General features: G+C 47.2%; 7 protein-coding genes across 32 annotated transcripts; 3 read left to right on the forward strand and 4 right to left on the reverse strand.

The window, feature by feature from the left end:
- The first annotated feature begins 7,855 nt into the window (after positions 1-7,855).
- On the forward strand, positions 7,856-9,136 carry LOC149353741 (uncharacterized). The gene has a single exon (XM_089577396.1). The coding sequence runs from the start codon at positions 7,856-7,858 to the stop codon at positions 9,134-9,136; it is 1,281 nt and encodes a 426-aa protein (XP_089433522.1).
- A 44,147-nt stretch (positions 9,137-53,283) lies between these two features.
- Positions 53,284-97,567, forward strand: LOC149353742 (dorsal-ventral patterning tolloid-like protein 1). Of its 5 annotated transcripts, none has more exons than XM_089582759.1 (15): positions 53,284-53,692; positions 58,041-58,109; positions 59,551-59,581; positions 62,407-62,649; positions 66,362-66,571; positions 69,282-69,548; positions 71,559-71,690; positions 78,471-78,704; positions 80,905-81,030; positions 86,199-86,465; positions 87,337-87,462; positions 89,610-89,897; positions 91,666-91,803; positions 94,702-94,938; positions 97,404-97,567. In XM_089582759.1, the coding sequence occupies exons 1-15, from the start codon at positions 53,579-53,581 to the stop codon at positions 97,505-97,507; spliced, it is 2,586 nt and encodes an 861-aa protein (XP_089438885.1). In that variant the 5' UTR covers positions 53,284-53,578; the 3' UTR covers positions 97,508-97,567. The 5 variants fall into 5 exon arrangements, with proteins under 5 accessions (XP_089438885.1, XP_089438886.1, XP_089438887.1 ...); XM_089582760.1 differs by having other exon boundaries at positions 53,289-53,692; positions 69,318-69,548; XM_089582761.1 differs by lacking the exon at positions 58,041-58,109 and having other exon boundaries at positions 53,301-53,692.
- Positions 97,568-102,542: 4,975 nt separating this feature from the next.
- On the reverse strand, positions 102,543-103,587 carry LOC149353743 (uncharacterized). The gene has a single exon (XM_089575858.1). The coding sequence runs from the start codon at positions 103,269-103,271 to the stop codon at positions 102,543-102,545; it is 729 nt and encodes a 242-aa protein (XP_089431984.1). The 5' UTR covers positions 103,272-103,587.
- Positions 103,588-119,111: 15,524 nt separating this feature from the next.
- Positions 119,112-165,880, reverse strand: LOC149353744 (lysine-specific demethylase 8-like). Of its 9 annotated transcripts, XR_016291039.1 has the most exons (12): positions 164,601-165,880; positions 149,213-149,348; positions 148,670-148,842; positions 146,991-147,119; positions 141,934-142,097; positions 133,888-134,023; positions 131,995-132,045; positions 128,795-128,941; positions 127,261-127,348; positions 126,971-127,014; positions 124,479-124,571; positions 119,293-119,370 (listed from the first exon to the last, which is right to left on the reverse strand). XR_016291039.1 is itself a non-coding variant. In XM_089582785.1 (11 exons), exons 3-11 carry the CDS (start codon positions 149,346-149,348, stop codon positions 119,206-119,208), a joined length of 1,194 nt encoding a protein of 397 aa, XP_089438911.1. In that variant the 5' UTR covers positions 153,781-153,901; positions 164,601-165,880; the 3' UTR covers positions 119,112-119,205. The 9 variants fall into 9 exon arrangements, 8 of the variants coding, with proteins under 8 accessions (XP_089438911.1, XP_089438908.1, XP_089438910.1 ...); XM_089582785.1 differs by lacking the exons at positions 126,971-127,014; positions 127,261-127,348 and adding an exon at positions 153,781-153,901 and having other exon boundaries at positions 119,112-119,370; XM_089582782.1 differs by lacking the exons at positions 126,971-127,014; positions 127,261-127,348 and adding an exon at positions 149,442-153,901 and having other exon boundaries at positions 119,112-119,370.
- LOC149353745 (E3 ubiquitin-protein ligase RNF181-like) lies at positions 150,179-166,225 on the forward strand. The gene is made up of 6 exons (XM_089582789.1): positions 150,179-150,428; positions 150,521-150,571; positions 150,662-150,744; positions 153,801-153,910; positions 157,822-157,896; positions 165,973-166,225. Exons 1-6 carry the CDS (start codon positions 150,349-150,351, stop codon positions 166,030-166,032), a joined length of 459 nt encoding a protein of 152 aa, XP_089438915.1. The 5' UTR covers positions 150,179-150,348; the 3' UTR covers positions 166,033-166,225.
- Positions 166,024-169,495, reverse strand: sqd (RNA-binding protein squid). 3 transcript variants are annotated; one of them, XM_089582787.1, is made up of 7 exons: positions 169,247-169,495; positions 168,081-168,121; positions 167,880-168,007; positions 167,654-167,806; positions 167,083-167,338; positions 166,692-166,898; positions 166,024-166,358 (listed from the first exon to the last, which is right to left on the reverse strand). In XM_089582787.1, exons 1-7 carry the CDS (start codon positions 169,426-169,428, stop codon positions 166,270-166,272), a joined length of 1,056 nt encoding a protein of 351 aa, XP_089438913.1. In that variant the 5' UTR covers positions 169,429-169,495; the 3' UTR covers positions 166,024-166,269. The 3 variants fall into 3 exon arrangements, with proteins under 3 accessions (XP_089438913.1, XP_089438914.1, XP_089438912.1); XM_089582788.1 differs by having other exon boundaries at positions 166,785-166,898; positions 168,081-168,139; XM_089582786.1 differs by having other exon boundaries at positions 168,081-168,139.
- A 10,711-nt stretch (positions 169,496-180,206) lies between these two features.
- On the reverse strand, positions 180,207-242,317 carry LOC149353747 (uncharacterized). 12 transcript variants are annotated; one of them, XM_089582764.1, is made up of 16 exons: positions 242,138-242,317; positions 228,510-229,470; positions 224,496-224,781; positions 223,231-223,488; positions 219,723-219,930; positions 216,303-216,454; positions 211,649-211,834; positions 208,347-208,405; positions 204,692-204,712; positions 198,935-198,953; positions 196,619-196,824; positions 195,669-195,737; positions 191,831-191,976; positions 189,677-189,771; positions 186,683-186,876; positions 180,207-181,543 (listed from the first exon to the last, which is right to left on the reverse strand). In XM_089582764.1, the coding sequence occupies exons 1-16, from the start codon at positions 242,202-242,204 to the stop codon at positions 181,261-181,263; spliced, it is 3,210 nt and encodes a 1,069-aa protein (XP_089438890.1). In that variant the 5' UTR covers positions 242,205-242,317; the 3' UTR covers positions 180,207-181,260. The 12 variants fall into 12 exon arrangements, with proteins under 12 accessions (XP_089438890.1, XP_089438898.1, XP_089438900.1 ...); XM_089582772.1 differs by having other exon boundaries at positions 228,510-229,467; positions 242,138-242,272; XM_089582774.1 differs by lacking the exon at positions 242,138-242,317 and adding an exon at positions 242,007-242,029 and having other exon boundaries at positions 228,510-229,467.
- Positions 242,318-276,518: the final 34,201 nt, after the last annotated feature.

Consider the following 276,518-nt stretch of genomic DNA (forward strand, 5'->3'; position numbering starts at 1 on the left):
CTCATTCTTATTCTTCTAGTTATTTCCCTCTCATGATCCGGATCTGCGGCCACTGCCTGCCCAAAGTAGACGTACTCCTCTGCCACTTCCAGAGCCTCGCTGCCAATTGTGAAGTGCTGTTGCATTGCGAGACTGTTAATAATTACTTTGGTTTTCTGCATGTTAATTTTATGACCTATGTTTCTGCTCAGCCCGTCTAAGTCATTGCTCGTGCTTTGCAGTACATTTTCTGAGTGACTTATCAAAACAATGTCACCAGCGAATCCCAAATTACTTCGGATTCTCCATTAACTCTTATCCCCAACTGTCCCAAGGCCGCGGAACACCTCTTGGAAACAGGCAGTGGATAGCATTGGCGAGATCGTGTCTCCCTGCCTGAAACCCATCCTTATTGGAATTTTATTGCTGGCTTTGTGAAGGACTGTGGTAACTGCATGTGCAGTCGTTATGCGTAAATATGTTCCAGTATTTTCATATAAGACTCTTCTACACCCTGATTCCGCCATGTCTGCATGACTGCTGATGTTTCCAGTGAATCAAATGCTTTCTCGTAATCAGTGAATGCTATATATGGGTAGGGGTTGGTTATATTCTTTATATTCTGCGCATTTCTCTTTCACCTGATTGGCAGCGTGAATATGGTCTATTGTCGAGTATCCTTTTTGAAAGCCTGCCTGATCATTTGATTGACTGAAGTCTAAGGTTTTCTTGGTTCTATTTTCGATTACCTTAGTAAATACCTTGTAGGCAGCGGATAGTAAGCTGATCGGTTTGTAATTTTTCAAGTCCTTGACGTCTCTTTCATATCGATTAAGATAATATTAGCGTTCTTCCAATCTTCTGGTACGCTCGAGATCATAAGGGATTGCGTATACAGCGTGGCTAGTTTTCCTAGCACAATCTCCTCTGCATCATTGAAGAGATCTGCTGTTACCTGATCCTCACCAGCTGCTTTCCCCCTTTGCATTGCTCCTTAGGCTTTATTTACTTCCTCTTTCGTTACTGGCGGGATGTCCCATTGCTGTGCTCTACTCACTCTATAATTACCGTTCTGATTGCATTGGCTACTGTATAGATTAGCTTATCCATATTGCTAATGCCATTGCCCTCTTCGTCTGTTAGTCGCGGGCGCCTCAACCCAATTTATTTTCCATGCCTCACATGTCCCCAATTGACTGTCTGCCAGCCCCGGCTATATTTTGCTTCCCTTGGAATCCACTGGGGTGCACCCTAAGAGGACATCGGTTATCTCTTGAACCTCCGAATTACATGCTGTGTCCAAGTTCATTTCCTCTGCTTAATTTCCGTTGGTACACTATTAAGTTCAATTTGTTATCTAATCCCACGTTGCCCTCTTTCTGTCTCTTAACGTCATCCCCGTCGCTTTTCTTATATCTTGCTTCGCTGTCCTCCTCAGCTGGCGCGGTGGCTCAGTGGTTATGGTGCTCGGCTGCTGACCTGAAAGACGCGGGCTTAAGTAATGCCGCGGCGGTCGCATTGCGATGGAGTAGTGGCGATGAAAACTTTTATTGTACAAAGGGGTGTTTGGGACAAGCAGGTCCCTGGGCCCCCGCGCAGTCCAACTGCACTCAAACGTTCGTGTCCCGAAAGCTCGTGACTCTGGCAGCCCAGCTTTTGGCGATGGCCTCCTTTTTCGGGTTCTCGGAGCGTAGCAGGGTCTTCCAAGCCTCCCGAGTAGGTGCACCAGGCCCCGCGAGGGAAGGTCCGCCGGGCAGAGGAAAATATATGGTCGAGGGTAGCTCTGGGTAATAGCGCGAGAGTATGTAGGGGGAGGGTAGGGTGCGCGTTTGGAGGCGCCTCCAAAGTGTCTGATGATAATTGTCGACGGAGGGGTGAGGTGGGTGTAGAGCCGACGCTCGGCCTTGTTGGCCTGCGCCAGCTCACTGAACCAGTGCACGCGCTCCCGCGAGAACATCATATAAGGCAAAATGCTAAAACCCCATGTACTGTGCGATGTGAGCGCACGTTAAAGAATCCCAGGCGGTAGGAATTATCCGGAGCCCTCCATTACAGTCTCCCTCGTGGCCTCAGTCTATTCAGATCGTTAAGCCCCCTAAAAACAAAACCTTTTCTTTCTTCAGCGGCACAATGGTGACGGAATGACTTCACGACCATGCAGACCAATGAGGAATTGTGTATAGTTTCATCACAACTGTTGTATAGAGAGAGAGACGACTTTATTCACACCGACATGGGCCTCGGGGCAGGGGCTAAGCCAGAGGGATGGTCTCCCCCTTGCCGGCGCTCCCGCTCAGTGACCGCAGAGAAGGTCTTGGAGTAAGCCTCCTCCGCCAGGCGTAGGACAATCTTCTGTACATCCGCATTTGGGCTGCGGATGTAGGACTCCCAGGCAACTTGATCAAGGGGATCAGTCTGTTTAGCTCCCGGAGATTCGGGGCATTGCCAGAGTAAAGTTTCACAGGTTCTTTCGTCTTCCTATTGCACCAGCGGTGCCCCGCAGTAAAGTTCCACAGGTTCTTTCGTCTTCCTTATTGCACCAGCGGTGCCCCGTCAGCGACGGTCTTGTGATCAGTTGACACGCAGGGATAAAAAAAGGCAATAACTGAGGTTTATGTACAGATATTTACAGCGTACAGAAGTTTAGACACTCGAGACAAATTAAACGGCAAAAGGACAAAACAAGAAAAGGGTGGAACTGGCTAATACTAGGGGAGGCCCCTACTCGGCGTTGCCGAAGATGCGTTGCATCTCACCTTACTGCGCCAGGAAATTTCACAGGTCCAGCAGAGAACGGCAACGTCAGTGTTTGCCCGAGCAGGAACGGGGCAAATGGCTCTAAGCGAGGCGAAGTGCCAGGACGCAGGTGCGCAGCTTTCATGTTGAAAGTCGGTTCGTGGAACATTACGTTCCGTGCTGCAGGTCGCCAAATCAAGTGTAGCGAGACCGGCTGCATTGGTATGGTTAGACGCGGGAAGAGCTATGTTCCTTACGCAGCACGCGGTTCGTACCAGCGCGCCAGAGAGAGCGGGCCCTCAGGTGCGTCGTGTAGTCAGGGGTTTGGACCCATCAAGTGACCGCGAGGGACCTCATGGAGCCTCGGAGTTAGACAATGCCACGAAGCTGTAAGGTATCGGTAGCGTTCGCGGGGGTCATTGGAACGCGGCTGGGGGCACTCAAAACGGAGCGTCTCCTTTCTTGGAACGCGGCCGCTCGCGAACGCGCCGGGAAGTACGGGTGTCCACCCGCCCCGCGGAACCGATTAGAGCACGTTCTGGCACGAATGTATATTTGTGTTTTTGTTTTATTTTGTGGTGGAGAGAGCGCTCTACCTTACGGAAGCTGGAGGGCTGGCCATGCCCTGGATGAACCAACCATGTTAAGAGCGCAACATGATTGGAAGCTACCGAATGTGGGCCGGGCCTTTAGGGCTTTAAAACCGGGCCCCGGAGCTGGAAGCGGGGTTCTGGGCTAAGGTGAGATGCTACGCATCTTCGGCCACGCCGAGATAGGGGCCTCCCCTAGTATTAGCCAGTTCCGCCCTTTTTGTTGTTTGTCCTTGTGCCGTTAATTTGTCTCGAGTGTCTAAACTTCTGTACGCTGTAAATATCTGTACATAAACCTCAGTTATTGCCTTTTTTTATCCCTGCGTGTCAACTGATCACAAGAGCGTCTCTGACAGGGCACCGCTGGTGCGAGGAGCTTCAGTCTTCGAGTTACCAACCGTCTCTGGCGGGGCACCGCTGGTGCAATAGGAAGACGAAAGAACCTGTGAAACTTTACTGGCGCAGCCGACAGGATCCTGCGGCCATCGGAAGACGGCGCAGGAAGAAGACAAGGCAGGGAGAAAGGTGACGACAAGGCGACAGGTCAGCGTTCGTGAACGGACCTGCGGAGACACGGCGGCAAGGACGCAAGGACCACGGCAGTAGTCCAGCGACGCGGGACTGCGTCCGGTCAAGGAAGCAGCGCGTCGGGAACTCGACGATCACCGGCGGCGGAGCAGCGGCGTGCGACAGCTCATCGCAGCGTCCGGGGAAAGTGGCGGTGGACTCCGACGCCAAGGAGCTGGCAATGCGGATCGACGCATCGAAACCGTGAGTTTCCTTGGTCGCATTGTTCACGTCCCTGTGTTCGAGCCGGTAGGACAGCTGAGGGGTACGGAAGGCGGTATGGAAAGCTATCCAAGCCGGCCCTCGCTCGATGTGAGGTACCAAGTTGAGTTAGCGAAGGCGCGCTTGGCGGACCTTCAAGCTCAACTTGCGAAAGTAAATGGCGGAAAGGCGCTTCTTCGCGAGGAAGAACCTCAGGATGTTAAGTATGTCTTGGGGGTATTAGAAGCGAGACGCCAGCAGGTAGAGCTCGAGATTTCTAAGATCAAGGAGTCTAGGAGAGCTAGCCAACTAGCCAGGGAGAACTGCTCCGAGTCACGAGCAGAGAGGTCGCCAGTGCGGGAAGGCAACGGCATATGCCTGCCGGGCGCAGGTCAAGAGGACAGCCGGGCAGAGGTAAAGGGTGAGCCAGATTTCTGCGAAGCTGGAGTCGCAGTTCAAGAAAGCAGCCTGACGGAACGCAGCGTCGCGGTATCAGAGGCGGTGAACGCGCACGCCGACGACACGGCCGCCCAGGTTAGCTCAATCCCAAATGACACCAGGGACGCGGACGCGTGCTCAGGATTGTTTGAAGTGAGTCTCACAATTCCAAAAACGCAGTCTCAAGCAAGCTGCGGAAAAGAGCATTTAGCTCAGCAGGGAACGGCCAGCGACGACAGATGTCAGATCGCGGACCTAGTGACAGGAGAAAGTCTAGCGTTGCTGGAACCGCACACTGTGTCGGTCATAGGGCATGAAGGGCCCCGTAGCGTCATTGATGAAAAGAGCGTTCCATGCGAGCCAGGGAACGGAGGCGGGCTTGCTGGGCCGACCGGGCAGAGCGCCACACAGTTGTGGAACGCACCCGATGTGTGTCTGGCCAGGTCATTTGAGTACCCGGAAATGAGTGGCGACTTGCCGCAAGGCAAGCTCGGGTCAAGCGACGGCGAGTCAGCTCGTGCAGCAGACGATGCCACGAAGCCGGCCAGCGTCTATCAAGCAGGGAGCGGCGATTTAAATGTTTGCCCGTGCAGGAACGGTGCGAATAGCTCCAAACGCTCCAAAGTACCAGGGGACAGGCGCATAGCCTTCACAGTGAATGTCGGCGCGTGGAACAGTACGTTCCGTGCTGCGGTACGCCAAATTATGTTCAGCAAAGCCGGCCGCACTGTTACAGCTGAACTCGGCAAGAGAGATGTTCCTTACGCAGCACGCGGTTCGTACCGGCGCGCCAGAGAGAGCGGGCCCTCAGGTGCGTCGTGTAGTGAGGGGTTTGGACCCATCAAAACCCGGGACGTTTTTGATCCTGGAGGGCACCATCTTTTCAGTTCGCGCCCCGTTGTGGCGCCAGCCTAATGAGTGAGTTACCGTTTAGGCGTTAATTGTGTTACTGACACGACGTGGTGGCTCGAATGTACACAGGGACGCTCGGTGCGACTAAGGAGGCTCACGTGGGCATTGGGCGAGTGCTGTGAACGCTCCAGTCGCGAGTGTCTGTGTCTGTGTGCTCATTCGCGAGCAGGACGACGGCGTGCATGCATGCAGCGAACTGGGTGGAACGCACCAACTTGGACGCTGTGTTACGGCGCACGGCAGGCATGCCACTGTGTGTATTTAAGTGTGCATTTTGCGTGATGTTGTGTTGGTGCCCGTGTGCATTTTGTTGTTTTTGGTTTTGTTCGTGCAACTGGTCGCAGCGCGACAGCTTGGACTTCGGTGAATGCGCTGGTTTTACAGGTGTGAAACGCGCATTTGAATGTGTACGTTTTGTTTATGTTATGTCACCCGAAGGGTAGTTTCGTGTCAGACACCGATCCCTTTTGTTTGTAATTCTAAAAGTGGCATTTGAGCCCTTTGTATAATCTTGGGAAGGGCGTGTAAGGTATCGGTAGCGTTCGCGGGGGTCATTGGAACGCGGCTGGGGGCACTCAAAACGGAGCGTCTCCTTTCTTGGAACGCGGCCGCTCGCGAACGCGCCGGGAAGTACGGGTGTCCACCCGCCCCGCGGAACCGATTAGAGCACGTTCTGGCACGAATGTATATTTGTGTTTTTGTTTTATTTTGTGGTGGAGAGAGCGCTCTACCTTACGGAAGCTAGAGGGCTGGCCATGCCCTGGATGAACCAACCATGTTAAGAGCGCAACATGATTGGAAGTTACCGAATGTGGGCCGGGCCTTTAGGGCTTTAAAACCGGGCCCCGGAGCTGGAAGCGGGGTTCTGGGCTAAGGTGAGATGCTACGCATCTTCGGCCACGCCGAGATAGGGGCCTCCCCTAGTATTAGCCAGTTCCGCCCTTTTTGTTGTTTATCCTTGTGCCGTTAATTTGTCTCGGGTGTCTAAACTTCTGTACGCTGTAAATATCTGTACATAAACCTCAGTTATTGCCTTTTTTTATCCCTGCGTGTCAACACATCTTGAGACCGTCTCTGACGGGGCACCGCTGGTGCGAGGAGCTTCAGTCTTCGAGTTACCAACCGTCTCTGGCGGGGCACCGCTGGTGCAATAGGAAGACGAAAGAACCTGTGAAACTTTACTGCCAGATTAGATGATTTTGACTCAGAGGTACGTTGCAGAGATTGCAAGCCTCCGGGTCGCCTGTAAGATCATTACGCAGAATAACATAAGGGAAGAAGTGATTGGCCTGAATTTTTCGCCAGGCCCTACATTCTGAGGGTGTTAGGAATCTATCTGGTGATGGATAGATCCTTCGGCCTAGTCTGGTAGTCTCAGAGAGCTCCTTATAGGTGATGAGGGGGTCTTTGTCTCGGTAGCGGGGATTCTACGGCCGCTCGGGTATATATATATCGAGCGAGGCGATGGGCAGCCTCATTGCTTGGTAGACCCTCATGGGCTGGAACCCAGATGACTGAAACCTCCCGGTTTAGCGGGTGCTTCCTCAGTATACTGGCCGCCTGCGTGGAAATTGGGCCTTTGCCGAAGTTGCTAACAGCCACCTTTTTATCGGAGAATAGTTTTGGCACCGGTACCTGTACATGCTAGCGCTATTGCAGCCTCTTCAGCTATTAAAGCGTTACGCGACTGCTGTATTGCGCGATCGTTGTGGGGTGTTTTCATGTGTTGTGTCATGTCATGTGGTTGTGACGTCACAACCATCTCGACCAAACCCGAGTTTCTCACGCGCCGCAGCGGCGCCAGCTCTTCCGCTGAACGGGACCTTGAACAGTATCGCATTAAAAAAAAGAAGCTCAATATCTGAACCTTGAGTGATGTCAGAGTGAAGTGAAGTGAGAAGGAGCTTCACCCTAAGCTCGAAGGTTGTCCAACTAGATCCCGACTGTACGGCCAGGTGGTTGAAAAGAAACCCGATTGCAAAGCAACCGGGCACGGGAATACGCAGTAGGCGCCATTCGTATTCTCTTGCTACTTTCTTATTGGCCTAATAAAAAGCAGGCTTTTCGAGACCGAATGCTTAGGGGGGCAGCTTGGCAACTGCTGACAAAGGAAATGACAAAAAAGGGCTATCTTGATCTTTTAATCACACGTTCATCGGTTATGCTCGAGCTGTTTTAACAAAGCCGTCGGACGTATCCAGCGTGGTCTCCTGCATCGCGGAGAAGGTGCCAAGAAGACGAGGAGGATAGAAACTTGATTTCAGGAAAGAAATAAGGCTTTGGGAAAGACAACGAGGAAGCAGAAACTCTCTAAATGTGATAAGCCGTGGGTATGTCCCATTAAGCCTGAGGACATCATCATCATCATACGCGGCAGCACTGTCAGCATTTTGGCATGTGCGGACGATGAAGAAACGCAGCGGGTGACTGCAATGTCACAAGGAAAGGACGCAACAAGCTCAGCAAAGACCGACCCATCGGACAAGCGATGCACCTGTCCGGGGGACGTCCGTGCTACCACTACACGCAAGGGAAAGCAGCGTAAGCCCGCCAACACGGCCGACCAGGAGGGCTTCCTCATCCGCCTCGTGCCGTCCCCAGGCCATGACCTTAGCGCGCTCAGGCATCCTCCTGCCCCGCGGCGCGTCTTGCCGCAGCCCACCGCGCAGCCGCCGCCGGCCGTGCTGCTGGTGAACCAGCCGCCCATGGCCCTGGTGCCGCCGTTTGCAGGGGCCCCCTACCTGACCTCGCCATCCTACTTGCCGCTGGCGCCCGGATGCCAGCCGCTTTCGGTGACGGCAGTGGCCAACGCGCCGCATTCCGTCGTCGGCAACGACTGCGGCGGCTGCCACAACCGCTGCTCCCACCGCCACTGCTGCTCGGCGGGCTCACGCGGTGATTACTCGGCGCAGAACACGCTCACCATTCCGCCGTACGCGATGCCCTTCTTCGGCGAGGTCTACCGGAGCGCGGCGGCGGCGCAGGCGCCTCAGGCCGGAGGCGGCAACGTCAACGTGGTCACAAAAGTCATCTCGGACGACCAGAAGCGCAAGAGGCGCGGAAAGAAGCAGCGCCGCGACAGTTCGAGCGACTCGTCGGACAATTACTCCAGGAAAAGGCGCAAGAGCGGACCCACGACCAGGAGGGACGAGCCGCAGCAGCCGCAGATAGTTGTGGTGCCATCCGCGGCTTCCCCGGCGTCGCCACCGCCTGCGCGGGAGGAGCCCGCACCAGCTTCTCCCCCAACGGTGACGAGTCCGCCTCCCGAGACGCACATGCCCTTCGTGGCCTCACCGGGCCCCATGATGTACCCGCAGAGCCCCGAAGATCAGCATACGTACGACAACATGCCGTCGAGGCAAGGGGACGATGAGAACGCAGAGAACGCGGAGGAGGAAGAAGAGAAGGGCCCCAACCCAATGGCATGCTTCTTCGTGGTCGTAGTGGTCGGAGTGTGTGTCATCATCGCCGTCGTGCTTGCACTGTATCCGAGCATTCTCTTCGGCAAAAAGGACAATGGGGACGAGACCACAACGGGAGCGGCGCGTGGTTTGCTCGGGCGGGCAGCCACGGTTTCGGACAACCTCAAGGGTCGTGTCAGGAACCGTGGCGGCACGGTCAAGTATACGGCCCTGCATTCCTCGGAGAAGCCGGCCACTACATCGGACGCAGAGGTCGAAAATCTGGCCGGCACCTTGTGGAGGAGGACGTAGCTGCGATGCTCCCGAAGATGCCTGCATGCAGTGCTCCAGCGTCGTAAAAATGTGCACTTCTGACCGAGTTTGCTTGAAATAAAAAAAGGAAAACGTTGATTCGCACTGCGCAAAGGTTACGGCCCCTTCTGGGCTCCCTAGTGAGGTAAAGGCACCAAGTTCTTGACAGTTCATTGCCAGGGCCGTAAAGCTGCTTTCTTGTTTGTTGTTCAGCAGTTGTGATGTGATCCTTCTGTACCGCTCTTGCTTCACAAGCGGCTGCACTAGGCACTTAACGAACGCATTGTTCGTAAACGTCTGGTGGAATGTGCTGGTAGACCCAATGTGTTCTTGGTGTGGTCGCTTCTGGCCGCTTTGGTTACGGTTCGACAGGCGTTCATTGGACTCCGTCGTTCTTCTTCGTCTCGACAAGTTCGCTGCCCTTCGCGTTTTAAGCTATGCGGCGCTGCTGTTTCTCTTCGTACCCAACATTCTCAAGCTGGCTGAAGGACATAAAGAGCATGTTATAACGCGGTATAGCTTTAAAGGGGCTCTGAAACACCTTCCGAGGAGAGCACATCAACTCGCTCAGTCAAGCTGCATTGTGTTGTCACGAACACCTGAGCCAGATAATACATTTCTACACGCAGCAGAGAACCCACAACCGCGCGAAAGTTGGCGAGCCCTTTCCGGCGACGTTTTCTTGCTCATGCCCTCCTCCGTCGCACCGCTCCTGCGTACACCGGTTCAGAGATGGCTATTGGTTAGATTCTTTCAGTCGTCAGCAGCTACCATGGCCGCAACCAATATGCGGCGTATCTCCGGCGGGTCAGGAAGCTCCGCCTCCGGCAATGGGGCCGGCTGAGAAGCGCCGACCTTTGAGCGTGCAAAAAGTGACCAAAAGGAGAGGGAAAGGCGCGAAGGCGTTGAAATTCAAATTTTGTCTACAGATAACTCAGCTTCTACAAAGCGCATCACAAAAATTCTTGCTGCAGAATATTCGTGAAGCGACGTCCTTTAACACCACTGACATAGCGCAACTCTGTTAGAGCCCCTTTCAGAGCCCCTTTAAGGGTCTCGTTCAGCGGAAAACGCGGCTTCTTAGTTGGCGTTGGCTTGTCGAGAAAATCGGGATTGGTCGAGAGGGTCGTGACGTCACAACCTTATGACCTCGTGCAGGTAATTCAAACCGCCCGCAACGACTGAAAGAAAAATGGTCTATCAGAGACTCGAACCGCTGCCACTTGGATCGTGAGCCGGACGCGCTACCCAAGATTACTCGGGAATGTCCGTTCTCTTCAATTAAAGGGGCGCATTTTGCGTCTTGTAGTAAATATAAAAATAAAATGAAATGAAAAATCAAATCAAATGAAATAATGAACAGCGTCCGTGAATGGTAATAAGTGCTATGCAAAGAGGACCCCAGGCCGCTGAACGGTAAAGGCAGTGCCTAAATGTCTACCGAGTTAATTTCGTAGTTTCTTTTCAAGAAGCTCAAACTAAAATTTAACAGTAAAAGTAGTGTAGACGTTCAGAGTACGTGTGAAAGAATTTCCGCCCCAAGGAAGCACAACGAGGCACCATCACGTGGCAACCGTTGTTTGCGGGCTTTGTAATTGCTGACAGAGCGCGTTTAGGAGATTTTTGCTTGGTGCAGCGAAGTTTTCTCTCACTGAAAGTCCAATGCCGCTATACAAATCTTTTAATGCTAGACATTGCGGTCAACAAGGGAGCAGTGCTTTTGTGCTGAGGTTCTGATAGCATTTCTCGGCAAAGACCGGTAACTTTCCGTGGTCCTCTGAACCCGAGAGAGGATGTGGTTCTGGAAGGAAAGAAGGTTTGGCCTAGTGGTATCACCGCAACTGCGCCAGCCTGGGGTCTTGGATATGGGGACTAAAAGAAGAGAGAGGAGAAGCGAAGAGGATGGAGACGCGGAGCGTCGCAGTGCGTGGTCGACAGGGCGGAAAAGGTAGGGGGAGGGGAGGGAGAAGAGAGTGAGAGCACAGCTCTACTAAGGAAAATGGGAGAGAGAGAAGGAAGAAATAGAGAAAGTAAACTGATAAAGAAGCGGTACACTGGCCCTTAGAGGACTAGGTGGGAACCCATTGACGAGTACAGGTAGCTCCAACATGAAAGGGAACACAGCATCCGCGCTGAATCGATTATTACTCCTAAGTATTAGTAAAAAACAATTTTTCTTTAGTTCTAAGCAGTTTCTCTCTGGCCGGGTAATGCACAATTTTCAATTTGAGTGCCGATGTGACAACATAATTCATTCTTCTATACACCGGGCTCCGGGGACACCATGGACGAGCCGGCCGACTGTGCACGCAGTCAGGGCTGTTCACACATATACGAAGATAACAGAACGCTGTCTTACACAGTGTCACACAGCCTTCCAGTCCGTCGCCTATCCCTTCACCCCCCTCGTGGCCCATCTGGCTCTCCTCCCAGGGCCTGAACCTGCAACGCGCCTTGACAAAGGCTGTTTGAATAAACGTGTCACACCACTATGCAAACTGCCCGTTCCCTTTCACATTGAAGGTATCTGCACATCACCAAGATGAAACAGAAATGGCATGTCCACAAATGCCTGGCTCAGCATCAGGAGATTTTTACGCGGAGGTGCTTCGCCCCATGTATACCTGTGCTGTACCTTGCATAATGGAGATGAAAAGTCCAAATAAGGAGGCTAACCCAGAACAGAAAAAAAAAGCTCCTGGGCATCCGCGAAAGAAGACAATCTCGACAACCTATCCTTCCTTCACCAACTAATCCATGGAAAACTAGGCATCTCTCCAACCCCCTACGTGCAGTTTTCTGAAACGCGTAGAACTCGTCGTCATCACAATCACACTTTAGCACCATACTTCGCGCATACTAACGCTTTTAAATTTTCTTTTTTCCCGAGAACTATTGACGAATGGAACGCCCTGCCTCTACAAGTGATATCGGCTGTTGATTTTGACAATGCACTTTGTAAGCTATTTTAGATTGTATATGTGCTACAGTGTTGTGTGAATGTGTTTTTCTGCCCTCCCTGCCTGGATCCAAATGAGGGTCTGCAGTATTATGAAAATAAATAAAATAAATAAACCTCGCCTCGATTCCCGTGCATTGATGCACCGGCTCTATTCCGCCTGTTTTCAAAGTCCCTCTTCTAAAACCTCCTCGCCCCTTTCCCATTGCATTTAACGCCACTTGATTACGTTGCTTGCTTGAATGTTTAGGTCTCTGTTACACAAATTTTTTATGGCTCTTTTGGATGGCATGCCCCCGTCTCCTCTTATCCAGTTCTTCTCCTCCGATTTCTCCCTTTTCATTGTTTTTTTTTACTTTGCAATTGAGTCAGCAGGCGTTCGCGCTTCTGTACCTTTATTGCGGGCCTTTTCACCCTTTCTCAACTATGACACCCCCAATCCTCCATTCCTTCCACTCCTGGCGACCGTCTCCTTCACAAGATTCTTTCCCTGTCTTCCCGCCACCCATGGTGCCGCCCTCTTCTCGCCTCTATCACCTCTTTAAATCCTCATCTTCCCTCCCACAGCCTGGCGCAGTTGCGCTGATGCCACTTCGTTCACTAAACAGCTACATGTGTGAAGCAACTTTTCTTCCTTCCAGAACGACATTAGAGTTACAGCTTTTAGCACAGCGGAAACGCATAGTTATGGACAAATGTTTGCTGGATGCAAGTTCGGGGAAAAAAGTTTCTGTGCAGGTGGGCAAACCAGTTGGGTTTCCAGCTCTTCCCACGACTGGAACCAATCAGTGAAACCAAGGAGCATAGGAGATGTTTTTTGTTTTTTAACGTGTAGTTTTCATCAATGAGAGATCAATAAAAGCAGCATGCCGCCGGTGGAATCCAAAACCACGACTTCCGAATTTCGCGTTCAGTGCTCTAGCGACGAAGCCATGACGACGCTGTCCAATATTATGCTTCCTTTTTTTTGGGGAGGGAGGGAGGGAGGGAGGGAGGGAGGGAGGGAGGATTATTTATGTGTAGTGTAACCGAACCTTGAGAGTGTTCACCAGCGCCACCTTCGTCCACAGCGGCGGACGTGGTACGACCTGTATTACCGCGAGTGCCACGTAGGAACGTGGTCGAACGGTGAGAGCGGAAGCTGCTGAGCACTCCCAAGGTTCGGTTGCACTACACTTAAATACCCCCAAAAGAATAGCATCGGACTGCCGTCGCCGTAGCTCAGTTGGTACAGCACCGGACGCGCGATTCGGAGGTTGTGAGTTTGGATCCCACCAGTGGCATGTGGTTTTTCTTGTTTTTTTCTGCTTTTATTAATCTCCCGTAGATGTAAACTAAAAATTAAAAAAGCATCCCCTATGCTCCTTGGCTACGCTGACTGTTTGCTTCCGTCATGTACGAGGGTCATCCTAAAATTAACGTCTCCAGTTCTTTTATAAATCGAAAGAAACGTTTATTTTGAGGGATTTACAAATCACTTAAAAGGCATACCATTCTTCTACTTTTCCACATAAGAGTTCTCTTAGCTTTGGAAACAAGTGGTAGTCACTTGGTGCCAAGTCCGGATTGTAGGGTGGGTGGCTGATGACGTCCCATCCAAACTGTTGCAGGAGAGCGACGGTTTGGCAGGCAACGTGGGGGCGAGCGTTGTCGTGGAGAAGACTCACGCCCCTGCTCAGCATTCCTCTTCTGCGATAGTGAATCGCCCACCTGAGTTTCTTAAGGGTCTCACAATATCTGTCCGCGTTTACTGTGGTGCCCGAGCCATGAAGTCTACCACCAATACCCATTTTCGATCCCAAAACCCAGCTGCCATGACTTTGTCGGCAGACTTTGTTCGCTTGAATTTTCGCGGCTTGGTCGAAGAGGAATGCCGCCACTCACGTGATTCTTGTTTGGTCTCAGGTGTGAAGTGGAATGCCCAGGTTTCGTCACCCGTAACAATGGAATCTAAAAAGTTCTCCTTTTCATCTCCATAACGCCGAAGAAATTCGTGGGAGGAGCCAACGCGTTGCCGTTGACGGTCGTGTGTGAGCATTAGCGGGACCCACCTTGCCCACACCTACCGATATTTCAACACTTGCGGACGTTTTTAACATGCACGACTCCGTACACTTCTGTCACATGGCGATGAACTTCTTTCGAGCTTTCGATTGGTTGAATGCCTTTTGAGTTCAAAAATCGAATAACTGCGCGAACTTCGCGCCTGGCGGTAGCGACAAACAGTAGCTCCATTTGAGACTGACAGTCCCTTTCGCGTTGAGTCATGGCTTGTTCGGAATACGGGGAACAATGAACACAGCAGTATGGCGAGCAGCCGCGCAAATAGTTTCCCTGCGGCCGCAGCCCTTTGGAGACCTTACTTTTTGGACTACCCTCGTATGTCATAACGAGCACCTTTTTCCATTCCCTTGTATACTTAATAGTTTAACGAGGGCCTCAAATCTGGCAGCCTTGATGCCATAGGTAGCACAAGAGGGTTCTCGCACAGCTTCCGCCCTCACCGTTCGACCACGTTCCTACGTGGCACTCGCTGTAATAGAGTACCTGCTACGTCCGCCGCTGTGGACGAGGGTGGCGCTGGTGAAGGCTCTCAAGGTTCGCTTACACTGCACATGAATACCCCCGAAAGCAGAAGATTGGGCAGCCGTCGCCATAGCTCAGCTGGTAGAGCACCGGACGCGAAATTCGGAGGTTGTGGGTTTGGATCCCATCGGCGGCGTATGGTTGTTTTTTTTTATTAGGTATACTTTATTATAGGTATACTTCATTCAAATTACTCACACGCTCCTTTACATTGGAGCATTGTGTGAGTGGGGCAGTACATAGAAGTTAAAGAACAGCGGAAAAAAAAACAACAACGACTGAAGAGAAACGTTATACAATAGTTAGCAAGAGGCACTGAGTAGAATACAAATAAAGTAATACAATACACAAGAATTAGATAAGTTTCAAAATGTGGCAACATGGAAATGGAACACGATTTGACAGTGAGGCTAAAAAGTGCACAAGTTAGTTCACACTAAGCAGCAATAAAAAAGATTTTTCGCAAGAACATAGAGAACTGAGACACTAGACGAGGATTGCGGTTATCTTTTCACGAAACGTAGCAGGATTTCTGGTATTAGTAGCATCGTCAGGAAGGCTGTTCCAATGGTTTATGGCACGTGGGAGAGCAGACATGTTGAATGCTTTTGTATGACCAAAAGTACGCGTAAAGCTGTTATGATTATGGAGGCGATAAGATGTGCGACAGGGCCGTGACAAAGGTAATGTGTGACTGTGAAGACTGAAAACCATTTTATGAAATAAGCAAAGAAGTGCTACTGTACGAAGTGATTCTAAAGACTCAAGTGATAGCGATAACTTGATCTTCGTGACGCTGGAATGCCGGTTATAATCGCGAGCGATGAAGTGTGCAGTACGGGTCTGTATAGATTCGAGATTACGTGTTAGATACGCTTAGTGAGGTGACCAGATGGGTGATGCAAATTCTAGTTGTGGGCGGACAAACGTCTGGTAGGCTAGTTTTCGAGTGTCAGATGGTGCACCATGAAGATTACGCTTTAAGTATCCACAGGTTCGTGAAGCCTTAGCTGTAATTTTATTAATGTGTGTCGACCAGGAAGGGAAGGTTCTGCTTTTATTAATCTCCCGTTCATGAAAACTAAAAATTCAAAAAAAACAACATCCCCGATGCTCCTTGGTTTCGCTGACTGTTGGCTAAACTCATGTAATAATAATCGATTACTCATCTCGGCTACTGACCCGGAAGACGCGTGTGCGATCCGGCCGCGGCGGTCGCATTTAGATGGAGGCGAAATGCTAGAGGCCCGTGTACTGTGCGATGTCGATGCGCGTTGAAGAGCCACAGGAGGTTGAAATTATCCGGAGGCCTCCTCTACAGGTTCCCTCATAGCCTGATTCTCTTTGGGATGTTAACCCCATAAACCAAACCAAACTTGTCTGTAATTGTTGAGTTACTCCTCATTGGCATTACTGTAATAGACCACTTAAATTTCAGATGAGCGCAGTTCACGAGCGCACGGGCGCTCGTGAACGTCTTATGTGTCCTCTCTTCTGTCCCTCGTGCGTCAATGCACCTGCATTCTGTCTTGTGTTTCATCTTCATGGCCACTTTAAAGCGCTTATCTGTTTCACTTTACCTTTCGCTGTGATGTGTTTCGCGAGTTTTAGTTGGTTTACCCCTTGTTTATCTCTTTAGCGTTTAACCGCGTTACGTGTTGGAGAAAAGAAGTAGTATTAGCTTTTATCTGTTTTTAGAACGTGACACGGCTTTTGCTTCGCTGTTTTTAGTGCTTGTTGCACGCTCGCCTACCTCATGATCAAGGTCGTTCTTGTTTTTTTTTTTTTTTTACTGTTTAACCACGTTACTTGTTGGCTTCCCTAGTTTTGTAAATCTTTATCTGTTTTTATTATGTTACTCCGCTTTTGCTTTGATGTTTTAGTGCTTTCTTGATTGCCTGCTGTAACTTTTCTTTTGGACGTTGCCCTTTGGCAGTGTGGATGAAAGAACCGTTTCGATCATTGACTATCACGTTATTTATTGTGGCTTTATAATGTACGGGGTGCCTTCACAATAAACAGTTGGTAGTAGTCAGCGCCCGTCCTGTGCTTCCGTGTTTCTGCTGTGTTCTGTGCCGTGTTTTTGCGCTGCACTCTAATGTTTCTCGGACAAAAATTTTGAAAATTGGAAAATTTTGCGATACTGTAATGGAAAGATTGAAGGCAACGGTTCATTCTTCTGATTAGCAGCAAAAGCTTTCTTTTAAAGCGTTTCCATGCGAATCGCATCGAACAGTTAAGACTCCCATAGAAAACCAGTGGGGAATGCTTTTAACGATAGCGAAAACGTTAATAGAAAAAAATGCAAAACTGCCGTCGTGTGATCTGCGGATATATTCAATGTTATAGTGAAATCTGATATATACAAAAAAGGCCTTCATCAACGGTTTCCCGCTCAAAGACGCTTTTGTCCAGAATTTTTGGGTATGATTCGACAGGAGGAAGTGTCCGTGGCTCTGACCTCATCTGTTCGTCACCGGTGGCGAGAAAATATCTGCCAGCAACTGACAGGTTGCTCCCTCACTGTCGCGCTGCACCGGACATTTGTGATGTTGTGCACTTGTTGTAGACGCGCCCAGAAACAGCTCCTGTTAAAAAACGGTTCCTCAGGGGGTGGGCCTGCGGTGGAACCGCGAATGTGATTATGAGAAGTGGACAATGGACAATCACTCCATCGGCAACTTCTGCGACTACCTCAGCGAAACTGGACTTCACTCCTTCTTATAACATTCTGTCTTCAGCATTCCATTCCCCCTTTCTCAACTTATGCCCCCCGGCACACTTCAAGAATAAAAAAATTACTGGTTCGTTCCTCAATTGTACCCGACTATAGTTCATTATCTAGAGGTTTGGTTTGGTTTGGTTTGGTTTGGTTTATTGGGGTTTAACGTCCCGAAGCAACTCAGGCTATGAGGGACGCCGCAGTGAAGGGCTCCGGAAATTTCGACCACCTGGGGTTCTTTAACGTGGCATCTCCTTCGTCGTATCGGAGAAGAGACGGCTGACGTTGTCACGGAAGAGTCCACTTGAAATGCATCATGTAGAGCTTTTAGAATGCAATATTCCGTACTATCCTGAGGAAATGTCTGCGATGAAGTACTAATGGAACAAGCCATAGCCACGGTACACATGAAATATAAATGACTTCTTGGACGTCGGCGAAGAAAACCTATACCATCCTCAGAGCATTTTACCCATTTGCCGCCAAACACAGCAGTTCCAGAGCAGCTAAATAATACAAGCGTGTACGCAGAGCAATTTCCGTTTTCATTTTCAGTTAAATGATCACTTCGGAACTAAATTCTCCGTTATTGGCATTTTGATTTTACACTCGCCACCGATTTAGTTTTATATTCGTCAACGAGCCATTTTTCTATTAGCGTTAGTAATAAGAACCTGGCGATGTTTCCATGAATTCTCTCGCACTGCAACGAGATTACCTCAGCAGTTTAGCAACCAGTCTTTTTTTATTTTTCTTCATTTCGTGAGTGGGGTTGGGGGCGTCATCTGACAAGAAATAATTTAAACTCTGAGCTTTGTAATAATCTTATACAGAACTGCAGGCCTTGTAAGCGCGGCAGGAATTCTTGAAAAGATTCCAACCCAGGCGCTGGCAGAATAAGAAATGCCGCGGCATCGGAAGTGGCCCCGCGCACACGCGGGGTTACAGGGGGGCACAGCCGCATCGGCAGCGCCAGTGGGCCGCGTTCGTATGGTGAACAAGAGGCCGTCGGCCAGGCTTCGTGTTTGAGACTTCTGGCTGATTCCTTGCTGGGTATCGAGTACAATGCAGCCATCTGCTCGGGCGGAGGATATGCAGGCGCTGCTGGTGGACCTGCGGCCGGCACCCGACAACCTTGTGGCCGGTCAGCAGCAGCAGCAGCCGCAGCAGCAGCCAGCCGCCGCACCTGAGGCGAGTCCCGCGCCACCGCTGACGGCCAACGCACTGCTGGGTCGCTACATGGGCGCGCCGCTTCCGGGACCGATGCTGGCGCGCATCATGCCGCCGGGGGGCCCGTCTGCCCTTACGGGCATCCAGGCTGGCGGGCAGAGCTCTTCCATTCAGATACAACCGGGAGGTGCCAACGTGGTACGCCTGTCGCTCTCCAACAAGGTCTTCTTGAAGGACCACCGCAAAGAGAAGAAGAAAAAGAAGCGACCGCCGCCCCCGGAGCCCGTGGTGCTGCCGGCTCCGGTCGTCCAGGCTGCGCCAGAGACCCCGCAGCCTCCGACGCCGTTGCCTGTCGAGCCCGAAGAGCCTCCCCCACAAACGATGGTGTACGAGTCGGCGGTGGCAGCCGGCGAGCCGATGGTCCCCACGGAGCCGTCGCCCGAAGAGGAGGAGCCGGACGAAGAAGCCTCCAGGATTTGGCTCTGGATCGTCATCTTTCTGCTGGTCGCCACGGTGGTGGCTCTCGCCGTCATCCTCCTCTTGAAGCCCGAGTACCTGGACGCGCTGCTGCCCGAAAATCCGAACACCGTGCAAGGCTTCCGCGGCAGAGCCGGGGTGACTGATCCGCTCACCGTTCAGTCCTGACTCTTGCCCACGTTGAATAAATGGTATGTGTTGTGGCGTCTTAGAGTGTCCACTGTCGTCAAGGCCTGCGGGCTCGCTGTCGTCGTGAGCACTCGCGTGTGGCCGTCAAGTAGCACTGAGTTGCGTGGTGCGTGCGTGTCTACGCGTGCCTCCAAGAGCCGTTGTTGCCTGTACTTTCTGTAATACCGCCACATAAGTGCGAAGTGCGTGTGCAGCCAAGGAATATGTGCCTATGTGACAACCTTCTCAAACCAAGTAAAAATTCTTATGCAACCGCGGAGTTTATTCTGCTGTAACCAAGCCTGTTGTTATTTAACCTGTTTGTAAAACTTGTTGTGTGTCGTGTTCCATAAGGTGTTTACCGAGTTCGGGAGTAAAAGCGGTTTGGGGCGTGCCTTCCTGTCGTTTTGCCTCGTGTGTTGATGCTAAGCTCTACCTGTTTCATAATGTACATCACTGTCTTTTCTGTCGTTCGCGCTCTTTTTTCTATTCACTGCCCTTCAGCTTTTGCAACGTCTTACCAAACGGTCGTCAGAGGTAGGGCAGCGCCATCTCTCAGCTGTCGTCGAGTGGTCTGTGTAGTAGTACATTACTTCGCAAGCTTCACGCGTCACTGAGAATCCGCGTATAGTCGAATATAAGGAGGGTTTGGGCTACCGCCCAAGGCAATCATCTGATAAAACAAGAGGTAAAGAAGAGCATGTAAGCACATGCGCAAAGAGGAAAAGCAGGCGGCTGTTCGCGCAAATTTAATCGTCAGCATGGGCGTCCGGAAGGGGGTGCAAGGGGAGGCGGTTGCCCCCCCCCCTCCTGGAATTACGGGTATTATTTATGCACTAGTTCCTTTTTGGTGCTCACCTACCGCCGCCCCCATCCCCAAACATCGGGTGCCCCCCCCCCCCCCCCCTCTGGAAAAAGCTCTGCGGACGCCCTTAATCGTCAGTAGCGCCGACCACACTTTTTTAACGTCAAGAACGTGTAACACAAACAAAGAGGGACCGTATGACGATTGGGTCTGTCATACATACTCTGCGCACATGATGGAGAAGGAGGCAAACACATGTGACGTGTCAGTCCAACGCCTCATGAGCCAAATTACCTCAGCCAAAGAAAAGAAAATGAACTTCAGGACAAATATCACGGCAGTTGTTGCGATATAAAACGTTTTCGCAACCTTGCGGTGTGAGTGTCTACGCTCGCCACACGCTACGCTCGCCACAAGAAATAAAAACTATCGAATTTTGAAAGCGCAGATAAACACAAAAGACGACAGAACTGAACAGAATAATACGCTTCTCGCAACTTGTTTTACTCAAACTTTTTTTCAGTGAAGAGCCCACCTGATAAATCCAATCTGCTAATGTCCTTACCCTGCTAAACAACTAACTGGAAGAATTACGACCCTTCAGGAAATTCTACTTGACGTGGTATCGAGGATCTGAATAAAGTGCGCCACAGAAGTCGGATCCGGACAATAGCTCCTTCGCATTTTCACGAAGGCAGCCATGGTGGTCTCGAACGAGGTATTTATTTCAGTGATGTGAAAACCGCCTTCTGTAAGTTTCGTCTAAAGTATATGGCCGTGGCTAGCTGAGCTGGCCCCAGTGGGGTCGCCACATTTCTAAGCCCTGCCACTCTTTCGTCAAAGCGCCGCCGCGGTGGCTCAGTGGCTATGGTGCTCGGCTGCTGTCCCAAAAGACGCGGGTTCGATCCCGGCCGCGGTGGCTGGAATTTCTTTGGAGGAGAAATTCTAGAGGCCCGTGTACTGTGCGATGTCAGTGCACGTTAAAGAACCCCAGGTGGTCGAAATTTCCGGAGCCCTTCACTACGGCGTCTCTCATGGCCTCAGTCGCTTTGGGACGTTAAACCCCATAAACCAAACCATCTTTCGTCAAAGCCCGCTTTCGTGGATGGGAAACTGCAACAAATTTCCTCCAGTTTTTACCAGCCGTTTAAGCACGACGCATGCCGACATTCAACCTGTCGAGCAAACCAAAGTTAGTATCTCTAAGGATATCCTGCGAACGATTGTCAATGCCTCTGCTGATGAAATGCCACTGCAGTGCTGACATTGCAAACGCTGCGCTCTAATGTTGATGTGAGTTCAGTGTTCGAATATTGTATGGCCGTCCCTGTTGGCACTTTGTAGGGAAAGTAAAATGAAAAGTGCAATTTGCGTGGCAGTGTGTTCGGAAGTGAAGATGCTAGATTAACCAGTTGGTTCGGACTATTAATTTCGCTTATTTCTTCATTTCAGTTTTTACAGTAATGCAAATTACTGAGAACGGCAAGAAAGAAGCAGTGTTGCACTACTGCTTGGAGGGCCTCGGCGCCCCTATGTATTGACAGTAAGCAATGCGATACATAAAAGATTTGAACGATGACTCGGGTACAAGCAATCAGGAGTGAAAATTAAATCCTACAATCAGTACAAGAACCGGCATGACAGAACATCAAGACGAATGTCTCATGAAATACCTGTTTCTACAGCAGAGAGAAAGGAAAAAAAAACTGAGTGCACCCTCGTACCGCGATAATGAGCAATTCAGGCGTGGTGCTTCTCCACAAAAGGAGAATAATATTTGAGTAAACATCGCATTTATATAGAGAGGTTACGAATAGAACGCAGTGATAAAGTACTAAGTTCATCAGACAAACGTGTTTAGAAACCGAGGCGAGACATATCTGAGCATCATGAACTCATAGTTAGCCCTGATTTGTGGGGTTACGTAAGAGACAGATCTTCTAACCTCATAAAGGGATCAGCGATGTGTAAACGTTAGAACATTAGAAAAGTAGGTTTCATCTTTGGCTATTGTCCGTTTATAAAAAAACATGCAAACCTATATAGTCAGACAATTGCCTCACGGACACATTCCTGCTCTCATAGAATATTGGTGTATTTGGTAAATCATTGGAAAAACAGCGCAATCAAAGACGAGACACAAGAGAAGGACAAAACACCAGCGCTGACTAACAACCAACAACATTCTTTTTTGCCGACGAGAAAACTTGTTAATATTTGTCACAGTCGTACTTCCCCACACAAAAAAAAAACGCGAGTAGAAAAACGCATAACCTAAATTCATCCTCACTAGCAATGGTAGAACATTTTTATGACGGTACCAATAGATCGAGAAAGGAAAAAGGGAGACTGCTTCTACGTGGGCATGCATGTCGTTGTCGACACAACGCGAAACAGAGCACAAAAACGATGCGAACCACGATAAAATCACTGGGCGAGCGCCGAAAGAATTACTGGCCCGCTGCACAGATGCGAGTAAAAAAAAAAAAAAAAAAGATTAGCACAATGACGTCGCCAGAGTGGTGAAAATCGCACCGCGTTGCTGGCGCGGCGCCGTGCTTTGTGAACACACCTGGCACTTTCGTTATGGACGTGTTCGTGACCGCTGCGCCGAGCGTTGCTATCTGCCGCTCCTGTGGCACGTCACTAGGTCTAATCTTTTTTACTCGCGACTGTGCGCTTGTCATGAAATTCTTGCACCAGCACTGCTCGCGCACGGGTTTTTCGTTCGGTACGTAAGTCGCTGGCTTCACTGATGACTTATACTGATGAGTTTAAGCGGGCTTTCAGGTTGACGCAATATTCTTCCACGTTTGTAATACATTCGGCCGGGTTCCTCCCCACCGCAGGCTTCTACAGAAACACAGATTTATATTCGCCCTGATGTTCTCGCATGGATTTAAAACTTCTCGTCTCCAGTTCACCTCAACTCCTCTATATATCACGTCTGGTGTACTCCAAGGTGGCGCACGCTGTCCATTAGCTTTTCTAATCTATATTAATAATCTACCTAGTTGTATAACGTCTCAAGTTTTATTATATGTTGACGCTTGCGTAATATACCTTAAGATTACTTTACGCTCACCGACTATACGTTAAATCTGGCCCGGAAGCAGTAAGTTCAGCTGTAAGGTCAATAAGATGCAGTAAGGTCAATGATATTGGGCGCGGCGGCACGGCAGAGGCAATGCGTATAAACCTACTGCTGTTGTTTCTCGAGCAGGTGCAGCTGGTCTGTGTTCGGAGCCAATACACATGAAACAAGTGCCTCGTTGACCCGGCTTCAAACGTAATCAAAGCATCGTCACGAATCATCGACACTATCGCACATGGCCACCACGTGGGATCAAGCACAGCCTCGGCTGGGCTTATAAACAACGACCCACCGGCAGCCAGCTTCAGTGGGCGCGGCGGCACGGCAGAGGCAATGCGTATAAACCTGCGGAAAAATTTAAACTCCAGGAAGCGGCGATCATTTGCTTGCATAAAACTCAGCGAACCACAAAGAAACTATGCGGATGTTTCAAAACTGCTGACTCAGCACGCGAGCAAATATGCTTATCACGTTGCTTTTCTACCTAGGGGCACAATTTCACGGTGCTGCAGCTGTTGCTTCTCGAGCAGGTTGGTTGTTACTGCTATTATTGTTATGGCTACAAGAATGACAATCGTTTTGTAGTAGTGCTGCCGTGCCCCAAAGTGATTTTTGCTGCTTTTGCATCAATGTCTCTTTTGTTGTCTGGAGATGCGCAGCTGAATCCTGGCCCTTATACCAGGGCAATTTTGAAAGAGTTATGTGATGGCCAAAAGGCAATTTAGGCCGAACTAGCGGATTTGGGCAAACAACTTATAGAGGTTGAAAACAACTTAAAGGCTATCAAAGACCATGCTCGTAGTATTGAACAGCTGACAAAGACAGTGAATTACCTTGATGACACCCTCCAGAAACAAAATGCAAAAATAATTGCTTTAGAAGACAGAAGCAGAAGAAATATTCTAATGGTGTTTGGAATTAAAGAAAGCGAAGAAGGAACTATTGAAGAGCTCAAAACCAAAGTTATTACAGAAGTCTTTTTAGATAAATTAGGCGTCACAGTGGAAACCGTAGAAAGAATCCACAGAATCGGAGGGGAACAAACGAAGAAGCCCCGACCGGTTATTCTAAAGCTCTACGACTACCAGGAAAAGCAAGAGCTCTACAGGGACTGTAAGAAACTAAAAGGAACTGGTATTTCTATTGGCGACAATTTTTGCAAAGAAACGCAACATAAACGCAAACATCTGTGGGATTCTGCCAAGAAAGATCGACTATTGCCTCTTACCATCGCTGATATGCATGCAGAGCAGCGGTAAGACCTGAGGTTTGCGTGCCTCATCGATTTCGTGTGCACATCATCAAACGTTGCGCCTTCTCGAACTCTACGCCGTCAAGCAACGCATCTTGCCCTCCCGGACGGCCTCCTTTACCGTCATACCTACATGCCTGATGATCGGCGGTGGCTTCTCATGGTTCCCCGCCATTTACGACCTGAAATTTGCGCCTCTTTCCACGCCGACCCTCAGCGCGCCCACACTCGCGTAACCTTTAAAAGAATTTCTCCGCGTATACTGGCGCGGCATGACCGCCTATATTCGCAAATACGTTCGATCCTGCGTCGCCAATCATCAGGGCAATTCCGGCATTCCAACTGAGTCCAAATGGAGCTTCCAAGTGGTTCCAAAAACAAAACTGAAAATTTTCAAATGGGAACATTGAGCCTTTTTTTTTTTTTTGCCTGGGTAGAGCCATACGTTCCATCCCCATACGAAAGTTGAACGTTAGGGATATCGGCCTTGAGTCTTGTAATGTCCGACACGGCTTGCCAGATTTTAGAACAGGTATCACCGCTGATTTTTTTCCTGGTAGAGGGAAGGTAACCGGCGGTCCAGTATCCATTACTCTCTTTCTGCAATGCAAGTTTGTGTGACTTTGGGAAGCTGGGAAATGTCGACTAGCGTACACCATCTTGTCCCAGGGCACTACTGCAGTTCATGCAATTCTCTCTCTAGCTCACCCATTCCGAACAGACGTCGTATTTCTTTGATGCATATCCGAAGGGGGTCCGCAGGCAAGGCGTCCACATTTTCAGATTGAGGAATTAAAGTAGACCATTCCTACTACATAGCTTTCAGCCGGATAGACGTTCAATTACAGGGCCATGTTTGGGGACGGGGAATTTGGCCGCTGCGTTCAAGCAATGTACCACGCCCTCGAAGTATGACGTGTTCCTTTGAACGAGTGGCACAGAAGCTGCCAGTCCCGGAGAGTGTACTCAACCTCTTCGTAGAGCATAATGTACTGCTGAACGTATTTAGTAATGCGAGGGAGTGCGCACCTACGACGGGCCGTGCGACCAGATCGACGATACGCCTTGAGGGCACGAAGGCTGCGATTGCACAAACTCAGAAGGCGGGAGGCCGACTTTAGGGCATCAGATTTTACAGAAAGATTCGTTGTAGCGTTTTTCTCGACAGCGTTGACCTGACTCAAGAGCTCGTCTAATTGCGTGGGGACATCGAATTTACCTAGCGTCCGACGAATTTCGTCCCATGCTACACGATCCTCAGTTCGTTGGCGTTATTGCAGTTGCCGAGGTTGTCGCCCTCGAGTGGCCCATGACCCCATCACTGGGTAGTGATCACTGCGCATGACGCCCTCAGTACGTGTGAACTGAACTTCATTGGGATGAGAGACAATTGTCAGATCCGGATAAGTGTCGTGCTGGCCTCTGTGCAGGCTAATGCGATTCGCTAGCGTTAGTTGGTTGTCATTGATGAGTTTAGCTTTTCCGATGTGTTGCCACGAGTGTTGTCTGTGAGAATATCTCCCATAATACCCCCTCCCTCCCCATAGCGCGATCCTGGGGATACAGATTTGAGAATTGTGCTACAAAGGATGTATCCACTGCACATGTCGGAGGGCCCAGGGATCTGGCATATAAACCGAAATAAATCAAGGCTTGTTCTTTACCATCTAAAATAGGGCACACTCCACTACCTCCTGCCTCTGCGTGCATCACGCAGAGGTGCAAAGCTCGGCATAGGCCACTCGCAAGAGAACAAGGACGCTTACCTACCTACTGCCCACTTTATTAGGCAGTAGATTGCGATGCTGGGCCAGGATATCAGTGCTCTAAGGAAGGTGTGCCGTAAAGTATGCACCCCAACGTTACTAGAACAAACTTTGCTGTACCCTGTCAAGTTAGGCCTATTAGTGTCAGTATCCTAGAGCAAGATAAGTAGGGGCAGCGTGAGCGTGGTGGACAGTCTTGTCTGGAGTTCTGCTTGTTTGTGTCCGATTCCTCGGCAATTCCACCTCGAGAACTAGACAGGGGAATCCGGAGCAAAGATCCCATGAGGTGTCACGCTAGGATTTGCCATTTTTACGACTGTGAATTGCGCGAGGTTGGCGTTGATGTGCGTGCAAGTCCGAGCTCCCGTCTCGGATAAACTGTTGCGTGCCTAAGAGGGGAAGTATGCGCTTAGTCACCTGGGCAGTAACCTGTTCGACGATCTACTTGAGTTGATCTTCACCTAAGAACACCATGCGCGAATGATCTGTCGCAAAATGCGTGTATATGCCCGGTCGCGTAGCGCGGTGGGTACAATTGAGGAATGGCTATGGCGTAGCATAGGCTTGATGTACTTGAAGTCAAGAGTTTGACGGAAGCCCGTACGCTTGTACGCTTGCCTGCTTAGGTCCCGTCGTAGGAGGGGGAAGATGTGTTGGTGGCGCAGATGAAGTAAAAGCATTCCTTCCACTAGTCCTCACAGGTTTCGTGGAACGTGTAAGCGCACCTCGGCTTTAAATTTGCGTTCACAGTTCACTTTACTGAGTAATAACTGACGTTGCATTGCAGGGAAGTCCTCAGGAGCAAGGGCTATCAAAGACAATAGTATAACTCACCCCCCCCCCCCCTCCACAGTGCGCCGTTATCGACATCAGGAGTGCATCGTCAGGTAGCGCCCGCATGCAGTGCGACATTAGTGCGCCATGGTTCGGAACTTGGAGGTGTGTGTGGAGGGGGAAGGTCAGTTACTTATGCCCCCGATTGTAAAAGCAGCTTCAATAGTGACGGCGGTGTACTGGCAGGGCACAATTCCATCTCCTCGTGCAACGGTAACGCTGAACAACCTCATGTCGTGTCTTTTCTGTTTGCCTTGCGTAGGCTATATGAACCAACTAGCTCAGATGCAGGTCCTTTTTCTGCATCTCCTGGTCCCGGTTAAGAACTACGAGGACCAGAGCCGCTATGTTATAAGAAGGCTTTATTTCTTCTTTTGCATGTGCGCCTTTTTAGACCAGCGTTGCCTTGGCAGATACTTCGTTTACCGACTACCGTGCGGTTAACGGCAGCAAAAGAATAAAAAAAGCGCTTTCTTATAGTCAGGTTTTAGAGTTCACAAAGACATTAATTGCGCTGGTGTAATACGTTCTGGGCAAGAAAACCTCGCGTCTCGAATGGCCACGCTTTCATCGTCTGGGCAAACACGCGGTTGTGGCTTTGTGCTCACAGAGTATGGGGAACGTGACTAACTGCAAAGGCTCTCATTAGCGGCGAGTGTCTTCACACTGAACCACAGACTTGTCATCACTACGCCTATACCTTAACGGTCCCCAACAGCAGGCTCTGACATCGCCGCGATAAGATCACGTTACTGACGTCGTGGGCGCGCGGTCGGAGCGACTTCCCCGCCAGATTTCGTCACGTTGCTGTTTGAAGACTGAGCAGGTCGTGTCGATAACGAGCAGTGGCGCTGTATGACAGTTCCGCCAAAGCTGCTTCACCTTGAACCCGCGGGGGGGGCAATATCGCAACTGAGAGTGCGCATTGTCCGACGTCGCCGAACCCGGCCCACGCTGGCTGCCTGCGGCGGGCGCGTCGCTCGCAACTACAACCCGTCGTCGACGCGACCTTGAAATGAGGTCCCGCGCAAGCGCCATTGCAAGGCATGAGGCAGCTTTGGATTCAATCGGATTCTGCAATCGTGGCGAGTCGGAAAAGGGACGCCAATTACAGCGGGGCTCCCCTTGGCCGGACCTCGATGGCGTTGCGCTCGGCCGCACAAAGACTCGGACACGGCGTCACAAAGCGCAGCTCGGCCGGTTGACTTTGCGCGCCGAGACAGCGCATGATACGGGGCCTTGAAGGCGATCCTTGCCTTTGCAGGACGCCCCCCGTAGAGCCCAACGCTAGCGCAGGACCTAGTGGAGGCAGACGGAGTGGTTTACAGCAGCCACTGTCAGCCTGCACATATATCAGATGCTAAAAATGCGGTTGTAAACAACCGCCCTATTTACTCAGCCTCCCACAAGAGATGCAACGGATAGTAGCACTGTTCTTTTTATTTCTCGCAAACGGGAAAGATTATTTATAATGGCTGGTTCAGATGACCACACTGACACTGGGTTTTTAGCATTGTCTTCTGTGAACACTGTTGAGACAATGCCGCCATTCATAAATTTAATATTCCAAAGGTCAGCAAATATCAAGGATAATAAAACACATTACAGTCAATAGGACCGTGAATCACATGTATGTTTTACCCCCTGAGATTTATATCATTTCGCCACCTTTCACATTCTTCCTCGACCTTAATACTAAGGTCTCTCCAGTAATGCTTCACGAACCTAGCAGTTATCGGCTGCTAATAAAGTCATAGCGTGCCGATACCTCGAGTAAATTTTGGTCTTCATTATTTGTATTCTGCCTTACTTCTGTCATGCGTCCGTCCGCTGCTGTTCGTATGTAGCAATTTTTCGGGAGCAACTTCGGAAAGCAACGCTCCTATTGTATAGTTATTCCATCTCCAAGCAGTTAGGAACAGGTAGCAAATATTCACCACTTATTTACCGCCTCAAATTATTAACCAGTATACCTTGCAAACTCATGGAACACGTCATTTACTCTTTACCAAAAGCTGTTTCTGGACTCAAGTAATTTCTTTCATTCATCGCGAGACGGATTTCGTCAATTAACCATTTTCTTCATGATCTGCACGCCAACCTTGATGCTAAGCTCCAAACTGGTGCAAATTTCCTCGACGTTGATAAGGCATTTGACAAGGTAGCTGATAACCACTTATTTCTGAAACTACCGTAGCCGCGGTGGCTCAGTGGTTATGGTGCTCGGCTGCTGTCCCGAAAGACGCGGGTTCGATCCCGGCCGCGGCGGTTGAATTTCTTTGGAGGAGAAATTCTAGAGGCCCGTGTACTGTGCGATGTCAGTGCACGTTAAAGAACCCCAGGTGGTCGAAATTTCTGGAGTCCTCCACTACGGCGTCTCTCATAGTTTTAGTCGCTTTGGGACGTTAAACCCCATAAACCAACCAATCATTATTTCTGAAACTTTCCCGCTAAGACTTGCATCCTACCATACTGAAATGGATACAAGAATTCTTGAATGGCAATCAGTAATCATTAATAAAGAAATGTCCAACATTTTAACAATTTCCCTGAGCATCATTCCAGGAATTCGGGACAGCGCCCAGCGAGTGCTGCTAAGCCTAGCGGCCTATCACATGATGTTCTGCAGCTACCCGGTGATTCTGTTTTCTTTCTGGCGTCACGGACGATGTCAACCCACCATTTTTAAATGTTCAGAGTCATGCGTCACGTGGTGACAGCCAAGGAAACTAGAAGCGCTTGTCCCGAATTCCTGGTAATGACGCCTTTCGTTTTTTTTTACATTAATGTCCAACCTCAGAATTCAGACTGGCATATTCGGATGTTTGCTGATGACTGTGTTATTTACAAAACAGCGACTAACTCTTCTAACCAACGGTCCCTACATTATTACCTAATAATGTATAAAACTGGTTCAACGACTGCCTAATGACACTTATCGTGAACGGAGAAAATGCATTTCTAACGTTGCTGTAATCCTCTCCTATTCCACGGCGCCACCTCTATAGTTCCTATTGACCTCGCCCAATCATATAAATATATTCGTAGTCATCTCTGTAAAGATCTTAGGTGGAGTACGCATATTAAGAAGATAACATCTTCAGCCAATAAAACGCTAGGCTTTAGAGCACGCGAAGCTTTCGCGGAGAAATCACTAGTTAGGCCAACTTTACTGTACGGATCTCCAATCTGGTCCCTGAAGCAAGCATACCTCGCTAACACACTTGAAGAAGTCCAAAACACAACAGCTAGATTCATTCATTCTTCGCACTCTTGATATTAGCATATCGTCTTTAAAATCGCGGTCCAACCTACCAGTCCGTGCATATCGTCGCCGAATTTCTAGTTCATGTTTGTTTCTTTTATACTGAGCTACGAAGAAACTTTATTTAACGCACCCCTTCCACGTATCTCTCTCCACACTAGCTATCAGCAGCAAGTATCGACCACACGCCCGCACAAGTGCCTTTTCTACGTCATTCGTTCCCCTTCGGTCTGGTAGCAACTGGGATGGCCTTCCGCGAGAACTGACTGCTATCAGTTGCCCACCAACTTTTCTTGACCGCATAACACGCGTTCTTTCACAATCAAAACCTTCTGCGATATGTACTGCAACGCGCTTAAAATCGATTCTGTTTAACCCGTTTTGATGCGTTAGCATCAGAAGCCCCACCGTGAAGAAAAAGTGTCCCGTGTCCGGCGGCGTAGTGTTGTGTGCACCACCTGCCACCAGCCAATCACATGCCATCTGCCGCGATTAGCAGGTGGCAGAGTGGGGAGGGGAAAATCCCCCCTCCACTTGTAGGAGAGAGGCCAGAAGGTGGCGGCCATGGGAATAACTTGAAAACAAAAATGGATAAGAATTACCCAGAAAAAAATGACCTGCCACGGTTGGAAGGTGAAGCGGGAAGAGAGAAATTCCCCTCTTGTTTTGTAGGGGAGAGGATGGAGAGGCTGGATGGAGGAGATTCTGACGCGGGCGGAGGAATGCGCAACCTGAGGGTGGTTGCTTCGGCAACAGCCCGGCGGGTGGCTACTGTGGAATGGAAGGTGGAGGGCTAATCAGCCAATACCAATCAGCTTTCGCTGATTAATGCACTAAGCCGGCAACCTCAGCTCTTCAAGCAAGAAGTCCTAATTCATATTGTCATCGCATAATGATAATTAAGCGTCTGCGGAATTTTACCGCGTTAGCGCTAAGGAGCTCGTGTCGCAGAAAATCCGGCGTCCTCATCGGCGTCGACGTCATTGACCGTGAGCAAAAAAATCCCCGAAAAATTCCCCGATAAGAAACCTAGGAGGAAGGTTGTCCACCCATATAGGTCACGTGACTGCGGCGGCATCATAACCTGCCCACCGGATTGCGAGCAAACTGCCCACCGTAGAAGGTGGCAGCTAAATTAATGATTGGCCGCTCGGGAAGAGCAACTTGGGTCTCGCAAAAGGCCCACCGACGGCACCACTTGCCATCCCCGGGGCAGTGGCGCATCGCTTGACCGCTGCACCCCAGCGCAAGAGAGAGAGAGAAAAACTTTATCATGGCAAGTGTGTTTAGACCCCCCTTGCAAAGTGGTATGAGCACTCCCAGGGATCTCTGAATGTAATGTAGAGAATGACCAATTCTGCATACATGGGCATTAACCGACTACGCTATCGCGTCATATACCCTTAAGGTGGAGCTTAAGTGTCCCCTCCAGTTTTTTCATTCGTTTTTATGTATTCCACCCCTTACGTACCCTATGACGAAGGTCTCAAAGGTAACAACCTGATGTGAAGTGAAGTGAAATGAAGGTGCTTTCCTGGTCACTGTCTGATTTCTGCTCATAGATATTGTTGTTACGGGCTACTTCAACTTACATCATAATATAATGGCATCGTCGGCGCTTCTTAGCGGTGATAGCTTCGGAAAGACACAAAATCCAGGGCACAGAAGGCTGCAAGAGTCGTCCTGACTGATGCTTTTACTATCTACCCACCACCTGCTCGCGGTACGCAGCCCTTAATAGCTTAGTGAGTTGTTTTTAAGCAGTGACGACTGGCTGAAATATAAAATCCAAAGCGGCATTCATTTTCTTGCAAAACGGGGTCCCACTTCCCAAATTCACAGTATCGACTAGCTGATTGGCGAATGGCTGTGGCTTGGCTATGGCTATGGTCTTGAGCTATGGCTGAGAGAAACTGAATATGTAACTGGCAGGAACAACTATAGCAGTTATAATCACTCTGTTTCTTGACAACGTCAAACACTGTTGTCTACGACGAAAAACTGCTCCCTACATTCTGTCCTAGAACGCTGCTCTAGAAGAACGGCATGTTAATGCCGGCAATGCTGTCCGGGTTAAACTGTTTTCCTCGGAAGCTTTTCGGTGGTACTAGTGAGCATTAATTCTTCGTGCCAGCACCATGACATATACGCAAGCTTGGACTTGTGCCACGCTCGATCGCCCTTGTGTCCAGGAGAATATTGTTCAGCTGGTCGCGCGTGGCACGGCGGAAGCCCCCTATTTCGATAACGGTTTGAGCAGAAAATTCAAGGCTCGAAACCGAGTCGTTTCTATAAAGTATTTATCTCTCAACAGAGGTAGTCCTCCCTAAAGTAGAATAGACATTTGAGCTAGTTGCTATATAGCATCATGGAAAAAATATAGCGCACTCAGGACAAAGGACAAGTAAGACTGAACAACACAGGTGCTTACTCGCAACTGGGCGTTTATTCAAAAACGCAGAAAAAATAGAGAAAGAAGGAAAAAACCACGAACAGAAACAAAGGCCATCACGCAGGCGCATCAGGATGAGTCACGCAGGCGCGTCAAGATAAGAAAACTCCTTTTCTTGCAGGGCCACCATTGGATCAGCAACACATGGCCTTTGTTTCTGTTTGCGGTTTTTTCTTTTTTTTTCTCTTTTTTTCTGCGTTTTTTTAATAAACTCCCAGTTGTTGTTCTTGTTGCCTTAGTGGCATGAAATACCCACGACGGGAGATAGGTCAGGGTTCAGTGAGGAGAGACAAAGGAAGATAAATTGATGCCAAGATAATAATTTAAGTTTGATTGCCAAGATAATGGTTTAACTTTGGGTAAGAATTCTGAGGAATCAAAGTGGAAATTACAAATTAAAGTTGCGAATAAGCGCCTGTGTTGTTCAGTCTTCCTTTGAGAGTGCTATGTTTTTTCTATGATGTAGTCCTCCCTCTCGGAAACACCCATTCATCGAACTAGTCGTGTCTTTAAGCCCCTACGGCTTACATATAAAATAAAAAATTGAGGGGACACTTAAGCTCCGCCTTAAGGGTGTGACGCGATAGCGTTAATGGGGCCCTTTGGCGGCCTGAGGTCACCTCTGCGGATCGCTTCGAAGACACGGACATTGTTGTTTCTTTTACCATGACATAACGCTTAACCTACCCTTAATTTTTCTGATGCGAGGGATCTCTGATGCGATAATGTCAGAAATCCCTCGCCTAGGTTCTGCCTACATGCCTAAATGTGCGGAATTGGTCATTCTCTGCTTTACTTTCCTAGATCGAGAGGGAGTCCTCATACCACTCCTGGCGCCATGGAGCAGCGGTTAAGCGATGCGGCACTGGCCCCGCAAGTGTCTGTTTCAAACACAGCCACCAGCCAGGCTTGTGAGACCCAGATTGCTCTTCCCGAGCAACTTCGAGAATTTTATCACGGCGCTATCGTAAACGACCACATCATGCTCGTCCAGCGGTTACCAGGCCAAACCAGCATCATTATTAGGAAAGAGCCCACCCGGTATGTCCACAAAGATAGTTCGTGCGTAAGCATCCCGTTCTATAGAATAGGGGCAGCAAGAAGCAGCTTCCCTATCCGGACCTTACGTGAAAGTTCAGACTGACATCGTGAAACTCATGCAATATCACGAACGCACGTTTGCATTCCCCAGATCCAAACGTCAGCTCCCTCTTCAGTCTGGTCACCCGCGGCGTGAGGCAGTTCTGCGCGCAGAAGCGTTGTATTTTTAGCGAGTTGGTACTTCATGTTTTTTGGAAATATTTTGCACACACACAAGATAGGACCTATCCCCTTTCATGTCCTGTCTTGTGTGCGCGCAAATATTTCCAAAAAACATGAAGTGCCGTCTATGGCTCTGTACTGCATTTACGAACATGCATTCATTCACCAGGATAGGCGACAATGCTCCTTGTGAATTTTGCCGATGGAACGAGTCGATCAAGCGTATGTCTTCATTGGCTCTCAATTAGCAGAGACAAGCGTAATGTTCTGCATTCGACCGCTTTGACAAGTAGCCGCTCTTTGGGCAAGGGATAATTGCGCGATAGCCCCAGCGGTTGACAGCCCTGGCGACCTTTCATGCTTTGCTCTGGTTAAGGTCGTCCGGCTTCTTCATAGGTCGTGACAGCGCCTATGACAGGTTGTGACAGCGCCTATGTGTGCATTACATCCTATTTCCCCTCCGCACTGCTTTCTCTTCTTATTTCGCTTCCGAGCCGCCGCGGTGTCTCTGTGGTTGTGGTGCTCGGCTGCTGACCCGAAAGACGCGGGTTCGATCCCGACCACGGCGGTCGAATTTCTATGGAGGTGAAATTCTAAAGGCCAGTGTACTGTGCGATGTCAGTGCACGGTAAAGAACCCCAGGTGGTCGAAATTTCCGGAGCCCTTCACTACGGCGTCTTTCATAGCCTGAGTCGCTTTGGGACGTTAAACCCCATAAACTAAACTAAACCTTATTTCGCTTCCTCATTCCCCAAGAGCTGAATACCTAACCTGACCCTTTTCTATTTAACCCCTTACTTTTCATTTTCCTTCGGTGCGGTATTGCCATGAACCTGCTTTGTCCAGTTCCACAATGTACACAATCTGCTTACTCATAGGAGCCTGCGCGGCTTACTTTAAGCTATCAGCCGCAGTTTGGTGCTTTCCTTAATCGGGCCATTGCCGAGACCATGCATGTTGACAGTCCCGCGATAGTGCAGAAAAGATTCGCAGCACAGATAAAACCCACACAGAAGACCAAGAACAAACAAGATAGGACAGTGCGTTTTGCGTGCGTGTGTGTGTGTGTGTGTGTGTGTGTGTGTGTGTGTGTGTGTGTGTGTGTGTGTGTGTGTGTGTGTGTGTGTGTGTGTGTGTGTGTGTGTGTGTGTGTGTGTGTGTGTGTGTGTGTGTGTGTGTGTGTGTGCGTGCGTGTGCGTGTGTGTGTGTGTGTGTGTGTGTGTGTGCGCGCGCGCGCGCGTGCGTGCGTGCGTGCGTGCGTGCGTGCGTGCGTGCTTGCGTGCTACGAATATTTTCTGCATTATGGATAGCAACCAATTGGCCCTAATCACCGCGCTACTGCAATAGTGGGTCGCATATAGCCTATTAGCCACGGCACTACATCGGCCTTTTTCTTTACAACAGCCTCAGCTTACTCCTAAAAGCAAGCTTTCCATATTTCAGGATATCCAGCTTTATTGCCTCGCAAGACACCAATAAAGCTGTCGTCGAAGGAGTTTTCTCAGGTAGCAATGGAACGGTTATTCCTTTTTCCAGTCTCTATAGGGCTGCCCAAGACCGGACTGCGCTCGATGCAGTGACTATCCTGAGTGGAGAGACAAAGCTCTCCCCTTCCTTGGTTGATGCGATTTTAATATTTCCGCATGCCAACAAAGAAAGTGTACTTGATTTCTTTTGGAAATCTAGCCAGAATGGGGCGCCACAAGAATTGCGCAGGCGGTGACAACGTGCACAAATGTGAAGTTGGCTTCGACGCATAGCTACAATTTGTGCACACTGGCGGAGCAGTGCCACAACGGAGATTCGGCGCGCCAGTCGCGTTTACAGCCTTCTTCCAGTGAGTCTAATAGGGGCAGGAGTTAGACCTTGCGAGTACTGCGTCGAATCCCTGCTTCAAAATTTCGACGGTCCGCCATTCGATATGAATTCAGGCTACGCTGTGAAGCCCGCTTGACGCGTATGCAGGTAGTCAGCAAATTATAAGGGCCCTACTTTTGTGCTGTGCCCTCGAGAACACGCCCACAAAGATGCACTCACGTACACAGATGGAAATTCGTTTTCTTTCAGTAGCAGCGGAATGAGGTGAACATGGTTTGAGGTCTTGCGAAGTTGCATTACAGAAGGGGAGACAATACCATTCGTTGTGATAATCAACTGCCTATCAGCACATCACAATAGCTAGCAGTGACAAAGGAATTTTTCGAAAGAATTTCGGAGGTCATGCCCGGATGTACGAATAATGAGCCAGTTCCATAAACAGAGTCGTCCCTTCGGCCATACTCTCTAGAGGCGGGCTGCCTCACCGCTTGTTCCTGTCGTGACCAGCCGCGCATGCGCGGCCGAAACGTAATTCAAGCATGCGCTGCTTAAATAAAGCTGCAGCTGTCTGTGGTCAGCGACAATGCCACAAAATGTTGTCACTTTGTGTGCGGCTGCTGGTTGTTCTGGATTTTCACTGTTTTGCTTTCTGCACATCTTAAATCATGAATGACTAAAAAGGGCACAGCGCTTAACCCTTGAGGCCTAACTATGCTCACAGATCATTCTTCATCAAAAGACCAACATTACTCCCTCAGGGACTAATTGCAGTCACAGTTACTCCCTCAGTCACAGTTACGGACTAACCTTCGTCCCAAGGACTAAGTGAGTAGTAAGTTAGACCCCTTCCACCAACTTAGGCATGAGTGTGCCTTTATGATAGCCGGTTTAAGGACTCTCCAGCAGCCTCAGTTTTCGTCTCCTGTGCAGCGCATTGGCTCCCGGTGTTCAGACGTGGTACATGCCAGGCTCCTACGCCGCCAGGCGGTCCGAGAACAGGGTTGCCAGCGTCGCCATTTCAAAACTTCTCAAAGCATCGTTCGACACAGGTGAGAAAAGGAAAAAGAAAGCCATATTTACGGGCGCGGTCACTACAGTAAATGGAATCGCTTCAAGAGTACTTTCGACCAACTATAGCATAGGGCTTCCCGTTTATGGCAAGGACAAAGAACGCAACTAACGGCACTGGGGCACTGACAAGACCAAGCAAGTATTTCACAGTGCCCGAACTACACGACATTTACTTCAGTAGCGCATGCCCTGGGCTCATTTATACTTATCCTCCAGCTTTATGGCAGCTCTTTATTAAATATTTTGGAGAAGGAAACGCACGCCACTGCGACACTCTAAAAACGTCGCAAGGGGCCCAAAGCAATAGAAGTGACCTTGAAAATTTGTAGCTCTGTAACAGTTTCTTCACTAAGGCCTACGAGCATTTCATTGACACAAAGAAGCAATTTACTAAATCAGGAGATAGATTACATTCGTTAACACGGTCGCTTTTGTAACGAGCTTAACTTATATTCTTACTTATACTTACATGTAATACGCTGCAGCGTTGTGAAAGCCATAGCTCGCATCAGCACCGTATTTTGAAACCGATCGCCAGTCAGGACGGCTGTGCTTGGCCGGTACCGCGGCTGTGCTGCGCTGGGCTACCGTGAATACGCGCACAGGTGCAAAAAATCAAATTAAACGATGCCCTGGGGCAGCGGGTCAGAGAAGAAGTTCTTCCACAGATTCTGCACATATGTAGTTTCAGGAAATCTTATAGGCAGTCGCCCGTCGTTGGTAATGCTGTTATGCTGTGACTCCCTGCGTGCGCGCTACGCACCAGCGGTCGCGTCACTATTGAAACTAAAAAACGACGCTAGCTTGAACAACCAAACACCAAGTTACTGGGTCTCAAAACGGTGTTACACACGTATGCGTGAGATGTGCACGGCTTGCCGACGCAGCGCACCTTGATACTCGAGAGGTTCGGCTAAGCTGAGCGTGTAAAACAATGGTCTCGTCGTCGCGCGTGCTCTGCGGCATACCGGGCTCGCCCTTTGCTGCGCCGACCACATGTGGTGTGGAAAAGAAGCAAACAAAACCCGAGAGGAACCTGCGCGTTAATTTCGCGGGAGCGCCCTCCGACGCTGAGTGGCCGCGCCGCCCTCGGCGTTTTGAGTGACCGCTGACAATTAGCACGACAGTCACGCGCGGTCGGTCACGGCGGCTGTCTGGCCCTTGCCCGCACGGAGAAAGCTCGCGCCGCAGCCAAGGTTGCGCAATGACCAAGTGTATTGAACTCGTCGGTGGACAAACAACGGGTCGCTTAGTTAGTATTCCGGGCAAGTATGGAGCAGACGGGTCGCAAGGGTCACGGAGTCAGCGCGCGCTACAATGGAGTCCGATGCGTGCGCCGCGTACGCCTGGGCAAGGTCGGAGTGCTCGCATGTCCCCGGTGCGGCTTGCTCCTGCTCAACAATCCAAACTACGGTTAGGCGCGCTCGCGCGCCTACTTGTACGCGCTGACGCGATTTTAAGGTAATCCCTTCAGCTTGACTATGCTCGGCTTAAAAGTGCTCTAACGCACTTTGTTTTGGAGAAAAGGCTGAAAGGCATATATGAGTTTTGCTAGCTGAACAATCCTTTATCCTGCACCGTTATTTTTATTGCAGCGACCGTCACCCTGCAATAAGAAGCGACCGTCACCGGAACGAACGCAATAATCTTCAAATCGCGCTACGTTAGTATGGGTCAAGAAAGACTCATTTTCCCCGGAAGTCTAAGTTCTTTACCTTCCCTGTCCTGATTTTCGTGTCAGGAGCATTATATGCTAAATGCTTCGTCGCATCTGCTGCGACAGGGAGGTTCCGAAAACAATGGCAGGCTAATGGGTATCACACCGGTGTCAGGGGTATCAGTCTGGCACGCGCTTGTAGCTCCGTCGCGGCTGCTAGCTTGGAAAAGTCGGACTGGAATGACGTACGTGTCTCTTCCGCTCCTCACTTTTCAACTAGCTGTCTTCCTAATTCCTACGCGTGCTGCTGCGTTGCAACATGACATGACAAAGGGGGCGAGTGGTGGAAGGACATCTTTGATGAGCAATTGAGTACACATACTATACAAATTGGGAAGAGAACAAACGTTCACAACAGGCAGCGAGGCATCGGACGTAGTGAGACAGTAGAGCTAGCTATCTAAGCCAAGTAGTGACCGCAGATTAGAGAGAGAGAGAGAGAAAGAAATGGACGGAAAGGCAGGGAGGTTAACCAGGTGATGCCCAGTTGGCTACCCTACACTTGGGGAGGGGAACAAAGGGAAAAAAGGATAAAGAGCGGCAATGAAATAGCTAAAACGATAGGAATGGGCCGGGGCTCATTCGACAGGTGAACTGCAGCTGTCACTTTACCACTGCAGCAGCTTACCAATATCCCCCATCAGATTAGAGATCGAAACGAGTTAACGACATCCAAGCTGAAGTGGAGGGGAGGAAATGGCCATGGGAAGGGCATGCAATGCTGGGAACTGATAACCATCCGTCCGTGTGGTCAGCAGAATGCATATTACAAGGGCAGCGGAGCGTTGCAGGGAGTAATAGAAAGTCAGTGATGCAGTGGTGGAGATTAAATCTGCGAAGATAGTGTGTCCGCAGCTGGCGCAGGCAGGGCTTGTTGGAGATCAGTGGACATCTGAGGAGAGGCTTTTGTCGTTCAGTGGACATAACAGAGCTGGTTATGATGGTGACATATTCTGCTTTTTTTCTCAAGCTTTTTCACTCTTCTCTGTCATTTTTGAGATTGAGTGGTTATGGTGCTCGGCTGCTGACCCTAAAGACGCGGATTCGATCCCGGCCGCTGCGGTCGCATTTTGATGGAGGCGAAATGCTAGAGGCACGTGTACTGTTCGATAGCACTGCATGTTAAAGAACCCCAGGTGGTCGAAATTATCCGGAGCCCTCCATGGACTACGGCATCCCTCATAGCTCGAGTCACTTTGGAACGTTAAACTCCGTAAGACCAAAACCTGTTATATCATTGGGTTACTTACTTTGCTTCGAATGTTTATGCGCGGTTGTGCGAGTGTTTGTGACAGTAAAATAGCGTGGCAGCAACTGTTGTGTTGGGCTGAGCAGCGTACCGTATTTTACTGCATAAGCAGTAAGAGTGCCTTGAAGCGAAAACGGCTGCGTGTGTCTCTGCGTGGCCGCTGAATGAAGCCTCCGGTGCCTGCAGCTAGCCGAGCGCGATGACCCCCCCCCCTCCCCACCCCGCCCTCCGAGAGGAAAATCTGCGTCGGTGGAGGCCACTATTTTCACCGTGGGAGAGGCGGACAGGCGGACGTACCAAAGCCTCCAAGCATGAGGCGCGTGCGGAGAGGGGAGAAGCGGCGCCGAAACCGGGCGCGCGTGAGCGGCTGATCCAACAGCAAGTAAAGCGAGATGTGTATAATGCAACAGATCCTAAAGCATAAAGAAAATATTGCCGAGAAAAAGAGCCAGCCAAAGTAAAGCGAAATTAATTTGCGCAACTTTCAGGCAACGGGATGCGGCAATAGGAAAAAAACATCAAATGGAAAACCATCATCCTAAAAGCGAATTGTGTTCATGATCGCATCAGACACCTGAGCGTCTGTCAATTTTTTTCTCGCGAAATCTACCTCCGCCTCACGTAACCATGCTGGTGCGAAGCGCGGCCACAGGTTATCATCACCCAAAGCTAGCAGCGCTCTTATCACAGTCCACATTGACTCCTTCCACCGCGACCAACTTAATCCTAAATACAGGCCGCTCTATAGCTTTATACAGAACGATGCTTCACCATGTCGTTCTTTTTATACTGTGCCAAAGACTATTATTTCTCCTTGGACGATGTTAGAGTGCAGCCTCAAGTCTCGATGTCCGGCACTCAAACTAGACTTCCCTGGCTTGGTTTGAGACACACCTTCGAGCAGTGAACGGAGTAGGGCACGCCTGAGAACGAAGGGCTTTCCTCAGAACACTGCAGATATAGCTCGGAAAGCACTCCTCAGACCCCCGAAATCCTTCCCGCCAAAGCACTCTGCGCTCCTGGAGCAGACACAAACACTCGTTGTCTAATGAGCTTAAGTCACATAAAATACAAATGGGCCCCAGTACGCCCCATCACCAATTGTGCGGCTCCATACCCGCACTCATGTGCACGCAGAGAGCTCTCCCAGGCACAGCACACCACTTACTTCCCTGCAGCCACAAAACCAGATGGAAAGACTGGGTTGCCCTCCTGAGCAACCCGGTCCATGCACTCCTCCTCTCCACCCGAACCTTACACAAAGAACGCGGTGTCGGACATGGGTCTCACGTATAAATATTTATTATCTCACCTAACCATGGTTCTTGTGTATGTGTGTGTGTGTGTCTCGAGTGCTAAGAAGTAAGAAAAAGTTTGAAGGACAAGTTCTGGACGCTCGAGATTAACGGCGATTCCCTGAGAACGTTTTCCTGACGCGTGCGTGTTGAGCCCCTGCATTTTTCGAGAGCTAACCGTGTGACCTAAATCAAAGCGGTTCGTCACCGTATCCAGTTTCAACGCAAAGCCCTCAGCGTTTCTCGGCCAGTATCGCCGGGCAAAGCAGCGGCTGAAAGATATTCTCACGCGACAGCGGTAATGGCTGTGGCCTAGTTAATCGTCACGCCGACCCTGCTCGTAGCCAAGGCTGCCCGGCGAAGGACAAAACCGCGCCGCCGCGGCTTACTTGCGGTTCTGTGGGAAGGCCCGCCGCGCCTTTTGTCTCAGACGCGGAGAGCGGCGTCTGGACACTCGGCCCGCCCATTGTGCGCGCGCCGGGAGAAAGTGCTCGGCCTGTTCGCGAGCGGCGCGCGCTCGAGACACCAGGAAGCCCGAGAGGAATGAAAAACCCGCGGGTTCTGTCGAGGCGACGGCAGCCGTGACCGGTGCGGGCCGAGGTCGGGATTCGTGCAGGAGCAAGCGCTGGGCGTCAAAAGATTCCGACATTCTTTCCAGGGAGCCTCGTGGACGTGCCGTGCCGTCTCGCTTAACATAAGCTGCTTCGATCATCATCAACCACAGCAATATATTAACTTTATGCCACTATATACGGAACGAAAATGTCTCCCAGTGATATTCAATGCCGCTGCCTGCACCAGGCGATACAAACAACCCCACTGAACTTCTTAACCTCATCCCTCGGCTTGATTCTCTGCCATCCCTGGCGTCATTTTTTCTACCCCTGTGAGCCGCTCTGTCACCTCAGTCGATGACCGGTTATGTTTGTTATAGGCATTGAACGTCTTTACGATGTCCGTTTATTTCTCCTAATTTCAGCTAGGATATCATCAGCTGATATTTGTTCTTTAATATATGCCGTCCTCTCCGTCAATGTTTTACGCTTCTTTTTTTTTCCATTGTCGTCGTCTTCTTCTTGGACAACACTACGCAGCGGAAATACACCAAGTGTGTGGCACTGAGGCCTGCTCTTCCAGCGTTTCTCGACGAACTTCCGACAAGTGTCATCTCATTGTGTCTAGTTCGAGAAAGTACGCTTGCAGTGATTCGAAGCTCATGTATACGGAAGACTGAAAAGCCACACTGACACGATGGGCGTCTCCAGCAGGGAGATAGTTCGTATGGACTGCCATGATCCTGCCCTGAGAGTTCTGAAACGCGGTATGTGGAGTTTTGCTATGGCACTTAAATTAAAGTCATACTGTTAAGGAGAAAAGTGGCATGAATGAAATGTGTGCCCATAGGTGACTACTACTGAACACGCGCAGCCTACGCGACTTCGAACATGACCAGGCTATCTATTCGTCTATCGTATCAAATCCGGAAGCTGCTCTGGGTGGCTCGGGAATACTTAGTTTAGACAACAAGAAAGCAAACTCACAAACCGCCTAAAACGTACAAAGTTCTGAACTCCCTTTTCTTTGGGTGACGTCCTCCAACTATCAAAGGCTCACGTTAGCGCTGCGCTCGCACCGATAGCACTGAATAATCGCATGCCGACGCTGCCTCGACGTAGTATTCCATTCCAACAATTGGGAAACGATGTTGAGCAAAACGAATTGGCTTTCTCAGAGTTGCGCTCTCTTTAGGCGGCCTTCTCCATATGAAAGGTATTCGTAGGATGACACACGCGCTCTAATTAATGTAAGAGACCACTCTTTATAGAGATACGGGCGTCTCGTTTCTTTTGGGCCTGAAAACATTCGTGAGGAATGCTCAGCCTCAGAAATGCTCGGCGTGTGCATGGACCTCCTACTGTACGGACTCTTTGCTCTCGCTATAGTCGCGGGTCGTATACTGAGCTGCGGTAGACATGCGCTGCAGGGCGACTGAAGCGGAGTTGCTGCGAGGCATTTCTAAATGGGCGTTTTTGGTCTCTCTCGCTCGCGAACAATGCTATCGCTCACAGCTGAAACGCGAAGGTACACCAGCATCCCCTGCGCAGTGGGTAGTGGGTGCCCGTCCTTAGTTAAGCAGCAGCGTGCGGCCTGCTCGTATGCGCGGCGTCGACACCTCTTAAGTGGTGGCCGCTGCGGCGCCCCCTGAGGTCATGCCACACGTGCTTCGTGGGACGCGTTTTTACAACTTCGCGGGAGTGTGCGCACAGCGTTATCAAACGAAGGCCGCTGCCAGCAGCGACTCGCGCTGTGCAGCCGAGGCTATGTGGAAAATCCCGTCCACCGATTGTCTCCTCCTTTTCTCGGAAGCTGCCCACCACAACTTTGCACGGACTGTTGACGAAAATAGTTGATGGCGTCCTTGGAGCGCACTTTCGTCGCATCACAGCTGGACAACGACAGACTCGCGATGCGCGCTGCGGCCGCACCGAGTCAACGCTCGCCGGCGAGATGTTTTGTGCAGTGGCGATGCGACTCTGCTCAGCCTTCATTGTCGCTTTCAGATAACAGGCTCTTCTGCGAGTCGGATGCATTCGGCGTGGAGCCAACGTAGGTGGAACAATAGACGCAGATGTCTGTCTGTCCACAACCATAGGTTTCCAAGCCGAAAAACCGCATGCCGTAGACTAATATACTTCAGTTCGCGCACCGGCAGCGGCAAGGGCGGCATGCCAAACCACCCAAGGCGTTGTTTGTACATGTTTGAAGGTCGCGTGGTGCAGCCGCTTTCTCGCGAGCTCAACAGTCGGGGTTTGGCCGTTCGGAGTAAACAAGTGGCACCGATAACGGTACCACACTGTTACCGACATTGGCGTCTAAGTTCGAGATTATATTCGTCCACCTAAGAAGACGTTGAAATGCTACGATATATAATGTATGCTATGTGGGGTTTAACGTCCCAAAGCGACTCAGGCTATGAGGGACGCCGTAGTGAAGGGCTCCGGATCAATACCACCTGCGGTTCTTTAAAGTGGCGGGCGCCTCGCGTTTTGCCTCCATCGGAACGCGAACGCAGCGGCCAGGACAAAACTCGCGTCCTCGGGTTCAGCAGTCGAGCGTCCTAACCAGTGAGTCACCGCGGTGGTGCGCAACGATATATAAATATAGGATCACAAAATACTGCTGGCGGGCATAATTCGCATGTGACGTTCTATGTTGGCGGTACGAGTATAGCGTTCCACGACGATGGTCGAAGTACTGGAAAGTGAGGGGTGGCTGCCAGGTGTACCGTAGGCCGTCCGTTCGATGCTGCTCGGCAACGCGACTCGGTACGCTTTTCTCTTCTCCGTTTGCAGGTTTCCGTGAATTCCAAATAGCCAGGTGGCGTCTCCGATGAACGCGTTCTTTGCACCATAGACATTGTAGAACTGCTTATTATTCACGCACAGATTCATGCACGTTTGTTTGAATTAGTAACTTTCATCACACCGTCCATGCTTCATTAAAAATTGATGCTATATTTATTGATTTCGCGAGAGCATTTGACAAGGGTACCTCATGCTCGTTTAGTAATGAAACTGAAAAGTCTAAACAATAACAAGAACATTAAAAATTGTGTTACTAACTTTCTAGCCAAGCATTATCAATACATCCACGTAAATGGACGTGCTTCTCCCCCAATCCTGGCAAAATCTGGCGTGCTACGAGGCTGTTTGCTTGAACCGATTTTCCTCTTGATTTATAGTAATGCTACAAGTAACAACCTTACTTCTAGGAATGTATGAATATTCGAAAATTCAGAATACTGACTCAAATATCCTCCTATTCTATTTGATTCGTTGAACGAATCGATTCGTTGAGCGAATCGAATACTGCATATTCAAAATTATTCGAAACGATTGGAATATTTATTCAAGTTTTCGAATACTTTTCGAATAATTGGCACGAAGTTTGAATAAGGCCCGCAGTATTTTTCTTCGACTGTTCCCAAAGCAGGGCCAACACCGACGCCGAATACCATGCTGCTGCGATTTGCTTGCGCAGGAGGAGGGTTCAGCACCGCGACGCGGTCCATTCGTGTGGAGGCGTTCATAATGCTCATGCATGGCCTCAAAGATTAAACGACGCAGCAAGGCTTAGGCAGATTCAGTAAACCCTGCCTTCAGAGAAATCTCGGAGGCACTGGTTCATACATGGCCTCAAAGATTAAATGATGCAGCAAGGCTCAAGCAGGTTCAGCTAACCCTGCCTTCTTGACCGATCTCGGAGGTAATGGCTCATATATGGCTCTCACCCGCCTCACGTACTCAGGTGCTTTGCATGTTTATCCTCTTCCGTGATCAGTAGCAAAACGATAATTTTTCTGTATGTATAACTCGGCGATCATAGAGTTAATACACTGACTTCGTGCTGTGCCCCGCGAGTTGATAAAAATGTTCAGCCTTTTAACAGCTATAGCTATAGCTCCTTAAGTTATAGCACCCTGCCGCAGCGACGCCGCTAGCGCCCCGCTATTTCGCACAATGGCTCGTTTTGTAGAAATACTCGCACTAGTAGCGAATAATCGCGAAAAATATTCGATTCGTATTCGTTTCGGTAGCAAAGCTACACTATTTGTATTCGATTCTGCTACGAAACAGTATTGTTCTCACACCGCTACTTACTAACACAACTCGATTATTCGCTGACGACTGTGATATTTTAGACCGATTAGCAACTCTGGCGACACTGATGTTTTGCAGCTGTACCTTGACAGTATCGCCATTTCGTATGAACAATGGCAAATACAAATTGACGTTTCTAAGACAAACACTGTGACATTTACCACAGGTAATCAATCTTGAAATTGTTTTTATTCCATTAATAGCGTGCCAATTGAGGACGTTTCTTCAATTAAATACCGCGGCGTTTGTCACGCGCCGAAAGATGCTCCGCTTTGCGTGCGCGCGAATGAAGAGAATACGTCTTCGGAACCCCTACCTGGACACCCCCACCCTCCGTAATCCCCGAAAGGGGCCTTTAGGGGATGGGATTAAATATATCTGCTGACCCCACTTCGTAAGCAAAAAACAATTTGGCTGAAAAGCTGGCCCATGCAGATGTTTTGTGCCATTCGTGGACCTCAAGCCAGACCCTCCTGGACCGAATCAACAGTTCCGTTCAAAACCTGTTGTCTTATCTTTATTTTTTATTTACCATGGAGATTAGCCATAAGCATGTGCTTGGGACACCTGTACAGTACGGGTAGTAAAGGAGGATATTCATTCAACATGCCGTTTGCACTCCGTGCACTCATTACTAAATAGAGCTTGCACACAAAGTTTTATGTCGACATTTTCTCAGTAGCCAGCACTTAACGATTAAAAATTTTTGTCGTCACTGTTAGAAAGCTTTGGCAAGAAAAGGGGGGCGCGAATGTGGGGCTTTTAGCCAGCGTTCAACTACTCGTCGTTGTGACAACATGTGCGGAGAAAATGGAAAGAAATTTTTACGACAAAAAATTGGAGGGGATACTTAGCGCTATGGGTTAATTCCCATATATGCAGAAGGGCATTCTCTACATTCATAGATCCCTGGGAGTCCTCATTCGCCCCTCCTGGCGCAGCAGTGCAGCGGTTAAGCGATGCGCCACTGCCCTGCGATGGCAGGTGCTCCCAGGTGGTGGGCCTTGTGCGACGCAGGTTGCTCTTCCCGAGCGACCAATCATTAATTTAACTGCCACCTGCCAGGGTGCGCTGTTTGCTCATTATGCGGTGCGCAGGTTGGGATGTCGTCGCGAGGTTACGAGACCTATAGATTGCCCACCTGCCTTCTGGGTTGCTCTCTGGGGACAGCCTGTCAGAGCCATGCTCGGGATTTGTCGCTCACAACGCCGACACCGGAGTTTGTGGAAAATTGGAGCATTTAACGCTATCACTTAAAACTTCTCTTCTGTCTCTGGGCCTTCGAGTTGGTTCGAGGCCTTCAAGTTGGTCTCTCAAATGACTCGGACTAGCTGCAAAAATAGAACAAATGCCCATTGTTTCGAATTCGCGATATATATATCGACTCCTCGCACTTTAGCGGAGCGATCAAATTTTTCCTAGTGGCTTTTGAATATGGGTACATTAGCTAGCATAATATGTAGGAAATCGTTCTGTGTTTTTCTTTTGTAATTTCAGCATGCTAAAGAAAGTAAAGCACTGCTTTCACATCTCTCCTTTTACGAACCATCCACATCCAGTATCCACATCGCAGAAAAAATAAGCTCTCTATCTGAAAGCCTGAATCCCTCGTAACGACAGTAATGAAAGAAATGAATGGCTGACTTGAGCGCAACAAGGGCATTTGAAAAGCTGGACGCAAGTCGTGACACATCTTCAAATATACATTAGTGATGTTAATTTTGCTAACGGCATGTTAATTTTGAGACCTACCGTTCTGCTCTACCTGTCTAACTCATTGATCATGCTTTGCAGTTCGTGTCCTGGGTGACTTTGCAAGGCAATGTCATCAGCGATTCGCAGATTTCTTAGGTAATCTCCATTAATTTTTACCCCCAACTGTTCCCAATCCAGGCCTCGGAAAGCCACCTCTAAACAGGCGGTGAATAGCATTGGCGAGATCGTGTCTCCTTGCCTGACACCATTCCATATTGGAATTTTATTGCTGAATTTATGGAGAACTATGGTAGCTGTGCAGTCGTTATAGATATCTTCCAGTATTTTCACATAAGGCTCTTCTACACTCTGATTCCGCAATGCCTGCATGGCTGCTGAGGTATAATATTAGTCTCTATGTCATATTCACGCCGCTTGGTTCATGCAGAGTACACCAGTGGCTGTGCGCACGCCTATGGAAACTCTTTCACGCCTTCCATTTAAAGGTATGACGTCAGTGTGGCGCAGAGACCTGTTTGCACGCTCATTGGTGCGCAGAGCGCTAGCGCATGCGTTGTTCATATGTACCATTCCTTCCCCTCCACACCAGTCTTCGCGATGCAAATGCACTACCCTCCTCACCTGTGCTCACCTCCTCACTCTCTCTTTACTCCACCCGCCTTGCAATGTTTGCGTTAAGGACAGCGGTTCAATCCCGACCGCGACATCCGCATTTCGATGGAGGCGAAACGCAAAAGGTACCCGTGTGGTCTGTGATGTCAAACCCCAGGTGGCCGAAATTATTTCAAGGCCCTCCTCTACGGTGTCTCTATCTCTCTTCCTTCTTTCACACCTTCCTTCACGGCGCGGTCGAAGTGTCGAGCCCCTCATTCCCCTTTCCTCGTCTGCTTAATTGCTTAACGAGGGCCTCGGTTCTGGCAGCCTTGATGCCTTAGGAAGCATAAGAGGGTTTTCACACAGCTTCCACCCTCGCTGTTCGATGACGTTCTACGTTACATCAGCGGTAACTCAGGACGTGCTACGTCCGCCGCTTAAGAACGTGGGTGGCGCTGGTGAACACTCCCAAGGTTAGGTTATTTGTAAACATAAATACCCCCGAAAGCAGAAGGTTTGACAGCCGTCGCCGTAGCTCAGCGGTAGAGCACCGGACGCGTCATTCGGAGGTCGTGGGTTCGGATCCCACCGGCGGCATGTGGTTGTTTTTTCTTCGGCTTTTCTAATCAATTTCCTTTAAGCGATAACATATTCAGTAATAAAAATTGATCAACACCACAAAATAAATAAATAAAATTAAAATCCCCTGTGTCCCTTGGTTTCTGTGGCTGTTGGCTTCTGTCATGTCCACTGAGAAGTAAGACAGTTACTGCCTCTTTCCTTTTCTCAAAACCAAAACCATCGCTGTCACCGTTATGTACTCTCCCCCTCCACCAAACCCTTCTTTCTCCCTTCTCTAAAACTGGGGCATCGGCGTTCTTCCAATTCCCTCCCTTTCCTCGCCCTCCCCTGCCCCTATTTTCCGCCCGGTCGACCACGCGCTGCGATGCTCCGCGTTTCCATCCTGTTCACCTCGCCTCTCTCTCTTCTTTTTATCCCCACCTCCAGGACCTCAGCCTGGTGCAGTTGCGGTGGTACCACTTAGAACGGTGAACAGTTGCATGCTCCAGGCGAATTTCCTTTCCTTCCCGAACCACCTTCTCTCTCGTGCGCCCCTCCTCACTCTCGCGCTCACTCCAATTGCACTTCGCCGTCCCAGACACGAGCGGCCACAGCACCATCCCATGGTGGCGCCCTTAACAGCGTGAAAGGAGTCACGCGTGGCTTCTTAGCTGGAAGTCTCTCATAAACAGCTTTTGCTGTACATTGCGCTGAACTGGGCGGGAAGAACACATAATACCGCACCAGTGGATATCATGTCACACGTTTCTTAACGTGACCTAATGCTGCGGAGTTGAAAAGAGGCATGTAGATGAAAGTACTATCTGTAGAATGCGAACTGAACAAATATCGGCTTCTTTTTCAGATGCTTTTGTCTTTGACTTTTCGCCCCCGGTGGCACGCGTCGCGCAGTCTTGTCCGGCGCTTCGCAACTGACAGTAAAGACAACATGCTGATAGTTCCTCCCAGAGTAATCGTTGTTACTGTGGCCATAACTTCCGTGACTGCTTGAGAGCTTCCATGCACGCGAAATCAGACGCACAGGCCATGGTCTGGACAAAAGAAGTAGTACTTGCGAGAACATAGGTGATGCTTCCAGTGATGTATCCATATCTGTTTGATTCTCATTCTAGCATCTACTGTAATGAACCGCAAACTAATCTGCGTGAAAATACGGACACCAGAATGCAGTTTCAAGTACTTCGATCAGACTAAGCAACAAGAGACGCCTTACTATTCACAGCGCTCATATGACGAATTGACAGATGTAACTAAACAATGTGCTGCTGCCCATCTTTTTCTTAGCACTGTAAAAACTACGCAATTCAACCAACTAGCCCACATCGCAACCCTTGAAAAAGAAAGCTCTGTCCTCTTTGATAAAATCGACGCCATATGGCACGCAAAACGCCCTCATCGTATGTAACCGGTTACCGCGTCTTCACAACGGCCTCCACGATTGACAACGGGCTTAGTTATCTGCAAACTGACTTTCTCCCACATGGCCTCCAGCACCGTGGCCTCAGGAAACTGCCCATTGGTGTTTGCATTAGCATTTAGCTTTCCTGGTCCAAAATGCATTGAGAAAGAGTCATGCGAGTATGCATGCCAGCCGGGAAATATACAGCCCTCAAGCTGGCGTAACCGCACTCTCCATTACTCCGAACCGCTATCCACGGTCTTTCCTCTTTTCTAATTGTCACCACCGAGCAGCTGTGTGCATGTATGGCGCAGTGCTCCATGCTGTCTTTGGCGAAGCCCGCACTTGATGGACAGCTGCCAAGAAAGGCAAAAAAAGAGAGAGAAAAGCCTCACGACAGGCCGAAGACTGAATGAGATGCATTGCGCGGAACATCAAGGAAACCGCACAGAGGAATGAGTGAAGTGAATGATTGTGGACACAAAGCGAGCCACGAACACGACGTCAGAGGCCCGCTTTCCTCTCTGCCGCAATAGAAAGCCTGCGTTGCAGGTTGGTTTCGGTTAATGAAGTGTTGAGAACTTTTCTATGCCTCTGTTGAAAATTGTCCATATTGCTGACTAGCAATTCCCGCAAATGCTCCAAGTGCGCTTACAAATCAGTTACGATGATCAGCGCATCCGTGGCGTGTAGGGCGCCTCTACAGGCTTTGGGCACCTCTGTGTGCGCAGGGGAACCGATGGCAGCCGCGTGTCCGTGAAATGGCGCACAGGCACTGCTGGAAGCCATGCCGGGACACGATGCACACTTTTCTGCGGCGGTTTAATGCTCACCGTATGACGCATACCGTAGATGAATGCGATGTGTAATTGAGAGTCTAGCAGGCTGAGTCGGAGACATCACTCTTCCACTCTACAGATCCTGAACAAGACGACCCCGTAAACAACTGCTTCGCGCTGCTTCGAGTTTCTTCCTGCTTGTCGGAGATATTCGTTAGAGAGGTGGCAGACAGCAGCGCCGTGCTACTTCGACATAAGCCTTGTGAAGGAGCACTCCAAGTGAAAACACGTCCTTGAGTCGCATTGTCACTGTCTAGACCTTTCGTCACGAAGTGAGTCGCCTGGCTGTTCTCATTTCTTTAATGTCACTGTGGCCTATATGCGTTCGTCCTTGACCCTGATACAAATAGGTGGTCACTTAGAGTAACGGAGAGGACGTGTCAGGGGACGATAGTCAGGTGGGCGGATGGGATGGGATGGGATGTGTTCGTGGAGATATGATTGCCATGGCTGGCGCAGGATAGGGTTATTGGGAGACCAATGGGAGGTCAGTCGGAGGCCAGTCTGCGAGTCTTTTGGCATGCAGTAGAAGTAGTTAGGATGATGATCATGATGAGAACGACGACGATAATACAAAAAGCAACATGCCATCGGCTGCGATTCTTTAAATAACTGCTGGGGCTCAAATGAACCACAGAAAATTAAGCAGAAACCCACACCTCAGTTGACGGCTACTGTTCACATTAGGTCGCGTTGTATAGTATCGTCAATGGGCCTCTACATACGCCCTCTCGTTGCAAGTTCGTGATGTGCCCCGTAACGGACAAGGCCCCGAGTACCGCCTTTAGCAGCTAAAGTTTTCCACGACGAAAGAACTGCATGAAATCAAGAAGGCAGTTTTCCATGCAATCCAGCAGACAGCTAGAAGATGGGTCACATTCAGTGAATCTAAAGAAGCGTTGAGGAATCTCTAAGACAGACAGAACATCCAGATGCAGGACATAGAACCACCAATTCTACGCCCGTAATAACGAATCCTTGCTTGGTCAGCGAAGGTCACCCGGTATTCCAAAGCATCTCAAGACACTATGGCAGTTATGGCAATGAAAAGGCAGATGAAACGTCTCTGGAGGGTATTTACTAATGCAATTTCATGGAAACATTTTTCGCACCTGGCGTATCATTAGCAGAGAACTACACCCACGAAAAAAAAAAAAGGAGCACGTATGAAGCTTTAGAGTCTCATTAGCAGTTTCCTAGCTTTGACTGACCCGTTCTGGAGATCAAGGCTTCTGCATCTTCTGCCACGCCACTTGGAAATATTTTACCCCCTATTCCGCCCTCTTATTTAAGCGCTATGCTTAGGAACAACCATTTCTGACCTTTAGGACAGGTTACTAATCCATACTCTGACATCTGGTTCTTTAGAAACAGTAGAACATGTCTTATAATAGCAGCTTAAAAGCTACAAGATGGAAAGCATACTGGGTCCTATCCTTCACCATTTGCAGCAGCGCAAAGATATAAACATTTTTTTTTTCTTCAAGACTTTGGCCCCTTGCAAAACTACAGCATCCCTATTATAATCTGGGACGTTTTCTTCCGATCTGCATGACAACCGTATACTATTGTTTACTCTGCGACTGTTCCTCTCCACCCTTTTTGTAGGGGCCTTTCTGTCCTCTACATCTTCCCATGAGCACCGTAGCAAGTCGGCGGTTTAAACATGACGGCTGCAATCCATGCTCTTCAATGACAAGTCCTCTCCATCGCCCCTTTTTCGTGACACAGACCTCTGATCTTTGCTTTTCATTACACTAGACATAAACCCCAAGGTAGTATCAGGTCACCGTGCCACATTTCATTTGGCATGAATGCGAACGTGCTGATCTCATCTTCTGTTATCACAACTGCTTCCATGGGTTAATCTGGGTCGTAGACGCCTCCTATAGTCATGCCATTTTTCGCTTTCTCCTTTCTTTTGTGCGCGCGCGTGACGCGCCCGTATTTCTCGAGCAAATTTCAAACGCGAATAGAGCTGCTCACTATCGCCTTGCGAATGGCTCCATGCGCCGCCTGCAACAATGTCTTGAACATCGCTCATCACGAAACCGTTTCATCGGGAAGACGTTTAACGCGGAGTCGCTCAGTCCGGCAGGTTCGTATCTTCACTTCGGTATTTCCAGATGACTCAAGCTACTTGTGACGGTATAGCGTCGCGCAACAGCGCAATCACGACCGCTGATCGAGCATCATCACGCTTGCCCGCCACAGGGCACGTGCGCGCCCGTCAGGCGCCGGAGACAACCCGTTCACGGGCTTGTGGTCGCGCGTCTCGCCTTCCAGCCTCCAGTAGCCCATCCGCTCCTCGTTTCCCCGCCGGTAGCATCCGTGGTCGCCGGAGGCGCCTGTTTGCGCGCGGCGGCCATTAGCGATGGAGCGTGACGCAGCCGGCGCGAATGGCTCGCGTCAACAAGCGCGGCGTGGCCGGCCGTCACGGGAGGCGTTCATGGAGGCGCCCGGGAGCGGCGCGCGTCTTGGAAGCGCCCTTTTGCCGCCTCGGGCGCGCGAAACAAAGGAGAACCAGTTGGTGGTGACGACGCCGCGCGACCGTCGAGCGAGGGGCCCGCTTGCCCCCTCTCCGTCCCCCGCGCCGTGCGGCGATGAATAGCGCCGGAAAGCGGCCGCAGCTCTCGGCGCGCTCATGCCCGACACGGGGCCAGGACGGACCACAGACGCTCCCCGGACATGCTGGCGGCACGTGCGACGACGACCTGGCTGCTGCTCGCGGCGCTGCTCGGCACGCGCGGCGCGGCAGCGCTCAACGCCACCGGCATCGAGGTTCGCGGCGCCCTGCACGCGGTGAGTCTGGTTGGCCAGCGGGCGGTTCTCGCACGACCGGCGTTGGTGGAGCCCTTGCTGCTGGTGCACGGGCGCGGGTGCCATGCCTGCGGCCACCGGGCGCACGCAGTGGCACCCGCAACCTGCACCTCTTCGACGCGTACGCGGAGCCGATAAGCGACGGTGCTTGAGGTTCTCGAGTCCCAGTGGTAGACGTCCCCGTGAGTCGCACGTGCCCTTGCGGCTGCCCAGGAGCGTAGCTATAACATGCAGGACGGTTGGAACCGAACTTCTGCTGCTTATCGAACTCTTGGAGGAAGATCAGCGATAAAACGAAAATGGAACTTTACGTTGGGATTGCTACTCATGACAGGTTTTTGTTCCCAAACGTTCAGCAGCCTATAAAACATGTCGCAGTGTCACCTCTCCTGGTCCAGGACAGCTTGCCGCAATGCTGCAGGAGGAATCTGCATGGGTATTCGAAGCATTCTGTAACCCTGTTAAAAGCTACCCTTTAGGTAGCTCCTACACTCGATACTACGGAGCTTCAGTTCCAGTAATTGACAGGGCCAAACATTCGAAACGATTGACCCATGAGGCAATTCTCACCAAGTGTGATGTGGTGAAACTCACCTTACGAGTGCTGTCCTGTGAAACTCAATCCTGCATAAAAGAATGACTACGCGCTACAAATTTCACCAGCGAGCAACATTTGTAGCGCATAGTCTAAACATTCCGCTCAGCAAAATGTGAGCACCTGCTTTAAGAATGTGTTTTGTGTGTGTGTGTGTTTGGAACTAGCTAAGTAACACAAGATTATAACCATAGCCGCCCGGTACATTCATCTGAAGGTGAACAATGCAAGCAGCTTCCTCTTGTGCCGTAAAGCGCATCTGGGGAGTTCGTTTATGAAGAAGGCATTTAAGACTTGACGACTTTGCTAACGGAATAGTTTTACGATGGAAACCCCGAGACGTGGTCTGACATCGCGGCTTAAAAAAAAATACCCTCCACTTTGTACCTGCGCGCTTGCTATGGTCTTCTCTCATCAGTGCTTCCGTATCGGTGATGTGCCACGGACAGTGAAACAGAGAAGAGTTCCAATGACTGCAAAAGTAGTCCACCTCTCATAACCTGATAGGCAAAGCAAGACAGCAGTTATGCTATGGCCATTTAAAACACGGGTTTACTGCCTTGAGACGTCATCTGAGCGATTTCGTTGCGCAGCTTTTCAACTCTATGTGTCTTGCTTAGAAGCCAGACAGTGTGCGCAAGCGCATCACAAATAATTATCTTTGATTGCTGGCCAGAGGCTTCCAGAATACAACTCCTGTTTAATAGAAAGACAAAGGAAAATTCAGAAAGAATGCTAGAAGGGACAGTTACATGTAAACGAAGTTTTCAAACTGGCACGTCTTGTAATAGAGCAGTGTGTAGGCGTTACTACTATTCTAAATTTGATGTATTTGTCGCTATTATTTGTTTATCCGGAAAGGCTAATGAAAATAGAAAAATAAATGGGCACCCTTACATAAAGCAACATTTAGCCAGATCTAAGGAAGTGCGGTGCTTGCCGATAACCGTACCCCTGGGTGCTCGAAAAACTAATCCCGCTTTGGCGGGCCTGTTCGAATTTCCTCTGAACAGGCTTAGTTTGTCAGTATTGTTCTTGTGGTCTCGTGCGTACTTTTTCTTTTTTTTTAATTTTTGAGGCCAACCATTTACTTGACCACGAACCAACCGATTCCAACCGTCTCGTTGATCAGAACACTGGTCTGCTGGCTGCATTTGTCCTTACATGTACTTTTTGGGAGTGTCGAGTTTTCGAGTTCATAGCTCATGAGCTAGAAGACACGGCTGATGGAAGGGCAAAGGTACAAGCCCTCGCTGACTACTGAGGTCCGTGCACATTCGCTGCATACTGAACAGAACATTCAGTTGGCTGTACAAAAATTGTGCCAACCTTCTTTTGCGACTCTGTTGAATTGACTCAATGACAGCTATCGTGCTTTTGTTGATACACACAGAATGGCTGTTGAAGAAGAATTGAGGCTTTGTTGGGCTTTATGGAAAGTTGCTGTTGAGTTTTTCTCAACAGCCTATTGAATTCCCGTTGCATCTGATGATTATCTATTGAAAACACATAAGAAACAATACATATAATATTCACTCCACTTTCTGCTGCGCTATTGGATGGAAAAATCTTACTGCATGCAAAATACATATTGCAGCATACTTGTAGCTGATGCAAATTTCAATCCAAAAGTTATTCGTATTGTTACGCTTAAACGCCATAGTCAGACTTCTTAAATTTCCACGAAACCAATAGCGTATGCTCAACCTTCGCATGAGCGTTTAAATAACAACTCATTAACCAAATGAGAAAGAAAATACCCTTAATCACGCTAGAACAGCAAGTAACAAGTTCTCGAAGAGGGCACAAGGATACGATACAATGACACAGCTCGCTTAAACTTAGTGCGTTCATGCTTATATACCGGCTATGAAGAAGTAACCAGTCTTGGTGGTAAGTTGCCATTAGGCACAGGCTTTTAAAAGAATTTTGGCGCCATGAACGCAATTTATGGTCGGCGCAAGCCAAAAGGTTTAACTGGAAAATTCTGTTAGTTGAAGCGCATCTTTACTGTATGAACAATAAAAAAATTATAACATGCAGTCCTTGAAGACGATGTTTGAGCAGACTTCTGCTTGTCTGGAAAGTTTTTTTTCCTTGTTTAATGTTTTATGCTGACATAAACATTGCCTAAACATACTAGCTTCAAAAGTAATAATCAGCTTTGTCTTGAGTGCCCCGGTGGCAAAGCGTTTCGAATAACAGTGATGCGTTTGCCGTACGGCAATATGCATTCACAGCGCCATCTACTCAATTTGCAATGTTTTGATCATGAAGTATAATTTATTCTATTGCATTAGTACTGAATGCTTTTAATGTATTTGCGGTTCTATTGAATTCCTATCGATTCAGCAAGAAAGCAGTATGGTGTCAACAAACACGAAAATGATTTTTATAAGGGCTTTGTCATTGTCCATTCAATCTCCTTTCGCGCGCCTCTAGTTATGAATGCACATCAGAACTTATATTTCTGATCCACTGGGGCTCTGAAGCTCGAGGGTGAGCCATCAGCGCATCGACACTTGCATTGCGCCTTTCGTGTGCGTGAAATAGCTGGACGTAGCCTATAGCCTGGCACATGTTTGCTCCAGTTGTAATCTACGGCAGTGGCAACGACAGACTGTGTTTTGATTTTTTCGTTGATAATACAACGTTCAGCAGCTATGAGCGAAGCACTTGGTGAGGTAACACAGCTTTGCAATGTTGTTTAACAGAGGACACGATGAAAATCATGGCTAATGGAACGTCAGCTGTTTCAGAGCATTAAATAGTTACGTTTGAACGGAATCGAGCGATTGAACGAAAATTGCTTAGAAAGAGCTTTAGCTTTGCAAGAGAAACCAGTACTTGCAGTATCCATGTAAATTACCAGTGTTCTCAAGTATAACAGCAAAAGTACGCCGCGTCACAATGATGTTAGGACTTCGGCTACCGATAATTGCCCCAAGCGTATCCATCTATACAAATGGGGCTTGCCGGCTGGGCCTCCGTAACTAGACAAAAACGAGGCCACTCCTTTAATCGCCGAAGGCTCTACGCCGCACTGTTTCCGCGTAAATGTCGGCGCGAAATCTACGCACAAGTGAACGTTACGCAATGAACTTTATTATACGTGCAGAGCAAAGTGACACACGCTGACGAAAGAAAAAAAAACGGTGAGCTGCTGGAAACGAGGAGCATTTCCTTCCATGGAAAAATATTCGTGCTGTTAGACAAAGAATAAACTCAGGTGAAAAAATTACAAAAGTAATGCGTCACAAACGTCTGCCTGTACTTCTTGGCTTTATCACTGCACACGCTACACTTACTATAGCAATAAATTCCGTCTGTGAGCACAAGCGAAACGCAGTGCAACCCGCCACCTCTAACGGCCAAGAACGCTTTTCAGCAGCAATGAGCAAAGCACTAAACATGGCACCGGAGTAGGGCAGCTAAATGTACGAAATCTTTCGAACGCTTGTGTAAAAGCATTTCGAGCAGCTGCTAAACGATCGAGTACTAACTTCAAAAATGTCACAGAACAAACGCAGAACTAGCGAACCCGGGGTGATTATGTGGCCCTGGCAGTTGGATGGGGAAATATATCGGAGCTTTCGGCACTGCATAGCAGACCGTCCTCAAGTAATACTCAGGGCATGAAATTTGGCTATCATCTTTCTAGAGCTCGCTTCTCCCAGCTTTCTTTCAACGGCAACAAATAAGCGAAGTGCGCTATCGCTGTTATGTGTTTTCCAGGCCTCCGAAGCTGGGATTCTAACCGCAACAGCCGGGGCGGCAGCCTATCAAGCTCGAAGGATCAAAAGGGTAACTTAAGCGAAACCTGGAACAAGCCGGCCACCGTGATCGAGTTAATCACCGCTCGTTTGCCGCTGACTCGAAGTGCCCCGGATTAATGTCTATTCGAATTTCGACACTCTTATGTGAGTGCGTAGGTGCAAGTTGCGGCTGTTTAGCGAGGCATCCCCTCCTCTGTGCCTTTTTTTTTCTGTTTTATCTTCATCCAAACTTCACCTTCCAAACCAGACAGCAAAGAACGGCCATGTACACGACATAATGCTATGTAATTAGGAGGCGCAAAATAGTGGAGGCATCATGGTCGTATCTTTAATCTGCATAAACGATTCCATTCACTCACTTAATGCACGCCGGCCGTAAGACGGACCTGAGAGCTACGCTAAGGGCGCTTGACATGGAAGCTGAAATTTTGTAGCAGAAGACAAATGAGTCGAACGCAGTGTGTCTCTTCCAGTGGCGAAATCAAGTGCTTCATTATAACTTTTCTTTTTTTGTTTCCTGCTTCTTTGCTGGAAGTATTGAATCAAACCATCGAGAATAAGCCCATCCTATTTTGTTGAGCATACAAGAGGACGAGCGTCGAATGCACGTCGCAGTTCATAATTTCATATCATTGTCATCGGAGCGGTCTAGTTTTGTTGAGGTTGCAACGGAATCTGTGGTAACCAGTCGCTTCAGCGATTAAAGCATCGAGCTATGCTACGGGCAGGGGCCTTAACACCCGTCCAAAGTACAGAGCCAGATTATAGACGTGTTCAAAGGGCTACTATAACGTCCATGACAGCTACTGCACTCGCTTTTTACCAAGGCATGGACAACCAAACGCTCACGTACATGAGCTTTCCAGGGATTCTGGTCAACGTCACTACGGCACTCTACTCAGACCCGTCTCTTGACAGGCTGTAGGGCAGGCGTGTGGCCAGGATTTGTTAACGGGTGAACCAGGCAAAAGTAGGGATCCTCCTAGGCTTACGTAGCTGGCATACGGCATGTTTCGTGGCGATTTGCGGACGTTAAACGGGTGAGCAGATCCTGTCCAGTGTACTACATTGCTCTTGAGAGAGTACTTCTGAGCCTATACCACTGGGGTCCCTGTGAGAAATGCAAGGGGCACACCGAGGCTGGCACTTCCGCGATGCCTCACAAGTGGCGATGCGGGCCCGTGGCGCGAGACGAAGGTGCGTGCTGTCCGCGCGCCGTTCCACACGTCCGCGCACACCGACCTTGGGCCACTGAGACCCCTGGGCGTGTTGTCTGCGGAAAAAGAGGCGCGCGCGCGCGCGGCCGATTTCGCAAAACGCCGTCGTCGTGTGGTACGCGCACTTTCTTTGCCCACTTTCTCGAGGAAAAGTGCGGCGGCGCCGCGAGAAGGGCGCGACTACGGGTGCAGCCGTGGGCATCGAGACGTCGTCCGCCGCCGCACAGTCATGGGTCATTCTTTCTCGTGCAGGCTGCCGGGGACCTTGACAGGTACAAGACAGGTGAGTGGCGACCTTTTCTCTGTTCTGCCCCTCTCCTCTCTCTTCCTCCCCCTTCCCCCCTCTCTCGCTCTCTCTCTCTCTCTGACTTTCTCGCGGACAGCGGTACAGCTTGGCGTACCACACTGGCCGGTGGCGGTCGCCCGCGGATCCCGGCCGTAATGTCGGAAGTTTGCGAGGCTAACAAAGAAAGGAAAAGCAAGCACACACTTGCTAAATTTAACCTCCAGGGCGTACTAGCTTTCGCGAATGTCACACGTGCCACAGGTTCAACGAAGTCATCGCTCTTCGCAGGAAGGTGTTGAGAAAGCAGATGTGCTTGCTAATTGGCCATTGAAAGACGATGCGAGGGTTAGGCGGCAGGAAAGTGCAAGTAAAATGCAAATGAGGGATACGCTTGCTGCAACGAAACCTTCATTGTTTGGCTTCCGCGCGCCGAAAGCACGTCGCATTTTCTGACTTCTAAAATTTGGCATGTACTCATTCAGCAAGTGCGCGAAAATTAGGCGGAATAGTAGGTAGCGCAGTACGCAGCCAATTTTAGTTTCGTTCGAAAAGTTCAGCCATCTTGGGCACTCAGGGCAAAAGTGTCACTGTGCCGCGCAACCCACAGTGTTGAGATCAAGCTTTCTGTTGATTAACGCCCTGGCGGGTTCACTGGATAAGCTTTAACGTCTTTAATTTGCGCGGGGAAGTGGAACGATGGAAGATAACTCTTCTGTCGACCGCTTAGAAGTTCCAGAACACCCATATTCATAAGTCAATCGAATGAAAAAGTCTGTTCATGCAAGAATCGTATGGTCTGGTTTAGGTTTGTGTGGGTTTAATTCCCGAAGCAACTCAGGCTATGAGGGACGCCGTAGTGAAGGGCTCCGGAAATTTCGAGTGCTTGGGGTTGTTTAACGTGCACTGACACCGCACTGTACATGGGCCCCTAGAATCTCGCCTCCACTGAAATTCGACCGCCGCGACCGGGATCGAACCCGCGTCTTTCGAATCAGCAGCCGAGCGCCATTACCACTGAGCAACCGCGGCGGCGCAAGAATCGTATGGAGTACATGGGTTCGGGCAGTTATTGGTCCATATAACCGTGCAAGACGGCATAGTCGTCATATCATAGGAAGCAGAAAACCCGAACTGATGCTGTTCCGCTAGGCCGCGCTGCAAGGAAGACAGAGTAAACTCTACTGAAGCTCCGATCCCAGCGCCTACGCGGCTCTTTGCTTTCCCAGTAAATCTCAGATGTGCTGAACCAGAGTGGCCGCCTCAGGATTGTTCTGATGATTTGCGCTTTGCAAAGCTAGAGGCGAATCGCTGAGATTACGCCACCCAGTTGAGTGATTCGGATTTGAAACGCAAAAAAACAAAACAAAACAACTTATGTATAGTACATCCTTACTTTCAGCACTTCTATTTTTTGTTTTGTGACAGTACAAGTCTGGCTAGTTACGCGCTCGTATTGGCGGTCTTCCTTTAACAAAGGTACGAAACGTAATCAGGCATTTTATTCGCCAGCGTTTATTGCAAGTGGAATCACAACTTGCTACCGCAGACGCCTTACCACGATACCGCTCGTCCTGTCCTCTTCTCGCTCTTCAGTCCTGTCAAGTTTGCGGTTATTCCTCCTCTCCAACATGCGCTGCAGTTTTCTTAGAGCGAAAAAGAACGATACGAAAAATTTAGCACTAGAACTGTGCGTCATGGCTTATACCTCCTTTCACTGCAAGCTCAGTGACTGGGGTGGTAAAAGTGTTCCGAGAACCTTATCTCGGTGGACACCTAAACCTCGCCGGAAGGAAAGGGAGGAGGATGGGAGTGAGCGAAGACACCGTATTCACTAGACGCGCCTTTTTTCATTCCAAACCATCGAACTAAGCTCCATTAACCATTAACCAAGCTCAGTCGCACTTACTTGAAGCATCACTATACGATCCCTTCAATTGGTTGCATGGTTACTAGCCTAAGTACAATTGGCCCTGTTTGAAATTCGCGCACTGTGACGTTACGACCGTTTCGACCAATTGAAAAGCGTGACATTTCTGTCGACAACTGCTGCTTACAACGATGAGACATTAAAGGCTTCCGCCTTCAAATGCAAGTCTGCGTTCTAGAGTTGCCAAAGCTATGCAGCGGCACTCTATAGTGTCTGAAATACCAAACCCGAATGTCTGGAGGCGCCTTCAGGCGCTTGAAAAAAGCATCGTTTGAACAACAGAATGGTAGAAGTAAGCGCTTACGCAAAGTTTCAAAGCTGAGCTTCTCCACACACCCCCTCTCTAGGCGGCCCACTCCGCTTTCAAGACATAAGCTCTGGAGGCTTGCGACAGCGCTACGCTGTCTCCTTTCCGCTCCTGGCGTTCAGCCTGTCGCCGGCATCTCAGTTCGGCCGAAAACTTGAACTTACAGGAGCAGCACCTCTGCATGCGATGAAGCCCGCTTGCGGAACGTCGCACATCGGCTGTTGCTCTCCGAGTGCGTACATAATGTTATGCTTCGCCTCTAGTCTAGAACTTCCCGGCTCATGGAACTGATCTGATCTTCGAACACGCCGAACGACGAGACTATAAAGTCATTAAGATCAGACGTTCGGTCAAGTCGGTTAGGATTGACGGTAGCGGGCTCGTGGCAGACAGAAGACGCGTTGATCTACACACCAGTCATACCGGAAAGTCCCTGTCATTTCCCGACTAGCTGTAGTCACGTGTGCCCCATAGTCTAGCAAAGGCGGCGATGAGTATACATTGGCGGGACCGCAGCTTGAATGTGAGCTGCGTAAGAGCGTGCCTAGCCGGCCGCTAGAGTCAGCCCTGTCCGCCGTCATCGCGCAGCGGGCGCGTGCGACGCGACGGTGGACAGCGCCGAGGGCTGGATCCTGAGCCCCAACTACCCGAGCGACTACGCCAACTTCGGTTCGTGCACGTTCACGGTGCGCAAGCTGGCCAGTGACGTGTGCACGCTGCGGCTGACGCTGGACGACTTCGACCTGGAGGAGAGCGCCGGCTGCTTCAACGACTACCTGCTGCTGCCCGACGGCCAGAAGCTGTGCGGATCCCTGCCGCCGGACACCGTCAGTACGTGCGGGGTGTGGTGGGAACTTTACCTAGTCGCTCTGGGAGTCTGCTTTACGCCACGAAGACTTGTCGAGCACTAATTAGGCACTCGTTCTGTACACGGTAGCGGTTTAAGCTATAGTTGGCGAAACAGAGTAAGGGGTATCACAGCGCAGGAGGATCAACACACAAGAACAGGAACATGGGACGATCTGTGCTGTGTGCCCCTTATATCGTTCAGCTGTTTCAACTCTTTAGAATTTTGCTTTGCATGTGAAAACGTTCCCTAACATCCGCTTCACATGACACCAAATTGTAAGCTTATACTTCAATTGTTCGTTCAGTACTAGAATATAGCATCATTTGTTGGTTTCCGTTGAGTAACCACTGCATTTAGCGTTCAGAGAAAAGCCATTATATTCATTTATAATAAGCACCGCCGTAGCGATTCCCCAACAACACTTTTGCGCGAAGCTGGTCTTTCAACAATACAAAATAGGGCCGAATTCTTGTGACTAAAGTTTCTTTTTCTACGTTTATACGATGCATTCAAGATAGACAAAAATAAGTACTTGCCATTTTCTGACTCGGTAAACTCGAGAAGAAAGCACACCAAGCATGTTAGCGAGTACAGATTTTATAGGGACACATTCAAATTTTCGTTTTTTCCGCAAGCCATCCGAGATTGGAATACGTTGCCGAATGATGTCACTTGTAATTCTTTAGACGCTTTTTTGAAAGGATTGTCAAATCTAGAATGGAAATAAGTGCACTGTTTTGGAATTGTTTCTCTTTATTTTGTTTTCTGTGTGCGTGATTTATCGCATTGCATTGCATTGCCTTTTTCTTCTCCGAAGGTATTTTGCAACCAAGATTTTTATTTTTTTCTCTCTCTTTTATCATTCCTGCAGTAACCTGACTGTACACATGTATTTTTTTTTTGTACATAATATGTCCCTGTCCTGCAAAGGCCTCCAGGGTTAGGCTAGCGGTATGTTGTAAATAAATAAAATAAATAATAACGGGAGATAAATAGTTCTAGTATGTGGATTTATATTGAACCTCTATGAATGTGATAATATCCTCGCATTTTAAAGCCCTAAAAAAGGGAAATGCGGCGCTTTATAAGCGCCGGTGGTCTTCGTCAGTGAAGTAATTTTAAAAAAATGATTATATCTGAGTGGCCCTGAATTTTCAGCACTACTCCAGTTTGGAGGAGACTAGCCCCGCTGAACAAAATGCGGCAGAGGCAGACAAGCGGATTATTTCGTGAGACGTACAAATGTGAAGGTGACGGCTTTTGTTCGGCAAAATCGTATGGGCCCATTCTCTTCCTGGCATCCAGCTTCTTCGCATTTTCAGTGTGCAATGCAGTGAACATGCATTATGTGCGGCTTCTATACAGGTTCATCACGATCGCCTCGTATCTTAGATCACTGCATTAGCGTTAAGCATTTTTCGCGCTCTTTCAAGCGAAAATATGTACCAGCTAAGCTCATTTTTACTACTACTGTTATTTTCAGCAAAGTAATCAATCACCACGTTATCGCAAATTTTATGTGTTACTACGTTATGTAACTATCGATGGTTTCAGTCGAAAAACGTTGTGTTGGTATACAGCTACCAACTCACCGCAGTAAAGCTCTGCTCAGTTGTCAGTCTCCTAGCCTTGTTAAGGAGCTATGAATATAATAAGAACTCACGTGCTCGTTAGTGCGTCTAATGGCATGTTCCAAACGGCGATCTGGAGCAGCTCTCCGAATCCGCGAAGGAGCGTCGCGGTGCAATCAGAACGGAGGATCTGAATACAAATCGCCCATAGAAACACACCATTCAGTTTTGCGGAACAAGAAAACTTTCCCCGGAACACCAATTGGCATACGCCGTCAGGAGTAGGCTTCCTTGACAGTCTACAGATAGTCTCTCACGTCCCTACCCTTGCCTGCTAAGGATAGCAGTTTTTATTTCGAGCAGCTTCATATGTGCTGGATTATACCGCGTTTTCTGGGCTATAGTGCGCACCTGGTGTATAGTCCGCTGGGGAAAATTTCGGCCTAAATTAAGTTTTTGCTTAGATAGTCCGCACCCAGTGTATTTAGTCCGCGAGGACGAATTTCGGCTGAAATTAAGTTTCTTAGATTATCCGCTGATGCTTCAGGGAAGCAGCCCATATTTTGTTTAGGTGTTTCAGGGAAGCAGCCGACATCCGTACACTAATATTGTTTCTCTCCTGCTCGGTTCGACTGGACTGCTTGCGCACGCTCCACTCCACTGTGTGCGAATGCTGCCAGGAAAGCTCATCGTATTTTCATAGCTAACGCAACCGTTCTTCAATAAGGACTACGACGCCTCTTGTGTTATTCTTTAAGGTCTTTCGCTTGTGCTCACAAATCCAAGCTCTGAAAAGCAGCCACTCTAAGTACTGCCGGCAGCGTTTACTTGTGTATCGAAGCTTACTGCATGTCGCAGCTGATTTCGCTATGTCGCAGCCGCAGTCAGGTCCTGTTTCTTTTATTTTTACTTCTACAACCACGATAGCCTTCTTCGGATATGATAAACGATCTCAGAAAATTAAATCATGTATAGTCCGCACTCAGAAATAGCCCGCACCACGCGAAATATCAGCTTTTAAACATGCATAGTATGCGGACTGTAGGCCGCAAAATACGGTAGCACTATTTCTCGGGCTTTAGACAAGTAGGCTGAATCTGTAAGTAGTAAACATTGATATTCAGAAAGGGTACGGAAGCTGTTAAACGAACCATTGGTACCATTATTGTGCTGGTCCCATTATTATCTTACCAGCGCAATAGGATAAATTGCGAATTTGTCCGCCTTCAACCTTGGTAGCTCCTCAGCAGGCTTCGCTTATTTACCTGCGCCCTTGAAGCAACCTTGTATAGGATATGTGAAACTTTAGCGTCAAAGCACATGATTATTGTAACTAAAACGACGTCACCTTCAGGAACCCTTTGCCATGCTGCCAGTGCCTATTTTTTTACATCAGATGACCGACTCAAAAGCGCTGTAAAAGCAACAGAAAAAGAAAAGAAAAAGAGAAGGGGAGGGCGAGGGGATAGTAGGCACGCAACAACGCTCACGCCGTGCAGGTAGGTAGAGTCGCCAGCGGAAGTTTACAGGACGTGTGCTCTCGGGAAGAAAATTATTGTACTGCGTCGCGACCCAGTCGCCTGGTATTGACACCAGCGAGGGGAGCATGCACTTTTCTGGTACCTGCATGCATATCAGGGGGTTTATTTTGCTTGCCTGACTGCGCAAAAATGTATTTTTTTTTTATCGCACATTCACATACCGAAAACTTTTGCTGGTACATGTGCAGTCTTGGTCAAAAGTCCTAAAGCCACAGCGTTCCTCTGGAGCGAAATGAATGTCCCTAGAATGCTCCGTGTAGCGGATAATTAAAAACATAGCTCACGCAAGAAGCTTCTCTACATCCAGAAGAATCCCTCTGCTAGCATTTCAAGGTCCTTCGGTCTTTAATAGTGCCGTAATGGCTTTGTTATGCGGCTGAAGTGAAAAGCCTTTGGCCTTGAGACTTTTGACCAAGACTGTACATAACCAGCTAGGACTATTCGAATCCGGCTTGAGTTTTCTGACGATGTCGCCCCCGTGGCTGAGTGGTGAATCTCGCTCTGGCAGTTTCTACTAAGAGCGTTCGTATCGCCGTCCGTGAGCACCGGGAAGAATTGTACCTCGTTTCTTGACCACGCAGAGACGGTGAGCATATCGCGACGCCACAGCAGCTTCACGTTCATCTTCTCGAGCAACGAGGCCAAGACGGCGCGGGGCTTCATGATCCGGGTGGAGCAGGTGCGCGACTCGTGCTCGGACGACCTGCCGGACAGCCCGCTCTTCCCCACCGACTCGCAGTCGGACGACTTCCCGCCGCCGCTGGGGAGGCCGCAGCCGCAGTTCGGAAGCGGTGAGAGGCCCGCCGACCGGGGCGCGCCATGAATCTCTGACGCTGTTTATGATATACGCATACAGTGCTTGTCTAAAAAAAGAAAGAGAAAAATACGCAGACTGGTCTCGGTGCCGAGGCGTTGCTGTTCGCGCTGTGTGAAGGAGATGGTGAACTGCCCCACGCACGCTGTCGCCCTGTCTTCCCTTCACATTCGTGGCGACGGCATTTTTGTTGCGTTCACGTAGAGCTTAGTGCGGTAACACTGATTTTGTTAAAAGATGTGCACTCGTGAGCAACAGTGTACGGGAGCCGCCGAAATAGAAACGCTGTATATTTCCTCGCGGCTTGCGAGGGATTATGCAGCCTCGTCGTCCTCTCTTTTGTGTGTTGTTCATGTAGCGCGTTGTTGTAAAACTTAATTATCACGGGCGCGTGTATACCTCGAAATTGAGAGGGATGCTGAGTGAATGGCAGTGACAAGCGCGCGCGGTCTGTACCATTCGACACCTTGCTGGCAGCCATGCAGAAGCCGCAAGAATTTCTTTTTTTTTTTACTTTCTTTTACTCCAGCAGTATACAATGTTTTGACCGTGACAAAGCGAGAAAAACAAATGTACGGAAAGGCAGGAAGGTTAACTAGGCGACGCCCAGTATTCTACCCTACACGTGGGAAGGGGAACACAGGGAGAGAAAGAAAGGAAAAAGCGGAAGGGGAGATCAGTTACGCAGGTTTAACAGGGAACAAAAGGTACGCAGGGCGCACATTCAAAGTTTATAAGCTGGAACTCAACCCTGAGTCCTTTAACAATTTTAATAGCGCCTTCACAACTTTCCTCTGAGATGAAGGTTCAGATCAAGGCCCCACAATCTTGGCTTCTGTTCAGAAACAAGCGGCGGAGCGTTGCAGCCTGGAGGACACGCTAAAACCGAGGACAGTCGCAAAGTATAGGTGCCCAATCGTCTCATCCCACCCGAAGTTCTGCCATTGCAATTAGGTGGAAGTACGCATTCGTAAGCGCCACTCCCAGCCACAGACGACACAATAGTGCGGCACCGCAGCGGGAGAGGCCGGATGGTATATATAGTCTGTTGAAGTAAAGGGTCGAAGTGGTGCAAACGGCGCGCCGAGCATTCGGGGGTATGGCTATGACGCTGTAAAGTCACGCCTAGGATTTTGAATCTCCCATTAAGAGCCACGGTATTAACGAATTAACGAAAGGCTCCGAGCTCTTCTTCCTTGAGCGTAATGGCAACCAACACAGTTTGTTTTTTCAGCCATCGGTCAAAAAGCCAGAGTTTTTTACCATCGGCCCCGACTTTCTCCTGTTCCCGTATTACCGCCGCACCGTCGGTGAGATAAGGCAACTGCGGCGCCCGTGCGTTTCTTTCGCCATGAACAGCCGTTGGGATCAAAGCCACTGGGGCTCCTGTATGTTTACCTACACGTTTAAAACTCACCTCGCAATTGACTGAAGACCCGGCTGACGTAATTTTATCGCTCTTTGCTCACGACTTGGCACACAGCCAAAAAAACAAGGTTGTAATACCGGAGCCTAGATTCGTAGTAAAACTACAAGCACCTGACTTTAAGCTCTTTAATAACATCCTTCCGCTGACAACCCTCCGCCCCCCCCCCCCCCCCCTTGCCTCCCCCCACTTAATCCAAACTGCCTCGTCGTTATGCCTTCCTACACAAAGGATGAATAAGGAGTGTTAGTGGAGTAATATGCCTCACATACTAGGCGTTTTTCCTTTTTTCGTGCTGCTCTTACTGAAACTTTGTTTTCCCCGCGCATATCTTCGCTACGGGCTCCCTTCTGTACGCGAGCACAATAAAGCAACAAGAAGTGCACGTTTCGTCCCGTTTTCATAGCTTGGCTGGCGGGCATGAGAACTGTGCCATTAGGAGATAAAAAAAAAAGCACGGGACAGGTTATTGCCCGCATTCTGGCACGCGCTGACCTGCCCAGACGCGCCTGGCGGCCAATGGCAGCGCTATGACAGAGATTGAGCGCGTAGATGAGATCGAGCGCCCTAAGGCACAACTAAGGAAGGCATCATTCAGTCAAGCATTCTTTACCCCGCAAAAAGCCATCCGCTGAAGCCTACACTTGTCGAGTTCGCCCGTTGTTGATGCATCAAAAGCGCAGCACACGCACATTTGTCCGCATTCAGTGCCAGCACAAACCCTCCTAGCCAATCTAGTGTGCATATGCTTTCTTCAGTGCATGCTTCATTGAGACTACCGCCGCATTGTGCACTGCGCTCACGTATGGCGCCCTAACACGCAAGTTCTCCACGTGTTTCAAGCCGTCGAGGCAGTTGATAACGACGTTTCAATGCTGATACAGCGGTCGCGATGCTGGTCGCTGGGTCCTCACGGAAGCATTTCGACGGCGGGTGAAATACAAAGATGCCCATGTGTACTGGTGAATCGATGCACGGTAAAAAACCCAGGTTGTCCAGCTAACCCGACCAGGAGCCCGTCGGCGACCACACTCTCGTGGTCAGCAGCGGCCTCGAAAAACACGTGAATTCGCGTGCTGGTGCCTCAGTTCTGTTCTTTGCCGTTACTCGGCACTGCTTTTTTTCTGTACCTGCTCGCCGGTATCAGTCTAGCGCCACAGCAGCGGGCGAAAAGAGCGCGTTGTAACGATAAGCCGGGCCTCGGGTGGGCATCGAGCGAAGGCTGACCGTGATTGGGTGTTCCATTCGATGCACGCTAAAGATGCACTGGCGGCTGCCACTGGCGCACCTTCGGCAGGTGAGTGCGACCGGGACGTGCTCAGCTACTCGCACGTGCTGTCGTCGCCGGGCTACCCGTACGGCTACCCGCCCCTCCAGAACTGCCTGTACCGGGTGTGGCGCGCCGACAGCTCCGTCTGCCTGCTTGAGCTCGACGTGCGAGACTTCCAGCTGAACCAGCGCGACTGCTTCAGGGACTATCTCGGCCTGCCGGACGGGACGCAGTTCTGCGGCCAGGTGTCGGGAACCAGTGAGAGCGCCATCCCCCCCGCGCCTTCCGCGCAGCTGCGAGCCTCAGGGAAAGCGCCACGCCGCGAACGCGGAAATGGACAGAGGGTCTCGCTTCAGCCAACACGTGACCGTCGCAGTACAGCAAATGTCGTGAGATGAATCGAAATGTCGCGGTTTTCCGGAAACTTGCGAGAAAGCCTTCGCGACAGAGGCAGCTGATCAGAAGGTAGTAACCCGCAGCCAAATATTTTTATTATTTTCGCTCCCATAGGTGTCGAACGTACTCTACGCTTGGCGGCAGGTCCGTTGTCCGTCAGTCGCAAAACGTGGCGACGCTCCCAGGAGCATTTTCCGGGCTCGTATCACCCAGGTCATTTATCGGCACATAAACAGCGAGATGCGCAGCTCTGTACCAAGGTGCAACAGGCACCAGAGCACAATACAACGCCTCCACCGTGTCTTCTGGACATGTTATGAGCAATGTGGATACAGAGCATGACAGCGGCGCCGACTACGCTGTTACAGATTGTACGCAGTAATGGTGTACAGCCTCCCTGATTTTTAATAATATAGCGCGAGCGTCGACCGAACTGCTGGTCAGCGCCTTATAACGGCGATAAGCGTGCAACAAGGCGAGAGTTCGCGCACGCGCACGAAGGCAGAGTGTCGTCTGCTATGCTGTTCCGAGCACGAGGGCACACGCCCTGCCACAATATCAGTTCGCTAGATCCCGCCAAGCCGTAGAGCGCATGCGCATGATTAATATGTGAGACTGCATGAGACATGATTTCTTTCCCTCTTTTTTTTTTTGCCTACTACGGGAGGCCAGCCTGGCGATGCAAAGTTACGATAAGAAAAAATAAAAGGAAAGGAAGTATCACATATTAATCATGCGCATGCGCTCTACGACGTGGCGGGATTTAGCGAACTGATATTGTGGCAGGGCGTGTGTCCTCGTGCTCGGAACAGCGTAGCAGACGACGCTCTGCCTTCGTGCGCGTGCGCGAACTCTCGCCTTGTTGCACGCTTATCGCCGTTATAAGGCGCTGACCAGCAGTTTGGTCGACGCTCGCGCTATATTATTAAAAATCAGGGAGGCTGTACATGTACCATTTCTTGTAGTTTGACTCTAAAACGCGTGTCGCAACCAATAGTAGCTGATACAATGATGAAAATTTTGCTTGGCTCGCTCAAAATGTTCACAAGACCTGCATTGTTGCCGCGAAGGGTTAAAATAGACGAACGACCTTTTCTGTCAAAGAACTCCGAGCTAGCCTCTTAGCTTGTGGAGAGCGCTTCTGACGGTCAGTCGGGTATATGTAGGCTTGAACTGCAAAAGTATCGATTGACGACTAATATCATTAAAGCTTTCCAATTGTAAGCGGAAGGGCCCGGCGAACGAACGTAAAAACCGGCGCCGTTAGCGCGACGAAAAGTGCGCGCACGTCGTTACTGAAGATTGCGTGCCGCGCACCTTGTACTGTCGTGAGCGCTGCGTCCTTAAATCACTCTGTCCATTTCCACCTTCGGTGGCACTGCATGCTTGTGGCGCAGATTACAACGAATAACTCAGGATTAATACCCTTCGTCGTACATTTAACTTTTCACGAATTCTTGCTTCAGGCAATCTTCCTCAGTCGCATATTATCAGTGTCATATTATCACAGCATCTTAACATAGCGTCGGGAGACTGTCAGAGGGAAAGACAAAAGGAAGTATAGAGCAGGCCAGTATGTCAATTATATAGTTATAAATGAATAATTAAAGTGGACAGCTAGCAAGGTAACAGCAGAGGGCCTGTTTTGAGTTAACGTGCCCTGACCAGCTGCTCTTGCTGGTGAAAGAGGGAAGCATAGAGAGAGAGAAAAAAAAAGACAAATGACAGTGCAGCCAGTGGCAACATGCACCTCCGGAGAAGTTAGGCATAGCGTACAGGATCCGCATGTCACTAGGAGTAGAAGTCAGGTCGAGAGCCGCTCCAACCCAACGGTCCACGCGCGCCAACTTCCTTTCCACCACTGCCCTCCAGAGCTGCTGGAATTCACCCCCGGCTCCGACACGCTGCAGCTCAAGTTCGTCAGCGACGCGTACGGCTCTGGCAAGGGCTTCAACATACTCTTGCGCCAGAGGCCCAACTCCTGCCGGGGACCGGCGCTGCTCGGTGCGTTGGGCGCCTTTCCCCATAGCGCCGCGCTAAGCGCGCGTGCGAAGCGTCGCGGTCCGCCCTCCCGACATCTCTCGAAGCATCCGTGGCGACCGCGCCGAGGCTAGGAGCATTCCGCGCGCGTACCCCCTCGCGGCCTTCTCCTACGCGTCGGTCGCCACGGATCTTCAAACTGTCGCGGGCTGACGGCGATTCTCTGAAATAGTTTTCCTCCGAGCTGCCACGTTGTCTGAAGTGTACGCGCCTGCACAGCCGAGAAATAACACGCATGACAGCGTCCGTGACCGCCTCGGGCGCTGGACTCGTGCACCGCGAAGGGCCGTGCTGCCAACGCCCACCCGCCTGAAGCCCACTCCGACCGCCCCTACTCACTACTTGCCTCATCCCGCCCTCAGCGCTCGTTCGCGTCCACCGCAACTGGCGTGGCAGCGTTGGAACACATGCACCCGGTGAGGTTACGCCTTGTCCTAAATAACCGTGAGAAAACTAAAAACAGCGCAAAAACTGGACCAAAATATGCTTTCAATTCTCTTTCCTTTTTAAATAAACACGTTCACTGTTTGGTGAGCACTTCTCTGTTTCCACCGCTTCTTTTTCTCCCGTTTTTCTCTCGCTGTTTCTAGTTTTCTTTCAAGGAGTGTAAACAACCAGTCCGCATGTTCACTCTGATCCTCAATCACCACGGCACTGCTCCCACACGCAGCCAGCCGAGTGCACCGCTTGATGCTATACTGTGCATTCCGGATACCTGCCTGCGTACATCCACTTTCCTTGATGTGTTTGTTCCTGCGCGCATTTTATCCCAAGTTGCACCATTGAAATGTTGCATAGTTGTACTAAGGCATTCATACAAACGCAGCGAATGATATTAGCTACCTTTTCTGTTTTAGTTTCGTTTTTTACGCATTGTTAATAGTCTAAACGCGACATGTCTTCAAAAGGTCTGGGTGACCCAGTAGAGAAGGCGCACAACTCTAAAAGGTGTCACGGAACGCTGAACATCTGGAAATAGGGCCTGCCTGGTGCTGCTCTGCAAAGACGCGGGGATGTGCGGCAACCGCCGGGTCTTCCACTTTCTATGTCGCTTCGCTGCATGGCGAGCTTCTGGTCGAGCGGCGGGCGCAAGCTGGCATTTGCCTTCCTCTGCATTAGCTCTCTGCTGAGCCCAGCGTATTCGCCGCTCATTTAAATGACCCCCGTCTACACTGCAGAAACACAGGCACAATAAGGAGAGGCTCGTCCTTTTCTGCGCAAAAGTGAGCGCGGCTGCTATGACGCAGAGCCCCCATGGCACTAGCCGATTCGCTCCATGACATCATTCGATTTCGGATTCATTGAGCAGTGACTGCGATTCGTATATGGAGTCCTGGGGCCGTATTCTGTAAGCTGTAAGGTCATTTTCCTTTCTATTCCATTTCGACCTTTGTCATTGGTAGCGTCTCCTACTGCCGTAAGGCGTTAAAGCAGACGTCACGCTGGTCGCGGCAGAAACATGCCCATGATGCCACCTCCCTGCATACACGCGTCTCGAGCCCACGTCGCACTGGCCGACTGGCGCCAACATCCACCAGTAATGGACCAAGACGATGCGCTCGGCACGCCTGGCGAGCGTTATCGCAGCCAATTTCAGTCGTTTGTGCCACGAATTGGTGCAGCGTAGTCCGCATGACTCAGCCGGACTGGATGCGGCGGCGGGACCCTGGCTAGTGCCGGCGCCGTGACTAGACCGGCTGTGTCTGCGATTAGCTGTTAGGTTTCCTACCTGCTGTTGCTTTCGTCACATTAACGCCACGGCCAAATGAAGTCGATCGTTACAGAATACGGCCCCTGTTTAAATTCCTACTTAGAAAGTATGCTACTGAGAAAATTTTAGTGTATATAGCTGCGCATAGAACATGCTCTGGGATAAGCTTAGCCGGTGTCGTGGTGTGTTATAACCGAAAACTCCCGCCTTAACCTCCCGGCCAGCGGGGATGTCATCCTGCTGAGCCGTGATCTTCACGGGGCAGGGGGCGGGGATACAGCTGTCCCTGCCACGTATACCGTCTTTGCCAAAATAACCAGGCAACGCGGCTGGCTTGTCAGCCGTGTAATGGAGTCCTTAGGGCACCCCTAAAGGTCGAAAGGATTCGAAAGTTGAGGAAAAGGGTTCTCCTTACGCTACAGAGATTTAGAGCTTAAGGGTTGCCAAAAGTTATCCGCTACGAGGCTAAGAAACAACCCCGTTGCCTGGTTACTTTTGTCAAAGACGGTGCTTTTTCGCCCGGCTGAACGATGAAAGGCAGCGGGTTCTTTTTTTTTTTACATCAAAAGCTGTTAAGCGCCCGTTCTTGGGTGGTTTCGTGTCGTCGTTATCGTAGCAGCAGTAGTAGTATGTTGTAGTCGTCGGAGTAACCGGTAGGTGTGTTGCCATGGGAACCACTCGGAGGGTGGTTACCATGGCAAGAGGAGGGTATGAATTGAGTGGAGGAATCCGTAACCGGCGGGTGGTTAGTCCCGGAACCATCCAGAGGGTGGTTACCGCGGAAGGAGGAGGTTATCAGGAGAGCGGAGAGATCCCCAACCGGAGGATGGTTACCGTGGAAGGGAGAGGGTATGGCGAGAGCGTAAGAAGGTGCGACCGGTGGGTGGTTGTCATGGGAACCATGCGGAGGATAGTTAACCTGGAAGGAGCAGGAGAGTTACCGTAAAAGGAGCAGGGTATGGCTAGAGTGTAGGAAAGCGTAACTGTAAGGTCGTTACCATGAACACCGTCCGGAAGGTGGTTACCGTGGAAGGAGGAAGGTATGGCGAGAGCGTAAGGCTCAAGCGGATGGACCCTGAGGGCAGTTACCCTGGAAGGAGGAGGGTACGACTAGAGCATACAAATGCATAACCAGAGCGTGGTTACAACGGCAACCATACGGAAGGTGGTTACCATAGAAGGAGGAGGAAGAGTGTGGCGAGAGTGAAGGAATATAGCACGGCGTATCTGCGGCAGCTGCTGCGAAATTAGCCACCCAAGGAGAGGTTCATATATTGCACCGCGCGCCTACAGCGGCGGACTGTATAGGAGAGCTAGCCGAAAAGCGAGTATCCGGGGAAAGCTAAAAAGAGTGCTCTAGAACTACATACGTATGAAGTCGCGCTCATATTCTCTCCCTCAACGTATCGTAAAATATAAATACCTCAACAGCTGTCGCTGAATCTCGCGTTACGCAGTGATAACCGCCCTGTCAATTTTTGGCATTCTACTAACTTGTGCAGCCTTCCTACAGGAAACTGCTCAAAATTACAGCGCAACTTTTTGTTAGGGGACACATAGCTCTAGCCGACTTTCGGCGAAGTTAGCCCGAAATTCCTATATTTTGTAGAATGCTGCGAAAATCTTGGGGACGTATATGTTGTACGAAAGATCGAAGACATGTTCCCGAAAGTCAACCACAGAGTTCCAAGTTGTAGAAAGGCGCAATAAAAAAAAATACAGACGAAAAGCATTGTCAAGTGGAACGGAATCGAGTCAGGCTGCTTCTGAGGGCGTACGTGTGTGCACAGGAAAAAGCGGTGAGGGGGAAGGGGGAGGAGAGTTCTCAGCAGCGCTCAGCAAACATAGCTTGCTAGCTGGCTAAGCGCCGCGATTCGGCATTGCCAGCAGAGAGCGATTCCAGCAGTGCCAGCAATCGCGCTGGCATTGCTGGAATCGGGCATGGGTAGCGCTAGGCGGCACCATTCCCCACTGTAGCTCTAGTTTTGCTGTCATTGCTGCGTCATTATGGAATTGTAGGACACATCCTTATATGTCGAGGAGGATGGGGGGGAAACGACTTTGAAACGAGCTACCGGGTAGATACAAAGCGCAGTCTGTTCTGTCACTACGGCGTTGACCATAACTTTGGGTGCTGTCAAAGTAGTAGCCGTCATCACGCCCTCATCATCATCATCATCAAAATGCGGGACAGCCGCAGTCCCGTGCTTATGGAATCGAACTGTTTCAAAGAACACCAAAAAATAGAGCCATATATTGTCCATGTGCTCCCAAAAAGTGGAGCTAAGAGTGACTGCATATAGACTACGTTCGCTGTGTTTCGAAAACGTTAGGACGCACTAAGATCGTTTATATTTTCTACGCTATTAAATAGAATAATGACATGATCCATGATGTTGTGTGAAAGCGTGTTGGGCGATCTTACGCAGCTACCTACTGCGTGGCAGAAGGCCTTTCCTCTCCTCCTACTCGAGACCTCCAATGAGGAGTTGTCTCTGTTCGTGCATTTCGTCAACATACGAAAGGTCTGGACAATCGTCGAGAGTTCTCACTGCGCTTCATACAGCTTTCCCCGTAACGTATACAGCTATGATGAAAGTTTACTTTCCTCTACCTTTTGAACAGTAACCTTCGGCTGCAGGTATATTGCACGTTGCAACAAGCTTTTAAATGGTAAACTGCCTGACTGGAACGGGTGTGCGAACAGGCGTGCGGCTGAATCAAAATGCCATCTTTTACCGCTTGAACTCGGGGTCAGAACCCGCAACAGCGCCTAGTCGGAGCGGGAGCGCCCCAGCAGTTGCGCCGAGAAGGCCCTGATCGTTCGCGTACTATGTTATTACAGTTTTGCATTCCGTGTTCTTACTTTGAATGGTTTGAATGGTTTCACCAGTTGCAAACGGCTCATTTTGTGCAGGTTTTAGTGCACTCTTCGCGGTCACAAAAGTATTCAGTGCGGAGAAGGCTTTAACGACCACTACCGATCGAATGCGCACTGTTTGTTAATTCCGCCAGTCATGGCGTTTGTACGCGGTGTTCAGTTTGAGCGTCCTTCATTTTACTTTACCGTAAATCAAACTTAAAATGCTAAAATTGCGCTGCCTTATTTCGGGAACTCGCTGTTCGAAGCGGGTCGTGATGATTGATTTCAGGATTATAGCCACCACTTACCACAATGACTAGTGCAGTGAAGCTTGTTATTCCGAGCGTTTTCTAAATTCTAAAAGCTGAAATGGCTATTACTAACAATCAGCTACAAATCTTTAGTCACAAACATTCACCTAACAGTAATATCGTTTCAGTAATGGAAAGCTGGACGAGTTGGTTTTGCTTGTGAAACATGGCGCATAAAAACGAGTACTAGTACAGAGAATTTAGTTCACCAGCTTGCTAGCTAACATGATACTCCTGTTTTCTAATATTTGCTAACACTGATATACTATAACGCAAAATTAATTTTTATACTCCAGATACCTGCTTTTAAAAATTGCTGGCGAGCTTCATTGAAACACAGACCGTCGCTTCATGTAGTGAGGCACTAATCGTTCCATCGCCACCCGCAGCCCTGCTTTCAGCGGTAAAAAGGGATCACCCTGCTGTCCTCTTGGCGAGTTACAGCGCCAGGGTTGAGACATACTCGTCAGAGCAGCAGAGACGAGTCGACTACGCAGGCTCAACGTCATTCGCTTGCTCCCTCCCCCTGCTCTCCGCTGCTGCTGCCGACGTCTGATTATCGCCGCTGAGAGGCACCGCTATAGTTGCACAGCCGCTTGCTTGGCTGCTTCGCACCCTAACGAAGCACTCGCCATTTGCTCTCGCTTGAAAACATACCGTGTTTCGTTCAAATCGCATACATGTACTACCTTCCGTGAGCAAACGCGTGAGACCGCTGCGAGCGCGTTGCTGAATTACATCTCCGCGTTGCACAACAGCGTTTCGTTTCGAGAACGGCGCAGTGCGCACGTGCTTCATTATTTTTTGTTGTTGTTTAAAGGTACGTACTTGCGCAAGCAAGACGGGCAAACGAAGTAATACAAACCGCATGCGACCCTTTAGAACACGTGACCCACATGTGCTTCATGCACGGCCCGATGGTGACTTATTCCTTCCGGCGAACTTGTTGCACTCTCAGACATCTTTATTTGAGCGAGCCGCCCCTAGCGCTATAGCCAGCCCCGAATGTGGATCGATGGTGTTGCAAGATGGCGTGGTGGCATCACTTGAGTGATCTAAAGTGCACCGCTGTTTCTTTCCCCGGTTTGACGCGGACCATGGAAGTGCTCGGCTCGCTCTCCACGAACCCAAGCGACGGGTCACGCGGGCACACTGCGCCGGTCTCGACACAAGGCGTTTTTCCTTTAGGTGGAGCGCCGATGCAGTTCGGCAAACGCTCGCAGGGATCTCTAGCTTTTACTCATGATAGTACCTACGTGCAGCCATCACGGGCAAGGTAAGTGTCGCGACTTCTACAGTACACTACATGCTTACATTTATGACGACGCAAGCCTTAGACGCGCGCACGGTGCGTGATAAGACGCACATGGTGCGTAGCTAAGTGTACAAACGCTAGGGGTTAAGGGCATTGAGAAGTCAAAGCAAATTATTGTGCCGATGGGAAATTGGTTCAGGACATAAAACGCAGAGAAGCTGAAACGCTATAGAAAATTCGTGACCACTCAAGTCACCTGCAAAAGTTCGCATGCCACATGCACTAAACTCGTATACTCTTGGTCTCTGCAGATGTGTTGCACAGTCTGCATTACTCTTGAGTAGAGCACTCGAGTGACGAACTGCCCTGTAAACAAGGTGGCACCTTACCGAAAACCACGGGCTGCTTTCTAATTTCAGTTTCTATTTTTTGGAGCGGAGTGCTCGAGCGCACTGCTCGAAGGTAGTGCACGCTGTACGCCGCAGTCACACGCCCTGAATTTGTCGGCAAGCAACTTTTTTTTTTTAATTGTTGCCCCACTGTCTACTGCGGCACGCACCGCAACACGACAGCCTGTGCCAACTGCCGCCAACTCTCGTGGCAGGCGTGTGCGACCAGAGGCTGGCGGCCGCATCGTCGTTGATCCGCTCGCCGGGCTACCCGCGCGGCTACGGGCCCAACCTGCGCTGCCGCTACACGGTGCTGCGGCTGAACCGCAACGTGTGCCGTCTCCAGGTGCTCTTCAGGCGCTTCAGCCTCGAGAACAGCTTCGGCTGCAGGAAAGACTACCTCGAGATGCCCGACAGGAGCAGGGTCTGCGGCCGCTACGCCGGCAGCCGTGAGTACGCCGCTCGGCGCGCCCTTCGAGAATGCGTGCAGAGTGGCATACGCGTTGTGTTGCCGCAACGTTCCGGCTTTGCGCGTCCACGGCGGGCCGACTAGCTCGCCACGCGTGAAAGTGCGGCTTTCACGGACGACGGAGCAGTAATACCTACTCGGTTCGTCCGGCGCTGTTCGCTCTCACATTTTTCACCTGTCCATGTGCCCGTGACCTCGCTTCGCACTTCGTTCGTTAGCGCCTTGTTGGCAGCACGGTACATGTGGTTGCGCAATGGCTTTCTGTGCTGCGCGGCCAAGACGGACGCCACCAAGCACTCCTTGAGTGTGCCCCTCCCTTTTCGATTCGGCAGTCAAGCATGTCAGTGTGCTCATTGCGTCACGTTCCATTACGTGACTTACATTAGCAACCTCTTCTAGTCTCTAAGGCTTTCTATAAAGTTACGCGAAATACCTTCCCTCATGCACTTCGTCTTCCCGACGTTCCCCGCCCGTGGTTCAGCCACCGCCTGCCTGCGCGTTGTGCAACCAAGGCGCTTCTGACTTTCCTTACTGCCACAGAAATAAATTAGACTGCATTAATATCTTGAGTTTGCATGCTTGTGTGCATTTTACTGCGAGAGCAATGCCACTATACCCCCCTCCCCGGATCGAAGTCTGCTGAAGTGAAGCCTCTACCCTCCAGAAGCAGCACCCACCACCCTTCAACCCCCCCCCCCTCCCTCCTGGTTAGGGGGCTGCCCACCCACTCTCTGCCACCCTAGAAACATTTCCGCCCACTTCACCCTCCTGAAAAATTCTGTCGCATGTGTGAAGCCTCGGCTTTGAGTAAAAGAAGAGTCCTTAGGAGTATTGGAGGCCTCTGGCAAAAGCATCCAATAGAGTACAAACATAGAAGTCATCTAGGGCAAATCCAACTGCTCTCGCAGAAGTGTTGCATCAGATGTCTGATCGTCCCGTAATTGTTTGTACTGACGCGGCCGTGCGGTGAAACTGACTGATATCGGTACAGACGTGTGACTGAAAGTACAGTTCATTCGGCTTGCCAAATCCAGCAGCAGGCTTTGCGAGTATATGTTCTATTCGGAAGCAGTTGCGTCAATGGTGGTTTAAAGGCCGAGCTTTACAAAAGGCTGCTCGCATGCCAAAGAAAAACAAGAAACAAATCTGCTTTGTACGCACGCCAAGAAATAAGAAAAAACTTGCCCCGTTCTGTTAAAGGGGCCCAGAAACACTATCTTAGTTGATTATTTTGCCTGTTGATCGTATACAGTAAGTTAAAATGGTGCTATTAGAGTTGGTAATACCGCGTATATTCCGTTTTTTAATATTTTAATGTCCTCCCAAAAACAAATTCATGGCTCTGATGGTGTCCACACACAGTGGCGGGTTTCAGCAGCGGATATGACATCACCTGGCGCGAGCTTGATGATTGTACTAACAGTAAATATACTGCAAATTGTGTGAATAAATAGAGAAACATTTTGTCACCTGTCTGCGTTTTATATCAGATCAACAAAAACAACTTGTTTGTCTTAGATAAAAGCCCTGCAAAGCAAGTAAAATAAAAATACACCACCAGGGGCTCTGGCATGGAAATGACACTGCCAGTCTCAGCAAGAACGAGTTACAGAGAGCAGGCAACCGTGGAGTGCAAACTTCCGCGACGTGCTCTGGCAGGCTGTTTTGATTGGTTGCGCCAGGTGCCGTCATCGGGAGAGCGAAATAGGAGGGGGAAGCCCCGCCAAAATCGAGTTGAGGGCAGCGTTTTGTTTGCTTGTATTTTGAAATTTCTTCATTGAATAACTCCAGTTGCTGTGCATCGATTCCTGTAATTCTTTTTAAGTCAGCATCTGTGTGACATAAAGAACCCACCTGAAGTATAGCCGGTATCCCCACAAGCAGTGTTTCGCAGCCCCTTTAAACGTTTCCTTTTCCTCAGGATTCAGGTCATTCTTGTGCTTTTCAGTGGTGCCATTTATTTAGTCATCCGTACTGCACTTCTTTAAGTTAAAGTAACAAATCTTCCCGCGAGAAGAAATGAATAATCGAGCTCATGCTAGACGCCTAGAAAAAGGCACATATTTCGCTCTCATTCATGCTAGCTTGTTTTCCAAAGCCTCGTTTAGAGACTGCATGGTTTCACTGAGGCTACATATTTCACGTGAGTGCATGGCATGCAGTCTGAATACTCTGTGCAGGAACCTACGACTTCAATCAAGACTCGATAAACTTGTACTTCATCACCGACGGATTCAGGACGGATTCCGGCTTCGAAATCGAGGTTCGGCAGCTCCAGAACTCATGCCTCAACCCGGGGGTAGAACGTAAGTGCTTATAAACGGAATGGAAGCATGGGTTTCTGACACTGTTCTCACTTGGACAGAAGTGGTGTATTGCCTTGGCGCCCGAATATCTGATATACAGAATATGCACAAGTGTGACAGCGTTGCCCCACGCTCTTAAATAGGTAATTTCTAATTAATTCTAAGCAAATTTAACCCACTTGCGCGAGTTCCATAACGCGCTCTTTTCATGTGTTATTTGGTGCGGTAGGCAAAATTGATGCGGAGCAAGAAAATTATTATTATTCCTACTGCCAAAGTACCGGAAAATTGTACTCTGCTTTTCTCCCGAATGGAGTGAAAACAAAAACAAAACATAAATCTCTAATCATTATCTTATCTGGCAGACGTTGCAAATGAAAGATATTTTGTTTACATTTGCAGGAAACAGCATGGCAAATATAAACTCGCCTTATGTGCTAACATGAATTCTACGAAAAGAAAAACCCTTCACAGTGTGCACAGCCGTAGGTAAAGCCTGCAATATTTCTGCGAGTGGTGCCATTCCCAACGGCCTACAAGGGTAGCGAGTACCTGCAAGGACGTTCACCCCAGGGACGAACTAGCACGCGTCCGGGCAGAGGGCTCGGGTTCGCGTCATCTCTTCTGAAACACTTTAATTAACGCCAAAGTTTGCAGACATAGGCAAGTTCATTATTGCTGTAGATAGTCAATAGGACAGAAAAAAAACCTTGCGGATGGAACCGCGGCAGTGGATCGAAACATGGTATAAAACCATCGAATGCACATATAATGCACAAACTTGACGGACGCACTAAAGATATACCAAACCACTGGAATAGCGACGAACGCAGGACATCCTGCGTGGTAAAACGTACCGGAAGCACCTATGCTATATGTTCAGTGGACGTTAGTTTTCTCCGGGATGTACTGGATTTTACTGGGACGTCTAAGAGAGGATGTGGTTTACTGGGTTCGTGTTCGTCGAGGCATCCCTCAGGTGGTTCGCCTGACGGTTGCCTTGCAACATGTTTCACTATACATGCAACACACACGCAGTCCCAATGCTCTTCAGAAACTGAATCAAATCCCGGCAAGGATTTTCGCTTCTTCGAGAACCATTTTGTGGTGCTTATCGCTCGACAGCGGCTGACTTTTCTTGCCGCCGCTATAATGAAGCACGCCGTGCTGCCGGCACTCGAACTCGCTTAATTGACATATTTCACCGGCCGCGGATCTTTTCGCTCATTGCTTCCATTCGAAAAGAAGATCGTTCATCAAGAATGGTCGTAGCTCGTATATAAAAGTGAAAATTGAGGGAATGTGAAAGCGCGAAGCGATGAAAGTATAATTTAATAACGAAAATTCTACAGATCACGCAGGTACTGATTAAGTTGCTAGTATTTCTTGCGCGTTCGATTAGTGGCCTGCATCGCTCAATTTCCTATCACAATTTCGATTTCAAGCGACTGGCTTCTCTATAGCATTGCAACGTCGGATCCTTCGTACAGCTGGAACGTCTATACGGAGCGTTGCAGCATCTTCCGAGGGCAGGCTCTGTTGTTTGCCACAACCCGTCAGATTTTGTAACGTTCGCGTGCAGGAATTTGGCCATGGCGTCACAGTAATTTCGGGGAATCACAGAGTGAAGTGACTGCGAAGGCATGAGCCCGGAATTTTGTCAAACCTTCTGTGCGGAATGGCTACTTCTTCCTCAGGGAGGCGAGCTTGCAGTGGAACCGCGCATCTTATTTTGTTCTCTCGAGGGATTTTTCATCAACCTGCACTGCACTCCTTCCTATATATAACTTTGTCCTGCATCCCTATCCCCCTTCTTAACTTGCTCCCAATGGCCCACTTGCTTAATAAAGAAAAGGCAGCGCCGCTTACACGTATACTTCATGTGTTTACATCGTCCCTGCACTCTAAACAGAAAGATGTAAATAGGGAGTAAGCTGTACAGATTACTCCCTTCTCAGTCCTATATAGAAGTATTCTTGTTTAGAGTGTACACTGCAAACTGGTTTACAGCCTTAAGGGTGATTTGTGGTGTCTACAAGTCGCACTCTTAAAAACCTCGAAAAAACCTCGAAAAGGGACTTCATCGACCCCCGTGCAATATGCGCTTTATGCACAACTGTGTCCATTCTTAAAATGATGTTTGAACTGGGCAGTGCCCTTCAGAAAGGGTGCCGCAAGTACTTTTGCTCGAGTTATCTTGGTTGCTTGCCATTTCCATGCGTCATTTTTTCCCCGACATTTTAAACATGCAGAGCTGCTCCTCCACATACCACGAAGCCCATCCCACCAGCAACATTAAGCAGGGCTCGGCACTTAAAGCCACAACAACGCAGAATACGTTACGTAACTTCAGCGCACAAGGCTTCTGGGGGCATCGGACGCGGAACCGCGCGTGTCCAGACACAGACACATGAAGGCTTTAATTCTTATACACTATGTTAGCACATTTGCCGAGCATATAACGACGACATATCCGGGTTTACAGTTAGAGCTAGTTGAGCTCAGCTGTTGTGAAAAGGTATTTTATTTTGATATAAACCTCTGATGGCGGGAAGAATAAATACAGCTGCGCACATCAAGCAGCAAACACCTGTTATTGGAAAGACAGTTTTAATTCGCACCGTATTATATGCAGCTGTATGAAGGGCTCCTAAGAAAGCCTCAAGACCACCTGCACCCCGGCAATCTACAGGGGCGTATTACCATTAGACCAACCCTTTTGACATCCCAAAAATAAATTTAAGTGCATAAGATATTAGATAGCAATTGCTGCGGCCGGCAACACTCTTTTGCTTCACTTTTTTTTCTTTTTTAAAGAAATAAACCACTACCATCACCACCCAGAATGAGCGTTAACCTGCTGACGACATCCTGTTGAACGAAATTACGGGCATCGTACGAGTGGCATAGATGGCAGTATCTCCTTAAGCGTGGATACTGGTTTACACTGTGGCTTTCCTTCAGAAGGTTTACTCACATGTCGATGACATCAGTATTCTACAGGGTGCCCAAGATGGATGGTGACACCAGTACAAGTTAACCTAGCGCTGTATATGAACAAACAGCAGCTTTATACTGTCAGCTTTAGTGCATCTTTATCGTGATTCTAATGCGTTAGCATTGCAAGCCGAATTGCGAGCACCCGCTGGTGTCGGTGTATGCAAGGACGTGTACAGGCGCGGACAAAAATAAACGGAGCACGCAACTGTCTTCGAAAATTTTTCACGCGTCACCTAACTGAAATTTCCAGCAGTGGTACGTACATGCTAGTGGCGGAGGTTGGTGGGCTTTCTTGTAGACAAACAATGTTTCTCCATTTCCAATGGAGAAGGCATGATAGCACTTGGAGCGGAATAGCGTGCTCCGTTTACTTATGTCCGCGCCTGTACATGGCACAGCCACATGCCATGACTGATAGGTGGCAAAGTGGAAAGAGAAAAATTCTCCTCTCCACTTCAAAGGAGAGGAAGAAGAACCCCAAAGGCGGCTGCCACAAAAAGAACCGCCCCTCCTCCAAAAAAAAAATGTGAATAAAGAAATAGTAGTAGTAGTACAAGACCTTTATTCGGCCATAATTTACAGGCCGAGCATGTCGACCGCCTGGGCGACCAGAAGTCGCTGTTCTTCCTCCCCTTCAGCGCCAAGCCAGTCGAGCCAGGTGGTGATGGATAAAGAACGTGGGGGGGGTAGGAACCCGACTGCTGAGCAGCCGGTAAAGAAATAACTTCGCGGTATGGATAATAACTAGGATGTCTCGGTAGAAGAGGAATGACTCAGCAAAAATCAAAATGACTGCATTCTAAGCACTTATCTGCCAGTCGTAAAATGACTACACTATTCCCAGTGATCAACACAAATTAAGAAAACATTTCCCTATGCTCTCCTTGTTTTCGGTGACCGTCGACTTCCCTCGTATGTAAGAATGACTCAGTCTCCTACCTGCCTCATGGTGCTCCTCTGCGAGCTTACACAAAGGCCACATCTGACTACACAGCTGGATGGCTGAAAAAAAAAGCCGTACATTCCGACAAATAGGCAAAAGTCTGCCCAGAAAATTCGCACCTAAACAAATCGCTACATCGTACACAAAGGCTTTATATGATTTTAAAACCATAATTCAATTAAGCACCCTTTAATTTCTTTAGTGTACGTAATCAATTATTGAAGTGAAAGTGATAATAAAATCCTTAAACATTCCAATCAATTAGCCATGCATCAGAAAATTTAAGGAACCTTTGAAAAGAACTCGACTGAGATGTTTTTGTTGGAATGTATGTCTCGCTGTGCTCATGAGTTCTGGAAAGAAAAACAAAGTTTTAAGAAAAAAAGCATGTGACAAAGAACCTCGCGCGACGCCATCTGCAGCGGTCTTATGCGCACAGATGAACAGCGTCGTTGGCGCCATCCCAGAAGCGCTGTCAGAACAGGGGTTATCGTTTATGTTCGGCCTCGTCGGCTGCTTTACTGATTCGAATTTCGTAAATGCAGCGTTGGCTTAGGAGCCATCACTTCGCGGCGAGCGGGAACCAAATGCCTTATTTTGGGGGAATGCGCCGCAGTTTAGCCCAGCTGAGTCGGTTCAGAGTAAAGTTCGACTGAATGCCTGCCGCTTGTTCTTGAGTTGTATCCGACTGTAGTAACTAAACGGGTAGGTAATTATACATGCCATGTGCAACACAGGTCAGGAGCATGCGGCTGCCGTGGGGCCACGAGGCTTGCAAGCGATGATGACTACGAAAGACGGTGACGTCCTGCAGACGTCCCAACCCCGTGCGATGGGGCGTGTGCGTATCATGTCACGACTGCTGCCGCATCACGTGGCATCATCACACCAACATGGCAGTACACGAGCCTTCAAACGCAATGCGTAAAATACGGGCTCCTAATCGATTGTTTGGCACCCTGGGTGTTGTTTAAACGTGCACGAGAACCTCGGGGCAGAGGTGTTTTTGTATTTCGCCCGACTGCCGAAATGCCTGCCGGCTTCCGCCGCGGTTTACGACGCTCACCGCGTGATGGTCGAGTCTGCGTTTTGACCACTGTGTGCGAGGCGGTGCAGCGTCGGCAAAGGCGTCTGTCGTGAGGCCACTGCCTCGTGGTCTCACGACGCGTCGTGGCTCGTTCGAATGCGCGCACCCGCTGAGGCGGCAGCGCGGCGGCGCACGCAGCGGCGGCGGCTCCGGGGACGCCGAGCAGCTGCGACCGGACTGTGTCGCGGGACGTGGAGATCGTGCGGTCGCCGTCGTTCCCGGGCGACTACCCTGCCGGGGCCCGCTGCGTGTACCGGCTGCGGCGGTCGCGGCCCAGCGTGTGCCAGCTGCGGCTCGACCTGGTCGACTTCGACGTGGAGGACGCCCCGGACTGCGCCGCCGACGCCTTGCTCATCGAGAGCACCGGCGAGCGCCTCTGCGGTTTCCGGTCGTCGACCTCCCGAGGCAAGTCCTAGCTAGTGAATCCACGCAGCTGACTCAATCGCAGTTCTGGCGCGCGAGCAGCTATTGAAGGGACACAGCGACACCCGATCGTGTTGTCGACTGGCTTTCAGGGGACGAGCCACACGCGGTGCGATTCACCGCCACAGAGTAACAGGACGTGTGGCCCGCACTCCAGAACTGCAATTCTGTTCGCAGATGGCTCTACCACCTCCACAACGCCTTCGGTGCCTGTCTACGAGGCGGATAAACTAGTAATCACGTTCGGAAGGGCAGCACTCTCTCTTATAGCCATCCTGCACGTACAGTCGGGGAAAAAAGTATCGTGTTTCGTAAACGAAGCCGATAGCTCTAATATTAGCCGGCGGCTATAGACCACACTTGTGGAGGTAAAAGTCAAAATCTTGTTCTTTCGCTTCCACAAGTGCGGCCGTCAGCTGGCGGCTAATAACGGAGCTATCGGCTTCGTTGACGCAGCACACGGTGCAGACTTTACATGTGCTTCTACCTGCCTTAAATCTCTGTCGTAAGCAGTCTTTGCAAACTGAATTACTTTTCGCCAGGACGTAATCATTTAATTTTTGTTTTTGGTTTGCATGTACACGAACTCTCACACTGATTAATTTTGGAGTTAGCAATATTACAAGCAAAATAAAAGTACAAATTTTGCTTCTAAGACTAAGAGGGCGAAACAAAGAAGAACTTGATAATTATCGCAGATGAGCCTCACAGTTTCCATACTATGACAATATACTAAACAGTAAACAGAAAGGTACGGGTAGTCATTTCTATTGCAATTTAACAGCTGTCAGGTAAGGGTACTTGCTTTCTCCCTTCTCATGCGCACCGCTTCGTATCCACCAAACTCTTGCAGTGCTCTACTTCCCGCGAGAAGCGGACGAGTTGCGGATGGTGTTCACCTCCGACCTGACCACCACCAGGAAGGGCTTCGAGATCAAGGTGACCCAGAGCGACATCGGCTGCACCAGGGCGCCGCTCGGTGAGGCGACACTACTCCGGCTAAAACGAAACATCGGTTATAATGAAACACCGGTTGTAATAAACCACCGACTGCAATGAAACACTGGCTATAATGCTATCCATCGGTGATCGCAACATGGTATGGGCCCTTCAGTGACAGGTGATAGTGATTGGGTTCTAGTAATTATAGTGACTTAAAGAAGTTAAAAGTAGCGGTAGTGATTGTAGTGGTACAGTTCGTGCTCCACGCTGCAAAACGATAGCTCAAAGGAGGAGAAGGTATATAGAGTCTCGCATTTCGTCCGCATGAATCCAATTAATCACCACTGAATTTTTTTATAAGGCCAGCTTCGCATGGACCTGTCAAGAATCCATTTAGGGGCGACTTCTCTCCTACTTGTAAGCCACTTCACGACAGTAACTTCCCTTTCGGTCCTCTACAATAAGTCATACCATGCCGACGTGCGCCAGCAGTGCCTGTAAGCCTGCTGGAAGATATTCCCTGATCGCAGCGTCGAATTGGGTGCAATCTCGTAATGGGTGTATCTTCAGACATGCTCTGCTCCTCGATGGGTCGAGCGATCGTAAAGGTCTACATAAAAAGGAAAGCTCTAAAATGCTGCGACAACATAATGCATGGTGTACTGTGAGCATACCTTCGCGCAGTTCGAGGTGCGCGCGCCCGTTGAAATGCGTTGAGTGCGAACAGTGCACGGATGCGTACAGCTGTATCTAATGTGCATAACGAATCACTGTTATGTGACATAACTTAGCCAGTCATAACAGATGCAGAGCGATTATCTAGAAAGCATCTGAGCTATAGAAAAAAAAATTCTGTCAGAACTTCTATTAAAAATGCTGTCATGCCTCAATGCATTGTAGAGCTATAAATTAAACGGGAGAACTTGAAAAATAGATGGAGAAGGTATATATGAATAAATGCAAAGTAAGCTCTACCATGATGAAGACAGTTACTGCTCTACCAATGTACACCGTATCTTTAATAACAGCTGTGCATGAATTTTTCATTACCTCAGGCTGCAGATAATTTAATACTTACAGTGCCCTACCGTATACTTTTTCAGCCTCAAAATAAGACCGAGTTCCTCTTGTACAACCACTTTGTTTCTGCTGCGGCTCTACGGGAGGCCTGTCGCTGCGGAAAATGGCCGTAGTATTCGTTCCAGTAAGACATCGGCACAGAGACTAAGCGAAGTTTATGCCGAATAATATCTAATAACGTCAACTTGCATTGCCTCAGGTGCCACAGAAGTGCCTGAAGCGACAAGTGTAAAACACTGACGGTTTCCGCTCGAAGAAACGCTTCCGTTCCTATCGGTCCTGGATGTCCATCTGCTGCGACAGCTGCCGCGGCTTCTTTCACGGCAATGATTAACGCACTTAAATCAGCAATAATTAATAGTGTACACTTCTGTGCGCGTGCGAGAGAATATTAACGATCGTGTACGTAACAAACGAGCTTCCTAAGCGAGTTCTTCAGTCATCTTCTTTCAGTGTATGCCGTACACTAGTTTGTTCCACAAAGGAATCTCCAGGAAACGAGGCACGGCAGTGGCGCCAGGGCACACGTCGTCATCAAATGCGTTACGCCTTCGTCTACGGGCAGAGTTTCTCAATATTACCTAGGGGAGAATGCTGGCGCCACCGCCTATTCGAGTTCCTTAAAGAGCACTTCATCCACCACGGGATCGCCGGGAAGAAGAGGTTTCTTCTCGGCTTGGCTAGTGTTGGACCGAAAACGTGGATTCCGCCCGTGAATCAGCAGCGGCGCCTCTGTGCGCCGCGATGCTTTCCTCTACGCGCAGATCATTTAATAGTGCGTTTTCACTTCTTCAATAAACTGAACACAAGTGTTAGGATGGTATGGAAACTTTCACAGCGTTTCTTCGAGGTTTGCCGCGAGACGAGTCGTATTGTTATGGCTGAAAGTGTATGTTTCGTGCCCAGCAACAGCCAAGCCAATTACGAAACCCCATCTTCCCGGCATTCCTGCGCCTCTCCATAGTGGATGAAGTCCAGTGCCGCCTGCTTTCCCTCTAGGTAGTATCAAGAAGCTCCATATCTAGGGGAGGGCGCTTGTGGCCAGAGACAGAAGGTCGCCGCGGGAAACAAGACGCGCACTACAGCACCCGTACGCTCATGCAGGGCCGGCCGTGGGGCGTCCGGGCGGCGGTTCGTCGTCGCAGGCGCAGCCTTCGACATGCGGCCGGGTGCACTACGACGGGGGTGTGCTGGAGAGCCCTCGGCACCCGTTCGCGTACCCAGCCAACCTGGACTGCCGCTACTGGATCCACCGGGCCAGCCCGAGCGTGTGCCGCGCGCAGCTCACTTTCGGCCGCTTCGACGTGGGCGTCCAGCGGAGTGGCCGCTGCCCCTCCGACTACCTCGACATCCAGGGGACCCGCTACTGCGGCCGCCGCGACGGACAGACCAGTGAGCGGGACCTGCCGTTAAGCGGGGGTACTCTGGCAGAGAAGTAGATTGGGTGGTTAAGGAATAATGCCGAGGAGCATTCTAGAGTCATGCGAGCGTTGCTTGTCTACAGAGGCAACATTTGTTTTGGACCACGCGTCCCTAATGTTAAGTTTATGTGCAGCTCATTAAACTCGTTTAGCAGCGCAACGGTATGACGAAGCGATCAACAAGATGGCAAAGAAAAAGGAAGAGGCACCACTGTCCCATGTTGCCATTAAGCCTGAGGACATCGTCATTATCATCATCTTCTTCTTTTTTTATGGATTAGATGCGTTACACTATGACTTTTGGACTTTCCCGTGACAGCTCATTTTTGTCCGTCCGTCTGCTCACGTGCAGAGGTGCACTTGTGCAAAGGCTAATCTACCTGTACGCTGTCTCATTCTGCGCGCAGGTACACCTGTGCACCTGTGTGTAGGCCGAACGTCATTCCATAGGCCAACGTCCTTTTATACAGCTAGCGCTGTAATATACGTGCTTTAGTGGAAGCCCACCTCACCATTGCAGGTCTAAGCTCGCCCATATAAGGGAGGGGCACTCATATATTTACGAGCGCAGACGATAACTTCAACTAGTTCGTGGGCCTCTATGGGAGCAGCGGTTAGAGAAGCGCAACGGGAAGGTACCCTGCTGCAATGATGGATACCCCAGTGCATGAAATTCCGTGGAGTAATCAAGGCGCAGCACAGAATAGCCTGGGAGGTTTTTGTCTTGTGTGTCGCTTCGTTGCGCTGTTGGAAACATGCTCACCCAACTTTCTGTACGCGTACTTTTGTCGTACTTGGGAAATTCATAGCTTCAAAGTCATAAGGAACCGTCTGCGGTATGTTGAAAGAAGTTACAGCTGTCCTGATGATTCCTTCACGAATGTTAGGAAAGGAAGTGGGAATGAGAAAAAAAAAGAAAGAAAGCTTTTTAGGATGCATTTCCTGTGAAACGCATAGCAACAGTTCACAACACTTGTTGTTGGGCTAGTTGGTAATACATACTTCTGAAGGAACCAGCGCACAAAACACAACGGACAAGAAAAAGGTGGTACACGACGGACAGGAGCGCTGATCCGCGCTGAGGAGCGCGGATCAGCGCTCCTGTCCGTCGTGTACCACCTTTTTCTTGTCCGTTGTGTTTTGTGCGCTGGTTCCTTCAGAAGAAACAGTTCACAACGGCGCGAAACTCTTCCCGGCTGTGGCGCGGTTGCTGCGTGTGGCGTTTCTTCGATTTCGCTAGCCGAAAGTCATCAGCTTCGCCGATTGATCAGCGACACTGGTAGTCGAAACGCCGTGCGCAACAGCGGCGTCACACCGGCGAGGAGTTTCGCGCCGATATCCCCAGTCTTGTTCGTGCAATTACGCGGACTGAGTTGGTAATTTGGAGACGGATATCTCGGAACACTGGCGCGCCCCGAGAGTTCCACCAAATTAAATGGTCTGAGAAAACGACCGCCTCTAAGTTTCCACTGTAAACATGCAAGCTAACTGCGGGTGCTGAAAAGTTCGTTGATTCACTTTAGTTGAGAGCGATCATTATGCTCTCATTTAGTGCCCGCCTTGTTGCATAGCTTGGGCGCAAGAGTGGCTATCGTGTACTGCTCATCGTCTATTTTAAAGCAGTTGACGTTGTAAAAGAAAAAAGAAAAGGCGGGTGGGGAGGAGGAAGGGAGATGAGAAAGCGCGCGCAGCACTTGGCATGCGGCCTGCATATAGTGCATACGCGCGCTCCGGTGCAGTTATCGTGGACTTTCCCCGGGGCCGCAACACCATCGAGCTGAAGCTGCACACGGATGGCGTGTACGAGCGCTCGGGGTTCCGCATCGACGTCAAGCAGATCTCCAGCGGGTGCCTGGCGACTCCTCTGCCCGGCGAAGGTGACCGCTGCCAAAGTGGAAGCGTTTGGAATGATTTCCTTCCGCGTTTGTGTGACACCTTGATTCACTCATAGGGCACTGAAAGAAGAAAAAGTGACTGATAAGGTGCTTTTCTTCATTCGTGCTCATATTCATATATCTCTGCACGCATGTATTCATCCATGTCCACATCCATGTACGATAATGGGTGAATGTTTATGAGACGCAAGTTCGCGGAAACAAAAAGTTACGGAGGGAACTTACGACTACTTGCGTGTTTTGAAGGCTAAAGCATTATTTGTTGTAATTTATATTTTTTTTCGTCCTTTCTAATGATACACCTGCTCACAGTCGTAAGGCAACGCATGCACTATATTCACCTTTATTCGCTAAGAAGCGACGCGATTTTGTTGCCTATGGACTGCTTGCTGGCCTCGCAATCTGAATGTCCTTGGTTCATTTCCGTACCTTCAGAACAAATTTTTTTCTTAGCTGATGACGTCACTGGGGGCTTGTGGACCACTTTTCCCGGACGCCGACCTCACCGGGTTTCGTTGCTAATGGGCCATATAAGTTGACTTTCGCCTCAAAAAGTATTGCCTTGAGCAGCCTGACAGCATGAAGGGACGTGCATACGCAATTCTCTGAAACCAATACCAGATGACCGGGTGGCGCCACATTTTTGTTTTCTTTTGTTTTTTGCGCAAACGTGTCCTGTAAAATTTTGTCTACGACTTCACGTCCAAACGAATCCCTATGACTCATTACCCGTCTGTATGCAGAACACAAAGGGTTTTTTTTTTTAGAAGAAGGAAGGAAAGCGTTTTCTGAGCTTGGGAGCAAGCGCAAGAGGCAGGCCTGTTTATAATGAGGTTCTCCTCATTTCAGCACCGTACATGCAAAAACGCAAACGACGTCGGCTGACCTCTCTGCTTTGAAGCGCGCACAGCCGCAGTCGCTGAGCAGGCGTGGGCTGAGGAGAAAGCATACAGTGAATTGCACCGTGAGCGCCACGATCCGCCGCGCTAACATGAATGCATGCGAAAGCGCCTCTTAAAAGTGCAGTAAAATCAGAGGCTGAAAAGAAAGTTTGCCTGCTATCGTTCCTTAACTTTACAGATCCAGTATGACACCAATTTACTGGCCTCCAAATTTCCCTACTGATTTCACGACTAGCCACTAAAGCAGCTCATAAAGCAACTAATATATTTCCAATTCACCGATACCTGCTTAACTAGTGAATTCTCAAAGAAGGCTCTCAAAAAAGGCTCGAAATGGTAAACAACAGGAAATTAACTGGACAGCGGTATCCTTCACCGAAGATTTGATTAATAGCGTTTAGTATGAGGTCGTGTGCGTTTTTTTTTTGTTCTCATAGAGACAGTAGTATATATATATATATATATATATATATATATATATATATATATATATATATATATATATATATATATATATATATATATATATATATATATATATATATATATATATATATATATATATATATATATATATATAAAGAAGGGGTGAAGATCGGATGGATCCGGTAGAACATAAATGCAATTCGGTTGACACACGGTAGAAAAACAACTTTATTCTACCAGGGTCTGGCCTTCGTCACTCTGACGAAGGCCAGCCCCTGGTCGAAACGTTACAATAAAGTTGTTTTTCTACCGTGTGTCAACTAAATTACGTTTATATATATATATATATATATAGTTGGATACAACTTTTAAAAAATAGCATTCGGTAACAATGGGCCACTGTCCGGGGCGTCTTGTATTACTCCGCTGACCAATCACAACAGTGACCAAAACCAGTTTTTTTTAATGTTTGACTGCACAAACAAACCAGAGGCATCAAAATTATTGAGCGTATACTATTTCGTTTCATGACTAGCTTTTTGTTTAGGTAACAAGAAAAGTTTCACAACGGTCTATTTTTTGTCACGGAGGAATTCTGTTCAGCTGCCCTGAATGTGGGCGGAGCTTCACTCCAGACTTAAGTCGTATCCGACTACACTTTACTCAATTTGCCTGTACAGTTAGTTAAATTTGAGCGCGCGAATCAGTCCGGAAAGCGCATACAGGTGCGAGCGCAAGTGGCCATCCGGATTTTTTTTTTGCTGTTCAGAAAATTTCTTTAGCCACAAGAAAATGGCACGTCATCTCATCATTGCTGCTGCATGCACACCATTAAGAGCTTCTACCTGTACTGAACAAAAGTCATATGTGTTCTTTGTATCCATACATGTTGAGCAATGAACAATTACAAACGACAAAAGAAGCGTCGATTGCTCAAACTCTTAATGCTCCTTTTGTAGCATCTACTTGAGACAAGGGCTTCCTTTGTTTCAACTCACATTCCTTAACCTCTCCGCGATGGCGTAATCACGTAGACTACATGGTGTGGTATGCGTAGACTGCGGTGTGTTTTGCAATAGGCGCAAACGGTGTCGCGGGGCACTCCTCCTCTGGCCTGCTCATCTGCCTGTGGACTTTCCCATCGCTGCTCAGAAGGTTTCACGGACAACAATGACACACTGCAGCTTCGGCTTATTTTGTTCGCTGAAATGTCGTGCTGGGACAAAGCTTCACACAGCGCACGCAAATTGCGACTGTGTACGCTTTTAGCACCCTTAAGCTTCAAAGACTGTTTCTTCGAACGGTCCATAGACGGCCTGAGTGGTGCTCGACGGTGCAGAGAAAGCGACATCTGACCCCGCAGCTGGCGGGTTTCAAACCGAACAGAAAAAGCACCTCTCGCGCATGTCCCCAAGGCACGTTGCTGCAATAGTGAAAAAGAAAAAGTAAAGCAGATTTCGCTTTCTATGTCCTCCGGTCACCGCTCGCACGTTCCGTACACTATAGACTGTGACATGAGATAGGGATTAAAGCATGCGCTCTCGCCCAGCAGCCTGCGACCAGGTGATCACAACCGAGGTGTTCCAGCTGATGAGCCCCGGATTCCGGCGCGGCGGCTACCCCGGCGGCATACACTGCGTCTACACGCTGCGCAAGCACAACTTCCGCGTCTGCGCTCTCGAGATCAAGATGGAGGCCTTCGAGCTGGAGCAGGATCCTGGCTGCTCCAAGGACTACCTGCAGTTCGGCACGCTGCGCTTCTGCGGAAAGCAGGCGTACGGCGCCACGCGTACGTACACCGTTCCCAGCGGTTGATGGGCGCTTTGTGCGAAATCCGTGCATTTCTCGGAGAGAAGGACAAAGGGTGGCAATTATACTGCGTCTGCGGTTGTGTTGCGGGCCTGTTAAAGCGGTGTGTATACGAATCACTAATCGCAATACTGCGGTCTATGCGCGAGGTACGCATAAGGCCAAAATAGTGGCAGCATCGTGGCGCTTTGGTGACGTAATCAGCCAGTGATGTTCCAGGTGGAAGACGAAATACGGCAGCGCCTTTTAACCCTTTTTTGAGAATTGCTCTTGAATGTATGAGCGTTTCTAGGATGCTTCGAGGCTATATGTCTGCGAATGCTGCGATTTATTGCGCGCGGTGAAAATGGACCTCACCTCGAAACTTAATTTGAACTTAGCGCTACACCCTTCTGCGAACTATTGGTCGAACCCTTCGCAAAATCTTTTTTGAAGCTCGTCCGTGCGTGCCCAAGCGGCTTCAGAATAGCGCTGGCACTGCTCCAAATACCCCGCATGGAAAATTTGCTAATTCGTGCCATGCTAAGCAAAACTTGAAAAATTGAGTAAATAATTGCAGTGGGCATTCACCTGGGCACAGCCATGTGACTGGAAAAAAGTTGTGCATGGGCCGTATTCTACAAGCTGTCCATTTTTCATTGTCCATTTCGCGTCGATTTCGTCCTCTGTCATTGGTCACTCAGATATACCCGCGGCTTTCAAACGTCTGTGGGAAGCTAGCCGGTCGCCAACCATCCAATGGCCGGCTATAGCCAGCTGTTTGAAAGCCGCGGGTATATCTGAGTGACCAATGACAGAAGACCAAATGGGCGCAGAATGGACAATGGAAAATGGGCAGTTTACAGAATACAGGCCTAGCTTTCTGAAGTCTTCGTATCTTAAAAAAAAATATGTTGGTCCACGATACACACCCGGGATCGCCGCCTCGCGGGGACAAATACTATGCCGGGACTGGAAAAAGAAAGAAAAATAAAGGCCCTCGCTAAGATCAACATGACGTCTGGCAGTTGGCAGTAGATCAGTAGCTCTGATCAGTAGATCAGTAGATCAGATCAGTAGTAGGCAGTTGGCAGTAGATCAGTAGATCAGTAGTAGTCTGGCAGTAGATCAGTAGCTCAAAAAATCAAAACTCTATTGGTTCAGTGTACTTAGGCGAAAAACTATCCAGTGTAATGTAGATTACAAACGCAAATAATTACAATCAACACGCTTTGCGCGTAGCCTTACTAGCCATACGGCTAGAAAGGAAGGCTAAACTGCTTTCTCACATCATCGTAGTTTAAAAATTTGTCCTCGTCCGCGCTTTCCTTTCGTTTGTAGATATATGGCTGCGCTGAGGTGGGTGATGATCATAATTATTTCCTGGTTTAAAATAAACGGTTTGTTTTGGTTTACGGGGTTTAATGTCCCAAAGCGACTCAGGCTATGAGGGACGCCGTAGTGAAGGGCTCCGGAAATTTCGACCACCTGGGGTTCTTTAACGTGCTCTGACATCGCACAGTACACAGGCCTCTAGAATTTCGCCTCCATCGAAATTCAACCGCCGCGGCCGGGATCGAAGCCGCGTCTATGAACCTTTAATTTGCTCCCTAAACACGTCGGCTTAAACGAAGTTTGCTAAGCCGTTTTGTTCCGAAGTCTACAAATTGCCTACTGCGATAAGTTTAACAGATCAGCTAGCACCTAACTTTTAATCAAAAATTGGCAGTGGTTTAGCTCTGGTTAAACCTGGAGGATTGCGAAAGCAACGAGGAGAGAGATAGAGGCGATGGAGAGCGCGCGGCAGCGACGGCGGCGGCGCGCCAGCTGTGCGCCGTGTGCCGTCACTGCTCCTCGCGCATGCGCAGTATGGCCTTTCGTCAGCTCCGCGAAATGGCTCGGCAACTCGCGTAGTGTTGCTTTCGCAACAAAAACGTGAAAGTGTACGTTTCCTCTATATAAATACTTCCCCACTGTCCAGTTACTTTGGCTATAGTTCTGAAGGAAGAAATGCTCTTTCACTGCGGTCTATGCACCCTATACAAAATTCGTGGCGTTGAGGAGAATGACGCGGCACAGAGCCTGCTTAGTTCAACAGAAGAGTTGTGACCACTCACACGTCGATACAACCCCCACTTGGCACTGATTTGCGTAGCTATAAGCTTCAACGTGTATTGAAACAAAAGACAGGCGTCACAGACAGCCGAAAAATTGCATTCAGCAAATACTTTGCAGTGTTCGAGCATTCGAATTAAGCCACCAGAGTGAATCGCTGGTGTTGCCAGATGGTGTACGCAAGTTATAGCACTAGTCGCAACGTTGTGCTTCTCAGCTGTTTCATACGTTTAACCAACCGCGAGTTGTCAATCGGTAGCGCTAGAGTATCTGCAGTGTATACAGCACGTACTTTGATCCTTCTGCCTACGGCCTCCTAACTACGTTTCCTGGCACGCCCCCTCTCCCCAGGGACGATCGAGTTCCTCGACGACGAGATGAAGATCCAGTTCCACACAAACCCCACTGTGAGCGGTGCTGGGTTCCTGCTGACCGGCAAACAAGTGACCTGCTAGCCAAGCGGCTCCCAGAAGCTCAGTTTTTTTTATGAGGTTCATTAAACAAACTTGTTTTCACGCTGTTCGCATGTCGTTTTACTTGAAAAAATGGGTCAAAGTACCGTACGGGACTAACAAAGGTCTACTAGCATCTTTTCTCGTTATATTTTCCTTCATATCAGTTAAACAATCGGCAGACAAGCAAGTGTCACCATAAAAAATGCAGTTCAATAGATATCGCGAGCCCTTGAATATACAGGATACCCCAGCTACTCACAAACGTTTAAAAAATTAATAGACTCCTGCATGAAGCAAAACTTCAGACAGTAATACTGGCGGTTGCGTAGAGCAATGTGTATTTTCTGCTTGGTACTAACCTTGGTTATTAACTTAATTTGAACTTCTAAACCCTCTAATATCCGCGAAAACTTTGTTAGAAATCTATAGACTATAAAGAGGAAAACGACAAATTTTTGCATAGGGTATTGCTTGCTTTAAAAAAAAAAGAGCGAAATCTGTAATTCCCGCGGCAGAAACGCATGCCTTCAACATCCCGTGTTTACCAGCGCTGCTTCACTGGCGATTAACACTGTATTCAAATTCTTTACCCTGCAGTGGGCGTAGTCACGAAGCCGTGCGGGCGCGAGTGTCAGCGGTTTACGTATTGCTATTCCTAAGTTTGGAGCGCTTCCTCCACAGCTATCATGGAGCGGGCCGCTTTCTTTTCGAGTGAACCCTGAGTACGACATCATACACTGTTAGCAAAAAAAGACACCCAAAAGGGAGTAAATGGCTTGTCCTCTAACGCACACCCAAAAGGAGTTTTTTTACTCCATATGTATGGTGTTTTTATATACTCCCTTACATAAGGGAGTTGTGTTGGAGTATAAAGGGAGTTATTTTGGAGTGAAAAGGGGGTAAATTTTGTACTACCCACAGAGATGGAGCCCAAAAATGGCGTCATGTTTATTTATCATTCAGGCTCATTCTTACAGCAGTGACAGCGGCGGAAACGGGCAGTAGCTCTGCAAGCAGCCGGCAACCCAACTTGGGAAACTGCGCTGCCCTAATGTGACCCCGCGTCACGCATTCTTTCCGCCGTCTGCTAGCCCAGCGGCGGCGTACGCGGTAGCAGTCGTCTGCGTGTCGTCTCCTTTTGCTGTACGAGCTCGTTTCGTTGACCATGTTCGTAGATAAAGGTGTTATAACGTCAAGACCAAGGCATGCCAGGGAAATGGGATCGCTTTATTCCAAGCAGGCGTACATATATACCGATAGGTGACGTCACACGGTTCACGCTCAGCGATGGTCGCGCCAGATACACATGTGGGCGTGTCGGCCGACTTGCTGCGTTATCACAGTCTTTCCCGCTTAATTTAGTTATAAGCCATCACTCAAAAGTTCTGGGGTCGATACCAGTCTGGTTGTCTTCGCACACGAGCACTTCTACGCAGCGCTGGCTCCTCCCCTGGTGGTGCAGATAGTAGAGAGTTTTAGTATAGCGTCACCCTATCGCTTTGGGTCATAGGGGAATAGCGGGATGCTACTGCGCATGCGCAGAACGCTATCGGCCCTTGGGTGTTTGGGTGAGCGGGCGACGCGAACGCTAAATCGGCGAAATAGCGTACGCCCCTAAGCCGCTTTACGTTGGGACAACATGGCGGCGCCCGCCGAAGCGGACCCTCTCGCTTCATCACCGATTCGTCGTTGCCGCTGCTCTGTGGCTCACGCTCACATCAAACTAAAGGCTCACGAGGCTTTCGCTTTGGCTGAAGTTGCCTGAACAACAAAATTTCAGCGATAAAACACGCCTAATTTTCAGATTGCTTCCGTGTTTACAGAGCTGCTAGGCTTAGCGAGTACTCGTCGACTGACGTCAGAAAGCTCGGGAGGTTTGAACTACTGATCTCCACAAACAGGTTTGTAATTTTTTACCAGACCTTCACGCGCGTGCGACCTGCATATATTCATATTTATCATGTAGATATGTAAATATATTTATTTTCAGTGTACTCCTCCCCCTGTCCTTTCTACTATCCCCTCCCCTCTTTCTTTTCACTTCTACACACTGCCTGCTATCCTTTATTTCCGCTGCCCCAGCTCAGGTGCTTCCAGCAGTGACAGCAGATGCAGGGGAAGAAAAAATTCTTCTACCTTCCATATTCAATGCAAAATCTTAAAAAAACCATTACTACTACTACTCTTCCTGTGTGAATAGCCTTGGCTCGGATTGAGCATGTCCGCATTATAAAAAAAATATTTGCATCATTTTTCGCTTTTCCTAATTAGTAATTGGTAACTGAAACAGTTTGGGCGTCACTTTATTTACACAGTAAAAAAAGTGCAGCATATATATCAACTTATTTGTTCTGAAAGCTTCTCTTTCCCGCCGTCATGGCGCTGCCTTCAAGCAACGCAAAGCGACCATCCGCGACCCTATTCTATAGACAGAAAACGTGAACCCGTTCCCCTAACGCTAAGCGCATGCGGATAGGGTCCCCCTATTCGCCACGACGCTATTCTAAAACTCTCTGTCGCAGATAGTGTTGGCGCGTTGGCCAAGGGAGCCTCGGACTGCTCCTGCGGAGCAGGCTCCACCGTGGCCGGCTGGGTTGATCCGTCCGGCGCGTCAGCTGCGCCACCGGCGGGCTCCGATGGCGACAGTGACAAGTCCGTGTCAGGCAGGGATGTGGACTCTTCCACCGGTCGGGTTGTCTTAGCACCCACATTCTTGGGCGGAGGAGTAGAGCTGGGGTCGGCGTGCAGAGGACGCAGGTGATCGGCATGCGTGAAGCGCAATCCATCGCGCACTTGCACCACGTATGTCACAGCACTGACAACCTGGGACACCACACCTTCTTCCCAGGCAACACTTTCACCGCGCACAGTTTTCACAAACACACGGTCGCCCACAACAAACGCGCGCTCTTGCCCACGAACCAAATCGCGTTGTGCCTTTAACTGCTCCTGTTTGTGTTGCATGGTCTTTGCAAAATTAGGCTTGAGTAAAGAAAGTTTGACGCGTGGCTGACGCTTCAAAAAAAGTTCAGCGGGTGATTTGCCCGTCACACTACTTGGTGTGTTACGATAAGCCATGAGGAAGCTATCAATTCTTTCTTGAATCGTCAGCTTCGTATGTGATGCCTCGCTTTCAAGTACCTGCTTCAGCAAAGCCTTTTTCACGGTTTGTACAGTTCTTTCTGCAGCCCCATTGGATGCGGCATGATAAGGCGGGATACGCACGTGTTTTACACCGTTGGTGCTCAGGAAGTCAGTGAACTCCGCTGACGTAAACTGTGGCCCGTTGTCGCTCACCAATACATCAGGCAAGCCGTAAGCGGCAAAAACACCCCTAATCTTCTCAATGGTTTTTAATGCAGACGTTGAGGGCATTGGCCATACTTCTATCCATTTTGAGAACGAGTCTACCAGTACGAGGAACACGTTTCTTTCTTTCTGTGCAAAATCCACATGCACGCGTGACCAGCTGTGCGCGGGGTATGGCCAAGGGTGGAGAAGGACCGGCCGGGACGCAGGTTGAACTGCTTGGCAGATTTTGCATCGCTGCACGTACTGTTCAATCGCTAAATCGATCCCGGGCCACCAGACAAAACTTCGCGCGAGCATTTTCATGCGGCTGGTCCCCGGGTGCTCCTCATGTAGCATGGTTAGCACACGTTCCCTCAGTTGCTCCGGAACTACAACTCTTACACCCCAGGTTACGCACCCCTGCTCCAGCGATAGTTCGTCACGGTGAACATAGTAAGCTTTTAAATCGTCTGCACAATCTCTAGGCCACCCGTTCAACGTGAAGTGTGCCACCCGGCTCAGCGTAAGCTCTGTCACGGTGGTCGGCTCCGGTGCTTCCAAGATTGCCCTTTTCTTGGCGTCCGTAGGGTAAATACCTTCTTCAGTTACCGTGTGACCCAAGTACGTGACCGATTTCTGAAAGAAGCGGCATTTGTTCACATTGAGAGTGATGTTATATTCGCTCAAGCGCTGCAAGACACGCTCCAGTGTCTTCTGGCAGTCTGCCGTGTCATGTCCAGTCACGATCACGTCATCGATGTAACATCCCACGTGCAGGATGCCATGAAGCACCTCGTCCATCATTGACTGGAATATTGCCGGCGCAGTGGCCACACCGTAAGGCAGGCGTTGGAATTCAAACAACCCGAGACTAGTGTTTACAGTCAAAAAAGGTCGGGACTCGGGAGTAAGTGGCAATTGCTGGTATGCCGACGAAAGGTCTAGCACACAAAACACCTTTCCTCCTGCTAAAGCAGTGTACAAATCCTCCGGTCTGGGTAGCGGGTAATGATCTGTTTTCAGTGAGGCATTTACGGTTGTCTTGTAATCCCCACATAACCTGATACTGCCGTCTTCTTTTAAAACCGTGACTAGTGGCGTTGCCCAGTCGCTGCGCATCACTGGCTGCAGCATGCCTGTTTCGATTTGCTCCAACAGTTTCTGCTCGACCTTTTCTTGCAGTGCAAACGGTACAGGCCTGGCGCGGCAAAAAACAGGAACAGTGCCCGGTTGCATAACAACCTTTGCTTGGAATTTCTGTATTGTTCCTAATCTCCCTGAGAATACGGACGGGTACTTCTGCTTTAGAACCGCCGCTCTGTCATCGAGTGTCACCTGCCCAATTTCCAACCAGTGAAGTTTCAGACGTTCTAGCCAATTCCGTCCAAGCAGTGCTGGTAACCGCCTTCCGTTGTCCCTGACAACAATGACAGGTAGCGTCATGCTCTGAACTTTGTATCGAACAGCCACGTCACACTGTCCTTTAAGTTGTAACTGCTCCCCAGTATACGTGCGAAGAGACATTTTGCACGGCTAACATTTTACGTGCGAAAAGTGAGACTGGTACACTTGTTCTGGAACAATTGTGACGGCTGCTCCCGTGTAAATTTGCATATTCAGCGTGCGCCCCTCAATGTTAACGCCCACTTCATAACACGATTGGTTTGAGTTAACCAATTGATACAGTTCATTCTCAGAGTCTTCCTCGGAACATTCGAGGGCATGCGTCCGTTTAGATTTCGCCCTAGCAGCCGGACACATATTTCTCAAGTGACCCACTTTGGAACACTCGCGACAAACAGTTTTTGTACCAACAAACTTCCGACGAGTGTCCCCTCCCGCATCTTTCACATTTCTCGCTCTTGCTGCCTTGACCCTTCTGGGGTTTGGCTTGCCTCCAGTCTTGACTCGGTCGGCCTTTCATGACGTGCACCGATGCCGTTTGCTCTCTTGAGCGCATTTGCGCACTGTCTCGCACTGCTAGTTCCCTGTCCAGGGCGATTTTGCATGCGCTCTTAAACGTCAAGTCTCGTTCCGCGAACAGAGTACGCTGAGTCTCTTCATCCCGTATGCCGGCAACCAGCCTGTCTCGAAGGGCATCTTCCAAGAATTCGCCGTAATCGCACTTCCTGGCCAAGTGTTTAAGTTCTACAATGAACCCTTCGACGCTTTCCCCCTCTTGTTGGATGCGTCTGTTAAACTTGCATCGCTCTGCTATGACGGAGCTTCTGGGGCTGTAGTGCTCTTTCAGGACACCTTTAACTTCTTCATACGACTTTTCTCCCGGTGATTTCGGCACCGTGATACTTCTTAGTACTTCATAAGCCTCCGGGCCTATCACTGTCAAGAAGACGGAGAGGCGCTTCTCATTGGCTATGCCATTTGCCGTTAAAAAGTGCTCAAACCGTTCCAAGTACGACTCGAAGTTTTGCGTTTTAGGGTCGAAGTCCGATATCTTCCCCACTGATGGCATCTTGAAAGAAGTACAGAAGTTCGCTACTCATCTGTTTCCTCCGAAGAGCTGTCCCGCTCGGACTGCTGTTGGCTGTGGGACCGGTGGCCGCTTGAGCGATGCTGTCCTGCGAGGAGCACAAACGTAGCTGACGGCGTCCGTGAGCGTCTGTAGGCGGTAGTCGTACCCCAAGAGCACGTACTTTCCCCGCGAACGCTCGCTGGACGAGGGTACTGCTCGCCTGCTGCTCGATCGGCCGTTGCCTACGTAGGCGCGTAGACCGCCTCGTCGCCAATTGTTATAACGTCAAGACCAAGGCATGCCAGGGAAATGGGATCGCTTTATTCCAAGCAGGCATACATATATACCGATAGGTGACGTCACACGGTTCACGCTCAGCGATGGTCGCGCCAGATACACATGTGGGCGTGTCGGCCGACTTGCTGCGTTATCACAAAAGGGATGTTACATCATAATCAGTAGTTCAAAACTGAAAAGGAGACGCTGGGTAGTTTTCACGGTCATTCACCACGCTGTATTTGACCCAAAACCAGAGCAGAAAAGATGAAAATACACCTGATGGTAGTTTGGAATGGCAGTGCTTGCTTTCATATTCGCGTCATTAAGGCTTGGATTTTAAACATGGCTGAGGAAAAATGTGGCCTCATGAGCTCAATCAAGAGCTCAGCGTTGACACTATGTTCTATCACAGTTCCCTGTTCATGCAACACATAATCTGCTGCAACACATTGCGAGGACCACATTGAAAAAAGCCTGTGAAAATTAGGCTTAAGCGGGGGCTGTAACGGGGTGGCGACACAAACAAAGGAAAGTTAGGTATGGTTAGAGCACTGGAGGCTTCGCAGGAGCAATTCAATTATGTACCGTAATGTAGCGGAAAACGGCGACAAGCCGATATCTTGTACCACGGCAGGCGCCCTGTGAAGGAGCAGAAGTCAGCAGAGATCCGGCGACGATGGTAATCAAGCGGTCTTCACTCACCGCCATTATCAGACGACTGACCAGAAGCAGACGAGACGCTAGGTGGCGGGGCGGATTGCGCAAATTGGTGTTTTTTACTCCATTTCGGCACTGGTGGAGTATTTGGCACAATTAACTCCCTTTCTAGACTGGAGTAAATTCTGGTAAATCCTCATTTTTACTCCCTTATTCCCTCATGGGAGTAAAATGGAGGACAGTCCACCTTTTTACTCCCCACTCATGGAGTAAATGTTTTCACCAATGGAGTAAAAAGGGTGGCCGCCACCATTTTTACTCCCTTTTGGGTATATTTTTGTCTACAGTGTACACTGTTAATAAAAAACACCCAAAGGGAGTAAATGGCTTGTCCTCTAATGCACACCCAAAAGGAGGTTTTTTTTTACTCCATATGTATGGTGTTTTTATTTACTGTCTTATATAAGAGAGTTATTAAGGAGTGAAAAGGGAGTAAAATTTTTACTCTCTTATAGAAATGGAGCCCGAAAATGGCGTGATTTTTATAGTTTATTTATTCTCATTCAGGCTCATTCTTACAGTGACAGCGGCGGAAGCGGGCAGTAGCTCTGCGGGCCGCCGGGAACCCAACTTGGGAAACTCCGCTGCGCTAACGTAACTCCTCGTCACGCATTCTATTCGCCGTCTGCAAGCCCAGCGGCGGCGTAGACGGCAGGAGTCGTCTGCTTGTCGTCTCCCTTTGCTGTACGAGCTCGTTTGGTTGGCCGTGTTTGTAGATAAAGGGATGTAACATTATAATCAATAGTTCAAAACTGAGAAGGAGTCGCTGGGTAGTTTTCACGGTCATGCACCACGCTATATTTGACTAAAAACCAGAGCAGAAAAGTTGAAAACACCCCTGATGGTATTAGTCAAAAGTTTAGGGGAATCCCCCAAGGTGGAGTAAATTTGTAATAAGGGGGTAATTACTCATTGGCATCCACCCAAGCGCAGCCATACGGCTACAAAGGAAAGCTATACAGCTTCCTCAGAAACTTCGTAGTTAAAGAAAAATTCGTCCTGGTCCGGGGTTCGAACCCGGGACCACCGCTTCACCGGAGCAGTCGCTCTTCCTTTGTAGCCGTATGGCTGCGCTTGGGTGGATGCCAATGAGTAATTACTCCCTTATTAACCCTGATGGTAGTTTGGAATGGCAGTGTTTGCTTCCATATTCACTACATTAAGGCTTGGCTTTTCAATATGACCGAGAAAAAATGTAGCATCATGAGCTCAATCAAGAGCTCAGGGTTGACACTATGTTCTATCACAGTTCCATGTTCATGAAACACATAGTCTGCTGCAATACACTGCGAGGACCACACTGAAAAAAGCCTGTGAGAATCAGGCCTAAGCGGGGGCTGTAACGGGGTGGCGACACAAACAAAGGAAAGTTAGGTATGGTTAGAGCACTGGAGGCTTCACAGGAGCAATTCAATTATGTACCGTAATGTAGCGGAAAACGGCGACAAGCCGATATCTTGTACCGCGGCAGGCGCCCTGTGAAGGAGCAGAAGTCAGCAGAGATCCGGCGACGATGGTAACCAAGCGGTCTTCACTCACCGCCATTATCAGACGACTGACCAGAAGCAGACGAGACGCTAGGTGGCGGGGCGGATTGCACAAAGTGGTGTTTTTTTTACTCCATTTCGGCACTGGTTCAGTTTTTGGCACAATTAACTCCCTTTCTAGACTGGAGTAAATGCTGGTAAATCCTCATTTTTACTCCATTATTCCCTCATGTGAGTAAAATGGAGGACAGTCCACCTTTTTACTCCCCACTCATGAAGTAAATGTTTTCACAAATGGAGTAAAAAAGGTGGCCGCCACCATTTTTACTCCCTTTTGCGTATATTTTTGTTTACAGTGTACTTGCGACATTTCTTCCTTTGCACCCCTTTCTCAGGCGCTTAGAACCTTCCGCCACGACAGAGGTTCATGCAGACGGAGTTGGAATCATTGCTGTTCATACTCAGAGCTGCAATGAAAAACAGCAAGTTTCAAAACAGCAAACAGCGTACGCGAGTCGCTCCATTTGCAAATCAGAGCGCGACTGTACTCACTACATGAATGTCAGACAGTCAGTCCTCTTTGCTGCTAGTTCATGCCTACAAGGGCGCCCCCTTCACCGTCATTATATACCGACAACCAACACTGTTGACAAGCTAACAGAGAGCATCTCGGCTGGTGTGTCAACCTTCGTGGTCCGAATGGTCGCGTTTCACGGTGAGCCCTTTGCCTACAAGTGTTTGACTTCAGTGTCTTCACAACATGCGGTCGACAGCACGATGACTCAGACTTACCTTCGCGAATGCCACTCGCCACGACCAAATGTGGCGCTGATAATTTGATCATAACGTAGCATCATGGTCACCGAGCTTTCCTGATACTGGCGCGCTTAAAGCGGCATTGAGGACGATGTAAAGTTTACCTGTATTCATAGATTGTTCATCATAATCATCATCATCAGCCTGACTACGCCCGCTGCAGGACAAAGGCCTGTCTCATGTCTCTCCAAGCAACCCTGCCCTTAGCCAGTTGCTGCCACCGTATCCCTGCAAACTGCTCAATTTGCAGTTTAGCCTCCTATCTCAAAAATTCAAAAATTACCGTGGTGTGTGTGTGTGTGTGTGTGTGTGTGTGTGTGTGTGTGTGTGTGTGTGTGTGTGTGTGTGTGTGTGTGTGTGTGTGTGTGTGTGTGTGTGTGTGTGTGTGTGTGTGTGCGTGTGCGTGTGTGTGTGTGTGCGCGCGCGCGCGTGCGTGCGTGCGTGCGTGCGTGCGTGCGTGCGTGCGTGCGTGCGTGTGTTTGGTTCCTTCTCGGGGCGCGTCCTGGTCCGTGAAGTCTTGCCTTACACGTGGTGGAGGTGCACCTTGGTCCCCCTTGCCTCTTTTCCCTGCTTTGCCCTGGAGCTGCGTTCCGGTCGCCGCTTGTGTACTCTCACCGTCATGTCCCAAGAGGAGAACGCCGACGGCCCGGGTTCCTCCCGCTCGCTCTCTGCTGCCCCCGCAACTTGGACTGTGAGCAGCCGTCAACGCGACCCACAGATGTTTGCTAGCCTCCGCGGCGACGACATCGACGACTGGCTTGACAACTGCAACCGCGCGAGTTCCTTCAACCAATGGGACGACTCCCTTGAACTTCTGAACGGGTATTTGACTGACGTCGCACGCACATGGTTCCTTAATCATGAGACGAATATTCCGGACTGGCCCAGTTTCAAGCAGCAGTTACGACAGACTTTTAGCACTCCGGCTGCTCGGTCTCAAGTAATCAAGAAGCTCCAGGACCGCATTCAGCGCCCTACTGAGTCGTACACTTCCTACATTGAGGGTGTCCTCGCTGTGCGTCGGCATGCCAGTGCCACCATGACCAAGGCTGACCGTGTTCACCGCGTCCTGTAGAGCATCGTCTCTCTTGAGTTCAACGCTCTTCTCGTCCAAAACCCTACGTCCGTCGATGCCATCACCACAACCTGCCAACGCCTAGATCAGCTGCAATCCATACGTTTGCAACCTGACCCGGCTGCCTCCCTTTTGCCCGCCGACTCCGACCTGCGTGCGTTACTTCGTGCACTAATTCGTGAGGAGCTTTTCGCCCACGCTTCTTCGTGCCTCAACGAGCCTGCGAGTCCTGCTCCGTTATCTGCTGGTCATCATCATCAGCATCAGCCTGACTACGCCCGCTGCAAGGCAAAGGCCTCTCCCATGTCTCTCCAATTACCCATGTCCTTTGCCAGCTGCGGCCACCCCATCCCCGTAAACTTCTTAATCTCATCCGCCCACCTAACTTTCTGCCGCCCCCTGCTACGCTTACCTTCTTTTGGAATCCACTCCGTTACCCTTAAGGACCAGCGGTTATCTTGCCTTCGTATTACATGCCCTGCCCAATCTTCATTTAGACTAGGATGTCATTAAGCCGCGTTTTTTCCCTCACCCACTCCACCCGCTTCCGGTCTCTTAACGTACACCTACCATTTTTCTTTCCATAGCTCGCTGCGTTGTCCTTAACTTAATCTGAACCTTCTTCGTTAGCCCCCACGTTTCTGCCCCATAGGTGAGTACCAGTGAGATACAGCTGTTGTACAATTTTCTCTTGAGGGACATTGGTAAAGTGTCATTCATTATCTGCCATTCATATACACACACACGCGCGAAATTCAGAGGTTGTGGGTTCGGATCCCACCGGCGGCGTGGTTGCTTTTCATCTGCTTTATTATTAATTGTCTTTAAGAGACAAATTTATCACAGTGTTATCCTTCCATTGGTCAACACCAAATATTAAGAAAAAGGAACCATTCTCTTATGCACCTTCGTTTTGGTGGCTGTTGGCTTCCTTCTTACGCATGTCAAATGAGCCCCTCATTATCCCTTCCCTTGTCTGCTAAATAGCTTAACGAGAGTCTCGGTTCTGGCAGTATTGAAGCCATAGGTAGCATAAGAGGGTTCTCCCACAGCTTCCGCCCTCACCGTTCGATGACAATACACGTCGCACTCGCGGTAATACAGGGCGCACTACGTCCGCCGCTATGGTCGAGGATGGCGCTGGTGAACACTCTCAAGGTTCGGTCACACGCAAACATAATACACCCGAAAGCAGAACACTGTACAGCCAACGCTGTAGCTCAGTTGGTAGAGCACCGGACGCGAAATTCGGAGGTCGTGGGTTCGGATTACACTGGAGGCATGGTTGTTTTTTCTTCTGGTTTATTATAAATTGTCTTTAAGTGACAAATTCGTCACAGCGTTATTCTCCCAATGGTCGACACCAAAATTTAAAAAAAAAACGATACATTCCACTATGCACCTTAGTTTCGGTGGCTGTTTGCTCATTATCCCTCGCCTTGTCTGCTAATAGCTTAACGATGGTCTCGGTTCTGGCAGTCGTGATGCCATACGAGGGTTCTCGCCATAGAGGAAGGAAAACTAAGAAGAGGCCCATCCCGCCGTCGTCGTCGCGCAGCGGTGGCCGGTAGCCACGCGTGCCATTTAGAATGACTCTGACGTCATGTCATGCCTGGTGACGTCATAGCGTGACGTCATACCAGAGTGAGAGATGGGCTACCAAGTCGAGTCGTCGCGCAGCGGCGGCCGGTAGCCACGCGTGGCATTTAGAATGACCTCTGACGTCATGTCATGCCTAGTGATGTCATAGCGTGTTGTCATACCAGGGTGAGGGAGGGGCTACCAAGTCGAGTCGTCGCGCAGCGGCAGCCGGTAGCCACGCGTGACCTGTAGACGTGGCGCACTGCGTTCCTTCTGTTGGAGGCGCTGCGCTTTTGCTTTCGCAACCTACCAGGCTTAACCAAAGCTAAGCCCCCGCCAATTTTTTTGTCCCCACTTCCTGCATTTTTATCTGTATTAAAAATACAAATAAAGATTGATTGATTGATTGATTGATTGATTGATTGATTGATTGATTGATTGATTGATTGATTGATTGATTGATTGATTGATTTAATTTGGTGGCCGACACTGGAGAAGACTGCACTGCGAATGACGTGCTTCCTGGAGACGCTGCCGGTCCTTACCCGAGTGGCCATGACAGTCGAATGCGGTAACACGCAAGTGAACAGCTCACTGGTTGTAGCAGAGTGCGACGGGTCTCTAGTGTGCGGCCGGAACACCGTCCAAGCCTTTCGAAATGCTGGCGTGGCGCTACTGGAAGAATGCGCGTCGCAGAACGTACTTACATACATGTGGTTCACGGTGATGCAGCGACAGCGAAACTTTTGGCGGAATTTTCGTAAATGTTCAAAGAGAGCTTGGGTTGTAAGGGCCGCCCGTGAAACTACACAAAAAAGAGGCCGCTGTACCATGCTTCCTCAAGACTCGACCAGTGCCCTACGCGCTTCGGGAAAAGGTGTTGGCAGAGATCGACCGCTAAGTACAGGAAGGAGTGCTTTCACCAGTGAGAGTTTCCGAGTGGGTTACACCCGTCGTACCCGTAGTGAAACGGAACGGTGAAATTAGGCTGTGCGGCGACTTCAAGCTAACCGTGAATCCGGCGACACATCTGGAACAGTACCCGTTGCCGAAAATTGAGGGCATCTTCGCATCTCTCTACGCCAGGAGGGGGGGGGGGGGGGGGGGGGGGGGGGGGGTTCACCACTTTGGATTTACGACACGCGTATAATCAACTTCCGCTAGACGACGAGGCACGAAAAATGGCCGTGTTAAACATACACAAAAAGTTGTTCGCGTACAACTGCCTCACTTTCAGCATCGCATCGGCTCCAGCTTTGTTCCAGCTTTGTTCCAGCCCCGCCTCGAATCCGTTCTGCAATGCCTCCCTCGCGTCAAGGTGTACTTAGATTACATCATTCCCACGAAACACAGAACATCTTAGAAACGTCCTGAAAGAGCTCAAAATGACTTCACATGTCTTGCGCTAGATCGAAACGTCTCATAGACGTCGGCGGCAAGAAGTATTTTTCGAAACTTCTTTGTCTGCAGTAAAACGTTTCTTCAGCAAGGTTTCTGAAACGTCTACTCAAGACCATGTTAAGAAGACAGGCCTATACGCTCGGGCGAATGGCGGAAAGCTGCCACAGTGGATCAAACATTATATGAATCACGGCAGGTGTTTTCAGTCTTCACATGTTTTAACACAATAGCGTTAAGGGCCCCGTATCGCAGAAAAGCCGGTGTCGTCGCCGGCGGCGTTGGCCGTGAGCGAAAAATCTCAGAAGCACTAATAAATAAAACCGAGTAGGAAATTCGTCGAGTTGGGGGACCGAACCAGGGCTTCCGGAGTGCGGGACGAGCACGCTAACCACTCCACCACGACAGCTCGATGGTTTAGAACGAACAAAGGCGCGTCTAGTGAATACGGCGTTGTCTTAGAAGGGTGCTTTAGAGACATGTACTGTGGTGTGTATTAGTAATTATGAGCATGGAAATTACAGAAGTCGCAGTTAAGCGAGTAGCAAAGTACGTTTCCGCTACTTTTCCTCTTCGCTTGTCGCGCACGTATTGCCATCAGGCGGCGCCCACGAAAACCACTCCCTCCTCCTCCTCCACCTCGCAATGTATGCCACTGCCCCAACAGATAGCGCGCGACGGCAGCGCCTCCCACTCGTCTAGTTCGGGCGCAGTGGGGCCGTGCGGGGATGCAGGAATCACGCGGTGAGCGGCAAATAACGCAGTTCACCACGAAGCTTGCGGCTTGCTGCCCGTTCTATCGCGCTCTCTTAAAGGCGAAGCTTAAGCGTGCTCCACCGCTGCAACACTGCGCGAAGAGCGGTAGAGGACTCCCAGGGATCTATGAATATAGAGAAAATTACCTTCTGCATATGTAGGAATTAACCCATTACGCTATCGCGTCATACCCTCAAGGCGGGGCTTGAGTGTCCCCTCCAATTTTCCAACCAGTGAATGAACAAGCAAGTACGGCACATAAACTATTAGATGACTGTGCACTACATCGGTACTTGCACTTGACTTTTTGCAGAGCAGGCGCACCGGTGCAAGAACCGCGCTTTGTGCTCAAACTCTGGCAGCGCGTTTTGTCGTATGCAGTCCGAAATCACGCTACTACTAGTCTAATAGTCTGTCCACGTGAATTTAACCATTTCAAGCAAAAATAATTCTTTTAAGAAGTTTTAAGTGCTTAGCATTACATAAAAGCATGAGGTGAAATTTTTTTATTGTTTTTACGCTGTTGCTTCATCTCTTTTGCATTTCTGGAATGTACTACTTCTGGCCATTTGGCGTTGCAGCTCACAACTATTCTGTCTTCTTTTTCTCGCTCTTCTAAGCGTTTCACACTGCTGTTTGCAGTTTTCCCGCGCTGTCTTTTACTACCAGGACTGTGCTAAAAATGTGCACCTCCTTTCCGCAAAGGTAAGTCGCCTTCCATTTCTCCTCTGTGTTGAGAGCATCAACCTTACTGCGGCTAAGCCGCCAATGCGCCTGATTCAACCGTTGGCTAGTGTGTGGCTCGTTTGGTTTGCAAATCACAAAGCTGTGTCAGCCGGTGTTTTCACCCCAAAGTGTAACTTTCGAAGTAGGAAAACAGGGCGCTTCCAAGCGTTCGAGCTTTCGTTAAGTGGGTACCGCTATCTTGCTCTCGCATATTTAACATCCTCTACGAGCTGCTTTCTTACGAAACTGGTCCATCAGTTGGAACCCTAGAAAAATCGAGCGTCATCATTTGTTGGTTTCGTTTATGGGGTTTAACGTCCCAAGGCGACTCAGGCTATGAGGGACGCCGTAGTGAAGGGCTCCGGAAATTTCGACCACCTGGGGTTATTTAACGTGAACTGACATCGCACATTACACGGGCCTCTAGACTTTCGCCTCCATCGAAATTCGACCGCCGCAGCCGGGATCGAACCCGCGTCTTTCGGGTCAGCAGCCGAGCGCCATAACCACTGAGCCACCGCGGCAGCTGTCATTATTTGTGACATAGCTTCAAAGCGACCAAGCTTTGTTTAAATACAAGTAGAAAAGGCGCAGATTTTTTCTACACATTAAAGTCTGCTCGACTGCATCCTAATAGGATTTTATTGTTGCCAACAACTCTGCAGTGTCTCGCTGTGCGCTTTGCATCAAGCGGCCGTGGTAGTGTCCTCGCGAGTGTTCGAATTCAAGTTAATTTGATTACTACCAGTGACACTTGTGTTAAGAAGGCTTTGGTTATGCTTATAATAGCGGAATAGAATGTGCAGTATCTGTTATCATGAAGTCATCATAAAACCCGTCGTGGTGGCTGTGTCGCTTTGCGTTCAGCTGCCGATCCCAAGATCGTAAGTTATTTGACGCCGGCCACGGCGGTCACATGTGGTTAAAGCTGAAATATAAAAACGCCCGAGTGCTGCGTTAAAGGTGCACTGAAGAGGAATCTGAACTCGTATTTTTACCGCTGGAGTTCGATCTACACGTTCCGAGCGTTCTTAGAAACTTCGAATCATTGCCCTGTGCGGCCGATTTTCGATTAAACGTCCCGACTCCCGCCTTTTTTTTTTAATTCCCCGCAGACGGTGGGAGGAGTCAACCAACCTTTTAACCAGTCCCGTGGCAGCTTGGCGGAGTGATTCGTCGTGATCGGCGAAAGCAAAGAGTCCACGCGTATTTTTATTTCCGTGGGCCTAATTTGTAGCTATGTCTGGCTGGATTATTTATTCACATAACCCCTCCCCCCCCTCCCCCCCCCCCCAAAAAAAAAGCGAAAGCGAAGCCGCCACGCGACTGCCTGAAAGGCACTCCACGCGTTGGTTGACTCCTCCCGCCATCTGCGGGGGAATTCGAAAAAAAAAGCGGGAGCCGAACGTTAATCCGATTTAAATTAGGGAAATCGGCCGCACAGGGCAATAACAAGTTTCTAAGAATGCTGGGAACGTGTAGATCGAGTTCCCGCGGCTAAAAGACGAGTTCAGATTCCTCTTCAGTGCACCTTAAGTAAGCGCACGTTAAAGAACTCCTAGTCCAAACTAATCCGGAGCCCTCCACTACGACGTCCCTTGTTGCCCATATGTCGCTTCTGGACGTTAAACCCCGCAATTTACAATGTACAAGTAGCAGAAATTTTATTGGTTTCATGAAATTCAGTGACCGCATGCACAAGCCAAGCAAACCAAGAACTGAAGCAATATATTGTCGGTGGCGTGTTTTGTTCCAGGTATTAGACAATAGACACCTTTAGCATACCGTGTACCGGGCTACCGGTGCCGGAGTACCGGGAGCCCGCGCGCAGCCAATGCGCATGTGCAAATCGGCTTGACGGCGCCAGATGGCGCCACGTGCCCAGCAGCTACGCGCGCGCCAGCAGCATCGGGACCAATCAGCGCGCGCTCAGTAGTGGTGGGCGGGCTCCCGGTACTCCGGTAACGCTAACACGGTACACGGTATGCTAAAGGTGTCTAATAGACACCTTTAGCATACCGTGTTATCGTTACCCGTACCGGAGTACCGGGAGCATGCGCGCAGCCAATGCGCATGCGCAAATCGCTTTGACAGCGCCAGATGGCACCACGTACCCACGAGCTGCGCGCGCACCAGCAGCATCGGGGCCAATCAGCGCGTGCTCAGCGGCGGTGGGCGGGCTCCCGGTACTCCGGTAGCGGTAACGGTAACACGGTATGCTAAAGGTGTCTAATACAGTGTTACCGCTACCATTACCGGAGTACCGGAAGCCCGCCCACCGGCGGTGAGTACGCGCTGATTGGCTCCGAAGCTACGGGCGCGAGCACAGCTGCCGGGTATGTGGCGCCATCTGGCTCCGTCAAGGCAATTTGCGCATGCGCATTGGCTGCGCGCAGGCTCCCGGTACTCCGGTACCGGGGACGCTAACACGGTACACGGTATGCTAAAGGTGTCTTGATGAAAATAAACACCTTTAGGTACCGTGTTGCCGTATACCGCTACCGGAGTGCCGGGAGCCCGCCCACCGCTGCTGAGCACGCGCTGATTGGCCCCGATGCTGCAGGTGCACGCGCTACTCGCGGCTACGTGGCGCCGTCAAGGCGATTTGCGCATGCGCATTGGCTGCGCGCGGGCTCCCGGTACTCCGGTACCCGTAACAATAACACGGTATGCTGGGTCTATTATGGAAGAATACGTTCAGTTAACTATGGTTGCCTGATTTCTGTTTATTTGAGCAGGGCTACCCTGAGCTATTTCATTTGCTGTTTGCACTTGTATATGCCTCGTTGCTAAAGATTTGGAAGTGTTGTGTTTTGCTTTAGATCTGCAGTTGGTTATGAACCCAGAGAAAAAATTACCGACGATTACGTTACTTCCTAATGCGAAATTTGAGCGCAGCAAATAAGCTGTTTCACCTTTTCGATAGTGAGCCAACCCCAGCTGCGGAGTTGGTTTCAGGGACAACGCCGCCGATGACGACACAAACAATATGATACCCTCGCTTCCACAGCGCTAAGAACCAGGTCTAGCCGTGGGAAGGTGGTCACGTATTCGTCGACGTGCCGGGGCCTACGTGAAATAACCGGCGCGTCGGCAACTGAAGAGCACCCTATCCGCCACACAAGAACAGGGGGGGGGGGACCCTTTCCTCCTCTTTCTGCATGGCGGCGACGGTGTTCTATGCAGTCACGTTATCTTGACTCTCTAGCGGCGTCAGCGGCATCCAGCGGTATCAGTCGGTCGCTGCTAGCGCTGGGGGGATGAAAGGGGGGCGGAGCTGGTTACGAGGCCGACGACAACGCCGACGACGACGCGAAACCCAGGAACGGACGCCAAAGAGCTGCGCTCTAAAAATAAAGGAGCTGAGAGAACCGTGAAAATCCGGATGCATTACTGCATGGACATGTTGGACTTGCCAAGCTTTTGTTTCATTACAATTGACAGCTACAACACTGAGGAAGTCTACTCAGTGGTACTGCTGTGTGTGTGCTGGCTGTTCGACGATGTAAGGAAGTGACCCCTTATCAGGAAGGCCTCCTTGAATTTTTTGATAAGCCATTGCAGTGTGCACAGCTGGTGTCATGGATGAATTCACTCTGCACATTTCTTTTTAGGTGCAGGCTGTTCAACAGTGGTTTTCAGAGAACTTCCTGGCCTGCTCAACTTCTGAAGTTTTGGTAAGCACTCTTCATAGCTGACACTGTTTTTCTTTCACTTCATGATTTCTTGTATAGGTGCAGGCTGTTAGCAAAAATTTATTTCACAAATTCTGTTTTTTGCTTGACCTGACCTTTTGGTTTAGTTATACCTGCTACAGTTTGCCAAAAGAGCAAGGGCTTTGGTAGTTTCAAGGAAGGAATGAAAAAGAGAAGGTGGTAATTGTTCTCCCCCCGGCCAGATTGAAAACATGCTCATGAGGACCTGTCTGATGGTTTTGCTTGATTAACCACATTGATCATTGATTAACCGTGAATTTGCCTTTCTTGAGAAGTCGTTGCCGGAAGATTAAGATAGGATAAGTAGGTTTTTGTGTGTCTTTTGGCGGGATTATGTACAAATGTCGTTTGTGATAATAAATCTTAAGTTGAAAGTCAGCGCTCGCGTTGTTGTGTGTGCAAACGTTGTCGTCTTTTTTGCGCTGCTAAAAAATGGATAACAACCAACTCGCCCAGCTTTCTGTTCTAAAGTTAGGCCGCACCATGAATTCACCGCTGACTTTGCGGCGCCCAACTTAGCTGATGAAAGCAATAGTGCAAATCGTGGGCATATTCTGATTGCTCGGCACGAAGCAGCTGAGCAATTAAGTTGTGGAAGTGTTACCACAGCTTGGAGACTTGGCTCATGCATCGAGCAAGTTTTGCCAGTGACTGCCTTTACTTTTGTGATCGCATGAAAAAAAAAAGAAAACGAGAAGCAACTGCCACCGATATACCACGTGTTGCACAGAACCAAGCGCAGTTGCTGCGCCTCTCGGGAATCATGCCGGACTCTCGATTCTCGTGCACATAGCAAGAGCAAAGTTATCTTTAACGCAAAGCAAGCGCGCCTTGGCGGAGCCAACACGCTTAAGCAGACGACGCAGCGGAGGCCCCACCTACAGCTGTCACTGCGCTTGCACGCTAGTTCACCAGACGCCCGCGAGAGGCCACACAAGAGCAGTGTTCCAAGGTAGAAGTAGACGACCATGTACATACTTAGGAATAATGATAGCTGCACAAAAAAGGAGGCAGCAAACGGAGAGCAGACAAGGACGGGTGCAAATTTTCCAACTACTTTTATTGTGAACGATTCGCAAATATATGCATGCTGTCTAAGCCAGTGGTTATCCACGCTTTAATTCCCCACATCGCACACAAAAAACACCGACAGAAACACACCAAAAAGCACTTTCCGTACGTGCCTTTTGTGTATGTTGTGGGGAATTGAAGCATGTGCAACCAAATAACCCAGCAGTTCGCCTTGAGCAAAATTCTTTCCATCCGTGTCTCATGTGTGCTGTGGGGAACTGAAGTATGTACTACCAACTGGCCCAGCAGTTCATCTTGAGCAGGGGTAATAGTCTGCTCATGTGCAAATATGCCAGCTTTCTGTTTGAGAGTGTGATGGAGGCCATGCCGTTCAAATTCTACGGTTTCCCGTGTGACACGGTTTGCTCTCTTTAACAACGGAAGTGTTTTACAGAGCTTTCCACATTTGCCTTTTTGGTCGCAGCCATATTTCTACAGGGCTGTGCCAGCCGCGTTCTGATTGGCGGATTTCATAATGTGTTTTACTGCACATGTGCATCACAGCCCAACATGCACGCGCACTCAATCAAGCTGTAAACAGTGAAAAGGCCTGTAGGTCAGATGAAGTCTTGCATGTCAGGCAATGACTTGCCAGAAAACCTTCAAAATCTTTTCTTTTTAAGGGAGCACATAAAGAACGTAAAAAAATGCGCGTGAAGAAAAATAATGTTGTGTTGTGTTGGTTAAGTTTTATGTCACATAGGCAACTAAGGCCATCAAGGGCTGTTCACCCAAATTAGAAAACACTGCCGTTATTAAAAAGAGCAAAATACAAGTCGGACGGGTAATTATAAAATGTGAACGGATTTCTAGACTTGGGGAAGGCTGCATCAGCATGGCTTGCATATCACCCTCTCAAAGAGGTGGCATTATTGCCCATGTGCAGATGATAACCCCTGGCTTGGACAGCATGTATATATTTGCGAATCACTCACAATAAAAGCTGTTGGAAGTTCAGCGCTCGCCCTTGTCTACTCTCCATCCGCTGCCCCCTTTTTTGCGCTGCTGTCATTATTTCTGAGGAGCAAACAACGCTGTTCAACGCACGACACTGTAAGTACTACGGCGACCAGAGCCATTCAGGGTGGCACGCGTTCCATAAATGTGCTCCTCTGAGTCTATATTCGCCAACTGGTGGCTCCATCTCTGGGGAGGAAGGAGTACCAGTAGTCAGCTGCTTTTTCTCAGCAAGTGGTCTATTTTTTTTTTCCGATGCAAAGTGATTCAAGGACTTTCAAGGCTAACTCCTTCACTTGCTTAGGGAAACAAGGCACTTTCAACAGAAGGCTTGCAGAAGACACAAGCGATTTGGCGGATGCCATGTTTGTGAATGGTGGTACACCACTTCACAGCACACCTCCGCAGTGCTACGGTCCTCGTTTTGGCTGTTTGACACTGGTTATTTGTTTATCTTTCCAACCAAACGAGCAGCCAAGCAAACATTTCTCTAGTGTAGACGAGTGCACTAGACAGCTCTAAAGCTGAAAAAAAGAGAAAACTTGAAGCAGTTGCCACAGAACAATGTGTTGTTGGAAGAGAGCCCGACCAGTGCAGCAGGGCTCCTTAATTGTGGTATTTATTTTTGGCCATAGAATTAAATAATATGTACTGAAATCTTTGAACCTATTTTTCTCAGTTTGCAATTTTTTCTGAAAAAAAAATTAAACGTTGAAAAACTATCATTTCCAAACTACTTTGCGAACAGCTGCTTTCCAGGTGGTTTCTAAACTGAAATTTTGTCAAGAACAAGATAAGGTACTTCTTAGATCCCTAAATATTTTCTAACACACACAAAAAAAATTGGATGACTGTCATATATTGACAACAGAACAATACCTTCGTTTTTAAAGCAACGACATTTCTACAGAAATGACATAAAACACGTGACCGGCCTTATTTGTTGACTGTTTGTTGAGTTCCTGCAGCCCTAATTGGACTAGGCAGCTGTAGATCGCACATTGCTGCAAACTACTGGAGAGATGGAGTATAGTTTGCGGCTCTGGTTTCATGAAAATCACTGCACTCCGTGCACTGGAACACTACAGAGCACTTCCAAGTAGAGAGGGTGTGCACAGCAGTCACACTGCACGGTTGTTCCATCCTGAAGCTCCTTCTTTTCCATGTACTCTGCACAACTTTTAATACTGGTCACAATCCTTGGGTAGCATTGTCTAATTACACTGCCAGTGCTCTGTATAAAGGTACAAGCCATACACACTGCTGTTGCGTGTCTTTATTACAGTGTTCAACAATGGCATTAACAAAAGGCACACATGTGCACATGCAGAGTTCCAGGACAATAATATGTTGTATTATTCCCACCAGAAGCTTATCGAAAGGCTTGGTGAGAGAGATCGTACAAAGTGCCAACATTTTGGCGGAATAAATAGCATTTCACCGGCTTTCAGCACACACTCCGTGTATTCTGCTTTTTCAAATAATGGGAATTTATCAAAATCCGGATCTTCAACATCCACCTGTAAGAAATCCCAACACTAAGTAAGTACACAGCATGGCACAAACTTTACATCTCAATTTGGCGGTGGAGCCTGCATTAGTACACAACAATTATCAGCCCTCTTCTTCATAAAACAAAACCTGCATCCTCTATTAATATTAAAGGGAAATATTAAGAAAAAGAAAGCGAGTAACATAGATCAGAGAAGAACATCCAGTTAATGATACCATGGCATAAACATGACAACCAAACAGACTTGGGCAGGACATGTAATGCAAGAACCAATAACCTGTGGCCTGTTCGGAGAAGGGAGTGGATGCTAAGCCAAGGGAAAGGTAGCTCAGAGGCAGCAGAGAGTCAGATGGGGAGATGAGATTGGGAAAGCTGTTTGGGCATGGTGGTCAAGGCTGGCACAGGACAGGTAAGAGGTCAATGGAAGAACCCTGTGAACAGCTATGAATGTAACCTAGCTGATGACTATGACATTCCTGTGTGATTCTTGAAGCTGCATATGCACTGTGTTTCATCCATGTCACGCCAGTCGCACCACACTCACTGACTCATTCTGCATGCACACAAATACAGTGCGACAAAATTGCGGAGCAAAAGAAGGAGATGTCAAGGCGAATCATCCACACACCACAGAAGCCTACGGCTAATCAGAATGGTGAGCGGCGCTATGAGCAGAACAGAATACCCAAAGCAAAGACATGGCAGGTTTGTTCTGCCAATAGCGATATGGAACACAGCCTGTGCCCGGGCATGGCACGTAAGCGGGCAAAAGTGCTCAAAAATGCACTGCATGTGGGGACCATATATGAAGAGCATTCGTCGCCAGCACTTCAAAAGCGTGGAAGGCAAGAACGTGACGCTGCTGGTAAAGGAGTGGCACACCAAGCCCCTGAGGTGCGGCTTCAGGGAGCAGTGCGAAATCAAGACCTTGAGGTGCGGGCCTGAACGTGGCGCACAAGCACGAAGATCCTCATAACCCCCGAATTTCGCACTCGTGAAGTGGCTCAATGAAGTGAGGTGCACAAGGTGTAAGGTCATATACAACCAGCTATAGCGCTGACATTCACTATGTCAGGAGATAAGTGATGGGCAATTTTTCTACCATTATCTCCATGTGTGCAGGCTTCAAAATTGTTATGTGACGCACCATTTTGTGTTCCTTTCCGTCATTCATAGAATTAAACAGCAAGTCTGCGCTAGCAAAACGAACCACACACCTTTGTACCGCTTGTACCGTAATGCTTCAGACAGGGACCAAGAAATAAAAGGCAGGGCGCCTCTTTCTCGTCTGAAGCGCCAGTCTTTTTATAATAGGCTATACTTCGCACAATTCCAGTGCAGAATGCTGGTGCGCATAGACTCTGCTGCCTAGAGCCACTTGAGATTTTTTCCAGACGGCTGGGCAGACCAAAACAGGAAACATGCGGGAAACAACGGAAGTCTTCGATTCCCCCCTTCCTCCTCCTCCTCCTCTGGCATACCTCCCTCCTACAGGCAGCAGTGTCATCAACATGATAGGGCCCACAGAACTCGCACGCTCATTGTAGGCCGTGTTTTAATGCGACAGCATTAAGAGTGTCATGAAGGCGAAAACTGCCCGGCGTCGGCAGTGGCATAGCCTGAAGACTGCACCTGCCAGCCAGCCCACTCTCCCCTCTCCACTTGTTGGAAAGAGGAGGGAGACGCCGGACTAAAGATGACTCAGCAAACATTAATGAAACAAGCGATTACAAATATTAATGGAATAACAACAGAACGAGAATCAGGACAGAATCATAATTGGAATAGATTGGCAAGTGAAGGAAAAATGCTATCGCAATTCCTCTCTGAATTCCTCTGTCAAACGACCTTGTGTTTCGTGCGGTATCAGGGAAGATAAAGGCCGTTAACTCAGAAACATGCGAAGTTTAGCGGTCCGAGGTCCTACAAGGCTACCTACGGAAGTACTTTCTGCAGAACATCTTTAATATGGATGAGACAGGCTGACCATATAAACATGTGTAAGGGCCGCACTTTTTTTCCAGATTTGAGGGCCAATTTTTGGGCTGCAGCCCATACACGCAATGTTCTAAAAAAAAAATTTTTTTTTAAGTAAAAACACAATGATCAGGGAACAAGCGGCATTTATTCTACGTTCAATCGTCACTCGCTGAGTCTTCCGACTGAGATGGTGTTGTGCTCTAGTGGATGCTTATCCCACAAGAAGTCGCACAGCATGTCCACTGTCAACGTGTAGCCGTTGTTCCGCACTTCCATCACACATAGCAGGGCAGCTAATCTTCCATTTAAGGAAACTTGCACGGCTTGCCTCGGAAAGAGCGCTTTTTGCAGCTTGTGTTCCTCAATGCATCCTTTTGGTTGCACCAACGTTGGATGCACTTCTCAGCCGCATCGAATTTCCTGCCGCACGCTTGCCTTGTTCGAGAGCGAACTCCCAGCCGTATAGCCATTAAGGTGCTTGGCGAAGTGCGAAGCTTAGCAGCAGCACATGACAGCCACAACTACGGTGAACTAACCACAACCAAAAATCCCGTGCCTTTGACAGCCAGTTGGTGATACCGATGACAATATGGATAGCAGGAGCTCGCGGCGGAGGAAAAAGTTAACAATGATAATGATGACTCTCAGCCTCGGGCACAGTTGGTGATACCGATGCCAATATGGATAGCAGGAGCTCGCGGCGGAGGAAAAAGTTAACAATGATAATGATGACTCGCAGCCTCGGGCACCATCCGTAGGCGGCACCTGGAAACTCCTCTGCGCGTGCACGGTCGAGCTCAAGGAGCGGTGGTAGTGCATGCACGCACTCCTCTCCAGACCAGCAAGGCGCGTGTGTGGCCTCTGCGATCAAGCGCACCGTTGCTCGCAGCTGGAGCTGATCACGGAGACCACAGCGTGTACATTTCAAAGGCTATTCCTGCGTGGGTCGAGGAAAGTTTGGATGCGGCCCTTACACGGATCTTTTTTTTTTTTTTGTTCTAATATTCCCCTTCAGGAAAACAGGGTGTGGCCCGTACACGGGTGAGGCCCTTGCACGCGTTTATACGGTATTTTTCGAGTTGCTGCCCGTCAAAACCATCACATACAAAGATGACAAGTGTCCGGGGGGTAAAAGAAGCAAAGAACGAGTAACGGTGACGGCGAACATGACCGGAAGTGAAAAGCTACCACTGTGGTAGGAAAGTCAAGCAATCTTCGCTGTTTCAAGAGCATCAGGTCCTTCCCAGCAGACTACGCAGCGAACCAGGAAGGCTTGGATGACTGTAAAGTTGTTTAAGCAGTGGCTCACGAAGGTAGACAAGAAGTTTGAACACTGTGGCCAAAAAGTCCTTCTTTTAGTCGATAACTGCTCTGCACACAAAACTGAAGTTGAAATGAATGCCATTGAGTTGGCCTTTCTTCCAGCCTACACAACGCCAGTGCTGCAACCTATGGACCAGAGGATTATAAAAGATTTGAAGACATTTTATCGGTGCCACATGTTGGAAAGAATTATTTTATGCCAAAACCACGAAATGACCCTCTTGAGACCGCTGCAAATGCTTGTGCGTGCTGGGGAGCAAGTAACAGTGGCTATTAGCCAATTGCTATCACCACGCAAGTGGAGCAAGCAGACGAGCCACCTACGCTTAGAGACTGCGTCACTAGCATCACTGCTCTCATGTCGGACGTTCTGAAAGACATCTCCTTTGCAGACTGCGTCGATGTGGATACGAGCACAGTTGTCTATGATGCATCCACAGGCAAGATCATTTCCCAAGTTAAGAACACAGAACCTGTCACTGCCAGTGACGATGACGAGACACTGATGCAGCCCTCCACTGCAGAAGTCATGGCTGGACTCTGTGTCGCCCACCTGTTCTTCAGTTTTGAAGAAGGCGAAGAGGAGGCCTTCTGCCACATTCGCTCTTCAGAGCAAAAAGTGCTGGCCACTGCCATGCCATGCCCTGCTGCTTCCTGGTCGCATGTAATGTTTTTCTTCACTGCTTTTGTTGGTTCGAACTTCGGTTAATTCGAACTGAGATGGTGTCCCCTTGTGGTTTGAATTAATTAGCTTTTACTGTACTGAATACAGTAAAACCTCAATAATTTGATACTGATTAATTCGAAACCTTGGACAGTTAGATACTAAGGTCCCATAATTTCTAATGTAAATTTTACCGGAAAATTTGAGCCAGCAGCTTGTTGCAGCTCGGTTAATTCAAAGATCTGGGATGCTTTGCGGGAATGCCCAATTTCAACTGCTAACACAACGTCGAGCCTCGTATAATCGGCACACTAGCCCATATTAAGCCACACAACGCCCAACTGGACTCTTCAATGCTTCACACACCTTCACACGCACTGTGATGACACTGCTTTAGTGTGCAGCACTGTGATGTCATGCTGGCCAAAGCAAACCACTGCAGTTTCACCTCCTCTTGACCGCCAACATGCTCAGTGATGTCTGGCGCACCGGTGCCGAAATAGAGAGTTTCTATTTCGAGGGTGCCGTGCACCGTACTGAACTCATCAATACAAAATGCATTGCACCAGGCCCCGATTGGCTGAACGGATCCCGTGCGTTCTCTTCTTGCTCCAATCAAAGTTGCTCCTATCACAATTGCCTGTCTGAGCATATAATTTAGATCTGCACCGTGCCACTAACCTGACAAATCCAACCTTGGCCACCGCCCTAGTGCACCCCGAAAACGAGAGTATAAAAGCGCTGGTGAACGGTGAAGAGCTTAGCCAGAGCAACTGAGTTTCATCAAGGGAGGTACGCGACAACGTTCTGCGTACATCGAAACCGGTGTGATAAATATTCTAGCAACTGCCATAGGCATGGCGGCCACGTTGAGTCCATCCAAATGAGCCCCCACTAAAGGAAGAGTTAATCATTAAATGTTGAACGCATCTCTGCTGAATGCAATGGTAGTGACAATGGTAGTCCTGCACATGGCTGAACGTTTCACACTCCTTTTCCATTTTGCTTCGTTTTCAGATAACCCGAAATGTCGCTTAATTCTAATATTTCACATGGCCTGACAGGCTTCGAATTAAAATGAATGAGATGCTACTGTATATAAGTGTATGTTATCGCATATGAGGTGCTGCTATTACTGTATCACTTGCCTGACTTGTGTTTTCAAGCAGCTGCTCTTCATAAGGATACACAAAAGGAGTCTGTGCTTTCCCATAAAGCCGAATGTACTTCTCTCCAAACACCTGCAGCAAAGAGAAATTTGCTGTAAAATGAGTGCCACTGCCATTCTCAATATTCTGCATTTTTATGATCCTTAAAGGAGCATAGATGCCTAACTTTTGGGTGCGTGTTTTCTTCTTTGTAATGTTGCATAAGGTGTTATTATACATGGATTACCGTGTGGTATTCTTCTGCGACCGCTAAATAATTTATAATCAAATTTTTCTGTCATGCTATTTCGGTTTCGGTTCCAACAACCAAACGATGGCTGTGATGTCAAAGTGTGGTTATCCGTCATGTGAGGCATGGAAAAACTGCGATATAATCGCTGCTTCATCGTTTTAATTCACTACAGTGCTGAAGCCAGCCTTCCTCAAGAGCAGGAATGACAGCGAATGTAGGAGCAGCGATTATATTGCTGTTTTTTCATGCCTCACAGGACCTATAACCACACTTTGGCATCACAGTCATCGTTCAGCTGTTGAAACAGAAATCGAAACAGCACGAGAAAGAAATCAGATTATAAGATACTTAGCGGTCGTAGGAGAATACCACATGGTGATTCATGAACATGATGTCTTCCGCATCATTGTAGAGAAGAAAACATGCCACCAAAATTAGGTGTCTATACTTCTTTAATACCATGAGCTGAAGCCAAGCAACAAAAAAATATATAACATAATATGCACGACTATTTGCTGAATAATTAATAATTCTGCAAGCACAATACGATGCTGTGTTTCATAGTGAATCTTAATATACTAAAAATCTAGCTTGCTTTGCAACACCCTTTTACCATGCTTAATACAATTTGGCACTCTTTGCAAATGCTCATAAAAAGGATAAAATTTCCTAATGACTGTCCATTCACACTCACCACAAACATTTATTTCATCATCATCATCATCAGCCTGACTACGTCCACTGAAAGACAAAGGCCTCTCCCATCTCTCCAATTAACCCTGTCCTGTGCCAGCTGTGGCCACCATATCGCCGCAAAATTCTTAATCTCATCCACTCACCTAACTTTCTGCTGCCCCCCGCTACATTTGCCTTCTCTTGGTATCTTATTCCATTACCCTCAACGACCATCGGTTATCTTGCCTTCACATTACATGCCTTGCCCAAGCCCATCTCTTCTTGATTTCGACTAGGATGTAATTAACCCATGCTTGTTCCCTGACCCACTCTGCCCTCTTCCTGTCTGTAACATTACATCTATCATTTTCCTTTCCACAGCTCACTGCATGGCCTTCAATTTAAGTTGAACCCTCTTTGTTAGCCTCCACGTTTCTGCCCCATAGGTGAGTACCAGTAAGATACAGCTGTTATATACTTTTCTCTTGAGAGATATTGGTAAACTGCCATTCATAATCTCAGAGAACCGGCTAAAAGCGCCCCACCCCATTCTTATAGTTATTTCCCTCCCGTGATCTCTGCGGTCAATACCTGCCTTAAGTAGACATATCGCCTTACCACTTCCAGCCTCGCTAACAACTGTAAACTGCTGTTCCCTTGCGAAACTGCTGAACATTATTATTGTTTCCTGCATATTAATTTTTAGACCCACCATTCTGCTCTGCCTGTCTAATTCATTGATCATGCTTTGCAATTCATCCCCCGAGTGACTTAGCAAGGCAGTGTCATCAGCAGATTGCAGATTACTAAGGTATTCTCCATTAACTATTGTCCCCAACTGTTCCCAATCCAAGCCTCTGAATGCCACTTGTAAACATGCAGTGAATAGCATATTTATTTACTTCTTAACAAGTTGAAAGCCTCATTTCCAAGCAGTTGCAGTGTGAAAAAAAATTTCACAGGATGGTTACGAGTGTGTAACAGGAGTGTTTGAGCGTTAGCCGTGGTCAGAGAGCAAACAATTTTTTACATTATTCAGGCCTAAACTACCAGGCTCCCCTCCGATGCTCAAGTGTCTGCACTGCAACACGCGTCGCCTTGTGCATCATGACCATTCCGCAGAGCATCGCCGGCTTTCGTATCAAACACGCACTGCCATAGCCGGCCACAGCAACGTCCCGGTGCACTGCCAAGGTCTGCACTGCAGACAGCTGCAGAGAGCTGCAGCTGAGGAACGAGCTAAGAAGAGCCAACATTCTAAAAGTGTACTCTGCACATCACTGTAGCAAAAAAAAAAAAAAAAATATCCTCTATAACTTGAGGTTGAACTTCTTGTCTTAAACCAAAAAAACACCGAAAAAGTACACCAAATACATTATTTGAAATTTGGTTTTCATCGACAAAAGTCTGTATTTCTAACATGCATGTCAAAACTAACAGGCCATTCCGTACCAGTTACAGTAGATTTCAGGAGAAAATGAAAAAAGCGCTCGAACCAGAAACGCAATTAGAGATTGGTATCTTTGGGATTTAGCACCGTTGTTGTGAGTTTTGAGGCACTGACCTGCGAACTCAGAAACGTCAATGCAGATCACGAGGTTCTACCTCCTAGCCAAGAGCTGGTTTGGTTTATGGGGTTTAACGTCCCAAAGCGACTAAGGCTATGAGAGACGCCGTAGTGGAGGGCTCCGGAAATTTCGACCACCTGGGGTTCTTTAACGTGCACTGACATCGCACAGTACACGGGCCTCTAGAATTTCTCCTCCAAAGAAATTCCAGCCGCCGCGGCCGGGATCGAACCCGCGTCTTTCGGGTCAGCAGCCGAGCACCATAACCACTGGGCCACCGCGGCGGCTAGCCAAGAGCTGTCGACTAGCATAGCGCCATTTGCTCAGGTATATCACTGGCTCACAGCTGTCATTTGGTTAAGAAGGTTTTTCCACTGCATGAAAGGACATTGACAACTTTTGGAACAGTAAGACACAATCGTCAATTTGAAACCATGCATAAACAGCACGAAAGTGTCATGTTCTGCTTCCATAATGGTTCAGCAAATATTTCGTCACTACCGTCAGCAAACAGACCATACGATGAACAGTCCCCTGATTCAATGAAGACAACGACCAGGTCACAAAAACAAAGTTTTTAGAACTAAACTTCCACTTACGTTTTTGTCTTATGGCGCAACCAATCAACGGCGACATTTTTACTTTTCAACATGATTGTCGACTTGCTTCTGCAAGGACAGCTACATAAGCACTTGTGTGTTAACTACTGCTACACGGGCTGCATGTTCTAAGAAAAAAAAAAGGGGGAAAGACCGCATATTTCACTGAAAAAAAAAAAAAAACTTGCAATATAAAATAATAATTGTCGAAAAAAAAAGTTGCTTTGTGAAATAAACATTGAAAAAAAGTCCGTCGCATTTAGAAAAACTAGAAACCGAAAAGACCAACCCCCATATCTATAATTAACATCGCCAATTATGCTACCCAAAGGCCACAGGCAAAACTGCTAGATGTTGCAAAAAAAAAAAAAAAAGTGGCTGTCTCAGCTGCTGAAAAAGGAAACCATGCCGATTTCAGCAACAATGCGCAGATATTAGGAGCTTGTCTTCAGGCAGGGGCAAAGAGAGGAGAGGCTAAGTGGTCTGAAGCCACCTCAGACCAGTTACTTTTTCCCCACAGCTAACACTAAAATCTTCCCATTACACACTCGTAACACGCCCGTAAACACTAGTGGCAGTACAGGACGTTCGATGTCTGCCTCTATGGATGAGGGGTAGTGCTGATGAACACTCTCAGAAGTTAAATACAACATAAATACCCCCGTAAGCAGAAAATTGGACAGCCGGCGCCACAGCTCAGTTGGTAGAGCCTTGTACGCAATATAAGGGGTCATGGGTTTGGATGCCACTTGTCAAATCTTCTACTTTCTAATCAGTTATCTTAGAGCCATAAAATGATTGCAGTTCTAATTTCTCACTGGTCAACACCACAAATGAAAAAAAAAAAAGATAGAAACATGGTTTCCTTGGTTTCACTGACTGTTGGCTTCTTTAAACATACATCAGATAGTAGGTGAACTAGCCTAGAATGTGCACTCCTGCCAAAGCCAATGCAAAGCTAAGCTTTATTTGGTATGTGGCTACATAAATGCCTTCCAAAACGCAGACCTGTGGTCCGCATTTCATTATACCTAGACCTGCACAATAAATAACTACTCAGTAATTGGTCTACATTGTACACCTTTAAATGTTTTTTGCCATCCAGGCACAAAAAAAAAAAAAAAACATTTTTTTTTCAGCTAAAATGTCATTTTTCACTCAACCTCATAGTGCAAGCCTGAAAAACTACTAGGAGTCTGACACTCCAAAGAGTGCGCTAACCTGGGCTAGAAGGTTGTTTTTTGGGTCATGGTGCAATGGAGAGACAGTGCCTTCAGGTCCAAACCAAAGATTGATGTCGGGCTCTTCATCTTTTTCCGAAAGACAACAATATGTTGGTATGCATATGTCATCTCGTAGCTCCGGTATCTAAAAAACAAAAGACAGTCACACAAAAACAATAGCAACAATACAATGCACAGGCTACTAACTGGGACCTTAGTATTTATTGAAACATAAAGACACGGTTATCTATTTCTCATCAGCACCACCTGCCGAAGCACAAAGGCCTGCTAAAGAAAGCAGTGACGAAGTTGCAGTGCGATGCATTGTGATGAATAGGGTCTCTGGTTTTTCGCATTTCCAAGAAAAATTGTGGATTTGAGCATGTCTTGTGGAATTGTGTGTTAGCAGCTACATTCTCTTTTCTTTTGATGTCACTTTAGTTGCAGACATCAGTAGGAATGCGAAAACGATGAGGATGTTTGATCTGTTTGAAGGTTTTATTTTTGCAACAAGATGATAAAAGGAAAATACAAACATCTTGAGGGATCATGACTTCCTCTTAACAAAGCAACACTAATGGTACGCAAGTTTGGTTTGGTTTTATGGGGTTTAATGTCCCAAAGCGACTCTGGCTATGGGAATGCCATAGTGGAAAGGTCCGGAAAATTTTGACCATCTGGGGTTCTTTCGCGTGCAATGACATCACACAGTACACGGGCCTCTAGCATTTCTCCTCTATCAAAATGCGACCGCTGCAGCTGGGATCTAACCCACGTCTTTCGGGTCAGCAGCTGAGCACCATAACCACTGAGCAACCACAGCGGCTTAAAGAGACGTAGAAATGCATTATAAAGATGACGTATGCTTAACATACAGAGAACATCACGAACATATGAGCATCGTGTAAAATATATAGTATGAGATGGAAAACAGCACAACAGCAAAAAGGAGTTGTGACAAAGCACAGGTTCCATGATTAATTTAATGACCTGAATGCTTTTGAAACCTAGAACCTGGCAACTTACATAATGACCTGAATGCTTTTGAAACCTAGAACCTGGCAACTTACAAAGTTCTGCTCATGCCTTGATATGCTTGCTCCCCCATCTGGTTGCAAAAGCTAGCGCATCAAGTGTGGCGGCTCTGGTGACAATACATTCTATGGGAATAATCAGGATAGTGGTGCCTTTTGAAAGGAATATTAAAAGCAGTGACAAAAATGCTTTTAATTTCGAGTAATGCCCATGGGGTTTCCTCTAGCTGTGGTATCATGCCATCCAGGAACAAACGAGAGTGCCAGACAGACAACTTTTGTAAGGCTGTGTCCCACTTATGGGTAGGATCAACACAACAGGTGCGAGATTCTATATTGTCTGCTTTTTGACAGTGTTACAGCAAAGTGTCTACACGCAACTCCATTGTGCTCAAATAAAGAAAAAACAGTTATTAGTATAAGTAACAGTTCCCTAGACAAAAAGAAAGTTACTGTTACAGCAACAGTTAAAAAAATTCAAAGAGTGACAGGTTATAGATACAGCTGCTCACTAGAAAAAATAGCAGATGTTAGTGCAATGTATTTAGAATATCCCACCATGAAGACTAGCTTCCAAGTAAACGAAAACCGTTACAGTAAAAATCCACATAAAATCGAGCTGTTGATCAACTCAGCTCACCCTACCATCTGGTAGCTGTCCCAGTTAGTTTAGTTGGTATACCAACTACCTTGGATAGGTGGTGGTCCCAGGTTTGAGCCTCAGAACAAGATAAATTATTCTTGAAGTACAAAATTTCTGTGAAAGCTACATAGCTTTCCTTTGTAGCTGTATGCAACCATGTCTGAGTATATGTTACCGAGTACTGCCAAACTGAAATCTCCCACAGTCGAGTCCACTTATGAACCTGACGACCACGCAGATTTTGTTTGCTATATCCGATGTTCATAGTAAATGGACTCTCCGTATAACTATTAAGTTCACTAGAAGTGGCGTTTATTTCTTAAATAACTGTGTTATGCATGTCTACTTATTCAAAGCAAGCACTAATTACCACCGCTCTTTTCAGGCTCTCCAGGGTGATCATGTTCTCCTCACCGGGACTCTTGCTGCCAACTATCAATTTTAGGCATGAGATATAACTAATCGTGGCTGAAGCATCCATGGCAGCTGGTGGCAGGTTGGCTACATTAATCAGATTCCTAGCGGTAGAGGAGTGCTTGTACTTAGCATTAAATGGCTTCGTCAGAGCTTGCAGCCCTGTGATGTTGTGGTCCACAGGAACACAGTCATCCAAGGAAACATCTGGCCAGCTACGCATCAGCGACGCATTGCCACAAATCTACATGCGTCTGATCAAAAGTGTTTTCGAGAGTGTCACCTACAATTCCTAGGCTTATGCAGTGAAGAAAGTAGCGCAGCGCTTGCTGCACAGAATGTATTAGCTGCACTGTACGCTGTCTGTTGCATGGCTGCACGTGGTAGGAGCACAAAAGATGGAGCCTACTGGGCAGGCTACACGTACCACGTGACCAGCATGGCCAGCAAGGCATTCAAACTTCTTGTATTGCTGCTGTTAAATGATCACGACCTATAAGTAGCTTCGCCTGACTTCGCCTTCGACGATGCCCCTGTCTCGCACTCACTGCGCTTCTTTTTTCACTTGGGATGCTTTGCCCAGCTGGCGAACATGCAGGCAATGATTGCATTTGTAGGCCATCAGCACACGCTGATGGCCTACAACTGTTTCAGTGTTGACTTTTTATTGGATTTCTGGGTCGACATGTTCTTTCTGGGGCAATGTCGCAAGTGCCGAGAGATGCTCTTTGATCTCCGCGCTTGCTGGAAACGCGACCACTTCATTAACGGGGCACTTTACAGCGCCTTCTCGTTCGCTATAACAGAGTGGTGTGGCCAAAGTTGTTCGTTGTATCTGAGACAAACTGCTATCGGCCTAATGCATTTTTTGATGGTAGCACCGTACTCGTTCATAATAAGTGAGCGTTCCTTATATCTGTGGCCATTAAAAGCGGGCTTGAGTGTATACTTTGGGAGTTCAACCTGAATGATTTAATCAAGAATTACAAAGGCCCCTAAAAAATAGAAGGAAATTTTTTACTTGAAGCAATTTTTAATCAATGATTTAGAAGCACAGTAGTGAAATGAGATTGGTGGAATGGTACATAAGCACCAACTCATTCCTACCTGGTGGAACAACTGATGCTGAGCCATATAACCTACACCTACATCAGGACCCTGTAAAAGAAACAATATGATCATGTTAAACTAGAGCAAAAAAACATGAACCCGCGTTACAGGCAAATCCCTCATCATAGCATGAAGCATCAGAAATCAGTGTAAAAAAAATCATCAGTAAGGTAGGTACTCAAGCATTTGTTGTATCACTCCAGTAGCTCGTTTAATCCTTGCTTGGAAGAAAACAAGATGGCAGGCTTATTACTTTACAAAATGCAATCAAATAAAAAAAAAATCAGACACGCCTGATCAGATGACATGTTGGCAATGCAATGGCAATAAAAGCTGTTCGTGCCTTTATCGGAAGTGATGCCACTTCCAGTATGGTGACATTACTTCCCTCCAGCTAATGAGAATTTATCGATCTGGTGACATCATTTCGACCCAGCTAATAGGCAGATTTTATGACCAATGCCACATTTTTTTCCTTAATGAGCCTTCTAATGCTATCAAATTAATAAATTATGCAAGACCAGCCCATCTGGAGTTTTCGGTTGTCATAAGCAAGCAGAGACAAAACAAGCTAAGAAACTGTTGCATGCCGTGACATTCCATGTTGCATAGTGAGAATTCCTTTTCTGCCTTAAAGGGGCTATGCAATAAATTAATTGAGTTTAAGTAAAGCAGACAAGAGATAGGCATTCCATCACTCATCACCCCAGCGCAAGAATTTTTGAGCTAGCACCAATAACAACGAAGATATAGACAATTAAAAATTACGCTCCTACTCTCCCCCTCAACTCGTACACGCGGGGCACCAGAAAATAAAACAGCTCCGGGACTAGACCCCAGCCATGAATACGTCATTCACTGACATTCGGTTTGCGACTTCCAGTTGTCGCATCCTAGCAGCAGCGTCAACAGCATCTCTCTGGTCTCGCTTCGCCTTGGGCGGACGAAAAAGACACTGCGAGTGGCTCCCGAACTCCCGACAGAAAGAGGCAGCTGAGGTAAATTGAAACCATATGTGCGAAGGCAGTGCCCTGGCTCACGCTTGCCTGAGGAGGTCGCGTGGCGGCACGAGCAGACGATTCTCACGGCTACCGGAAGTATGCCCAAGGCGTTGTGGTTGCCGTGGCTCCAGCGAATGACAGCATGTGGTGGCCTGCCGATGTCACGGGACTAGTGACGTCTATTTTCACGACTTTAGTTTCAAAATCGGTCACTATGAGCACACCAATCGGCCCGTCAATTTTAAAAACCACTTTTTAAAATTCATAATAAATTTCCGGTTCAGTTCCAAAGACTCATACTTGGTGTGAATGCTTCTTAGCATCATTTCTAAGCATTGAAAATGTTTACAAGCGGCTTTTAATTTGTTGCGTAGTCCCTTTAACTCCGGCAAGGCACACAGAATGGAAGACTTAAGAAAGTAAAGATTTAAAAAGAATGTGTTAATAGGCAGCGATTAATAACCTACTGAGACCTGTTGATCAATTTGGCCTCACCCTGTTATCTGCTAGCCATCCTGCTTAGCTCAGCTGGCAAAATGACTGCCGAAGACAAGCAGTGATCCTGGGTTTGAGCCCTGCACCAGGACATTTTTGTTTTAACTGTAATGTTTCCATGAAAGCTGTATACATCTCCTCTGTAGCCATATGGATGAACTTAGATGAATACTAATGCATGAATACCCCTTATTTCAAATCAACTCCACACCGAAGGAACTCTCTGAACACAATGGAATAACTTTACTTTCTAAAGACACGCAGCATTTCTTTAGGCTTTGTAATATTGCATCTAAATTTCTGGACAGAACTGCCGCCCTGATTACACCACTCAATGTGCCCACAAACTGCTACATGGTAAAAGCATGCAGGAGGAGACATCCTAACACATCACCTCTTCCTTCAGAATGTAGGTGCGGACAAAAGATGCCAAAGTCATCAGTTTCTGAGACCACTCCTCATCAGTGTATCTGCTGCCCAGCTCCACAGGCACTGTGCGCCCACCTGCAACAGTCACAAGGTGCCTTATGCTAGAAAAAAAAAAAAAGGAAACAAGTGGAAGAAAGCTTAGCTGCACCAGTAGTGCTATCATCTTTGCAGTTTCAGGTGTTCCTGAATGACACAGTTAGACTTAACCAGTGAAAACTAAGATACCTGGCATTGTGTCAGATAAAGACTTGCTGAGTTCCAATTTTATCTCATCACACATCACTATCATTGCTTTGTCCAAGGGACACAGTGATAATGCTGATAATGTCTTAATGCTGTGCAAAAGCACCACACTAACAAGTCATTAACATTATCCTGCATTTTACCACAAGATAATAAATGGCAAAAAATACAGACAAATAAGACAACAAGACAAGCACCATCTTGCAAGTGAAGGTTATTCACAAAAAAATTTAACCACAACTGAATCCTGATGATACAATCACGGCTGATACAAACTTCGGTATGATATAAATTCCGAAAATTTCCCAGCTGAAGCTGAACGTGTAGAATGTACAGAATTTCAGGTGCTCTCCTGCGTCACTGTGGACGATACAGATGCAAGAGCTATGAATGCACTCGTAAGCACAAAGTGCTGCCCTCACATCACCAATACTAGTCACGCAATATGCACCTAGAGTGGGGGGTTCTCCAACTGGGTTCTGCGGCACCCCACAGCTCCTTGCGAGTGTTTTTTGGGGTTCCACGAGCGCCTAAATTCATGCATGCCTCAACCCCCAGCTTTCCTTTATACACTTCCTCAGGGCACTATGCACTATGCAGGGGTTCCCCACCTCCTTCTGAAACCTGTGGGGTTCCCCTGATCGAGAGCACTGAGCAGTGACGCGAGGCCCAGACAATGCTGACACCACGATCATTAGTTATGCATTAGACACCATGCACATTGAACGGCCACAAATAAGCCCCATCAGCTGTGAACAAATTAGCATAAATGCCTTTCACATGCTTCAGCATATGCATTTTGTTTGTTTTTTTGATGGTGCAAATTTTGGGTGCCACAGACATCCTTCGCAACTCCGTGAGATTCGTATCATTCAGATTCCACTGTACATACGAATGCCAAAGATCGTATGCACACATCTGTAATGTTAAACAAATATCAAACTGCGTCCCTATAGTTATCCAGAACTCCAGATCAAACACCTTGGCCTGGTGCAAAGAAAGTGGACAGCCTATGCTTCAGTTGAGTTTGCACTTAGAGGCACACACATTAGCCTCTCAGTCCCTGAATAATACTTGTTCAACTTTTAAAAACATTTGGATGTCCGACTCCAGCAACGGTTTTTCATAAAGTTAGCAAGCAAGTACCATATTCATTATCAGCAGGAAGCAGACATGCTTTTTACTACTGCTAAAGCAGCCTGACTAGCCCCAAAACACAAAATGGAGGCACAGAACGGTGAGCAGTGAAATGAACAAAGAAGCCATGCAGCCATGAATGAGTTCCCATAACATTGCACAGCCACAGGTGGAATGTGCTGCACACACTATGCATGCATTTGCATCTCTCACTTGAACCTGAAGAAAACCCATGAAGCAACTGCCATTCAACTACTGCAAGAAATTACACATGCTACAAGTTTCACAGAGCACTATTACATGGCCAGAGTTTTTAAAACTACAAAAGTCACCAATGCATGAAACTAGTAGATATGAGCTCACATCCACCTGTGGCTGCATGTAACTATGCCTGGCATAGAATCAAGAGTAGAAAAGCAGAATGGAGCAAGAAATTCCAGTAAGTACAGTCTGAAATATCCAGATGATCAGAGGTGGGCAAATGCCCTCATTTTTGCCATACCTCCCTCACCCTCGCCAATAAACCCTTGGCCCTCCCTAGCCCTCATTTTGTGAAATTATCTGGCCCTCACTTCGTAAAATTTGCTCGCCCTCCCTCGCCCTCATACTCACTTCATCGGCCCTTCCTCACCCTCACAATCAGAAGTTTTAACATTCAACTTGTCCCTCCTTATTGCCAATATGTACCGATGTTACCGAGTCGCACAAAGCGCAAACAGTTGTTCATTGCATGCGCTTTCGGCTGAGTCCAGCCATGTGGATCCTTTAAGCTTAGTACGCCATAGTTCTCAGTACCTAAGCATGGTTCCAAGAAATAAAAGAGGCGCTGCGCTCATACTGCAGCCAATCACTACCAACAGCCAGGTAAGTCCGGTACTTCCCCCGGCAGCGGCTAAAATGAACTGGGCCGGGAGAACCAGGGTTGTGAAAAGCGCAGAAAACTTTTCACGGCGCCCTGCGTGGCCAACCAGAGGCGTGTGACAGGACAATTGCAGCCTGAAAATTCTCCCAGATGCCAGTAGAAGAGACACTGCCATAATTAATTGGGCCAACCTGCCCATCGAAGTGCAATTCATAAGCTGGGAGGGGGTGCAGCGAAAAACTACTCCACACCACACAGACACAAGAGGGAGATTCGGACCGTTGACCGGTGATAGGGGTCACACCTGATCAGCTGCTGACTGAAGACACGGAGCACACACAGCACACCGGACAACAAAACACTTTACTCTGAATCAATTTGCAAGAAAATACTATTCCAGAGATTAATATTAACAACCTGATTACCAAAAGGCAAGGGACTGAAGCATACACGACTGACGAATTACAAAGTTACACAACAAAAAGACCGTTACTTCGCTAGGACAAAGACAACTGCGTAAAAGAAAGGGCATATGCAGACTCTCAACTTATTTTATTGGGGCATGCATGCATGCATGCATCAAATTACTCACTGATCTGCTCACTGTCCGTTGCCTACAAGATATTCACTAAGGTAATAGCTAATAGAGTCAGGACAACCTTAGGCTGCAATCAACCAAATAATCAGGTGCTGTAGGTGCTTACGATTCAGCCTTTGTTATTTTCCTTCTTTTTAGGTTAGTAATTTGTGATGATGACGTGAGGCTGTGACGCAGAGATTAGAGATTATTTATATGTGGTTTTCCGATTAAAACAGTCAGTTGTAAGTCAGCGCGTGTTCGTGTATCTCTTTTTCTGGTCCTTCGTTTTAGTTGCACTGTTTCGTTCCTTAAGATAATATTGTTATGACCGGTATTGTTATAGGTGGTTTGACTGTAGCTCCCTCTTTTCTTCGACCTGATTAGAAGGGTGTCTCCGCTTCCTGTCAGCTCAGAACATGAAACAGTGGTATTGTGCTGGAAATATAATTTCTGTGCTATCACTCTGAAGGTACTTCAGCATTGCCACACAACAAATGCTGCTGCCCACCATGCAGAGGGCATGATTAATATGTCACCGAACACATGTTCCATGCGTATTCCCTTTCTTTCGATAGCTTCTCAAAGCAAAATGCAACATTCCAAATTAGCACAACAATTCAACAAACTATATTTTCACATGCATTATCCACATCAAACGTTAAAGAAAAAGGAACCAAAAAATGGGGGTGTGGGTTATATGCAGATATTGAGGAGCGGGGGGGGGGGGGGGGGGGTATTTTGCTTTATGGCAATGCACGATGTTGTACAGTGTATTTACAAGCCCCATCGTCACTGATGCACTATTGAGCTTATGGATCATTGAAGCTTGGAGGTCAATCACTATGAACATGGTGTTTAAAGGCTTCAACAACAGTTCAAGAAGCAACAGGATCGACGCATAAGAAAACAAAAAAATTTTCAACAGAAAAGAAGCTTCAAAAAACAGCAGCGACATTGATAACTGAATACGGCCAAGGACATAGACTTTCAGCTAGCATCTTGACATAAATTTGTTCTGACAACAAGCTGACCATGCTTACACAGTAATAACAGTGTGCATATACATAGCTTGCACTAGCGACAGTGAAAGGAATCCTGGGATATGCTTCCGCCATGTATGAGGTTTAACGTCCCAAAGCGACTAAGGCTATGAGAGACGCCGTAGTGGAGGGCTCCGGAAATTTCGACCACCTGGGGTTTTTTAACGTGCACTGACATCGCACAGCACACGGGCCTCTAGAATTTCTCCTCCAAAGAAATTCCAGCCGCCGCGGCCGGGATCGAACCCGCGTCTTTTGGGTCAGCAGCCGAGCACCATAGCCACTGAGCCACCGCGGCGGCAACTACCAATGCCATAAAGCAATGTCCAGAAGGGCTGCAATCCACCATATTTGTAACTCAGTTCCTCCTTACTTTGCTTTTTCTTGCTTCTGATAGTGTGGCAGCTCACTTTTTTTTCTCGTGTTTTTTGCGGCGCCAGTATAAAGAAAGGAAGATTTCCAGATAAGCTGTTAGTCACCTGACAGGCAAACTTTCAACATGTGCAGATCAGGTTTGATCTGCATGTGCTTCAAAATGCCTTACATCCCTCTGTTGCCACTGTTGAAATGACACATGGCATCATACAAACCAAACTTCAGTGTTTGTAGGCTGACACAACCAACCAGTGTGTTCCAAATGCCTAGTGTCCTTCTGTGAGAATTTTAATTAATACAAACAAAAATAGACATAGATGGTAAGACAATTATTATTTCTCTAAAAAGTGATGAAGAAAATAACTAATCAAGCAGAACTTTTTGCTGGGCTAGTTGGTTCATTGTGATAAGAGTGAAAACAGCGCGAAAGAAGCCCGAAGGCGAAACGAAGAAGGGACAGGAAAGAGGCCAGTTCCAGGCCAGTTCAGGACTCTTTCCTGTCCCTTCTTCGTTTTGCCTTCGGGCTTCTTTCGCGCTGTTTTCACTCTTATCAAAATAACTAACGCTGCAAAAATTTGGTAACTACTTCGATGTCAAACTTTCAGCTTCAGTTTTCCAAGATGCACTGGTGGTTACAACTTTGGAATGGCGTTAGTTTTCTTAGAAGCATAATTTTTATTATAGTTCTGTCAGAAATGAATGGGTATTTTGATGAAAAATATTTTAATTGCTTTTTTTTGTCAAAAATGTCAAGTTTGCAAAGTGGTATTATACCTTAAGTGCACGTTGACTGAACTGAAATCTGGTCTATTCTGATAACCAAAGTAAACATCAAGGTAGCTAATGGTTCATACAGACATTTATTTTACAATACTTAAAACTTCAGGCATGTAGTCTGCATTGCATCTAGAATATCTGATAAAATGCAGTAATTTTCAGCTCAACCTTGGCATGCAATACTGGCACCATCACAAATTTTGCGAGTTCTATGGTTCTCACAACTAAGCCACTATAAATTCTTTACCTGTGGACCAGTGGCATGGGCTTTCACCTTTTCCGGATATATTAATTAGCGCCTTTTTAGCTGAAATTCTCATCAAGCTTCCAACACAACCAAGGCAAATGCCCTTGCAAACACATAGAGCAACTCATTCACTATACTCAAGTTACAGGACAGGTGCACAGCCAAACAACATTAAACTTGATATAATATTTTACAGTTTCACGAGGGAAAGTGTAGTGCTGCAAAATTTCATAAGCTACATAGTTGCAGAGGCTGCAATTCTGTAGACGAAAATTGCTGTAAGTTTGCATTCGGTCTCAGAAGCAGTACTTTAGTGCTTCCCAAAATGTTTGCTGAGCTACGCTACACTTTGCTGGATGAAACATGTGTTTCGTCCAGCAAACAAAAAAACGAAATTTTGTTTATTTGAACAGCTTGTTCGAGTGGTATTTCACTCTATTCTTTTTCTATTTTCACTTTTAGCTTGTATTTCATGCTGTGCCAGAAAAAGTTCCAAGCAGTGGCACCTGAAGGAAAGATGACATTCATTCCAAAATGAAACGAAAAATTCAGGAGGGCACTTAGTTGACCTAAAGTGTGATGAGGCGAAAGCCTTAAGCGCAGTGTTGCTGCTTGTGTCACTGATGTGTGGTTAAGATGTTAAGCAACAGCGTCTTGCAATGCTGCCAGGGAGTCCACAGAAGCCCATTGCCCGTTCAGCTCTACGCCTTGCTCGTCGGTAAATTGGTTTTTTGAGGAAAGGAAATGTATCTGTCTCGCATATCTCGGCGGACACCTGAACCTCGCCGTAAGGGAAGGGAGGACGATTGGAGTGTACGAAGACACCGTATTCACTAGACGTGCCTTTGTTCTGCCCAAACCATCGAGCTGGCATGGCGGAGTGGTTAGCATGCTTGTCTCGCACTCCGGAGACCCTGGTTCGATTCCCCAACTCGACCAGTTTCCTACTCGGTTTTATTTATTTATCTGGTCTGACCTATAAAGGTTAATCAGGCTAATTGGTTAATTAACTAAGCTCAGTCCCACTTACTTGGAGCATCACTATACCATACCTTTAATTGGTTGCATGGTTACTAGCCAAAGTACAATTACCCCTGCCTGAAATTCGCGCACTGTGACGTCACGACCATTTCGATCAATTGAAAAGCGTGACATTTCTGTCGACAACTCCTGCTTACAATGATGAGGCATTAAAAGCTCCCGCCTTAATAAATGAGTACATGCAAGCCTTTTTGATAGATTCATTTTGTGAATTTACTAGGGGCATACCTGTTCATAGGCTGCATGAACACATATTTATGTACCTTCTCACGCCCTCAGATATGTAAATATGGCCCAGGTTAAGTTTGTAAATGTTTAGCACTTACGGGGCCAAGCTTACCACTTCTCCAGACCTGCTAAGCTTCTCTGGTGAGGGTTTGGCATTTCCTGGCCTTATGATAAGGCAGTAGTGTTCAGCTGAATTTGTAGAACACTACCTTAACCCAACTTGCAGTTAGCCCACAAAGCTGGCTTGCCAAGCCAAAGGTTCACAACCTTTCTCAGCATCTTCTAAGCAATGGTAGTCAACTACGCTATCACTGTCCACCCCTTTGTTTGCAAAAAACAAAAGGGAGTCTTAAAATTTTTTACATGCTTAGCATTTAATGGGCCAATCCTTAACAGTTTACTAACGTACATCCGTTGGCCTGTGAAGCCTCAATAGATTGGTTTATTAGTTTATTAGGATTTAACGTACCAAAGCAACTCAGGCTATGAGGGACACCGTAGTGAAGGACTCCAGAAATTTCAACCACCTGGGGTTCTTCAACATGCACTGACATCGCACAGTACACAGGCTTCTAGAAGTTCGCCTCCATCAAATTTCAGCCACTGCGGCCAGGATCGAACTCGCATCAAAATTTTGGGTCAGCAGCCGAGCGCCATAACCACTGAGCCACCGCAGCGGCTCCAGCAGCCTCAATAGAGATGTAAGGAAAAGGTAAAAGCATCGAATGCAAAAAATTGAGCAGTGAAATTTGCAGCTGGGAATCAAACATAAGACCTTTCATACCATTAGAACAAGAGATGAAACAATGTGCGTATGCTGCTGAAAAAGATGAAAATTGGTTTTGAGGAAAGGAAATGACGTAGTAACTGTCTCACATATCTCGGTGGACACCCGAACCGCGCCATAAACGAAGGGATAAAGGAGGGAGTGAAAGAAGAAAGGAGGAAAGAGGTGCCGTAGTGGAGGTCTCGAAAATAATTTCAACTACCTGGGGATCTTTAACGCGCACTGACATCGCACAGCACACGGGCGCCTTTTGCGTTTCAACTCTATCGAAACGCGGCTGCTGTGGTCAGGTTCGAACCCGGGTGGCCACGTTTCGATGGAGGCGAATCGCAGAAGGCGCCCATGTGCTGTGCAATGTCAGTGCCCAACTGCGGAATTTGAACCCATGCTTTGCTGCATAGCATAGCCTCGGTGCCAAGGCAGAGCAAGTGTAAAATACTTCAGTGTCCCTAATTGCCCTCCCCCGTTTCCTCTTTTCATAGGTATGGCTCCCAGAAGCTCTACAAATACCAAGCATTTAAAATGCCTAGAGGACATGCCATAAGAGGCAGCGAGCACTTTAGCCACCTCTTTCAGCATGTGAAAGCAGACATATAAGGGGCCTTTGCAAACAATGGCAGGTTGTTATACCTGCACAACTTTTGCAATTGTATCCCTATGAAGCATGTCTACTTCATCATGATCATGCATTTACCTCCATGGTTGGCAAGAGAGTGCAGGCCAATAGTCCATCCCTTTGGTTATAATCACGGGCTTCTCTTCGTTGAAGTATGCCGTCATGAAATGCTCCACAGAAGGGCAAGTAAGGCGAGTCACTGGGAATTTCAAATCCAATGAAGGGAGTGCCTCACATTCCACCTAGCAAGAGGAAACAAGTACACATTAAAACTGAGTGGAAAGGACTTAGCAGACAAGGACTTGGCAAGACAAAAACTACATTATTATACAAGCTTTATCCACATCTGTCTCATCTTGCCAGTTACATATCTGATAAGTGCAATCAGCTGTAACGGCACAGCAAGGTATATAAACGATATTCGCAGCCTCTTCAGCAAAAATAAAATACTTCCTTTAGGTGTGGCTGCAGCTCTTAACACCAAGAAAAACTTCAGTAAGCAGTGACTGACCGAAATTTCAGTACAATGTTCAGTTCGAAATTTCAGTACCTGGTTCTCGAATCGGCTTTTATTGGTGATAGAGCTACTCTGCTCCTGACGGATAGCAACAGTTCGGAGGCCCAGAGGCGGAGGTGCTGATCCCGTCGCCATATTTCTCGGGCAAGTCCATCGCTCGGTGCTTAAGGACTCCACTGTACGGCGTCATCATTGGAAATGTACCAGGCGCCCAGGACCCATTCTCCATCAACCGGACGGTGCTACCGTGACATCTGACTGTCCCGAATGGGATAGGAGAGACTGAAGGCTCTGCCATGCTAGGGACAGCAAAGGTTCCTATGGCGTGCAGGGACGTGTCCATCAACATGTTGGAGGTGTCAAGACCCACGTTCCGAAGGAAACAAGAGGAGGACGCAACATTGGATGTGTGCCGGAACAAAGTCAGCGAGACTTATCCTGGCAAGAACAACACCACCCATACGTTTCACTTTGAAGACATAACATTGAACATATCAAAGGGCCCTCAAACGTCGGTGCCGACTATCTTAGCTAGGCTTGAGGTTCTGAATTGTATTCATGCTGTAAATATTGTACATAGTGGTTAATGTTTCTGTGCTCTGTTAGTGCGTTCCTGTGTTTCCCCTGTTGTATGGTTGACTGTCATGTATTCAGTGTTTTCTGGAGCGAACTGGGCCATTGCAAACCGGTGGTCCCGTTCATAGTGCGTGTGTGTGGTGATGTGGTGCGTGCAGAACGGTGTCCAGCATCTCCTCGTTGCGTCTTCGGCTTCTGTCTTGTGTGCTGCTGCCCCATGTTGTAATTTTTTCCGATGGAAAAAACTCCGAAAGGGGGGCTTTTGTACGGAGCCAGCGCCACACTGCGGCTAGAGAAGATGCACGGGGTGGCAGAGGACGAAGAAAAAGGGGAAATAGACCGTGGCGAAGAGAGCGTGCCAGAGAGAACAGGAATAACGCGGTCGGCGACGGACGTGGACCATATCTGCTGGCTCCCTGAGTTCCCAGGCTTGGACCTCAGCCGCAGACATCCGGGCTACCAGACCTGGACAGCCGTAGTCGAGAGCCTGAGCCACCAGACCCAGGCGCCCTCCCTTCCTGTCTGGCAGCCTCTGAACATGGGCCGCCTTTGTCACCACCGCTGCTTACCCGGGCTACCTGACCTGGGGGCCGTGCCCGGATCCTACACGTGTGACGGCTTCCTGCGGCAGCGTTGAGGCCCACCGTGGACAGCACCATCAGCTGTGACGCTGACGCCTGCCGCCGGGGAGACCGCCGTCCACACCACGTCTCCATTAGCGCATCGACTGGAGCCTACAGACTGCGCCGAGCCCCGCCACACCTCCTCGCTCAACAAGGAGGTGTGGAGGCACAAACTACCCACCAGGCTCATCACTGGGACACAGAAAACTTGAGCGCACCTTTCCTCTTTTTTCTTTTTTAGCTCTCTCCTTTACCCACCGCGAGTGTTTTGTTTTCCCGTTCTTGTTGGTTCTTTTCATGTCAAGACTTAAGTTAGAGTTCCTATCCTCTACATGCTGCCTGGTTTATTTTCTACCTTTTAACACGTAAATTTAGCCTGCAGTCTTGCCCCTCACAGCGTCATGCATTCTGCTGTACTACTTCTTTTACTTAGCAACCAGGTATGCTGCATCAGTTCAGAAGTTAAGACTCTAGACGATTAGTTTCCCTGTATACATCGTGCTTTGTCATTTTTGTTTAATATGTCAAAGTAGTTGCCCGCCATAGCCGCGCTGTTGCTGCCAACTAGGAGCACAGAAGGAAGCCGTTGCAGCCCTCCACCAGGTAATTCCGCCTGACAAACAGGTTGAATAAGTGCTGTACTGCTCTCTGCGCATCAAGAAAAATGTTTCTAATCAGAAGAGATGTGCATGCTTTGAAATATTTGCCTATGCGAGTTGGTTTCGAAGGCAACATCGCTTGGTGTAGTGTAGGCACGCTACGTTCATTTTTGCCTACACCACGCCCGCTGGCGACCGCAGCACCACCTTCGTTTACAAACATGACTCTTGTCTATAGATAACACACGGCACTTGAGAATTTTGTTCGTAAGGAAATACGGAGTTTTGGTGCAGGCTTGGCACAGATTACTCGTAATTTGTCATAATGTAGCACCATGTAGCAGGCTTTGCCTTCTGGTGCAGTTTGGCACAATCGGCACAGACACATCACTGGCATAAAATTTATTCAGCCCTAAATTTACACATTTAGTTTTTTTATTATTATTATTATTATTGCGGCCCATTACAATGTAGCTAACAGAACCCTCTGTTTAGTAACAGAAAAAAAATACAGGATACATGCTGCATATGTAGAAAAAAATGTTTGGAAAAATTTGCATCACTTAAAGAAACAGCCACGATTATGTCCTGTAGGTTGATTCGTGCAGTTGATCAAATTGATCAGTTTGCCCAAGTGTGGCAAGAAAAGAGTTAAAAGCTGGTTCAAATCATTAGCCTTTTCAGGTGCAGTTCATGATTTCAATTCAAAACAAATATCTTTCTGCCTAAATAGCATATCCAGGCCTCTAAGAAAGCCTATTCATTAATTTTCCTACAGAAAGCACCATTGTTTATTTTTTCATACATGCACAAAATTTCTCAAACTGCCAAAACTTTTCTATTTCTTATGAAAACGTGCCACAGGTAAAAAAGCAGAAAGTGAAGAACACACAAAACATACATGTACATGCTAGTGTTACGTGTGTGTCTCATGTGTTCTCTGTCAGCCATTTACTTTTGACACCTTTTCCTAAAAAATGTCAAACCAACTCGCCCAACAGTACGCGTCAAGCTGTCAAAATAGTTGGAAACCATAATAGTAAAATTCCAGGATTTATTAAACTGCCACCTTAGGGACCGTACAAACATTTTCTATTTTGAAGATCCTGCGATAAAGGCATTAGACTAAGCAGCCCACACAGGATTATATTGGTCCCCAGCACCACAAAACACAAAAAAAAAGGTTCATACAAGTATGTTGCATATCTAAGTACAAAACCTTGTGGTAAAGATCAAATGCCAACAAGTCAACCAAGAAGATATAGTCTGTTTTGGCTTCTTTTTTCACCGTGCACAATTACGCCTTTGCAGTGAGTAGTTCATTATTTTATTGCTAACCTAGTCTCTGCCACCAATATTTTTACATAATTTTAACCTGTCACAAGCTTCCACATTGAAGGTATGCTCAATAACATACAGCACAGTTTTCACACCGAAAAACAAACACCCCTGGCAATCGTTGCAACAATGTCAGAATAACTGCCACCTGAAGACAAATATCACAGGGCAAGACAAAAACAAAAAGCCAAGGAAGCATTCATTTGAAACTCCTGCATGTGTACAAAATAAAAAGTCCTTCTTGCATATAAAATGCTCTGCTCATAGAATGCACACTGCACCCACGCCAGGAAAGTTTTTCAGCCGCAAAAGCTAACGAATCGCCACACTGAAGCTCTAATGCATTAAACGAGATAGTGTCAGGCCCAGATATATTGAACCTAGATATTTTGAATTACTGGTTAAATCGAACACACAAATTATCTCTGCAAAAATTTGTGCAAAAATAAAGGAAAGTCATGTAATATATCGAACTGCAATTTCAAATAGTGCGCCGCAGTGAGAGCGCTGCAAACACTTTTCTCGCATGGAGACAGGTCGGCTGCTGGTCTTGAGCACCTGCTGGTAGCACTAGTGCTGTCAAACCGTGTCACAAGGTGAACATGGGGCGTGTTTGGGGGTGGCCTTAAATTTCTTGTACTCATTTTCCATGCCACATTGCTGTCATGTGGTAAAGCCAATCTAACTATAGACTAATGGCATGTTTCACTTGCTTCGCAGCTGAAGGTGTTGCGGAAACAAAATGTACCTTAATGAGATTATTTTTTTCTAATGGCGCCAGGATCTGGCATCTTATGATGGGCGGCTACTAGTTCCAAAGCACTGTCTGCTACAGCTTCAATGCGAATGCCAGCATGCCAACGGGCGGCACACCACTGCAAGCAATGCGTCACTAGTGCGGGCGCAATGTATTCTTGCTTCTAGGGTACAGATAAGCTGATCTATTGCCATTTTTTATATATCAAGTTGTCAATATACTGAACTGTTTTGCAAACCCCTTCGTATTCGATATATTCAAGCTGGACTGTATCACTGCCCAATCACCTAAAGGACAGAGCAGGAGCTGGGAATAAATGGAAAAAGTGAGCATGCTTACACTGCATTTAAAAGGTCACTTTCAATCCTTAAGATTTAAAAAACTGCAATTTCTTTTTCCCTGCACACCATACTACATACATCAAAATGAAAAATAAAATAAAATAAAAAGACAACACACACACACACACACACACACATACACTCAGTGCCAAGAACTGTAGCAAAAGCACACAGTGACACCAGACTGACATGTGCTACCTGATACTGCTATCTGTGTTTGTCAATGGTTATGTTCGTGCAAATCACCTGTAGGTCTCGTCCACCGTATAGAAATTAAGCAGTTTCTTGTGGCAAGCGTGTAATATGTCACCACTATGTGTGCCTGCCTAAAAAAAGCAGCCCTCATGATTGGTAAAAAAAAAAATGCAGCACAAAAACGCTTACCTTTTTAAGAACTTGTGATGAAATTAGCTCCGGTAATTCCTTGTGAACTTTGGTAGCAAGCTTTGCTAGTATATTTTCCATGACAGGGGCTCCCAGTATAAGACCCATGTCACAAGTATTCAGAATATCCTGAAAAGCAATGAATAGTCTCGATAGCTAAAAATGCACGAAATTAATAAGTGGTGAGAGCACAGTAAACAAATGCGAACAATGAATAAAACTGCTTCACTGGCATTCTGAAACACGAAAAAGGATACATTGCAGCCGTTATGTACCAGCCATTATGTTGTCAGCTATTTTCATTTAACGTTAAAGTAGAAATTTCTGAAAAGGTGAACACACCCTTCTAATTTGTAGCACTTTTTGTAAACCTTTGACAGGCTATGCACACAATTGTGTACAAAACGAACTTGCAGCTTTTTCTCAGAGTGGGCTGCACCTAGCAGTGATATCTTTGTTTCATGTGAATTTTGCATCTTTCACCTCACAAATAAGCAGGTTTTTTATGCCATATAAAAAACGCAGTAAATAATATTTAGTGAAACAGTGAGCAGGGTAGCACGTCATCTGCCATTTTTATGCAGACATATTTTGCCAACAGCAGTAATATTTTTTTTCTTTTTTTTTTTTCAGTTTCAAACGTGATGTGCACTTTGAAAGAGAAATTATTTTCCACAATCCTTTAGGTGTCTATCTGATAAGAGTCGGCATTTCGATGTTGCTATTTTCATCAATTACGACACTTCATACGAAATTCTGCACATCCCTGCAAAAAATCAATCACTAGTATTTTGCACTGAAAAACTAACAAATTGTCTTTCTTAAGGCCTAAATATACTATTTAGGCAGAATATTTCATTTCAATTGAAACAAAGAAAAAAGGTGTGTCAAAGGGTTAAAGAAGTGCATTTGTTATGCAAGTAAAAACTATGCATCAAATCAAAAGGCTAAGAAATGCACCTGCAATAACAATGAACTATATCTACCCTGAAATGTTTTTCCTTTCAAGTAGAATACTCAATATAAGTGACTGCTGAGTTTACCAATGCTATCTGATGGTCCAGAAAAATAAGTTAAAATTAGAAGGCCACCGCTTGTGTATCAAGCTGAGAGTATTTATTTCTTACATACACAAGACTGTGGATGTTTTCGGGAGTTCACAGAAAGTTTTCCAGCTTGCACCCACACAGCAGCTCCTTGCACCAATTCACCCTTAGAAACTTTCACTGCCTAATAAGCTCCACATAGAGATGCCAACCGGGTTTTGTAAGACAGTCCAAATTTTGACCAGAAGTTTTAAGTCCAGATTTGACCGAGGTAGGTACAACCAAAATTTGAGCCTATCTGGATATAAACACCAAAGACAAATGCTAAAAGCACTACAAATTGAAACAAAAAGAGCAATCACACCCCTACAGCTGATAGTACCTGTGGCAGAGTACAGCACATAAGTCAAAAAATATCAGTGGCATGACATGCTATGCCCCACCACTACGCTAACTCATGTCGCAACACGCTACCATCTTGCTTTATTATTACTATTGCTGCTTCTACTACTATCACTAATAATTATGATGACCTTTTTTTATGATGATGCTGATGGTAATTTTTAATGGTGCTAAGGCAGCGTTGGTAAAAAGTGCCATGGCTGAGGTCAAAAACCCATTTCTTCTACCCACCTGCGTTGGTTTTGCCTGGCCAAGTTCGCACAGTGCTTTCAGTAAACTGCCGTAGCTGTACATCCTTCTCCAACCCAGTGGCACGTCCTTCCAATGACCAATGTTGATCATTTCCCAAGACATATCACGAATTGCCCTGGCAGTTTCGAAGTTTTCTTGTAGTGCCGTCATATCTGGGGAGTGGCATTACATAAGCACAAAAATCCAGTAAAGCAATTAAGTTTTTAACATTTCCTCTCATGTCCATGCTAAACTACTGCATGCTTACTCTGTCATGTTGCGTTGCCATGAATATAGACCTAGCGTTGTCAATATAGACACAGAGCAAGGAGAGGTGGAGGACTTCACGCAAGTTACCATGCATTACCAGGGGCTCCTACAGATCTTCTTCGAACATGTATTTGCATAAAAGACATGGGCGCTCTTTACTGTTAACCAAGTGAGGTGAGGTCGGTGTGGTGTATGTCCGCGGGCGGTCGAAAATGCGTGCACAAGGGGAAGTGAAAATGTGCATGCATGATGCATTCCTGCATTAAAACCTACCTTCGCAGGCATGTGCGTGATTCACGAAGTCGACGCATTTCCTCAGAAGAAACATCACAGGTTCGTCGTCATCTACAACGTCATCGGTGGTGAATGTCACGGGACAGCCCAAATGTTTGTCTGCAAGGCTAGTCATCTGCACAAATTGAATGACAATATCTTACGTGCATGGGCAGTTGAAAACAGTTGCCGTGCGTGCAACCAGAAACATGGGGCGAGGTTTACGTACAGTGAACACCAGCGTGTAGTCCGTTGAAATCAGCCACCGGCAACAATTACACACGGGCCATTGCAGTCCTCGGACACTAACCTCAGCAGGAATAGGTGTGTCGCATGTCGGAAAGTTCGTCAGCACTACAGTTCAGTGAGCAATAACCATGCCACAACCAACCAAAGCGCACAGCTTTGGCTGCATCGGCTTCAACTGAGTAGTTCTGTTAGCAAACTTTACCACGCGCACGAAGCCCACGCTAGCCACGCGTTTACCAACATCAACAACCACAAATACACAATATAAAGTTCGTCTATACCGCGCCTATGTCGCACGACCACGCACGAAAACTCACCGCAGCTGCCTGCCGGCTAAAGAGTGGCTAAAGGGCTAAAGTAGCCAACCGCAGCTGCTGATGCAGTTGATGTCGATGAGGTTAACAATAAGAGCGGCCGGTGAGTATTAAATTTTTCCACCCGCCGGAAAAACAAAATAACGCTCAAACTTGTGTCACTTGTGTCTTTGCGCAAAAGAAGCAAAGCGTTTCGGGATAGAGCCGTTGGAAACGCGGATGTCGGAACAAAAACCACCTGTTGACAAGTAGAAGCTGGAAACGAACAGAAACTAGCCCTGCGAACAAATAGGGGCATTTAGTTATTTAAACAAAAACAAAGGTGTCTACATAAATTACCGTCACAGAACAGCAAATACAACGAATCATTGTAGGGAATGACTAACACACACACAAAAAAAGAGGACGGTAAAGGTGATAACAAGACGACAAGGAAGTAGAGAGCAGTGGCACCCGCATCATCGCGGCACGCGCGGCACCCGCTGCAGCAGACGCTTCCTCCGCGCGCCGGGCCGTCAGCCGTTACATCGCTCAGATTCCGTCTTAGCTAAAAATCGCCGGCAGTTGCTGATTATGGCGTCGTATTTTGATGAACACGGCTGCGAGCCACTGGGTCCTGGTGAGCAACCGAACCACTGGCTCCATTTGGCAAGGTACGCACTATTTTGCGTGTACATTTGAACGTAACGCGATGACTTGCAGAACTACGCAGGTCCAGTCCCTAATTTTTTCTTTTTCGTTCTAGGCTGCTTATTGACGGTGGATTTAGAGCCAACTTCGATGCGGAGTACCACAGGTAAATGTGTGCCGTTGCCAGTAAGAGAACAAAATTAACGTAATCTACCGTGCGGTGCGAATTGCACGGGGATGTATCCCTTCATTTTAGGATGTTTCCTGACGAGCCGCACAAGCCGCCAGCTTCTAAACAAGCTGTGCAGTCGCTGAAACGAGCACCCGTGGAAGAAGCAGGTAAAGTAATTCGTTGAAATGCCTTCCGCATGCGTACAGCCACGATCAGCTGTCCTCGCGGCATATTTGTCAGCATTAACAGCGCTGCGCCTGTGGGTGTGCGATTTCAAAAATATTGAACCAGTTGATAGCATATGCTTGCAACTGTGCAATACTTAGGACTGCCAGCATTCACTCGAGTCGTTCTTGCTGGTCCTGCGTCCACTAATTCGATTGCATGCAGGAATTGCTGCCACAGTACCCTTTGCATGTTACAGGACAGTATGCATGTTAGTGCCTAGCCTGAGGGAAAGGCGGAAATCAAGTTCGTGCTACGACCCGCAGTCTCCTCGCCCCTATTTTCGTTAAGCGCTCGACCGTTAGCCTTAATATGTCATACATACCTACTTCTGAGTTTATTTGACCAATGCCACACTTTTCATGAAACATGCATGCATGCTTCCAGACCTACAGTGTGTGCACCGAATCATGAAGCAGTGCGCATGAAGGTACAAGGTCATCGCAGAGATAAGCTTAGTGTGAGATCAGTGACCGTGAAGCCAGTAACTGCCAGTCAGAATGGCAAAACTAGGAAGGAACGCCACTTGCGCAGTGCTAGAAACTTATTGTCACGTTACGGGGACAACAAAGCTTCCTGAGCCAAATTTTTAAAGGGTGAACTGCCCACATACCGAAAATAGTTCAGAGACAGCAGTGTAGTGACACATATTCTGCGGTTGTTTGGACTGGAATTACCACGACTTGTTGCAGTGCTCTTTTTAAATGTAATGATCTTTCTGGGTAATAAGTGTGTAACCGACTACAGTCTGTATGTGCCCAGCAGAACTGCAGATGCTGTGTCACGATCATTCACCAGCACTGTTGTTACTCGTGGCTTACAAGGCTAAATGTGACGAAACAAGGCCACTAATGACAGCACTGCAGCTTTGGCAGTAAGGGAACAAAAAATGGTTGAAAATACAAGCACAATGAAATCTCACAGAACTATTTTACCTAAAAGAAAGGCAACTGTTGCATAACTGACATGTTTGTGAGCTTCTCCAGCAGCGACTTTTCTTCACACGATTATATGGCTCCATATCTCTTCGTTACCTCAAGTCTTCACTTGTTCTTTGATGACCCACTGTGCTTCATGACTAATGCAATTGCATGCACATGTATAAAAAGTGCCATGCAGGTCAGATAAATTCACTTGAAAGTAATGTAATCTCCTCAGTCCTTTCTAACATGGTATTGTTCTTCATGCTTAACATTTGCCGTGATGAAGTGCGTTGTGCAAGCTGGAAAATTACAGGAGAGGTACTACAGCAGATTTGGCTGCAGGCAGGCAGGCTCTATAATGGGGAATTTGAGCATTGTACGGTAACTGCATTGTGCAAAGGCAGGAGTCCTCAGAACATAAATGGCAGCTGCATAGACATTGGGTTTCGACAGCAGAGCAGAAGACAGGCATGTGGACAGAAGTCAGTGACTTGTTTCATTTACTATAAAGGAGGACTCTATCACAGCATAGATCGCATTTGCTAGCCTTGAAGGGTGTTAGCCCATTCAAAGCACACTGCCATGAATTCACAGCGTGCTAAACATACTCGGAGCGCCCACATATACTTGGAGTTTGGTAGTATGCTTTGGTGCCAGTAGTGTGCCTAGCAAGCAACGTTAATAAAAGTGCTTGGCACCATTGTGAGGAAGCTGTGCAAAGAAAAAGGGACCATGCATGTACAGCTGCTAGCTGACAGTCAACTTGTTTCTCATCTTGTGGAATTTGTAGTGAGAACAGAAAATCTGCCTGCACTTGCTGTGCCTTTGAAGATTGAAGGCTGCCTGTGCCATTACCAAACACTTGAAATGCATGTTTTGGGCAGCTAGTTCCGATTTGTTGCAAAGTCACGGCAATGGGTATGCATCATTGTAGGAATGCGAAAGCATGTTACTGTTTTTTTGCATTTCATCGTGACATCACGCGTCAACTCCAGTCAGGTGACTGTATTATGATATCACATTTTTTTGCATGTCATCCAGACATCAAGTGACCTTGCCACGTGACTCTAGTACGACGTCACACATTTTGGACATCAATTTTGGTCCAAATTGTCCAAGGTCAAATTTTGGGGGTCACCTGGGTCAAATTTTTTATTCTGGTTACGATATACTACGCCATTATTAAATTGTACCTCATTGACACAATTTAACTCTGATTATGAGGTCACGTGGCATGGCACCACTTTCGATGGACACATTCTGCGGACAGCTTCTGGTGGCAGGTTTTGCTTCTCTGAGCTATATAATGCTTTCGCTTTAAAAAAGTGTAAAGTCACTCTTGTGCAGGAGAATTTTTGTGCTTCTCCCAGCAAATAACGAGTGCTAACAGGGTGTTACAAGCCGAGTGGTTGAGACGACGCCTCATCTATTTCAGTGCCAGCCACATCACTTTCTTCCCAATGGGACCCCATTGGATGCCTATGTTCATTTGTTTCTCGTGATATAGCACCACTTATGTGGAAAGGAGGCAATTATATCATAGTGTGAGCTGCTGGCATGGCTGGCAAATGCTCCTGTATGAACCGCTGCCTCACAAAGAAAAAGATAACAGAAATTTGCCTATTTCCTGTGGTATGTTGCAAGTTGCTAGGTGGGTATGTGGGGTTTAATATCTCTAAGCGACACTAGGGTACACCGCAAAGGATGGCTGTGGATTAATCTTGAGCACCTAAGGGTTTCTAATGTGCCATCGTTGGTCATGATCCTCTGTCACAATTTAGACCAAACATTGTGAACTGGATAATGGAAAAAAAAAATGCCACGATGACACATTGTCGTATCACACAGCTTTTGAAGAATAAGGGTGTTAAGATTTGTCTGGACCCTGGAGGAAGGATAAGAAAAACTTCACTGTTTCCATATGGGATCAACTGCATCTTGGGATGGGCCTAGGGGTGTCTTGAGCTTGCATAGCCCTTCTCATAGCTGTGCATCTGCATGTTACTTGTAAATATGTATACAGTGCACAAAAGTGAAATAAGAGCGAATCACTACACGTGTTCATGTCCATGCAGATAAAAGTTGCTCCATTTGCTTGAAGAAGTATGGCCACGAAGAAGTTGTGACGGAGCTGCCATGCTGCCACTTCTTCCATGATGACTGCATTCTTCCATGGCTGCAAGTGGTGTGTATGCACATTTGAACTAAAAAATTTCTGTCCAGCTAAGTGCATAGCTTACTTTGACACAGGCTACTGAAATATAGCAACACTGATGCCTGTATTCACAAGCATTATTTTTGGTAAGACAGCAGGCTTCAGATTTTGAATCTGAGCAAGCCAGAGTGCAGGAAAAGGTATTGGTCGGGTGTGCTCAAACTATGAACCGAAAGGTTTCTTAGTTCAAATTTCTGAGAACAACATTTTCGCCATGATTCAGATATTAAAAGCCCAGGAAAAGCAATGAAATTGGCAGTGCATGAAAAGACAGTATGTGGCGCCTTGATTTTAAAGGGCAACTCTGGGTTTTTTTGAACAGTTTGAGTTCATGGTCACTTTAATTTTTAGCGCCCTCTTGTCACTGTTTTTAAAAGCGATAATTATAAAACAGCAAAAAAAAAAGGGCCACCAAAACTGGGCTTCAGGCCTGAGGCAATGCTGTGTATGATAGTGACATCACAAACATAAGCAAAACTTCTGTGCGTGTGCTGTGTGTGTGTTAAATGACTGAACTAGCTACTGAATTCAATGAACCCATTCATAAACTGGCCAAAATGACCATAAACAAGCCCAACACTTCTTCAGTGTGCAAGCGCAAAGCAGGTATCAAGGTTGGTAACGTTTGTGGCATAGCAAGTTGAAGGTTGTCCATAGAAATTGCTCCAAATGAGCAGCTTTAAAATAAACTTGTGCAGAAATGAAACTCTACATGGCTGCAGTGTTAGGTATAAAGATCTGAATATACAGGAGAAGCTGCAGTAAAGGTTTTGTTGAAATGTGTGAACCTTGGAACGTCTTCATAGTCGCCATTTAAAAGTTCCTTCCGGTGAAAGGCCTTCATAAGCATGGTCTTTCACTGCTTTTCTCCTTTGTGTCTATTCAAGGCTGCAACAGTGAAGTACACTGGTTGAAAATTCTCCCCCACTTCAGTGGCACACGTTTCCTGTTCACAAGACAAGGGCCCCGAGGCCAAGCATACGCTGTAAATGTCTAAGTCCATGCTTTTCAGCAAGAGCTAAGCAGAGTTTACATGGCTGGCGTGGGCTGGAAGTGCCCATTTTATACACATGGGATAGTCAACATGCACTGGTTCCTCCTGCAGGATGTTTCACTCTTGGTGATACAAAAGCACTGTTAGATCCAGGCTTCCTGTTTCTTTACATTTGCTACCATGTTTCTGGGTCACTTTCATTGAAGTCACAAGGTGAAATAAGCCTAGTGTGGGTGCAGATAGGTAGTTAAGTTTTTCTATTAGGCTGAAAATACTTGAACTTCAAATATTACAAGCTATCATACAGTGGTCATGACTTTGCATGCTGTGTGTCATATGAGTGGTTATGACCTGTCTGTGTGAATGTACTGTCGCACTCAGTATTGTTGAGTGAGGCACTTAATTATGAGCGGCAACGCACCAAATGTGGTAAGAGCTCAGTTCACAAAGCAGTACCAGCCAGTGGTGCTGGAAAACAATCCATTTAGCAGACATTGAAAGGAGCAGAGTATCCTGAATGTTGGTGCAGGTTTGGTGCTCTTTGCGAAGGTGCACTGAAGTAGAAACCTCGGTTGGTTCACTGCTGATGCGTTGAAGGTCATATTGAGTGCATCTGCACATCTCCAACACCATCCGAAATGCTCTTTAATGCAGCCCCTTAGCCATATAGTGCACTTCAATGAACGGAACTCGTCGAAAATATCACAGTCCAACTTCATTCCCTGTTAATCGTGTATCTGGGGCTACACGAAATATTTAGCCTCATATACACCCGTGTTTTAAAAATTCTCAACTGCGCTATAGCTGCTTTTGAAGAGGCTTGCAATAATCATCAACCTAAGTACTACATAACTGATATGCTGGCCAATACACTGGCTTCTGACATGTGCAAGACTGAAAAACCTACACCTGAAACACACAGCTGAAACAGTTATGTAGCGTTTCAGGTGTAATTTTCAGGTATAGGTGTAGAGATGAAGGAATCCTAGACATTGAGTTAACCCTTTCAGACGTCACTTATCATTTCAATTCAGAACAAATATTCTTCTACCTAAATAATACACCAGTGGTTAATTTTTACAAGCATGTTCAAAATTTCTTGCTGCCAAATAGTTTGAAACTGTAATATTAAAACGAACACTACGGACAAACTAAAGTTGGGCTGCATAAACAGATTGTTGCATTCTGACAACGGAAAGACCACTCTGGCCAAAAAATGGTGCTTTTATAAGCTAGAAAAGACCAAAAGACAAAGTATAGACATTGACACTGGTTTTGGGGGATAGAGTACAGAAGCTAGGCTACGCTGCCATTCACTTCAAAACGATGGCAACCTGCACTTTTTGGTAAGGACATGAGTTTGAACTGACTGGCGCGATTTGTTTTTTTTTATCCAATTTACTCCCCAATAAATGCATTTTCGGGTTAAACATCTATATAGGCATAAAGAGGCTGAGAATTAATTTTTAGTGAGAATAATGGGTGGAGTTGTCTTTAGTGTCCCTTTAAAGTACTACGATCTGTTAAAGTAACACCGCAGGGTTGTGGAACCTTTTTTTTTTTTTTTGAAAATGCACATGACACCAGAAATTAAGAAAACACAATTGACGATAGTACTGGTGGAAAGGTGGTGGATAGTACTAGTGGTGGTTTGCAAGACAGTGGCAAAGGACGCGATACCATGCTCACTGGTTTGAAAAATATTATGTGCTGCATTCACTTGTAGGCATTGCAATATGAAATAAGCTAAATTCACCTGAAACAAAGAAATAAGTGCTAGATAGAGCACACACTCGAGTAAATGCTGCGAGTTCGCATTGCACACAATCCGCCCTTTTCGCAAGGCCACGTTGCGCATGCTGCAGGTTCTCTTCTCCTCCAGCTCCACTGGTTGGAAATGAAACTGCCAGCTCCTATTGCGCGTGTGCAGTTCATGTTATTGACAGGTGCTTGTGACAGATGGTGGCAGCTGTCAAGCACACACTTGCCACTTTGCAGGCACAGCCGGCTCCTCATGGAACCAAATCGCGCCTGCGTCTCCCACGTTTGTTTGTTACCAGTAGCAGACGAATTTTCACCACTCCCCAGAGGGTGCCTCATTATGTGAGAAAGGCGGATTGTGTACAAAGCGTCTTAAAGGGACCCTGAAACAATTTCAGTAGCCATATTCTAAAGCAGCAAATCTGTAGAGGTGGTCTTTGTTAGTATTTGAGTCAAATTTGAAGGCTCTTGCTTGGATCCTATAATATACAAACAATTTAAAAAATTGCTGTTTGGGGCAACTAGGGCAACACCTCACCACACATTCTTAGCCACCCCTACCCCACCAATGTAAAGTGGGTGATCTGGGCGAGCCTTCTTATTGAGCATGCCCAAGTGATGTGCGTGGGATGAGGCACAGCAGGCTGCAGTCACAAACCATTTTTTCTTTTTTTTCTGGCAGGTCGGCGTGTATGAGTTGAGGGGGGAGAGGAGGAGCATCATTTTTATTCGCTGATAGCCTCAGTGTTAAGATCGGAGCTTAAATACTTCTATAGTGCAGTTACAACTGATGGAATACTGCTTGCTTTTGCGTTTTTCTTAACCTCAGTAAATAAAATGTCATGGTCCCTTTACAGCATTAATACTTGCTTATGCACCGTGACAACAAGATCACTTGGTTTTAAAAAGTCATCTCAGTATAAGTGATCACTGACTGATAAAGCATTTCGTTTTAGCTTTCCATAAGTTACTGCCTGAACAGAGATATTTCTTATCCACTTTTAATGGTCATCTATTACAACATTGAGGGGAGAAGTTTGAATGAGCATCTGTGAAACTCAGCACTGTGAACCATTTGTACGTTAAGTGCTTACGCTTTTCCTGCACTGCATCCTACCATGTGCAGGTGAACACCTGTCCAATGTGTCGTCACGAGCTGCCTACGGATGACCCGAACTACGAGGCACTGAAGGCTGAAAAGGCAAGACAGCTTCATTCCTTTGAGCTGCTGGGCTACCTGCAGCCCCAGTGGTTTGAAGCTAGCTTTGCAAACAATTACTGCGCTATCTCGTTGTGACTATAACTGGTCATGCTAATGATAGGGTTCAGAACTTTTAAAAATTTGTAAAACCAGTTTTAAGCTAGCATGAAAGTTGTGTGTGGCCATTAATTGGTTCACAGTGCTGCGAGTCTAGGCCTCACCCGAGAATAAGGCTGCATTCTATGTGCAGTAATCGGACACCCAGGCCAGAACACAGCCCGACTAATGTTTGCTCACCTGAGGTGGACAGCATTAACCATACCCAGCTGCCTTGAAAACAGCAAGTAACACCTCATAGAATCGCAATGTTACCATGGAGAGTTGCGTTCTGCCTGTGCAGGAGCTGATCAGCTATTAGAGTGGCCTCGAAACATAGCAGCTGAGCTCAGTCTAGTTAGCAGAGCTGGTGCATTCGGGAAGTTGTTTCTGCTTCTTGATAGTGATGCGAACATGGGTACAGCACGTGTAATGCAGAATTTATTGCAAGGCAAGAAATGACTTCCTTGGCAATGTGGGTATGATAACGGCTGGTGCAATAAACAAATGTGCTTGCTTGGCAATAAATTTGTGGACGGCACAACACGGCAGGACGGCACAAGTTTCACTACAGTCTGGACGAAATGGTGGTGTTGAATACATACTGTTTCCAGCAGACGTGAAAATGTGCAGCAAGTATAAATTATTGCTTTTCGCAGTTGTGACGACTGCACTTCTTATGGCAATCAACTTTGTGTCATTAAAGCCTTGTGGAAAAGCAGCGTGTACAAGTGTAAGAAAGTTGCCTTGTGTTATATCACTATTTCATAAGTGCGGAAAACCTGTGGGTTTTCCTGACACTCCTACCCACCACTCATGCATTTGTTACTCAGTTCTCCTACACAATCCCACCTGCCATGCAGGCATTTATTCCCAAAGGGGGATGACATGTGACCACAAAGCACTAGCATGACTAGCTCAGAGTGGATGCTCATATCGCATATATGCACCAAAAATCAGCAGAAAGAGATGAAGCTTTCAGCTTGTACATGAAGCCAAAATTATGAAACTGCTAAGGTGTTACGCAAATGCAGATTTCTGAAAAACCCGCAACACTAATTTATGCTAGCACCAACCTTGCCCTGCCGTGCACACTTAACAGACCAGACAGTAAAAATCAAAAAGGGCACATATTGAACTAGTGCTTCTCCTAGACGCCACTCACCATTTCTGTGAAAAATAAAAAAAAAAAAAAATTTTGTTCCTTGCAGGTCTAAAGGTAGCCAATTAACCCAGTTCGCTATGAAAGACATCTACTAATCATTTCCTACAGGCATGTACACAATCGTATCCAAGCATCCTGATGGTCACTGAATTGTGACATGGGCCAGTATAATATGACTATTACCTCTTACAAATCCATTTTGTTGATGTCACCTTCTGTATCACCTGTTCTATACAGGCAATGATGGGCATGGCAGCCCTTGAGCCAATTATAGGAGGCAGAAAAGAATAAAAATAGAACAAGCGTTCTCTAGCAGAAAATCTGACATTATTTTTGGGAACTGCAAAACCAATCAAATTGGCTTTGGTGAATTTAAAGTGGCCAGTGTCCTTTCATAGAGCTGAAATGCAGCCTGCCAGTTGAAGCCAGGAACAGTTGTTTGACTCCAATAGGATGCCAGGTATTTTTTTTTTTTTTTTTAATGCAAGCCTGAAAATAGCCAAGATGTCTTTTTTTTAAAGAAAATTGTTCACTTAATTTCCCTGTGGCCAACTCCATTCCTGAAGGCCAACTCCTTCCACGTCTAGATTCGCATTATGAAAACTGGCAGAACTGTAGTAGTCACTTTCCTCTCAGTCGTCTCCCCCTTCCCCCCCCCAACTGCTCATTACTCAGCACAGGGTTGCATAATAAATATAACTAAAAGTGCTTTTGAATGAAGTCTGCTTCAGAAAAAAGAAGTTGCTCCAACCTGTGCAAGCAGGCATCAGACAGATAATGTCACCCACCATCTCCTCGACTATCCAATACAAAAATGAGTTGTTCATCATGTGAAAGCTTCACCACATAGAGGGATTGCCTTTATATTCTCTCTCAACTCCTGGTCCATTGGGACAACATGCATATGCAGATCAGTGCTTAACGGGTCACTTCCTGTTAACACAAAAATCTCCCACTAACTAACTGCACGAAAGATTAATATAACAGACTGTGCACATAACCACATATACAGTGCTCTAAGAGTTCTTGTTTCTTTAATCTGCATTGCGTAAACATTGCACTTTTTTTTTTTAAGTTGTCCAGATTTCGTGGTTGTTTTTCTTCAACAAATTTCGCTAGTAATCTGCCTCTCTACTTTCCAAAGTCTCTATTAATGTGCACTTTGTAGTTAGAACAAAGTTTCAGAAATTTCCAGGCGAACTATTCATATTCAGATCCCATACCTCAAAAGATATATTTTAATGTAGAAAATGCTTGCAATGACTGAAATGCTGACATAATAAATGCTGTAGCAAATTTTAGAATTACCAGAAATTATTTACACCTTGCAGACACTGCCCTTTCTTTGTTGGTGCAGGTAACGAGCCTGTCATGCACAATCCCGTGGAACACACAAAAAATAAAGCTGCATCAGTACTGTTTTGTAAAAATGGCAGTTTGTGTAAAGATGCTTACACATTTCAGTTGCTCTAACAAATAAACGAAGGTTTAGCTGAAGACCATTTATGCAAAATATATCCCACACCATCATCCCTTCAAGTAAGGCTAGGTGTTATAACCCATCGGGAAACATCCATCTTGAACTTGATGCCGAGCCCAAGTTTTCCGCTCTGCAGTGGTGGTGGCTCAGTAATGTGTGTAAATGAGCAAGCCAATGAACATCACTGCTGTAGCAGCAGTCTTCCACAGCCCTCTGTTCCTCTGTACAAGTGTTGTCCTGAGAAACTGTCACACATAACTGCCTCTGTAGATTCATACCAACTACATCACGTCCATGAACAGCTGAAAAACATTGTGCCATTCCTTTTAAAGGCAGTGGACGGCAGTTTAGCCTTTAAAAAGAACTGCTTTGCAGAAAGCTAGTAGCAGGAAACCACACCCAACATCACTATAATCGGATACAACTTGAGCCTGCAGTGAAGCTCCACGCACAAATTCCTCCACGGCAAAAAAGTAGTTTGTTGTAAAAATTTTTTTTTTCACCTAGGCAAAAAACAAATCTTAAGAAAAATTATAAGCTCTAGAATTTGTACCTGTCTAGTTTAATATAGTCAGACTTCAAAAAGTTGATATTGTTTACTGTTGCAATTGGCCAGCAGAGTTATAGATGGGCGCCGCAGACCGTGGCCCAGTATTAGCAACTGCGTTTTTTTTTTTTTTTAGTTGTATCCTACTATAATGCATCTGTAATCTGTAAGCAATACCTAACCACCAATTGCAGTTTAATGTTGTGCGCTGTTTCGTCAAACTCTAATTTTTTGAGCTAGAAAACTGACAATCTATCCCCCTTACCAACAGCTAGCTTCAGTAATAGGACGAAAAGTTCTGGCCCATTTCTTTAGATGTATGGCAAACACACGAATATGCATCTCCACAAAGTCACTGTTCTTGACAGCACCTGTGCATTGCACCATTCCAAAATCCAGCACGTGGCAACAAACCGAGAACTGTGTTCTTCGAGTGGTGCCTAGGTGTAGAGCTGCCAAGAAAGCGCAGCGTTGCCACTGAAGTGGCGAGAGTTTTGAAATCCTCTTGGCAGTCATGATGACCAGCAGTTCTTAGCCAGTGGCTGCCTCGGCAAGGAACGAGCTAAGCAGCCATGAGATGCTGAATTTTACAGCATGGGCTACCTAGCAAGTTCCTTGTTTTGCATAGTCTTGGGGCATTAGCTTTTCTAGAGAAGCCACATAGCACTGTATCCCTGGCTACTGGGAATGCTCAGAAATGGGCACTGCATGAGACGCAGGTGCTGGCATCAGCAGTCAAGTGCTGAAGGAAGAGCCTAGGAGGTAAACGAGCAGCATTTTCACTGTGCTGCTTGCTGTTATAATGCAAGGAAGCAATCAAACCTGATAAGCAAACAAGCTGTGGGGAAGTGTCGGACCTTCTCTATGAAGGCCTGTGTACTTCCCGTAACACAGAGATCATTAATAGAGCCAGACTTCCTTCTTTGTAAAACTCTTATGCCAACAGCATTAATCGACACTGCAGACTCTAAGACAGCTGTGCTCAACTTCTTTGTGGTTCTATATTAAAGATGGACACCTCGCAAAACTTTTAAATTAGCTTTCGTCCATGGCAGAAAACACCTTCAGAGTGGCACCGGTAGTCGGGCTTTGGTAGGGTGCCTCAATACTGCTTGTATCGAGGCATCCCAGGCTTTGGGGAAATAATTATGTGCAGTGTTAGTGGCTTCTAACCCACATTCAGGTGTGCATACTGATTTTATACTCTTCTCTGCATGCAGTAGCCTGTCAGTGCTGCACAGCATTCCCAACCCAAGCAGGGTGCCGAGGACTACATCATCTTGCACGAGGCACCAGCCTTAAGACGCTTTACGGCTGCTCCTTAATGCTCCGAGCAAAACGTCACTTTTCAGTGCCTTTGCAAACACTTGTCTAAGCACAGTCTTCCAATGCCTCTGTGCTGTCTAGAATGCGCATCAGTGTTAAAGTTGATGCTGAAAAGAGTCTCTGAAATCCTCACGTTCTAATAACTGTACCCCCACCCCCAACATTGACTGTCAGCCACACAAGACTGGGCAAGTTTTCAGTGTAATGCAACCAGTGCTTCTTGTGCTGGAAGCATTAGTCAGCAGCAGCCATGAAGCTTCCAAGGCTGGTAGCATATAGAAACAGGTCATGGTACTTTGGAAAATTTTCCAGTGACTGCAGGTATAAAATTCTAGCACTGCCTTTAATTACTGCCCCAAAGCTAAGCCATCGTAAAGGAATGTGTGCTGTACAGGGAAGCAGACTTAATTTCACAAAGGGCCGACGCTATAACTGACGAGCAGTTCACTGCTTGATTAGGTGTACTTGCACTGACAGTAACCATACGCCATGAGCATGTGTGGTGTACAATGTCTGTGCACACTGAAGAATTCCAGGTGGTAGATGCTAATTCAGAGCCCTACACTGTGGTATCTCTCATACCCCATATAAAGCGTTGAGACATTAAGAAACCCACATACCATAGCACATAAAGCTAAGCCACCAATGTGCATAGGGCCATTTCCGCTTACCTACTCTAGGAGCAGAATAAACATGGGCACTGTTCCAAAATTGGGTAGCTCAAGACCTTTCTCATCACACTAAAAATTGCAGTAATGCACTGACATTCACAAAACATTGTTCTGTATTATAAAATAAGGAAGTCTGAACACGCCAGCTGGAAATTATTGTGGAAGAGATAGCTGCACTGCAATGCCTAGCCACTATAGCAGTGACTGCATTCGTTATACCTGTGCCACATGCACACAAGTGACAGCAAATGCCTAATGCCTTAAGTTTGTTAATGCCACTACTGAACTTGGTGCTCCACATCCAGATTTAATTCCATTATATGTACAATCAAAGACTAAAGTCCCCAAAACACACAAACTGGTAGTTCCGGACCACACCTGTGGGCACGAAAATTAAGACTTGGCTTCTCTAACGTGCGATAGTTCATTAATTCAGGCAATCTTTGCCACACTGTTGAAATTATATGCCAAAACTGCTATGCGCATGTCCTGGAGACTTTTGTCTCCGACAGTGCGTCACAATAACGCCTGCAAGACTAGAAAATTTTACTGATAACAAACAGTGCTCATAAGCACAAATATCGTCAATTATCTTGGAACAATACAGCTGTTGTCAGCTGACAAAAAAAAAAGTAGGCATAAACTCTCGTTAGTGTTTGCACAAAAGTATCAGTCAGTAAAAATAACGTTTGCAACAAAAATGTAATAGACGCGCCTCATCCAACAAAGTTCGAAGACATCTGCCACGTAAAAGGAGGTTGTTTCCAACGGTTTTTTTTCCTATGCACATGGAACGGAGACGAGAATATGCATTTCTCCGGCGAATGAGTAGTAGCAAACTCAGTAGGGCGACTCTTAAAACATAGCACAAAAAAAGACTAGGATGACAACGTACACGACTAGCGCTGTCCCATTTGTTGTACAAGATCCACAAGGCCTTCGCAAGATAATTTAGCACCAGTGTAGCATCAGTAGGGAGAGTACACTTTTCTCTGACAAATGAAGGTTCGCTTTATCGGGATTTAACGTCCCACAGTGACTCAGGCTATGAGGGACGCCGTAGTGAAGTGCTCCGGAAATTTCAACCACCTGTGGTTCTTTAACGTGCGCCGACATCACACAGTACACAGGCCTCTAAATTTCGATGCAGGCGAAATTTTACAGCCCTGGCCGGGATCGAACCCGCGTCTTTCGTGTCAGTAGCGGAGCGCTGTAACCACTAAGCCACCACGGTGGTTGTGCTGAAGTATGTGGGTTGCGAAATGGCAGCAAGGTTAATGCCATTACATTTATCCACATGACACCGCACAAATGGCAATAAAAGGCATTAAATTTGTTCATGTGGCATAGGTATTGCTCATCTATGGAAGAACACTTTTTTTTTTGTCTGTGCACGCAGTCATGCAACATGGAGCTTACTTCGCACATTTGCAGCAGGTTGTGACAAGCTCTGCAGTAGGACTTAAGTGAATCGTCCCTCTCATGGGGGTGCAGCAGCCACCAAGGTCGCACAATCATTTCTTGTGGGGTCATCTCGAGCACATGTGTGCGCGAGCTACGTACGCTAGAGGATTTGTGAGGAGTACATCCAGTGCAAGATCCAGGCAGTCTCCTCAGGTTCTGGCCACCACCTTCAGGAATAAGTAGCATTAGGTTCAATTGTTTCGACACCTGGGGAAGCTAATCTCAGCACACGTTGCAATTGCCTCTTTGCTCACTAACACACACATTAATGGGAGGCACTCATGAGTTCATTATACTGCATACTTCAAACAGGCACTTCTTAAGGAACTTTCAGTGACATTTTTACACTAGTACTCGTCCACACCCAAGCTCTTCACCAGACATCCGCCAACTCCAGCTAAGTTTTCCTTCAAATGCACCACACCAAAACACCAGAGGCTATTCTGTACAGTACGTGTTCCATCAAAAAACAGGCCAGTACCATTCAGATTCCCTCTTTACATACATTTGCTTGCTTGAGCCAATGATGAGAGCAACTGAATGGCAGCAGCCAAGATACTACTAAGCCGAATGGATGACAGTTGGCAAGGGCAAGTGAACTCTTCCCTTCACAACTGCACCTACTTATCTCGTGTACAGCACTACACAGCTGGAGATTGGACAGGCTGCCCAAGAAACTATTGAAAGCTCCATGCCTAGAGTTCACATTCATTCACAGCATGAAGTAGCCATGTCCCAGTCACGCCTGGCAGAAGCCAAATTTTACATGCTTCCAATACTAAATGAACTTTTCAGTGCTGTTTAACAATACCCCATGGATTAGTTCCAATCTGCAGCTGTACAGAACAGTACAAGTACGTTGGTAGCAGGTGAAGATTGGCTTGGCTGCGGGAACTGCCAATATGCATTGTTTGTTGCACCAACCTTTGGCAGTGCAGGGTTTGGGCATTAGGCAGAGCCATGCAATGTCTGATTGCCGAATTTCCATTCCAGGGCCAACCCAGCAAACCCTAAACCCAGTAACTCCGTAAGAGCCTCCACAATCCTGCAAACAGCTGCAGGAGAGACGCATGCAATTCTTAAGGGCCGCTGGTATCCGACGTGCCTTGAAGCAACGAAGCCCACACGCGATGGGAAAGGGAGACCAGTGGTAAACACACAGCATGGCAGTAGAACACACAACAATTGTGGTCTAGTCAGCAATGTGGGGACGCAAGGCACAAAAAATGCCAAGTGTGGGAGCTCGTATCAAGGCACATCGAACAGAGGCAATGCACCAGCAGCCTTGCTTTTTTTACTCTTTGCTAACTGCTCTTTCCTTTTACAGGAACGAATGAAGCAGCGCCAAAAGGCCCTTGAAGAACTGCACAACTCCATGTTTGGATGACTAAATCAGCTTTACTGGAACAGTGAAAAGAAATGCATTCTATGTACAAATCAGTGGCTTTTGTTGTTTTCCTCGATGAAGGGTGGGGGCAGGCAGAACACTGAACATGACAGGAATGATGCTAGCAGTACCGCTCTTTAAAATCTGTCCTTGTTGCTTGCATGGAGATGTGAGGGGGGGGATATGAGAGGAAGCAGCACAATGGGAGTCCGGTCATCACTTTTACATGCTCCCCCGTTAACGACTGTAGGGGTGGTAGCCTCCACCACCACCAGCGCCACCGCCCCCACCGCGGCGCGTCTTGTTGTAGTTACTCTGTTGTTGGCCTGCAAACAACAGAAAGTAAGATTAATGGGGCCATCAGATCGGAAACATGTCTGCGTAGCTACTGGGCTAACAACATAACCCCACTGTCAACTGCCGATGCGCATTAACACTGGCCCCAACAGTAGTTATTAACATTAGGGAGCAAAGAACACTGACTACACCACAAGTTGCTTGTGCACTGCTACCACCACCAAAAAAAAATGGCACAAGCGCCAGCTGTGGCAAGAAACAAGGGGTGCTACATTTATTCAACTACACGGGAAAAAAACAAGCAACATGGCGGCAACAATAGCAAATGTACAATCTCATCCGGCAAACCCCCAGCTACCTACCGTATCCGCTTCCGTAACCCCCCTGGCCGCCGCCATAGTTCCACCCGGAGTAGTCGTAGCCTCCGCCATAGCCACTGCCATAGTCGTAGTTACCATAGCCACCACCGTAGCCCTGGCCATAGCCGCCACCATAACCCTGGCCATAGCCGCCGCCGCCGTAACCGCCACCTCCATAGCCTTGGTTGCCCCAGCCTTGGTTCTGGTAACCTGCACAACAGAAAACAGAATCTGAGTTAACTGACCGATTATGTACGAAACTTGTTAAGGTCGCTCGTAGAGCGAACAACCGTGATCGATCAAGTAAGAAGCTTGCTTGTCAAGGTCGCTCATACAAACTCCAGGATCTAAAAGCCTCAATACCTATGCCGGTTTCAACAAAAGCGCAACTTACCACCTCCTCGTCCACGGCCTCCTCTGCCTCCGCGTCCTCCACGGCCACCAGCTCCGAAGCCGCCACCCCAACCGCCGCGCATGCCTCGGGCATCTGGCTTGGGTGTCGCCTTCTTGATGTCGCATTCCTTGTTACCAATCTTTTGCTTCGGCTCCCGGCAGACGAGATCCACGGAGTCCTCCCGCTCAAACGTCACGAAGGCGAACTGCCGCCTCTGGTTCTTTGCCTTGTCAAATGGCAGCTCCACGTTCTCCACCTGTGGGCAGGGCAACACAAGACAAAATGACACCACTCCCTTCGTTTTTTGTGGATCATGGCTTGGCACCATTCAAACTGAGGCCTGGTTTGAATGAGTGCCAAATGAAACAGATTCTAACTGGCAGGCATGGAGCAAGTGTCCTGCTGATGACAGCGAACTTGCTACCAGCCAGCACAGCTTGAACCTGTTGTGTACTTAGAAGGGGGGGGGGGGGCACAGCTGGGTCCCCCCGTCGTTCCACAACTGCTAATTATACACAAACCCACACTGGACAGGCAGTCGTTAGCGCTGAACATGTCGGGTTTTACTCACAGGGCCAAACTTTTCGAAGTAGGCCTTGATATCAGCTTCTGGCATGTCAGACTCCAATCCACCAACAAAAATCTTCTTGATCCCGGGACGCGCCTTCGCGGGCTTTGGGTCGATCTGCTTGCCCTTTACCGTGTGTGGTGTCGCCTTGAGCACCTGCAGGTTAAACAATCAGTTGACACCAGCGTTCCAAGGCGGCACAAACCATGCTGGTAATTTGACCACTTACGGCTTCAATCGCGTCCTTCGCATTGAACGTGACAAAGCCGAAGCCTCGAGATTTGCCTGTCGTGGGGTCTGTCTTGATGTTGACATCTACAACGACGCCGAACTTCGAGAAATACTCCCGAAGATCCTCTGAAAGGTTCAAGCACAATGAATTGCAGCCGGGAAGCACTAGAGCACAAACAATTAACGGCGAAACCCTTACTGTTATCAGTGTCCCAGCTAATGCCGCCGACAAAGAGTTTCCTGGAAAAAAGATCATTTCTAGGCTTCAACGTTATGCAGGCACATAAGACCGCGGTAGATTACAACACTAAAGAAAACGAGTTTACTTACGTTACCTTTACATTACACTGCGGACCACACACAAGCCAAACATACACTTCTCTTAGGGTGCAGACTTTACAGCAACAAACGAAGCTTACAAATGGCAGCAACTGCAAGTTGAAACACTTAAGAGAGAATGGCATTCCAGTTAGTAATTGGGTCGCTGCAACTGAGGCTTTACTCTTCTTTATCTTGCTTAGAGGTAAGGACGTGCTACTTCGGCAAATCCTCCATGTGGGAGAGAAGGGGAGAGAAAAAGCACTCGGCGCACAACTAGAGGCGCTTGAAGTCATCGAAGTTGTAGCACAAATTACATTGCTTAGTTTGGAGAAACTCAGCAAATGTACCATTGTGCCAGCGCTGCGCATCATGTTCCTGGTGTGTTGAGATGGGCACACCTGTCGGAAATGAAAGCAGCGTTAACATCCATCGACATGGGCGACACAGCGCGAGCCCTACACCGTAGACACGGGCCCCCGCGCTCCGGCCGATAAGGAGCGTTACGTTTAACACTACTCGGGGACACCTCCAGATAGCAGCACCGATTATCTGCAAAGAATCCATTAAATTTAACACTATGTGTTAATTCATGAGCATACATGAGAGATCAACAGTAACAAGGCTGCAGCAAAGGCGCGCGCGCATGCATCAAAGCATCACAAGAGAACACTTGGTGCGCTGGGCGGGACCGGCGATCGATACCGGCGACATTACTCAAGTCAAAAAAATGGGCCGCACACACAAAACTACTTCAAAATATATCGCAAACCAAGTTTGCAGCACCGAGAACCGTCGTCAGCACAGGCTTTTGGGCGCCGATGGCAACGTGGGCTGAAGGATTACACAGGATTGAAAACAAAATGGCGCTACCGCTCAGAGGGAACAAAGGGGGCGACCGACGCCATGTATGACAAGCGCTAAGACACAAAAATACTCAAACGTGTTACAGCAAACGCATATTTCACACAACAAACTGTAGCGTCAAGCACAACTCGACAAGCAATTTAAATGATAAAATATGAGAAGCCACAGTGTGATATTTACCTCTCGTCCTCGTTCGTCTTCCCGTCGGAGCCATTTTGGGCGGCTTCATTAGTCTGCCCATTGCCTTCGCCTTCTTGCTGGTACTGGCCATCTGTGAACTGGCCGTCGTTATACTCGCCGTACTGTCCGTCAGCCGAAAAATCTCCCTCACCGTAGTTCCCTTGCTGATCGCCGTCCGCCATTTTTTTTAGCTACTCTCTGCTACACACGATCTCGACGACACCCGCACGGTAAAGAAGAAACGACGTGCGGCGCTCTCTCTTTTATAGCAACAAGTCATGTGACCCCAACGAGACCCCTCATTGGCTGAATTACTTAGCGTCCCATGGAGCTTTTTTCCTTTTTCTTGTGCGGCAGCAAAAGTCAGTTTGAAATTCGCTTGTAAAAATTTATGAAACTTATGCCACTAAACTACTCATAAAATTTTGAGAGCGCCTGAAGAAACGAAATGCTGTACAGCGCTCGAAACGAACGATTTATTAGTTGCCAGACCACGGTGAATCATATTCACTGCAATGTGCTGCAGTAACCCGGGAGTTGACAGATCTATGGAAAATGGTTTAAAAGTTAGAGAGTGGTGCTGTAAAGACGCTTTGTGTGTTTCGCTTCGCTTTGACATCAAGCGTAAAACGAAATAAACCACAGCTTCACGTGTACACCCGAAGCCAGGGTGCCGGCGTAGGCGACGAAGTTTTATTACTTGAGAAAACTTTCGGAAGCGCTGCAGCATGATCCGCCGCAATTTTTGTGCTTAGGGGCATAAGTATGCTTCTAGTATTAGGTCCGGTGTCCTTATGGCCTAATAGCTACTATCAGAATCCGTGAACAGCACCTGATCTTGATAGCCTAGACTTGACACCGTGAACGGCGTGCTATTTTTTTTTTTTTTTTTTCCCGGCGTTCGACGGCGAACCCTTCGTAGCCTGCTTTTATAAATGGACCCGCCAGCTAGAAACGCGTGCAGTGCTTCAGCGAGGGAGTTACTGTTGTAGTCGCAGTCGCTTAGTCGCATCTATTTTAAAACGACGCAGTTCAGCGGCAGCGAATTCGAACTGCGTAATTCGGCGTGCAACTCGCCGCCATTTGAAAACAGGAAGGCATATCCATCGGACGCCGGCTGCATTACGAATGCCTTCGAAAGCACGCTAGCGGTTCAGGTTCCCGCTCAAGATTGAATCACCACGTGATAGATGATGTATTAAAATAAATGAATGGCTTTGTCAAAAGTTCACTGGAAACAAAGTTCACAAAGATCGCGTTCGAAGCAAAGCGGCGCGGGGCGTTTTCAGCGGATCAGCGGTTAACTCAAGTGATCTGTAATGTGCTCTACGGCACGCTTCGCAGCGAAATGAACACCGTTTGACCTCTCATCGCGTTTTGTCTCAGCCGTAAGCTGAAGGCAAGTATCTCGCAACACCTGCGGCAACAGATGTGCTGCGCCGGAACAAAGGCGACGCCTCAAGACAAGTGTCAGTAATGCGTTGCCCACTCATACTGAGTAGATTTTAAAGAACTGTACTCTGTTATGATGCACTCCACTGACAACTCGAAATCATTTTCGTGGCATATTAAGCCATTCTGCTGTGCCCAGCAGGGAGCGGACACAAGCAAGCATACATGTGAGTGAACAGCGAGACGGGTACAGCGAAGCCATAAGCGGCGCCGCTGCAACGCTTCAAGTAGTCGTCCATGCATGATCATATTGCCTTCTCACTAGCGTCGAGTGCGCACCGTACGTTCGCTCAGCAGCAGGCAGCTTTTACGCCCTTAGCAAGCAACGAAAAAGAACTATGAATCGTTCTAGAGGTGTTGATGTGGTTGTTCACGGGCGCGTTCCCTGCATTACGTGATTTGTTGTGCATGTAGTACAGCAAAACGCACAAAAATAGTCGGCAAAAAAAGAAATAATAATGTCGTCACAGCATAGCTGCTTGAAAGAAGCAGTAGCCTTCTCGTCTGTGGCCACTAAGCTCTCGTGTTTGTTTCCTGCATGCTGCCTCGTGTTTGTTTCCTGCATGCTGCAAACGACTATGCCACAAAGCTCTTGTATAATATGATCTGAAAACAGTTGTCTTGCAGTGTTTCTTTGACATCACTGCATGGACTCCCAAATTTAATTCACTGAAATACAGTTGTTGAAATGCAGTTAAAGTGGAGAGAGACAATTCCTTTCTTCAATTTCTTCTTCTTAACTCTGTAGCATCAAGAAGTACTACTGTGCTGTCATGATAACCACCAATGCAGCAAAAATGCTGCATTTTAAAGTGCTATCTCATTGTCGGTTTTTGACTCACATGTGATCATGAATTAGCTATTTTGAACTTACATAAACTTCACCAGTGTGCTCGATGTGTGTAAGTGATGGATTCCAAGCAGAATGGTAAAAAAGAAAAATAGTATTGGCAGCATGAGCATCAATTTCTGCCACAGCTATTTGATAACAAAAAGCACAGCTATCAAGATGCTGATCACACCGTGTTAAATGCAGCGGCATGCTCGCAAGGTTGTGACAAGTCCTGCATATTTGGCAGAGGCAGACATGTTTGCATTAGCAGCCATAATGAATCTAATAATAGGCTGATTGCTATACTCTAACCACAGCTCTATGTACTGTAATTTCAAGTTTATTTCAAATGATCAAAATGGCACAACTGCACCTTAACAAAAAAAGAAAAGCATGATGTGCAAAGTGTGTAATATATTATGCACATAATCAGTGGTAAAAAGCATAACATGCCATGCAAGCAATAACGTACATGACACTTTTTTTATTGGTAATTCTGTACACTAAGTGTGCTACAGTAAACTTTTATCACCAACCTTTTTTGCCTGTGGGCTGTGCCCAAGCACATCTAAGTGATGTAAAAGCTGCAGTCATATAAGCAGCAAATTAAGAGCATATCAAAGCTTTTCATTTATGCATGACCACACCGGTGTTCATTAGGTGACCAAAAGTATCTGTTACCCAGCACTTTAAGGACACAGAGTTAAAACAACCAAACACACTAGATTTTATAGAGCCAGCTCAAAAAATTACTCAGCAAGGACTTTTGGCTATGACTATAGACCTTTGCATCGGGCGAGGGAGTTGGCGAAACTCCTCCTCTCTGGACTGTCGGAAACCGGTTCCGCCGCCGCTTCCACCGTGCTAGCGCGAGGTGCTCACGACAGTCCAGTGAACAATATGGCAGCGCCCAGGGAGCCCTTACTGCAAAGGTCTATAAAAACCTTAGAATGCTGTGAAGCACGGTATGATTTCCAATGGTATCAGTTAACCAGGAACTGGGTACAAATTGCAGCAAATAATAAATTCAATAATCAGAGAAAGTTCACAAGCATAGACAAACATTGCACAATTTCCAACTTCAGCCAAGGTTGCCGAGTGCCAGTACAGCTGATTTTACAACCATGACTCGAAAGCACATGACAACCAGACGTGAACCGACAGCATGCATTACAAATGATATGCCCAATCTTCCTCTGTTAACACAAAAACATGAATGCACCAGAACTTTGACCTTTGCATGTTGGTTGCATAATGAAGTATTCATTATTCAGACAGGCACACTAAAGCTTTACATGAACTCTCATTTTATTTACAAGATACAAGCAATGTGCCAGACATCAGGAGTGAGCAATCTTATTGTTAACGCCCACTGGTGCTGCCTCTCAAATGTGATGGTTGCACTCGTCAAATGTACACAAATAAAAATAACTACTGCAAGGAACTAAGGCACACCCATTTGCGCCCTCCTTCTTTTGTCTTCGCTATGATTTGCTAATGTTTCATCACTAGCCTCAGTACTGTGACCAGATGTTTTTCACCCGGCCTGCCTTATTACTCAGGCACTTTGATGTCCAGGTATATCGCAGAATGCATGCAGAAAAAATTTCCCTCACAGCAAAACCATTAGCGGCAGCATGCTCCATGGAGATACTTGATGCCTTTCCCAAGGCAGTCCCCTTCAGTCCATATTTTTTTACTCATTCTTTCTCCAGCACCACTCTCTCATGAGAAAAAAAAGAAATAGTGATGTATGCAAATGTGCACTCCCTAGATTTCAGAATGCCTATAATATCCAAGTGTTAGCTTTCAAACTACATACCTATGTGGTAAATACTTTGGCAGATTGATCACCAATGTCAGTATTTGTGACAATACAGCTGAGTTAGCCTCATTAAGTGGAAAGTTTTATATGCTGTCTTATGCTTTTATGCTTCACAAACGACTTGCACAAATTATAAGATGTTTTACACATATCTGAAAGTCCACCAGCCTTGTTCGGAAAGGGATTCAGGTGACAATGAATGAGCATTGTGCGTGCAAGTGCCAGTGATGTGTGTGTCAATTACCAAGTGATACGCACACTTCTTGACCAATTGCCCAAAGTACAGTTCAACCTTAACACCATTCTCACCCATGCTTGCACACTGTCTCTGATGTCCATTTCCTAGTGGCCTGCATGTGTGCTTGCTAAGGCACTGCACAAAGACCATGGCCCAGAAGCATGTGCTTTGTTGAAGCCCACTGGGCCTGGTCTCAACTCTGCAAACAAAACATTGGACTGTAGCATCGAGTGGCATGAAATCATAATTAGCCCACAGCGAAAGCCTACACATCGTAGCAAAATCGACTGAAACAGCTTCTTATGAACTCACAAGGTTTTTAAGGCGGAAGCCTTTAATGCCTCATTGTTGTAAGCAGGAGTTGTTGACAAAAATGTCACGCTTTTCAATTGGTCGAAGTAGTAGTCACGTCACAGTGCGCGAATTTCAAACGGGGCCAATTGTACTTCGGCTAGTAACCATGCAACCAATTAAAGGGATCGTATAGTGATGCTCCAAGTAAGTTGGAATGAGTTTAGTTAATTGCGTAATTACCCAATTAGCCTAATTAACCTTTCTAGGTAGGCCAGATAAATAAATAAAACCGAGTAGGAAATTGGTCGAGTTCGGGAATCGAACCCCGGTCTCCGGATTGCAAGAAGAGCATGCTAACCACTCCGCCATGCCAGCTCGATGGTTTGGAATGAACAAAGGCGCATGTAGTTACGGCGAGGTTCAGGTGTCCACCGAGGTATGCAAGACAGATACATTTCCTTTCCTTTTTAGACAAATGAACAGTCCGCACTGTGACAACTGTGCCTCGATAGAAACTGTGGAACATATCTTGCTTGAGTGCCCTGCGTATGCTAACGAGCGTGCGTACTATGAACATTGCATGCAGAAGCTCTGCTCAGTGCCCCTAACAATGGACAAAGTTTTAGGTCCCTTAGCCTGCCTCAGGCAACAGATACTTGCAATGAACTTTCTATTCACATATTTAAAAGACATTGGACATCTCGATAAGGTTTAAATTCACTTGCACGTTACCTTCATGCATTCTTCATGCAGGGAACTTCGTCAGCCCATTTGACGGACAATGCACTCCATCATTCCATAGGTTACATCAATACTCGCCATTGCATCCTTAGTGCCCATTTCATGGCCGCATTTTATCTTCGTTTTTTTTTTACCTCTTCCACACTGGTCTCCTTCTGGCTTTATCTCCCAAATTCCCCTCCCTATGGAGAGTAGCATGCCAGCGATTTTTAAACGCCGGCTAAATTCTCTGCTCTTCATTAAAGAGCCTCTCTCTCTCTCTCTCCTTTCCTTTCCTCAAAAACCAATTTACCAACGAGCAAGGCATAGAACCGAACGGGCGATGGCGTTCTATGGACTCCCTGGCAGCATTGCAAGACGCTGTCACGTTTCACTCATAGAGGCGAAGCTTAACATCTCAACAACACATCAGTGACACAAGTAGCAACACCGCGCTTAAGGCTTTCGCCTCACCGCACTTTAGGTCAATAAAGTGCCCCCCCCCCCCCCCCCCCCCGAATTTTTTTTTGTCCCAGCTACATGATCCCACATACCAGGAAGCATCATCTTGATGCATGCAAATCCATTAGCTAAAGTATGAAACTCCCCCCTACCCTCTAGAAGTTCATTTACATCTCAACTGACAACAATAGCAGACAACAGTGGTTAGGTTGCTTTGCAGTGCAAGTTGCTTACTTAATAACCACTTAAACAAGAATCAACTCATGGAACATAACCCTGTGGAATAAAAATGCTGTTAAAAATGTGAGACAGGGAGCACGTTGTTGGGCGAGTTGGTCGTACATACTTAAAGAAGGGAATTGCGCTAAAAAGACACAGACGAGAAAGGACATGGACGGGCGCCCGTCCATGTCCTTTCTCGTCCGTGTCTTTTTAACACAATTCCCTTCTGGGAAATGTGTTAAAATTGTGTTGTTGGGAATTGGGAATTGTGTTGTTGTTCCCTGGGGTTCTTTTAACGTGCACTGACATCGCACAGTACACGGGCCTCTAGAATTTCTCCTCCAAAGAAATTCTAGCCGCCGCGGCCGGGATCGCGTGCCAAAATTCAACCTTGGATGTGAATATGGCAGATGCGAACTAATGGTTGTACATAAACGGTGGCAGCAATTGCTTCTTAAATGTGGATCCGGTGTCCTTTGCTGCACTGCCTCACAGTGTGCTCGGTGAAAATGCGTGGCACCCAACACACCAAGTCCAAATCCAAGAGATTAAGTATCCGCAGTGCAGCACAACAGTATGTTGCATCTTACATTGTTTAGATTCCAACATGTTTATCTATGCTATGGTTGCATTCATGTGGCTGATGCAATTTATGTAAGGTGATGTTCACATTGAGGAGCCAAAAACCGAATGCTGCAGTCACATTAAAATTCAAATGTATAACCCAGCCAGTTCAACACAAATTCTTTTACAGGTCTTTGAAACAAGCAAATAAGTGAACACACTGTTCTGCTTTCATAATGCTCGCACGCAGGCGCACTGCATCAGAAAACGGAGCCAAGGGATCTTGTTCCATTATGTGGATGTATTATGGTACACGCAAGACTCTGCACTCAGAATGATGTGCTGTACTCGGGTAGTAATAAAATGGCAAGGAAAGAATTCTCACCCGACTGGTTCATGCCATGTATCGTCAATACATGGCCCTGCTCCAACTGTGTAGCCTTGTGCATTTGCTTCCACATGCAACTGTTTCTATCGTTTCAAAACTTTCCAAACTGTAGTGTGACAAGCGTAGAGGAGGCTGAAACTATAACAGAAGAAAAAAAAAACACACTTTGTCGGCCAGTCAGCAGTAATGGGAACATACTACTAATTTCAGTTTATGTGAACTTAAAACTTTTATTTTGAGACTCTGTACACAGAAATAAATATGACAAGTGTGCCTTTGTATTTCTGTGAAGCAGAAAAAAATACTGCCTATTGTTCATTAAAAAAAAAAAAAGATGTCATTTAACAAAAAATATATACAGTACATAGTGTCAGAAGATGCCATTGTATCTCAAGAAGACTGTACACATGGCACAATAAATGAATAAATTCATAGAAGACATCACCTGACAATGGAGCTAGTGGTTTAACTGAGTGTACAAGCACAAGCTTTTTTATGATCAGAAAATAACACTCGGGAAGCGAATGTGAAGAGTCAGCAACGAAAAAAGGAGAATTGTTATAGGAGCAGGTCACTTCATATGATGAGAGCATGAGGACTTGCAATCTTATACACAATGCCTTGAAATCCCATTTTTATTGTAGGTTTTAATCATTTCTTGCCAGCTATGTGCACCTAAGACGGTAAATTTTAAATACTGGTTGCACGGGATAGGCAGTTTCTATCAGTGGAAATTTCAGTGAAAAAGGCCACCATGACTGCCTTTCTAAAGTTTTTCCTTTTACATGTGTTCCAAAAGTGCAGACTGATAGTGTGCACTACCATACGTATATCACAAAGCTTAGAAACAACACTCAAGAACTAACATTTTGACACTAACACTCGGTAACAATTCATAGCAGCCCTCAACCACACAGCTTCGCACAATTACCTAGAGGAAAAAGTGCCACGCTGTCCAGGCGAGTTTTTCAGCCACCATGGAAGGAGTGTGAACATTGTTTGCCTGAAAACATGCAATTGGGAGCAGAAATATGGCAGTGGAAATGTAGGCAATTTGCAGATGAAAAATGAATACTACTGAAATGTTCCTAGAGCAAGCAAGACCTACTGGACCACTTCAGGTAATCTAGCGTCAAAAATCTTTGTGCAAGTTTGTAGATTAGATGGAAAAATGAGCTGTATTCACACTGCATATTAATTTCTTTTTAATTGCACTCTTAACTTTTCTTACCTGCTCTGTACAATAAGCTTTTGGTATTACCTGTGTTTCGAAGTCGACAAAATCTTTTCTTTTTGGAGGTTTTGATAAATAAAGAGCTGTATTTCTATAGTCAAATTCACATTCTCAACCAAACACAAGCCAAGCCAAACAAAGTCCACACTTCTCGCACTCCTACAGTGGGGCTGCATGTCCAAAGTCTTCCCTCCAGGCAAAATTGTAAATGACCCTATTCTTGCAATACGAAAGCATGCACGGATGACCAACCATACCCACCTCTCACAGCGCATGTACAATTGCGATGAAAAGAAATGCAAACAACAAGGCGCTACGTGCTCCGCTGTTCGAATTTTTCATTGCAGTTTTACATGGGTGGTAAGAAAAGACAGTGTCGTCCTAGAATGTATAATGGACGACTCTAGCGCTAGCCTTTTTTGCTCCCACTGAAGGAGAACCATGATGAAAAGAATTGTGAACAGCGGAGCACACATGCTCCGTTCTGTTCTCACTTCTTTTCATCGCCCCTGTACCTCATTCACCAATAAAATCAGCGGTTACCACGAGATAGGGCTGCAAACACCAAACCCGACACTCTCAGTCACTGTGCCAAGAAATGATTCCAACCAATTACCCGTCTGCATAAGCGCTAGCTCATTGGTCAGCAAATTCCTGCGCAGCTGAGGCTACTGGCCTCACCAGCATTTAGGTAATGCCTGAAAAAGTGAGGCACAATGTTGCCACCGACTTGCTTCATGCATGTACACAAAAGGAAGGAGCAACATAAGCTTTGTGACATCAAAGAACCCACTCCTAGGCAAATGGTAATCTTACAAACTTTTTAATTCAGCAAACTACTCCAGTTTCATGAGCATATGCCATTAATGTACCAATTACATCAATGAAAACATCCCTAAAAGTGCCTTTGGTGTTTGTAAAAGCCTTAGCCATTACAACCGCACACAAAACAGATCCACAGTTGCACATTCCACAGATGAACATTACATGAACAATGGCAGGCTTAAGGGGGGACGAGGGTCTTAAACCTAACCTTTTTATTTATTGCTAGAATCTCATGAAATTTTGCAGACAGGTGTGTTTTTCTCTTCTGATTCCACAAATGCAGTCATAACTGAGCTGGCTGTCCTAGATCAAAAGTTATCCTAAATATTACAGTGTAATTAGGTAATTTCTTATGCAGCTTTAATGAACTTTCTAATTGCATTTTGTTGCTTTTAATTACATGAATTGATAGGCAGAGAATTCCCATACCCGATGACATTGTTTTTTTTGTTTAGGCCACGTAGAAATCGCACAATGAGTTGCAGTCAGATACTGTGACCTTTTACTCTTGACAGAGCGTATCAGGATGGCATGCCCTTTAGAGAAAAACGAAGAATGTCACCGGGTATGGGAACTCTCTGGCTATCCATTCATGTCATTAAAAGCAACGAAATGCAACGAGAAAGTTCATTAAATCTGCATAATAAATTACCTAATTACATTCTTGACTTTGTAAGAGTTAAGACCACCAGCTCAATTATGATTACATATTTGGAATCAAAGACAAAAACCCATCTGTGTGCAAAATCTCATAAGATTCTAGCCGTTAATAAAAAAAGTTAGTTTTAAGACCCTCGTCCCCCCCTTAACATACTGGAACTAGATAAGCCCCATTAAAAATTTTTTATTCAAACACATTTTACTACTGTTCACAAGCAACCAGCATTAATGATTAATGGTGACACAAACAAAGTACACCAGTCTGTTGTTTTTGTCTCATGTTGTGGTTTGTTTTTCATCTTGGTGCAGTTAACTGAAACCATTCATTTGAGATGCATTAAAATAGGTGCTAAGAAAGCATAAAAGCAATGGTGATTTCATTACAATGCTCTGAGCACTACACACAAGAATCAAGGAGACAAACATGCAAGCAGCAGTAAGCACCGCACGAATACATTCAACAACTTACCCAAAAGCTCCATGCATCACGGACACATTAAATCATGCTGGTAGCCTCCGGCACTGCCGAGATAATGCACGTATTTACACTGCATATCTACACAGGCAAGCACACTTTCAAGTACTGACAAGAGCTCATTACTTGTATTTACAATCTGTACAATTCCTCAGTTCTTTTCCACAAACAAAAGACCATAACCACCACCATCACACTTAATATGCACATCTGGGGAAAGAGCAAGCAACAATCGTGCAAATGACCCAATGGACACCTGGAAGCGGCCAGCTACACTGGCTCCGAAATCCATTGTACCACACCGGCTGAACAGTAAAAATTTAAGACACGATGGGTGAACTAAGGTTAAGGGGGGACATGGGTCTTGAAAAAAAAATTTTTATTAATGAAGTCACAGTTACGAAATCTTTAGGGCATATGTATTTTTGTGTGCTGATTCTAAATATTTCATTTAATTTCATGTAAAACAATTCCTTGAGCACTTATGCACTTTTTATGCTAGCATTTTGCGGAGAGTTTTGAAGAAAATTTGCTGCAGGAAACTCACTGAAATGTATGCCATTGGGTTCTCTTGACACCAAGGAATACAATAAGGGTGAAATTGTCTTCCTGCCTATCATAGAACTTAAGTTATAGAGTTTTGAAGTTGTCGCTTCAGAAATGAGAAGTAAAATGTGTATTCCTGTGTCTGAAGTTGCAGCTTCAGTACCCTATTACTCAAGTTCTATGAGAGCCAGGATGATAATTTTACCCTTATTGTATTCCTTGGTGTCAAGAGAACCCATACACTTCATGGCATACACTTCAGCGAGTTTCCTGCAGCAAATTTTCTTCAAAACTCTCGGCAAAATACTTGCATAAAAAGTGCATAAGTGCTCAAAGAATTGTTTTACACGAAATTAAATGACATATCTAGAATCAGCGTACAAAAATACATGTTCCCTGAGAATTTCATAACTGTGACTAAACTAATAAAATTTTCTTTTCAAGACCAGCGTCCCCCCTTAAACAACTGCAATAGCCCATGCAGTAAGCTACTGAAATTTCCAAACAATAAAAGTAAAAACAAAGATAAAACAGGAATCCAGGTGAACATGTGTAAAGATGCTGACTAGTACATAACTTAACTGATGATGTGAGGCTTGTATTTACAAATAGCAAGGATAATGTCAAACATGGGGAAATTACAAACTTGTACACACATTTCTGCTACCCGCAGGAGAACTTCAAACGCAGGAAAGAACTAAGGCCAGATTTGTAAACACATCATGATGTGTGCTAGCCTTTGTACCACATGCACAAAAAAGATGAAGCCAGCACCAGCTGTTTTTTTTCTACCTCTGTGAGGAATAGCAGAGAAGAAAGTGCACACAAGTCTTAAAACAGGCAACCAACAAAAAAACCCTGCTCACATTCTATCAGGAAACTGATTAAGGAAGTAATGAAACACTACTGCAACCAGGCAAGGCAGCCAAATCAGCAAATCAGGTGGTACTTTACACCAATATTACTGGCATGTGACATCACACAATTTTACTGACCACATCAGTATTGCAGCATGACAAGATGGACAAGGATCCCCACCCCCCCACCCCCCACACATGCATGCATTCACCAAATCAGTAAGAATAGAAAATGGGTAAAAAAAAAAAAAAGCAATTGTACAGCTGGTGTTTTGAAGACTTTTTTGCTTGATAAAGTGTACCAAGCAGCAGTTTGTTAGGGACCAGGCCAGTAACACTTGGAACGCTCTCAGTTCGGGGGGCAGACGTCTCCTCAGGCCAGCTGCCACAGGGTCGCAGAGAAGGCAGAGTGAGGATGGGCTAGAGGTTCAGCATTCGGCGGGCCGTCTTAGTCCTGCGCGATGAAACACGCTCTGCTGGGACGGAAGCAGGTGCTGGCTTCTTCTCCACATTTTCGGCAGCCTTGCCCTTGGTACGGTGGGCACTGTCAATGATGGCTTCCAGGCACCGGCCGAACTCCTCCAGCACCGAGCGTTCCACCTCGGCTAAGGGCTTTTTCAAGCGCTCCGCCTCATCAGCACGTGCTAGCAGGCACTGACAGGTGGCTTCCACCACTTCCTGAGTGATGAACGCAAATGGCAACCTGCGCAGCACGCCAGAGCACAAAGTAAGTATGCACACGTGCACTTGCTCTCAGCTTAGCACTGGTAATGCAAAAAGCGGAAAGCACGAAGCCACATATGATGCTGGACAAGAGTATAAGACAATAAATGCAGCAAGGCAGAGAACATAGACTAAGTGTTCCACCACAGTGGTACCCTAATGGTTGGAGCACTGCCTTGTATGCAGGAAGGGTGGGATTCGATCCCTAGTGTCATGGGGTGCCGACTACTTTTTCTAGTCTTCCCCTGGCCTGCTGCTTGGGCTTCTCAGGGGAGAAATGCTTGAAAAAGAGTAGCCTCTGATGCCACCTCATGCAGACCAAACTTAACCATAGCACTCTGTGGCAAAGCTGCCCCTGCACCATTAAAATCAAACTGTCATCATTTTAATCAGAAACAGACGCTTCATCACCTCTGCACTGTGTTGCTTGTGTTCTAGTTGCTGTCTGAAAGGATCCTTCATACAACAACAAAATGCTGATGTACTGATTCTTTGTACATTTGTACATTCATTAAATGGTGTTAAACTCAATGAGGAAAAAATTGAATGGAAGGGGGGGGGGGGGGGGTTGTACATTCATTAAATGGTGTTAAACTCAATGAGGAAAAAACTGAATGGAAAGGGGGGGGGGGGGGGGGGGGGGGGTGCAATGTGGTATCAACAAACCTTGCAATTAGAACACTGACTTGCAGTCAATTCCCCAGATCATGCACAAGGGCTGTCCACCCACACCAGCTAACTTCAAGCTTTTTGTCAAAGGCCCGAAACAGCTCAGCTCTTTCTATCTTGAAGCATAAGGCATTCATGCTGCTAACCATCACAACAGGCACAATCAAAGATAACACATGCTTCGTTTGGGAGCATTTTCTTTCTCTCTCTCTCTTTTTTTCAAGGGATGGTAAGAAAGAAAGACCCGAACACCTCCAGCACCCTTTCTTGCACTACAGTAAAACCTCATTAATTCGAAGTCACTCGAACCACGAAGAATATTCAAATTAACCGAGCACAGCAAAGAACAGGATCCAGGAGCACATAGTACCCGCCGCTTGTCCCGAGCTGTACCTTAAACCCTCCAAATACATCACTCCATGTATAGGTCAACTCCCCAATTTTGGACTGCCATTTTTCTGAAGAAAGTAATCACAGATGCTGGTAACCTAACCCTCTAACCACGGCACACCACTGAAAAAAAAAAAAGCATCGCAAGCCGGCGCTGCATTCAGGGAGTCAAGCCGTCGCGAGCACGGAACAAGAAAGGTCGCGTCATGGGACAAGCGCAGACACAAATTTCGTGGTCCGCAGGCCGTACCAAAGTCAGGTTTTTGTGCTGGGAGTACTGATGCTTGAGTGCTTCACATATCAAGCATCGACATCGCTCAGTGCTGCCGCCTCACAGCTCTGAGGGGTCGTCACTTCACCAGTTTGCGGTGAAATCAGGATTGGGTATTCCCACATAGCGCTCCACTTCTTCGAATAACCGGGCTGGTGCAGTGCAGGACACCACTTCGGATTACCTGGTCAAATTTGCACTACAAAATATAGGACTGCAGAAATTCTTCAGGTTATCTCGTATTTCAAATCAACCGAATTCGAATTATTGAGGTTTTACTGTCTATCAAGTAAGAACACCAGGAAAACGAATGCAGCTACAGCACGGTACCTGGCAATCATATTGCAGTTGTGTGGATGCTAGAAATGGGTATGTATCTGCTTTTTGTCACATTTATTTGTGACAAAATGCGGACACATAAGGAAAAAAAAAAAAGTAGTAAAATTATAAATTGTGGGTTTTAACATCCCGAAGTGACACAGGGGCTACGAGGGATGCCATAGTAGAAGGGTTCGAAATAATTCAAGACCACGTGGGGTTCTTTACCGTGACTGGCATTGTGCAACACGTGCCCTTTGCATTACACCTCCATCGAAACACACCGGCCGCCATCAGGATTTAACCCGGGTCCTCCGGAAAAATACCTCTTTAAAAGCCTGTCTGTGAGTCTGCACACATGCATGCGTGAAAGTGCTCAAATCCCCTATTGCAAAAGTCGCAGTGGGAACAAGTGCCTAACAAACAGCATAATGGGCAACTGCAAACTGGTGACGTGGATCTGCAGCATGCTCGCGTGCGACTGCTTTAGAAAGAGCTCCTTAAATGAGAGCCACACTGATGGATGACGTGCGACACGTGAAAAATTGGCCAAGACTGCAAAGGACATTTGTTAGGGTGGGCTAAAAGAAGAGTGAAAACTAATAATGCCCTGCCCAGACCACTGACACAGCTAAGGACATTGGCTAGATTGGGCAAGATAAAAAGAAATGAAAAAAAACTGCCTGCACAGCGAAAGACAGAGGGAAACCTGCATGATGGCACAGCTCTGCAAGGAAGAAAGAGAGAGAGAAAGCAAAGCAATAAAGCAGATATGCCGCATTCTCATAACATGAAGGGTTGCAAGTGAATACGCTCGAGTCAGTGCTCCCTTTTACACTGAGGTTGTGGGACTTGCACAGCACCTCCCCCTTCCCTTCCTTTCCATGGCTCAGCAGACAAGGCTGTGCGGTACGCACGCAACTTTACAGTCATTTGGACGCTAGCGAGTGCATCGGAGGGTGACAATGCCGAGCACGAGCGGCAGGTTGAACCACAGTGTGTGGCATGGGCATGTACGTTACTGCGGCAGCTAGACTAGACAAAGGGCCGAGCGAGCGGCCCACCGGCGGAAGTTCAGCACGGGAGTGCTGGCCATGCACATCATGGATCGGCTGGCCGAGCCCGGCCGTCAACATGTCCCTGGACCGTGTCCGGCGGAGCGGTGGCCTTCCCGGTTCTGCAGTGACGGTCCAGCAGCAGCAAGCATCAAGGTGAAGTGAGAAGCGGTAACTGGCGTGAGTGGTTGCAACACCTCCAGCCCCGTTACTAATACCGTGTTGAGCTAAGATGGCGTTGCACGCTTTTGCCAGAGCAGCAGATTAGCGCCACGTTATAGATTCCCTGTATTGCAGCATGTTCGCATGCGTTGATACATCACCTGAAGCAGCGTCTATTTACCACAGTGAGTAGAGGCTAGCGCAGTGTTGTTTGTTTTTACTACCACATTATTCCTTGCATAGTAACTTTTGGTTGTTGCTTTGTTGCCAAAGGCATTTGGTCACCTGCACCATATTCCACCAGTGGGAGCGCAATATTGTTTTACACCACTGCTCTATTGTCCAAACATTGTGTCACTGTTGTCACAGTTTTAGACACGCCTAAAATAAACCAATGTTTTGGCTGCAGCCTGTGCTGTGTTGTCAGGTGAGACCACAGCTTGCAGACCCATATTTACTTGAAGGCGTGGCCTCTTTTAGCACACATGTGGCCTTCAAGGCAAAGAAACATAAATGGCGCTTTGAAAACTGATGGCCGTAAGTTACATCTGGCAAAGATACCCCCGTAGAGTTCAGTGCTTTCAAAGTTTATTAAGCCCCATAAACAAATGGTTCATAAAAATGTTGCAGATCTGTATTCATCCAAAGGACTCCGAATTTCGTAACTTCAATTAGCAAAACAAGCGAGCAGCCTTTTTCTTGTCTGGAATCACTGGTGCATGAAGCACCTTTGAACACTTGTACGCACCACAACTCCACCATGTTTACACGACAGCCTTTTAACTTTAAGAAACATGAAAATTCAACAAAATGACAGCCTCAGCACTTCTTGCAGTTTTGTGATTTTGTGCACAGCTCCTCGCAAATACTGAAGAGCAGGGGTCCCCAAATTCAGTTCTGCGGAACTCCTTGCTTCCTTGGAGTGCCTTCTGGGTTCCCTGAGCACCTAAATCCATGAATGCTGGATAATGAACAAAAAATTTGCCGCCGAGATTTCTGGCCCAAATGATGCACACTAAGTGTGACTAAAGCAACATTTTCTCAAACTGTCGCATCTAACGGCCGCCTGCAAAGGCTCAGACAATATGGGATATTACATAAACCCTGCTTGTCGCAAGCTGTCGCTCACATAGACCACCATCATAGACTGCCATACACCACCAGATAGAATTTGGCCATCTGCTCAAAAATAAACGGAATGATAACTGCATACTAGAATAATCTAGTCTTAAGAATGCAACTGTGGTGCTTTCTCAATATTTTCCGGTTTTTGTTCAGTGTCGCGTTAACACCCACCTTTTCTTTCCCCATTCTATTTTGGGACTAGTACTGTTATTGTTCACAGCAGACCGTCGGACAGCAAGCCATGATTAATTGGATTTGGAAATTTTTTTTTTTTAAAGGCCTGTGCATGCGCTATTTTGCATGCGCTATTTTGCATGCACATAACACCAGGGGCAGATTTATGGGTCCCTCACCTGTTGTAAGGGACAGCTGAGGGAGGGGGTGGGGGTCCATTTGAACTATGTCTATGAGAATAGTCCCTTCTTCCGTCTCGTCCGTCAGCGCTATTTTGCCCTACCATTCAACATGAACCAGCCCGACTCAGCCCTCTCCATGGAAAAAGTCCCTATAAATCCACCCCTGGGTTAGGCAGAACAGGGTAGAAGCTAAGACATGCAGGGTTCCTAAGTATCTGCTGATGAGGTAGCCCCAGTAACATTCACAACTTCAAATTTGGCACTGCATGCAACCTGCAATCACGTAAGTATATTAGATGATTATTATTAAATTCTACCCCAAAAAAGCGTTTCTACAGTGAAAAGATAGCATATGCAAGCTATACTTCAAAGAAAATATTATTAGTTTAATGTACAGGCCGTTTCACGGAGGAGAACTCCATTTATGCCAAAAGTTTTGTGTCTTTCTGCCTTCAAGTTAATCACAGTTTGCAGTATCAAACCTTGTTGTGAAGCTACAATACTGTAAATTCGGTGTTTGCAGAAATTTTCAAACTTTCAAACTTTTTCACAACACAGACTTGCCATCAAGAAAAATTTAGCAATTCATTCCAGTGGAACTAATTTCATGCAAACAGTTCAAGCAGGTGCTTAACGTCACGGTTTGTGCTTTTCCACATATCTAGACAACAGATGAAGAGACAGATAAAGAGATGAAGCTATGGCAGAGCTCACAAAATTTAGACCCATGCACAAAAGGGGCATGCACAAAAAGAGCCACAGGATGTGATCACCTTTCACCAGTTTCAGACACTGGAGCAGGCCGCATGGGCATATCGCAAGCAGACATCTTGGTGCGAGCAGCAGCCTGCTGCAGCACACGCACTTCAGCTGCGTCCGCCAGCTGCATTAACGTCTTGCGCTCCGAGCTGTCCTCGAAGTTTTTGCAGCCCACACACTTGCACATGCTGCTGCACAGGATCTTGGCCTGCAAAAATGAAGAAAACGAGGGTCATTGCGGAGCACAGAAATCTGTGCCCAAGGACGCAGTCAACAGTTCCAATGACCAGCATTTTTTAAAAGCAACTTCTGAGACACCTCCACAGCACGAAGGGAATACAGTCGAAAATGCCCTCTGCACTGGCCAGTGTAAGCAACACCAGCGCATCTACAACAAAATCTGGAGGCTGCATATACACAGACAATGGATAGCTTAAAGAAAACAGATGCGCACCACAGGTTTTGCAGGCCTGAGATCTGAAGCATTAGTAGTGCACAGCGAAAGGTTTGAAGTGCTGTACAGTTGAACCTACTTACGAAATACAGCAAAAATACCATAGCATAACGATGCCATGAGTCAGTACAAATGAGTACTTCCTTACCAGTCTGTTAAAGGGACTACGAAATGGCATTTACCAAGGTTAAGTAAAGCAAATGAGCGATAAATATTCCATTACTCGTCACCCCACCGCAAGAATTTCATCTAGCTTCATTAACACCGAAGACACCGTCAATTAAAAATGATTCCCCTCCTCTCCCCCCTTAATTCATACACTCCAGCATTCTAGTAATAGTAAAAGAAAGCAGGTTGGGTCTGCGCCCCACCTGTGAATCTTCCGACACCTGGTTCTTTTTTACGGTTTTATAAAAATGAATAATAAATCACCGGCTACATTCCAAGGACTCATACTTAATGAGGAACCTCAAAAGCATTCATTCTACGCACTGAACAGATTTACCGACACTCTTCAAAACCGTTTCATGGTCCCTTTAAAGCAAACATATGGGCCTGTCATTCACCTCAGGCATTATCACTCTTTGCACACACATGCATGCTGCCAATGGCAAGCTAGTGCACCAGCAGTCTATACTACAGCCATGAAGCTGCAAACCCTTGTCTCTTCTTTGACTCTATGGTTGGCCAACCATTGAGTCAACAGTTCCACGTTTTGTCTTATTACGGTGTTTTTTACTCAGAGGTGAAAAGGCAATTACCAATGCAAAACCTTCTTTTAACTTGTCTGCATCAAGAAATGACTATGTAGTGGAGAAAACCACAAATGAAGTCCACTCCATTCCGCCACTTTATACAGAGGCATGATCTATGGAACACTGTGACATAGTGATCAACCAAAGCCAACTAAGCTTGTAGTCAGACGATCTTGGTGCCAGACTTAGACTGGAATAACTGCTAGTCGATCAATTCTGCATCATTTTCAGGCTTTCCAATGCTGTGCTTTCAAAAAGCAACAGCTTCAGTACCTCAGATTATTAATCTAGCTTGAAATGTATGCTTCAAATTTAAATCCCACTCCTCACATTAAAATTTAAAGCTAGTTTTCTTTAAATTTGTAACAACAGGCTGCTGACATTTGTTCAGAAAACCAAGTCCACAATTGTCACATCCGTCGACATCCATGTTTGCACCAACCGCTAAGTTCATTTCCCGATGAATGATTAAAGAGCTGATAAAAACAAGCAAATTCAGGAGCCACTAACAACTCTGACGGCATCAACCACAACCAACGCATGTTCCTGAAGTAAGTGGTCCACAATGGCGCACCCTCACTGATGAGCTGGATGCTAGAGAAAACCCAGACACTACAGTTGAAATAGCTTGAGGACACCTAATTACCATTAGCAGTGGCAATGTGATAGCACAAGAACCTCGTTGTGAGCTGCCACGCACGACCACATATACCATACAAGTGGAGGGGGGGGATTTTCTCTCTCCACCTGCCAACTGTGGAAGGTCGCAGCTGGCTCTTCCGTGTACCACCCATGGCTGGTGGAACACCTGCGCAACACCCATGTCGCCTGCCAGATGGCAGGTGGAAAAGTGTGACACTGCCGGTGGATGTGAGGACACGGGGATATACAGTAGCCTCCCGTTAAGACGAACTTGCTTAAGATGAACCCTTGGTTAAGATGAACAGTGGTGGTCATTTGTTTGGTTTCCCATAGAGTCAATGCAAAAAAAATCTGCTTAAGATGTACACTGCACACGTGCTAATTGGTTAAGATGAACTTTCACGACCAGCCGTGCCCAAGCCATGCAGCTTTACTCGACCATTTGAGCAGTATTTCAGTGGAAGGAAAGAAAAAAAAGCTAAAAAATTGAAAGCTTTTTTGCACCGCCGACGATCCATGTGACGCGGGGAGGCACAGAGACCTAACCACGTCTCCGTTGAAAGGGCGATTCTGTGAAAGCAGAACTGTCGCTGCTCCTCCCCTGTGAGGGCACTGAAGGATATCTTGGAAGGTTAAGTGATATGCCTACGCTTGTAGCAAGCAGACGATTTTCTCAACAGACACAAAAAAAAATAACAGACTGGGCAACACTCAACAGTGCCTGATGCACTGCACTAGTAGTGCAATAAATGCTTATGTTGCAATTATTTTTTTCCTAAAAGACTATTTCATGGCTTTGTTCACATATACGCAGTATTTGGACACACACTGCATGCTCGAACATCATTTTAAGAAGCACTCCTAATTAGATGAACTTCTGATAAGATGAACAGTCTTCATGGTCCCTTGGAGTTCATCTTAAAGGGAGTCTACTGTATTATGCAACCGCATTTAAAAATATTATGCCAGTTGCATGTGCCAACTCCAAGCAGTAATGAATTGCAGCATCACCGAAGTGACTCATAGCAGCTTCCAGACTTCTCATTTTCATCAGAGGAAAAACAACAGTGACAGCCGTACCTTTAAGCAGCGCTAAGTGTCCCACAACCTTGTTCTACTAGCTGTCGAAAAGCCACAGCAGCGTGTGCAGCCCTTACCTCGTAGCATTCACAGTAGTTCTTCAGACAGCCGGATCGCTTGCAATTGCAGCCTTTTGTGTGGCGTCGTTCGTGGTCACCTTCTTTCCCTTTGCCTGCAGACGACAAGTTGGTAAGAAATCTGGCCCCCAAGTACAAGTGCATCACGCAATACTGTCGGCCACTGGTCACAAGCAGAAGTCAACACCTTTCAGGAAAACAACCCCTGAAAAACCACCTCAAGCCGGAACCACACCACTATAGTGCAGTGTCATTGCACTACAAAAGGAAATGGCAAGTGAACAAAGAGATGTCTTCAAAAAAGACCCTCAATGGCAGCTCACTTGACATAACTGAGCAAAAGGAAGAAAAATAGGCTGTATCTGGACCCAAAGTATACCTGAAACTCTGAGTGACATGTGCTCATGGGAGTGGTTGCATGCTTAGCCCCGCAGTTCAAGTCAGGAGCATACGGAAAGGTAGAATTCACTACGCGCAGCACACAGCAGAATAAAGTTCTAAAAACTGATACGGCTATTTAATGGCCAGCTACAAACCTTCAATGAATACTTCATGCCTAAATTCAACAAAGTTAGGCAAGTGCACCCAGCATTTTGTGAAAGTGCCAAGCTTTCCTCGCTTTTAGAACACAGTAGACTAGCGATACTTCAAATTCAAATAATTAGAACTTTTGGTTAAATCAAACAAATGCCAAAATTTTGGTTGGCTGGCTGTATCTTCAATGCATTTTAAAGCCGCTTAATTTGTACCGCAGATTCTCTTAAATTGGCTTAATTCAAGCTTTTTGGTCCCGGTGCGCCAATAAGCGGCGGCAGAGGTCGGATGCGCCAGACGTGTGGCACTGCGTGCGCAATTCGGCCCCTCCAACTAGTGAATTCAACTGCGGTCCAAATGGGGGCTGGGTCGATCGCAGTCACCCTATAGCTTTATAGTTTTGTTTTCTGAGCTTCGCTACAAGCCCACAACAATGTGGGCTATCAACCATGCATCAGGGAGCCAAGGCCAGCTGCGCGCCGGTTCAGACGCTGACTGACGTTTCACCGGTCTTTTCTCCTTTTTAGGCATCGCGCTGTTCTGGGTCAAATGTGTGTTCCCTTCACCTCCCTCCGCACGGTCGTGTGTGCCAAAAATGCAAAGTCATCAAGAGCTGCTCATTGTGTGGTGGCTCCACAGCTACTGCGTCGCACCTGTGAAGGACGCCACGCAAGGCCTTACTATTTCGCAGCAGTTCCGATATGATAATTACGACAGTGAGCATGCAGTACACCATGAGGGAATTGCGAATAATCACCACTGCCATGCAATTTTCACTAAAAACAGAAAACCATTGCTAACCTTTAAATCAGATCAATCTGCTGCACTGCAAAACTGTTTTCTCAAAGCTTTCTTTGTAGCCATTCGACTATCGGAACTTCAGATAATTCAGACTTTCTTTCAGTCCCCTGAGATCCCAATTAATGTGGCTTTACCATATTAGGAAACCAATGCATTATAGATAACCTTTTTTAAAGCGTACAACCAGTCAGAGACTGCCGGTTAAGTAATGACATCAGTGCCTTTCACCCATATTTTAAGTTGTTCTAAAGCATTTAGCTAAGCTTGCATGGTGAAATAGTTCTACATTACTATTTATATGTGTAGATGTCCATAAAGCAAATCACATTTAGTCCTAGATCATATAGTAAGGTGCACTTCTGATAATTCTCATCCCCTCGATTAATATTTGAGCCGTAATATTAATTTATAACAAGCCTTGTGGCTAATTTCGAGCCAGCGTTCACGGCAAAACAGCGCGTTTTCATAAAAGTACAGCTTCCATCTCATGCCCGCGCTCATGGCGAGTTAACACATGGTACCTCATGCCACATTTACTTGAAAAATAGACGCACATTTCTGTAAAAAAAAAATCTGTTGCTAATTTGGGAGGTGCACTAATTACGTGGGTAAACTTTACACAGCAGAAAATTGGAAGTTTTCAGACAAGCAGATGACTAATGCAAGGGTGCATTTATTTGCAAGTGAACTCGTTATGCTACTTAAGTAGATAATTACTACAAATTTGGCTGATGAAGCCGTGAAGGCAAAGGAGACAGCATTTTGAGCAAAAGATTGTTTGGATATTTGTGGTTTTGCTCCGGTAATGCCAGCACCCACCTATTTTTGGACGAAACGCATGGGGATTCCTCTCAAGACAGGCTCCAATGGCCTTTTGACGTTCTTCTTCATGGTCCAGGTTGTTAAAGCAATTGTTGCAATTGCAACTATGGCAGAATTCCCCATTGGCAAAACAGTCACAGTACCTGTAACGAAGACACAAAGGGCCTTAGTATTTCAGGCAAACAGATGTAAAGCTACAGCCTGTCTATCTCAGGCTGTAGGGAACGTATAACCAGCCTCATAAAATACACTATTCTAAGACTGTCTTAGACTGTAGGGATTGGACCCTTCTTGCACAATTATCACCTTTCTCTAATGCATTTTAAGGAAATCACCTAAGGCGAAGTAAATCTGTAATAAGGGAGTAATTATTCATTAGCACTCACTCAAGTGCAGCCATTTACTCCATCCTGCAGGACTGCCTCAAAACACATAGGGCCAGCTCCATTCCCACAATGAGTTGGTGATCAATTTGGCCTTGCCCTGCCACCTGCTAGCCGTCCTGGTTAGCTCAGATGGCAGAGTAACTGTCCCAGACAGGTGGTGATATCGGTTTCAATCCCTGGACCATAACGAATTTTTCTTCGACTACAAACTTTCTCTGGAAGCTGTACAGCTTTCCTCTGTAGTCTTTCTTCGACTGTGCTTGAGTGAACGCTAATAAGTAATTAGTCTCTTATTACATTGCCTTCTTGCATCGCCTTTTTGCGTGTGCTGGCAGTCATCCATCTGCCGAGCTGCACACTGCAGGCAACAATTTTGGCAGACGTTGGCAACCGTGCAATTCCAAAGACAATTTCCTGCACCAAAAAAATTACAGGATTGCACTCAAGTCTGCTTAAGAGCAGAAATGCGAAAGCATTTCCCTGTGCTCTTTTTCTCCCTCCATTTTTTGGTCATTCTTTGTTTTTATTTTTTTAATTTTTGATGTTTATGTTTTAAATATTTATTTATATATTTTTAGATCACTGCGGCGACCCGCATGGAGCAATGCGAAAGCAAAACGTCCCCGTACTATATCAACGTGCGTGGCTGTTCTGAAGTCCATGTACTATATCAACGTCCATGGCTATTTTGTTGTCTAAGTGTGTTTTTTTTTTATTTTTATCACCTTTAAAGGTGCAATGAAAAGTAATCTGAACTTGTCTTTTTGCTGCGGGAACTCAACCTACACGTTCCGAGCATTCTTAGAAACTCGGATTTATTGCTCTGTGTGGCCGATTTCCCTAATTAAATCGGATTAACGTCCGGCTCCCGCCTTTTTTTTTAAATTCTCCGCGTACAGTGGGCGGAGTCGACCAACGCGTGGAGTGCCTTTCAGCCAGCTCCATGGAGGCTTGCTGCTCTGCCATCGGCGGAGTAATACGTAGGAATCCGTAGTAGCAAATAGCCCGCGCTTATTTTTATTTCTGCGAGCTTATTTTGTAGCAATATTATCTGCAAATGAAACTATTCACGGAAACCTAAAAAACAAAATAAAGCGAAAGCAAAGCCTCCACGGAGCTGGCTGAAAGGCACTTCACACGTTGGTCGACTCCGCCCACCATACGCGGAGAATTAAAAAAAAAAAAGGCAGGAGCCGGACATTAATCCGATTCAATTAGGGAAATCGGCCACACAGGGCAATAAGTCAAAGTTTCTAAGAATGCTCGGAGCGTGTAGATGAAGTACCCGTGGCAAAAAGACGAGTTCAGATTCCTCTTCAGTGCACCTTTAAGTACGTAATAATTACACCTCAACAACCAAATTTTTAACATGACACATTTATCTTCAGAGAACAACGTAACAGTGCGGACAAAATTGCACACACTTTTTGCTGAACACGAGAGAGCCATATAATGCTTTCGCATTAGAACCTTCTGTCAACAAGGTTCAAGCCATGTGCAATTTTTGATGGCACGGTGGTCAAGGAATCAAAGCCTATCCCCACAAATTTTAACCTTGATTATATTTACGTGAAAAATACGGGTTGAAATTCACACATATTTCTGTGTCTACAACCATTATCTATTTATAGTAGCCGACCGATTCTTTGGACTCTGATAATTCAGACTTGTGAGAGATATTGGACTTTAGTGAAACCCATAGGAACATGTACAGGTGGCCACAAAAGTTTTCAAAACGCCGTGGCCGGGCATGGCCGGGCACCAAGGGGTGCACTGTGCAGGTAACGCAGGAAATTGCAAAGCACGTTCTTCAGTTCAAGGCTGCATGCTTAGACTGCTCTGCATTTAGGCTTTATTTGTAATTTTCGCGTTTCAAACAACGTGTACATGTTCATAACCAATACAATAGAAACCCTCCACAGTAAAGTAACTCAGGCCAGCAAAAATCTTTCCTATATCAGGATTTCTACTATATCAGCTGTTGGTGGTGGCATGGCTCTGAAGATGCTCCACGGCAATTAAGTGGCTACTTACTAAATAAAAATTGTTGGTCCATAAACAATACTCAGAAATGCCTCTCATCCTGCTCTTGTTGTCCCTTTATGTGATAACTGTTTATTTTCAGTTATCACATTCTATGTTAGCCTTCGATTTCGTTCACATCTTGTGGAAGTACCGCATTTGCATAAATAGAACGTGGCCGTGAATGCAACGAGAGTTTGATTTCATGTGAAAAACCAAAGCTTGCATGAACACAGCGTCGTCTTCCATAGCCTCAGAGACATTTAAGAGGCAACAGTTAAGAAACGCAATAACACAGTAAAGCATGGCAAAACTGCCCACACGGTTTCGCCGTGTCCACTTCTTGCCGCCGCTGCTTCATACTTTGCACTTCTCTGTGCCGTGAACGTTGGCCCTTTTCTTGCCTTTCCTATTCCTCACTGCACTTTTACTGTCTCCTTTCTCAGCGACCCGAGCCACCTTCTTTTTACATTCAGAGACAACCTTACTTTTTTTTTTCCCGTGCGCACCGCATGCTTTCCCTCACAGCTCCAAGGCATTCAAAAAGTTGGCTTCTCCTTTCAAGGTGAAGCTATTCAGTGTGTGCCGTTTTCTCATTTTTGGTATTTATTTGCCTCCAAATGTCGGCCTCGCGATCCTAGACTTCGCGCATGCCACAATGTCATCATTCCGTAGGAACTAGTCACCACGGCCCAACGATCTTTACTATAGCTGTTTCTTTGAAAAAAATCTTTACTACAGTCGAACCTCGTTACAATGAAACTTTTTATAACGAAATAATGGATATAACGAAGGAATGACAATTCCCCTTGGATGCTCAGTCAGAATGGGCTATAATGAAGTTACGGCTATAACGAAGTAATCACCGGGCCCCTTCAACTTCGTTACGGGGTTCAACTGTATAAGCGTCTACAGAAGGCGAAATGGGACCGCAGTTTCACTTTACTATATATCCAATTTTACTACAGCAGGGTTCTACTATATTTCAGACTCTGCGCAGTTCATAAAGTAGATATGAGCAAACATTGCTGCTATAAACAGACAAGTCTTTGGTGTCGTCAGTGCCGTAAAAACCGCCATTTTGGATTCAAATGCACATTGGCTGATAGGCTAGGCAATTTCTGTAGACAAGCTTGGCAAGAATGAGCAATTAACTCAAGCTGATGGCACACTCTTTGGTCTTACTGATGTGGTCTAGAAAAGATGTGGAACCCTGGACACGCAATCACGTTGATAATGAGACAGCGGCAGAGTTGTAGAAATAACAGAACTCAAACGCTCAGTGACTCAATACAGCAGGTGGCAGCATACTAATGAGCTGTTAATATTAAAGAAAACTAGTTTCTGCGCATCATGATGCTTCTGTCAACAAGGCAGGATTCAGCCCTGGTTCCGACAAGAAAAGCAAAATATGGAGGGTTACTCACAATTTCAGGCATTGGGATTTGGTGCAGTTACAAGGCTTCCGGGGCCTTGAATTATCCTCACAAGGCGTCCTGAAAAAAATGACACGGTTTTTTTTATCTGACAGGCTAACACAACCAGAATATTTTCCTACCAAAACAAAATGCGCGAATTGGCCCTGTGGTACTCTTTCATACGCGAATACACCACCACACATGTGAAAAAACTTCAAAGCAGCAAGGTTCAGCTATTAAGGGGGTACCCTGGACTTGAAAAAAAAAATTTTTATGAAGTCACAGTTATGAAATTTTCAGACCACATGTATTTTTGTGCGCTGATTCTAGATATGTCATTTAATTTCCTATAAAACAATTCCTTGAGCACTTGTGCAATTTTTATGCAAGTATTTTGCAGAAAGTTTTGCAGAAAACTTGCTGCAGGAAACTCGCTGAAATGCATGCCATTGGGTTCTCTTGACACCAAGGAATGCAATAAGGATAAAATTATCATCCTGGCTATCATAGAACCTGAGTTATAGGGTTTTGAAGTTGCCGCTTCAGAAATGAGAAGAAAAGCGTGTATTCCTGTTTCTGAATTGGCAGCTTCAGTACCCTATAACTCAAGTTCTATGATAGCCAGGATGACAATTCTAGCCTTATTGCATTCCTTGGTGTCAAGAGAACCCAATGGCATGCATTTCAGCAAGTTTCCTGCAGCAAATTTTCTTCAAAACTTTCCGCAAGATACTTGCATAAAAATTGCACAAGTGCTCAAGGAATTGTTTTACACAAAATTAAATGACATATCTAAAATCAGCGCACAAAAATACATGTGGCCTGAAAATTTCATAACTATAACTAGATTAATAAAATTTTCTTTTCAAGACCAGGGTCCCCCCTTAAGCTTTCTCTTAGCTTTTAACTATGAGGCACAAGCCACTTCCAAGACAAAGGGGGAAGAAACCTGCACATACCCATTGACATGAGCCTTGGCCGGTGGGACGGTAGCCACTGGTGGTTCCCTGTGGTCAGGCCCAGCCGAGACGCTGGCCGTGGTAGGAGCAGTGGCGGCTGCAATGGGCACAAATCCTCCTGGGCTGCTCAGGAGGCTTCCGGTCTGAAACATCACTCGTGATGTGCCAGTTGAAGAGGCAGGCGATGGCTGCGTGCCTTGCTGGAACTGCGACCAGTGAACGACAGCTGCTGTAGAGTTTCACACGGGTAATGATATGCTTGTAACGACCGCACGAACATTCAATAAAACAATAATTCGAAAAACTACCGCCCGCGAAAATAAGAAAAAAGAAACCTGTCAACAACCTCACTGATACATGCGTCTAAAAAACCACAGGGTGTAGATTTGCCAATTGTTACTGATGACACCACCTGATCCGTACAATCAGTGGGCACTGCTGCGTTGCGCTAAAACCAAGTTCACAGGAGCTGCAGCAAAACGCGCCTGAAAAATTTCATTTACAACAAAAGGAAAAAAAAAAGGGCAAAATGAACCACATGGCATACAACTCCTTCCAAAAATATGTTACCACTTGTTCGCTTCTTGTTTCAATTTTTTTACAGCAGCACTGCGACAAATTTCTTTCACTGCGTTAACGATGGAGTTGGTGGCATCCTTCGCTGCAGCAACACGGTCCATCACTGAAGCCAAGACCAGGCACACACAATGTGGCACACAGGAGATGCGGTGCATGCAGACAAGTGCTGCACCGTATGCTGCAGTAGACCTCCACCTCAAAGACCAGCGCAGAGTGAAGTAGAAGGAATATTCACTTATCAGTAGGGGCGTGCGAACATTGAAATTTTCTAATACGAATCGAATGCACATATGAAAAAAAAAAAATGCCATCAAATATCGAGTATCTGTTCAGTATTAAAAAAATCTCAGAAAAAGATAAGTAGACTGTTGTTGTACACGCGAGCACGATCGCAGTATTAACGGGCAAGCAGCCGCAGCTGCCACAGCTTATTGTGGGTGCGAGAGGATGCGGGGGACGGAAGGATGCAGAGGGAGGCAGTCACTTCTTCCCCCTCTCATCTTCGCAACCATCGCTGTCCAGGGAAACAGACTCCCTTTTTGCTTCGCACGGCATGCGTAGTGGCACAGGGCATGCACTGCGGCACACTAGCAGCATGACTATAGTCGGATACAACTTAAGAACGGAGCGGCTTTTCCCCATCAAAGGACGCCCTCCCAGCCAATGGCGTCGGCCGATTCTCGTGACCCTGCTAGTGTGACAGTGCAGGGAGCGGTGCCACAATGGAGAGAGGGGTCTATCCCCGAATGTGGACCGAGAGGACTATCCCCTTTCATCTGCCACTCCCTGCATTGTCACGCTAGCAGGACAATGAGAATCGGCCGACGCTAGTGGCTGGAGGGGGGTCCTTTGATGGGGAAAAGCCGCTTCGTTCTTGAAGTTGTATCTGACTATAGTGGCCACATTGCACAGCCTGGCATTAATGACGTGAGATGGCGCAGGCATGACAAAAGCATGACTCTGGCTCAAATACTATCTCATAATGCTTGCAAACGGAATGTGGGAAATGGCGAAGTTTGCGATCTTTGAAGCTGTTTTTTTGCAGCAAACAAATTTTTTTTATCACGTTCGCGGATTTTTTGGCCTGTTAGTTAATCGAACTATTTTTGGGATCTTGACAAGTCCGAAAAATCAATCGGTGACTGTATTCGGGACCAAGTTGAAAATATAATGTGATCTCTTTTTTTTTCCTGTTCCTCTAGGTAGCTACAGAGACCTTCACCGTCAGACTGGCTCGCTGCTAGGAGAAGCCAACTTTTCAGCAACCTTGGAGACGTGCAGAGCACATGGGCAAATGAGAGGGTGGCTATGAATGTGGAAAGAAGGTGGCACATTGAGAAAATGATGTGACAGATGAGAGGTGCTGTAAAATCAACTTGCAGCATCAATGGGAACCACTGTGATGTTTGGCCACAAGTTTAGGTGAACAGTGAAATTCATAATGTCCAAATATTTGAGACATTAGCACACTTCACAAAGTAAAACTACAGGGGCAAATCGAACTGAATAGCTTATGCTATTTGCAAACAAATCAAAACTTCAGTTACTCACACTCCACCTGTCACAGGCTTTCTCACTACATGCGCGTGCTTCTGGAACCACACGGAACATGTCAGTCGATACGAGGCAGCCCTCTGTTTATGATGCGATATACTCGGTGGCTACACTTGCCACCTTGGAACATTGTATCCGATACAGCAAGCAAGAACACACAAATAAAAATTGTGAAATGCTTACTCGCATATCAGTGCTCCGCCTAGGGGGAAATAAACAAAGATGTTATTCAAAGAAAGCAGGAGTGAAAAGTGCACAAAGACTAATAAACTTAGATGCAACAAGGACTTATTTACAATTATCGCATGCAGACAACACCCAAAACACACATGCACACAAGTGACAAGTAAGAAACTACAGCATATGGCCGCATATAAGAAGACTTGAAATTGGCTGAGCCAACCTAATGAGCGGTCTACAGCAATTTCGGCCAAGCCATGGGTAGTACACGCCCCGTGTCAATGCCCATTGACGGCAGAATATACGAAGCTCAATACATCAATATAAATTGTTGATTCATATGCGGGTTGGTTAATCCAACGAAAATTTGAATTGCACACCGTTAACCGGCTCACTCGCACTGGCAGTCGCTTTCTCGGACAAGCGGTAGATAGTGCGAGCGCAAACTTCTGGTAACCCCCGAGCGTGTGCCGCATCACAATCAAACACCACAGGACCGTTTGCAGTATGCTTTGCCGCTTACCAGGCTAGTCAACAGGGCCATCCGAAAGTGTAGAAGGGAGGATGCGGCTCCATTAGCCGACTAGTGGCTTGGCAACTGAGTTGTTAAGAATAGACCGTTTTGAACTCCGTGCGTGGCACGACACCATTGTGCAGGAAGCTACGTAATTGCAGGAGCAGCAGGGAATAGGGTGGTGTGTGTCAACTTATATTTCGAACTTTTTTTTTTTTTTTTTTGCCGGCACGAGTCGTGGGTTAAGGGATCGACTTTTATTCAGAGTCAACTTACATGCGGCAATATACGGTAACACAAGGACAATTTCTATCTAATGAACACAAGGAAAGCACTTATATGCAGCGATATACGGTAACACAAGGACAATTTCTATCTAATGAACACAAGGAAAGCAAACTGTAATCCCTTAAATTTGACCTTCAGCTTCATAATTCTACTGCTTCATAATTTGTGCCATTAGCTAAATCAAAAAGGGGGACAAAAAAGGAGATTAATACTACATAAGTTATCACACTGTTTACAGTTTCCAAGATATTTGCACTGTCAGAAGAGCAACTACATACTCAGTGCAATTATGGGTACCACTCCTTTAAACCTAAATTCTTTAAATAAGCGAATGTTCATTCTCCACATACAATTTCCACAATCCCTATCCATAAGAGGAATGATGCAATCTGCTCGTAAGAAGCTGGATGTTTAGACATTGCAAATTGTTCTGCTGCTCCCATAGAAAGTGATTTGCCGTATGTGAAAGTGGTTTGCCGTGTGCGTCTGCAATCATGCTTTTCACAGTGGTTCATGCTCCTACAATTTAACATCTCCACCACACCATCCACACCACACCACACCATCAGACAAACAACATGCAGCAGAATGGTGAAGGCACATTTGCAAATGACAGCAGCAGCAGTGGATAAGAGCCTCTTCGTTTATCAGTCCCACACTGTGAGCTGCAAGGGCCGCTACATCATATTCTGTTCTCCCAGGCACGCTGAGAAACGCTGCCCAGAAGCATAGAAAAACCCAGCATGTGTGCCACTTTTGTTACTTACACAGGTAGGTAGGTAGGTAGGATAAAATTTTATTGACACAAGTTTGATAGGGCGGGGCGTGATGACCTGCTACGCTAGGTGACATCCCTAGACCAAGAAATCATTGGTCGAAACTACCACTCGTGCTCGACACATGCAGAGCATGCATGGACACCAACATGACAAGAGATGTACAGTGCTATCTAATTTTGGGTCTCAGTAAAAATCGATTCTCTGAATCTTTCTGGCTATGTTTTTGACACTTTTCCAGCAGCAAAAGACGAATTTATTGGCGAGAAAACTGGATTTAAAAATCTTCCCGCCAGTTGAGCCAAACTCGTAACATCCCTACTGAAAAGGACGGGCCATCATTTTGAAATGAATGGCAGCATAGAGTAGTCTCTATGATCCACACCAAGAAATCAGTTGGGTTTCATGGAGTTCAACGTCCCAAAGCAACCCAGGCTATTAGGGATGCCGCAGCAGAGGGCTCTGGAAATTTCAACCACCTGGGGTTCCATGCACTGCCATCGCACAGTACACAAGAGTCTAGCATTTCGCCTCATCGAAATGCAACCGCCGCGGCCAGGATTGAACCCGCATGTTTCGGGTCAGCAGCTGAGTGCCATAACCACTGAGCTACCACAGCGGCTCAGCGGGAGAGCACGCACAGCAAACACCTTCCTATACGCTGATGTTGAATTCTATCTGTTGATTGAAAACAGCATTCTCTCTTTTTGCTTCATGGGTGAGAGCACGTGTCCAGTTGGTCAACTCAATGCAGGGCCTCAAATTTCATAGATAGGTGGATGTGGGGCAAACTGGATAAAATTCACCCCCAAAAGTTTTCAACCTTGCAGCCACATGAACATGCATTCCCAGCTACAGAGAAGGAGAAAAGAATGTGTTCTGATTCAATCACTGGAATTCACCATCAGACTATGATGCTAACTATGGTATTGGCCACGTGACCAAGCAAAGCCACCACCTGAAGGAGGATGAAGAACTGTACTTTGTGTACATTATGCGTCACATTATCTGCTAGCCAGTACTGCGTCTATGCATGTGTGTTTGTGCATGTGGTATTCACCCCTTGTGACAGCTGTTTATTCTGTGGTTTCATTATACTCATACAGTAGCCAACCGATTTTTCGGACTCCAATAATTCGGACTTGCGCGATATTTCGGATTTCACTGAGGAACCGTTACGCATCCCATAGGAACAAGTACATTTTCAGACCGATATTTCAGACTTTGTGGAGTCTAAAAGTTAGAATTTTCGGACTAAAATAGACGCCAAAAATATTGTGGAGGTCGTTTTTCAACCGAAAGTTCGTTATTTCGGCATAATATAGACGCGAGTGGGCATCACTGTCGCAACCAGACCGATCCCCGCCACCGTGAAAGGCGCCATCTTTGATTTAAATGGAATCGGCAGGCGCAACCGGACTGGCTTGGATAGGCTTGGCTATTTGTTCTCCATCGTTGCCATTCGAGATAATGGGATTGTCGTGTTCGTCGACCTTTGCGACTCAAGGCCGCTCCAGCAGCCCTTGCCTCCTCCGCGCATACCCGCCGCCCGCTTCCAAGAAACAAGCGCGGGCCGGCCATCCCCCACAAAAGCAGGCAGGCGTCTGTCTCCCCCGACGACGTCTGATCCCCATGGCCCCGTCGACTGGCGCATTCCCCATTTCCTTGCCGTGACCGTCTGCATTCCCACAGCGGCGAAAGTGCTTTCTTGTACACTCGCCCTCCCTCTCTCTGTCTCTCTCTCTCTCTCTCCCTCTACGGTAATAAACCCCCAGTCTCCACCCAGCAACTGTGTTGAGAGGTTCCTCGCATGCGGGGCTCCCACGCCCCGCACCGACGCAACCATTAACAGGGATGCTCTCCGTTGCCTTCGAGATGGCCTACAAAGAGCATGCGATTGAATTTAAAACGGTACAACGGGACAATGGGACAGCTGCAGCGTCCGCCACAGCTTGGACGGCGCCCCCCGTGATGCGGGGCAGCAAATGCAGTAGAGGTAGGGAGGGGAATTGCATTCAGAGGCGCTCGCTACCGCTCGCGTCTTCCCATGGGTTACCTCTCAGTCTTCACGAGCGCCACTGCCCCATGCAAACTGACTGGCCTTGCTTCGCGCAGCGAGTGCATTCATCCGCGGCATGACTGCGGCCGCGTCACACTGTCTGGTACCATGATGTGATAGGGTGCAGACATGACTAGAGCATGGCTATGGCTCAGATAGAGGCTAATATCGCTTGAAGGCGGAACATGGGGAGCGGCGATTTTCAAATTTTGAAAGCCGATTTTTCGCAGAAAAGTTTTTTTTAAGTTCACGGATTTTTCGGACCATTTTTCGGGTCTCTGCAGAGTCCGAAAAATCGGTCGGCGACTGTATTTGTTTATCTACACCTTTTGATGAAAGTATAGATACGGCCTTTAACTGGAGTCTTGAACTGCAATAGAACCAGCAATTGTTCAGGTTGTGTACGTCATGACGGACCATCCTCCTGATATTTTCAGCAGTCCAGCTTCTTTGCTGCATAATTTATTTCAAGCACACTGGAGAAGGCATTAAATGCAGTGTTTAAAGCAAACAGAGTGGTGATTGCCAGATATATAGCTGAACAAAGCTCTCCTGTAAATGCATGTCACCATCAGTTCACTATTCCTCAATCCTTGGGATTCAACAGGTGCTCACATATAGTGGCTGGAAGGTAGTCCACAAGCAATAAAGGTGAATGACCTATAACTTAGTTTGCAATTTACATGATCAGCTTGCATGAGCTTGTTGCTACATGACCAAATTTTTCTGTAAAGGCATTCAAAAAATTTTTTTGTCTGCTGGATTTTGAAAACTAAGGTTGTGACAATGGCATACAGGACAAATTTCTACTGAGCAAACTATGATCACACCTACTCTGCACCTAATGTGAACAATCTGCTGTAGTTATATGAAATAAATGCCATAATCAAACAGTAATGTTGCCTTCAGCTGCGTGTTCCCCCCACCCAATGAACCAGTTGTTTCTGGCAAGCAAAAATCAAAAACAAGAGAAAAATGCAACCAACATGTGTGGCGCCGCAGTCTATGAACACACGACACTATATACTGCTTGTCAAATTTTCTCCCTTGGTTCCTTGTGTGGTGGGATTATTACTAGTTGCATGAATGCAAAGACAACTCAATTGTTTTTGGGCAGTGAATTCATATGGAAAGATTTAATACAATTAACTGTTCTGCAAATACAGTCAAACCTCAATGCAACGAACACATATATTACGAATTATTGGCTATTTTGAACTCTTCATAAATATTCTTGACAAACGCATGCAATTTCTATTTCATATATCGAACGCAGTTGGCCATGAGACCAATATACCGAACTCCCCAGCGCAAAACTGTGCCCGTTTGGATGCAGGTGGCAGGCTTCACCACACTGCACAAGTGACTGGTGGTGATGCGGCAAGCATTTCCGCTAAGGTCTACACTCTTATCTCGCACTCGCCAACGGCGGCGTGTGAATTTGCAGTCTGGCAATCAGCACGCGTTCACGCCTCTGGCATCCGTAGACAGCGCCCTGCAAGCAGAGCGCAGGTGGTTGTAAGCCTGCAGTAACAATCCTGCGCTCATGTCGGCTGTCCCGGAGGTGGTGAAAACGGCGATAGCTTTCACTTTGATGTACCGCTTTCCACGCGACACGGCTGTGATGCGGGGAAGCCACCTAAGCCAATGCTCAACCTGCGCTTGCGATACTGTGCGAGGAAGCCAACCTAACTGCAGGGCACTCGGTCTTTTGCGGCCTTTGGAATATCAGCGAGTGTCTTCGAAACGCCGCCAAAACCTGGGAGAACGTCTCAGTTTCTCTAGGAAGGATCGCCAGATTTGTTGTCTCTTCAATGACTAAACTGCGCTGCTGTTGCCCGCATCTTTGACGAAATTCGGCTATAGAGAACCACATTACTATTTTTTACTTGTTTGCTGTAGCGAGGTTTCACTGTATACCCAAAGGTAAGTCTGTACAGGATTTGGTTACTGTCCGAACAGTGGCAGAAGAAATCGGTGCGCTCTGTAAAACTTTTTGCGAAACGCTAACCACATGCATGTGCCATCATTTGCTGTGCCTTCACAATAGTGTATGTAGTAAAAAAAAAAAGGTCAGAAAAACAGCAAGACAGGGTGCACAGTGCCATGGGCATGCAACTTACTTCACTGGACATGGGCAGTGGCTTGGAAACCGGTGAAAAAGCAAACGAAAGACAAAAGTGCAATTAGTTAAGTGTCATCATCACCAGCAGCAGCAGCAGCCAAGCTGAATCTACTACCACACAAAGACCTCTACGACAACCTCCAACCATTCCTGCTTAGGGCCAACTGTGGCTGCCACGCTATTCCCCCACACTTCCTGAGCTCATCACTCCAATAGACTCTCAGCTGCTATCAATCATGTCTTCCATCTCCAAGTAAGTACGTCACAACAAGTGCATCAGGCTCCCAAGCACGAGGCAACCCAGTCGCATGCAAGAACAGTGTGCAAATGACAAAGCAGGCATCACGTGGCTGCATGCCAGTCTCAAGCTTCGAGAGTTCAGACCTCTTCTAGAAAGCATCAAGAGAATACTGACCTTCTCTGAGAAAAACTGGAGCTATGTTAGGCAGCACATTACCGATTCACTGCAACAAGCATGTCTGCCTGAGCAGAAACCATCCAAAAAGTTATAGCTAACTGTAACTACGTACATTTCCATGTGAGCTGCCTGACCACACTGTACCACCCCCGATGTCAACCTCGCAACCAATGTGTGCAAATCAAACTTGCCATGCCATCAAGGCTGACTGTACTTGCAAGTGCACTGCAGACCAAAAAAGATGCCCAGGCTTAGCTTGGTTAAGCCAAGAATGCGTTGCATATTGCGCGGTCTTTTTGCGTGAGGTATTGCTTGGCGGCACTCGATTTTCTCAGCAGCTTTTCCTCCGTGACGTCACGCGCCGGCGCAGCGCCCCTAGCGGGAGTCAGGTGGTGGCTGCGGCCGCGCGCGACCGTGCGAGTTGGGGCCCAGCTTTTCCTCCGGCTGTCGTGACGTCACGCCATGTGGTTTGGTGGCTGCCCGGCCGCGCCCAAGGGCTGAACTGAGTGATTGCAATATGCAATGCATAAAAGGAGATAGTGGCGACAGTGGCCGGGGAAGCTTGCTTTCTGGTCGATCCTCTTGCCACTGCCAATAGACAACTCCCCGATCCATCGTGCAACTTTCCATTTGATAGGAAACCTCTGTTAGCCGGCAGTCCAAGCCTCATAAACTGAAGAAGACCAGTGCCATATGAAAAGAATTATGGAGATAGTGGCGACAGTGGCCGGGGAAGCTTGCTTTCTGGTCGATCCTCTTGCCACTGCCAATAGACAACTCCCCGATCCATCGTGCAACTTTCCATTTGATAGGAAACCTCTGTTAGCCGGCAGTCCAAGCCTCATAAACTGAAGAAGACCACTGCCATATGAAAAGAATTATGCTTCTTTGCACACATTCATTCACTATGTTTGTGAGCGCATTCATGCAAACCTTTGCAATTTCTGACTGCAATTGCAATTTCTGAACAGCAGAGGTGAGTGTTACGATAATTGCGAGAAAAACAACCTGCTTCTTCCCAAAACCATAAACCTGTCCGTACCAAGAGTGAAATAAAGGTGTGAATGCATGTCAAACCTCCCAAGGAGCGCAGTGACACAGCAGTGGGACTCAAGGGACACGGCACTTGGAGACAAAGTGCAAGAAACAACACAGGTTATTTCTTGGGGCATAACAAAATGAATGGTCATTACATAAAATCACAAAAAGTAAAACGAATATGCTCTTCTAATTCTACACATCATTCCAAACTTTTGTTAAGTGCTAAGGCTTTTTCATTGAGACTACACAATCAGTTACAAAAGAAATTCAAATCGATTCCCAAAACTCATGATTTCAGTAAATGTCATCAGCAGGGGTGTGTGAATATTGAAATTTTGGAATACAAATCAAATACTGAACACTGGTAAAAATTCCGAAAAACATAAATGGGCAAATGTCCTTATTTTACCAACAGTTTATGCTCTGCAACCCAAATAAACAAAGCTTGATTGACTCACCATACCTAGAAAAAAAAAAAAATGATGCACACAGAAATGTATACTTCTTCATTGAAGAACAACGCAGACGTGGGGGGGGTCAACACAGTTGACTAAAACGAGATGGCGGAGTTCACATTAGAGAGTTGTGAATGAAACATGATGAGTGCCATGGGTGTGGGCATCACGTATGTGACACATCACGGAAGGGCCAAACAAAAAAACGCACGCTTTCATGTTGTCACTGGTGGGCGATCGGCCATCTTGTTCTCATCTATGTAACTCAGTAAAACCTCGCTGATATGTTTGCAGTTCATATGCTAAAAATGTCCAATGAGAGTTTCACTTTTTTGTCTCCCTGTTAATATGTTCCCGGTTCACACGGTTTCCCAACTACTATATTTAAAATTTCCACAAATTCTAGTTGCATAATACGTTCAACGACCAACCGCACATGTGCAAACATACAAGTAGGCCGAATATGGGGCACGTGACACGAGCTGAAATGCAGTGGCAGCCACCCGCCATAGCGGCTTCTCTGCAGTGGTTTGGTGCAAAAGGGTGAAGCACAAAAAAAAAAAACAGTGCACTAACCTACGAGCGGGCCCTTACTACGGGAGGTGACATGATAAAGAAAAATGCACCGGCTTCTTCGCGGAGCCTAAGCACTAGGGGGCAAAGCATTTGAGAACTACAACTACACGCTTACATATGAGTGGGCCGGGTACGGGGAACACAGCATGAAATGCAAGAATGCAGCAACAGTCAGCCACCTAGGTAGGTGGCTTCCCTGCAGTGCTTAGGTGCAAGGGGGGCGGGGGGGGTGACACATCCGAAAAATTACGATTTCGGCTACTTTCGCCAATGCCACCAAGGGAGCTGCAGTTCCGCACTTAAGACAACGCAAATGTGGACCGAACTTTGTGACCATGAATGCCAATTGAAATTTTTATGAAGTGAAATTATCAACAAGCATCTTCGTACCTCATTCAACAGTACCAATTTTTAATTTTAGGCCGTTTTGTTAATGTCTTTTTCCGGATATTATGTTTTTTGTTTTTTTCACAAACGTATCAGGTTTTTAGGTTTGGTTTATGGGAGTCTCAAAGCGACTCAGGCTATGAGGGACGTCTTAGTGGAGGGCTCCGGAAATTTCGACCACCTGGGGTTCTCACTGCGATCGCACAGTACATGGGCCTCTAGAATTTCGCCTGCATAGAAATTCGACCGCTGCAGCTGGGATCGAACCCGTGTCTTTCGGGTCAGCAGCCGCAAACGTATCAACGAAGTTTTACTGTACGTGGGGAACCCCAGCTGCAAATCTGACACAAGATCCAGAGCCTAGCATGTGACCAATCCACGTGATAAATGACAACGAAGAAGAAAACAAAGAGGATGCCTTGGTATTCCTGCCACGTTGAACTCAAACTCTGGATAATTTGCCCAGAAGTTGTGGTTTTGCCACAGGCGGATTTATGAAGACAGCAGTGTTCCATCGCTGCCGACTATTCGAAAATTCTCAAATATCAATTCCTGGAATCAAGTATGAACCGAATAACAAACACATTCAATTCATATTCAAAATTTGGAATAGTCACACACCCTTAATCATTGGGTTTTCCTAAACGTTAACAGCAAAGCTAACGGCACTAGTAAGGAATATCACCCAACCAAAATAGCGGTAGTCCTTCGTGTGCGACAGGCAATAAGAAGGGCCAAAGCAAAGCCACACATGGCTTCAAGGCCGTTTGATGTACCTATAAAATTGGTTCGGCCGCTTAGCTTTCAGGTGCCCGGTAGCGAATACTGGCCGGCCCTGAAAACAACAACATTGATTGCACGAGCATACAGTCATCAATGACAGTCAACATTGCCAGGTCTTGCAGCTCACTCAAACTGCACGTTAGATGCTGGCATTCAACCCACTCGCTTCCAAAGATGGTGATGCAGTGAAAGGGCCACAATGGAAAAAGAGGGCAAAACGCCATCCACCAGAAAAAATGTTTGTTATCAGCAAACATTTACAGATGATGCCACGTAATAAGCTCCTTACTTTTGGTTAGTAGCTTTTACAACCGATGGCAATAGTTGTCCACTAGGTTCACAAACATTTATGTGGAGAAAAAAAAAATCTAGATGAACAGACTGTTGAAGAGACAGTGTTGCCCAGATACAAGCACGGAGCTGCAGCGCATCTCCAATGCGTTTAGGGACTTGTGAATGGGATCATTTTGCCATGAAGCAGAGCCTATCACGCAGATGCATCATCTGCAAAGCCCAGGGCAAAAGAAGTGAGAGCCGTTGGGAGTACGAAAAATGCAACATCGCACAAAATGCAACATGCAACACTGAAACATCAAAAACTGCAACACCGAAAAATGCAACATCCTGTGCGCATGGTTCTGACAGCCAAATAAAACAAAATTTTCTCTGCTGCAACATTTGTAGCACTAGATATTGCTGATTGTTTCAAGCAACCCAGGTCTCATTGAGCACTCAAAAAGACAGTGCAGAATGCTGCGGGGGGAACATAGACGGAACTGTGGAAGCAATTACCGTATTTACTCACATAATAGGCGCATCCCCCGTTTGGTCGCGAAAAATCTGATTTTTTAATTTCCGTGCATACTAGGCGCACCCCGAACTTGGCACTGTGATCAATACTGTATTTACACGATTGCAAGCCAACGCCTCCCCCCACCCCCCAATCTTTATTTTAACAAAGTTTTTGCTGAACTGACTACTAGTCCTCACTAGTGCTGCTGCCGTCGCAGCTGCTGCAGACCGACAGCACGTACAACGACATCGCATGGAACAGCCGCGCACAGTTTTCAGGGATGCTCACTTTAAACATCTGTTTGGAAAGCTTCATCTCCAGCCGGAAACCTCAGCGATGGGAGTCGCGTACGAAAATTTAGGCACGCCGCAGTCGCAACTGCCGCACTTCCCGGCCACGTCGAATTTCTGGCCTGCCGCACGCTTGTCGTGTTCAAGAGCAAACTCCCAGCCGTGCAGCTATTCAGGTGCTTGCCCGCCGTGCTAAAAAAGCAATGCTCGGTAACACGCAACCACAAAGCCCGGCACTTTAACAGCCACAAAAAAACTGGAGCTGGTGATGCCGATATGGATAGCAAAAGCTCGCGGCAGAGGAAAGAGTTGATGATGATGAGCTTGGCCTCGGGCGCCCTCCGTGAGCGGCGCCTGGAAACTCCTGTGCGCGTGCGTGGCCTACGCCATCAAGCGCCCGCTGCCTGCAGCCGGTGCTGATCGCGGAGGCCACGGCACATGCATTTTGAAGGCTGTTCCCGCGTGGGTCGTGGAAAGTTTGGGTGCGGCCCTTACACAGATTTTTTTTTTTTTCATATATTTCCTTCAGGAAAACAGGGTGCAGCCCGTACACGGGTGCGTTTATGCAGTATGTTCAATTTTGCGAGTTGAAAAATTTCCAGAAATTTTACCCCATGTAATTGGCGCATCCCGAACTCTGAGCCGGATTTTCTGGAAAAAAAGTGCGCCTATTATGCGAGTAAATACGGTAGGTTAAGCTCTCAGGACACATTTTTAGGCGCCATTAGGAGGCGACATGAACAGACAACAGTTAAGTAACTTGGTACTGTTTTGGTTCAGGTCCTAATGCAGAGCTACCACACTGCACACCATTCTGTAAAGACAAGAGTCGGAGTCACGAGGTACGACGTTAACAGCAAATCTCCAGACGCATCAGACTTGGTGAGGGCTCATGGAACCAGTTTCATACATGGAATTACTTCAAGTAACACTTGTTCAAGTTTTAAGGAACAAGAATTATGTTGCACACACAATCAGAAGAAGAAATAGTAACACACATAACTCGTAGCACCACATTACAATCAGCCAGTGTGGAAGTAGAGTACATTACCAGACACCAAATTTTTCCACTTTAAAGTGATGAGGTATATCATTTCAGTAGAATCTCGATATAATCACAGTTTATACAAATTTCGGGATATGAATTGTGTAAAATTCCCTAGCCAAAGTGCATTGTGTACAATGTGCAGAATTTCAGACGTTCTGAACACTTTCCCGCACCGCTGCACTGCATGCACATAGCGCCACGAGCAGTGCGCGGTGGTGTACGACCCGCACACCGCCAACACCGTGATCTCCAGTCACGCGGTACACACCACGAGCAGTGAGCGGTGGTACATCAGCGGCCGCTCCCACCATAAACAGATCCGCATGAATGCACTTCCCGCGCTTCTGCATACAGACTTTGTTACAGAGATGTGCCACTTCAAACAAATGCACAATACAGCAAGAACAATACCACACACATCTTGAACCACGCGACAAACACCCACACATGGCTGCAGCAGACAAATGTTTCTGCACTCCTGTGCCCAATTTGGCTGCTGCCACTAAGAGCGTTAGTGCCAGGCTACACTCACACCACAAGAACTGGCACTGCACTGGCAGGACACCTTGAACTAGCGTAAAAAGTGCCGAAAAATCGAGGAGAAAACACGAAGGCTATATAGGCACATATTTTTCTGTTATTTCCAACATGCCATTTCACCTGTTACATGACAAGCCAACACGCTCCACAGGGCAGAACAGATTATCAACGTTAGCTTTTCTTATTCAAATGCACAAAGTTTGGATTGAAATAGGTGCAACTAAGGAAACTGAGCTATGTAGGCACTACAAAAAGCAGTGCTAAACTTCCCAAAAACCGGACTCCAACAGTTCCAGCTTGAGTTACTCCATTTGTGAAGCTGAAAAAAAAAAACAAAGCTTTGTGCAAGAGAGCTGCACTTGTGCACCAATGCACCTTTTGAACTGAAGGAGTTGCACACTTATTAAGATTCTGGGCAGTTTTTTGCATGCCAGCACTATTTCTTGGCAGGCACGGCCAGTCTGTCTTAAACAATCGGCGGCCTGCAGTCTAGCATGCACGGCCAGACAAGGCTCACCAGAAAAATCTTTGTGCACCAGAGCAGCGTTCCTGCTTCTTTAATGCTTGGCAGCACTGCAGTGGAGCTAAGTCGCAACAAGCAACGGCTATCATGTTGGTGCCTACCTGGGCCACATACTGGGCGGGAACCACCACAAAGGCATTCTGCATGGGTCCCCCTGTAGCCGAGATGAGGGTGGCAGTGGGCAGGCTGCCCAGCTGTCCACCTGGCAGCGATGGCCGCACTGATGTAGCTGTTGCTGGTATCAGCACTCGCTGAGCTGTCGAAACCGTCACACCTGTCGATGCACCCTGCATCACCAATGCAGAACTTGTAGGAAGGTGCCAACGCGAAATTTTAAGCCCAGGTTTCTGCACCGAACCAGAGACCTTGCCATGCCAACCACTGCGCTTCATACACCTCTCAGCATTTGAAAAAAAAAAAAATGTATCACAGTCAAATACAAATACAGATGATCCTGGATAGATCAAATTATTGTTTATATTGAACATTTAGAACATCCCCTTGAAAAGCCTCTGCAAAAGCATTTGCACTATGGTTCGCATTTATCGAATTCTTGTTCGCCAAAACATTCAATATATCAAACGGCGCGTGGTGCCCTTGCAAGTGGCACTTTTTTTACGGCGCTCCAGTGATCAATTTTTGCACACTGAGCTAGGTCAGCTGCACGGCCCAGCACATCTTCTCCCAGTGCTAGCACTGTGAGGTGACCGTGGGGTGTGCATAAGGGTAGCCTTCGGCCCCTTGTACTCATTTTCCACGCAAAACCGCTGTTTTGCAGAAAAGGTAGCATTCAGAGCAAAGCCTGTCACTCATTGAAGCCAACCTAACTGACGGAAGTCTAGCAGCGGTCCTGCGTGCTTTCACTGTTAAGGTGTTGCAGAAAGCAACTGTACCTTAATCTTGATACGGACCGAAGAAGCGTCGACACAAACACAACAAAGTGACATGGACAAGCACTTAATCTGAATGGGAGATTATTTGTATTATAGTGTACCAGTAACAGAATTACACCTATTATGATAGGCGGTGGTTAGTTGTTAAGCATTGTCCACTGTGGCTTAGATGAGAAGAAGGCTAAGCCCAGCAAGCAGTGCCTTGCCAGTGTGCCAGCAGGCTTCAAGTTGCTGCAATAAGCACGTTGCCAACAAGGGTGCACCCTATTCTTGCTTCTAGGCTACAGATAGGCGTATCTGTTGCTGATATATCAAACTATTTCGCGATGCCCTTCAAATTAGATATATATCCGGGATCGACCAGAATTCAAGCTCACTCATAAAGTACTGCAAAACATGATTTGAACTTCAAGCCTTACCACAACCATTTGTGCTATAGGCATGAAAAGTAAACAGACCATGAAAACGACTAACATTTTACTGCAGTACAGTTTAACATTGCAGTCAGAAAACGACGAGCACGACAAGAGCAGTCCACCATGCTTGGCTCTAGTGACAAGTGACAGAGTATACTGTCACTGCTATATGCCAGGTCTCAAGAAATAAAATTTTAAATCCACTTCCGTGGCCAATTTACTTCTCCCACTGATAGCGCATTGATGTACACATGCCCACACATGAACTGAAGGATTTGCTCTGCACTTCCCTGCGTGACCTGCACAGCATCAAGCTACACCTCACGAGAGCAAAGAAATTTGCTTTTCCGTGGCTTCCGTGCACTGAAATCTTCTGCAGGCATCAGCACCTAGACTGATGATAACTCTTTACAACTACTGAATGATGGGCAGTAACTGCCACTGGTATATAGTTTCAACACCCAGCCTCTCTACCTATGGCAAAGACTGCCAGATGCCCCCTCGAGGCAACAGCAGGCCACATAAACAAGTATACACGCATGCGGCACTCAGTTAATGGCCTTAAGAATTTACACAATACCACTTTTTGTACCACACCTCCTGCTAACAGGCAGAGATAGCCTATGGTCCACCCACTGCCACTGCTTTCCTCAGCTACTTCTGGTTGCATTTTAAAAGAAAACACACAACGCAGAGTGACAGTTGAGCATAATCAACAGCTGGCCACATGAATGTGGGACAGGTGAAAAAATATGACCTGTATTTCTAAATATACAGGACAATTTTCCAGGAAACAACTTGAAACAAAGCTACCATTAAATACAGAGAAGCGCCCACCAAAAATTTGAAGATAATCATGAGAGAGGCACTTGTTATACTTCTCACAAGTTGCTTACAGCACGGTGAAAGGTAGAGTTCTCTCATCCAATCAGGGCCAAGGAAGACAACAAATAGACCTTCGAATATTTGAGTAGTGCTGTGAGTATTTTCCAAACAATTATTGCAGTAATTGAAATGGTAGTTCAGGATGGTGTTTTGAAAGTAGAGCGAGGGTTTCGTTCACTGGTTAAATTAGCAGAGAAAGACTGCATGATCACAGAACTGCAGAGGATTGCTGAGAAGTGGTGCACCGACATTTGTACACATGGCATCCGCCAAGTTGGCCGAGTCTCCTGCGCACGGCAGCTGGACACTGGTGCTCTATCATTCCCCAGGATGGAGCCACCAGTTGCGGGCTGAGAGGCATAGAGGAACACGTTTTGCAGTGCACAGCATTCTCACTGGCTCAGACTGCTGCAGCCTTCACAGCGATGCAAACAACTTGTGAGATGGAGTATGACGTCACAAGGCCACACGACCTATGTGGCCCACCTGCCACCTATTTGCTTCTCTTGAGGATTTTTTGTGGATTTTCCACCCATGGCCAACGACGCCGGCAATGACGCTGGCTTTTCTATGACACGGGACTTTTAACACTACTGCGTTAAAGGGACAGTGAGTGCTTATTCGAGCGTGGGTGGATGTTCAGTACTTTATAGCAATTGTTAAATGTTGAGTAGTTGTTGAGTGTTCGCTGTAGTTGACAGCCGATATAATAACACGACAAAAAATAGGTAAGCAGCATAACCATACCTTTTACAGGCCAACTGCAACAAAATTTTACATGGCTAGAGTAGCTCTTAATGTGCTTATATGTCATAAAACAAATCGTGACAAAATTCCACTATGACAAAATTGAAAAACCGATTTCTGTGCAAATTTTCAGCCCGAAAGAGTCATGTCCACGCTTAAGAGCAGCAAGCAGCAAGAGGTGTGTAATATTCGACAATCAGCTTGAACTCTTTCCTTACCATGAAAAAATTGACAATTTCTTATAGGTCTCAGAATTTTTTTCTGCAAAATAAGTAAGGGTTTGTTTTTTTTTTTTGAACATGTAACATGTGAAAATGAAGCTAATGGAATGTACTTTCATGTGATATTTATTTTAACACAAAAACAGTCTGAATGTCATTTAAAAAAATCACTGAACAACGAACAAACAAAAAGTTGAAAATTAAGAAAAAATTTGTATTAACAAGGTAATATCTTTCACAGAAAAAAAAACATTTTTAAAATTCCACTACAAAATGTTTCAAATTTATTTGGAAACTACTCACAAAAAGATTAAAATTATTACCCAAAACTTTATGAGCTACAAAAATTTTTCTGACTTCTTATGAAAAAACCTATTTCTAGTGCTTTGCTATAACTTTTTCACTTCAAGCAAAAAAAATCTTCAAAGTATAAATTGATGAATGCACTTTTCATCACTATAAAGTTTGAACTAAAATGTACCAAAAACAACTCGATAAAAACTTGCAGAAACATATGAATAGTAAATTCACCATAACATTTGTAACAACGTGCTCAAATTAAATTAAAAAAAATATCAAAATAATTTTAAAGGCTACAGAATACATGATTTTGGAAGAGAATATTTGTCTAAAAGTTAAAATTTAAGCTCAAGAGCTTTTTGAAATATAAATAAAGTTCTACTGAGCATTATCCAAGTCACTACTACTCAAAGCATGTTCTAACATGCCTTACCAGAGTCTCTGCCGCTCAAAGCATCAGAAAAACCTGCTGCAGAAGCAATAGAATCACGTGAGGCTGGATACTGCTAAGCACATGCTGTCCCCGGTGTAGACGGCTCACTCGCAGTGCGGTAAACTGATCAGTGTTTATATACATTAGCACTCTGTTTACCATGCAAACTCATATTTTAAGTGTAAACAGCAGCTTACAATAGCTTATAAATTTGTAAACCTATGGAGTGACGACCACGCACATTTCCTGAACCGTTTTTTAAGTTCAACTCGCTAGCTAATTCAGTTAATTATTGTGACCCCGCAAGGGTCAAAAACAGACTGACTGCAGTCAAGACCAGCAGGGAAGGAAATCCAGAGAACAGTTATGGAATTATGGAAGGGGGCAGTACCATAAGGAGAAGTGTGTGGACTGCGGCACATGGGTGTTCATCAAAAATGTTACCTTACAGTGACGGTTTGGCGAATAGCCCTAAATATGTTGACAATGCACCAGACATTACTGAGTGCAAACCTGGCAATTAATTGAAGTGCTTTTTCTTGACTGTATTTGGCTATTTGCTTGCTATTGCTTGTTTAAAAATTTAATCAATGTGCCATTGTTATCACTGTTTGGTGTATTTTGTATCTCCTTGTAATGTGCTTATATTTAGGAGGCCTCCCCGGCAGTTTTCACCTTGGGGCCTCCTAGTGTAATATGTATTGCTTAATCAAAACCGCTGTAATGTTTTAAGACTAAAAACTCGAAACATGAAACTAGTTTCCACAGTGCAAGGATTAAACAGGCACTGAAGCTCTCTCGGGTTCACTGGCTGACAACGAATGTAAAGCAGCGCGCCCAAGGCACAAACACAAGCATACCTGCTGGGTTGAAATGGCTGGGGCAATGGGTACAGTCAGCCGCACACCAGCAGGCAGTGTGGTTGCACTGGCTGTGCTCGACGAAGCAGTCGCAGGCACGGCTGGCACCAGGGGCCTTGCTGTGGTCACCGGCACCAAGGTTGGTTGTTTGGCTACACCAACAGTAAGCATATTTCATGGCAGCAAATACGGGCACAAGCAAAATGCCTGGGGAGGGGAAAGGAGGACAGTGCGTAACACAGCCTCCGATATATTTCGATGCTCAGTGCAAGTAGCAGCACAAACTGCTCAGCACCTAGGTTTCCTGTCAGCACTGAAGTTCCTATGTCCTCACACTTCACCAGCTGGCCACTCAGCTCGCACAGTGGCACCACAACATTATGACACCACAACATTACGCGCATTCTAAGGGACAATGAGGACAAATTAAGTTGGCGTGTACCTACAGACTATGGCATTTAACAAGAAAGAGACCGCTCACGCCAAAAACAGAACTCTTACAAGCCAGAGGAAACTGAAAAACAATATACAGGTGCCACCATTACCGGCCGATATTGCAAGTAAACTGCAATATCAAATTTTTTGCCCAGATCACAGAGGCTATGCTATACTGCCATTCACTTTAAAACACCACTAGCCAGTCCTTCCCATGAGAAAAGCCAACAGCCACAGAAACCAACGGGCACAGGGAATTTTTTTTAATTTTATTTATTTATTTTGTGGTGTTGATCAATTTATATTACTGAATATGTTATCGCTTAAAGCTAATTGATTAGAAAAGCAGAAGAAAAAACAACCACATGCCGCCGGTGGGATCCGAATCCACGACCTCCGAATTACGCGTCCGGTGCTCTACCGCTGAGCTACGGCGACGGCTGTCAAACCTTCGGGGGTATTTATGTTTACAAATAACCTAACCTTGGGAGTGTTCACCAGCGCCACCCACGGTGAACGTCCCATGGTGAACGTCACAAGTTTCAACCGAGTGCCAGGAAAATTTTTAAATTTTAAATCCAATTTTCTTCAATTGGATTTCAGATTCAATTGAACAATAATTGGATGAAGCTATCCTCATCAGTATCCCTTTAACACTTACTCAGTACTGAACAGTCAGTAAGTAAAGACCATCAAGAAGAGCAGCAATTAGTTTGAATAAAGCTGCCTGCTGGCACAAAGTGCTTCTCGTAAAGCCCTTGCAACTAATAGCAAACCTGACACATTACTTGCTGCCTAGCAGCAAAAAATTGAGACTCCAAAAACCTGCAGAACCAATGACTACTCAAAAATAGTTGCATATAATCACTAATACCTTGCAACTTATGTGAAACAAAGATAAGATAGAAGCTATAGCCCCAATAATATTCAAGAAAGGTAAAAAACGAGCAGAACTACAACAACTTTTCTTACGAGTAGGTAGCCCTCATTTACAGCAGACCTTTCTTCTGCCAACCACTGACCAATCCTGGCCAGAAAATCTATAACGCAAACTATACTCCAATAAATGCAAGTGTGTGTAACTGCAGATAAAAAAAAAATGTTTCAAATGTCTAAATTTGGCTATCATGAAGAATTTGGTTTCGTAAAAGTTTAAAAAAAAAGAAAGGCCATCAGCCAGTGATTTACGCAGCAAGCAATGAACCAATAGGGAAGTCTGCAGTAGTTCGCTGGAATGCACACCCTTCACCACTGCTCTCTGCCAGGGTTCGCGGTCGCTGCAGAAGTTTCCTCAACTGAATCACACATGAAACAGTTTGTCTTAACCGGATTTTACACTGATTCCTATGGGGAACAGTTTCCACTGTTTATCTTTTCCGACGATTCGTCTTAATGGGAGTCTACTGAGTTTCATTTCGTCGCCTTTGTATGGCTGCTGTGAAAATGTGAGGGGGAAGAAGAATGGGAGAAGAGACTAGAATTTTTAAAAATACATTCACATCAGATCCAAGGGAAAAAGTATCATGCAGGTTACAGCAGACTGCAGTCCAATGACACCCACTTTACCAAAAGCTTCATGGTCAGTTTAACAAAAGCTTCATGGCTGCTGACATCCCTGTAAGCTCGTCTGGAAAGCTCGCAGAAAAATAATACTCAAGTGCACATGGCCTTGGCACCTGCTTTCCACAGGCAAAGACATGCCACATTTTAGACTGTTCAAAACAATAAATTTCCCAGGCACATGAATACACACTATTTTTCATATGATCCACCCAGTAGTGCAATTCAGCCGGAATCTGTTGCACCTATAAGAAACCCACGAAGGCTGGCAAACACACCCTTACAGCATATGCACTGAGTAAGAATTTTTCCTCGACAGCAAGCAGACCTGAGTCATTCAATACAGTTTTCTCTCTCTTCGCCACCTAAGAACAGACAACTTTCCATGCCCATAAAATAAGTGACTTCTGTCAGCACCATCAGTTTAAACACACTTGGGAATGCTATCACAATTATACTACCGTAAAAGCCGGAATATAGGTCGGACCGGTACATAAGTCGACCCCCTACTAACCAGTTCTAAAAATGGAAAAAAATCTTTTTCAGTCTTTGTCAGTGCCTTATTAATGCTGCTGACCGGCGAAAAAAACTAGATACGCTCATGTGTACACATGCGCTTACTCTCGCTTCTTTTGCCGCTCCGTGCCGTGATAAGGTGCTGACAAACACGTGAGGCAACAGTCGCCCGATACTGTGAAAGAATTGGCTGGGTGTACAGCACAGAGAAGGGCATGGAGTGTGCAAGCGTTACTCCTAGCCATCAGAGTCGTCCGAACTCGAGTTGGACGACGATTGCTTCTCAATACCCACGTCCCGTAAGGCGTCATCCTCTGCACCGTCTAGAGCGTTGCTTATGCTGCATTTTCTAAAAGACTTGCGCACCATCCTTGCGGGGAAAGATTTCCATGCCGATTACACCCAGCAGCAAACCAAAATAACTTTGTGAAAACGGAACCGCAAATTGGTGCTGCCACAAAGTCGCCACACCGCACTGCTGCTGATGGTGATGTTTATGGAGGCTGTTGACTTGAGCCACCCATTGTTGCAAGACTTCCGTAGTGTTTCCACCAATGACCGGTATATAAGACGGGGGGATGACTTTTTGTTTTTGAAAAAAAAGTTCGACCTATATTCCGGTTTTCGCGGTACTTAAGATCAGCCCTGCATTCAGGAAAGCTTAGAATTTGTGCAATGAAACATATTTCCTTATTCAACCAACCGGGCATGAGAATGACATCAAAAAAAAAAAAGAGAAAAAAAAAAACAAAGAATGAAATGCAAAGTAAAAAGAACCCAAGCTCAAACAAGATACTGTTCGCTCGCACACCTCCAGCCACACTCCGTGCAGCAGTTATCTTCCCATGCTGACACAAGGGCAAAAAGCACAACTACAAGTTCTCAATGCACAACTCGCAACACACTTACCACTCAAGACTGCGCCAGCCTGTGTGGTTCCTGCAGGAGCACTGACCAGACGCACATAGTGGAACTTGCTGCCCGGCACTTGCACAGCCGCAGAGCTGCTGCTCACGGAAGTCACAAGGCTCGTCGTAGCAGCCGTGGCTCCAGCAGCTCCACTAGACGTCTGCACAACGGCAGCCACTGTCCCAGGCCTGGGCATCGCCTGACCCATCTGGAGACATGAGAGTAATTCTGAGATCAGTTTCATGGACAATAAATGGCAAAAAGTATTGCATCACGCCAGGTAGCCTGGAAAACTATAGTACATGCTATCCGGTACACGGTGCTCCCCGCTAGGGCATGCCAAATAAAGCCTGGCCACGGCTAATCTGTTCACAAGTGATCCCTTAAAGCCCTCCACACTTCACAAAAAAAAAAAAAAAGCAATGTTTTGGTGTTTACGTAGCTGGGTTTGGTTTGGTTTGGTTTTGTGGGGTTTAACGTCCCAAAGAGACTAAGGCTATGAGAGACGCTGTAGTGGAGGGCTCCGGAAATTTCGACCACCTGGGGTTCTTTAACGTGCACTGACATCGCACAGTACACGGGCCTCTAGAATTTCTCCTCCAAAGAAATTCAACCGCCGCAGCTGGGATCGAACCAGCGTCTTTTGGGTCAGCAGCCGAGCACCATAACCGCTGAGCAACCGCAACGGCTTATGTAGCTGGGTCCATTATTACATACAATGGTACAACACATAATATGCAAAGTCAGATAAGAAGCTGTAAGGCAGAGACAACTGCCAGAACAGCATTCAAAGAAAAGTGTGGACCTGAAGCTCCACCTTGGACGAATGTTGGTTCTAGGAAACTGTTCGTGAGGACATCTGCACAAGAAGGCTTCTTTACAAGGACATTCAGATAAAGGATGCACCAACGTTAAAACTTGCTCAAGTTTGCTTGTGTAAGTGTTAAAAGTGAAGTAAGGCTCAGCATTTGTTCCAGTCTATACTAGGTTGTTTAATAAAGTTGCACACAAAAAGCTGCTGCCAAATGATAGGACAACTGGAGGCCACAGCCTACAATTCTCCTCTAACTGGCAGGCTCAAAAATTTCAAATTAGCAGTTCTCGCACAGACATGGAGCCTCAAGTTTCCAGGCATATCATCTTAAATGCAATCCCAATCTGTAAGCAAACCACATATGCACAGTTCTTTTACAAAAAGTAAATTCTTGCAATGCAGTACAGAGCTCAACAGACCCAGAAAAATGAACGTTCTGTATGCACTTTAAAGGCTATGCAACATAGACAGTTTGTATGCCCTCCATCAACAAATCATTTTCCCAATTTGCTTCGAAACTCATTTAACAAAGTGCACTGTGATTCCTCATAAAGCTTCACTCTAGTAAAACTTTGCAAGGCCACAGCAGAATAATGGAAGCTGCTAGTGTAAAATACAGTATAATATTGTTACAGTGGATCCAGTTTCAACAGATATACCATGTTTGGTTGGTCTTCCTATCTCTGCCTCTGACATGACTTCATTTACTGCGGATTCAGTTGCAACGTACATCCAGATAGAATGAACTGAATTAGAATAAACTAAATTAGAAGTCCAATAAGCTGGTTCATGGTTTGTTACAGTGAACTTTTCGGCAGTAAACAGTGATTAACTTCGAATATTCCTCCATGTACCTTGTCGACGCACGGTAACAGCAATAGCAATATGGCAGCAGCCATCTGATTATTGCCGTGTACTGTCACGCATGAGTCGGCTCAAAATACAAGTCAACAGATCCCAAATATGCAGCCCTCGCTCATTAAAAAAAAAAAAAAAAGGCCGCAATCTAAACCTAACCCGACGCTTCTTAAACACGCCTTGCAGCCTAACAGGTCAAGGAACAATGTGTGCAGCGTGGTCCTCAGTACATAATTCTTCCTAAACCCATGCTTCCTCACCTTTCAACCTTTCATTCATCGACATTCCACATTTTCGCCGTCTTCCCTCTGAGTGCTTTGGCGATGTACCACATTTCCCGTGGAGTGTTGGCATCACGGCACGCGCACTGGTCAAGTCTCAAAGCAATGGTAATGAAAGCAACAACATAACTGCAAGGCCAACTTTTTGAAGTTAACAGAGATCCATGACGATAAAACAGCATACCTTCCCATTTGCACATTTTCCACCAAATGATTAGCCCGATGAGCAGTAATGAGGACCAAAGAACTGCCAACTCTGCCAGTAGACGCATGCTTTCAGATTCCGGCGCGACTTGTGCGACTCATGCGACGCAAGCTGCACACTCCAGAAGTTGTTGATGATGATGATTACGCTTATTCCGTACCGCCAGCAGGACCACATTGGGTAAGCAGTTACGATGGCACACAGTTCAAATTACCAGTGCTGTAATGCGAATTAAATGACTTTTTATTGTTGCAAGTGGAGTTGTGTGCATTCGGAGGGTCTTGGCTCAAATTATCCAATATCTTGAATTAATAACGCTTTCATGCACAGAATTATGCACGTACAGGGTGGACCGGCACCCCCTTTTGCCCCACAAACAGCACAAACAGCTCGGCTCCACAGGTAAATTCCCCACCCCTCTCTTCTGGAGGGTCATTAAAAAAAAGCAAGACTTCTACACACCAATACACAATACACTTTGTCCCTAGTAGCCAGTCAAGAAGGAACCACTAGCCAGCGCAGACCATGACCTAAGTAAGTGGTTCATAAAAAACATGGTCCACGAATTGCAGGCGCCTAGGAGCCAAGTTCAACTCTTCCACCACGATGCTGAATGACTTTACAGACTCTCAGGGACCACGAAAACGTCCAAAAAATCTAATTTCACATGCATACACGAAAAAAAAAAAATCCCGTTCACAGTTTTATGGACATTCACTCCACACGACGCATCTCACCGCGCGTCGTGTACACAGACGACGGGCAGCAACCGCTGTCACGAGCTCGGCGTTCGATGCCTGTACTGCAGTTGGTACATCGCAGACGAACTCATGGGCACTAAGTCCAGACGAATTGTGCTGCACCCAATGTACAGTCCACTCAATCCACTCCCGCAACTCAATGCAAACTCATAATGTCTACACCAAAAATGACTCAGCGATCATCGACGCGAAAAACTGTGTCGAAGCATCGCTGTTTACTTGGAAACCAGCCAGCGATCGCAACACCTGTATTTCATTTCCTGGCCCTTTCTAGTTTATAAAAACTCTGTTATCAGTGAAAGCAGAGGCTGTGCCACTAGAATGCGGAAATCCATCAATTTGTCCTCAGTGTGCCTTTAATGCTGGATGGCATGCTGTCACGATGAAGAAAAAAAAGGGGGAAGGGGGAAAGCCCAGAAAAATGCAAGGCACATAACATTCCATTAGGAGACATTGTGGCAGGCAGCTTTATTTCTTCAAGACACTGTTTTTTTTTTCTTTTCTTTCTTTTTTTTTTTTTGTGGCCAAACAGCTCCGTCTAGCCTATGTATAGGGTACCAGACAAAGTTATGCACAACGTGCTGCTCACCGAGGGCTTTAGGAGCACATTCATTTTGCCTGGCACAGGCACAATGGTCGTGGTGGGTGCCGTCGGTCGCACCGTGGGTGTGGTGGCAGTGCTCGCACCACTTGCAGCCAGTGTCACCCGACTAGGCCCCATGGTGAGCCCCGAGACCACTGACGACGTACTGGGTGCAGGGGCGATACGCTGCGGTGACTTGCCCACGTTGATGGGGATCATGGCGACTTTGCCACCCAGCTTCATGGGAGACACCACGTACATACCCTGGGCACGACAAACACGCTGGCATGAGCTCACATCTAGTACTCCGGAGGGATTATTTCAGACACATTCAAGCAGCAAGCTTCTGAAGCACCAGCTTGACTGTCGAAGAGCCTCTACTCCTGCTCAGAAGAACTGCTGCTCGCAACATATCTCAGAAACCAGGAGAGAGAACTGTAACCAAGCTGCAGCTACGGTAATGATGTGAAGAAGTCAGTGCAAAAAAAACAAGGGACAGAAGTAAAGACACGTAAGAAATTCACCAGACATTCACATCATGCAGCACCAACTAGCCCGGCAGCATGTTCTCCTGAGCTAGGTAACATTTGACTCTCCCAATGGTTAGCAGTAACTAGCCAATAAAAAATAGGAACGGTGATAGATAGCTGACATGAAAACAATTTCTTTATTGTCTCTAAGAATGGCACACTGACACTCAAAGTAGAATGCTACTCTCATTTGCACCAGCCTCAAAGCTCTTACCTACTTAAGCCAAGACATGGCCATTTCAGACATGAGACTGCAGACTATTTTGCCACTATGGTTACTCTCAGAAAGAAAAGGCTTCACCCCTAGTACTTAGAACCACCCTGTCTCAAGAATGTTTGAGGTAAATGCACAAAATACAGTACAGATGGCAACATCAGACATTCAGAAAGCTAAGCTTGCAATGCCATAAAAGGGTGAAAATGCTGCGCTTGATGTTACACACACCAGTGTCACATGAAACTGCCGATGCTAACTGCCACACATAGCTAGCTGCTGTATGAATCGACAAAGCACTGAAGAGCTCACGATGCCTTCCACTTGACAGCCCCCCTGCCACACTAGTTTCTGCATTCAACAGATGGCTTGCACCAACGTGACACTGGCTGCCAGGCTGGTGGACGAGGAGCAAGACAGAATAACCCGTTCATCCACCTACTGCCACCTACCGCTTAGAAGCTTTGAGAAGCCAGCATGGAAGAGCCTATGCCAGCTTTATCTGCAGAAAGAGGCCACCAGCATACCTTGGGTGCAGACACAGAGGTGGTGCCGGGCGCAGCCACCCGCACCAGCTGCTGCCCAGTTGCACGCACGGGGGCCGCCCGGGTGGGGCTCGAAAGCACCAGGGTGGGTTGGGCCGCCTGGCCACCACTTCCAGCTACAGCGCCCACCAGCTGGAAGGTGGCGCCACTCACAAGCTGTCCCGCTGGCTGCAGGATCACCTTGGTCAGGCCACCGACCGATGTGGTGCCGCTGGCTCCAGAGACTGGCACACCCATCTGCAGCTGCCTGTGGGACCAGGAATGCCATCTTACAAGGCCCAAAAATCAAACAGCACACTTGGTTAGAACATTGTAAATTCAAAGTGACTGGCACATGCAGCATTCAAGGGACACATTATAGCAGTAAGACAGACTTCACAAAGGGTGGCATGAGCAGGACAGGCTATGTATATGTACTTTGTACATACTTTGTACATATATAATATGAACTTTGGTAGATCCCTTTCCCAGAAAAATGACTCAGGCTAGTTGTATACCGCTACTGAAAGTGCACAGATAAAATATTTTGTTTTGTTCATAGGCACTGTTTGCTTTTCATTCTGGCCTCACTGTACCTATAACATTCAGTACACAGCAAAAATCACACTAGATTGAAGTTATTCTGCCCATGTAGCATTTTATGCGTCAATGTTAAAGAAAAGCAGCTTTATGTAATGCAAACAGAAGGAACTGCAAGCAAGTGAAAAAGACGTACTCAGATACATTTAAACACATTTTTTTTTTTCCTGCATACAGTACGCACTCGCTATTTCCACTGCCCCTTAATATGTTCAACATGCCAAATTTATAACCGCACTCAAAGATATCAAATCAAATTGCAGTTCATTCACGATACGGCAGTAGCGGCAGCCATAGTACTTTCTGGGCACAGGCAAAGGGGTTGCAGACCTGCAACACCTAGAATGACACACAGCCCCTTCTTATAAACAGCAATGAATAAGCTGCATTCCCCCCAGATCTTTACAAGATGCAAACAAGAAAGCTTCTTAAGCTTTATGAATCTGCTGCAATAACAAGGCACTACCAGCAGCAAACAGTGCCAACTTGTAAAAAAAAAACCTTTAAAATGTGCATGTGAATACATAAGCTATAGTGGAGCTGACCACGACAGTTTTGGAGGGGGCTTTGCAGCAGGCAAAATGTCAGTTTGGTACAACTTCCTTCCAGGAGTTCCAGAAGCTTGATGCCGAGAAGCAAGATAAAGAGATGAATTGATACTCCTGAATAGGAAGATGATCCTTCATTACCAGCAGACATGCCCCAAAACGTCACAGCACACAACATGCGAAAAATAGAACTCAGAGGCAAGGACAGAAATTTCCAAGAAAATAATGCAACAAAATATTTTGGATGAGCATTATATCTACTGACAGAAACTTGAAGCCATTCTGTCCCTCCAGCTTCAATCGATGTTACTAGCTGTTAAGAGTTTTTTTCTGTTTTGAAAGACTGCCTTAATCAACTATAGGAGGCTTGCTGCATGCTGTATGGCATGCAGTTTCAACTGTGCAGGCCAGAGCAGGAGATGATAAGCTGATTAGAAATGCACAGTGCACGGCACCTTTCGCCGTACTACCTGTACATCAAAATGGCAGCCGTTGTGGCTTGAGTGCAAGCTGCAAGCTCCCTATACATTTCTGAACACCGCATTCTTCCTTAGCTGCCTACTTTAAAAGCATGGCAGCACATCACGGCCATACTTAGAGTTCAACGTTAAAGAAGTGGCCATAAACTAAGGCAAGACACAAAGTACTGAGGAAAACATTTACTGGGGCCCAAGACTGGCAATGGCAATAAGAGGCCCCGTGGGAGAGTGGTATGGACCTTTCATGGCATGATAGGCGGAGCATGTGGATGAGTGCGCTTAGTATCACGCTTGACAAGGAATCACAGGACACATGAGAGACCCGCACCCAAAATGTCAGAAACACAAGGCAGTAGACAAAACATAGCGACTGCAGTACAAGGCTCAGGAAGAGCAGGAAAGACTGGAGCGGATGGCCAATAGTGCATCAAAGCAGTAGTAATGTGAAGCCCAGAGAGCACTGGAATGCAACAGTGGAAGCCATGGGGGTTGAGCACCAGCATCATGAAGCTTGGGAAAGGCAGACCATCAAGAACTGAATACTTCAGAATAAACCAGCACTCGAGAGAGAGCACAACCAGTAGGAGGGGGAATCCACCACAGCCCTAAAGCCTGACCGGGAGTGGTATGCAAGGGAGTGAGGATAGCACCACGAGCAAGAAAGCATTCACAATGTGTCCATCTGGAATGAGTCTAGGTGGATCCCATAGGTTTTTTTTTTTTTATACTAACCCATTTGCACACACCATAGAGTGCATGCGAAGGAGATAACATCCGGTGCAATGGCAGCCACACTACCGTGGCAAAAATGCAAAATGCATGCTTATCGCATCGTGGCATCTACTAAAAGCAGATGTGAAAAGCGTGTAAAAGTGCAGTAGAACTGGATCTGTCATCCATGTCACACTCTTAACCATATCAAGGAAGTTTTGCATTAGTCTTGCCTGGCGCACAAGGCAGTAGCCTCCACCACCAGGCATATGCTGCAGCTATTGGAACTTTATTTAGGTATAGCACCGGAGCAATTTCAACGAACATATTTTCTTTGCAGCATTGTGCAGCAGGATTAGCACAACAGTGAAGACTGGTCCAACAAGGTGTAGCATTCCCAACACTGTATTAGGGCTCTTGTCTGAAACATTCTTCACTAGTCACTCGGAAGTGAAAAAAAAAAAAAATAAGGCTATAGTCTACACTGAAACTAGGTACAGAAAAAAAATTCAGACCTAGACATAGAAAATATGACTAATCAGAAAGTCTTTACAGCTTCAACTTTGACCACAAAGATGCCAACATGTGCACTCTTTCTTTTTTCAGTCAAAAGGAGCATTCAAGCTGATCATCATAATGTATTTTCTCTGCTCAATGAGCAATAAGCATAAACACAGCTGCACCAGCCATTAAATGCACCCAACAATAAACCTTTATTGCTAAGTTAAGCTTGCAATCCCATGGACAGTCATCCATTATTCAGATCATTCTTGCCTGCCCTCCACAACCTCATGTTTTCTGTTTTGCCTTTTTTTCCTTGAGTGAGATGCTCTGTATTCATATGCTTCCCCAGTACACTTCCCTGCTTGCTCTGTCACTTGTGCCTCAGAGCGTGGCTTAGCAACAGCAGCTGATCCACCAGCCCCCTATGGTTACAGCTGGTCGTAGAGAAAAATGGTCAAATCTATATTTCCAGGCACAAGCCAAGCACGTAGTAATCAAATCAGAAGGTGTTTTATCTCCCTCACTAGTAAAAACTTACTTCAACAAGTTTCGTTTGACGCAAAACTCGAGAGACCACTGTGAAGCGCACTATAAGCTTGGTGCATAAAACTTAGGCACATAAGGCACAGCACTTTCTATTTGCGATGGAACGCACTGACAAATCCGCCATTGTCTCTGCTCACAAGCATGAAAGAGCTCCACACTATCGCTGCAACTAAAAATTGGAGGGGACACATAAGCTACGCCTTAGGTCATGACGTGAGAGCGTTCATGGGTTAATGCCCATATATGCAGAATTGGTCATTCTTCACTTTACTTTCATAGATCCCTGGGAGTAATACCATTTCTGGCACAATGGTGCAATGGTTAAGTGATGCACCACTGCTTTGCGCTGGCAGGCGCTGCCACTGGTAGGACTTGTGAGACCAAAGTACCCAATTTACTCTGCCCAAGCAATCTCTCACAACACATCATTAACTGCCACCTGCCATGGTGGGCAGTTTGCTCCCAATTCAGTGGCAGGTGACCCATCTGCCACCTAGGTTGCTTCTATGGGGATTTTTCGTGGATTTTTCGCTCACGGTCCACCGGCTTTTCGGCGACATGGGCTCCTTAATGCTGTTGCGCTAAAAGGCACTCAAAACAAGGTACTAGGAGACTTCAGTGCCACCCACCTGCGCACAGTGAGCCCCGGCGGATGGATGACACGTATGTCGGCCTTCTTGGCAGAGACCCCAGGTGAGGGCTTCTGCACCACCAGGACCTGAGGCGCCTGCGCAGAGAGCCCTTTCTGTGGACTTGCCAGTTCGGCACGGATCACAATGGGGGTGCCTGGGCTGCGCTGCAGCCCACCAGCCTTGCGCACGTTCAGTTCATCTTGTATCTTGCGCAGATTTTCTAGATCACGATTGTTGAAGCGGACATAGCGCGCATCGACCCGATCTTGTACACTGGTCGGCACGGTCGATGTTGCGGCAGATGATGACGACACTGCGACAGGCGGCAATGCATCAGTAGTGACCACAGTTTCCACAGCAGCAGGCTCACTGTCCACCACAGATGAGAGAGCAGCAGCATCTGCTAGGCCTACAGCATCTGGCACCACTGTGGCACCTGGCAGACCAGCTGCACCTTGCACGCCTGTGGCGTTTGGTAGGCCTGCAGTGTCTGACAGGCCTACGGCACTTGGTACGCCTGCAGTGTCTGGTACGCCTGCAGTATCTGGTACGCCTGCAGTATCTGGTACGCCTGCAGTATCTGGTACGCCTGCAGTATCTGGTACGCCTGCAGTATCTGGTATGCCTGCAGTATCCGGCAGGCCTGCAGCATTTGGCAGGCCTGCAGTGTCACCGCCACCAGCAAGTGTTCCAGCAGCAGCATCTCTTCCCAACGCCGCAGCCACTGCCTCTGACAAAGCGGCGTCAGCAGGAGACACATTAGGAGCACTGTCTGAGGTATTCACAACAACAGTCTCAACACTCTCAGGGACATCAATGGTAACAGTGCAGAGTTCAACAGCCGAAACACCAGGAATAAGGGCGTCTGCATCAAGGCCAGTCCCCTCTTGCGCACTGCCGGTGCCTGAAGCCATCTCGACAGCTTCAGCAGGCGGCCCTGTCTGTTGTCCTTTTTCTGCTGAAAGCAATGAACCAAAAGAAGGCAGTTTACTCCACAGTGCAGCAGAGCCACATCCAGCATGATATTTGCCAAAAAAAAAAATGGATGCACAGCGCACAGCTTTATTTTCTCTCCTCTTTTATCCACTTGGTAATGCCAGCTTTCTCACTGCTTAAAACTTTTGACCATTAAAACATTGCTTTACTTCAAGCCTCAATATAATTTTGCAATTTTCACAATTTCACCTTCTCCCTGCTGCTCAAGATATGAATTTGTGAACCAGTCATGTATCTCTAACGCACTGTCACGGACAGAAAAATATGAACCATGCTTTTGCACTCCAACTGCTCCCTCGCCTTGCATAACAGGAATAGAAAGGTTTGCTGCCTTCATGTGCAGACACACAAGGGGGCATCCACTTACGTAGGTATCAAACACCCATTAATTTTCACTAGGTAGCGCGTCAGACGAATTTCAACACCGAAGCATGGTCCACATTATCCTGTCCGCGACTGTACATGCTAAAATGCTGCACTGTCACACACTGACCATACTGCAACAGAATGCACAACAAACACATCACCAAAGTTTACTTGCAAACTGGTACTAGCAAAACGAAATACCTACATCCTCTTTGAGGAACACGCACGTGACAAGAACACCGCCTTTAGTGGCAAGCAGGTGCCCCAATATATGGTTTGATTTAGTTTTATGAGGTTTAACTTCCTAAAGCGACGCAGGCTACGAGGGACGCCACAGTGGAGGACTCCGGATAATTTCAACCACTTGGGGTTCTTTAATGTGCAGCGACATCGCACAGTACACAAGCCTCTAGCATTTCACCTCCATCAAAATGCACAGCCACTGCGACGGCTACGCCCCAATAGCTACCACAAATGCTAGACAAGTGTAGTCCAAGCCTGTTCACAAGGTTTAGACAATAGCCCCACCATGCTTTCTATGAATTGCTTCAGCTGCAGGCCAAGCAGATTTCGACACTGCAGTGCTAGTCCCAAGTAGGCATTCCTCACAGCAAGAACAGATTGCAAGAAGAGGGAACAGGTCCTGAAATTTTAATTTCCAAGCATTTTGAACAGGTAGCTGGGAATTTCAAAATGTAATGTGCATACGCATATGCACCCGCTGCAGTATATGCTTTGATTCCACATGCCGCACTTTTGAAACCTTTTCAAAACTTCCCTTTTTCACAACTACTATCCCTAGAAACTTCCACGACTGGATATACATTCAATTTACAGCCAGATTTATTCCCCCAGATACAGCTTTGAAGAAATTCATTCAAGAATACAACTATAAATATGCAAAAATCACTAACCAATACAGAAAACTATTACTGTGTGGTGTGCAGCTACTTCAGTACAGAAATTTATGCCTTCACAAAAACCAACGCCAATGTTTAGCTTCACCACAGCACACCATGCCTTGTTGTTCATATGAAGCAATGTGGAGTTTTAAATACAGCTACATTTCACCAATGCAATTTCATATTAGACAAATTAGCCCTTTGTTCACTGTTTACTCGCTCTTTCGGCTAAGCTTCCTATTTTTTCTGCACTGAAGTTCTCTCTTCCTGCTACAAAGACTAATGAGGTGCAATTAAAGGCGTGCGCAATCACGTCAGTTTACAAATGTGTCAAGGTCAACAAGGGGCACAGCCAACATACAACATAACATCACTGCATCAATGATTAAACCTGAGGCCAAATTTCTGACCGTTACTGCTACTTATTGTTGCTATTACGTCCAATGGCATGACATGCTTTCATTAATCTTTCACACATTACATAGCAGAAATTTAGCGCTATTCAATACCAAAGAATACCTAAGACAAAGCAAATATACGCAAAGAAAGGCAAGCATATGAAGACATAGCCTTGATTTCTTAAGACAAAAAAAACTAATCGAAGCTGGCTAACCAGCCAGCATTAAAAAAGGCTACTGGCTGAGCCACTCATTGTTGGCCAATGATTTTCAAAAGGATACACAAATTAACTACTTCTGGATTGTGCAAGATGCAGTTACCCCTCTCCCTCTGAACCAAGTGTCCCTTGTTCATCCAAAGCATTAATTGTCCATGCTGATCCAGTGGCTACACATGCTTGTTCACTACAATCCCAAGTGAAAGGCAATCTTAATCAGGGCAGAAAAGCACCTTTCAATAAAAGAACAAAAAACACAGCACACCTTCACTCAAAACAGGGCTACGCATGGGTTGCATGTGACTTCACAGTCGTCATGATGAAGTCCAAGCATAGCTTCCCCTCAGCAGGCCGGAGCAGATGGCATTAAGCGGATTACAAAAACACGCAAATTTCCACTGTGCTTCAGGTATCAAACATGGCGCCGACTATGATGTCTATGCAACCCATGTGTACTGAAAAGCCAATCCTAAAATCCTATAAGTCAGTATGTGACAACAGAGCCAAACTCCACAAGATTTGTTCTGCAGAGCATAACATTCACCTTCCTAGCTGAATTCTTTCCTTACGAAAAAAAAAAAAAAATGTTGTTCTGACGTAATATACTGGCATTTTTATTATTTCTTGCGATGCTGCCAAGTATACACTTGTGCTACACTTATGGAAGGGCAATGTTCATAGCGTATTCATGGAAAGCAAACAAAAGTAATTGCAAGGCAGTACTTCTCTTATTCACCAGTTGGGTTTTAAATTTTACTGCAAATACTGCAACACCTGCGAATACTGCAACCATTCCAACATGGGCGATATGCGAGTGCACCTCTAGGAAGATGAACAAGCTCACTGCATGTTATTGACTTCAGGTGCACACATTAATGGTCACTATGATGCTATCAGTAATGTGTCACACTAGGTGCACTTCTCATTACAGCCCCTGCCATACAACTGATTTTGTTTTAAGGTAAAAAAGCTGCACACTACTGTATTAAATCATACGATCCCAGCGGGATGAGATACATCAGGACAACAACATATGCATGTGGTGCAATAGTTCACATTTTATGCAATAGCATGCAGGCCATACAGCTTCATTAGGGCTTAACATTTTGGATGCTACTAGTTTTTTGTACTGTCAAGCGAGTGCATTTCGAACAGATAAAGCAGGGTGCGAATAGCCTGCATCGCTATGCGTGCAAACGATCGGAAACTTGCTCGACACACATGGAGAAGGGAATTCATTCAGGCCAAGGACAAATTTACAAAAGCATAACAATCTTAGAAGCAAACACAGAGCGACCATCCGCGCTGCACAAGGCGTCGAAATTACAGTACATAAGAGAGCGCCTACAAACGTCACAAAAATAACCGCGAGCATGCAAGCTCCTGCGACAGCTAACTTGCGTCAACCACGAGTCGGCACAAACAAGCGAGGCGGCATTTTCGACACTGTACAATTTACCCGGCGACAACGACAATGACAAACGCGGCAGCTTTTCCCGAAATGTGTTGTTACCACGCGAGTGTACGCCGCGACCGCGACTAACAGAGCGGGTTAGGTGCGTCTACAGAACTAGCTGGACCGATTAAATAGTTAACCAAGGCCGCACACACAACACATACACGCTCTAAACACGGAGTAAATGCAATGTAAAAAAATATCAGGAAGTTGGTATAAAGCTCGACATCGTACCCATCTTCCTAGTTCGCGGCGACGAGAGCGCCGACGTAGCGCTGAAAACGTGAAACGAGACGGCCCCGATTCACGTTCAACCAAACGAACAAAAAAAAAAGCATCGGGCTGATATTTCCTCACACATCAAGGTAGAGGCAGAAAGTTGCAACGTAGAGTTACAGAAAACAACGGAGAAAGCGCATTCAAAAGACGCACGTCCCCACTCGGCGATTCTGTGCCGACTGCGGTAGGGGATGAGACGCGCCTTTGGCCGTGAAGAAAAAAATAATACATGTCCCCGCCGCAACGCTCATCAGTTGAATAGTATGATACAAAGCTGAACTATAACAGTTAATTTCGTGCTAAAACGGCACGAAAAACTGCAGCATGCGGCTATTTCGATGAAAAAAAACACCTAGGCCTAATACAGCGATGCCAGCTATGACCTCGGCCTAGCCTTGCCCAATTTTGCTACAGACGCAGGAAAAAGATCGGCAGAAGTGATGCCGAGAGGTCACGAAATACAGAGAAACGCCATCTGTACACGCAACCGAAAGTACAATTTTACGCAAAAGCAGAAGCAGCAAAATTTCGCACGCTAACTACAGCATACGCAAATCCGCAGCCGAATGCCACGAAGACGCAGAGCGCTAGTTATTCTTGAATGACGCGCCATTTGCAGGCTACGAAAACAGGGAAATTTGAAACTACAAAACGCGGCTAGTTATATGAACTGCAGACATTCATGGGGATTTTTCTAGCACAAACGCAATCATGACGCGTGTCAGCAATGCAGTTCGGGAGCAAATCAGAACCCCTTTATGCAAGCAAAAAGAAAGGTTCGCTTGTATTTACGCGAAAAGCAGCCCACCTCAACTCGGCGCTGTTTGGCACCCCATATGGCCACATTTAGAGGCATGATAACTGAAATGCACACCTCAACTGCATCCTCTAGAGCTAGTGCAGTCAGATGCACAAGAAACACGCCTAGTCACGAAATTATTGCGATTTACCTGAATCTTGGGAAAGCATCCTGCAAGCTTTAAAATCACGCGCCCTCCATTACCATCCCAGAATGCATCGGGCGGCTGGCTTGCTGCGCGCGCTGTGCGCGCTGCCCGCGCTGCGCGCGCTGCTGCATAGACGAAGAAGCCGATTCCGATTCCACCCACCCAAGCGACCAAACTCCGCGGATTATCTAGGGCGAAGTAGGCGGCCTTGCCTAGCCGCATAAGCTTCGAGTTTTAGAGCAGTAAATTCTAGCACTGCTAGAGACGAATTGTACAGAATATAGAGGGGCATAGCCGCAATAAAATGGGATAAATTAGTGAACGACATATCCTAAGTTGTGCAGTTGGCCGCAAAACTGCGAGGTTTTGACTTTCTTCTATATATTGCCGATTTTTGTTTGCAAGTATGACTGCGAAGTATGACAACGATTACATATGCTGAAAGGAATGAATACGGTCCGACTAGTATGACTGGTTAAGCTATGGGTTAAGCTGTCAGCACGGTATGATGTGCCACCGTATCACTTTGGCGGCGCAGCAATCGAAATAACCTGACTTGCGTCCAGCGTGCTCTGCAGAGATGCTCCAGCTGAATGATTGTATATGCAGCGACTAAATATCTGTTGACCTCCATTGCCTTATGAGCCTCCCGCCGACCAGACTGACATGTGACGGCAGTGGCCGATAATAATGTGATGTTAGCTGTGACCGCTGAGCCACACAAGAAACCCGTCCATGAAGGCAAAGTACACCGAGTGACTGGAAAATTCAGGGTCTTTTCCGCAAAAAGAAAAATAGAAAACTGCTGTGGACTGTGTTCCGCCTGCTGTACTGTAGGAGCATGCTGAACCCGATGTGCCGAAGTGGTCGGTAAGGCGCAACAATGACAATGCTACCCCCCCCCCCCCCTAAAAAAAAAAAAGCGGTATATGTTACATAAAAAAAGAAGGCGAATTCCACTTTTTTTTTTTTACAAAGAACTTCCGAGAAATACATGGTTCAAATGGGACCACCCCTACTCATCCGCCCCATTCTAAGTGCTAAATCCGCCCCTGACATGGGCCCGCGATTCAATCGTTCCGTTCTATCCTCAGCTGACTACGATTGGATAATGTAATCGCAGGCAAAGTAGCCGGCAAGCTGGCATTACTGGTTGGTCATAAAAATCTCAATAAAAAATGGTTACAACGGAAACCTGCGACGTTAAGGCATACAACTACAACGCAGCGCACACCTCTGCATCATGAGGTCAGTTAAGGTGAGTTCACTCGCAGCGCCCTCTATCCCGTCCACAGGCCCTGAAACTGGCGGCATTAGTGGTACTACTGCTAATTTGAGTCCTTGAAGGTCAGCTGTTCGGGCAAGCTCCCGGCCTGAGGGGCTGTTTTCTAGTCTGTATTTCCTGAAAGGTAACAAAGGTGAGAACACCTCGAGAACCGGAAATTCTAATGATTTTGTCTGTGTTCGTCGTTCAGCTTAAAATGCTTAACCAGAGCAAGCACTTTTTTTCGTCATTCCTGCGTTCCGCAGAATCAACCAATTTGATGGCAGTCTCCCATATTACACCAAACAACGGGGTTTTGGAGGCGTTCCGTACTAAAGGGCGAATTGAGAACTGTCATGCGGACACAGGCAGCAGGCTTCAAGGGCTACAACTAGCTACAGGTCGTTGAAACCGCAGTAGGCGCCGCAAAGATGACTTCTCGTCAAAAAGAGAGGCCGCGTACCGGCTTGGAAGCCAGCGCTTTCTGTCGAAAACAAACGCTGAAAACGCTCTTGTGAAAGAGGACCTATGCAGCTCGAGCAAACTAAACACTTCGACAGAATTGTCTGTCTGGTTGGGTTTGATAACTTGTAATAAACTGCGCGGCTTCTCCAACTACATGGCGTTTACAACACGTTGTGGCCAGCGTGAACGAGTGCCAGTTTGGAGTAATGAAAACACCATGTACTTACAACTGCCTCGCGCAAATGAACCTTTCATATTTGCGCTTGAAAATTCGTGATAATTCACTGCACATTACCACTCACTAGTGCCACACATGCAGAGAGTGTAGGGCTGAGTAATTCTATCCATGCCAGCTTTTCGCTCGTCTATTTCGTATCTATGCTCAGGAAATTCAGAAAGCATTCAAAACCACATGATCCAGGAGTACAGTTTTTTCCTACCTTAGACTCAAGCTGTCAGATCTGCAGCACACTTTGAGCTGCGGTTACCTGTAAGCGTGCGGGGTGCAGTTTCCTGGGATGGTCTCAGCCGAGTGGTTTGTTTCGACGACTGCTTTAATGCTGCAGTGTTTCATGGTACAGTCAAAAGCATGATGCCTTACACTTCTGGGGGCTTGCACCACGACGACAGATTCTACTACCTCCAGCAAGGCCGCATTGTAATACATAATGCTAGTGACACACCACTTTGAACAGCTGGGAGTAATGTTAGAGTTGCCTCCAAACAGGCGCACTGAAATGATCATTTGTGCAAACGTGCAGTGTGCAGTCAAGGTCTTGCAATGCTGACAGTTGCAGCAAGGCTTGCAGAATGCACTGCAGGCCACATTTAAAAGGAGTAATGCCTTGATGCTTCAGCCTTTGTAAATTTTGTATATTCTCCCTTTAAGAGCTCTCCTTGGTAAAAGCTCTCGTTTACATTTTAGTGACAAAGCAAAGTTGCTTTTACTGACTGCTCAGTAAGCTGAATTCGAGACCGAAATTGTTTCGGTGTTTAAAATATTTGAACGAGCCACACGAGCTTTTAAGACAACCCTTTTTTTATGTGAAAGCCAGCATTTAATTGTGGCTTTAATGTGTGTTGCATGAACAAAAATTCTGATCTACCTTTAATTTGAATGTGGAATAATCGGCTTTCAATTTGTGTGTGGATGCTAACAAAACAGACGTGTGGAGACAAGGCAGATGTAAAGTCAAGTGCCTTGCTTCTAGCAGGGTAATTGTTGGCGAACCATTGCTGGGTGCCCGCTTCTGTTATTACTCATAAATTTGCATCCTAAGCTGTTGGATGTCATTAACAGCTCTGGCAGTGTAATCTACCACTAAAATCTTTTTTATGCGCTGTTATTTTCTGCACAGTAAGACCACTATGTTTATTCTTCTATTTCTCTATTTTTGAAAGCTTGTCACATTTGGCATTTTTAGTCTGTATGATGACTTGCAAGCAACATCTGGGAAGTTTGTGTTGTTTCCACATAACTTGTGAGCCATTCCTGTTTGTACACTCAAACAAAAACATTCAACAGAGGCCTGTCTCGAGTAGGTTTGAAAACACTGTGTTCTTACGACACTATCCGCATCGTCACAGCCCTGGCCATGAGTCGAATCCAATATGGTCTCCCATACCACAATAGTGATAGCACCGCCGAGAGTAGGATCGATATCCTTATCCGTAACCTCTTTAAAACAGCTCTGGGCCTCCCCCTGTGTAACCAGTAGACTGCTTGCACTCGGGGTTCACAACACATTTGCAGAAAAACAGGAGACTGTTCTGAACTCCCAGCAGACTCGTCTCCTCACCACCTCGGCGGGAAGGGCCATCCTTTCAAGAATAGGCAACTCGCAAGCCACTAGGACCATGGCCTAGACCGGAATTCTTGCAACGCTATCCGCTCTCGCCTCTACATGGACCCTGTCCCTTGCCACATGAACCACGAGTCACAGGCCCCCCACCATAAGGCCCGTCTTCACAGCCTCCGTAAGCAATACGGCCAGGACACCTCGGCTGTGTATGTGGATGTGGCTTCCTGTGCACAGCCCCACAGATATACCTGCGCTGCTGTCAGTCATGCCAATACACCTTATCTTGGAGCGTCCTTCATGGGACCAGATCCGGCGGCCCGACACCCAACACCACAGCACCCACATTTTTATAGACTCCCAAGCTCCCTGCAGAGCCTATATGACTGGATGTGTCCCACGCATGGCTCTCTGCATTGTAGGCGGCAATCCCCAGTATGATCACGTCGTCACCTGGGTCCCAGGACATGCAGGTCTTGATGGCAATATTAGGGCAGATGCCCTGGCTCGAGATTATAGTAACCGAACGGGGCATACTCACTCTCACCCCATTTTTTAATCCACCTAGAGACCCTTCATCTAAATAGGCGTCTCTACCCCCCGCCACATAAGAAACTTTCCCCGGTGGACTCCGACCACCTAAGAAGCATCCAAACACTCACTTTCCCCAATCTCCACCACCTCTACAGCATTCACCCAACATTACACGCAGATACATGTCCCTGGTGTGGCAATATTCCCACATTCACAAACATTACATGGACATGGAAATGCCACTTAAAGCTGCCCAACGCAGCACTGGTGCAGTGGGAGGTGACGCTGGCCAACGGTACCCTGGAAGACCAGGAGGCGCTAGTCGCCATCGCCAAAGCGTCGGCAGAAGCCACTGGAGTCTTGGACTCCACCCACAATCCGCTCCGGTCTCCTTTTTTACAAATAAATGTTTATTCTTTCTCTCATACAAGAACTTGGTTGGCATTCATTTCATTTCTCACTTAAGTTCCTCTTTATGTTCAGATATCACGCTTCTGCATTGTTCAGACCTTGATTTTAGTTTTATTTATCAGTACAGCCCGCCAGTTTCTTTTGGGATAGGCACAAATTGCATTGAAGTTACCACTATTTGCAGCAGGGTTTGGCTTAACCTGCAAATACTGCATGGCTTAAGCACTTCTTGGCAGGTCTGCTGCCTAAGAGTGCTGAACTACAAGTGCAGGTTTATTGAAGTGGCTGAGCACTACGTTTAGATGTCTTGCAAGTCAGCAGTTTACATTGACAAGTGAATGACCCCCGAGGAATTCATTAATTTGCACCATCTCTGCTGGTCTTTTTTTTTTCATGACTAAAAACAAAGTGAGCTTTGCTTTGCTTCAGAAGCTTGCAAGCACTTGCTTGTGTTACTTTACGACTTACTCCGTGTACTGCAGTCTCTATATACTGCTCTTCTGTCCCGAAATGTATACTCTCACTCCTTGACACTCTCACTGACACCTCGTCAAGGACACTCTCACTGACACCTTTCAGCTTGTCACCTTTTGGAACGCCACCTTCGTCTATCACTTCTCCTGTGCAAGCTTGTAAAAGTACCGAATGTTCAATTAGGTACAAATCTTTTAAAATCAGTCCAGGAGGGAGGAGGAGGATATAGAAGAGGAAAGGCAGGGAGGTTAACCAAAATAATAATCGGTTTGCTACCCTACACGGGGGGAAGGGGTTGAGGGGATAATAAAAGAAAGAGAAAGGAGAGTAACAGGAAATTGAAGTCACTTTAAAACGTCACTGTTCATTAAAGTCACAGCCTATCGTGCAGGCCAGAAGTTCTCAAGAAGCGGAGCAGTGCCTTGCAGGCCTTCTCCGCCGACGACGGCCGCAGCCAGTGGCCGAGAATCTTCATTTCTGTGAAAGGGCGTGTATCTAGGTGCCACACGATAGGCTGTGACTTTAATGAACAGTGACGTTTTATAGTGACTTCAATTTTCTGTTACTCTCCTTTCTCTTTCTTTTTTTATCCCCTCACCCCCTTCCCCCCGTGTAGGGTAGCAAACCAATTATTATTTCGGTTAACCTCCCTGCCTTTCCTCTTCTATATCCTCCTCCTCCCTCCTGGACTGATTTTAAAAGATTTGTACCTAATTGAACATTCGGTACTTTCTCACAAAGACTGCACCTTCAGATGCAGTATTAGGGTCCATACCAGTGCTCACTTCACCAGCAAGGTACCCAATACAACTCTGAAAACTGCCTTTCATTTTGTTGTTAGCACCCATTGCTACAAGAACCCCAGGTGGTCGAAATTTCCGGAGCCCTCCACTACGGCGTCTCTCATAGCCTTAGTCGCTTTGGGACGTTAAACCCCATAAACCAACCAACCATTGCTACAACTTCCATATTATTGCACCTAAAACCTTGCAACTTTTTGTACTTGACCTGGAAACCTTTTATGTCTCAGTTGACATCAGAAGTTCAAATGCTGTGGCATAAAAAACAAATTTATTACCTTAATTGCATGCTTGTCGATTAAGGAAAACTTTTGTGCTAAAAATGTGTATGTCGTTGTTAGACAGCTAAATATCACACTGCGTCAGCATGCAGTCTGACGCAGAAGTGAAAACCAGTCACGACACCTGCGGGAGATACCTTTTTTGTGTTGCACCTCCTCATTCAACCACCATTTGTCTTGTGGGTCATGAGATCTCACCGTCACAGAACTGGCTTAGAGCCCCTGGTGCTAGGCAAACACCATAATTGAGGAAGATGGCTCTGTTTGCAGCAAAATCTACAGCCAGGCATTGGAAAGGCAGATGTCATGCTAGATTACAGATATATAACACAAATGAATGTGCTCTGAGTCAATTGTGAGTGATGGCTGCATGCTTTTACTATGCAGTGTGCTGGTTTCTGTTCCTTTTAAAATAAAGATCTTGTCATGCTCAGGGCTATGTCCTTACCTCTCACACCTTTTTAATTTGCTGTCGTAGCTGCATTTCAGCCGGTGCTGTAATCTCCCATGGCAGCTAAAGTTTCCTGCGAATCCTGAAGCGGGTAGTTATTGATGAAGTGCAGATTGTAACCCAACAGCTTGTGACAATGCTATCATGTCATCTTGCTTGAAGGCAACTTCTGTTGAGATGGTAACAATTTTATGGTAACTCGTACTCATAGATTCCCCCAAGTGAACAGTGAAAGAAAAACGTACAATGTAAAGAGCATGGCTATGTTGTCATGCTTGTTTTCTCATTGCCACGTCTGCTTGCATATGCCTCTTGCAGTATCAATTATTTTCAAACACCCAGTTAAGGAGTGTGACTTGTACGGACTCACCACGTGGAAAATGCTATGGTAATAAACAAATCGTTAATTTGCTAGTGAAGAACAGTTCGTGACAAACAAGCTTTTTTCTACCATTTTCGTTTTGTTTTCAATTTCCTTCAGTTTTGCTGACTGAGACCATCTGTAATTGTTTTCAATATAGACCTTGCTACGAGTAGGCGCGCGTCTTCGATTCCTTGTATGCTGTCCTTTTTGCGCTGTTTCTTTGTAGCTTCCCATTGTTTAGTTCCTTTAATTTGACTCTATCGAAATACGGCCACTGTAGCTGAGACCACTGTAGCTGAGACTCAATCCTGCGACTTTGCGATTAGCAGCCGAACGCCAAAGCCACGGAGACACTGCGGCGGATAATACTGCCTTGCGTATCTCGCATCAGATCGGTCGGTGTTCGCTTTCCTTAAATGAACGCGCATGTGTGCAAGCTCAGCGAACGCCGATCGAGCTGAGGTGAGATGTGCATGCATGTTCCAGCTTGTCGCAGCACGGCCGCCTTGATCACGCGCGCGCGGCGGGGCTTGCTCAACCCCGCCGCGCGCGCCGATTCAGGTGGCCGTGGTCGCATATCCTCCGCCGCAGTGGGTTTTGGAGTTCGGCTGCTGACCACAAAGTTGAGTACGAAGTCGCGGAATCGAAACACGGTTGCCATATTTCAATGTAGGGGAAACATCCGAATGCCGCGCAGTGTCACTGCGCGTTGAAATACCAGGTACCCAGGTGGTCGAAATTAATCCGAAGCCCACTACTATGGCGTCCTTCGTTGCACATGGCCAGCTTCCGAACGTTAAACACAGCGTACGCGGACGCTTCGAGATTTATTATGGTGTTCTTCCCACGTGCAGCGTCTTGAAGGTAAAGTGATCGACTACCAGCAACCTCAGCGCATTGAAGGAATCTGTTCTTTTCCTTTTTTTTTCTTTCTTCATCTGACACAGCTTTTCACGGCGGTCACGGAGGCCTAGAATGGAAAAAAACTACGCAGCGGACGCCGTTTGCGCCACAAAACAACGCTGCAGTTTTTTTTTTTTTTATCTGGTATGCTAGAGTCGAGTTTGCAATGAGTACCGGAGTACTTACCCTACCACAACCACAGCGCCTTAGGAAGTTTGTTGGCAGCTTCGCTTAATATCTGCGCAAACCTTGCTCCAAATGGTCCACCAAATGGTCCAGTGCAATTCAATGTTGGTGAGAAAATGCTACAAGCTTACAAGTTTTCCACTGAGTCTCCACGCCAAGTCCTTGTGATGCGTCTTTGCTGTTCTCTCGAACGCGCATTAATGAGGGACTGGTTCCTAAAGAGTTCGCAAAAATTCGCTTTTCTTTTGCGTTGAAATATAGTATGATATGCTCAAGATGTCGACAACACTAATTGCGAAGGCTACCCCAGCTCCGAGAAGGGATATTGGTTGCTTCGCAGTTCGCCAGATGGCGCAGCCTCTCAAATCGGCTATTCCGCTCGCAGACGATTCCCCGATTCTGGGCAGTCCAGGCAAGCTACGATGTTAATTAATCGAAAAACGCAGACTACATAAACTACCCTGTTGTCTATGCTTGAGACGAAACAGACTGGTAGTTTGTGAGGGAGAATTTTTTACAACCCAGATATAGAAATAGAACGCCCTTTATGTGCTCTCCACCAAGCGGACAAGTGAATGTTTCCGGATTTATTAAGGCGAAAGCCTTTAATGCCTCATACTGTCGTGACCAAGACGTGTTAGCAAATGTGCCCGCGTTTCGGATGCATGCCTTATATGGGCATATGCCTATCAATAGCCATGATCGATACTTAATCGGGTGCAATCGAAAGACATCTGAACATGATATAAAGGGATTTCATGATTATATCATTGTACTTAATGACTAAATGGTAATTAGTAGTAAAGAAGTGGCATGTGGGACTGTGCACTGCACCTGTACCTTAACTAACTATAATCAGTGTAGTTAAGGTCACTGTTATAACTCGTGTAGCAGCATCCCACCGCTGCCACCAGTTATAAGTTGGGTAGCGTGGCCAGTTGTTGCGTCTCCCTGGGGGCTCGTCCGGGATGAGGAACAGTCTGAAGCTTCGAAGGTTGGGGATACGAAACCAAACGGGTTTAATGGCACTTTTTTAAGACACTTATTTACATACTGTGCGAAGAGCAAACGGTCAAGAATTAAGAGTTCATCGCGTCGAGCGTCTGGATGAGCCTATTACCCAATGCCCAGAGCGTTCGTTCTCACTTTGGGTGCTGGTTAAATAGCCTAAGGCTCCGCCCCTTCACCAGGCGGCAATTCAACACGACACACAGATCGGCACAGCACAGACGGAGGCACCTGGTGCAGAGTCCCCGCGTGGGAACTGGCGAGGAGGAAACGCAAGTCCGCAACTCCTTCGCACTGAGGTGCAACATCACTGCAAGCAGCACGTGTCTGTCGAATACAGGTGTGGCGTAGACATGCTGGTGCCGCGGCCGCATCTGCGCCGGCTTCCTCCGATTCGTTCCGGTTCCTCTCAGACAAGGTGAATCCTTTCTTCCCTTGTCGTTGGTCCATCGTCGGTCGCTTCTAGAAGGGAAGGTCGTTCGCACCGAGCCGAGCGTGGGAAGAGCTTCACCGGCCACTGCCCAGCTAGTCATCCTTTTTGGTGAGGTCAAACGACATATCGAAATTTCCGCTGCTGAATCCGCCACCGTGATCATCGCGGGTCTCAAGTTCGGTCGTAACAGCTTCCTCCCCCGCCAGACGAGTCTTGGCCGGTAGCAGTCACCGCTGCTGCACGAAGAGACGACTTGGGCTAATTGCTCGCAGAATTAAGTATGCCAGAAGCCCTCTGCCGTTCGCAACGTTGTCTTCTATTACGTCGGCCAAATTCTTTGAGGCGTCTCTGAAACTTCAACCACATGCCCAAGCAAGCACTCAACTTCCCTCCGAACAAACCAGTTCAAAAGAGGGATTAAATCTCGGTACTATAGCTGTTGGAGAAAAGCTCACACCGGAACTTCTCAGGACCCACGCAAGCTGAGAAAACCGAACCTGCTACGATACACATTCGCACGAAAAAAAGTTAAGTAGCAATTTTGGTACATGAATAGCATCCCGGACTGCTTAAAAAGAACGGCTAAGAGTGTCCGCGTTTCTATTTATTTGGCCCTTCTTGCACGTACTTTAAAAAAAGCAAACATCTTCAAAAGCTGTACAACTGAGCGAAAATCCCGAACTTTACAAAAACCACTCAGCACTTCCACTAAAGCTCGGAACTCGTTTGCCTTCACCCCTGTCTACTTTTTTTTACAGTTGAGTCAATGCAACAAAAAAAAACTGACATTCTTCAGCCGCGCCCTGCGCGGTCTTGGTCGTACGTCTAGTCTACGAGTGGATGCTTCAAAAAGACTGCGGGGTTGATTAGTTCCGCCTCTGCGCGACCTACTGCCGAAAGGGCGCGTCCTCCACTTTCGGGTCCCTGCTTGTGGTGTCCCCCTCCGACTCACGCGCGCTCTGCGGCGCCCCTTTGTGTGGCGGTCGCGCGCTATTCTCTGTAGCGCGTAGCATGCGTCACGTGTCGAAGGACTACACCGTCTCTATTCCCTCAATGAACAATGGTGCTTTCGGCCCGCAAGGGCAGTCACCTTGGCTTTCATCGGGCCCAGCCGCGTTCGGGAAAATGACACTGTTGGTTTTCCTTTTTCGTCAATAGTTTTCGCGGTGCTGTCCCGAGTTAATCTGACGGCCCTCGCCTCGCCATCTACACCTGTCCCAGCATTTCTGAAACGCTTGTCGCGTTCACGGTTTTTCTTGCGTAGCGACGCTACTTGCGCTTTGCTCACAATGCTAGGCGGCGGCTCAACTGTCGAATCCTCCATACCTGTGGTTCCCTCTGAGCACCAAATCTCATTTTTCTGCTGTCTCCCTATCGAAGCAGCATCGTCCCCTTTCCGAGTTACAGAAACAATCTCGTCTGTACGGCACTTTTCGGCGAACGTTGCGCTCTTGCCTGGCGCTTCACTGCTGCCGTCAGGTGATTCCCTTTCACTCTTTGTGCCGCTTAATACCGCCTCAACTTCCTGACTGCTAGTGCTCGCCAGCTGCACCAGCGGTGTCCCTTCTCTGGCTCTGTCATTGCGTTCACACCGAACCTCACTGCATTCTTTCTGGCGCGCGACCTCTGCCTTATCTGCCAACGCGCCATCTGTCTCAGGTCTAACAGTAAGCGTGTCACACCTTTCTTTTTCCTCGCAAAGGTTTCGCTTTTCCTGTTCTTTCTCCACGCGGAGGCTTTTCTGCGGAATAGTTTCACACTTCTCGCCTGCCTCCTTGTTGAGAAGAGGTACCACTTGCTGGGGACAACTGCCCGACCTCTCGCTCAACTCTTCTAACTTATGGAGCTCAATCTCCCTCTGCAGAATCGTTTCACCCATCTCATCTGCCTCCTTTTTGAGAAGAGGTACCACTTGCTGGGGACAACCGCCCGACCTCTTATTCAACTCCATTTCTAGTTTACTGAGCTCAGCCTTTAACTTCAGTAATTTCGCTTCACTCTCACGTTCACGCTCACGCCTTTTTTCCTCCTTTTCCCGCTCTTTCTGCTGTCTGAACTGCTCTTTTTCCTGCTCTTCTTGCTGTCTGAGCTGCTCTTCCTTTTTTTGTTCGATGAGGCTCCACGCTTCACAGAGCTCCTCATCATCTGCCCCCAAATCAGTAATAGCCTGAATGATCACGGGTTTTCGTGCCAAACCCCTTGTATCAATCCCCAATTCCTCACACAACAGCAACAGGTCCGGCTTCTGCAGTTTCTGTAGGTCCATGATAGTTCTGAGTCTGAGCTATTTCCAAAACAACTATGCAAAAATACCGAACCTCTAGGATATAAGCACAAGTGTCTACCAGTTCTAAATTTTAACCCTCTTTCAGAACCTGGTCCACATCAGAGGAAAAGTCAAGCACTCACCCACACACGTGATCATGTCCCAAGGCAGCTGCACTTTCGCTGGCCGACCGTTGTTGTCGCTTGTGGCTTCAGATTCCCATCGCTGATCCACAGATGTTGGGTCTTCGGATCCCAGCGCTGATCCCAGTTGTTGGGTCGCCCAGGCTTCGGATCCCACCGCTGGCAACCAGTTGTTACGGCTCGCCCGGGATGAGGTAAACGGTCTGAAGCTTCGAATGTTGGGGATACGAAAACAAACGGGTTTAATGGCACTTTTTTAAGACACTTATTTACATACTGTACAAAGAGCAAACGGTCAAGAATTAAGAGTTCATCGCGTCGAGCGTCTGGATGAGCCTATTACCCAAGGCCCAGAGCGTTCGTTCTCACTTTGGGTGCTGGTTAAATAGCCTAAGGCTCCGCCCCTTCACCAGGCGGCAATTCAACACGACACACAGATCGGCACAGCACAGACGGAGGCACCTGGTGCAGAGTCCCCGCGTGGGAACTGGCGAGGAGGAAACGCAAGTCCGCAAATCCTTCGCACTGAGGTGCAACATCACTGCAAGCAGCACGTGTCTGTCGAATACAGGTGTGGCGTAGACATGCTGGTGCCGCGGCCGCATCTGCGCCGGCTTCCTCCGATTCGTTCCGGTTCCTCTCAGACGAGGTGAATCCTTTCTTCCCTTGTCGTCGGTCCATCGTCGGTCGCTTCTAGAAGGGAAGGTCGTTCGCACCGAGCCGAGCGTGGGAAGAGTTCCACCGGCCACTGCCCAGCTAGTCATCCTTTTTGGTGAGGTCAAACGACATATCGAAATTTCTGCTGCTGAATCCGCCACCGTGATCATCGCGGGTCTCAAGTTGGGTCGTAACATCACGTTAACTGTCGCTAACCATACATTAACTAGCATCACGAAATGTGCAAGTCATGCTTAACTATAATTAACCATCATTAATAGTTAGACGTTTCATATACATTGTGTCGAACATTCTAGAGACTTCCATCACTTGACAGGTGAGTGACAGGACATGATGCATGACATTAGAACAACAGTAAAGACCAATTAGCCTAGTTAACCTTTTTAGTCAGACCACATAAATAAAACCGAGTAGGAAATTGGTCGAGTTGGTGAATGGAACCAGGGTCTCCGGAGCGCGAGACGAGCACGCTAACCACTCCGCCATGCCAGCTCGATGGTTTGGAATGAACAAAGGCACGTCTAGCTAATACGGCGTATTCGTTCACTCCCATCTACCTTCCTTTCCTTACGACGAGGTTCAGGGGTCCACCGAGGTATGCGAGAGAGAGAGATACATTTCCTTTCCTCAAAAACCAATTTACCGTCGAGCAAGGCGTAGAGCCGAACGGGCACTGGCGTTCTGTGGACTCCCTTGCAGCGTTGCAAGACGCTGTCGCGTTTCACTCTTAGAGGCGAAGCTTAATATCTTAGCCACACGTCAGTGACACAAGCAGTAACAGCCTCACCGCACTTTAGGTCAACAAAGTGCCCCCCTGAATTTTGTTTCGACCACCCGGGGTACGTGCACTGACATCGCACAGTACACAGGGGTCTCTTGCATTTCGCCCACCCCGAAATGTGACCGCCGTGTCCGGTATTTGATCCTGTGTCATCCGCTCATCAGCCGAACGCCATGACCACGAGCCACACGGTGGGTGCGACAGGCGAAAAAAAATGGTTATCAGGAAATGAAAGACGCGGTAACTACTCACTTCTCGGTGTACACCTCAACCGCGCCGTGATGGAAGGAAAGGTGAGAGTGAAAGAGGAAAAAGAGAGATGAGCCGTAATGGAGGGCTCCGGAAAAATTCCGACCACCTGAGTATCTCAGCTTGTACTGACATCGCCCTGCACAGGGGCGCCTTTTGCGTTTCGCTTCCATCGAAACGCGGCCTCCGCGGTCGAGTTCGAACACGGGAAGCTTAATTCATTTGCTGGCGGCTCGTGGGAAAGGATATCGCAACTCCAGAAAAAGTTGCATGTCTGGCAACAATGTACAACACGAACTATAGGATAGTAGGGACTACAGTACTGTAAGTGTATAGTGACCAGGTACAGGCACAATAAACTTTATCAGCTGAGTGGGAAGTACGCAACTCTTGTAACGCAGCAGGTCAACCGCGCCGGATGGCCAAGTGCACTTATGCGCCTTGGCGACCCAGCCAGCCCGGTGGACGATCCGAGCCTGAAGGCCCGACTCCTAGCTGCGCAGCGCGGTCTCGCACTGCTCCTCGGAAATGATTAAGCAGAAGGGGGTGGGCAGGCTGACATGATGTGGGATAGAGTAGCGTACGATCACCTCAAAATCTGCTGTTGGGAGAGTGACCAGGTATATCCTCTCCGGGTGCGCGGCTCTTTCGCTTGGTGCCGTGCTTCAATTTCTAGGGTGTGGAATCGCGGTGTTTTATAGAAAGCGAGCGTATTATACGGCGGCCGACCGCTTTATCCTAAGTGGACTGAAAAACCACACCCGATGACCGCGCCGAAATCGTCGCCCTGTGGATAGAGATGTCCAGTTCGGAGCGTAAGCCCCTCAGAGTAAAATGCCTCTTAGCGAGCCCGATATGGTGGCAGTTCAGCCCGCACATATGCTACCGGCTTCTCTGAGAGGTGCCTGTCGCTCCGCGGTTTTCGGGGTTGCCCTAACTCCGGCCGTTACACGAAAGTAGCCGCAATTCGAAGGTGTATTTCCCCGCCCCAGGTGTCCAGTCTGCAAGAACAGAAATCTTGAGGCCGACATTCACCACCTGCTGTGGGTTTGCCCGGCGCTGAAGCCTACAAGAATTAGGCACCTGGCGGCAGCGGGTCTTTCGCCCGATAACAGTGCTTCATACACCGCTTGGACACAAGGACCTCATCATCGTTCACTGCTCGATTTCATTAGATCAGCGAACCTTTACTCATTTATTTAGGCATCCTCATTTATCATTACATGCTGTTTTATGCCCTGAGGCAATAAACATCGCATTAAAAAAAAAAAACCAAGCTGACTCCGTATATTATAGATAATTATTCACTTTCGACTTTTCCCAAGCGCTTGGGTGATGAAACGCTGCGTTCCTCTGCTGCCGGCTTTGGTCGCCTCATTAGAGCTGCATGGAATGGTGGCATGAGAAACGGTTAGTTTAGCTTGACCCATAAAGCTGCAGTTCCCTGAACCATGCAGTTCAGTGGACGAGTTCAGTGGATGCAAGCCACATTGCTCAAAATTCAGGAGCCTAAGAGTAATCGTTAAAAAACTATTACTCCATAAGTAATATCCATATCAGTTTTCAGAATTTCGAAAACGCGGTTACCCTCAGCGCAGTGGCTGTACGAATTTCGGCTACATTGCGTCAAAATACATGCCCTTTCGAGAAGCTTGCAGGCAAAGAAACCTCTCCAGTGCACCTAACTCGTCGAAACAGCCTCAGCGCCGAGGGTAACCGCGTTTTCGAAATTCTAGAAACTGGTATGGATATCTTACGGTGTGCTACACGCTTCCGGTGTGGCATGTGTTTCCAGAGATTGTAATGCCCTATTCTCGACCTCGTTACTTGCTCCTTACAGAGGGTCGATGGAAGCTGTTTGCAGCAATGATTGGCAGACCATGGTCCTGGGCTGTTCCACGTTTCAGGGAAAGTAGCGCATAGAATGGTCTAGTAGATGTTTACATTACATGTAAGTGAGCTTCACCGCAGCGGTTTCTGTGGGATGCTAAATAGCCGGTAAAAAAAATGAAATTCACAACTTTTTTTTGGTCATAACACTGGTTTCAGTGCATCATAATCCATTCAGAAATGCGTCATGAATTCAGCGTGTATGCAAAAGAAATTAATGAGAATCTCAACAGGAAAACACACATCACGTCTTAATCAGAAAATCAGTGGCCAATTTTCATCACCAATACATAAGAAACTCCAATCAGAAGTCATCAGAAATACGTGATGAGTGTGATACCTGAAATCATTAACTTTTTATCAGAAACTCATCACAAATTTTTGTAGGGGGTAGTTATCCAGCTACGCACGCAGTTCATTTTAGATTCGAAACATCCGAAAGCGCTCGACTCGAAGTGAGCTGAGCACAGTGTCTGGTGCCTGCTAGGCCTGAAGTCCGTTTGACCCCCCTCGCTGGGAGCCATTTGCGCAGCAAGCTGGGTTTGCTCAGCGGGAAGCTGTGCTACCTCTGCACTGCAACGTGAAAGAAGGGAACAAAGTTTTTGTTTATTGAGAACACAACAGTCTGCTGCTCTGACCACTCTGTACATTTCTCGCAGGAGCCTCGGAGACACTTGTCTTTTAAAAGCGCTAAGTGCTTCGACAAGCTCAACTTATGTTAACCGTACTTGACGAGGATTGCGTTTAGTTCATTGCGAAGACTGGCGGCAGCCGCGTATTGCATGCAGGAACGACTACCACTTCATTAATTAGTTGACGCAAATACCCGCATGTTGCACTTGTTTGCATGATCACGGCGGTCACCTACTTGTGCCAGGACAGGTTTCCGCTTCATGTTTTTCTTGGCAAAACCAGTAAGCGTAGCGCCAGGAGAGCCGGCACTTAGTGCATGCAAACTAGTTTCTCATAGAAAAGCGATGGCTCGGGCAAGTTTCTCATGGTACGAACCATATCCTACGCGCGGACATGGGGTTCGAACCCCTAATAACAGACACCAGTGAAACGTTTATACTTTTCACAATGCGTAAACGAAGGCTATTTTAAGCGCTAACATTTTTTGCGAGAATATTTGCTATAAAAATGTGTCTGTTAAACGCAAAAAAAAAAAAATTCTTTGGTTCGCTATATTTGGCGGAATGAAGAGAAAGCCCTCTCTCACCATGGGCAATTTCGGTGCTCGTTTACGCTCACTACAGTTTACGCTTATCAGCTTTCTGCTCATTTATTGCGATGCACAGCAAGCGTACAGTACATGACATAAAACAACGCTTTCTTGCAACATATGATATGCGAAAATTTGTGTTTCTGCAGTTGTTATGCTTTAGGGCCAAGACAAGTACGATACGCTGTCTTCCCGGCATTCCCACGGTGCATGAAGTTCCCTTTATGAAACTCGCATCGACGGTGGCGCCAGCTTTCCCTCTGTAGGTAATAATTAGAAACTCGATGTTTGGGAACAAAGTTGAGCCCTCCATGATTACCCCAGAATACCGCGTGACAAGCAGACTTTTTCCTGTTTTATAGCTAGTTTTTCTCTTGGCGCATAATAGCGTCGTTTTCAAATTTAGCGGAAGAATGACTAAAAATGCGTATTTTTGTACAAATTGATTGCTCCCTTTCATGTCGGAGGGACATGTATATCAGCGTCAAATGAAAAACGAAACAAAATAAATAACCCTTATGCAAACATAAGGAGACAATAATATTAGCTGCTGGAGAAGAATACGCAGGGGCCCCTGGAGACACTGAAGAGAAAATCAAGTGCGCTAGTATTCACTCTCCATCAGCTAACATCTCGTTTTGCTTTCCCGCTTCAGTGGTTTCGTTCGCGTTTCAACTGACGTTTACAGCGCATAGCCTCTATGGAGGGACGCCGTAGTGGAGGGCTCCGGATAATTTCGACCACCTGCGGTTCTTTAACCTGCACTGACATCGCACAGTACACTGGACTCTAGCATTTCGCCTCCATCGAAAAGCGACCCCCGTGGCCGGGATCGAACCCGCGTCGATTGGGTCAGCAGCCGAGCATGCACAAACCACTGAGCCACCATGGTGGCTCTATAAAACGTTATCCGCGAGCTGTGCGTGTGCGTGCATGCGTGCGTGCGCGCCCGCCACTCCCTAGGCCTAGGCGCACTTTTTGTACGTACCCTGCGAAATTTTTTCCCGAAGACATGCTGCACAGATCTCTTCCTTGCGTGATATAGGAGAGGGGAAAAAAAATGCCGCTGGTGTCACGTACGTACGGTGCCCCTCGCATGATTATACCGAGTCGATGTCATGAAGTTTCTCCCTTATTGTGCCGCATAATTTCGTCGAATGCAATGTTTGTTGGCCGCAGTCGCCCGATTCACTCATGTCTAAAAGGAGGATCGGTCAGTGGTTGCGGAAGCTCTAGGCCACAGACGCTTAGTAAATATTTCTCAATAATTATGCAATATCGACGCCGAATAAAGGGCTGCGCTGACCTTGTTTTTCCAACTCGTGTTTTCCTGTTGCATACAGGGCGTAAGCTCAGGAAAAACGCGAGGCCCAAAGAGAAAGTGTGAAGGAACTATGTATAGGACGTTGCATAATTTGGCAGAAAGGCGTTATTCAGACTCGAGCCTTGGAACTCTGCCAGCCCTGTCAAGAGTGACAGATGAACGCTGAAGGCATTTTATTCATTCGCGAGGCTCACCGGAGATCCTTTATTATGGGCTGCGCTCCCCATCGCCAGCCACCAAGAATCTTTGTTTGTTTTCATTCCCCCGCTGCCTCGCGCGCAGTGGTGTTTTATAAAATATACGTAAACACTCGCCCATTTGTTAACTGGGTGTGTTAGCGAATCTCGAAAGGTGGAGTGGGTTTATAGCTCGGCCACAAGGCTGTATACACAGGATAGCTCTGCAGGGTGGCGGGATAAACGCCCTTTTTGTTTTTGTTTTCTTTTTCGGAACCGATATTTTCTCTCGTTTGTGATACTGGCACAAGCGCCTCTGGGAGGCCGCTGTGCAGGCACTTTAATTTCATTCGGCACGGTTTTTTTTTTATTCCCTTGCGGCACGGCGTTGTTTTCAGGAAGTCGATCAGTGATGACGGCTACATTTGAAATTCCTGCTGGACAGAATGGCAGGGCCATTTCGTGTATAAAAATAGGAACCATTTTTCCAAACCAAGAAATGGAGACAGACGTCACCAAGTCAATTGCACGGCGTGCCTAGGAAGTGCTGTCTGGTGCTGTCTGGTGCTGTCACTGCTTTCTTCTCTCACATGGTGGAACGTTTTAGTGGAGGACACTGGAGCTGGTTTATCATTACAGAAACAGCCTCTGAAGGTAAAGAAAATAATTAATTGCGCGTAAATGTGTGTGTTTTTAAATAAGCCTGCAATTCCGTGAGCTTGGCAGTGTGCAGCAAGTCTGAATCCGAAAGCTTTCGAGCCATTCATGTTATTTTGTGAAATGGGGGGGTAAATGTACGCGCTCATTTTCAGATTTTTCACGATAGAACATAATGCGTGTCTGAAGGGGCTGTTTTAGCAAAATTCTACACTTGCGCCTGAGCACCACTTAATTATCTGGCCAGACGGATACCTCGTTCAGGAATATTTATGAATACGAATAATTACTTACCTAATACTTTATTAACATGAAATTAATAAAATGAAACACCCTGTATACAGTCAGGATCGATCACGCTGTGTGGTCGATTGCACGGATAGATATATTTGCCTATTAGAATTCAGCACTGACCCCCAAGCTTCGTGCGGTCCTGCTTTCGAGCTTACGAAAAGAAGTAATAACCAGTGGGTTGATAAGACCAGAATCCAGAGCCGCTCCTGGGCGCGGCCATTTTCTGCCGACTGGTGCGCCGCGGTGCGGGCGTTTCTTTGGGGACTGCGGGGCTGCGGCAGCTCCGCGGCCGCGCCTGCATGTAGCCGCGCTTCGGGCGCTAAAAAAACATCGCCGAGCATACTTCCGCAGCGTGGCTGTGTTGCAGGAAGTATTCACGTTATCAAAGGGAGCACATTGATGTGTTTTAATGACATTTAGTTCGACATTCACGTGAATTGTGCTGACGCTTAGAACGTGCTCGTGCTTATATCGCTACCGTCTTGGTGCTCCACTGCAAAAAAAAAAAAAAAAAAAACAACTTTTTGTTCAATATCAAGTATTAGGTGTGCGGCTAACATACAGTTCCAATTCCTATGCACTCTTAATCTTTCGGCCATAAAGTACCACCCGCAAACATGGCTTTCTTGTCGCATGCATGGTGCGCCAGTTTATCAACCAATTACCGCTGTGAGCTTAACTGAGTCGCAGCGCCAACAAAAAACAAAATTTGTCATGGTTTATGCAATCTGGTGCATAAGAACGTACTTTTGCTCAAATTATCAAAGCTTGAATAGATATTAGCAGCGAATCCAGTTTACACGAATTGTGAGATCCGAAGTCGCGTTCATTTTATTCGGTAGCTCTCGCCGCGTGTGATAGCGTTGCGTAGGCGTTTGGCTAAGTGTGAATGAATGTATTAAAATCGCGCACATTTTCCTATGATTAAGGTAGATAGCAAAAGCAGAAAGACACTACGGTAAACCCTTTACCCCCCTTGATCCCTATGACATGCGTGCGGAAAGAGCAACTGGAATCGGTAACGGTCGTGCTTACAATCCTGTGCATGAAATGTGTTTAATGGGAACTAGAGCAAGCTCAGCGCAAGGAGGTGATCGAAAACACGCGCTTCGTCGGGAAAACCTTCAGTCTGCAGCTCGCCTATCCAGTTACTACACCACTGATTCAAATCAATAAATCCACATTCCTGCGCCTAAAATTATCATAGATGATAGCGCACGTAAAAGACGGCAACAAACGACACGCCAGCGCAGAAATCTGCTTAGAAGTGCCGGTTTCCAGTCCGTACGCTACCTGGCCGACTACTCCGCGGGAAAAATCCTTGGTGTTTGCAATACTATTCCTGAATTTCCCTGAGCAGCGCCGCCGCACCAGCGGCTCGGTGGAGCAGCGTCGCCGCTGCGGTGCCAGCGTTTAGAATCCTGAGCCAGCAGAATATCATCATTGAAAAACGCAGCGCGAAAAACGAGACACAGAAAAGGTGAAGACAGGACACGAGCGCTAATCATCAATATCAATATCCTCATGGTGGGCACAAACAACGAGACAGACGCGCACTTCCTCGCCGCACTTACTCACATCCAAATGAACGGAAAAAAACTCGGAGATGTCACCTTAACGACTAATTGCGCGCAAGATAACCGCAGTACTGTCTGGTAGAGGGAAAATGTGAGTAGTGACGCACAGCACACATCCTCATACGTTGGGTGATAGAGCACAACAACGACAGAAGCGAACACGTAAACATGCATTCTACGCGCGGCGCCGGCGCGACCCGCAGTCCATCGGTCCGCGCGCGCCGATAGATGGCGACTGGTGTCGAGAGTAGGGGCGCGCCAGCAGCCTGCGTGTGAGGTTAAAAGAATCTGGTCTTATCCATCCTTTCCTCCTACAACCAATCACATCGAATCTGCAAAGTAGGTCCGGTTCCTAACACCGGTCTTGTTGTTCTTGCAGCTCGCATTTGCGGGGATAAACCGCGCGAACAGGCGAGATCTCGTCGAGGAAGAGAGAGGCACATCTCTACGGACCGTCGGTCGTCGTCACCGTCGTCAAGATTCGGTCGTCGCCTTTCATGGCCGCGACGGGGTGGTTGACCCCGGCCTGCGTGTCTCCTCTGTTGCACCTCCCTCCCTCCCTCATAGACTGGGTATGCGGGATGAAAGGAACCCACAATGAACGGCGAGGGGATGGACAAAACTTGCCCTGCAGCAGCCGTTTTTGGCATTCCTGCGGGCGACGTGCCTTCTCCGTTTGCTGCCCTGTCTCTGGCCTGAGGGGGACTTCACAGTTCCAGGAAACCTACCACGAGCTCGAGTCACGTTTGAGTTTCCTCCTGCGCGCTGTTCAGTGTCAGCAACAGCACGAAGCCCTAGCAGCTGTGGAGGGCGCTGTGACTGACCGGAATAGATTGTGTTAAATCGTACGGCTGCGCCTCGGAGAGGCCTCTCCTGATTGTAGCGACGAGATGAGAAGAGCGTTCACTTATTCCTGAAATTCGTTTACAACTCCGCTGTGTAAATACTTGTAAGTACAGCATTGCTTTTCTTTCTGCCTTCAATCTCTACCTACAGCAGCTTGCAGTCGTGACAAGGAGAAGCTCTGAGAGCTTCGATTCCAACGCAGATAGCTTTAAAAGCGGATGGTTGGCTGGATCCAGCTGCACAAACGTGTAGTTTGCCCAAATCGAACGGCGGCCACGCATTGGTTTTGCGCGCCATACGTCATGCGCCGAAGCTTTTGCAAAAGCTTCCAACCCTGCTCTCCAATTAATACTTTTGTGATTACCGATAAAGCTTTTCAATAAACAAATAATCAATCAATCAGTCAATCTTCCTTTCATCTCATACAAGCGTGCGTGCCTTTCAATTTTTTCCCAGATTTGCCTGGTTTGAAAAAAGAAATGAAAGCTCGCGAAGTGTTTCCGGTTAAAATAACCGGGAGGTCCAGAATTCGTCGCGTCGCAGCAGACAGTAGAATCACGGGTTTGAAACTCTGAAAGTTGACACGGCTATCACAAACAGCCTGGCGCTGTTAACAGTCGCTTATTACAGTGAGGCAGCTAAATGTAATAATTGAAGGTGAAAGCAACTAAACCTTAGTTAACCAAATTGTGCTTTGGCATAAACCACTCCACAAATTTGATTTGTAAAATGTGATATCACCTGCATCGGCATTCTATGCCAAAGGAAGCGTCTTTTTACGTCGCAACGCCTACTTTTCAGCCGTACGATCCCTAGTACCGTTGGGTACCCGCCGGTGATACAATGGGTACAAGCATTCCCCTGAATTGGTGCTCGCCTTATATCGGGTGAGCTGCTTGGGAAGTCGGTCTTTGACCCCGCCTAGTGTTAAGAAAAATACTCTGTACCATGGCGCTGTTTGGTCAGAGTTGCCCTTGCACCATAAAAATCCATCATCATCATCATTATTGAAAGTATCCGCTTTCTCCTCACTGCTCTCCCCTTATTTCCACACTGCCCAAAAGTCCAGGTTTCAGCTGCTTTGCTAGACCGTTGCGGCGCGGGAAGCCCCCCCCCCCCCCCCCCTTTTTTTTTGTTCCTTTACAACCTCGCAGCCACACGTGCATCTCCCGGAGAGACGGGGACTGGAACAGTCCCCTCCTCGGTCGGCGGCGGCCGCCGGAGCAAAACCGGAAGCTGCCTCGCCGCATGGCCTCTCGAAGGCGTGACTGCACTGTAGCTATACATAGGTTGCACGTGTCGTCACTTCCGCCCCCATCAAGCGCTTGCGGCCATGCTGCCGAACCATTCGGCCGTCCCCGCCCGTCCGCCCTGCGATGCCGGACCACTCCTCGGACGCCTTGGATTGTTTTCTTACCTTTCGAATGCGATGCCTGCTCCGCAGAGGAATGAACCGTTCAGTGAAGGCTACTGGTCTGAATTTATTCGATCGGCGCGTGTAGCTACGCAGACGAAGTGAAAATTAGCGACGATACAGATCCGTACACGCTGCGACCGGGAGTCGACGCGACGATGGGCGGTGATGTGCTCCTCGAAGTGGCCCACGGGGGATATCGTGTACTCCTTCCAGCTTTGTGAAGTTGGAAAAAATGAAAGCCTTCGAATCAATGGGACCACACAATGATTTCTACAGCAGGTGGGTGAGAAGCCTGTCTGCGATGCGCAAGCAACGAGACGAAAAGCTCGGCCTCGGCACGCCGCTTTCTCTGCCGTCATTGCTCGCTGCGGTCGCAGCGATCCGAAAAGGATTGCCTATTCCTGTAGCTAGGATGCAGCGACACGGGACCCAGTCTGGGTTTGTGTTTTCAGACAAATTAGATGGCGTCAATCAAAACAGCAACATTCAAGAGTGTAGCCACTGCTTCCCACGTTTTCGTTGAAAGGGGGTTTCTGCAGAAATGGTGCAAGGCGTGGTGTTCACAGCGGGCGACACAAAACGGCGAGCAGCGCAGAAGACGGCCAGTCCAACCCAAGCGATCTCGTGCAGAGCGGCGGCACTTCGTCTTTCAGCGACGCTTCGTCGTCGTTGGCGCTACGGCAGCGATCGGCCTAGGCGGTATCAGGCGCGCCCGTCGTGGTTCGCTACTTCGTAAACATTAAGTTGACGACACTCTTACCTGTCACAAAGTGCACTCCGAACACAATTAAATTTGGGTTGTCGGGGTCCAAATCATCGCGCTTAATGCGAGCCAGCCACAGCTCGCGCAGATTCCTACTGTGTCATGGAGCGCTCGCACTTGCATGCCTGCGATTATCTTGCGAATGCAGATGAAGTTCGTGTTAATCGGCTTCTTGTTTCGCCTGGAGCTGCCGCTACAGTCATAGCAGCCAAGGGTGGCACACAAAACCATACCGAATCTACGGATGGACGAGAACCGACACGTTGCGAGCTAACACAGGCAGCGGAAAGCTAGAGGCGGCCTGGCAGTGGTTCGGCAGCATGGCCGACTCGCAACCGACTGCCACCGGATGTGACGTCGGTGCAAGCTATGTATAGTGAACTAGAAATATTACTTCTAGTTCACTGTAACTGTAGCGTGACGTGTACGCAGTCGCCGCTAGCACCTAGCACGCGCTTACTTTCCATGCCGACGGCGGCGGACCACCCAGGAAAACAGGCTGTCCGCTCTTCTCCACATCCTAACTTTTTCAGGGAACCATGATTGTCTTCGTAAAGCAGTTCTTGATACAAAGAGGAACGGTTGCATTTTATAATGCACATTTTTAACCACAGGTCGGCGGGCTCATCTAATTTATTTACCTTAAAGGCCACTTTAGGGGTTTTACATAACGGTTGACGTAATCACTCAAGAGTCGACTCCCCCGTCCCCTAGGCCTGCGTGCCAGGGACGGGGAGTAGGGGGCCTCCTACATCGGTGGAAATAAAAGTTATCATCATCATCATCGACTCAGACGGCCTCAAATGCAAATTGTGATCGAGTCATGAGTGAGTACGGACTCTAAATCATGTGGTGACCTCAGCCCTGAGCCCGGGCTCCGTTTCAGATCATGATCTGTGTTTTCATGACCACGATGTGCGCTTAGAGATTTTTATTCCCCGCCTTTGCTGACAGCGAGGGGGGGGGGGGGGGGGGGGGTGGAATTACTTCAAGCCTCTGAAACTTTCAGGGAGTTCAGATTTAATGCCGCAACCGAGGACGCTTGAGTGCGAGTTGGCTTGGCGCGCGGTGTCGGTGAACGATCGAAGAGGATTTCGCGGTAGCGGGGAAGGCAAACTTTTGCCATGTCCCCTTTCCTAATTTAGGCGGGCGCGATTGACTGCAACCCCATTTATCACATTTGTTTGCGTCTAGAGACGCTACGGGGGAGGGAAAGAGTTTATGTGAAGGATGGGGAAAGGTCGCCAGCAGTTTATGACACCAGTGTCCTGGAGGCAGCATCAAGACGAACGTCGCAAAGCTGATCGCCAATGAGTGGCGCCACCGGGTCCAGGAGGAGCATCAGAAGTGCACGCCACAGGCTATTGGCGTGCTTGGGAGCACAGTAAACTCCAAACAGGACCAGGTCCGGAGGAAGGTGGGCTGGATACCAGGCGCGCACAGTGCTGAGGGCGTGTTGCCGGGGCACTGTATATGGGGAATCCCAGACCAGGTGGTCTAGGCGCAGACGGCCGGAATGCCCGGCACGCTCCCTCTCCCTGAGTCGTGAGTCGAAGTGAGCGAGTGAGCACAGATTATTCGTGAGTCGTGAGTCATATTGAATGGTTGGGCCAAATGAGTCATGAGTTGGAGTAAGCCCAGGTGAGTTGTAAGCCTGAATGAGTTTGAGTTCATGAACTCAACTGAAACCTGGTCTGTGTGTGTCAAAGTCTGAGTAGTTGACCGAACTTGAGTAAGCCTGATTGAGCACTTGTTACTTTGCCGATGTACGATTTTAGCAGCGCGGAGGAACCCGCACTCGGAGCTCTGTGATAATACCAGTTCAGCAACTCCCGAAAGGGCCATCGAAATCCAGCGATATGATTGGGCCAAAACTCGGGGATTATATAGCTGGCTGTCGAGACGCCTGTGGTTATAGTAAAATAAATTGTGCACATGTCACAAGCTTCGAGTTGATTGATACCCTCGCTAGTGCCTACATAGATGTATCAGTGTGACAGTTAACCGCTAAAACAAGGAATACATTTCAGCGTTTCTGAAGTTAATGGTAAATAACAGCGACAATTTTAGTTGTCACTCCAAGCTGGCCGCCTCCATCTGTTGACCCCGCGAAGTGGCCCCGTGGGGATGGCAGTGAAGTTTGGCAACTGGCATGATGAAAGACCTCAGCCTGCGCTGGTACTTTCTTCGTGACCACTTGCGTCGCCTAGCGGACAAAGCCGCACTTGCTTAGTAGCACCATAGACTCCTTTATACTCTCTGTACCTGTCAACGCGCGTCGGGTAAAGTTGCGCGGCGCTGCCGCTCCCGCCTCTGAGGGCGCCACTGACGTATAGGTGTCGAGGCGCACTGGTGCGAATGCCGGCGCGAGCATGGGAGCGCTGTTATTCCCTCGCGGGATAACTGCTACTAAGCATGAATCGTACATATTCGTTATATTTACTTGTGAGGCCGACATCCTCTATGGATAACAAGTGATCACGTTAGTTGTTAGCCAGTAACACCAACGCTATGTTACTGCTGCAATTTCAAGATATGTGGGCATGGCTCTAAAAACTGCATGACTGCTCCGCTATCGTCAGTGGTAATAGAACAGTTACAATGCTAGTCTACGCTGCGCTAAAACAAAATTTAAGAAGAAAGGCATCACCATTTATTTACGCATTTCACAACAGCAGTTGTGCTACAAGAGTAACTACTTTTACAGTTCATGACTTATCGTGAAAGTGGCTTCTTCCGAAACAGCGGCTTATACAAATCATTCTTGTCTGTTATCGAAGAGGCGTAGTTCACCAGCAGTGGTCTGATGAATCTAGTTGCCACAAGTAGAGAAAAATGTTCACGGTGACTGCTGTCACTGACAGGGCACTTCAGCAACCTTGATTTACAGATGGCTGTAACAGCTGAATCGGTCAGGTTTTTCAATGGATTTTGAAGTCGTTGGTTTCTTTTAAGCTTGTCTCCACAAACAGCCGCAGCCTAAGACAGAGTAATTCGTCAGATGGGTAAAGCAGCCCACCACGGTCCTGTTCTTGGTTGAACTTCTCGAATGGGTATAGTAGATGGCTTGGTTGTGAGTAAACAGCACTGCTCACATTCCATATGTTCACTTATCACACGAGCGATGTAGCCACCTACATAGAACGTGGTCGACAGCTGCGATTTAGGTAGAGAAGCAGGGACATGCTGCACGTCTAAGCGTCCCAAGACTTCCAAAGCAGCCTCTGGAAGCTCATCGCTCCTCCCAAGTGCATATAGCCCTGCAGTCCTAAGTCCAGTGCTGTGGTGACTCTCATGATATAGTACGTTGCTGTGCTCAGATGTCGCGGCAATTCCCGTCTTCAAGACTTTTTCTAGTCCTGAGTACCGGATGCACGTCAATTTGGTCGTTGCATCCAAGTGACCTCCTCAGGGTTCCAAACAGCGCTTAAATTGGGTCACTGCTCAATTTCCGCGTTAGTACAAAACAGAACTTCTCCTCAGCTACCAGATAGCGAATGCAGCAAGCAGTCGAGTAAGTTGTGAGCAGAAGGGCCTGGTACGTTTCGGCTGTGAAAAAGGCACGAGGATAAGTTGCATCTTTCTTTAGTTGGTCGATATATAGCGGAAATGTAACTTCCAGCCATTGCAGCCTAGAATCATTTTTTGTCGTCAAAGTGCCCGGCGTCAGGGAAATTTTGCTCGATATGTTGGCACTTGTTGCTGGTGTCGTGCAGTAGTTGTTGGTTCCGCATAGGCAAATGATGTATGGCAGCTCTGTCCTGCGTGCTCTTTCAAAAACTCCTGAGCAGATGATAATGTCTGGAGAAAAAACTTGGACAGCTCGTTAGACGTTCATTTTTTTAATATTGTTCGGAAAAACATGTTTTCTGGTTAGACTCCTCACAGGTTTTACAATCCTATCTTTTTTTACATCTCGTAGAGTTTCTTAAAGTGAGATGACGAAACCTCTCCTTTCTTTCCAGGGTCGCGTGCAAGGAACTGAGAGCGGATGTTTTTCAAGACGTGGAAATAATCAAAGCTTAAAAAAAGCGCTGCAAAACTGTTCAAGACGTGGCAATAATCAAAGCTTAAAAAAAGCACTCTAATACTGCAAACACTGCAAAACAGCCCACATAACAACGACAGATCAACAGCACGTGGCTATCCGGGCTGCTGTCAACACAGCGCACCCGGCACTCGCCTCGCGAGGATGCCCCAACGTCGCTGTCGCCATCTCTCGGCAGCCAGCGGCGTAACTTCTCAAGGGAGGAGGAGCGGCGACGACGGCCGCGGAGCGCGGAGTTGCCAGGCACAGAAAGTATAAAGGAGGCTATGGTAGCACACAGGTGGTTATTGCGACTATAAATGCGCAAGGATAACCGAAAAGACGTCTAAACCAAAGGTACGGCTGCGTTTGCAAGCGCCACAGTTAAGGACGTTATACGATAACTTACTTTGTCTTCAACTCGTTCGCGTCGTAGCCGTACAGAATAAAAAAAAGCAGAATGGTTACCACCTGTAACGCGAGTTTACGCGACAGCTTAGGTGGCGCGCACTGCTGGCTATTCGTAGCCATAAGCCGTTTTGCCTATAGACCTCCTTCACCCCGCGACGTCACGGAGATGCGGTGGCGCTGATGTCAGTAGCGACTTTCGCGTGGTAGGCAAAACAGGTTCCGCCTGCCCGTGCCTACCGCAGCTGCCGCAGCTACCGGCGGCTGCATCGTGGCTACGCACTGCAGAAGTAGCATGTACTGACCAGCTGTGTCGTTGTTTATCCACGTAGTATCATAAAACGGAAAATTAGATTAGCCTTAATAGGTTTCTCGCATGTAAATACCGCATTAGGAAATGGGCCGCGGTAGTAAAAGCGCGAAGTCTGGGTGTCGACAGGCGCTGCCAGTCAACGTACTTCATAGCAGGGAAATTTTTGCGGTCATTCAAATGAACAACAGCATGGTACGCTTAAAACTGCGCAAGGAAAAAAAAAATCATGTAGCTGCGCACGTACTTATCACCCAGCGCTGGTGTGCACGGGCGCCGGCAAGGTCATTCACCATCAACGAGTGCGTTATTTTGTTGATAGCACATCATGTTTTAACGTGTGTAGAAGTTATACGAAAATATAATGGCGCGTTTTAGGGCATTTACTATATTCTTGAAACTATTTCTTAACATGACCGACATGATCACTTGATTCTAGTAGAAAGCAGTCAGGTAAGTTGTGAAAATCTTGCGCGGTCACGTTGGCATGCTTCGAACCGCGTACTTTAAGTGTGCTAAAAACCACATCCTTTTCATTGCATCATGTATGTATCATAAGTTGCTTCATGAAGTAGTACATCATCGCGAAGCCTGTTTGGAAAGAAGCAACCGCAGGCGGGCTACCAAAAGAGCACGTAGCGAGATTTACAGGGGATGAGGCAATGAAAAGTTTTTTCTTTATTGATGCATGATATATGTAACCAAATTTGGTGCAAATATGAAATTGCTCTGGTAATTTTAGTAATGCGTTTTATTTTCAGCTATACCTGGTACAGTTCTTCGGTAATTACAATTAACACCCTCGTCAAGTCACCCCGGGTCTTGAATAATTAAGTATAAAGTGCGGAAAGTTTTTATGCCAGCATGTCCCCAAAGCCCTGTTCTCTATGATGGCGGTATTACTTCTTTTTTTATTTGATTATCAGTACTTATGCTTGCTTAGTCACATGAAAACTTTTGTTATAAAAATAACTAACATACTACTGCTCCTCTAGGAAAAAAATCGGGACATTTATTGCACTTCTCTACGTATCCGGAACCGTTCGCGACAAATATAATCATTCTATTTCCATTATTTACAAATTTATGAAGGGGGGAGGGATGCCAATCACTGAAAATGTGGTAGATCAAAAAACAAACCTATAAGTTCACTCCCTTGTTATGGCCTCTACGCTTTCGCTTTGGTCAAAGAAATGCGGCACTGAAATCAACGAAACCTCTGATCCCTCTTCGTAGTGATGCTACCATTATGGTACTCCGCCGTCGGAAACCCGCAGAATTCGCGACGTGCAAGGACCATCAGAAACCCCCTTACCTCACAATTTTTTACGACCACAGATCAAAAAACCGTAATTTTATGAATTTCTACTGAATATTTTGCTATATTTTTTCATCACAAAACCAAAGACCCAGGGCTAGGAAAGAATATAATTTCAGGAATTCAAACTTTTCACTAAATCGACCAGTTTAAGAAGGGGAGAAGTCGGCCTGGCTGGTGCCTGATCTGATGGCTAAGAACAGCGGTTACGCGAGCCATATGAGATCGGGACACGATCGACCCTGTCCCCACTTTTTGCACTGCGCGACACGTGTGTCAACAGATGGTGAGCGCACGTCGGCTCTGCCGAAAAAACGCCAGTGCTTACCTCACTACTGTCCTGAGGTAAAATTATTCAGGCTGGTGTAGAGTGTCAAAAACTTATCATTTTATTCAATGCCTAGGTACAATACACTGTGGCGAAATACGCCGTACATGGCCAATGCGAGTCTGTGTACTTCGAGGAATACAAAGTTGAAAGCGTCAACCATTGCTATGATTCTCAGAAACTCAAAACGCGCCTACAAGCCTTGAAAACAGGCGCTGCGCCACCTCAACTCGACGCCACTCCCTGGCCTCTTGCCTACCGCGAGCCTGCAGCGACTGCAGCGCCACCTCGCTTGTTTGCAAACATGGAGGAGACCTTTGCAATAAGGGTTCCCTGGGCGCTGCCATATTGTTCACCGAACTGTCGTGAGCACCTCGCGCTAGCACGGTGGAAGCGGCGGCGAAACCGGTTTCCGACAGTCCAGAGAGGAGGCGTTCCGACAACGCCCTCGCCCGGCGCAAAGGTCCATATATGCGATATATGTCGGCGGCACGTACATTTCTGCTACACGTACTGCGTGATATTGGAGAGCTCGGCGCATCCGTTCGCGATCCCGTGCCTGCCGCAGAGATTCTGTGTCAGCAGGGTCCGGTTTCTCTATGGCATCTGAGGCACTCAGCATCACTCACTGGGGTTCAGCATTACTCATGCGACTTATCCTTTCCAGCGCAACACGTACAGTCGTGAGCAATACGAGAGGGAACGAAGTTTGAGCATTCATTTATTAATTACTCCATAATTATGTGTGACAAGCGCAGTTTTTTTTTCTGTTTTCTAACTAGTTTTCCTATTGGCATATAATATCCAAAGGCCGTTATGAAATTGAGCTTAGAAATAACCAGGAAATTCGCAATTTTGTGCAGAAAGTTCGTTCCGTTTCACATTGCTCAGTGCTGGTTGGTTGGTAACAACTTTATTAGACCCACTTCCGTGGACCAGGTGAGGGTGGATGAAGGGGGAGGGGGATGAGTAGGATGGTGAAGGATCCTCGGGCCGGTCTAGATGACCGGGCACTGTTGGACCGCGGCGACGTTCGCCTGTGAGCTGCGCAGAGCAGCGTCCCATCGCTCCTGTGCTTCCATCTCTTGGAAGGGGGGTTTCGGTTTTTTTTATTGGCTAGTTTGCTAGGTGTGTCAAAATCTTCTGTGGTGCTTGGGCACAAGTGATAGGTTGGAGATTTTCCCCCTCTATGTACGAGGGAGTGGCATAGTGGCGGTTTGTAATCGATGCCATTCCACCTGCTTGGTTTTGGTACACAGAGGTTTTGTAGGGCTGTGTACAGCGAACTGTGCGCCGGAAGCAAACCTCACGCTCTGAAGAGAAAGACGCAGAGATGCTCGCGCTCACAGGCGGCAATCATTGGGCAGCGTCTTCTCCACGGAGCAGTGGCGAAGTGAATCCTCCCTCTCCACAGAGCAATGGCGAAGAGTGTCGCGCTCCGCAGGCGCTCAGCGCCATCCAATGGACATCGCCTTCCCCTTCCTATTGCTACCTTCCCCCATCGCGCGCATTTCCTTTCCCTTCGTTCTCTGTGAGGACGCCGACGGGATTACGTTGCGATCTAGGGAAACGAGGTAATAACAACTGTCGCTGCAAAGAGCGGCGGCAAGGGTGGGTTCAAGAGGGCAGACGAGTCTCGGCTAATCCGCTCCTGCTTATTTGTAAGCTGTTTTGCCATGCATGCTTTAAATAATTTTTATAATATAACGGGGCTACAGCTGCTCTTGAGTGCATAACATAGCAGGCTGTTTATTCACTGTACAGAGTTAAAATGGTACCTGCCTTTAAAGTGATTCCTTCCTTAGATTTCATGCACCGCACAGCAAACGATAGCAGCGGCTTGGTTTTCCATTGTCGAATTCACTTACTATTGCCTTGAAGGACATTAAATGAAAGAAAGTCTAAGAATGAATAAATGAAAAAAGTCTAAGAATGAATAATTTTTTGGTTCCTACTGATGGAGAGCATGTACCCTGGCCGACCCGTCCAGAAGACACGGTCACTCCTCCCCCAAGCCTGCGTCTTGTCGGTCAACGACGGCTTATCGCTTCTGTTTATCTACAACACTACAGAGGTGACACACTTTCAGCGCTATCAAAGCAATCCTTTCAGGTGCATGACACGCCCGCTTGTCAACTGGAAAGAGTGTACACATAGGGGAAGCGCTGAAACCCACGGAAAGGGCTTCTGCTCGGCAGATGCCTCTCAGAGGACTCCCTCTAGCCAATGGCGTCTACCCATTTTTAAAGCGACAGCATTACTTCGCTCGTTGAGCGAAAACCCCGCAGTCATCAGTAAGCAGTGGCAGGCACGCACGCGAGGCAGAAACGCGGCCCGCGATTGACATTATCACCCCTCCTAGGCCATCACAAGGCGAGAAAGGCAAGTCGACTTCTGCAGTGAATGGAGACAGGTTTGGATAGGGTGCCTCGATGTGCTCGCAGGTTTGGAGTAGGGCACGGTGTAGTAGGGTGCCTCAATGTGCGCCTCCCCCTTTGCCGCTGAGAGGGCGCACGCGTCGAGGGTATACAACAACCTCTCAGCTGGATAACAAAACAGACTCAAGATGAGGGCGGCAGAAGCGCAACCTGCGAAGAACGTCATCAACCCTCCAGGAGCAACAGGCCATCACAAGGTAGAGGTGTAGAGGTATATTTGAGAGAGGCAAGTCGTCTTTCGCGGTGAATGGAAACAGGTTTGGAGACGCGTCCCTCTTACTCTCTGTGGTATTATACAATACCCTCTCAGCTGGATAACAAAACATACTGCGCTCCCTGGCGTACACGGGGCGAGGGGTCACCTCTCGACAGACTTGATGTGGTACATGCACACAGTGGCGTATCGGCTCCGCGAGATAGGCTAGGAAATACGATGCCCACTGAAGTATTCATGTAAACGCGGCTTATGGAGTCTTCATCATCCGAAGTTTAATCGCTCTATGTAGACATCACGCGATACAGCAAAGCGCGGTCGGAGGTGGCAGTTCACTGCCGACGAAGTACGAGAACAACGCAACGCAGCGAAACGTGCGAAGCGAGTTGCTGCAGCGGAGCAACGTTCACACTCAGCGACAAGTACAGATTATCTTTCTTTTACACATCATCTTAGGGGCCCCCATAATTTTTATGACATCGCGGTTAATCCGTGGTTAATCTCATATTAGCGTGAAAGGAGATTAACCTAGAGTAACTTGGGATTAACCGCGACATCATAACAAACGGTCGATGTCAATGGCTGGAGGGCCTCCTTAATTTGCCGCATCATTCCTGCGGTGTATCCGGCTTTAGTATGTGCTAAAGCGAAAGGGCAGGCATTTGTTTCACTTTAGATGTATTACCACTGGTTTGCCCTCACCAACACTGCTTACTGTATTCAGGGTGTTCCGCGTAACTTGAGCCAGCGCTTAAAAAAAATGTTGCGCCGCAGGTGGATGAAACCACATAAATATCGTTTGCCATCGTGCGACGCACCTCACAGCATTTTAAGGTAATAATAATGCAAACGTTCGTATATTTATTTCAGGCTTGCGAGCGTTTCGTTAAATTGTAGAGCGGGTTTAGAAACAACTGACTCGGTTTTTCTCCGGCGTACGTGGCCCTTTTTTCCGGCCCTTAAAGAAAGCCTGCCAAATATAAAAAAGAAAAAAAAAACGACTATGTTCTTGCTCTTTACCGTATCGTAGCGCTCCCAACCTTATTTTGAGCGTGCGAAACGTGTGCGCTGACCGTGCCCAAGTGAGCGTCCGAAAAAAAAAAAAAAAAACTCGGAGATTGCCTTGAATATGTGAATTCGCCGCTTTCTATCCCTTGTTTTTTTTTTTTTTTGCCTCTGTGATGAATGAATAAAAACTTCGTCTCAATTGTTTTTCGGTGGCCTGCCCATACGGCCTGCCCATTATCTACAGGAGGTGGCGGCGCGCGCTTTGCATGTCCGCGGACGAAGTCGCTGACGTATCTTCAGGCCGATGCTGATAGCGGCGTCAGCCGCTCACTTCGGCTTCTTCCTCCATGCCTTCGGCACGGTCAGCGCGCACGCTTCTTTCCTTCAAAACACGGTTGGGAGCGCTACACTACGTTAGCGGAAGAGCTCAGTCACGTGTTTTTCCCCCCCTTTTCGCATATCGCGGGTTTTCTTTAAATGTCATATATATATATATATATATATATATATATATATATATATATATATATATATATATATATATATATATATATATATATATATATATATATATATATATATATATATATATATACTACTCTGCAATACAGGGCTGGTCGAAAGTTCCCAGGCCACAGGGTCTGCTTTTCACCGGTATATCCTGGCGCTTAAGACGCTAATAAAGTTAGTAAGGTTTTCAGAGGGTAGAACGATCCTCTTTCGACCCTTGACAGATATTTTGAGCTTCGAGGGCATCGTAACTGCCCGACTGTACTGCTCAAAAGCAATCCTTATGGCCGGGGAACCTCTGACCGACCCTGTGCGGGGCTACAAAAAACTGAATTGATGGATTTTGTACCACTTTTTCAATATAACAAAACGCCTTTGGGTCTAAAATGAATATTACAGATTTTGTGTAATTAATCTTAGTTAATTAAAGGATTAAACGGAATAAAAATATATTCTGTGTTGAGCCGCACGACGACATACATTATGTCGTTGGTTTCACACATCTGCGGTGTACACCCTGTTTTCTAAAGCCTTGGCTCAAGTTACGTGAAACATCCTGCGTTATGACGCGCGAAGTACAACTCGAGTGGACAGAATTTTGCGAGATGAAGATAATGGCGCATGGCACTGGTGTCTTTAAAAAGCACAAGAAATAAGTGTTGCAGAGGTTTGCTGGGCGTAGCGTGTGTAGTACGTGAACATCCACCCAAACGTTGACATCGTATAAGAAACTTTGTTTCTGGGAGTGATACATCGCGATAAAGGCTTAATTGTTTTATCGAGTGCGTATATGCAATTTTGCATGCACAAAGAGTGCGCTTTTCTTAAGCCTACCAGCGTGCAGTATCAGAGTGCAGTATCAATATATTGTAGCATGGTTCCTGCAGTGCTGCAACAGCACTATAACATATCCTTACTAGCAGATAGTTTATCGCGCAGTTTATTATCAGGCACTTGGCATGTTGAGATTAAACATACAACGCAGTCGTGCTAATCACGTCGAAGGTTTCTTGACCAGCGTCTATGTACAGGTGAAAACTTGGAACAAAGTCTCTTGTGCTGTCTTAAAATCAGCTAATCCTTGTATTTAGCTAAATATATTTTTCCCTTTCGAAAGTACTTAACTGAAGTGCAAGGCCTACTTCTTGAAGTCTTTTTTATTATTGCTATATGCTTTTTTTTTCGCGACTGCGAAGTTTACCGAAACTCACCACTTGATAGATATGTTCTTTTTTCCGTATAATCAATGATGCTCTTGGAATGAAACTGTTGTTTATTTCGTGCCATTTGTACATATCTATATATGCTATTTGTATTTCTTCCCCATTGTTCATATTTCTTCAATGTTCGTATTATTTCGCTACTGCTGAGTACGAAAATGTCTGTCCTCAATCGTTTCTATGCTGTTTTTGCATGGATCCACATTTAGCCTTTGGGTAAAGATAAAGACAGTGATGGATGTACATGTATTGTACAAAGAAAATGGGCATAATAAAAAAACCTAACGTGCGGAGGATAGTACGCATTTGGTCATCTCGTTTACACCCAGGTCTTTATTAATAACAGTATATCTACGCCTGGGGTCATCGGCCAACAACGGCGGTTCTCTTTGGCACAGCTGCAACACACGTCAGCGCTCCGAGCTTGTGCTCACGGCAACCCGTATATGCAAGCAGATGCGATATGAGCATACATCAGAGCTGAACTATTGGATATGCAATTAAACAAACAAAAAGATGCTTATAGCACTAGCGTCGACGGGCGTGCAGATCGGAATGCTGCGGCTTGTTTGCACTGCTGGTAGGGCTGCAGGCACGATAACTGAGGGAAGTAGTCTTTGTCAAAAGTAACCAGGCTCCATGGTTTGCTTCTCATTCGTATAACACAGCCCTCATGGCTTCCCTAAAGATCAAAAAGTTCTTTGAAGGTGAGAACAGGGGTTCTTCTTACCATGCAGAGATTTAGAGCTTGAGGGCTGGCATAATAGCTTTAATATACAACTTAGAAGAAAAACGTGCAGCCTGGTTACTTTTGACAAAGACTGTACCTTCGATACCGATACTCAATACCCTCAAGAATCATATTTACGATCCGATGCAAGATACAGAAACGGAATTGATTTCCGATACAGATAACTGATACTGTATCTTCGGTACTTCGATACATCACTGAAATCGCCAGTATTAATGAATGAAGCTGGTAATACGATTATCGAAGTTGAGAAATTTCTCCGTGACTTCAGGAATCTTTGCTGTATTCGATATAGCAAACTGTTTATGAAAGGGTTTAAACTAATCCGGCCGCACGGATTTCTTTAAGTTCCACTGTCGATGCAGCTGGTCGTGCATTTTGGTAGGAATTCCGGGAAAACTGGCGTCACATGGAGGTCGGCCAGTGGCGAGTATATATAGACGAACAGCATGCATAGGATTGTCTGAAGTGGCGAGCGGTGCTCGGCTCGCTGTGTGCGGCATACGGCCGCTTGAAGATGACACCCTGTTTTCCCTGCCTGCACCCTCTGCGAGTGCACGCACACACTGTAATGGGACTAGTAATGCTTTCGCATTATTATCGATCATAACAAGAATCCAGAGTTATGCTCAGCCTTTAGAAGCGATAGCTTCACTCTGCTGTAGGTTAAACCGAGTATCGTCGTGTGTGCAACACGACGGCCATGACTCCGGAAGGTGGTGCCCAGGGAGCAACCTAGGAGGCAGGTGGGCCACCTGAGTCACGTGACCTAGTGGCATCATCACAACCTGCCCACCGGATAGTCAGCAAACTGTCCACCGTGGCAGGTGGCAGTTAAATTAATGATTGGTCGCTTGGCGAGAGCATCCTGGGCCGCACAAGGCCCACCGCTGGGAACACCTGCCATCGCAGGGTAACGGCGCATCGCTTAGCCGCTGCACCACTGCGCCATGATTGGTATGAGGACTCACACTGATCTATGAATGTAAACTAGGGAATGGCATACTGGGAATTAACCCACTACGCTATCGCGTCATACCCTTAAGGCTGAGCTTAAGTGTCTCCTTCAATTTTTTTTTCAACTACTTCAGGTGCGTACGTGCGTGTGACGCTCCGGATCGGCGTCTGCGACGCCACGTTCTTGATGTCGAACGTGTTGTTGAACTACGCTGGATCGCTGTTTGTCTTTTTTTTTTTTGAGTATGGCTGCGTCACTGGGAATACAAGAGAGAAACAGCGGTCACGACTGCCTGAGTGCAGCTGATTTTGCCGCTTCGGGTCTCATAACAGCACCGTCCACAAGTCAGTGACAGGCATTTGATGAGTACGATGACCTCTTTGGATCATTGAAAAGCAAGCGCTCACCGCATTAGTTGACATTTCTACCACCCACGCGCTAGCAGATGTCGGCAACTATAGGCAATTAGGAGTTGCAGATGTTTAGAAGGATGCTTCAAGAGTCAGCTGGCTACGCGATGAACACGCATGTGATAAGGCGGATACTTGGGGAAGCTTTTCCTTCTTAAAGAAGGAAAAACAGCGCAAATGCATGTGATCACGCATGTGAAAAGCTCTGAACAAGCATGTGGCCGTACTTTGAGATGTGAAAACTGTCTATGATGTACAACTTTGACCAAATCAGCTAAAATAGAATGTATACTGGAATGGCTGACATCGACTAACTAGAGCGTCCAGGATATTGGGCTCAGGGTTTTCTTCACTGGCATGGTGAACCGGCAATTGAAAGATCAACTCCATCTCATTCAACCATTCAGTCAACATGTATAGCGTGAATGCTAGTACAGTCAGAAAGAGAAGAAATACGGCAGCTTTTCCCCCTTCCTTAGTGCACTGCACTTGAAGGAAGGAAGGAAGGAAGGAAGGGAGGAAGGAAGGAAGGAAGGAAGGAAGGAAGGAAGGAAGGAAGGAAGGATGGATGGATGGAAGGAAGGAAGGAAGGAAGGAAGGAAGGAAGGAAGGAAGGAAGGAAGGAAGGAAGGAAGGGAGGAAGGAAGGAAGGAAGGAAGGATTCTTTTACCGCGGGCAAAACGCCGAGCTGCGTGCTTTGACAGAAAACGCGAAATCGAAAACGACTATTTCCAGAAAGGCTGGATATGAGCTCTATGTGAGCATGACTTAGGTCGGCGCACGCACCTCATCACACGTACACTGAGTGTGAGTGAGTGGACGTGAGTGTGAGTGAATGAAAGTGTGAGTAGCGATGAGTAGTGAGTGGACGTGAGTGGACATGAGTGATGAATGGATGTGAGTGGTGGATGGACGCCACAGGCAAGTTTGCCGCGTGTGCTTCGCGACGACGGTATCCGCTTGGCTATTTTCATGTTGTTGACAGCTGAGGGGAACAAATATTCACTGCTGAAGGCGCTCGAGGGCGAGACAGCATGAAGGCAGCGTAAGGCTGCATGCCGATGTCGTTGGACGACCAAAGCAAAGGATTCCGCTGGCGCGGGAACGGCAGTCTATCGTTCCTGCTCACCATAGCCAAAAATGTGACGAAGGCATAGGGGAGCTCCCCTATATAACTTTTCATAAACAGGTCGAAGGGTGACGGCATGTTGGACACAGTACTGTACTCGTAGAACAAGAAAGAGTTCAAGATTAAGGTCCCCCACGCTCTCCTCAGAGCACAAAAAAAAAAAGAACGGTTTTTCTGAGGGTCGTGAAAAGGCCGCTGTCTGCAACGTGAACAAGGAACGACGACGGCGGCAATTTGGGCTAATGAAATGGGCTTGCGAAATGACGTTTCGTTTCATCTTTGTGTTTTCAATATTGTAGGTGGACATCATGAGGAATCCTTTGAATCGGCTACTATGATTTCCTCTAAGAACTTCTGGATATGTCTTTATTGCAGTAACGTCCGACGGTTTCAGAAGGTCATGCACTGAAAAATGGCTGACATACGGATTCTTCCACGAATGACGTTTCCTCGACCAACGACGCGGCGGACTACGGGAAAATAATTAGGTGCAGCGCCTGCACGCACATGCGCACGTGGTCTCCGCACACACCGGCCTCAAGCGAGAGCACCGCGCTGGTTTTTCAAGCCTCCTTCAGAGAGGGATTATGTGCAACGCAAACAACGCACTGCACGTCAGGTGTGTTCACAGATCGGTCACGCATACCTGCTCTGCAGACGAAGCCAGCCCGGCTCTTAACTTCACCCTAAAGAGTTGTAATGGTATTGATAATGGCCACTCCCCTTTGGATCCTTTTACCACGGGGCAGATTTGTACTTTCGGCCTGTTCCCGTGAGGATCTCACTCGATATTAAACAAAAATTCATCATCAAATTAAAATTCATCATCATCATCACCACCACACCGAATGATGGAACTGCACACAGGGAGACAACTCCGGCGCCGTCTCTGTCTGCTGTCCACTCCTTGCGCGAGTCACAATATGACCGCACAACAACAAGTCCAAATACTGTACGCTTGAACGTGATGCTTGACATTCGAATGCGCAGTATATATTCAGGCATCCCATGCAGAGTGTCTGGATTCTTCCACCAGCACCGTTAAAAAAATAGACATGCAGGCCGCAGTTATGTGAAGCGTCTTGTATAATAACATCTGTTTGAAAACAAAGGCGTTTCCCACAAACATAAGTTCACCTCCGGTACGAAGTAAAGCCTCGACCAATGTGTATGTTTTGCAGCGACAGCTGTTAGGCTCCCGTTCCTGGGTTTCATGTATGTTAGTACTAGTAGTAGTAGTGGTCGGCGTAACCGGCGGGTGGTTGGCTGCCTTGGGAACCACTCGGATGGAGGTTACCGTTTACGGAAGAGGGTGTGACGAGAGTGGAGGAATGTGTAACCGAAGGGGAGGGTGGTTACCACCATAACCCTCCGGGTTTACCGGCGTTATAGTTACCGTAGAAGGAGGAGGAGGGTGGTTATCATGGAAGGAAGAGGGTATGGCGAGAGCGTAACCTGAGGGCGGTTAGCACTAGGGCCATCTGGAGGGTGGGTACCGTAATATGAAGAGGTTACGGAGAGAGTGGAGGAATCCCCAACCAGAGGATGTTTACCGTGATGGATGAGGGTAGGGCGAGACCACAGGAATGCGTAACAGGAGAGGGTCGCCACGGGAAGGTTGGGCTGGTTACCATGAAAGGAGGCGGGTGCGGCGAACCGGAGGGTTGTGGTGGCGTTGACCTAGAGCGGCGAACTGGAGAGGAACGCTATAAGAACGAGTATGCGAGGGAAACTAAAGTTGTTCTCGTATTCTCTACCTCAATATATCGTGAAATATAAATACCGTAACAGCTGTCGCTGAATCTCCCGTTTCACAGTGGTATATGGCCATCCCGTGAGTTTTTTGTTCGTATTTTTTATCTCTTTCTGTATTAAGCGATGTTACATTCGATTGTTTTCTCTTGATCGGGGAATTTCCGGCCCGAAAATTGGGCCAAAAAGGAAAAGGGAATATTAGTAATTTTCAGGGATTCTTAAAAGCTGGCAGGGAGACTAAGGTTTTTCTCCTAGCGATAACACAACTGGCTCGATAAATTTCTAGTCGAAATCAGGAGTCAGAAATGGGTTTGGGCAGGGCATGTAAATGCGAAGGCAGGGTAATCGCTGGTCTTTGAGAGTAACGGAGTGAATTCCAAGAAAAGGCTAGCGTAGCAAGGGGTGGCAGAAAGTTATAAGTGGGCTGATGAGATTAAGAAGTTTGCGGGGACGGGGTGGCCGCAGCTGGCAAAAGACAGAGCGAATTGGAGAGACATGGGAGAGGCCTTTGCCTTGCAGTGGGCGTAGTCAGGCTGATGATGATGATGATAAACTATGCCGTTAATGCACCACATAATTGACGGTCTAGACGTTTAGATTGTCTGCTGAACATTAATATAACGAAAAATAGGCAGTCTCATATCTCACATCGTCTCTCGCGTCTCGAAGCTTATCTTTGCGCAACGGGCACAAATCTGTCTCCGTTGTCGCGTACCATGGGTGCCGCTGCATCAGCGGTACATGCGATGCGATGTGCCGGTCATCGTAATCCCATGCTGGCGGCTTAAATACAACAACATGAACTTCATTAGTGCCCGAAGTTAGGGTGCCGACGGATAATCATTCTGGAAGTAAATGCGGTAGTCACGCTGGTATCTGATATTACCCGGAGCTGTAAGTGTCGCGTACAGTCCCGATCATAATATTGCGGAGCGCGCTTCGGTGGTCGAACTCTTGTCACGCACTGGTGCGCTTATACGCATACAAAAAAAAAAAACATCATATTTCTTCTCAATACGGAACGCGTGAGAAAATTTCAAACGCCGAAGCGTTCGTAATATTTTGGCCGCACCTGCACATACAAGTTTCCCCACGGGGCACCCGTTCTTGAAACAAGAGGTGGAGCACTGAACAGGAAACACGCCGATGAACAGCGAAGATTAATGAAAAAATACTGCAAAATAACACAGAAAAAAATGCTGAGATTTTCCAAACTATTGCAGCAGCAAAAAAAAAAAAAAATGCTCGAGATAGGGATCTTGGGGGTCTCAGTAAGGTAGTTTTCAGTTACGGCATGAAAACCGCTGATGATCTGACAGTTCTCAGAAGAACGGTTTTGACGACGTCCTCGCTGTCAAGAAAATTAAATTCTCTCACGCACTGAGTCCAGTTGATTATCTATCTGTGGCTATATCTGTGGTTGCCATGACTGGGCTGCTGTCTCGTTTGGTACGATGACTGTACGGCGTTCGTGAGCCAGAAAAATCCACCGAACTCTAGCGTACGTGAAACGAGTTTTGTGAAAATCTGCGCAGAACAGTCCGCATTCGAATGCGACGAAGTTAAGCGCGCGCTTTTGCTGCGTTTGAGATTCGTTGCCCCTTCGCACTGTTCAAGACACGACGCCATTTCCTCCATGACTCGTGCACGTCTCATCCTGTCTAGTTTCTGAGGAACCCTTCGTAAAACCGAGTTCAGCAGACGAATGGTTTCGTTTAACCGAAGTGATGGATACATTAAGCTCAATAGCTTATTCTTGCGGTTTACTAGCGTAATCACAATTTTTGGGTTGACGAGAGAAATTAGCAAAATCAGTTCTCATAAAATTGGGTTTCAACTGCACGCTTATTCTACGCGACGTTTTCTTAGTACCATTTAGCTCCATGTAGATCACACAGGGCGGGCGGGCAGACTTCGCGTTATTTAATGCCACGGAAGATGGCAAGGTTATTTGTTCACCCAAACTTTTAATCTTGCCAATTCTCTGTCAGTTCTCTGACACCG

The sequence above is a fragment of the Amblyomma mixtum genome, chromosome 3 (assembly GCF_055824585.1).
Source record: "Amblyomma mixtum isolate Tamu chromosome 3, ASM5582458v1, whole genome shotgun sequence".
NCBI classification, from domain to species: Eukaryota; Metazoa; Arthropoda; class Arachnida; order Ixodida; family Ixodidae; genus Amblyomma; species Amblyomma mixtum.

Excerpts from the sequence above, each read along its gene's own strand:
- LOC149353741 (XM_089577396.1), top strand. The coding sequence starts at position 7,856 with ATGTCACAAGGAAAGGACGCAACAAGCTCAGCAAAGACCGACCCATCG.
- LOC149353742 (XM_089582759.1), top strand. The coding sequence starts at position 53,579 with ATGCTGGCGGCACGTGCGACGACGACCTGGCTGCTGCTCGCGGCGCTG. Across the intron at positions 71,691-78,470 it reads CCGGGGACCGGCGCTGCTCG|GCGTGTGCGACCAGAGGCTG; the intron begins GTGCGTTGGGCG and ends CTCTCGTGGCAG. Across the intron at positions 94,939-97,403 it reads GCAGGCGTACGGCGCCACGC|GGACGATCGAGTTCCTCGAC; the intron begins GTACGTACACCG and ends CCCTCTCCCCAG.
- LOC149353743 (XM_089575858.1), bottom strand. The coding sequence starts at position 103,271 with ATGCCATCAGTGGGGAAGATATCGGACTTCGACCCTAAAACGCAAAAC.
- LOC149353745 (XM_089582789.1), top strand. The coding sequence starts at position 150,349 with ATGGCGTCGTATTTTGATGAACACGGCTGCGAGCCACTGGGTCCTGGT. Across the intron at positions 150,572-150,661 it reads TTCGATGCGGAGTACCACAG|GATGTTTCCTGACGAGCCGC; the intron begins GTAAATGTGTGC and ends CCTTCATTTTAG. Across the intron at positions 157,897-165,972 it reads AGGCACTGAAGGCTGAAAAG|GAACGAATGAAGCAGCGCCA; the intron begins GCAAGACAGCTT and ends TTCCTTTTACAG.
- LOC149353744 (XM_089582777.1), bottom strand. The coding sequence starts at position 164,831 with ATGCTACTTATTCCTGAAGGTGGTGGCCAGAACCTGAGGAGACTGCCT. Across the intron at positions 124,572-128,794 it reads AAAACAACCTTCTAGCCCAG|GTGTTTGGAGAGAAGTACAT; the intron begins GTTAGCGCACTC and ends TCTTTGCTGCAG. Across the intron at positions 119,371-124,478 it reads TGCTTGAAAACACAAGTCAG|GTGGATGTTGAAGATCCGGA; the intron begins GCAAGTGATACA and ends GATTTCTTACAG.
- sqd (XM_089582786.1), bottom strand. The coding sequence starts at position 169,428 with ATGGCGGACGGCGATCAGCAAGGGAACTACGGTGAGGGAGATTTTTCG. Across the intron at positions 168,140-169,246 it reads AAGACGAACGAGGACGAGAG|AAATGATCTTTTTTCCAGGA; the intron begins GTAAATATCACA and ends GTTGAAGCCTAG. Across the intron at positions 168,008-168,080 it reads TAGCTGGGACACTGATAACA|AGGATCTTCGGGAGTATTTC; the intron begins GTAAGGGTTTCG and ends TGAACCTTTCAG.
- LOC149353747 (XM_089582764.1), bottom strand. The coding sequence starts at position 242,204 with ATGCGCGTTCGAGAGAACAGCAAAGACGCATCACAAGGACTTGGCGTG. Across the intron at positions 204,713-208,346 it reads CGGCCGAACCAATTTTATAG|CCACTGCCCATGTCCAGTGA; the intron begins GTACATCAAACG and ends CCGGTTTCCAAG. Across the intron at positions 191,977-195,668 it reads AAATCCCAATGCCTGAAATT|GTACTGTGACTGTTTTGCCA; the intron begins GTGAGTAACCCT and ends TCTTCGTTACAG.